This window comes from Salmo trutta, chromosome 8 (assembly GCF_901001165.1).
Source record: "Salmo trutta chromosome 8, fSalTru1.1, whole genome shotgun sequence".
Lineage (NCBI taxonomy): Eukaryota > Metazoa > Chordata > Actinopteri > Salmoniformes > Salmonidae > Salmo > Salmo trutta.
In genome coordinates, this window is record NC_042964.1 from 43,266,733 (window position 1) to 43,515,459 (window position 248,727).

General features: G+C 42.2%; 12 protein-coding genes across 27 annotated transcripts; 5 read left to right on the forward strand and 7 right to left on the reverse strand.

Annotated features, from left to right (window-relative positions):
• Positions 1–1,230: 1,230 nt before the first annotated feature.
• pex26 (peroxisomal biogenesis factor 26) lies at positions 1,231–4,259 on the forward strand. Its single transcript, XM_029761517.1, has 5 exons — positions 1,231–1,676; positions 1,771–1,911; positions 2,068–2,396; positions 2,485–2,625; positions 2,855–4,259. Exons 1-5 carry the CDS (start codon positions 1,465–1,467, stop codon positions 2,956–2,958), a joined length of 927 nt encoding a protein of 308 aa, XP_029617377.1. The 5' UTR covers positions 1,231–1,464; the 3' UTR covers positions 2,959–4,259.
• Positions 4,260–21,255: 16,996 nt separating this feature from the next.
• Positions 21,256–27,663, forward strand: LOC115199021 (protein mono-ADP-ribosyltransferase PARP12). The gene is made up of 3 exons (XM_029761518.1): positions 21,256–21,691; positions 22,950–23,085; positions 23,480–27,663. Exons 1-3 carry the CDS (start codon positions 21,420–21,422, stop codon positions 24,431–24,433), a joined length of 1,362 nt encoding a protein of 453 aa, XP_029617378.1. The 5' UTR covers positions 21,256–21,419; the 3' UTR covers positions 24,434–27,663.
• A 17,608-nt stretch (positions 27,664–45,271) lies between these two features.
• LOC115199022 (protein mono-ADP-ribosyltransferase PARP12) lies at positions 45,272–53,756 on the reverse strand. 2 transcript variants are annotated; one of them, XM_029761520.1, is made up of 11 exons: positions 53,524–53,756; positions 48,818–48,945; positions 48,505–48,555; positions 48,092–48,218; positions 47,830–47,995; positions 47,582–47,681; positions 47,274–47,367; positions 47,022–47,094; positions 46,767–46,897; positions 46,529–46,674; positions 45,272–46,195 (listed from the first exon to the last, which is right to left on the reverse strand). In XM_029761520.1, the coding sequence occupies exons 2-11, from the start codon at positions 48,942–48,944 to the stop codon at positions 45,585–45,587; spliced, it is 1,626 nt and encodes a 541-aa protein (XP_029617380.1). In that variant the 5' UTR covers position 48,945; positions 53,524–53,756; the 3' UTR covers positions 45,272–45,584. The 2 variants fall into 2 exon arrangements, with proteins under 2 accessions (XP_029617380.1, XP_029617379.1); XM_029761519.1 differs by lacking the exon at positions 53,524–53,756 and adding an exon at positions 49,847–50,014.
• Positions 53,757–54,311: 555 nt separating this feature from the next.
• LOC115199024 (aryl hydrocarbon receptor nuclear translocator-like protein 1) lies at positions 54,312–71,189 on the reverse strand. 8 transcript variants are annotated; one of them, XM_029761525.1, is made up of 17 exons: positions 70,819–71,189; positions 65,813–65,975; positions 65,688–65,726; positions 65,520–65,561; positions 64,625–64,782; positions 62,685–62,773; positions 61,876–61,968; positions 60,993–61,110; positions 60,495–60,641; positions 60,065–60,296; positions 58,556–58,662; positions 58,126–58,273; positions 57,842–57,894; positions 57,635–57,746; positions 57,376–57,460; positions 56,898–57,003; positions 54,312–56,707 (listed from the first exon to the last, which is right to left on the reverse strand). In XM_029761525.1, the coding sequence occupies exons 1-17, from the start codon at positions 70,874–70,876 to the stop codon at positions 56,535–56,537; spliced, it is 1,923 nt and encodes a 640-aa protein (XP_029617385.1). In that variant the 5' UTR covers positions 70,877–71,189; the 3' UTR covers positions 54,312–56,534. The 8 variants fall into 8 exon arrangements, with proteins under 8 accessions (XP_029617385.1, XP_029617387.1, XP_029617388.1 ...); XM_029761527.1 differs by lacking the exon at positions 70,819–71,189 and adding an exon at positions 70,635–70,771; XM_029761528.1 differs by lacking the exon at positions 70,819–71,189 and adding an exon at positions 70,512–70,628 and having other exon boundaries at positions 65,540–65,561.
• A 7,983-nt stretch (positions 71,190–79,172) lies between these two features.
• LOC115199025 (serine/threonine-protein kinase 38-like) lies at positions 79,173–88,177 on the reverse strand. 2 transcript variants are annotated; one of them, XM_029761530.1, is made up of 14 exons: positions 88,028–88,177; positions 87,796–87,883; positions 86,055–86,194; positions 85,258–85,309; positions 84,975–85,097; positions 84,548–84,755; positions 83,653–83,807; positions 82,956–83,058; positions 82,768–82,829; positions 82,215–82,332; positions 81,940–82,063; positions 80,981–81,076; positions 80,681–80,772; positions 79,173–80,331 (listed from the first exon to the last, which is right to left on the reverse strand). In XM_029761530.1, the coding sequence occupies exons 2-14, from the start codon at positions 87,811–87,813 to the stop codon at positions 80,207–80,209; spliced, it is 1,416 nt and encodes a 471-aa protein (XP_029617390.1). In that variant the 5' UTR covers positions 87,814–87,883; positions 88,028–88,177; the 3' UTR covers positions 79,173–80,206. The 2 variants fall into 2 exon arrangements, with proteins under 2 accessions (XP_029617390.1, XP_029617389.1); XM_029761529.1 differs by having other exon boundaries at positions 87,796–88,176.
• Positions 88,178–89,015: 838 nt separating this feature from the next.
• LOC115199029 (mediator of RNA polymerase II transcription subunit 21) lies at positions 89,016–93,063 on the reverse strand. 2 transcript variants are annotated; one of them, XM_029761534.1, is made up of 5 exons: positions 92,970–93,063; positions 91,410–91,552; positions 91,008–91,122; positions 90,280–90,380; positions 89,016–89,793 (listed from the first exon to the last, which is right to left on the reverse strand). In XM_029761534.1, exons 1-5 carry the CDS (start codon positions 93,049–93,051, stop codon positions 89,614–89,616), a joined length of 621 nt encoding a protein of 206 aa, XP_029617394.1. In that variant the 5' UTR covers positions 93,052–93,063; the 3' UTR covers positions 89,016–89,613. The 2 variants fall into 2 exon arrangements, with proteins under 2 accessions (XP_029617394.1, XP_029617395.1); XM_029761535.1 differs by lacking the exon at positions 92,970–93,063 and adding an exon at positions 91,888–92,500.
• LOC115199027 (FGFR1 oncogene partner 2 homolog) lies at positions 91,547–94,227 on the forward strand. 2 transcript variants are annotated; one of them, XM_029761533.1, is made up of 6 exons: positions 91,551–91,799; positions 92,760–92,913; positions 93,010–93,127; positions 93,270–93,412; positions 93,527–93,640; positions 93,756–94,227. In XM_029761533.1, the coding sequence occupies exons 2-6, from the start codon at positions 92,779–92,781 to the stop codon at positions 93,891–93,893; spliced, it is 648 nt and encodes a 215-aa protein (XP_029617393.1). In that variant the 5' UTR covers positions 91,551–91,799; positions 92,760–92,778; the 3' UTR covers positions 93,894–94,227. The 2 variants fall into 2 exon arrangements, with proteins under 2 accessions (XP_029617392.1, XP_029617393.1); XM_029761532.1 differs by having other exon boundaries at positions 91,547–91,799; positions 93,270–93,640.
• Positions 94,228–94,416: 189 nt separating this feature from the next.
• LOC115199026 (transmembrane 7 superfamily member 3) lies at positions 94,417–106,675 on the reverse strand. Its single transcript, XM_029761531.1, has 12 exons — positions 106,381–106,675; positions 104,482–104,636; positions 103,002–103,152; positions 102,364–102,484; positions 100,626–100,797; positions 100,311–100,488; positions 99,687–99,773; positions 99,167–99,247; positions 97,421–97,573; positions 97,178–97,275; positions 96,839–97,001; positions 94,417–96,726 (listed from the first exon to the last, which is right to left on the reverse strand). The coding sequence occupies exons 1-12, from the start codon at positions 106,544–106,546 to the stop codon at positions 96,473–96,475; spliced, it is 1,779 nt and encodes a 592-aa protein (XP_029617391.1). The 5' UTR covers positions 106,547–106,675; the 3' UTR covers positions 94,417–96,472.
• Positions 106,676–120,616: 13,941 nt separating this feature from the next.
• On the reverse strand, positions 120,617–144,761 carry LOC115199030 (GAS2-like protein 3). Of its 2 annotated transcripts, none has more exons than XM_029761536.1 (9): positions 144,605–144,761; positions 130,691–130,746; positions 126,985–127,162; positions 126,634–126,752; positions 126,241–126,382; positions 125,510–125,573; positions 124,962–125,103; positions 124,254–124,361; positions 120,617–123,247 (listed from the first exon to the last, which is right to left on the reverse strand). In XM_029761536.1, exons 2-9 carry the CDS (start codon positions 130,712–130,714, stop codon positions 121,985–121,987), a joined length of 2,040 nt encoding a protein of 679 aa, XP_029617396.1. In that variant the 5' UTR covers positions 130,715–130,746; positions 144,605–144,761; the 3' UTR covers positions 120,617–121,984. The 2 variants fall into 2 exon arrangements, with proteins under 2 accessions (XP_029617396.1, XP_029617397.1); XM_029761537.1 differs by lacking the exon at positions 144,605–144,761 and adding an exon at positions 133,094–133,281.
• A 4,587-nt stretch (positions 144,762–149,348) lies between these two features.
• On the forward strand, positions 149,349–176,117 carry LOC115199031 (AT-rich interactive domain-containing protein 2-like). 2 transcript variants are annotated; one of them, XM_029761538.1, is made up of 21 exons: positions 149,349–149,917; positions 150,030–150,123; positions 150,986–151,083; positions 158,275–158,408; positions 162,334–162,552; positions 163,006–163,073; positions 163,212–163,281; positions 163,523–163,779; positions 163,968–164,064; positions 164,268–164,477; positions 164,856–165,023; positions 165,667–165,742; positions 165,933–166,067; positions 166,238–166,428; positions 166,693–169,052; positions 173,243–173,388; positions 173,711–173,849; positions 173,927–174,018; positions 174,119–174,242; positions 174,420–174,511; positions 174,683–176,117. In XM_029761538.1, exons 1-21 carry the CDS (start codon positions 149,826–149,828, stop codon positions 174,792–174,794), a joined length of 4,974 nt encoding a protein of 1,657 aa, XP_029617398.1. In that variant the 5' UTR covers positions 149,349–149,825; the 3' UTR covers positions 174,795–176,117. The 2 variants fall into 2 exon arrangements, with proteins under 2 accessions (XP_029617398.1, XP_029617399.1); XM_029761539.1 differs by having other exon boundaries at positions 165,670–165,742.
• A 546-nt stretch (positions 176,118–176,663) lies between these two features.
• On the forward strand, positions 176,664–201,799 carry LOC115199032 (protein SCAF11-like). Of its 3 annotated transcripts, none has more exons than XM_029761540.1 (15): positions 176,664–176,897; positions 184,954–185,027; positions 185,163–185,308; positions 185,489–185,572; positions 185,720–185,802; positions 192,365–192,435; positions 192,509–192,564; positions 196,005–196,075; positions 196,310–196,435; positions 196,651–196,751; positions 197,112–199,328; positions 199,539–199,843; positions 199,981–200,139; positions 200,342–200,461; positions 200,637–201,799. In XM_029761540.1, exons 2-15 carry the CDS (start codon positions 184,988–184,990, stop codon positions 200,730–200,732), a joined length of 3,675 nt encoding a protein of 1,224 aa, XP_029617400.1. In that variant the 5' UTR covers positions 176,664–176,897; positions 184,954–184,987; the 3' UTR covers positions 200,733–201,799. The 3 variants fall into 3 exon arrangements, with proteins under 3 accessions (XP_029617400.1, XP_029617401.1, XP_029617402.1); XM_029761541.1 differs by having other exon boundaries at positions 200,351–200,461; XM_029761542.1 differs by having other exon boundaries at positions 192,527–192,564.
• A 10,349-nt stretch (positions 201,800–212,148) lies between these two features.
• On the reverse strand, positions 212,149–223,628 carry LOC115199034 (sodium-coupled neutral amino acid transporter 2). Its single transcript, XM_029761543.1, has 15 exons — positions 223,316–223,628; positions 221,996–222,121; positions 221,731–221,812; positions 221,505–221,620; positions 218,166–218,332; positions 217,731–217,806; positions 216,992–217,074; positions 216,626–216,684; positions 215,935–216,105; positions 215,702–215,781; positions 215,391–215,491; positions 214,732–214,856; positions 214,430–214,574; positions 214,210–214,307; positions 212,149–214,067 (listed from the first exon to the last, which is right to left on the reverse strand). The coding sequence occupies exons 2-15, from the start codon at positions 222,118–222,120 to the stop codon at positions 213,963–213,965; spliced, it is 1,533 nt and encodes a 510-aa protein (XP_029617403.1). The 5' UTR covers position 222,121; positions 223,316–223,628; the 3' UTR covers positions 212,149–213,962.
• Between the last annotated feature and the right edge of the window lie 25,099 nt (positions 223,629–248,727).

The following is a 248,727-nucleotide window of genomic DNA, read 5'->3' on the forward strand; positions in this document are numbered from 1 at the left end:
AGGGTCACTTTCAACAACAACTTAACAGAGAAAGTATACGTGCTATAGGAGCAGATGGCCTTACTGATGTTCTCACTAATATCCACAAAATATCAGTAGAATTCATTCATAACCAAATCATAACCAAATAACATCCAATATGACACAAATGTCAACAGTAAAATGGGGTTGAATACAACATAAAATAATTGTCATGTGAATTCTGTCTCTTTGCACACACGCCTGATGAATAAAAGCAAGGTCGTGTAGTTTGTCCCTGTGTGTGAACTGTGAAGTATTTCTGTCATGAGCAAGGAAACTTCAGCTTGAGATCACATGTGAGGGATTCAAAAGAAAACTGAAAAAATGTATCTGGCCTCTCTTTTCTTAATGCTTGGGAGACTGGCTGTCCATTTAAGTTAATCCGTCGCTTGTTAACAGCAGATAACAAAGGCGTTATAGCTGCTTTATTTTCATTTGACATGTTTAGTTGTACTTGCATGTCTTGACAATGGGTGTCGGCATTTCCGGGAAACTAAGGATCATATTCACAATAACTTATCTGACATTTCACCACTCTACACCATCACATTATGTGGCTTGAATTATACAGAAAGGGAAAGTATTGCATTGATTTGTCTTATTTTCATGTTTATTCAGCTGAAAATTGTAAGGATGTTTTGGAGAGATCCCTACTGCTATGAAAAATAAGTATTTCACATTGCTGCAGGTCCAACATCAAACATCACGACTAATATTTAGAACCTTCTAAATCGGTCTCTCAACAGAAAATGGAGTAAATGAAAGTCCCTTAACACCCAAACCTTACTTTGCACAGTATAATCAGCTCATGGCATAGAGTTATTTTGAGTTCTACAACTCAAAATAGTTCTATCACTTTCTGTCCTTGTCTTACAAAAACAGTGATGCAAATGTATTTGCAAATGCTCTGTTGTTCCAGATATCCCACAAATCAATTATCATATTCTGTGGTTATATTTATGAATGAATTAATACTTTAATGTCGCATAGAGAAATCTGCTTGGCAACATTCATTTTTCTTTGAATTGCAAGCATATTTTTGGGAGACGTCAAAAGAGGTCCCAAACGATAAACTGGAACCCCACTCATCCGGCACGCCGGGCGAGCTAAAGCTAAATCGAGCGCACCTGAAGGGTTACGTATGAATAAGAACGCAAGTGATTGGCTGCCTTGTGTTCATGAGTAATTTCCGAATATGATTGGTGGCGAGTGCGGAAGCCAAATAAGCGAATGTAGATTGCCTCAGAATGTAAACAAATTTGTACAAGGCAAGTACCACCGTTTTTTTGCAATTAAACTTACCACCAGCACATCATTTACGACACGTTTAACATATTGGTAAAAACATTACTAATGTTTGGTTGACAGTTGGTTATTCGTCTTACAATTTATCGGTACAAACAACGAACTAAAATAGACATAACGTTAGCTATCTACAGTACAATGATGAGCAACTCGTCCACCTCAATGGCTCACACTCTCAGCTTTGGATCTGTTCGTCAAAGCCCCCTGCTGAGTTCAAATTTTGCACTGACACATGGACTGTTGGACTCAGCTGCCGAGCAGTTAATGGTTCATAAGGATTTCCAAGCTGCTTTCGACACATGTGAGAGAGGTCTGGTGAGCCTTTTAAACGCGGAGCAAGAGGACAGCAGGTGTGTACTAGTTCTTAGAATTTGCTCTGCTTTTATGACATGGTCCTTGTTGCATTGCATTATTGGACTAAACCGTTGTCCATCTGACTTTCAGGTATGGGGAGTTGAAGGCTGCACTCTGCATTGTGGGGATTCAAGCATTGGCTGAACTCAATCAGTGGCCTGGTGTACTGGCATGGATTCTGCAGCATTATGAGTGCCCTGAGAAAATATCTGCAAAAATAATGCAGATGTGGTGAGGAAAATGTAACATGGTTAATTTGCAGGCTCTCATTTCTTCCATTATAACAGTTTTATACACTGCAGTGATTTATGTTTTCAATTGTCATGTAAATGTATTCCCCAATTCACCCTGCAGTCATGTTTTTCTCCACATCCCTCTTTTTTGTAGCATACTCCTCTACACCAAAGTGGGTGAGCAAGCTATGATGCAGGAGGCAGGCAATGTTTGGCTGTGCTGCCCATCCAATGGGAGATTGGCAGGATTTGGGACTGTAGCAGAGCTTTATTTACTGCATATTCTAGTGCCTTTAGGTCATATGACAGAGGCACGGGAGTTGGTTTTTGGTGATGTGGGAGGTATTGCATTCACAGAGGACCAGAAACAAACAGCACTGGATATCATGGAGAATAAAGAGAACCTCAGCCAAGAACAACCTCCAAGCCCTAATCCCAACCCCAGTCCTGTGGTGGTGGTTGCTGGACTTAACACACCTCAAGGTGCATCTCACTTACAATTGCATTAACCATTTGTATTGACTTTAATGCTGCCGGACAGTGTGACTGACTGTGTGTTTGTGCTTTATAGGTGCTGTGATTCAGAAACTTGAGGCCTTGCTTAGGCTTTTGAACAGAGGACTATCAGTAGCCGGTGGTGGATTATTCTGTCTTCGGAGAGTCTTTCTGTCTGCGGTCCTTCTCTACATGCTTTTTGTCCGAATGGATCCAGGTACAAAATAAATAACGTTGTAAGCCTATTATTCAATCATTGAAAGAAACTGTCAACATCCAAATAATGTGGTTGCTTAAGTTAATACTAGTCTAGCACTTAGCATACAGCGTTTGTCTAACTTTTAATTGCACCCAACTTACCTACAGTATTTAAACACATAAGCGACTAGATATCAGCACAAAGAGCAGAAATGTTATGATGATTCTTGGATATGGTTTCTCCACAGCTCATCCCTCATCCTTCCCCTGGATCTCACAGATGCTGCAGATGCTGAAGCAGATGTGGGATGCCATGTTTGCTCCTTACTATCGAGCCAGAGCTCAAAGCTAACAACTGTAAAACCATACAGCCTGGTGCTGGGACATTATGGTTTAAATTTAACTGAGAACCAAGAGCTCACCATTGACGCTCACCATGTAAATATGAATTAGTGACTGAGATAAAGAGAGAAATTAGGGGGGCTTTTGTTGGCAACAACAACATTTATACCTGTGAAGGCAGAATGTGAACAGCATGGATACCTGTGAAGGCAGAATGTGATATTAATAGTCAGAGTTCATTTCTCTGGTGTTGCAGATTCAGTTGCTCCCATATAGGTGTGTGTGTGTGCGAGCGAGCCAGAAAGCGATTTGAGTGTGTGTGGTGACACATTGTGTTGATATGAATTGCCCAATCCAAAACAACCTGTAAGCAAGCTAATTGTAATCAGAGGCATGTCAGACAAATTATAACTTTTACATGACAGTGAAAGATTTTTATTGGTAAAATGATAATTCTCTCATTACGAATTACTCCAGTATCTTTCAGTAGGGTCTGGCTCCAGCAGATACCTTCTCAGGACAGAGACGCTGTGAGGTATACGGGCTCAGACTGGTTGAATGCTGCCAGAGAGGATGGCGCATGTATTAGTCTGGCGCATGTATTAGCAAGCTAGTGTGTATTAGCAAGCTAGTGTGCATTAGCGAGCTAGTGTGTACTAGGTTTACTAGCTAGCTAGTGTGTACTAGGTATACTAGCTAGTAGTGTGTACTAGCTAGCTAGTGTATACTAGGTAGCAGTGGTGTAGTGGGAGCTATACGCAGGTATACCCACTTTCTTTCAGTGGGCATTGCGTATTACTTCTTAATCCCCACTGATGCATATCCAAGCTATACGCCATATCAATTATGTAGTACAATAGCGACATGCACAAAGTAGCATACATAATCACAAAGCATGTGAAATATATTCACATGCGCAGCACACACATAGCTCATTTCTGCAGAATATCAGGCAGCAATCACACTCACTTGGTTGTCGCATTGGAGCAGCTCACAGAATTGAACGACATCAGTAGCTGGTATTGTAGGAAAGATGTTTAAACTTTTATCTACCAGGAACTAAGAGTTTGGTCTGAAATCTTGGTTGAATCTTTGTAATGCACAGTTCAGTCATCAAGCGCTGTTTGAATGAACATTTCTATAGGCTTAACCAAAAAAACCTTGGTAAAGGGTTACCTGGCAGAATGAAATCATGAGGACATTTGTTTTGTAAACTCTGCCATGTAGGCCTACATTGTACAGTACAAACACACGGCTAGCCAAATGGCCACTTGCTCAGTGAGCAATTCAATTAAAAGGCAACTACACCCTTGTCACGACTGTCGATGAAGAGAGAATGGGACCAAAGCACAGCGGGTTTCGTGCTCAACATATTTATTTATCAAATAATGCGAACACCACGGAAGAAAACAATAAACAAACGACATGAACCAGTGACAGCAGGCTCAACAAAAAGCAGTGCTCTCAAACAACTACCCACGAAAGACAAACACACCCTACTATATAGGACTCCCAATCAAAGGCAACTCAACACACCTGCCTTCAATTGAGAGTCCAACCCCAATCAACTAGACATAGAAACACAGACATAGACCAGTGACAAACCCCATAATACATACATCAACTACCCTCTGCCACGTCCTGACCAAACTACAATAACCAAATATACTCTATACTGGTCAGGACGTGACAACCCTCCAAATATTTATATTTTCCCAGACCAGAAAAATGGTCTCCTGATGTGTTTTAAGCATTGTTGTGGACTTAGTTGTTTCTCTATTAAAAAGTGTGATTTTGAGTGAAAACCTGAAAAAATATAGTAAAACAGAAGAAAAAAAACTGTAGGAAAACAGTGTTTTTCACACAGGGTGCCTTTCCTTCACCGGCAAGCTTTTTTGGATTTTTGGGGGGCAAAATTAGAGTATACCCAATTCTCCAAGCACCACTGCTAGACAGGGTTTCCAGTTAGCCTGTAATAGCTGGTTTTTTTTTGCAGATTAAATAAAAGTGCCACCTGACAATTGTCCGGGAGAAAGAAAAAAAATCCCATTGCGAAATAATGCTTTTTAGCCTATTCTTTCATGGAAATACCAGTTGATGGAAATACATTTGACCAGTCATGCTTATTGGTCTATGTCTTAATTAGCATAATTTTGTGGAATTAAATTGGCATGTGTGTATTATATTCCTTATGTATCTTATTTGTCAAATGCACAGCACACAGATACAGGGCCTTTTAGCGGAAAATGTGTCAGATAGCTCTTTTATTAGCCCAATCAATGAGCAACAATTCTAAATGCAATCCTGTGTTAATAATTTTTTGGGCCTCCCGAGTGGCGCAGCGGTTTAATGCATCACTACAGACCCGGGTTTGATCCCAGACTGTGTCACAGCCAGCCGTGACCGGGAGACCCATGAGACAGCGCACAATTGGCCCAGCGTCTGGGTTAGGGGAGGGTTTGGCCGGCTGGTAGTTCCTTGTCCCATCGTGCTCTAGCGACTCTTTGTGGCGGGCCAGGCGCCTGTAAGCTGACTTCAGTTGCTAGCTGGACTGTGCTTCCTCAGACATATTGGTGCAGCTGGCTTCTGGGTTAAGCAAGCAGTGGGTCAAGAAGCAGTGCAGCTTGGCAGGGTCGTGTTTCGGAGGACGCATGGCTCTCGACCTTCACCTCTCCCGAGTCTGTAGGGGTGCTGCAGAAATGGGAGAAGACTGTAACTACCAATTGGATGTAATTGGCCATGATAAAAAGAGCAAATATTTGTATTTCTCAACTGGTAATTGAAGCATGCTTCCCATTTGCACAGAAGGCAGGCTTCATCAGGGTGTCACAAACCACTTTGCAGTGAGCTGGAGGAAGTATGCATTTTGAAAACATATTGCTACTTAATTGTTTGAAACCTTAAGGTTTTACTACATACAGTATTATCAGTACATGTCTTAGGCCGGAGCTGTCCGGAACCCACCCACTTGTGAGCCAGGCCCAGCCAATCAGAATGAGTTTTTCCCCACAAAAGGGTTTTATTACAGACAGAAATACACCTCGGTTTCATCATCTGTCCAGGTGGCTGGTCTCAGACGATCCCACAGGTGAAGAAGCCGGATGTGGAGGTCCTGGGCTGGTTTGGTTACATGTGGTCTGTGGTTATGAGGCCAGTTGGACGTAATGCCAAATTCTCTAAAATGACTTTGGTTGAGAAATTAGCATTACATTCTCTGGCAAAAGCTCTGTTGGGCATTCCCGCTTCCTCAAAACTTGAGACATCTGTGACATTGTGTTGTGTGACAAAACTGCACATTTTAGAGTAGCCTTTTATTGCCCCCAGCACAAGGGCATGCTGTTTAATTAGCTTCTTGACATACCACACCTGTCAGGTGGATGGATTATATTGGTAAAGGAGAAATGCTCACTAACAGGGATGTGAACAAATTTGTGCACAAAATCTGAGAGAAATAAGCTTTTGTGTGTATGGAAAATGTCAGGGATCTTTTATTTCAGCTCATGAAACATGGGACCAACACTCTACATGTTGTGTTTCTATTTGTGTTCAGTATACATATCAGTCATTAACAGAATGACCTTCAGTGCATGTCTGTGGTGCTGTGTGTGCCAGTGCGAGTGGGCCGTTGCTCGAGGAGAGAGAGCACAACATTTCAGCAGCAGGTGTATAAAATAATAACACAGAATAACTAGATCAACAATTCAAAACAACTTGTAGCAGTTATCTTGCGAGTTAACTATAGCTAACTATGCATAAGTTTCGTTGTTCCTTTCCACCGGCACTGTAGAGCTTAAACAAATCTGCACTATTGGAAAGCTGGGATTCCCAAATTAAAATGAATTTCCCTCTATTAAACGGTGGCCATGTAATTGCAACAACGTAAAAAATATTCTAAGAATAGCCTGATTGGCAAATAATTTGCAGTGCATAGATCTCCCCCAAAACATTAATATTTGAGCCTTATATACACTGCTCAAAAAAATAAAGGGAACACTTAAACAACACAATGTAACTCCAAGTCAATCACACTTCTGTGAACTCAAACTGTCCACTTAGGAAGCAACACTGATTGACAATAAATTTCACATGCTGTTGTGCAAATGGAATAGACAACAGGTGGAAATTATAGGCAATTAGCAAGACACCCCCAATAAAGGAGTGGTTCTGCAGGTGGTGACCACAGACCACTTCTCAGTTCCTATGCTTCCTGGCTGATGTTTTGGTCACTTTTGAATGCTGGCGGTGCTTTCACTCTAGTGGTAGCATGAGACGGAGTCTACAACCCACACAAGTGGCTCAGGTAGTGCAGCTCATCCAGGATGGCACATCAATGCGAGCTGTGAAAAGAAGGTTTGCTGTGTCTGTCAGCGTAGTGTCCAGAGCATGGAGGCGCTACCAGGAGACAGGCCAGTACATCAGGAGACGTGGAGGAGGCCGTAGGAGGGCAACAACCCAGCAGCAGGACCGCTACCTCCGCCTTTGTGCAAGGAGGAGCAGGAGGAGCACTGCCAGAGCCCTGCAAAATGACCTCCAGCAGGCCACAAATGTGCATGTGTCTGCTCAAACGGTCAGAAACAGACTCCATGAGGGTGGTATGAGGGCCCGATGTCCACAGGTGGGGGTTGTGCTTACAGCCCAACACCGTGCAGGAAGTTTGGCATTTGCCAGAGAACACCAAGATTGGCAAATTCGCCACTGGCACCCTGTGCTCTTCACAGATGAAAGCAGGTTCACACTGAGCACGTGACAGACGTGACAGGGTCTGGAGACGCTGTGGAGAACGTTCTGCTGCCTGCAACATCCTCCAGCATGACCGGTTTGGCGGTGGGTCAGTCATGGTGTGGGGTGGCATTTCTTTGGGGGGCCGCACAGCCCTCCATGTGCTCGCCAGAGGTAGCCTCACTGCCATTAGGTACCGAGATGAGATCCTCAGACCCCTTGTGAGACCATATGCTGGTGCTGTTGGCCCTGGGTTCCTCCTAATGCAAGACAATGCTAGACCTCATGTGGCTGGAGTGTGTCAGCAGTTCCTGCAAGAGGAAGGCATTGATGCTATGGACTGGCCCGCCCGTTCCCCAGACCTGAATCCAATTGAGCACATCTGGGACATCATGTCTCGCTCCATCCACCAATGCCACGTTGCACCACAGACTGTCCAGGAGTTGGCGGATGCTTTAGTCCAGGTCTGGGAGGAGATCCCTCAGGAGACCATCCGCCACCTCATCAGGAGCATGCCCAGGCGTTGTAGGGAGGTCATACACACTACTGAGCCTCATTTTGACTTGTTTTAAGGACATTACATCAAAGTTGGATCAGCCTGTAGTGTGGTTTTCCACTTTAATTTTGAGTGTGACTCCAAATCCAGACCTCCATGGGTTGATAAATTGGATTTCCATTGATTATTTTTGTGTGATTTTGTTGTCAGCACATACAACTATGTAAAGAAAAAAGTATTTAGTAAGATTATTTCTTTCATTCAGATCTAGGATGTGTTGTTTAAGTGTTCCCTTTATTTTTTTGAGCAGTATATAAATATGTATAGTTAGATACCTTGCTTTTTAGGTAGCCAACCTAATCCATTTGATCCCTGATTCATTGAATGAGGGAATCATTTTATAAAGACAAAAGTATAAAAAAATGTGGGAGGGGGGGACCCCCGCGCCACCCCTGCCGACCCCTCGCCCCACAGTTTGGGAACCACTGGTCTAATGGACAGACTTAGAAAAAGACAGGTCCTGCACTTAAGGCATAAGGCTATGGGAAGCAGCTTTCCCTAAGTAAATTGAATGAAATTGTCAAAATTATATAGCGTACTCCTGTCTATACAGAATTTTAAAAATCATTCAAAATAGGCTACTAAAGCATGATTTGGCCACAGAGGATCATTAACTGCCCCTAGCCTTAAAAATAAATTGTGGATTGTTTTAAATCGCTCCAAATAACAAATAAATTATTTTTGAGTTGTGACTGTCAGTGAAAGGTAGAGGCCTAGCCAGGCATATTGCAATATTTCAAAATTAAATTCTGAGAAAACATATGGAAAGCAAATGGCTATTGCTGTAAAGAGAAGACAATGAAAATACTCTAATCTGTCTTTTAGTTGAGATTCTGCTAATGTCTCCATATCAAGTGCAGCATTGCATGAAATGTGTTTTTCCAATGCAAAGAAAGAAGAAATGTATCAGATATAGCCTATAGCGCAGGCCTCTACACTATATGCAGTCAGCCATGGTATTTCTTTGGGAACAGTGATTGAGTTGTTATTAGCAGGGGAGCAACTTTCACTGGGAATGGGAGTCACACGTCCCCATCCCCACATTCTGAAATTAGATATTTTGCCCCCCCAGTTTCAGCATTGGAATGTGACACAAACATGCCGCGGTGTGCTTTAGGACCATGCAGACGCCTCCGAGCGGCCGGGTAGGCTGTTTGGAGTGTTTATCCAAATGGGTTTAGGACCACACAGACACCACAGAGTGGGCTGACAGGCTGTGTGAAGGCAAAGCTTCTGGAAGGCTGGCTGGACTAGCACGGGAGAGTTGAGCATAGTTCAGTGTACACACTGTGCTCTTTCACTGAGTTGTAAAAGGAACAGAAATTGGTTACTCTTTAGTTGACTGATGTAGCTGGCAAGATAACTGCTGTTTAACTTAACATTAAAAAAACGAAACTAGTGTAACTGTAACTGACATGTAACGTTAGCTAATGTTTCAACCCCTCTCGACTGAGGTGAATGAATAAGCTACGCTAGTGAGTAGCTACCACAGTTCAGGTCTAGCCTCTAGTTATCTGTCAGATGGTAATAATAGCCACCTCATATCGCTATCTAACAGCAGTTGTTTGTATAGACATGTTTTGTAGCCTTGTTGTCACGTTTCAGAAGTAAATGAACTTGGCAAGTTTTCGCCAGTTGATGTACCTTTTAGAGAGACAACTGGCCAGAAGTTGGTTTACATTAGCTATTATTTTTGCCTCAAACAAACTAGTCCTTAATCAAAAGATGAAACCATCGGCCAAACGATTGAAGATTGCACTGAAAATACGTCAGAATATCAATGTAACGCCATTGATCTGTCAGTTTCCCTAGCTAATTCCCCACTTTTCACACTGACACAGTAATAAACAGCCTTAACTTTACAGGCTTCACTGTCATGGTGCACAGTAGAGGTCTGCGCAGGACTGATTTCTTCATCCCGCTCCCACCCGCACATATTGCCCTATTGGTAATATAAAATGCCAGAAATAACTTAATAAATAGGTTAAATGACCAGAAATTCTCACATGGCCCTTACTTGCATTACTGGGCTATATCAGCCAATATAATAGATGTAGTTTGAAGAGAGCAGAGTTGGAGAGACTTGCACTTTCACTTGAGATATTTTTATAGCCTACATTTTAGGAGTGGGAAGAGTTTGAAACTGAGAAATATGGGTGATCAATATTTAGACCAATTTCTAGACAATGTAGTAAACTATAGCCTAATCATAGGCCTATTTAGGAAGTACCTTTCCTTGGGAAGATAACTGTCCCGTGCTTCTTGGTCCATGTATACATAAGCTATAGCCTACTCTATTTAATTGAGACCACACGTGCCCCTGATCTCGCAGGGTATGGCTACTGAACTGGAGGCAGCAAGAATGATGACAGCGACACTTGCTACGTTTTGCATAGGCCTATAGGATAAAGTCTACCTTTTTAGGAGGAAGATTTGCAGGTAGAAACAAATACATGGGTAATCCATACTCTTTCAAAATGAAAAGGCGCAATGCACACTCACCATAGTAGCCTGACCTAAGTGCGCATTTTGCCTTTTCGATCAAGATCACATTTTTTGATTGCACTTCCGACTCATGTTGGCTGAGCACCCTCCACTTCTTTTCATTATCAATATTTATTTACAGACACTGTAGTAAACTACAGTCTAATCATATTTAACTTAGTTTCATATTCAAATTAACTGCCACGTGATTCTCTGCCCATGTAGGCAGCTTAACTCTATTTCAATGAGACCACACGTACTAGGCGCACTTGAACACTCACGCCCAACTAGGAGAGGTAGGCTACTGAAGTTGAAGCAGCGAATTCTGAGTGTGTGAATAATGTGAAAGATATGTGCTTTTAATACAATACAGTAGGTAGGCTAACGCAGAAAGAGGATGTTGGGGTAGGTTCCTTGTCAATCATTTGCTTATTGGTGAAATCAGCAATCAAGTAAATCAATCAAAAACCTTTATTCATGTAATTGCCGACAGAAGTTGACAACGGGAACATAGCACGCATGTTTCCGAGTAAATTCTGCAAAATAGGAAAGGGTCCAAGTTGCTTTATTACGCTTGCAGTCAACCCCTAGTGATGTAACTGCCCACATCAACACCCTCTACTCATGAGACACACAGCTATACAAACAATAGTTCCATTGTTATCTAAAGGCTCAGCAGTAATTGTCCACTCCCCAAGTTGATTTATAGTGGTATGTCTGACTAGTCTCTTATCTCTTTCACTCCCCTGCAGGATTCTGTGTCTATGAATCTCTTTTAGCCTTGAGGCGCTTTCTCACAGACATCCTGTTTTGACTGCAATAACTCTCACATCTCTCAGACCATTTCTTATAAGAAGCAGAGACTAGAAAAGAACTGTGGGACAATATTAAACATTATAATGCATATATATATATATATATATATTGCTAATCTGTAGTTCAGGATCCTATAAAAGTAGTGGGGGAGGGGTCTTATTGCCCTTCCCCTTCTATTAATACAACATAAGCATAATCAATTATTATAATACATCAATCATTTTGTACAGCCCCTATCATGACCCCAAGGTGAACCCCATCAAGGACCCTTTCAAAATAATCTGCAGGACAACAAAAATATTTTCATCCCAAAGTTGTCTATCTGACCGCCCACTCCCGCCTGCAGCTTGAAAAATACAGACTGCGGGTACAACAGGCAACCCGCATGAATGCAGCCCTCTAGTGCACAACACTATGCTCATCATGTCTTAACAGGATCAGATGGTGACAGGGGTCCCAGAAGGGTTAGACAGCCAGGGAAGACCAGTCTATGGAGCTCAGGTGAATTTTGCAGTATATTCAGTGACTGACACAAAGTTGCATCTTGAATTGCTGGGTAGATCTACAGTAGCTACAGGACAGCAGCTTAAGTTTAAAGCTACAGTCTGGGATCTGGGAATAATGGTAATTTCAATTATTGAACTATTGATTCTATTATTGGATAATATAATGTATAAATGTACACAAAGGTAATTCTTTGTCCTGCCTCATTTTAGGAGGATCAGATGGTGACAGGGGTCTCAGCAGGGTCAGGCAGCCATGGAAGACCAGTCTGTGACGAAGGTAAGGTGAATTTTTGCATATTCAAGACTTTATTCTCTCTGTCCAGCAAACACTGGACAAGCCAGATGCTATTTTAAGGCAGTCTGACAAACCTCCAAAGTTGATTTCCAAACTGTATCAAGGGTTGATAGAGGCTTTTCCCGATGACACAAAACATGTCAAACTAAAACGTATTGATGATGATGAATCGATACAGATAAACTCAGCAAAAAAATGCATGTCCTCTCACTATTCAACTGCGTTTATTTTCAGCAACCTTAACGTGTAAATATTTGTATGAACATAACAAGATTCAACTGAGACATAAACTGAACAAGTTCCACAAACATGTGACTACCAAAAATGGAATAATGTGTCCCTAAACAAAGGAGGGGGGGGTCAAAATCAAAATTAACAGTCAGTATCTGTGTGGCCACCAGCTGCATTAAGTACTGTAGTGCATCTCCTCCTCATGGACTGCACCAGATTTGCCAGTTCTTTCTGTGAGATGTTACCCCACTCTTCCACCAAGGCACCTGCAAGTTCCCAGACATTTCTGGGGGGAATAGCCCTAGCCCTCACTCTACGATCCAATAGATCCCAGATGTGCTCAATGGGATTGAGATCCGGGCTCTTCGCTGGCCATAGCAGAACGCTGACATTCCTGTCTTGCAGGAAATCCCGCACAGAACGAGCAGTATGGCTGGTGGCATTGTCATGCTGGAGGGTCATGTCAGGATGAGCCTGCAGGAAGGGTACCACATGAGGGAGGAGGATGTCTTCCCTGTAACACACAGCGTTGCGATTGCCTGCAATGACAACAAGCTCAGTCCGATGATGCTGTGACACACCGCCCAGACCATGACAGACCCTCTACCTTCAAATCGATCCCGGTCCAGAGTACAGGCCTTGGTGTAACGCTCATTCCTTCGACGATAAACGCGAATCCGACCATCACCCCTGGTGAGACGAAACCGCGACTCGTCAGTGAAGAGCACTTTTTGCCAGTCCTGTCTGGTCCAGCGACGGTGGGTTTGTGCCCATAGGCGACATTGTTGCCGGTGATGTCTGGTGAGGACCTGCCTTACAACAGGCCTACAAGCCCTCAGTCCAGCCTCTCTCAGCCTTTTGCGGACAGTCTGAGCACTGATGGAGGGATTGTGCGTTCCTGGTGTAACTCGGGCAGTTGTTGTTGCCATCCTGTACCTGTCCCGCAGGTGTGATGTTTGGATGTACCAATTCTGTGCAGGTGTTACACGTGGTCTGCCACTGCGAGGACGATCAGCTGTCCGTCCTGTCCCCCTGTAGCGCTGTCATAGGCGTCTCACAGTACAGACATTGCAATTTATTGCGCTGGCCACATCTGCAGTCCTCATGCCTCTTTGCAGCATGCCTAAGGCACGTTCACGCAGATGAGCAATTACCCTGGGCATCTTTCTTTTGGTGTTTTTCAGAGTCAGTAGAAAGGCCTCTTTAGTGTCCTTAAGTTTTCATAACTGTGACCTTCATTGCCTACCGTCTGTAAGCAGTTAGTGTCTTAACGACCGTTCCACAGTGCATGCTCATTAATAGTTTATGGTTCATTGAACAAGCATGGAAAACCATGTTTAAACCCTTTACAATGAAGATCTGTGAAGTTATTTTGAATTTTATGAATTATCTTTGAGAGACAGGGTCCTGAAAAAGGGGCGTTTCTTTTTGCTGAGTTTACGTTGGAATGCCCAGTCATGTTCATATAATCTCAGACATAAATAACTGCAGTTTAAGACCATCCATAGAATGTACTATATGCCAGTGAAACTGAATATCATGCACTCAGAAATTGTATTATTGTGCTGGAGGTGTAAAGCACAAAATGGGACATATTTGCATATGTTGTGGTCTTATGAAGGCTGGCTGAATTGTGGCAAAGAGTATGTTCTTTTATCTCAGCATGTCTACAGATTCTACCTTCTCCCTGTTTTTGTTTGCTTGGAAATGTTGATACTGGAGACATGTGCAAGCAGAATAAAGGCTGAGCTCAGGTAATTGAACAGAGCTGGATCAACATAGAATTAACCATTAGACATGTAAAAACAGAACGTAAGCGGAAAATGTATGCCTGTGCTGTTATAGGCCTGAGGGAAGTTATTACCTGGTCCTGTGACTAGCATTGAGACATGCAATTGCATTATGTATGTATGCATGTGCTGTTATAGGCCTGAGGGAAGTTATTACCTGGTCCTGTGACTAGCATTGAGACATGCAATTGCATTATGTATGTATGCATGTGCTGTTGTAGGCCTGAGGGAAGTCATTGCCTGGTCCTGTGACTGGCTTTAGGGTGTGTAGTTGTTTTGTATATGTATCTCTGTGCCATTACAGGCTTGGGGAGAGCCATTGTGTAGTCCTATGAGTATCATTGGACAGACACCTGCATTATGTGTGTCTTATTTTTTGTGTCGTTGCTATGGATACGCCACCAATAGAATCTGTAAACAAGCAAGAATTGAGACAGAACGATAATGGTGGCGAGAGGCCAAGGGGTGTTAATCATCTACATAGAGGGGAGTGACCATGTGTGTTATCTGAAGGTGGAAACCTATAAGACCTGAGGTCTGTGGCAAGAGAATTTAGTTGTTCCATGGAATTGCTCGGCTTTGTTACTTTTTGTAATAAAGTCTATTTGAATTCACAAGCTCCGGTATCTGAGAAATATTTGATTCGATATTTCCACGACATTAGCAAACATGTTTATTTTTTTATTTACAATATGTAGAATCTATGAGAATAGAAAGGTTCAGAGCTTTTGTGAAACATCACAGCACAATTGAAAAATATACGTCAAATAGAAATCAAAACTGGAGGGTGTTCAGAGATACATGGGAGGGGTTGAGTGGAGGTGAAGGATGGGACTAAAAACAAACAAAATATAACTATTGTAAAATATACTGTGTCCGTAAAATGTATATATTAGGTATAAGCTGGACGTGGACGCCTAATAAGTGTGCGGTAAGGACACACGTCATTTCATCCTCGATTTGCATGTTCTGTTAAGATGAATTGCCATAATTTAAATGTGATTCTGATCACTCTGTCATTCTGATCACCATTGGTGGAAGCCCTAATCAAGTTGCGCACCAGTAGTGGTCAGTGCCATTTAAGACGAGGGAGAACCATTTTTTTTTTCATGTTCATGGCCTTATTTCTATTGCAGCATATTGGATGACTGTCATTCATATTCCATTCACCCAGTTCAATGTAACATCGATAGGTTTAGGCTACTACATGATACTCAAATTTTCCCTTTACTATACCCATCATGAGGTTGCTACAACCTAGCCTATGAATGAAAGTTTACAACATAGGTGCACACAGGTCGAGATAAAATGTTGAGGTGACAGATAGTGACACTTGGACAGACAATGGCACATTCAACACCGCCTTGCACCCTCTTGCCTGCCTCTAGCTGATCTAGGGTGTAATCGTTAGTCCAACAGTTGCAAACGAGAGTTTCTATTGGACAAATTCAGATATATTCGTCCCCGTTTCGTTCCATTTGCTTCCATTTAAGAAATGTTTTTCAACAGAATGTGCGAATGAATACACCCCTGATTACACGTAAACACAGTTTACTTTCATAGCAGTCACATTGTATTCCTTCTCGCATCTACGTGCTCTCCTCCTCTCACCTTTTCCCTTCGCTTGTGGACTAAAAACACTTTCCAAACCATATCATAACCACTACACAGCCTACATCGTTGTCACCATATTAGCTAAAGTAACGTACTAATCAACATAGCTAATAGAACTAATGTGTTAGTAAACCTGCCTCAATCATGCAGTACAGTGTATTGTCAGTAAGCAGTTTAGCAGTTACACCGGTGGGCCCCGGTGTCAATAAATTAGTAAAACCAAAAGCTTACCTTGACTTGGAAGAGTTCCAGTGTTGTGTTGGATAGTTATAGCCAGCTAGCTAACATTGCATCCCTCTGTTTGAGCCAGGTGTTTGAGTAGGCTAAACTAGCTAGCTGCATTTGCTAGCTTAGTAAGTGAGAATTAAAAAAAAAAAATATATATATATATATATATATATAAATATAGCGCTCTCCCTCTCTTTGCTTCACCTTCATTTTTGAAGAAATGAATTTGCTCAAAACTGGTCAACTATTGTATTGTCACGCCTGCTCCCGCTCTCCCTCCGCTCTCCCTCGCGCCAGGCTGCCCCTCATTACGCACACCTGTCACCATCATTACGCGCATCGACGCTCACTGGACTCAAATGGACTCCTTCACTTTGTTGATTGCCCCATCTATATCTGTCTGTTCCGCCGTTGGTTCCCCGTGTCAGATTTATTGTTGTTTACGTTTCCCCTGTCCAGACGCTGTCCGTGTTCTGTTTCATGTCCGTGTTTCATTAAATGTTCACTCCCTGTGCCTCCTTCTCATCTCCAGCGTCTGTCCTTATGTTTCTCTCTCTTTGAGTCAACTACTCACCACATGTTATGCACTGCAGTGCTAGCTAGCTTTAGCGTATGCCTTCAGTACTCTGATCCTTTGATTGGGTGGACAACATGTCAGTTCATGCTGCAAGAGCTCTGATAGGTTGGAGGACGTCCTCCAGAAGTTGTCATAATTACTGTGTAAGTCTATGGAAGGGGGTGATAATCATGAGCCTCCTAGATTTTGTATTGAAGTCAATGTACCCAATGGAGTACTGAAGCTAGCTTTCCTCTGACTACACCATGGTGCTATCCTACAGAGTGATGTTGAGGGTACTGTAGACCTTCATTGCAAAACAGTGCGTTTTAATACATTATTTGGTGACATGAATATATTTAGTATAGTTTTATCTGAAAACCAGTGGACAGACAGTGAAAAATGCACTCTTGCAACAGCTGCACAGTGCTTATCCCAGCCTATGGAAGAAAAGTGGGACTTTTATTGCGCAATCTAGTTCATGCTGATAAAAAAATTGACACATGTTCAAACTTGCACACTTTTGATAGACTTAAAGGGGCAATCTGTAGTTGATACATCCATTTTTGGACTTATAAATTATATATAATTATTAATTGATTCTTGAAGAATATAACTTAGAAATGCCTCATGAGGTTAGTTCAAATCAAATCAAACTTTTGTCACGTGCCAAATACAACATGTGTAGACCTTACCGTGAAATGCCTACTTACAGTACAAGGCCTTAACCAACAGTGCAGTTCAACTGTCACAATCCAAAATATAAGCTTGTTTTTCTTCAATGTTTGTAAACATTGTAAATGTAAACAAACACTCTATAGCCTCATAACATGGTTAAAACAATAATGTTGATATCATGGATGGTCAGTCCATGCATCCATAGCTCTGTCTATTAATCTGAGAGTGGTTACATTTCTCCAGGCCCATCCCTCAGCTTTTTACCAAAACAGAGGCGGGGCAACCGTTTTGTTATTGTTTCATCTGTGGATTTTCCCTTTAAACAGCTGCATATTATCAAGATATCAAAGGGTCACCAACAAAAAGTTAAACAATAGGCCTATAGCAAATGCAGCATATGGCATTCCTTTTTCACATGTAAATAGCACTTTTCAGTAGTGCTCAAAGCATGCCATTCCATGAGCGCAACATTTTTTTCCCAACTCAAATCAATGAGCCGAATCAGTCCTCCATGACAACAAAATCATAAACAACAGAGTAGGGCTGGCTAATAAGTCCTTAGTTTTAGGGTTATGCTCAGGTAAAACAATTTGGCTAATCTATACTTCCATATTTCCAAGTCCTATTCTTGAAGACCAAGGGGTATAACATTTATTGGAATGACTGGAATTCTGATAGACTTTGGTTTTTAATGTAAAGATATAATTTAATCATATTATATGTAGTAGAAAGCGATGGGTTAGAAGAAGCCTACATAACCAACCCATAAAGTAAAATTTAACATCCATATATGGCCAACTATGTCAACTTTAACATTGATTTATCCTGCAATAGATGTGGTTCAATTGATAACATACATTTTTGCCTCTTACGGGAAAGTAATCTAAAAGTAACAATGTAATCATACATTACTGAGTTTGGGAAATTCAAAAGTTACGTTACTAATTACAATTTTGGACAGGTAACTGTAACGGATTGCATTTAGAAAGTAACCTACCCAACCTTGTGTAATAATAATAAAATAAAATAAACATTACTTTCAAACTGTTTTCTTGGGTGCCAGTGGCACCTAATGTTAGTGGCCTGCATGAGAAGAGAAGAGAAGAGACGAGGTGAGATTTGTGGATAAATTAGCAAGATGGAACTCTCGATTGGTGATTTTGTGTTTCTTGCACGGACGACGACGAAGGATGTTTCTTCTCATACCAGCCACCAGATGCTGTTTGCTACGGAAAGAAAATAATTATAATTAGTTCACTATCTGTTGCCTTCAGAGCTCAGGGAGTGTTTACATGTAGGTCTAGTTTAAGGTTTGTATCGTCAGATGTTGGTACCTATGTAAAGCTAGCCACAATAAGGATCAGCCACAATAGTGACATTTTGTAGTTCGCCTTCAAGAAGGAAAGTCCCTAATTGAAAGTGATGCAAATGCATACAAATAGTGCAGTCAAAGCATATTTTCATTAGAGAATGCTAAATTCAATATGTTGAAATCGCACTGTGGATGTATTAGACTTCAGAATTGCATTTGGGGGCATACTTATATTTCACTGTACAGCCTATGGTTTGTGGATCAATGAAATTGGTTACCGGTCTACTCAGTGCCACCCACAGAACTAAACTGTGAAGAGTTTACACACATATTAGTGCCATAGCTCTTATTGTGGGACTTTGACTGTAGTAAATCATCAATACACATAGTAGGATGTCTGGTAAGCTTTATGTGGCTCATTTCACAGTGGTTTCAGAGTCTTGCAATATGAGCTATCACGCTAATATTTGTGTAATCTCATCGCAATTGTGTTCTGTGGGTGTCACTGAGTAGACTGACCCCATTTCATTGAGCCACAATCCATAGGCTGTACAATGTAATATAAGTACAGTACCGGTCAAAGGTTTCGACACACCTACTAATTGAAGGGGTTCTTTAAATGTATCATTGTAGAATAATAGTGAAGACATCAAAACTATGGAATAACAGATATGGAATCATGTAGTGTTAAACAAATATATTTTAGATTCTTCAAAGTAGCCACCCTTTGCCTTGATGACAGCTTTGCACAGTCTTGGCATTCTCTCAACCAGCTTCACCTGGAATGCTTTTCCAACAGTCTTGAAGGTGTTCCTACATATGCTGAGCACTTGTTGGCTGCTTTTCCTTCACTCTGCAGTCCAACTCATCCCAAACTATCTCAATTGGGTTGAGGTTGGGTGATTGTGGAAGCCAGATCATCTGATGCAACACTCCATCACTCTCCTTCTTGGTCAGATAGCCCTTACACAGCCTGGAGGTGTGTTGGGTAATTGTTCTGTTGAAAAACAAATGATAGTCCCACTAAGCGCAAAACAGATGGGATGGCGTATCGCTTTAGACTGCTGTGGTAGCCATGCTGGTTAAGTGTGCCGAGAATTCTAAATACATCACAGACAATGTCACCAGCAAAGCACCCCCACACCATCACACCTCCTCCATGCTTCACGGTGGGAACCACACATGCAGAGATCATCCGTTCACCTACTCTGTGTCTCACAAAGACACGGCCGTTGGAGCCAAACATCTCAAATTTGGACTCATCAGACCAAAGGACAGATTTGGTCTAATGGTCAATGGTCTAATGTCCATTGCTCGTTTTTCTTGTCGCAAGCAAGTCTCTTCTTATTGGTGTCCTTTAGTAGTGGTTTCTGTGCAGCAATTTGACCATGAAGGCCTGATTCACGCAGTCTCCTCTGAACAGTTTATGTTGTGTGTGTTACTTGAACTCTGTGAAGCATTTATTTGGGCTGCAGTTTCTGAGGCTGGTAACTCTAATGAACTTATCCTCTGTAGCAGAGGTAACTGGGTCTTCCTTTCCTGTGGCGGTCTTCATGAGAGCCAGTTTCATCATAGCGCTTGATGGTTTTCGCAACTGCACTTGAAGAATCTTTTTAAGTTCTTGAAATTTTCCGCATTAACTGACCTTCATGTCTTAAAGTAATGATGGACTGTCGTTTCTCTTTGCTTATTTGAGCTGTTCTTGGCATAATATGGGCTTGGTCTTTTACCAAATAGGGCTATCTTCTGTATACAACCCCTACCTTTTCACAACACAACTGATTGGCTCAATGAAGAAGGAAAGAAATTCCACAAATTAACTTTTAACAAGCCACACCTGTTAATTGAAACACATTCCAGGTGACTACCTCATGAAGGCGATTGAGAGAATGCCAAGAGTGTGCAAAGCTGTCATCAAGGCAAAGTGCGGCTACTTTGAAGAATCTCAAATATAAAATACATTTTGATTTGTTTTACACTTTTTTGGTTACTACATGCTCCATATGCGTTATTTCATAGTTTTGATGTCTTCACTATTATTCTACAATGTAGAAAATAGTCAAAATAAAGAAAAACCCTTGAATTAGTAGGTGTGTCCAAGCTTTTGACTGGTACTGTATGTCATAACACACAATAGGCTGACTGCGGAGGTCATTTCCCACAGTCAAAGTCCCACAATAACAACTACAACACTAATATTTGTGGAAATTCTTTGCATTTGTGTTCTGTGGGTGACACTGAGTAGACTGATACCCCATTTCATTGAACCATAATCCATAGGTAAGGCTGTACAGTGAAATATAAGTATGCCACAAATTATTTGTGAGTTTAATACATCCACAGTGCTGTTTCAACAGATTTTTTGCCAAGTAGCTAATTATTGTCTTTTCATTCCAAACTTGTTTAGCATTATCTAGTCCAAATATGACATGATTCCACAATTTGCAACCATTTGCATCACTTTCAATGAGGAACTTTTATTTTGAAGGCGACCCGCAAGTTCCACTAATGTGGCTAATCCTTATTGTGGCTAGCTTCACATAGGTAGAAGTAGTTTATCGCAGTGACCTGTTCTGAATACAGAGGAAATTTCTACTTCAGCTTTGTCAATATTTGCAGTCAATATGTGCAGTCATGCATTTGAACCGATTTGAACAGTCAATGCAGAAGATCTACGGTGACGGACATGGATACAACAGCTCTGATCTATAAGGTCCTCTGTGCCCATAATGGGTATTTTGAGATGGAAGAAATGCGTGCCAACATTAGCACGACAGAAGATGACCTGGAGAGTGTTTTAGGGAATCAGGATATGTTTACCAGTGCTGTCTTTGAGGGAAACAAACTGATAGTTGCCAAGACGAAGATGAGGTTATGCAGAGACAAGGAATGTAATGGCTGCAGCAATTTACATCTGTGTGTATTCTACCTTTATGGAACGTGTCGATTCAATGAGGGGTAAACCTTGTTATTCCTTTTGTCAAAATTATTTGTCAGACTCCATAATATGCTGTATTTTAATCCATATTGCTGGGATGTCACGTATTAATTGCCATGTTTTGAAATGTTCTAAATAAAAAATTGTGTTGTATTATGCAACATGTAGGCTAACTTAAATGGCAAGTTGTGAACAGTTGGTAGTAGTGGCAGTAGTCCGGTTAATATTGTTTGTAGATTTTCTTTCTATATAATGTGGTTTTAAATATTAAGATTTAGAGGTCGCAGTATGTATTTTGGAAACTGTAAAACGTTATTGAAATGTCATCAAGACAAACAAAATGGTGTCATTTTACTCTCTAGCTAAAACACGGCCATAAAAGCTGGGGCCATTTCCCTTTTTCATTTGATATTATATGCTTTCGCCAACATTTTCCCGTTAGTATTATCAATCTCAAAATGCTGATTTAAAAAAAAAAAGGGGGGGGCAGTAGGCCTACTAGGAAACTATTGCTCTCTTTTGATAAGGACTCCATGAAAGTGCTAGCCACTGCCCTCATTCAATGCCATTTTGACTATGCTAGTACTTCCTGGTTTCAGGGCTTATCTACATTTATGAAGGGGATGCTCCAGATAGCCCAGAATAAACTGATCAGGGTAGTATTGAAGGTGAGTCTACGTACTCACATAGGCAGGAGCTGCTTTCAGGAACTAAACTGCCTGTTGAGGCTAGGGTGTCCCAGATTAGACTAGGTTTGGTTTACAGGAGTATTTATGGTCCTCTACCCAGATATCTAAGTGATTACTTTCCTCGTGTTAGGGATGCACACAATCACAGCACCAGATCAGGTGTTGCTGATGTGTGCTATTACAGGTTCAGGAGTAATGCTGGGAAAGGTACTTTCTTGTATACTGGAGCCTCAGAATGGAATGAGTTGCCTCTGCCCATAAAAACAACATCCTCTCTGGGCAGCTTTAAACATTTAAGTAAAAATATACTTGATGTTTTCTGTGCCCATATGAATAACCCCTATGATGTAACTGCAATGATGAGATAGATGTTCTTCTTCTTTGTTTTTGTTTTATTATTTCACTGCCATACTGTGTTTAACTGTGTTCGATCTTGTCTCAAGGACCACAATGGAAATAAGTCCCAGACTTTATAGTGTGCTATCCTCAATGATCTTGCTCATGTGCATGTATGGCTTTTTCAAGTTTTATGTGTGCTTGTTTTATAAAATGGTCCAATTAATAAACTAAACTAAACTTTGATTTTCAGACAACGATGCCGTTTCTCTCATGAGCTGACGTCAGAATACAACATCAGAGTCCTGAGAGAGCATCACCTGGAGGAATTTGACAAGCGGGAGCTGTGTACGTTACTGCTGCAGAATGACAACACCCTCTTACCCCAAGTAAGCTCGTATTTTCAGGCTCCTTGCAACTTATTGGAAGCAATTTAAAAGCACACACACAAACATACTTTCAGAAGATAAATTATGTTTTATTTTTACTAGGAATAAAAAAATAAACATTTGTAAGTAAAATGGGTTCATACGAGAATTTATTAATGCATCATAAATGCATGACAAAACATATTTTTGACCTGGACATGGGATGGGTTGGTAACCACCAGGCAGCAAACAGTAGTGTTTTCTTTACTTCATTCTCTTGAGTCTTGTTCATCTTTACATCATAATACTGTATATCCTCTAAATTGAGCATGTAGATATCCAGAGTAAAGAAACTTAATTTCCATTTAATACATTTGATGTGCACTTACTAGGAGTGGTCTGTGTTTGTCTCCAGGTTTGCTTCACATACAACAAAGGTAGTGGAGAGTATGGCTACTGTCCTGACAAGGAGAGCTGCAGAAGACTCCACGTCTGTGAGCGCTACATCAGAGGAACCTGTGCTGCAGAGGTGGACTGTGACAGGTCTCACGATTTCTACGAGCCCCACCCGCTCAACACCCTGCAGCAGAGGGGAGTACCTAATGAACTGGTGGCATCCATGTTGTCCACCTACCGCAACATCCAGGCCATTCGGTATGAGGAAGGCTCTAGACCTGTATGTCATCCTCCTCCACCACCACCACCTCCCCCACAAACATATCTCCCGGCCCCCAATGTTGTCCAAAGAGAGACCCACTACATCCACCTGCAGCCAATCACCACTGTAATGCTCTGCAACTTCAAGTTAAAATCACGTCCCTTTGTCCAGACCAAACCCAAGAGCCATACTAAGCCATCCTCATCAGCTTCACACCAATCAAAACCCTCTAAACCACCTACACCAGCTCCACACCAATCAGAGTCCGCTAAACCGCCTCCACCAGCTTCACACCAATCAAAACCCTATAAACCACCTACACCAGCTCCACACAAATCAAAATCCTCTCAACCGACTCCACACCAATCGAAATCCACTAAACCAGCTTCACCACCTCCACACCAATCAAAATCCTCTAAACCGCCTCCACCAGCTCCACAGCAATCAAAATCCTCTAAACCGCCTCCACCAGCTCCACACCAATCAAAATCCTCAAAACCGCCTCCACCAGCTCCACACCAATCAAAATCCTCTAAACCGCCTCCACCAGCTCCACAGCAATCAAAATCCTCTAAACCGCCTCCACCAACTCCACAGCAATCAAAATCCTCTAAACCGCCTCCACCAGCTCCACACCAATCAAAATCCTCTAAACCAGCTCCACATCAACCAAAAACAACCAAAGCTCCTCCATCAGCCAGGCGAAGATGAATTTTTGCAGAAACCAGAAATCATACAGTACCAGTCAAAAGTTTGGACACACCTACTCATTTCAGGGTTTTTCTTTATTTTTTACTATTTCCTACATTGTTGAATAATAGTGAAGACATCAACTTTGAAATAACACATATGGAATCATGTACTAACCAAAAAAGTGTTAAGCAAATCAAAATGTATTTATTATTTGAGATTCTTCAAAGTAGCCGCTCTTTGCCTTGATGACAGCTTTGCACACTCTTGGCATCCATCTCCATCCAGTCCATGCTCCTACAGTCACTCAGGCCCCGCAATTTACAGTAGTTTTTATTTTTTACCTTGACCTTCTGAAATTATTTAGTGATTAATCTATCAATAAAATATATAAAATGCATATAAAACAAGCCTCATTGTTTAAGTGCAACTTGCTATTTAGGATCTTAATTTGATCACAGCAGCAAATGCAAACTTGTAATGGCCAACGAACAATGCTTGCTGAAAGCAAGGCCATTCTTGCACTCTTAAATACTCTTATTAGGTGTGCTTGCTGAAATAAAAATCTTACTTGCCTTCCTCTGCCATCTGTAGTGCCAAAACCGTAAAAGCTACCAACACCAAAACAACTTTAAAACGTGCATGCTGACTGTCTTAATTTTGCTTGAAAACAACTTTTGGATGCTACTTATACTTTCCACACTACAACCATATTTGCATGAATTCCAATGTGTTTCAATGGCCATTAGATTGAATTGGGAAAATTGTAGTCGATACTAGTTTTCAACAGTTTAACATAGAAATACCATTCAAACTTTAAAACGTGCAGACCGGTCTGGAATAGTTTGCTTGTGTACAGCTTTTTGATACCATTTATACATTTTTAACTATAACCATTTAAAATCTGCATAAACGCTCCAAAGGCTTAAATGTGAAGTATTTGGATTAGCCAATGCTCTTGAATCCTTGAAGATGCAAACACCAAACCAACATTGACATGTACAGACTGACTCAACTTAGATTGTTGATGCTTTTTGTACTTTTTGAAATATAACCATAGAAATTAGCATAAAACCTCCATAGACTTCAATGGTCAAATTTGGATTTGCCAATGTTCTTGAACCATTTAAAAATGAACCAATGTTAAAATGTGCAGCTTGTCAATAGATTAGGTTGATTATATTTAGACTTTATAAACTATAAAACTTTTTGATTCACCAATCATTTTATTTTATTTTGGTACGTTTTTATTTTGGTCTTGACATAGGCTGCAGTCCAATCATGTAATTTTTACCCCCTCAGCTATCGCGCTAGCCACTTTCCCTCAGGAGAATCCCCATCAAAACCGGATGCAGTTTGATTGCCATTTTAGGTGGAGGTCTAATTCACAAACGTTGCCCCCTCTACCCTCGATTTAGCTCGAGGGAGCAAGTGAATATGATCACTTGTGGGGTTAATATGACCCACAATTCAGTGAAAACTGGAGTCACGTGTCAAAGTCCGGTGGCCGTGAAGTGTCCAACTTAATCAACATGGCTGCATTTTCGCCATTTGTGAGCTTGACAATAGCTTGCTAAAAAAATTATATATATATATATATATATATGACATTGATTTTAGCGTTGGCAAATAGGAATGATGCTCAAATTGGCTAAGTCTCATTGTGAGGAGCCTATAAAAAGTAGCTAGCTTCATATACATATTTTTGGGAATTCTGAAATGTATTGGAATAAATTACATAACTATAAAACTAGCTAGCCAGCTATGGGTAAATGATGAAGACGGCATGTCTGTCGAAACGTTGGATATTAGGTTATTCAATTATTGCATTTGAGATCCTAGAGTGTGCGGCTCTCCTTTTAATGTTTTAACTGTAGCTAGCTACCTGACAGGAGTGCTAGGTAGCTACGTTAGCTTGCTAGGTGCATTAGTAGCTTTAGGTTGGTTGTTTTTTATGCTCAACTTCTCTCCCTACTTTGATACTATTTTATGCTTTTCAACAATAAGCATTTCAAATTTGCATTAAAACTCCATAGATTAGAATAGTACGCTTATAATTTCAGATGAGCGGGGCCTCCTGAGTGGCACAATGGTCTAAAGCACTGCATCGCAGTGCTAGAGGCGTCACTACAGATCCGGGTTTGATCTCGGCCATGGCCTCTCCCGAGTCCGTCCGGGAGTTGCAGCGATGGGACAAGACTGTAACTACCAACTGGGGAGAAAAAGGAGTAAAAAGTACTAACAAATAAGAGAGAATTTCAGATGAGCACACTGACTCAACATAGATTGCTTCAATAAAGCATTATGGTACTATTTAGTGCTAATACTACAACTATTGCAGTAAACTACTACTACTACTACCACCACCACTAGTGTTGCAGTCGCTACTAATACTACCACTACTACTAGCGCACTATAACCCACTATAATAACTCCGCACCTACAAATCACCCCAAAATAGATCACTATAACTAACCCATAGCCTATTGTCATGTATGAGCCTGGTCATTGTGACCTGATGACTCCTCCAGCCCCAACTGGACTGTTAATACTGACACAAAGAAGCAGAAAAAGAGGAACTAACAGCAAGCTGCTGAAGAGGCAGGGAGGAAGTGGCGGGTGCGGGTAGACTACAGATGTTCCACTGCTGGAGGGCGGAAGTTGATCTTATATAGCGTCACCCTCGTCGAACTCAAGCCCTGGGTTAGAGCCACAGGATGTTGGCGGCACCATAATTGGGGAGAACGGGCTGGTGGCAATGGCTGGAGCGGAATTGGTGGAATGTTATAAAATACATCAAACTCATGGTTTCCATGTGTTTGATGCCATTCCATTAGTTCGGTTCTGTCGATTATTATGAGCCGCTCAGCAGCCTCCTGTGGTTAGAGCTGGTGGAGCTGCCGAATGGCACGTGGGTGTTGAATTAGATGTCACCGTGGATCATCGTCACATGTGAAGAAGACAATGTGTTACCTAACTCTGTTTAGACATCACGTGTAAAGGAGACAACGTCTTTTATGCCTGTAATTAAGAGAGGCATGGGCAAAATGTATAAATAGCAATGTAAGAGATAGGGAAAGGACAGATGCTAGGGCAGACAGAGCAGGAGCAGATTGATTTGTCAGAAGCTTGAAGATTTTGGTTAAGCACAGAGCTTAGCCCTTTCCTGCAGTCGAATTACCTAGTGGCTTAATGGGTCGAATGTTCATATTTTTCATAATTAATAAACATTTTAAAATGCTTGACGAAAATCTGGTGTTTCTATGTCTATGTTTCTACAGTGTTGTTTCAGTTCACTGGGCTCTGCCCTACCTGCCCTAAATGACGGGTCGCCACTGGGAAGGAGTAAGCTAACATCTGTGGGCAAGGAGGGATAGACCAAGATGGGTGACCCGGTTGTTTTGAGTGGAGCTTAGCGCTCTCTTTTTGAATACAACTAGTTGTCAGAAGACCCCTCACCGAGAAATACATTTATACCATGGGATAATCCAGGCCTACAACGATTAGTGAGAGTTGACCCACCCTGTGTGGTCAGTTGAAGATCCACAGGCAATAATTGCCCACGTGGGAATGAACCCAGTAGGGATGTTTTGGAGACGGCCCATACTAGTCACCTCGGCACTATGAAAACGTTATTACTACTATTTTATAAATGTTTTATTTAACCTTTATTTAACTACCGTAATTTCCGGACTATAAGCCGCAACTTTTTTCCCACGCTTTGAACCTCGCGGCTTAAACAATGACGCGGCTAATATATGGATTTTTCCCGCTTTCAATTTTTTTTGAAAGGAGATGACTTCAGTGGTTTCAGTGCACAGGAGGAGGAAGATGGTGACCAATGACTTTCTTGGTAGGCTACTGTTTACTGGTAATTTAAAAAAAAATGTTACAAGCCGTGTTTCGTTAAAGCCTGTGTAAAGTTCATTTGTTTCAATGTACCGGTAGGCACCTGCGGCTTATAGACATGTGCGGCTTATTTATGTTCAAAATAATATATTTTTTTTAATTCAGTGAGTGCGGCTTATATTCAGGTGCGCTCAATAGTCCGGAAATTACAGTACTACTACCATTACTACTGCCGTCACTACCACTACTATTTCACCACCATAAATACTTCAAGACTAGCAAGCACACACATTTACTACAGGAAATGTAATTGTCTAGTTATTATTTGCCTTCTTCCATCTGCTCTTGTGCTTAAACTGCTTTGGCTATCAACACTAAACCTATTTAAGAATTTGCAGACAGACCGGTCTTCGGGTTGCTATTTAGACTTTTTTATATTAAAACCATATTTGCATAAAACCCAGTGCATGTCAATGGCCATAGACTTGAATGTTAAAAAATATACAAATGGAGACAGTACTCCTCTTGGACTGTTTAAGCTATAAACTCTAAACGAATGTTGAATTCAATGTGCAAACTGACCCAACTTAGATTGATTGTCAAAGGTGTTTGTCAAAGGTGAACCATAACCATTTGAACTTTGCATATATTGAGAAAAAAGAAGAAACCCGCACACTGCTCTTGCCAGTATCACTTAGGATAGGGGGCAGTATTTTCACGGCCGGATGAAAAACGTACCCGATTTAAACTGGTTACTACTCTTGCCCAGAAACGAGAATATGCATATTATTAGTTGATTTGGATAGAAAACACTCTGAAGTTTCTAAAACTGTTTGAATGGTGTCTATGAGTATAACAGAACTCATATGGCAGGCAAAAACCTGAGAAAATTCCAAGCACGAAGTGGAATGTCTGAGAATTGTAGTTCTTCTTTTGATTCTCTATCGAAACTACAGTATCTGTGAGGTTACGTTGCACTTTCTAAGGCTTCCATTGGCTGTCTAAAGCCTTCAGAAAGCGGATTGAGCCTTCTCCTGTCTCTGGGCAGAGTATAGTAGCTCAGTTTCTCAGTGGTCTGCCTGGGGACAAAGAGATTGGATATGCGCGTTCCTGTGAGCACGCTGTTTTTTCTTTTCTTCCTTGAATGAACACACTATTGTCCGGTTGGAATATTATTGCTATTTTACGAGAAAAATACCATAAAAATTGATTTTAAACAGCGTTTGACATGCTTCTAAGTACGGTAATGGAACATTTTGACTTTTTGTGTCTCAAAATGCGCTCGCGCGTTAGCCTTTGGATAGTGACCTGAACGCACGAGGTATTTGGACATAACTATGGATTATTTGGAACAAAAACAACATTTCTTGTGGAAGTAGCAGTCCTGGGAGTGCATTCTGACGAAGATCAGCAAAGGTAATACAATATTTCTAATACTAATTCTGAGTTTAGTTTGCCCCAAACTTGGCGGGTGTCAAAATAGCTCGCCGTGATGGCCGAGCTATGTACTCAGAATATTGAAAAATGTGCTTTCGCCGAAAAGCTATTTTAAAATCTGACACAGCGATTGCATAAAGGAGTTCTGTATCTATAATTCTTAAAATAATTGTTATGTATTTTGTCAACGTTTATGATGAGTATTTTTGTAAATTCACCGGAAGTTTTTGGTGGGAATACATGTTCTGAACATCACACGCCAATGTAAAAAGCTGTTTTTGGATATAAATATGAACTTGATTGAACAAAACATACATGTATTGTATAACATAATGTCCTAGGAGTGTCATCTGATGAAGATCATCAAAGGTTAGTGCTTCATTTTGCTGTGTTTTGGGTTTTATTGACATATATGCTTGCTTGGAAAATAGCTGTGTGATTATTTTGGTCTATGTACTCTCCTAACATAATCTAATGTTTTGCTTTCGCTATAAAGCCTTTTTGAAATCGGACAATGTGGTTAGATTAACGTGAGTCTTATCTTTAAAATGGTGTGAAATAGTTGATTGTTTGAGAAAATTGAATTGTGGTATTTTAGTTGTTTTTGTATTTCGCGCCATGCGATTCCATTGGCTGTTGGCTAGGGGTCCCGCTGGCGGAACGGCGTCCACAACAGGTTTAAGCTTCACATGTCGGCCTCAAGGCTTTCGTCAGAGCTTTTGTGAGTGTTTACAACTTGCACCCCTATATTGACACTGCTCCACCCACATCCATCCAATGCACTGCATGGGGTTGGAGTCTAGCGAAAACTAGCAAGTGTTACCAAATATAACAATGTGCAACTCACAAGTATTCCGATAAAGTGTGCACATAAAACGCACCAAACACGTCTCCAAAACCACTATGAGGACATCGACCAACCAAGCAAGCCTTCTCAAATCATTGGGCACACAGTGCAAGAAAGAATGCCAGAGCAGTCTGAAGTGGTGGCATTAATTCATGTTCACATTTACATCATAACATGCATGGGCATGTCATCATTAAGACGTTTTGGGACTAATGTCTGGAGGGTGAAAATAAAAAAAAACATATTTTGTTCAGAGTATTATTTATATAACCTACCGTGTCTGATATCTTGACTTTCTCTATGCCACAAAATCTAAAGGTATACATGTTTTTGGTCATAAAAACGTACTGCGATTGAATAATCCTTGTTTGAGAGGACGAGAGGTTTTACCTACATAACACAGCCCACGTGGACATTTATGTAGGTAACATGGGTGGTGGAGCACGTAATAATGTCATTTATTTCTAACCGTTTTCCTGTATGTGAGTGGCAGAAATATTCACACTTCATCTTGTTGCACTGTGCTCAACCTTGTATTTATAGCTACCATTCGGAAGTGGGCGTAAAAGAGCCTGGCTCATTTTCTTTTGTGGCTGGCAGTTGGCATGGACCGTTCCTTGACAGCATCTCCCAATTTGCGTGAGTTCAAAGTATATGTGGTGGTTAACATTACAGAGCGTTCTTTAGCTGTAGTTTGTCTTTTTTTTGTAGAAGTTAATCTCGTGTTTTCCCTAATGCCAAAATAAGAGCTTCATCCACACATTCTGTAGCCTCTTCTTAGAAATCTATTGCGCATCTCCGCTGCTTTTCGTAGATAGTCCTCTGTGGAGTGGCATGGTCATTCTTGGGCTCGGGTATTATTTTAGTCCCTCTGACTTTTTATATTATATTTCAAGTATTGGGTAACCAAAATGAAATGTTAAAATATTTTGTATATACATTTAAATGTTCAGTATAATGAATTGAAATAAATATAGCATTAAGTTCAACTTTATTAGTAAAAGAAATATGATTTTTTTTCTAACACTAAGAATTGTGTCATGTCCCTCAGGCGTTTCACTTAATTTTTACTTGGGAAATTAATATTAAAATGTGCACACAATTAATAACTTTGGCCATTAATGCAAACATATATTTGTGTTCTTTTGTTGAGAAAGTATTTTTATCAAATAAATGCATGATTATTGATTAAAACCACACAATTTAGCTCTGTCCCTCAGTCTACACTCAATCCCGTCACGGCAAACAAACTCCGCTAATAAAAATGGTCAGTCCACCCTTATGTGCCATCAATAACAGGAAGTGACATCATTCAACACTTTTCAACTGCATGGTACAGAAACAGGCAAGTAATCACATTATTTTATGTCTGTATTTTTTTTTTTTTTTTTAGTCAGGTGGGGATAGTCGACCTGACCAACTCAACCCTGTTACATGAAATAAAGATGGAAACGAGTACTTATCAAAATGATACTTTAACCCATAAAAATATACAATCTATTTATTCCATGCACACCATGTGATCTCCTGTCCTTCACCACAAGAGGAGCAGAGGCCAAAACTCAACCTGTCATACTCAACCCCATCACATATTTCATTGTAACGGGTTGTAAACCTGTGGCAGGGTTGAGTTATTGACTTTATTTATGAATGTTGCATCTAAACAAATTAATTCTTCATTATATTATACATTATATATTGTTTAAATTCACTTAGGAAACATGCTGTAATGTGTTCCATGTGAACAAAAAGTATATTTTAAGGCAGGCAGCCTAGTGGTAGGAGAGTTGGGCAAGGCTCTTAACTTCAGGTGTTCCTTTTAGTCGCTCTAGATCCTAAGTTACTCAAGGATTATAGTGTAAATATGTATATTAAATTTGAATAATCTTTGATTTAACGTTATCCATTGAAACATCTTGTTACACGGAGTGGAACAGGGGAACCCAAGAGCAGACTCAGACGAGGAGACTGGGATGAAGTAACCAAGGTATTTATTGAAACACGGGGAAGATGGAGTGCAGGTCAGGGAAAGCTCGGGCAGGTTGCAGGACACCAAGTGCGGAGGCTGAGGCTGGAGCGAGAGGGGTTGGGACAGGGTAAGCACGTCCGGAGGGGAATCCAAGGGAGTAGTAGAGTGGGGAATCCAGGACAGAGTAGCAGGATGACGAGACGTGGGACTGGAGACAGGAACCAGAGTCAGAGTGGGCAGAACTGTAGCGTCAGGCAAGGAAAACAGGCACAACAGGATAACACGATCTAAATAGTAACAAACGGCTCGAACCGTAGATTGACTGAGCAAAGATTACGATCTGGCAGCGTGGATGTGGCAGGGCTGAGTATTTGTAGAGGTCTTGATTATGGAACAGGTTGCAGCTGGTGGGGATCTGCTCTGACTCCAGCACACCTGTCTCCGCCCACACAATCACACACACACACACAGAGAGAGGGAGAGTGAGAGTACTGGGGGAGTGATCAATGAGACACAGGATGAGCAGTAGAGGCCGTGGCAAGAGCAGATGTGACACATCTGGGGAATGATGAATTACACAAACGTGGATTCAAAGCTGCTACATGGAACTTTTTTGAGTCAAGCCATGGAAAAAGGGCTCCTGATGGTGTGGGAGGAACGTTGAAGACAACGGCGGACAGGTTGGTGACTGAGGGCCGTGATATCAGTGATGCACAGGAGCTTTTACAAAGCCCTCCGTGAGACAGACACGTCAGTGAAGCTGTTCTTTGTGAAGAGTGCCGATGTTGAACATATGATGGAGATGATGCCAAGCTCGATAAAAGCAGTGCCCTCCACCATGAGAATACACCAGGTCATCACTCTTGCTCCTGGTGAGTTGATGTATCGTGATGTGAGCTGACTTTGTCAAAGAAAAAAAGAAGGACCTAAGCTGTACATGCTTTAACACACAGCGCTTCAGTTTCAGGTAGAAGGTCCTGGCTGCTCCAGAACAGCCAGCCAATGACGAAAATCCACAACCTGTGGATGAAATCCAGTGGGGAAATCCAGGTGTTCTTGGGCAGTGGTGTGTAGTGGAATATGATGATGACCTTTATCCAGGCATCATCCTCTGCACGGATGAAATGAGTGTACAAGTGAAATGTATGCATCATGTAGGACCAAACAGATTTTTCTGGCCTCGACATTCCGCCATGTAGAAGTTGAGAGAGATGTGTGGGCCATAATCTCAGGAAGAAAACCATGAATGAATGAATATGGTGCTCCTGAGGAGAAGCATATTCATGCCGACACTAGTGCTGTAGTTACAGCTGTTCTGGCGTTCTAAATGCCCATGGAAAATGTTCATACAGTTTAATGACACGTTGATCTTTTCTGATGAAACCTGTTGAATGTTATTAATTACCCTAATGCTTGAGGTGTTTTTATTTGTTTCGATATTTACTGCAGTTTGGTTAATAAAACCCAGATTATTCTAAATATATCTAATGTCCTTATTACATGGTTGCATACAATGAAATGCAATGTTTTGGGGTAAGTCTTGGAGGGACTTTGATAGTAAACTAAACTAGTTTATATGGAAACCGATTGGTCTTTTCAACCCCGTTACAGTATTCAACCCTGTCACCCTAGTCTCAACCCCGTCACATGACAATATTTGTTAAATAAAATGGCAAAGATGAATAAATATTAATTTAATGTTTTCTGAGCTCAGTCTGAAATGTTCAGGACAATCCCAAGATTAGATTAATGTTCAAATTCTGAATTGAAAGCATTGTTTTATTTACATGATGAGCCTGCTGACACATAATGTGTATATTTCAGGGTATAATATAGCAACATTTACATTTACATTTAAGTCATTTAGCAGACGCTCTTATCCAGAGCGACTTACAAATTGGTGCATTCACCTATAATATCCAGTAGAACAACCACTTTACAATAGTGCATCTAAATCTTTTAAAGGGGGGGGGTTAGAAGGATTACTTTATCCTATCCCAGGTATTCCTTAAAGAGGTGGGGTTTCAGGTGTCTCCGGAAGGTGGTGATTGACTCCGCTGTCCTGGCATCGTGAGGGAGCTTGTTCCACCATTGGGGTGCCAGAGCGGCGAACAGTTTTGACTGGGCTGAGCGGGAACTGTGCTTCCTCAGAGGTAGGGAGGCGAGCAGGCCAGAGGTGGATGAACGCAGTGCCCTTGTTTGGGTGTAGGGCCTGATCACAGCCTGAAGGTACGGAGGTGCCGTTCCCCTCACAGCTCCGTAGGCAAGCACCATGGTCTTGTAGCGGATGCGAGCTTCAACTGGAAGCCAGTGGAGAGAGCGGAGGAGCGGGGTGACGTGAGAGAACTTGGGAAGGTTGAACACCAGACGGGCTGCGGCGTTCTGGATGAGTTGTAGGGGTTTGATGGCACAGGCAGGGAGCCCAGCCAACAGCGAGTTGCAGTAATCCAGACGGGAGATGACAAGTGCCTGGATTAGGACCTGCGCCGCTTCCTGTGTGAGGCAGGGTCGTACTCTGCGAATGTTGTAGAGCATGAACCTACAGGATCGGGTCACCGCCTTGATGTTAGTGGAGAACGACAGGGTGTTGTCCAGGATCACGCCAAGGTTCTTAGCACTCTGGGAGGAGGACACAAGGGAGTTGTCAACCGTGATGGCGAGATCATGAAACGGGCAGTCCTTCCCCGGGAGGAAGAGCAGCTCCGTCTTGCCGAGGTTCAGCTTGAGGTGGTGATCCGTCATCCACACTGATATGTCTGCCAGACATGCAGAGATGCGATTCGCCACCTGGTTGTCAGAAGGGGGAAAGGAGAAGATTAATTGTGTGTCGTCTGCATAGCAATGATAGGAGAGACCGTGTGAGGATATGACAGAGCCAAGTGACTTGGTGTATAGCGAGAATAGGAGAGGGCCTAGAACAGAGCCCTGGGGGACACCAGTGGTGAGAGCACGTGGTGCGGAGACAGATTCTCGCCACGCCACCTGGTAGGAGCGACCTGTCAGGTAGGACGCAATCCAAGCGTGGGCCACGCCGGAGATGCCCAGCTCGGAGAGGGTGGAGAGGAGGATCTGATGGTTCACAGTATCAAAGGCAGCAGATAGGTCTAGAAGGATGAGAGCAGAGGAGAGAGAGTTAGCTTTAGCAGTGCGGAGAGCCTCCGTGACACAGAGAAGAGCAGTCTCAGTTGAATGCCCAGTCTTGAAACCTGACTGATTAGGATCAAGAAGGTCGTTCTGAGAGAGATAGCAGGAGAGCTGGCCAAGGACGGCACGTTCAAGAGTTTTGGAGAGAAAAGAAAGAAGGGATACTGGTCTGTAGTTGTTGACATCGGAGGGATCGAGTGTAGGTTTTTTCAGAAGGGGTGCAACTCTCGCTCTCTTGAAGACGGAAGGGACGTAGCCAGCGGTCAAGGATGAGTTGATGAGCGAGGTGAGGTAGGGGAGAAGGTCTCCGGAAATGGTCTGGAGAAGAGAGGAGGGGATAGGGTCAAGTGGGCAGGTTGATGGGCGGCCGGCCGTCACAAGACGCGAGATTTCATCTGGAGAGAGAGGGGAGAAAGAGGTCAAAGCACAGGGTAGGGCAGTGTGAGCAGGACCAGCGGTGTCGCTTGACTTAGCAAACGAGGATCGGATGTCGTCAACCTTCTTTTCAAAATGGTTGACGAAGTCATCCGCAGTGAGGGAGGAGGGGGGGGAGGGGGAGGAGGATTCAGGAGGGAGGAGAAGGTAGCAAAAAGCTTCCTAGGGTTAGAGGCAGATGCTTGGAATTTAGAGTGGTAGAAAGTGGCTTTAGCAGCAGATACAGAAGAGGAAAATGTAGAGAGGAGGGAGTGAAAGGATGCGAGGTCCGCAGGGAGGCGAGTTTTCCTCCATTTCCGCTCGGCTGCCCGGAGCCCTGTTCAACATTCTGAGATTTTACATACATGTTATATTTATAATAATTGAATTGGTTTGGGGGAACACATGAGCATTAGGTAAATGTTGATTTTAGAACAAGTATCTTTTATGATCATATTCAGACAAATTCCATATTGTCTGTGACTGGGTAGGCTAGTTGAGAACCAGGTAGGCTAGTTGAGAACAAGTTCTCATTTACAACTGCGACCTGGCCAAGATAAAGCAAAGCAGTGCGACACAACAACAACACAGAGTTACACATGGAATAAACAAACATACAGTCAATAATACAATAGAAAACACTATATACAGTGTGTGCAAATGAGGTAGGATAAGGGAGGTAAAGCAATAAATAGGCCATAGTGGCAAAATAATTACAATATAGCAATTAAACACTCGAGTGATAGATGTGCAGATGATGAGTGTGCAAGTAGAGATACTGGGGTGCAAAGGAGCTAAATAAATAAATAAATACAGTATGGGGATGAGGTAGTTGGATGGGCTATTTACAGATGGGCTATGTACAGGTGCAGGGATCTGTGAGCTGCTCTGACAGCTGGTGCTTAAAGTTAGTAAGGGAGATATGAGTCTCCAGCTTCAGTGATTTTTGCAGTTCGTTCCAGTCATTTGCAGCAGAGAACTGGAAGGAAAGGCGGCCAAAGGAGGAATTGGCTTTGGGGGTGACCAGTGAACACGGGTGGGTGCTGCTATGGTGACCAGTGAGCTGAGATAAGGCGGGGCTTTACCTAGCAAAGACTTATAGATGACCTGGAGCCAGTGGGTTTGGCGACGAATAGGAAGCGAGGGCCAGCCAACGAGAGCATACAGGTCGCAGTGGTGGATAGTATATGGGGCTTTGGTGACAAAACGGATGGCTTTGTGATAGACTGCATCCAATTTGCTGAGTAGAGTGTTGGAGGCTATTTTGTAGACGACATCACCGAAGTCGAGGATTAGTAGGATAGTAAGTTTTAGGAGAGTATGTTTGGCAGCATGAGTGAAGGATGCGGGTAATTTGGTGTCCATATAAGACAAAAATGGAGGGCTTTAATGCCTGAGGTGGGAAAATGTGTATTCTTGGACCTTTAATATGTACTTAATGTTGTGGGGTGTTCAGAAAATGCATTTATTCTAGTAAAAAATAAGAAGTTTATTTGCAAAAAAATATTACCGCAGCCCAAGAATGACCCATATATGGCGCAGTCTGAAACTGGCTTCTTGGATGTCCTCTTTTTAATGGCTCAGGGTGGAAGCTGTCCCGCTGTAATAAGGGAAAGTGGGATACAACTGAATGCATTCAACTGAAATGTGTCTTTAACCCAATCAGTCTGAATCAGACTATTTATGTCATTTTTTCTGTACCGAGTTGTGAACAGGATTCCATTTGATTTCTCAATCCACATATCGAGGTAGTGAACACGTTTAGTGTCACATTCAATAGTGAATTTGAGATTGGGGTCAATGTCATTGAGTAATGCCTAAAGTCTGACAGCTCTTCTCCCGTTCCTCTCCATATGCAAAAATATGTCGTCAATTTATCAATACCATTTCAGGATTTTATTCAAGAATGGATTTTTATTTTCATTGTTAACAAAACGTTCCAAAATTACCCACATAAAGGTTAGCATAGCTTGGAGCGAATGTGGACCCCATCGATGTTCCATTCGTTTGGAGGTAGTATTATTTATTAAACCTGAAATAGTTATACGTCAAAACATATTCAGCCAGCTCTAGAATAAAGTTTGTTGGTGGGTATTTGTTAGTATCTCGGTCTTTCAAATAGTGAGCTAGGGCTGCCAGCCCACCCGTGTGGGGAATGCTGCTATATAGACTCGACATCTAATGTGACCAAAATACAGTCTTCTGTTAATCCCGTTATTGGTGAGATCTTATTTATGAAGTCTATAGGGTCTTTCACATATGATGGCAATGCTTACACATGAGATTTAATAAAATAGTCTATAAAGTTTGGTAATGGCTCTAGCATTGACCCTATTCCTGCAACCACTGGTCTGCCTGAATAATTGCCTTGTGTTTTAGGTTTGTGTAATTTAGGCATAATTTACAGGCATGGAGGCATGGCACATTTGCAGCAAAGGTATTCATATTCAGGTTTTGAGATAAGGTTGTTTAATATGGCTTGCTCCACTTGTGTGGGAACAACACTCAGTTTTCTATAGAAAGGTTCATTACTGGGTTGTCTCAGAATCTCTTATTTGTATTTTTCATAGTCTAAAACGACCACAGGTTTGATAACCAAAGATGAGTCTTTCATTAGTTCATTAAGTTCCTGTTTTTCTGTCCTGGTGAGGTTCTTCTGAATATGGTTTGTTTTTCTCGTATATACTGACATGGCTTCTTGTTCGACTAACCTACAATAGGTATTAATCGAGGAGTTGTTAACCATAGGGCATCATTTGCTTTTGGACTTAAAATGGGTAACAGTTCTTTGTTGGGTTTCTAGGCCAGAAACAGTGTTTTAGGAAAACAGTGTTTAAGTTTAATCTTATAAATAATTTAAATATATTTACTTTAGTATCAAATTGTGTTTATGTACATGTCGGTGCAAAAGAGAGACCCTTTGATAAAGACTGAGACTTGTGCGTCAGTGTGGCCTTTTTTTTATGGAGTTGTTCCTGCTCCCCCCTTTGACTGCTTGCCTCTCCTACATCGTTTATTTTCTTTCGTGGAGTCTTGTTGTACTGGTTTTCAGTCTGTGTGCGATGGTAGCTGGAGTCGCTGTCTGTAGGGAATTCGCTCTCAGTGGATGCCTCTATGTCTGCGTTTCCGTGTCCCCCTGCTGCTGCGTATCTGCGTCCTCCGGTCAGTGGTGCGTTGCTACGTTGGCCTCTCGGTGCTCCCGTCCTTGGGCCTTCCCATGCGTAGACCTGGTTGAGCTGGTAGTCCTCTGTGTCTCGCTGATATTTATTGAGCTTTGTTCCTTGTAGGAAGTCTCTGTATTTTCCAATGGACTGGTTGATTGAGACATCTATGGCTGTGAAATCTGGGCCTAGAATCTCCTTCGTTATAACCTCTTGTTCACTGATCTTCAACCTCTTTTACTTCCTTCGACACATGTTCAACGATTAGTAGTTTTAAATCTAAATGACATTTGTTGAGGATTATATTTTTAAAAGATACCACTGTATTCCTGTTGTTCTCATTCAAACCATGTTAATGCATGCAAAGTTCAAAATTCAAAAGGCATGCATACATCTGAGCCATCTTTGCTGCAGGCGCATGGCAACAGTTGAACAAGACGAGAAAAAAGAAGAAACCAGCACACTGATCTTGCCAGTATCACCGCCCTTTATTAAGCTTCACATGTGGGCCTCAAGGCCTTCGTCAGAGCTTTTGTGAGTGTTTACAACTTGCACCCCTATGTAAACACAATTTTATTTGGGATGTATGGTCTTTCCATTTTATTTCAGCAAGCCATGACACCAACCATCTCAGAATAAACACTGATAAAATAAGCATTCCTGCAACATTATTTTGTTGAATTATTTTGTTGTCTTCCAAGTATGAATCCCATTTCTACCATTGTTCCTGGCCTCTCTTTCTTTGTCAAATCTTTGCCAAATTGCTATCTTTCCTAGCCTGTATTTACTCACAGGCCTACATAGTGTCAGGGTTAGCATGGAGAGAACCTGACCTGAACAATAAATAGGCCTGGGTTATGAAAATAAAATGAGTGATGGGGCATCCTTTCCTGTGCTGTGTGTGAGGGGGGGTGTTGGGATCTCTCTCTCTCTCTCTCTGTCTGTCTGTCGATCTGTCTGTCAGTGTGTTTTAGGGGTATGTCTTCTCATTGGGAGTCCAGGGTGCTGAAGGTTCCATCATGGCGTCTACCCTGGGAGAACCAGCTGTGGTGCGGGTGGACCTGGTGTACATAGGCTGGTACTCTGTCAACCACAGCCGAGCACAGAGCCTGGAGAGGGTAAGGGACAACCACTGCATAATGTTACTTTAACTGTATCTAGGTCATCACTTTGGGTAAGCTCAAAGCATCTGCTTCTTCCTATACTGGAAGTCTATATAGAGAGAAAGCAGTAAGGTGTATTATGAGATCGTCTCTGCATATCTGGTCCTTGTCTGTAGTAAGTTTAGTGTGTATGTCTTTTGTGTACTTGTGTAGCTGAGGGAGCACTTTTTGAATCATGGTCAACCTGACATGACAACCCCTCCTTCTTCTGCACAGGCAGGTACTGTTATTATTTATGGATATCGAACACTAATCCATCGAACGGAAAACAACATTTATTGCTCTCCTCAATATTTTCTGTAGCTGTTCAGTTCATCCATCTCACTCTCTATTTGACTTGTGTTCTCCGTCTCTCAGTGTATTAGGGTGTCATTGTCTGCCAGACTGACCAATACCTGGATGCGTGCTGCATTTACAAACCTCTAAGAGGGGGTCTTCTGCTCTCATTCACTTCAGTTTAACCGTTTCCCCGAACTCCGTTCTCCATGACAAAATTGGATTTTAGACACCTCTCACCTTCTTTACCATTACACTCATTCCCTATTCGTTTCCCCCCCCCCCCCTAGGATGCTCTGGATCGGCGTGTTCCAGTTCCCGCCAATATCCAGCAACTTGAAGAGGAGTGGGACAACATTCCACAGACCAACGCACCACTGACCGGAGGACGCAGATACGCAGCAGCCTGATCAACTCTATGTGAAGGAGATGTGTTGCGCTGCATGAGGCAAATGGTGGTCACACCAGATACTGACTGGTTTTCTGATCCATGCTCCAATCTTTAAAAAAAGAATATCTGTAAAGATCTCCTCAATTCAAGGTAAGGTTTCTCGCTTGTATGATCTAAATAGTAGTATTTGGTTTTATGATGATACCATTTATCTTTTCATATTTGTGCAAATGGATGTGTTGACACTTGATCCCTTTTAAAATGCTTTCTAAAAAAGAAATTGCAACAATTTAATGGATATCAATCAACAAGGAGGTAAGATAATATGTTAAAGGCTAGATGCATTGGGCGCAGATGACTGAACTGCTCACTTATTTGTGTGTCTGCGCCTGTATCCACGATGGATACTACAGCTGGCTCGGGTCCATCTGGTCCCACCGTCCTTCGGTCCTTGATGGCTTTGCGAAACCACTTGAGGCAAAAGAATGCCCGGAACTCCCTGGGGCATGAGTATAGGACATTACAAGGCTGCTTCTGATCATTCTATGACAGCTGCCGAGAGCTATCGCTGTCGTAGTCCATGTGGGGTCGAACGACATTAGGAGGGCTACCTCGGAATTTATGTCCCTCTAACTGCCCTGAATGCCTCTTGATCCTACAACTATTGTATGCAGTAATCATGTGCCTATGAACCAGAGTTATACTGATAGCACTGAGGCGGGGTGCCCTAGTAGGAAGTCCACTGTGTGCAGCTCACCCTGCACTAACATAAATAACATGAGCATGTCTACTTCTACTAAGTTTCCCAGTAAAGCAATAAAAACAATCAAGCATCCCAGAAAAGTTCTAAAATAGCCCACATTAATATATGTAGCATAAGAAACAAAGGTTCATGAAATCAATAACTTGCTAGTAACAGATGACATTCATATTCTGACTATCTCTGAAACTCACTTAGATACTACATTTGATGATAGAATGATAGCAATACATGGTTATAACATTTACAGAAAAGACAGAAATGCCAGTGGTGGAGGTATTGTTGTTTATATTCAGAACCACATTCCTGTAAATCTTAGAGAGGATCTCATGTTAAATATTGTTGAAGTAATATGGCTACAGGTTCATCTGCCTCATCTAAAGCTCATGTGGGAAAGCTTCTATAGACCACGAAGTGCTAACAGACAGTATCTGGATAATATGTGTGAAATGCTTGATCATGTATGTGACAGAGAGGTATATTTTCTGGATGATTTTAAATATTGACTGGCTTCATCAAGCTGCCCACTCAAGAAAAAGCTTCAAACAGTAATCAGTGCTTGCAACCCTGTTCAGGTTATCAGTCAATTTACCAAGGTAGTTACAAACAGCACAGGAATGAAATCATCAACATGTATTGATCAAATTTTTTATTTCACCAGTTAAGTTGACTGAGAACACATTCTCATTTACAGCAACAACCTGGGGAATAGTTTCAGGGGAGAGGAGGGGGATGAATGAGCCAATTGTAAGCTGGGGATGATTAGATGGCTGTGATGGTATGAGGGCCAGATTGGGAATTTAGCCAGGACACCGGGGTTAACACCCCTACTCTTAAGATAAGTGCAATGGGAACGTTAATGACCTCAGAGAGTCAGGACACCCGTTTAACATCCCATCCAAAAGACAGCACCCTACACAGAGCAGTCACTGCCCTGGGGCATTGGGATATTTTTTAGACCAGAGGAAAGAGTGCCTCCTACTGGCCCTCCAACACCACTTCCAGCAGCATCTGGTCTCCCATCCAGGGACTGACCAGGACCAACCCTGCTTAGCTTTAGAAGCAAGCCAGCAGTGGGATCTTTACTAACACGGCAGAAATTTGCTTTAAAGCAGTATCCAAATCCACCAGATGTAGTGATCACAATATAGTAGCCATATCTAGGAAAACCAAAGTTCCAAAGGCTGGGCCTAATATAGTGTATACGTTTTGTAGTGATTCCTATGTTGATGTGTAATGAGGAGCAACCAGACGCTGCACTTGACACATTTATGAAATTGCTTATTCCAGTTACTAATAAGCATGCACCCATTAATAACATTACTGTTAAGACATCAATCCCTGTGGCTTGATGAGGAATTGAAAAATTGTATGGTTGAGAGGGATGAGGAAAAAGGAATGGCAAATAAGTCTGGCTGCATAACCGATTGGGAAACCAACTGCAAATTGAGAAATCATGTAACTAAACTGAATAAAAAGAAGAAACTATACTATGAAACAAAGATAAATGATATAAAGAATGATAGTAAAAAGCTTTGGAGTGCCTTAAATTACATTTTGGGGAAAAAGGCAAACAGCTCCATCATTCATTAAATCAGATTCATCAAAAAACCCACTGATATTGCTAATTACTTTCATGATTTTGTCATAGGCAAGATAAGCAAATTTATGCTTGACATGCCAGCAACAAACGCTAACACTACACATTGTTGTGGAAATTCTTACACAGGGACACTTGAAGTCGATCTTAAATCAATCATTGTTTATAAAGTACCGTTCTGAAGTGAGCTCTAACGGGGCAGTCCCGTTAGTTCGCTTATATACAGACAAGTTATATTTGCATGATTTAGCTTATTCATCATTCATCATTAACGTTTGCTTCATTCATGTGATGACCAATAATGGGTCATGCATGTAACAGACCAATGCCTCACGAGGCTTCTTCTCTCTAAGCTGAGACTTTGAAACTAAGACATCTTTCATTCTCGTTCTCTAAACAAGGTTCTGGGCGTACTGCCAAATTGCAGGTACTGATAGTGAGGATTCGTTCAGTCAGCCACTTGCATGAACACAGAAATTGGTTTATAGAAAAGCACAAACAGAACACAGAAATTGGTTTATAGAAAAGCACAAACAGAACACAGAAATTGGTTATTAGAAAAGCACAAACATAGACATTTCCATAGTGCATAGTGGCCACATCCGTTCCCTCTGAGAGGGTCTTCTCAAAAATGGGACAAATAATTACTGAGAGAAGAAATCGCATCAGCCCCTCAAGTGAGGCAGCTTGCATTTCTGAATGCAAATCTCTCATAAAAGCAAAATATGGTCAGCATTGCTGTGTGCTGCTGGTTATAACATGGCAATAAAGAAGAGAGAGAAAAGATGGACCAGTTTAATGTTTTAAGTGGGATGCTGCAGTTTTGCAAATTGTTATTTATTTTTTCTTTGATATGCAATATTCTATTATGCTGTTCAGATTGTATTTGTTTTGAATGGTTAGATTTATATGCACTTTGTTTATATACATTCAAAAGTTATACTTTAAATGCAAATGTTTAATAGCATTCTTTTTCATAACAAACCAATGCATTTTTAAATAGATTGTGGTCAAGGTACAGTTTGATTTCATTTAATCATTTAATTAGAATTATTTTAACACCAATCATAGTCAAACTATCTCAAACTGTTAGACTTGAAAAAAATACAAAACATATTTTTTTTAAAGAGCCGTTTGGGAGTCAAAAGAATGGTGAGCTGAGCCGAACGAGCCGGATCACTGAAAAGAGCCGGAATGCCCATCACTAGAAATGATAGGCCAACGGCTGCATTGGCCATCTCCGAGTACTAGGCACTCATTTAGGCTATCTAGCCGCCAATGATCACGGTGTATCAATGTGTCCATAATATGGCAGAGGCTGGTGCTCTAGCATTAGTTGAATTTTAACTTTTATATTTGTATCAATTTAATTAATATTTTCATCATTAACCACTTGACAATGATTTTTAGAAATGAAAACATTCTTACTGAAATTAAACTGTTCCACGAAAATGCACATATGAAAATCACAACTGACACCCAGATCAGTAGAAATTGTAGGATAAATTGTATGCCTATGCTTCCCCAAACTTGACTCACATAATGCCTATGAAGTCTTTATAAAATAATTGCTTCCACCTTTCTATGGTCGGATTTTCAAGCAAAGGAAGACATTCATTTTGTATTTAACCTTTATTTAACTAGGCAAGTCAGTTAAGAACAAATTCTTATTTACAATGACAGCCTACCCGGGGCAAACCCGAACGACGCTGGGCCAATTGTGCACCGCCCTATGGGACTCCCAATCCCATCCGGATGTAATACAGCCTGGATTCGAACCAGGGACTGTAGTGACGCCTCTTGCACCGAAATGCAGTGCCTTAGACTGGCTCATAATATGGAGTAAAACATTCAGGTTTGAAACAATTAAGTATGTTCTCAAAATGCATACTGCCTCCAGCTCACATTGTAAAGTGGTGGGTGACCTGCTGATAGCCTGCCTACCGTTGTTCTTTCTCCAGGTTAATTTGGCCAGCAACAATTTTATTTTCCGGCTTTTCATTTTTTTACGGCCAAAAGCTGGCATTTATCGGCTAACAGAAACCCTGAACCTCAGAGGGATGGGACCAGAGCCATGGTCAGCCGTATCAACATCCCTGGAGCAATTTGGCTTAAGTGCCTTGCTAGAGGGCACCTACATACACAAAGGCCTGGTCAATCATCATTGAGAAAAATAAAAGTAGATGCCACATGGGCAACATAAAGTCCAGACTAAACACAAAAAACATCTATTAAACTCAGGGTCATCTGAATCTGAGCCATTGGGATTTTGCTGGGGAGTACTGTTCGGTTGGACAATGGGATTTGGCTGGGGAGTAGGGTTTGGTTGGACAATGGGATTTGGCTGGGGAGTACGGTTTGGTTGGACAACGGGATTTGGCTGGGGAGTAGGGTTTGGTTGGACAATGGGATTTTGCTGGGGAGTACGGTTTGGTTGGACAACGGGATTTGGCTGGGGAGTAGGGTTTGGTTGGACAACGGGATTTGGCTGAGTAGCACGGTTTGGTGGAGAAGCAGTATCACTGTACTCTATGAGGTATTCGGGGTAAACCTGATACTTTTCAAAAACTACAAACACTTTGGGGTCTTTGATGTTGTCCACACAGCTGTCATAGAAGATGGATCCTCCGGTTTCTTTAGGAGGTGGTCTCACATAGCTGGAGTTTCCCTCAGTGTAGTCTCCCACCAGCACACGACAAACAAACATGGACCTCAATCCTGACTGGCTGGTGTAGCTGTGTGAGTACTTAGCATCCCTGGCAAAGTAACTCCCTGAAAATAGGATTTATTGACCATGTTTAGCTCAGTGTTTACATGCATTCATTTATTAAATCTTAGCTGTAAAGTGCCTTTGTTCTTACTGACAGTAAGGGAAGGCAATTACAAGCCTTATTAAACTAGTTGCGACATTTTTCTATGTAAGAATATGTAATTGGCCATTTGATCAAAACATTTTAAATTATATTGTTTATCCATTGGGCATACCCTAATAGGCTATAATATTCACAGGCATGACAGCCTTTTCTTTTGCCAACACAACAGTTATTCATTTGGATTCATTGAAACATTTCATACACAAAGTACACTATTATACCGCCATCCAACCTTTTCCAAATGAAGTTCCATTTGTTCCACATAGCCTCCAGTCAAAGTTGTTTCTGCAAATGCTGTCAACATGTTTGGAGTCAGTTCCATGGAAAAGCTGCTTCTCATTGATGCTTGTCCCTGAGGATTCCATCTGATCTCTTTGCCTAAAAAGGAATATACTTGGGTCAATTAAGCCCCAACTAAAGAAAAAACGAAATACATTTGTTTTTGATAGAACTGTCTTTTAGAAACCTACAGCACGTAGAACTTCCATAGGATAGGGTTTTGCACTCTCTTAATGGTGTGTATGTTGAACCCCACTGTTGTTTTATCAAGAAGGGCCTTGATGTCTTTGTATTCCGTTGCTGAGTTTGGCAACATAACTCTCTGTGAAAACAGATTTACACTAAGACAAAGTCCTCATAAGCTCATTCATATTCAATGTTCTTTCAATGTAAGGTGAGGCTCCCAGTCAGTGAGTATTGACACAATGTTCAGTGTTTTGTATTACCTCAAAGCCAATGCCAGGCAACCGAGACTGGTCCCAGAAAGATGGCACAGAAGAAGTGGTGGTATTTGATGTGCTTAAGAAAGAAATGAGGGCATTCCGAGTGTCATCAACATGGTCCTCATCATACCACAAAGATAATACAAATCTAGAGACCCAATATCATACTCAGTGAACCAAAATCTAATTACATAATGTTGTATCCTTCCCCTAGAAAATCAATCATCAATTGAGATTGCTGTATTTCACTCTCACCCAGTAGCTCTCTGAACATCTATGGATGATTTGAACATCGGCCGTCTTCTTACCAGTCTTTGGGTGTGTGAGCTTGTATTTATCTGGATCATGACTAAAAATATATATTTCTCAGTTCAGAGACTAAAACGGGTATACAAAAATGGATGAGTAACCTACAGACACAACATGCAAGGTACTCCCAATCAACAATGAAATTTGACATGTTTCATTGTTCAATCTTTAGTGTTCTGTAAACCTGTTTTTTGACCAGTATTTTAACTGTACTGTACCTACACCATACTGAATCACATCTGATATCTGCCTACCTTCCAAATCGACTTCATAGGTGAATCTTCCAGCAGTAAACTCAATCACTGAGCCACGGGAGGGATCCATGTACTCCCTCTCTAGGTCCTCCACCACAGTCTTAGGAGACAGACACACACACACACACACACACACACACACACACACACACACACACACACACACACACACACACACACACTATAGACACTTTCTTATTTTCTTTGTGCCATATCAGAGGGAGAAATTAGGTATCATCACTACATACTGGTGACAAATATGGAGTCCAGACACCATCTTTTTCCTCCCAGTACCAGGCCCACTTGGTAGCAAAGACAGCATCTGGCTGGTCCAGGGAGGAAACCGTAGCAAGGCGGCGAACTTTGAGGTGCCCACGAGTCATGGTGATAAAGTTAACCGGTGGTATCCTGCAACTGTAGGACAAAGGAACATCTTCAATGCTTTTATTTCATTTTTACACATCGCCATTGTCTCACGGCATCCTAACAACACGTTGTGGACATACATACCTCTGGGTCTTTGCTGGGTTGCAGTAGTCCCTTTCAACGCCCTCATTGTCTGGGATACGTGACCAGCCACGTCCATTCTCCACCTCCCATTGGTATGGCATAGTAGAATGAACGCCCATGCACTTGGCTTAAATAGAAATCAATATCAGTTCAATAGATCTTGCTGATTAACTCTGGGAAATTAGAACATTGTGTTATTCAAAATACTGTAAAGATAATACACCAGTGCTATTGTAACTGAGTTGGATTGAAAACCTCACTCCATTGAATGCCTAACTTTTTGGTTGCGCAACATGCTAAGTTGTTGTCAAGAGGGCCATCACTTGTGTTTGCTAGACAGAGGATTTGAGATCACTAACCGGTAAGGACTTGTGAGAAAGTTAGCAATACTGTTAAGCAAGCAGTTACTGTACCTTGTTGAGAGCAGCGTCCAAAAATGAAGTCATGACAAATGTCTTTTTTTTCTGTGGAAAATGTAATATTTCACATTTCATTTCACATTAGGTTGCAAAGTAAGCTTGCAATTTATTTGAAGACCACATTAAACCAAAATGCAGCAATACAGTTAAATAAACAAAGCATGACATTTTAAACTTTTAACAGTTATGTGAGTGGCCAAAAACGTCAACATAAAGGTTTATGCAGTATTTCACAATAATAATGATTCTGTAAATCTGTGTATTGCATTACCTCATGTAAAAAATGTAATATTATTTAGATCATTACCAAAGTTGGGCACATTTGCTGAACCTTCCATGATTTTGAAAAATTGTAAACTCTGTTGGTAAATCTCAGCAAGTCCCAAGGACTTTTGGTCCACATCCTCCATCGCAGGATAAACACGTATAGACATACTGTGTATAAGAGAGACAAGCAGAAGAAGAACAACAACAACAGGCTTCACTCCTCCCGCAGCCGTTGCATAGGCCTATAATGCTGATAGGCTATAGCCTAATTTACTTTCACATTCCCACTGTAGCCTACTATTACAGGTTAGGGTAGCTTATTCATCTACACTCTTAAAAATAAAGGTTCCAGTTGGAATGTTATTCAGAGCGATGCCAAAACCTTAAATGGTATGGTTCTTTGAAGAACCGTACACAAATCAATATAAGGTTCTACAAAAAACATTTGATGGTTCTTTCCCGAACTGCATTGATAAATGCAATTGGGTGTTGTTTTAACGCTGTAGGGTGTTGAGCCTTATTTGCATATTTCCCAGTGTGCCTTCCAAGTGAATTTTAGAGTTACCAGTACCACTATGACTGTTTGCTAGTGACAGAGACATGGTTGTTACATTCATTCCTGTTCAGTCCTGTGACCTTCACCAAGTGAGATCCTAAGTGAATTTGATATTTTATTAATCAGTTCTGTTTAGATCCCCCCACATACAACTCTTTTAGCTCTGGAGCAGATGCTATTTTACTTCCTGAGGGGAAGCAAGTGGGAGAGGCTGAGGAGGGAGGTGGTTAAGAGGCCCAGGTCCAAGGGGGGGAAAGGCTTGCCTGACGTCTACTTGTTCCTGGGCAGCTGCTACACAGCATTACATCTCACTCTTGCCACCTCCCTGGTCAACAACAAGACCCAGACCCTCGCACGGTTCTGGCTGGGATCTTACCTCAGGACTAGGGCTGATCCCAGTTGACATGCAAGCCCCAGTCTCTTTCCTGCTCCCCACACACTATGTCCAAAAGTTTTTTAAACATTTTAAACTTGAAAAACAGGCAATCACAGTTTTAACTAAACACGGCTCACTTCTCTCTCTTGTGCAGGAGTGGGAACCAGTGTGTCCAGTGAGCGGGCTTGCTATAGGCGAGCCCACAACGGTTTGGTGCAACGTGGCCCATCCTGCTCTGCTGAATCGGCAGCGGGACCTGTCCTGGATGGTCGCCCATGAGATCCTCCCGGTCAGGGCTGTTATGCACTCCCGGGGCATGGCGAGGACATCCGCGTGCCCCCGACCAGGTTGCGGCCAAGATGAGTCGGTGAGGCACTTGCTCTGGGAGTGCAGAGCCGCCATGAACCTGTGGAAGGAAGCAGGCCCACTGATCTCCCCGTGTCTGCCAGCAGGGGAGGACCTAACGCCCCAGCTCGTGCTGTATGGGCTGGGCCGAAAGGCCTATTCCACCGAAGGCCTTCACCAAGCTCTGGCCCACCCTCACATGTCTGAAGGATGCACTGCGGTCTTCCCGCAACCTGCTGGTAGACCACCCCCAGGCTGTGGCCATGGTAGCCACGGAAGCCCTGGGGTGGTACAGAAGAAAGGGGGCCTCGACCCCAGGCGAAGGGTCCCCCACAACACCCAAGGTCCCGGTGGCCACTGCGCCAAGGGCGATGCGCCTAGGGGAGGGATCTGCTCTGGGCCCTGAAGGACAGGACGGTAATTGATTCGGAAGAGCAGGAGGAGGTGAGTTTGATAAGGACTCACCCTGTTCCTGTACAAAGGACTGAAGACAGCTTTTTAACATGTTTTCCATGTCTTAAAAATATTTTACCTTTGTTAAATAATTTGTGCACATTTTAAATGGCTTTTACAAGAAAATGTACTTTTACTGATGGTTGTTTTATTGTTTTAAATAAACAACTTGTACTTTTTAACAAATATAAATGTAATATTCAAATGCTGTTTTTTGCGCCTTTATTTTTTATGTGTAAAAATGATGTATAAATATATGAGCTGTTTTTAAAGGAAGGTTATAAATAAAAACTTTCCAAAACAAATGCAAATAACAATCATTAAAATACTATTATTTTGAAGGCCTCATTTAACCATAGTACAGTGGCCTGAAACAAATCACATCAGTCCTGCAAGTCACATTATGCTGGCTTTCAAAGTGATGTGTAATTCCTATTGGAATCCAGCCAGGTATATCCAACATTTTACATTTTTATTCACCCCTAACCTATATTCAGAATGAATGCCAGGGTTGGGAAGACTAAGTTATAAGACTACCTAACACTTCTAAACTGGAACAACCATTAACAGTTGCAAAAAGTCCAAGTAACAGATTGGATTAGCTAAGAAAAAAGTGTTATTTATAATTGGGGTAGCATAAGATTAATTAATCAATCAATTACATCCAAAAACATAGATATTGGAAAATAAAACAAAAAGTCTACCTGTAATAGAGCATGCTGGGAAATATTATGATTGGCCTGGTTTTGGTTCAAGTCTGGTTATTAACTTGGGTATGTGGGACGTGACCGTCCCACCTGCGGGACACACTATTCAACAGCCAGTGAAATAGCAGGGCGCCAAATTCAAAACGACAGAAAACTCATAATTCAAATTTCTCACACATACAAGTATTATACACCATTTTATAGATAAGACTCTCGTTAATCCAACCACATTGTCCGATTTCAAAAAGGCTTTACGGCGAAAGCAAAACATTAGATTATGTTAGGACAGCGCCTAAAAAATAAAAGCCACACAGCCATTTTCCAACCAAGGAGAGGCGACACAAAAACCAGAAATACAGCTAAAATTAAGCACTAACCTTTGATGATCTTCATCAGATGGCACTCATAGGACTTCATGTTACACAATACATGTATGTTTTGCTCGATAAAGTTCATATTTATATCCAAAAACCCCATTTTACATTGGCCCGTAATGTTCAGAAATGTTTTTCCTTCAAAAACTTCCGGTGAATGAGCACATCAATTTATAGAAATACTCATCATAAACGTTGCTAAAATATTAAACTGTTATTCAAAGAATTATAGATAAACATCTCCTTAATGCAACCGCTGTGACAGATTTCAAAAAAGCTTCACGGGGAAGCACACTTTGCAATAATCTGAGTACGGCGCTCAGAAAACAACAGCAGGCAATACAGATACCCGCCATTTTGGAGTCATCTAAAATCATAAATAGCATTATAAATATTCACTTACCTTTGATGATCCTCATCAGAATGCACTCCCAGGAATCCCAGGTCCACAATAAATGTTGTTTTGTTCGATAAAGTCCCTAATTTATGTCCAAATTCCTTCTTGATGTTCGCGTGTTCATTAAGCTACTCCAAATGTAGGAAGTGTGCCGAAAATTTCACGACGAAAAGTCAAAAAAATTATATTTACGTTCGTAGAAACATGTCAAACGATGTATAGCATCAATCTTTAGGGCCTTTTTAACATAAAACTTCAATAATATTCCAACCGGACGATTCCAATGTCTTGAAAAATGTAATGGAACACAGCTACCTCTCATGTGAACGCGCGCCAATGAACTCATGTCCTTTCCTGAGTCAACAACTTCCAACTTCCTTTGTTTGCTCTCTGTTCACCATAGAAGCCTCAAACACCTTTCTAAAGACTGTTGACATCTAGTGGAAGCCTTAGGAAGTGCAAAATGAACCCTAAGTCACTGTGTGTTAGATAGGCAATCACTTGAAAAAACTACAAGCCTCAGATTTCCCACTTCCTGGTTGGATTTTTCTCAGGTTTTTGCCTGCCATATGAGTTATGTTATACTCACAGACATCATTCAAACAGTTTTAGAAACTTCAGAGTGTTTTCTATCCAAATCTACTAATAATATGCATATCCTACATTCTGGGTCTGGGTAGCAGGCAGTTTACTACGGGCACACTTTTCATCCGGACGTCAAAATACTGCCTCCTACCCTAGAGAAGTTAACACCAACATGGGCGATATTTTACACCACTGGGTGTTAATTTAACTCTTTAGTGTTAATTTAACTCCTGAATCAACACTATAAATGTTAAACTGAAAAATTAAAACTATAGGTAATTAACTTCCAAACATTTCAAGTAAGTATGTTTTAGAATTCTGAAGAATCATGGATGCCACGTCAAGAACACCCCCACTTAACTCAAAAATGATTTATTGGGCAAGAGTTCTCCAATTAACCTTAAGAACTTAAGTGCACTTTGGACAGGCAAGATTGCACTACAGTGTAGGTAGGCTAGGTTGAGCTCCCCCGTCACTGTAGTGGTAGCATCCACTTGACCTACAGACTTAGAAATCACTTTGTTTTTCCTACCAACCACACCAACGTTTCAAGATTAGAAAATAGAGAAAAAAAATGTAATAATAAAATGGAACACTATTTATATTATACCGTTTGAATTAGTGGGTTGGAAAAATTACAAATTTAAGGTTTGAAACTAAAATTTAATTATTCAATTTGACTGTAGTATTAAATCATTGAACTGCCAAAATATATGCTGGCTATTAGTTACCTACAACTGTATGAGATCTGTGCACAGGTGTTAGCTTTGGCTATGTAAAGCTCATCTTTAGAGAGGGCATTGCCTGTACTTAAAGACTGGACTCTTATCCATTGTCAAATATTAGGTACTGTACCATAGACATCTTGATTCTATACAGAGAAAACAAAGTAAGTCAGCAACTACATCTGATTCAATAGGATCCTAAAAACAGGAAGAAGTGTGAATGCTTACCTCTTGTAGCGAGATACAGCCTCAAGCTTGCTCAGAGCCTATGACACTAAGAGGAATGCTGTGATATTCCTATAAGGAAATGGAAAATTGGCTTACCGTAACTTAAGCCAAAGAGTAATGCAAAGATGCCACTCTAAATGGTCAATGGACTTTGTCCTTTGATTTAGATAATAAGGAAATACATGCCTCACTCCTCTGACCCCTGACTGGTCTATAGTAATATAATATATGCCATTTAGCAGACGCTTTTATCCAAAACGTCTTAGTCTTGCTTGCATATATTTTAGGTATGGGTGGCCCGGGAATCAAACCCACAATCCTGGAGTTGCAAACGCCATGCTCTACCAACTGAGACAATTATTTTTAAATTCTCTGTTAAGTCAACAAATATGAATCTCTATGGATGACATACAGTATTGGCTAAGGTGTTGAACTGACAGTCACAGGGACCGGGATCGAATCTTGGTCGGTACCCCCTGAATTAACTACATTGGGTGTCAGAAGTGGGATAGCGCTGCTGAGAGGTCATAAAAATGATTTCCCATCAGTACGGGCACAAGGGACTTGTGAGAGTGAAGCAGAGGGACTCACTTTCTAAAGGAAGAGGGTAGTGTAAGGACCATAGTACTCCTAGGGACAATTACACTTGATAACTATTGCATTCACATACATATTTTTTGATATTCCATCTGAGTTGAAATGCAGTTTCCAGATTTTCTATATTTAAGTCACGCCTATAAATGACATTTACAAACTTTCAAGATAAAAACACAAGTTTCATATTAAAGTTTGTTAATGGGTTCAGATTTGTTTTTAATGTTTAATTGCATTGCATGGGTGCATTGGTCAGAGCCAAAGTATATCAAAGTTTGACATGCAGCTTATTAATTTGCTTTTCTGTGCCAGATTACTTGATTCTTTACACATGAAGCCATGATCTTCCCTCACCCAAAAAGTGTAATGATAATCAACACTGCAGGAGTGCACACAGACATTACAATTCAAGTCTTTACGGATTCACTGATATTTCTCCCTTTTGTCCCTCATTTTGTTCTGCAACCAAAATTGCAGAACAAAATGTACAGTGCATTTAGATTGAATTCCAGCAACACAGACATCATTTATTTTCAAGCACTTGGATTTTAAGTATTTGGAAGGTGTGCAAACTTCACACAGAGAGAAAGTAATGCTCTGTTCATAGCAAAAGCAGACACGGTATTGAGATTGGTTCTGGGACTAAAGAGGCTTTCGCAATAGTTTGCTGAAGCGAGGATCAAAAGGTTGTTCGCAAGCATTATTTTCCTTGTCTGGATTAGTTTCACACCTCCACATTTCAAACAAACTAGGATGTGTTTGTATAAGGCAGATGCACAGGGATGTAGTGGTAAAGGATTAAAGTGGGTAAGCAGATGCACAGGGATGTAGTGGTAAAGGATTAAAGTGGGTAAGCAGATGCACAGGGATGTAGTGGTAAAGGATTAAAGTGGGTAAGCAGATGCACAGGGATGTAGTGGTAAAGGATTAAAGTGGGTAAGCAGATGCACAGGGATGTAGTGGTAAAGGATTAAAGAGGGTAAGCAGATGCACAGGGATGTAGTGGTAAAGGATTAAAGTGGGTAAGCAGATGCACAGGGATGTAGTGGTAAAGGATTAAAGAGGGTAAGCAGATGCACAGGGATGTAGTGGTAAAGGATTAAAGAGGGTAAGCAGATGCACAGGGATGTAGTGGTAAAGGATTAAAGTGGGTAAGCAGATGCACAGGGATGTAGTGGTAAAGGATTAAAGTGGGTAAGCAGATGCACAGGGATGTAGTGGTAAAGGATTAAAGTGGGTAAGCAGATGCACAGGGATGTAGTGGTAAAGGATTAAAGTGGGTAAGCAGATGCACAGGGATGTAGTGGTAAAGGATTAAAGTGGGTAAGCGCTGAACGCTGGTTGTGATGACGGGCAGTTCGTATTTTATTTGATTTGATAATTAAAAAGTTGAAGAACAGATATTTAAAACCATTGAGGACAAAACACAATAAAGCCTGAGAGCTTATTTCCATTGTGTTCCTCTAGGATAGGCAAAGCACATGCTATTGCTAACAACGCCAACGTTGCGGAATAAATGTGTAAATGCTTTTCACAAAATAAAAAGGTGTTTCTGTGCGTTTAGCCTTCATTACATCCCTGCAGGTGCATCTTAAGGGTGTTCTGTTCCAGTGTAGATAAAAATATTTCAAGAGAAGCAGCTCTACCTCTGAGTGACTTCAGAAAAAGGAATGCTGCTGTCTTTACAATAGACACCTACACAGAAGCCTACAATGCAAGAGCAAAAAGACAGAACAATATACAACTTCACTTTGTAATAATAGACAATGACAATTTGAGTGAAGACACGTTTGTAATGTTTCATTTCAAGTTATTCACACAAGTGATCAGTTTTCAGAGTTAATATACTTTGCAATTGATTAACCTATGCCTCCGTCCACTACCTTGGAATTTGACTTGATCACTTTCACACCGGCGGGAACCCCAAAAGTACCGAACTGCTATCGATCTGTGACCCCCCAGATACAGGCAAACTCGGGTGGTTTTAGAACACATTCAGTTACATTGAAACATTGATCAAAAAAATCCCCACCAATTGAACCATCTGTGTAAGCCACCAAAGAGTTTGCTGGTTTTAGAGCAGGCTGGATTTCTCTTACTGAAACTTAAACAGAGAGCTGTAGAAGTCCCTCAGAGGCACATAAATCTGTTTCCTTGGTAGCAGAGCACATGAAAATAGTCCCTGGATGGAGTTTGTCTAACCAAAAATTACAGAGTTTAGGACTGATGGAGATGGGGGTCAATTCCATTTCAATTCTGGAAGTGAATTGAAATCACAATTCAGGAATTGAATGAAATCCTCTTTGAAAATGCTTAAATAAATAAATGAAGTAATGTAGATAAGAATAAATATTATTTTTCAATTCTTGAATTGGAATCTAAATTCTTCTCCTGAATTCATGGCATTTGAATCTCTACTAGTGAGACCAGTGAGTGTTGTCAAAGTCTACTGCGTCCCCCAGGTTGGCATCAGTCTCCAGCAGGCTCATGATGACGGCCATGGCAGCCTCATCGTTGCTCAGGATACCGAGGCCTGGTCCCACCATGCTGTCCAGGTCCATCTGGGAGCTCTCTCCTGAGGGAGAACGGGCTGTCATCAAAATTGACCAATACACAAAGTTATGTTAGTCATATGCTAACCAAGGATAACTATAAGTATAACTAAGTAACCCAAACATACACTTAAAACCGTCTGATTGATAACAGTCTAGGTAAATGAAAGATCATGTAAATGCATTGCTTCTAAGATGACTTTGTATAGGATTTTGAATGGTAACTACCTGTGTCCATATGTGTGTTGTTGCCAGCGTATGTGGCCCCCTTTGAAGCAGACTGCAATCTAGGCTTGCTCACTGTATCTGAGTCAGTCACCTCCTCATTTGACATCTGCAAGAGGACAAGTGGGTACATAATAATACAGAACATCTTTGCTCTATAGATTTTTTGATACAACATTCCATTTACAAAACTCTTCAAGCGCAACTATTATTAAGAGGTGTAATATTTACCCTGGTTATTGATAAGTTAAAGTACATCAAAATATTACAATCAGTTTAAAAGTTTTTAATCTATGCAAGGCATGTGTTCATAGGGAGAACTCAAGTGGTTATGGTTGAGACCTGCATGTAAAAAACACCATACTCTCTCCCTTTATGCCGTAATGAAAATAGTAAAAGAAATATATAGTAAACGTGCAACTACTGCCTAGGGCTCTAAAGACACTGTAGGATGAGAGGTGAGGTAGGTAAGGAAACTCACGTTGGCATGAGAGGAGACCATTGGAAACCTGTCCTGAGGTGGACAGAAGGGACTGGAGGTTCCACTCGATGGAGAACAATTGACCCTGCACAGACACAGAGACATCGTCTATGCAACAGAGACATTTTGGCGGTGAAAGAAAGCAGGACTAATGTAACAAAATATTCAAGGTCGTGTGCCAATAAAACAATGTAAGCCGACTGTACAAGTACCAGCTTCCTCCTGGTGGTAAAACAATGTCGTAATACACGCAACACACCTGTTGGAGTCCAAGAGCTCGTTTGCGATCTGGGTCCCTATGCTGCCAGCGTAGATCATAGTGGCCATACCACTGGAGATGCCAGGGATAAGGATAGTACGTTTGCTCTCTTCTGTAACAGAGGGAGGGGTCAGGACAGTGAGCTGAGGTCGGTCCACACACCCAAACAACATCCAGAATGACCAGGACAAATATTCCTTTCCTTACCGTCCAACAGCTTGGAGCTGCTCGGCTGTTCAGCTTCTGTGTGACTGGGTCCCCTGTGTGTGGAGAGGGTACAGACGATAAATGATTGTACATCCATTGTATGATGTCATTAGTACAACGCTGAGGACTCTCGAACAACAGCTACATTTTGGGTCCAAAATGGGACAATTTTGACTGAACTTGTGTCTTGATTCGAAGCAGATTATTAAATGAAATGTATTTTACTGAATATCATTATAGATTGTTCAACCCACAATCTAGACCTAATGTGAAAAGGCACTTACAAAACTCGGTTTGTTGACACAATAAACTCAATTTCTTTGGTCCACGGGTTTATAAAACTAAACCACTGACTTTGAAGCATGACCAAGGAGCCATGTTTTGTTTTGAACTTGTAGCAGCTGGTCTCAATCTTCTCTTTACTGCGGAGAACTGTTGAGACACAAAATGCCACTTCTATCACTGCAATGTGCTTGTTTTATTCATGAATCCCCCCCAATAAAAAACAAGTACTGCACAGGTGATGCATTACACTTATGGTGTAATCACCATTTTACCATGCGACGAAAATAAGAACCTGGTAATCTTCTATAACCCGAAATAAAGTGCAACCGAAATATAATTCATATCTGTTTGAGCACCTTGCACATCTGGAGAACATATGATTCTCACCTATACATTGATACGAAAGACAACCAAACTATTCTCCATTACCTTTCCTGTGTGTCTCTGCGAGGTGTTGCAGGTCGTCCTGGTGGAAGTACTCATAACAAGACGTCCCCAGTAGTTCCTGTGGCAAGTAGCCCAGAACAGTAGTGGCTCTGAAGGACAGAGACAAGGAGGCTGTTATTCTCTCTAAACCTACTACAGTCCCAGGTTGATATCTTCTGTCAACTTACCAGCTCTAACTATGTACATCATTTCAGAATGGCACAATAAATACTAACTATAATCATCAATATACATGATGCAGCCTTTCTGTTTCTATGGAAAAGAGTAAATGGAATGGTCGTCAAACATTTGACCACGGTAAAGTGAGCTGGGTTCTTATTCTCTGAACTGGGATGAAATGCCAAAGTAGAAAGAATCTCACTCAAAAGCAACAAAAAGAAAACTACTTACAGATAATATGAATTATACTGTAAACATAAATCAAATTGGACTGACGCGTTCAATGCACTCTCTGCTGTTGGTCAGAAGATCTCACCACCAGCGTTACATTTTAGGACAGCCTGGGTCACAATAACAAATTCACATACGTTATAGGGCTCCTGTTGTGAAATGGAGCTAACTATTTGACAACCGATAAGTAAAAAGGTCTTTACCTTGACATGCTTACTATGCGAAAAATAATATTTCCAACACAATGTTCCAAGTAAACATTTTTCAATTCATAATCTGTATTTCAAACCAATAGTACTAGTATTGTACTGTTGCCATCTCTTGAAATAATCAGTACAGCCATCTCTTCGAGGGGTATATTGTCTCACTTGGAATGCATTCAGACCAGTTGCCGGAAAACTTGGGGTAACCCCATTACACTTACAGCCACTGTGGTATGGGTAGGGGGTGCCATGGCAAACCCTATCCAAGATGACTGCCTGCCAGGCCTGCCTTAACCAACGTCATTGCTTTTCTCTTTATTTGTTTCTTTCTTTCGCTGTTAATACAAGCACAGGTTGGGTTACCCAGGATATAACTGTAATGTTAGCCAAGGCCAATTTAACTTACCGTAGCCTTGGCTAACATTACAGTATGTATCAAAACATACTCAACTCAGCTGAAAGAGATCGAATATGAACAAAAAACTGAGAACAATACGCTATGAAAGTTACCAGGAAGTAACTGCCCCTCAGCCTTGTAGTTTTTTAACTTTTGTAGGCTTTTTGAATGGTCTTCAATGGGCAAAAACATAGCGCAAAAACTCAGTAAAAACAAATATAATTGTATATATATATATTACGAATTTGATTATATAATCGTTAAACCTGTTCAAAAGATTAGCGGACTTGATCCAGAAGTAAAACGAAAGGGGCGGTTACTTTCACAGGGTATAGATTCAGTTTTATTTTCCTCCCAGTTTTTCATCAGGTGAAGGATATGCCCACAATGCCCCCTTATGAACAGTATTGGTTCAAAATTATGCCAACACTTGCCAAGAATATTTAATAATGAGTAAAAATCGCAAAAAGGTTTGTGGAGGGGGTAAGAGGCACAACTTACTGTTGGTCCACGAAGGTGAACTTGCCATCAATTGTAAAGCGAGTGACAAACTGGGTGGGTTTGACCTTAACCTCTAGTGACGGCTGACAGGCATTGTTAGGGTGAACGCGGCACACAGCAACCAGGCAGGACAGATGGGAGAACTCGTTATCGTCGCTCTCAGCATCCAGCTGGGTGGAAGGCCAACTCCGCATGTAACCAGTGCAATGGACAGTGCAGTATCGTTGAGACTCTACAGGGAGAGACAGTGTACATAAAACACGTGTTTACATTTAACCCCCACACGCAATTCCAATCATGGCCCTATCAGGGCTAACCTTAGTGAGATGGAATCAAGAAAAATAAATTGTGCTTCTGGGTTGATGACCACCACGTTTCTCTCTGCTCATACGATGTATTTAGTGAAGTTCTCTCTGCATGGCTCTCTCACCCTTTTTCTTGGAGCTGCTGGGCTGGATGGTTTTGTCTTCTGTCTTCATAACTGTTCTGCTGTGCTTCATGCGGCAGAAGAAGGAGCGCCATGCCCCTGTACACAGATGAACTGCTCCCACAGGACGGTCCTGCACCTGTAACCCTGCTAAAGAACCAGGAGAGCCCATGATCCAACAACATCATATTATATTAAAAATATTTTTAAAAACACATTGAAGACAGAATATAAAAAGTACGAATTTGTGACCTCAAAAGCGAACGAGGGCAAAGTGGAAACCAGTAAAGCAACAACAAACAGAACCCAGGCTCTCTGCTCTTTCCCCTGTGCTAATAGAACTGAGATAAAAGCTGCAACTTTCTTTAAAGTAATACCGTTATAGTGGTGACATAGCTTTAACTGCATCTCAACAAGACACAGACAAAACAGAACACAGAGAGAAATAGATATGAAAATCCCAGCATCAGATACATTTAAATAAAGTCTTTGCAGACTTACTTTTGGCATCTATGAGCCGTTCGCGAGGGTATAATCCTGAGGCTGACAGCTGCTCTTTCACTTTACTAATGTCCTTCGGGTGGACATAATCAAAAAGACTCTGTCCAATTAGTTCCAACTGTAAACAAAAACAGCACTTTAATTATCAGAACCAAACTATTAATCTCAGAACCCGGAACCAAATTTTGTGTGTGCTAGCAAGCTAGCCAATTATAGTTCTGAACTAGGGGAAACAACTGATTCAGATCCCCACTTCAGAACCACCTGAACTTTCTGGTTAAACATCCGGTCTCCACTTCAAGCATCACCTCCACAATATAAAGCATGAAACAGATTCAGGTATAACTTTACTATGGTACAGAAATTACAAGGCACTAAAAGAGAATTTCAGTATTTTACAATTTAATGTTAGATAGTTCCTCACCCTGTAAGTAGTCAATGGGCCAGGAGAAAATATCATCCATGGTTCAGTTTTCTTTAGACAGCCACTACAAACGTCTGCTAACTTTAGCCACCGCTAGCTAAAAATCAATGAGAGTGGTAGGGGCATGGGGTGCCTGTTACAAATGGCCAAAGAAAACCAAACCATGGAACTAAATGAACGGAATAACACTTAAGTAATGACCTCTTCCTAAAGTTGTCATTGAGAGTATTTAAGTGGATAATAGATAGGATTGAGTGATGGGGACATTGTTGGAATCCACCTCAATAATTAGCTCAATTTATAATTAAGTAGTAAATTAAGACTGCCGGACCTGCTTATTGTATATTATAAACTGGGTGGTTTGAGCCCTGAATGCTGATTGGCTGAAAGCCGTGGTATATCAGACCGTATACCACACCCCCTCTGGCTTTATTGCTTAAGTATAACCAGTTCACTGACCCGACTGTAGTTGAGGAACTTGGAGACGGATTCTGAGGTAAAGAGGATCTTCCCCCTGTCACAACTCACCACGAACAGGAACCCATCTGCAGCCTGGGGAAATGAGACACGGTACGACCTCAATATATTTCAATCTGGGTCCATGAAAACACTGACACTGCTACAGTACTTTGAAACCATCAGTGTGTATCCACTCTCTCTGTTTACTCTAAAATGGCAGACTCTGTGTGACAAACATACACACTTGTGGGAGATCAGAGCTGGCAAAGGTTATACAACAGAACACTCCACGCGAGGGGAAAGAACTGGCTACTTCTATATTTAATTCTACATTGAACTGAGCAGTTGACACATCCTTTTCTAATTAGGGATTTCCCAGAGTAAAGTTAGTTAGCGACTGAATGGAAAAATACTGTAGCAAACCCAAAGGGTATACCTGTGGTACTATCCATAAAATAAAGTGTAGACTTAAAGTCTGAAGAAGAAACATGTCCACCACACTCTCATAACTTTGGATAAAATTCAGCACTTTGAAAATAAAAACCAATTGTAGATTTGACCTCATAATTGTAATCATAAAGGAATAACCCTAGACCACTTTATTATTGGTTAATATTATATTTCCCATATCCCAAATATTTCCCAAATTCTCAGCTATTTTTGGAGCCTAGTAGACCCAACACACAAAAACTATAAATCGACACACCCCATAATCCTACCCCACTGTTGTGACTGCTGCCACAATACCAAATGGGATTGATTTTGGTTGATTGGAGAAAGAGATTGAGACAGATTGAAGGACGGCCTACCGTGAGCACCAGGTGCTTGAGATCATACTGAGGCAGAAACGAAGGCTTGCGTTTGTAGTTAACGTCAGTAAAGGAGCTGCTGGCACCTGCTGAGGAGACGAACACAGCACTGAGCTGTTAGTCTGTGTTGTACCTGTCCCTTAGGAGCTCAACATTTCTATCATAACTTGAGTTAAAAATACACATGAATATTAAATCTTTATACAACACCAGTCAAAAGTTTGGACACACAAACTCCTTCAAAGGTTTTTCTTTACTTATTTCCTACATTGTAGAATAATAGTGAAGACATCAAAACTATGAAATAACACATATGGAATCGTGTAGTAACCAAAAAAAGTGTTAAACAAATCAAAATATATTCTTCAAAGTAGCCACCCTTTTCCTAGATGACAGCCTTGCACACTCTTGGTATTCTCTCAACCAGCTTCACCTGTAATGCTTTTCCAACAGTCTTGAAGGAGTTCCAACATAACATGAGCACTTGTTGGCTGCTTTTCCATCACTCTGAGGTCCAACTCATCCCAAACCATCTCAATTGGGTTGAGGTCGGGGGATTGTGGAGGCCAGGTCATCTGATGCAGCAATCCATCATTCTCCTTCTTGGTCAAATAGCCCTTACACAGACTGGTGTTTTGTTTTTGGTCATTGTCCTGTTGAAAAACAAATGATAATCCCACTGTGCGCAAATCAGACGGGATGGCGTATCGCTGCAGAATGCTGTAGTAGCCATGCTGGATAAGTGTGCCTTGAATTCTAGATAAATCACTGACAGTGTCACCAGCAACACACCTCCACACCATCACACCTCCTCTTCCATGCTTCATGGTGGGAACCACACACGCGGCGATCATCCTTTCACCTACTCTGCGTCTCACAAAGACACGGCGGTTAAAATCCAAGAATCTCAAATTTGGACTCATCAGACCAAAGGACAGACTTCCACCAGTTTAATGTCCAATGCTCGTGTTTCTTGGCCCAAGCAAGTCTCTTCTTCTTATTGGTGTCCTTTAATAGTGGTTTCTTTGCAGCAATTCGACCATGAAGGCTCCTCTGAACAGTTGATGTTGAGATGTGTCTGTTACTTGAACTCTGTGAAGCATTTATTTTGGATGCAATCTGAGGTGCAGTTAACTCTAATGAACTTATCCTCTGCAGCAGAGGTCACTCTGGGTCTTCCTTTCCTGTGGCGGTCCTCATGAGAGCCAGTTTCATCATAGCACTCAATGGTTTTTGCGACTGCACTTGAAGTTCTTAACATTTTCTGCATTGACTGACCGTCATGTCTTAAAGTAATGATGGACTGTCATTTCTCTTTGTTTATTTGAGCTGTCCTTGACATAATATGGTCTTGGTCTTTTACCAAATAGGGCTATCTTCTGTATACCACCCCTACCTTGTCACAACACAACTGATTGGCTCAAACGCAGTTAGAAGGAAAGAAATTCCACAAATGAACTTTTAACAAGGCACACCTGTTAATTTAAATGCATTCCAGGTGACTACCTCATGAAGCTGGTTGAGAGAATGCCAAGAGAGTGCAAAGCTGTCACCAAGGCAAAGGGTGGCTACTTTGAAGAATCTCAAATATAAAATATATTTTGATTTGTTTAACACTTGTTTGGTTACTACATGATTCCATGTGTTTTTCATAGTTTTGATGTCTTCACTATTACTTTATAATGTAGTAGAAATAGTACAAATAAAGAAAAACCCTTGAATGAGTAGTCGTGTCCAAACTTTTGACTGGTACTGTATATTATCAGCAATGAACCAAGCTATTTGTGCACAGCTATGTATTTTGCCGCCATCATGTGTCCTAGGATCTAACTGCATTAGTATAGCTTCATGAGACCTACCTTAAAGAGATGTGTGGTGCTGCACAGATTGCCTAGTTTGGTACTGTGTTGTAAGGATAGTTTAGGGATGATGAGGCCTACCTTTCAGGGCTTTGAGGTGCTGCACAGCCATTCGCAGTACAGTGAGTTTGTCAAGCTTTCTGGCCATGGGGTTACAGGAGGGGATCATGGCTGACAGCTCGTCGATAAGGGTGTTCATTTTGTCCCTCCGCCGCTTTTCAATTTGGCTATGTGGCTCCCTTTGAGTGAGGGCACAAATACACTTATTTGTCTCTCTCGCATATATCTCACACACTTAAGTATACAGGTGTCTGATGGGTTGCTATCAAGTCAGCATGATATCCTTTATAAAAGCAACAACACATGAAAGTGTGTGTGTTATTGTTATTATTGGTGTTACGTTGATGTGGTCATTCGCATCATACCACCAGCTTCAACTGTAGTATTAAAGTATTAGGTTATATATAATATTAAAGTATCCTCCTGTTTTTTTAAAGCCAGTGCAGTCAAAAATGTGATTTTCCTGTGTTTTATATATATTTTCACAACATGAGGTTTGAATAATACTGTGATATTGTGAAAATTATGATAATGTCCTTTTAGTGTAAGAGCTGTTTGAAATGACTGCCTGAAATTTCAGCCAATTTTGGTGGGATGGAGTTTTGGCCTGACTGGTGACATCACCAGGCGATAAATTAGTTAAGAAACCAATAAGAGAGTTCCAAACCGTTTTTCAGTTTTCCCCTCCCCGCTCAGACCACTCCCAGACAGTCCTAGTGAAATTCTTGCTTGAGAAACTGCTCTTGCTAAGAAGCGATTTTTGTTTCTTTTTGACCATTTTGATTGAAAACAATCACAGTAAGGTACTTAATTGTTACCCAGAAATGATTTGATATTGAGATTTTTTTAAATGGTTGCATTCGGCCTTTAACTCCCTTTCAATATACCAAATGAATATGTATGCCCAGGCTCTTACCTGAAGCATTTTATTTTCACCTGTTGATCATCGTCTTCCGATCTGAATTGGAATGGGAAATATATTTGATTATTTAAAATGATTCATTTCAACACTTGGCCTGGCCCTGAGAGATCTTGCCAAGATTAGTGCTGAAATAAAATTCATTACTAAAGAATCTTCAAATACCTGCTCTGTTCCTCCTCCACTTGAGCATCACCATCTTCCCTGCAAGTCCACCGGGTAAGAGACAAAAATGAGAATTTTGTTATTTTTATGCTACTTTATGAAAGGTGAGGTATCTCTGCTCTTACCTGTTGTCTACATCCCCCTTCCGTTTCCTAGACAGCTCTTGGATTGGCATGGCTCCTGCCAGGTGGGGGGTTATGACATCATGCATGGCTCTTTCCAGGTGGGGTGTTATCACGTCAGGCCGAGAAACAGGAAGGCTTTTGGTTTCTCCTAACTGCAAGGGTCCTAAATTACAGGCACAAGAACCATACAAAACTGACACATTAGTTTTGATTTTTCATAATTTGTCATTCATCCACGGTCAAATGCAATGCATTATTGTAGCATTGACACCCTTATGGAGGCCTAGAGACAAAATTTGGTGTTTTGTTTAATCCCCGATTTTTACATTTGCCAATGTTGAAAAAGAACATTCACATATCCCGATCCTCAACTGAAACCCTCAACTGAGGACGAAGAAAATAAAATAACGAATGAATGCAGTTACTTGCTTTCCCCAGAAGATGGCACAAATACCAACTCAATGGATGTTGACCTCAAGCGTCCCATACACATGGTTGGGACTTTGTATAATTACACGCTGCCTGGGAGTGTAACTTAATATTGTGTAAAAAGTTTAAAAAGAAAAATAATTTTAAACAATCTTATAAATATAAATGTTCTTGTTGTGATCAGTCACATGATAAGTGTGTATGCACTAACTAACATCCACTTGAGAGGACTGTAAATAAACTCTCAATTGTAAGCCATTGACAAATGTTCCTCAGTGTAAATTAGTTTAAGTTAAGTTCAGCTAACTGGAAATGGCCTTCCAGCTTGTAACTAGTCATCTTGAAAGACATAAACCTGGCAGGTGAGGTGAATGAACTTTCCAACCTAAATCAGCCTACCAGACACCAACCTCTGGCAGACACCAACCTCTGGCACACGCACCACGTGGTGAGTTTCCATGTAGCTAGTAAAAGTCACCATAAGAGGGCGTCTAACCACTGGCTTTACCCAGTTTCCCCCCTGCATGTGGCACGTGATGGTTTCTGCTATCCCTTACTGCACTGCTTATATAATGCTGTAACATTGACCTACTTCCTGCACAACTCCCCATTATACTTTAAGCGGCGATATTTTATATGAAATATTGTTTAGAAGGGGGAAGATCTTTTGGGATTCTAATGCTAACAAATGTTTACGAATAATGAACTAACCTAGGCTATGTCTAGGAATTTTGGGGTCATTTCTGACAGAGGTGGAATGCAGAAAAATATTCCAGCCCTGTCCTCCCTCTCTTCCTTTTCCTGCAGGCATCTCACCAAGCATGAGAAACTGTAGTATCATAAAAGCAAAACAAGTGGAAATATTCCACAGGTGGTAGTGGAACTACGGTAATTTTAATCATTTAGCTAATTCTGTAGTTGTATCATCATGTAGGGTTAATCTCCATTTATTTATTTTTCAATTTTCATGAAAATAGTTAAGACAAATCTGACAAAGTTTGTTGCCCAATCAAGTAGAAACATGGTGGCTTTTGGATGTTTGACTAAGACAGTGAGCAGCTCAGGGTTGAGGTAAATTTAGAATGTACATTAACATGTATTAACTGAAAATGGATATAAATTAGAACATCATACATTTCATAAAATCCAACACAATTGTAAAGGGAAGAGTGAAGATCGCTATTTTGCAGTAACTAACTTAAGGGGAAGACAATGTCATATCAAATACAATTAGGTAGTTATGTGGGGAAATGGTTCTGCTACACATCCGTTTGGTTGACCCAGTTTGGATCAAAGTTCATCAGGGGGTCGGAGCAACCCCTGGAAAATAAGCAGCAGTCATTTCCTGGATAGGCCAGCCTCTCTCCATGTCATCTCCTGCTGTTGTGACTTTCAGCAAAGCAGTTAACCCTTAAATGCTCAGAGTGCTTCCGACCCCTTAGGGTGTGTGTGTCTTGGGGGGGATTGGGATACAAGCAGAAACAAATTTCTGTTCTCTGAAAGAAAAAATTGACAGTACTCTTCTTAAATGTTGATCCAGTTCTTGACGCTAATAGGAGATGCAGAGGGAAACGCAAACTCACTGACAACTGACAACCAGACATCAACAAGTTCACTGGTTGTGCAGGACATGAGTGGGTGGTGCAGAAACCAGGTCAATTGAATCACCTTGAATGAGACACAAAATTACACTTCTGGTCATGGCTTCCTAAGAGATGACTGTATGGCAAGTGAGGCCTGTGTGACAGAGTGAGAAGGCTGTGCACTGGAGCTCGATAATGCAGCCACTGAACCGTCCATGGATGATGCTCTCTCCTGGCTGGATAAATGTGGTGAGGATCGCACTACTCCCTTGGTCAAAGTCTTCAGCTGATGATGATAATGATGAAGACCCTGGCAGTCACAGCCATATAAATGGACCCTCAAAAGGACTCTCCCTCATCAGATGAGCTTCCTGTGGCTAGTTCTACTGGTGCTGGTGCCTCATAATCAACCTCCACTATCCCTCACTACTTACCTGTCGCTCTCACACAAGAACCCCGGTGTGTCGATAGGGTCTATGGTACAACTAGAACATTCATGTCTAAAAGTTGATTAGACAGCACAGCAGTATGATGTTATGGCAGTATAAGGCTCTGGCAGAATATTGTTATGGCAGTATCTAGTTAAAGCAGTACGCCATTATGGCAGTATGACGTTAAGGCAGTATCTAGTTAAGGCAGTATTGGTGAGTTGTGAGTATCCGAGTTCAGATTCCCTATTATACTCACTGAAAAAACGCATGTAGTTTATTACCTGATAAGATAGTAATTAGTATAAGTACCCTTGTTTACATTACACACATCTTTCTCCGTTCAAATTCTATATTATTCTTGTAGAAAATAGTAGAGACCCGATAGGCTAGTTATTAGTATCCAGGTTTACATTATGCACTTTATTCTCATCTCCCCATCAGAACCCCGCCCCCTCATGGAAAAAGGGAGGTTCCAGTGAAGTTGTCCTGCACAAACTTCTTCATCAATCTTACATGTAAAAACCTAGAATGAATTATGGGTTAATCATTAATGGCTAATCATACCTCCTTGTGTTTGCACATTTTCTTTCATAGGAATCTGAGCTTTACACTTCACTTAATTTAAGGAAGCTTGTTTTTATTATCTGAAAATAGATCCAATCCTTTGGCTGCTTTTTAAGCCAACAAAAGAAAGGCAACTCAACACCGGTCACACTGGCCAATCTGACTAGTTCATCTGAGGAGAGCCATTCCCCTTTCACTCCCACAGGAATCGCCCCCACCCCCACACCAACCTCTGCACTGGTGTTGAATAATAATAGGGGCCAGGCAAAATGGCAATATCATGTTGGACACATGCATACATGAGATGAGGTACAATACTAAGAAAGAGGGCTGACAGTAGAATACATTTTGTTTATTCAATATACAAAACAGAGGGAATACATATTGTAATGGAGGAATCTATGCTATTCAGGTGAAGTACAGTTGATTGTTGGCAATATGGTCCTAACAATTGGTTGCCTAACTGAGAGGGCCATGTAACACATTATTTCCTCTTTATCCATTCCTGTGTAACGTTTGTCATCCTACAACACTTTAAGGTCTGGCACTAATTGAAGTGCAATAATTATTACGTCAGGAATAAATAAATAAATATTGTTACAGCAATTGAGTGTTAAGCCTACAACACCATTAAGAACTGTCAACCAATGTCAAAATGTTTGCCTCATATTTGACACGTGCAGCTTGTGTTGAAAAGTTATCAAGTTATAGGCTCAGGTGTTTTACAAAATAACTGAACACAGGCCTAAATAGCCTAAACAAGTTACTACAGTCATATTGGCCAAAGCGCAGCTAGCCTATTTGATGTAGCATATAGGCTCAATTAAAATGTGTCAGGCAGGCCTATACATTTTTTACTAATGTTTTATGCTGCAAATAGGTATTATTTTCAAAGCAGCGTCCTGAGTGACCATATTAAACTACATTCATAACACGTACGTTATTGGATGTTATGGTCAAATTACAGAATGGTAAATTGTGTTATTAAGCATGAATGCAGAATATTAGCCAAGCTTGCACGTTCGGGAAGGAACAATAATTGTTTTGGGCTGCGTTCCAATAAATCCACCCACCCACCTTGAGAATTTGGAAACTGTTTCATAACCCACTTCTTGGAAACATGGAAACATTTTACCATGCATCGCCAAAATCACAATGGGGTCATGGAGATCAGTTTACGAACATGTGGCAATGCATCAGAATGCTTTAGACATCGGAAATTTCCGTCACCAAAAGTACAAACTTGCCGCGATACATTGAAATTCTACAACTATGAAAACCTGTAAACTAGGCTATGACTTTAGGCTACCCAAACACATATATAAAACACAGTTTAGGCAATACGTGCGACTGAACAGGATATGGTGCAAGCATTATCCACGCATATATTATGTGATTGGTGCCATTTTATTTGATTATCAGGCTAACCGACATAGACTATTAGTCTAGGAAAAAATACCAACGGGATGAACAGAAGATCTATTGACCGCCTATGAAAAAGCAGCTGCATAGTTTTACACCAGGTTTACCATAAATACAATTCCACCATGCACATATTGTAATAAAATCACGCCAACTCCTACCTGCGAAATTACATGGTAGAATGCAACAAATATGGCCACAATTATTAAATTTCCACGAGCGCGTCCCAGGACTTCCTCGAGTGTGCGTTTGCTCCACTGATCTACTGACCTACATTTTGGGGAAGAACCAGAATTGTTTTCAAAGCGAAAGAAACAGCTCCCCTCAAATCCCACCCGGCGCATAGCATCGACTACAATCAACTATTATCACCTCATAGTCTAAACAACTCACTCGTGGTGCTTTCAGGACAACTCGGAAAGATCAGAACCTCCAAATGAAAATTTGCGTACGGTTCTTGCGTAGAAGCTCCTATTGGTTGATTCTGATCCCTTTCAAACGTGAAACCCGGAGCTCAGTTTACGAGTTTCCGAGTTCCAAGTTGTCTTGAAGGCGGTACAAGTAGGTCTACCAGTACCTGTTCGTTTGTCTGCGGTCCCGTCATTGCCGCCGGCGGCTAAATTCTCTTTGGACATGGATGGAGCCGGTCAGCAGCAGCCCGGCGCTGCAGAACATGAGGAAGTGGTAGTGTAGCCTAAATGTGGTAGAAGTAGCCTACTGTAGAAAAGGCGGGGGATTGTAAACGTACTTTCTTTTTTCCTTCTCTCTCTGTACTAAGGCGGGGAGGGGGTAGATATAAAAACGTAGACCTACACGTGCAAGGATAAAGTAGCCCCATGGATAATGAGGACACAACTCCAGGAGAACGCGGAAGAGGTCAATCTGTCTCCTCCTATATCACCACTACACTCGCATTCATTCACTCAACCACCCGTGAAGGGGACACTGTCCATTGAATTCACACACACACACTCGTAGGATATAGTCTGGGCCAGAGCAAGTAGGACAAACATTCATGAAACACAAATATTTGTTCATTTTATCCTCTAAAATTATAGGCTGCAAAGTGTAATTTTGCATGTATTTGAGGGAAAAGTGATTGTCTACATAGGCTACGACATAGACTCCCTATAATTGAACGGTTTCGTGTAGTGAGTGAGCACTGCTTTCTCGTGTAATTATCCGTGTCCAACCTGACAAATTACCATACATATATATAAGTAAACTCATTCGAGTGGTCTTTTTTCCCCTTCTTTCTAACATGTTTTTTGTCTCCTCACCTCAGTGTTATTCGAGACCTCTGCACGAGACGTTATGTAAGTGTGCACGTGCCAACCAAGAATCGCGTTGACCTAAATATTGTTGCGTTATACAACCATATAACCGTCACGTGTAGCAGCTGTCTCATTAACCCGTCTGAAGCCCGGGGTGTAATCATTAGTCCAAACAGTTGCATTCCGTTTGGAAACTATAACGAGTTTCTGTTGGACAAATTTAGGCAAGTCACTCCACGTTCGTTCCGTTTAAGAAACGGTTTGCAACAGAATCGGCGGAATTGAATACACCCGTCTACAGCGAAAGTAAACGTGCGTCCCAGAGCACTTTACAGCCCCGCACACAACGTTATAGAAATGTGGGGAAAAAATGAAATTGTATAGGTTAGTCTTGAGCGTCATGGATTGAGGACATTTATAACGAATTTCCCTTTACGGATGACCATTGGTCACTGTCATATCTTAAATTGTCACGACACTGCGAATAAATACATTGAACCACAAGTTTGCCTACATGTATTTACACTACTATCTAGCCTACAAAATATTGTCATATCTGTAAAATAGGCTGTGTTTTGGCAAAACGTCTTGCCTTGGTGAACATAATAGGCCTATGTCTCTGAATGACAATAGGTAAATCCAATGACGGGAAAATCATAGGCTACAACTGTGAGACATTTATTATTGTGTAGCCATAGCATTGTAGTTCTACATGCGATGTCACAACATACATCATTTGAATAAAAAGGCACAACTGTATTTTCGTAATCAGTGGCTAAGAAGATCAGCCGGTCTCTAAAAGTGCATGCGAACATCCTACATGAATGTTTGGAAATGAACAAAGGTTACCATCAAAAGAATATATAGGCTACTGTATATATTCCCGAAATATTTTTTGGGGAGAGAAATATATTGGTAATACTTTATAATAAGCGTGATTAATAATGTATAGTGTATATAGCATTAATACATGCATTTTGTTATTTGTGAACATTTAAAAGCATTATAAGCGCTAATAATTCAGTAGTAGTGTAGCCAAAAGACCAGCAGATGCGATATAGAGTCATTTCATCTTACTGTCCAAAGGGAATACATGCAGCCTTCTATTCTCCATTCAGGCTGCTGAGGTCGATTTCCTCCTTAACTCGATTTAATGAGGTGAAAAAAAGATAAATTGACATTGAATTCTCTGGCAACAGCTCTGGTGGACATTTCTGCAGTCAACATGCCAATTGCACACTCCCTCAACACTTAAGACATCTGCGGAATTGTTTTGTGTGACAAAACTGCACATTTTAGTGGCATTTTCTTGTCCCCAGCACAAGGTGCACCTGTGTAATGATCATGCTGTTTTATCAGCTTCTTGATATGCCACAACAGGTGGATGGATTATCTTGGCAAAGGAGAAATGCTCACTGACAGGGATGTAAACAAATTTGTGCACAAAATTTGAGAGAAATACAATTTGTGCATATGGAACATTTTTGGGATATTTTATTTCAGCCCATGAAAAATGGGACCAACACTTGAAATGTTGCGTTTTGTTCAGTATACATACATACATACAGTTGAAGTCGGAAGTTTACATACACTTATGTTGGAGTCATTGTTTTTCAGCCACTGAACAAATTTCTTGTTAACAAACTATAGTTTTGGCAAGTCAGTTGTGCATGACACAAGTCATTTTTCCAACAATTGTTTACAGACACTTATAATTCACTGTATCACAATTCCAGTGGGTCAGAAGTTCACATACACTAAGTTGACTGAGCCTTAAAACAGCTTGGAAAATTCCAGAAAATGGTGTCATGGCTTTAGAAGCTTCTGATAGGCTAATTGACATAATTTGAGTCAATTGGAGGTGTACCTGTGGATGTATTTCAAGGCCTACCTTCAAACTCAGTGCCTCTTTGCTTGACATCATGGGAAAGTCAAAAGAAATCAGCCAAGACCTCAGAAGAAAAAATGTTGTGGCATAATGGCTTAAGGACAACAAAGTCAAGGAAAATGATGTGGATATATTGAAGCAACATCTCAAGACATCAGTCAGGAAGTTACAGCTTGGTCGCAAATGGGTCTTCCAATGACCCCAAGCATACTTCCAAAGTTGTGGCAAAATGGCTTAAGGACAACAAAGTCAAGGTATTGGAGTGGCCATCACAAAGCCCTGACCTCAATCCCATAGAACATTTGTGGGCAGAACTGAAAAAGTGTGTGCGAGCAAGGAGGCCTACAAACCTGACTCAGTTACACCAGCTCTGTCAGGAGGAATGGGCCAAAATTCACCCAATTTATTGTGGGAAGCTTGTGGAAGGCTACCCAAAACTTTTGACCCAAGTTAAACAATTTAAAGGCAATGCTACCAAATACTAATTGAGTGTATGTAAACTTCTGACCCACTGGGAATGTGATGCAAGAAATAAAAGCTGAAATAAATCATTCTCTCTACTATTATTCTGACATTTCACGTTCTTAAAATAAAGTGGTGATACTGACCTAAAACAAGGATATTTTTACTAGGATTAAATGTCAGGAATTGTGAAAAACTGAGTTTAAATGTATTTGGCTAAGGTGTATGTAAACTTCCGACTTCAACTGTACATATGTAACATGCTTCACAAGCACATGACAAATGAAAACTACCTTCGACTTCATTCAGAAAAAAGTTCACTGTTTTTGATTAAATTGTCTGCGCTCAACTGATATTGTTTTTAGCGCAAATCAATGGCGCACCCTACTGGGATACTTTCAGCAGCAGAAATCTGAATGCATGCTCATTATTCCTTGTATTTAACACTGTAAGATAGTCAACCGATGTAGTGACTTATCCATTTGGATTCTTTTTGTACCAATAGGAGCCTGGTTCTCAAAGTTCTAAATCATTCTGGGCTTTGTAGTTTTGGAATAGTTTATTTTGAGTATGAGTGAACTCAAATATTCAAAAAGTTTTGTACATATATAGTTCTACAGTAAATATATTAATTACCCCATCCATCCTTACTATACCTATTACAAACAAACAACATAAAACACTTAGACATCCTTGGTCAGTGTTCACTGATAGTTATTTCCTTTACCATTCAGTAACACTGGATCATTGTCCTGAGGCAACAGTTAATGGGCATGCAAAACAATGGGCGATTAATGCTAAGATTAGAACCCATTGAATAAAACAAATCTATAAAACTAAGGCTGCGTTTACACCGGCAGACCAATTCTGATCATTTTTTCACATATGTCTTTTTTTTAACCAATCAGATCATCTCTGAAAAAGATCTGATGTGAAAATATGTTTGGTCAAAAGACTAATTGGTGGGAAAAATATCAGAATTGGGCTGCCTGTGTAAGACATTCTTTGACAGAGGCCATTAGATCAAGTTCATTTGGTTTTGACGAGGTACACTCAGTCATTACCATTTATTCCCTAGTGAAATATATACATCACGTTAGGCTTCCAGTTCAGTCATATCCTCTATGTGGCTCCCTAACTCTTTAATAAAAACAGCGATTATAAATGTAACAAACAAGCAATCTATTGCAAGTATCTATTGCAGTTATACAATATGCACTACAATCGCTTAGTCCAACTGTCTTCAAAACCATAATTCAGAGTAGCCTATATTATGAGATTGTACCTATAGAATACACTGCTGTTTGCTGTGAAAGATAGTTCAACTAATGATTAACTCTGATGGAAATCAAGTCCTCTTGCGATCTTCTTTCCCAGGAATAGGAAACAACAGGGTTCATTAAAACACTTGCACATACCTCACAGGATTATTTTTTTTTGGGGGGGAATAATATGTTACTAACCAGGTTTCCATCCAACCTTTTTACGCGAGTAAAGTAGATGTTGAATAAAAAAATGTGACGACACATGTCGACAAAACACGGTAGACAAGGTGCGATCTTTGTGCTGATAAAATTAATTATGCTGTAAATGGCGGTGGAAACTCCTTTATGGGAACGTATTGCTATAATAAACATATCGAAGTAAATTTGGAGTCACGTAATGATATTGTTTGGTCCTCCCACCACGACTCGGGAAAACATACCGTTTATTACGCTACAGATGAAATAAATTAGGATGTATTCCAACCGTAGTGAAAGTGAACAGTGATGAGCTTGATTCTCCTTTCCAATAGACATTGAGGGTCTTATTCTGGTTACATGATGCTTGGCTGCCTTTTCACAAACAAATTAAGTAATCTTGCGGTAGGTAGCCTAGTGGTTAGAGCGTTGGGCCAGTAACCGAAATATTGCTGGATCGAATCCCCGAGCTGACAAGGTAAAAATCTGTCTTTCTGCCCCTGAACAAGGCAGTTAACCAACTGTTCCCCGATAGGCCGTCATTGTAAATAAGAATTTGTTCTTAACTGAACTTGCATAGTTAAATAAAAAGGTTAAATAAATGTTGTTGTTTTTTTTACAAATTTACATATATCCATAATAATCTCATCATGTAGGTAGCCTTCCCGCACTGTAAATACGAGCTGTTGGCTAGAGCGCACGTGCCAATACCAGAGTGGGCACATTCACTATATAACGCAACATTTGTTGTGACAAAACCATCAGTAGAGTTGAAAATGAGAGATGGGTTTCTATCTTTTTGTCTTTTTTATTCGGTACATAGGAATTTAACCGCAAAAGTTTTTGTATGTGCACTGTGTCATCACGCACAGCCTTTTATCCACAACAAGTCAATTTGATGGAAACCTTTCTGGTGGGAAAATGCACATATTGTTATAATGCAGGTTTGAGAATATTCGCATGAAAATCTGTTACCAACTAGATGGAAACCTATCATCATTTTGTGCAAATCCCCTACCACACATACACAACCCCTCCCTGTTCCCACCCAGTGCCAACCAGTTATATTAAAGGGATAGTTCACCCAAAGGGTTAGAGTTATTTGTGCCACAATGCTAAAACATTAACATTTGGTAACAGTGCCAGGGAAATTAAAACCAAAGCATAGACTGCTTAAAGGGTAAGGTAACCAATGTGTAATTTTGGTGAACTATCCCTTTAATATATTTTTGTAACATGTTTCCGATGAAAGACAAATCAAGTTAAGAATGAACAAATGCATCAAATAATGAATTTGAGTTAAACTACTTTTTTATAAAAGTTACCTTAACTCTTCTTCTCTATGTAAACAATTCATTTTTATTTCCATTCTTGAATCATTTACAAGTTAAAGGGATACTTCGGGATTTTGGCAATGAGGCCCTTTATCTACTTCCCCAGAGTCAAATGAAGTCCTGGATACCCTTTTTATGTCTGTGTTCAGTATGAAGGAAGTTAGAGGTAGTTTCGCAAGTTAATGCTAACTAGCGTTAGCGCAATGACTGGAAGTCCATGGGTATCTTCTAGCATTGTTATATTTTAGGTATTTCGTTTTAGTCATCAACATTTTAATTCCTCATTAACAGATGATGCGCCCTAATTTGTGGTGTGTTTGGGTGTTTACTTCTGCAAACATTTGGGGATTTATCAATTTGTTCATGGTCAAAATAAATCATTTGATACATTGAATTTACACCTGCTCCAGATCACATAGCATTTCAACTTTGACCTGTGCCAGATACAGGCGGCTTGGGAAAGTATTTACCCCATTTTGTTGCTCTACAACTTGGAGTTTGTATAAATTTGATTTAAACAACATGCCTACCACTTTGAATATGCTAAATATTTGTGTGTGTGAAACAAACAAGAAATAAGACAAAAATAAATAAACTTGAGCATGTGTACCTATTCACCCCCCCAAAGCCAATACTTTGTAGAGCCACCTTTTGCAGCAATTACAGCTGCAAGACCCTTGGGGTGTCTCTATAAGCTTGGCACATCTAGCCACTGGGATTTTAGCCCATTCTTCAAGGCAAAACTGCTCCAGCTCCTTCAAGTTGGATGGGTGTACAGCAATCTTTAAGTCATACCACAGATTCTCAATTGGATTGAGGTCTGGGCTTTGGCTAGGCCATTCCAAGACATTTAAATGTTTCCCCTTATTAAACCACTCAAGTGTTGCTTTAGCAGTATGCTTAGGGTCATTGTCCTGCTGGAAGGTGAACCTCCATCCAGTCTCAAATCTCTGGAAGACAAACAGGTTTCCCTCAAGATTTTCCCTGTATTTAGCGCCATCCATCATTGTTTCAATTCTGACCAGTTTCCCAGTCCCTGCCGATGAAAAACATCCCCACAGCATGATGCTGCCACCAGGATGGTGTCCTTGGGGTGATGGGAGGTATTTTTCCTTGATGGCCAAAAAGCTACATTTTAGTCTCATCTGACCAGAGTACCTTCTTCCGTATGTTTGGGGAGTCTTCTACATGCCTTTTGGCAAACACCAAATGTGTTCACCTAATTTTTTCTTTAAGCAATGGCTTTTTTTCTGGCCACTCTTCAATAAAGCCCAGCTCTGTGGGGTGTACGGCTTAAAGTGGTCCTATGGACAGATACTCCAATCTCCGCAGTGGAGCTTTGCAACTGCTTCAATGTTGTCTTTGGTCTCTGTTGCCTCTCTGATTAATGCCCTCCTTGCCTGGTCTGTGAGTTTTGGTGGACAGCCCTCTCTTGGCAGGTTTGTTGTGGTGCCATATTCTTTCAATTTTTTAATAATGGATTTAATGGTGCTCCGTGGGATGTTCAAAGTTTCAGATATTTTTTTAACAGCCCAACCCTGATCTGTACTTCTCCACAACTTTGTCCTTGACCTGTTTGGAGCGCTCACTGGTCTTCATGGTACCGCTTGCTTAGTGGTGTTGCAGACTCTGGAGCCTTTTCGAACAGGTGTCTATATACTGAGATCATGTGACACTTAAATAAAGTCCACCTGTTTGCAATCTAACAAATTATGTGACTTCTGAAGGTAATTGGTTGCACCAGATCTTATTCAGGGGCTTCGTAGCACAGGGGGTGAATACATATGCACGCACCACTTTGACGTTTTACATTTCTTTTAAACAAGTTATTTTTTTTCATTTCACTTCACCAATTTGGACTATTTTGTGTATGTCCATTACATGAAATCCAAATAAAAATCTATTTAAATTAGTTTGTAATGCAACAAAATAGGAAAAACGCCAAGGGGGATGAATACTTTTGCAAGGCACTGTAGCCAGGGCAACATTACACGAGTTTAGTTGGTTGGATATGCAAGTTGTGCTGAGGTGCACAACTAAATCAGAATCGCTGAAATGTTTTACCCCTACGTTTGAATATCTATTTGTATGACATCACCCACAGCGAGTGTTCACTAAAGTTGAGTAAATGTTTACTATAAAAAAAGTACATTTAATTGAAAATGTAGTTCCTAACTTAAATGGATGCATTTTGGGGAGCGATGTGAAGTGGAGATCAAACATGATTTCCGATGTTCTTTAAAAAAAAAAAAAAAAAAAAAAGGTGCTATCTGATATCTTTGTCAATACATTTGAACAGAAAATGACATTGCCACGAGCAGCACCGCAGATACGGAGATGAGCGAGATGCAAGACGTTGCTCTCCCGCAGTCACACACAGCATCTGAGCATGTGCACGGGTTTGCTTCATACCGTATACACGGTGGTAGCCACGGGACCAAAAAAGCAGAGAAGTTGAGTATCACGCTTCAACGCTCTTAGTTGTTGCGGAAATTAACCCAATATAATGTTTACTTTCTGCATCATATATCTACCTTTAAGTATTAGTAGCATTGAATTTTCATTGACATACATGACTTGTTCTCTAACTTGCAAAAACAAATCTGCTTCTACATTACTGTTTCTTATCTCAACCACTAGAATGCAACACTTTTCTATGCATCTTTGACACCATTAAATAATTTAGAGCTATTAATTCCAGATTATCAAGGCATTAAATAGACACCACAATGGATTAATCCCAGAGCCATAGATACATGTACGGATGGCTCACCATACTCCATGTTAGCAGCGAACGTTCCATGACGGAAGGATTACTATTTGCATTGTAACTAGAATGAAACTTTTTGGCTAACATGGCACCCATAAAAGACTCGAAACGTTAGAACTTTTTATACCTACAAGTTTAGCAAACAACGTTTACTTAACATTAACTACATGCATTTTTCTGCAGTCATACACGAGGTCACTAGAATACCCTGTGTGTGGGGCAGTCCTTCTCCAGTGTTTTAGACCCTGCAAATCAGTGTGTAAACATGCAGATATGATGGTCGCGTTCCCCTGCTCAGTCAGACGTTCCATCAACAAATGGTTGCGTACCTCGTCATCGACTATGCCGTCGGGCACCAGATTGCTATAACATGATGTGGTTAGCCGATAGGTAAAATACCTATCCAGGTGTTGTAAGATGGGCATACTTCAAAGACGCCTGGGCAGAAGAACACGCCCGTTGATTTAGTCACCCAGTAGTAGTCACTTCAAAGGGGAAGTTCAGTTTTTTCAGGTTAAGGAACCATCTAACATCAAGTTGTAAAACACAAACTTCCCCTTTAACAGCCCAAGCAAGGCCTAAGACAAAATACGATACATGTATATATCCCTGTTCCTCTTGCCATTGGTGCCCCAATGGATCTGTGGCCAAGCAGGAAAACCCTGGTGAAGCATGAAGCCAAGAACCTCCTCATCATCATCATTCTTGATCCTGTGCTTTCAGCACAGCAGGGGTTTACCGCCCAACCCTGTGTCTACATTGTCTCTCCCTTTTCCCTCAGGCCTTCCCTGCCTTCATGTATGTGGGGATGGTGCCTCGCTGAGTCAGCCCCTCAAACCTCTTGTAGGTGTAGTTCAAGAACACCCAGTCCTTGGATTTGTCTGGCTCCGTCACGTTGGAAACTGAAACAAGATTGTAAATGATATACAACAGTGTATTAAGGTTAATACCAGTGTTATTGTCTCCTCCTTGCCACTAGAGGGCAACACTGAATAGGAACTTAATCTAGATCTCAGAACTGTAGGAATGTGTGAATAACAACAGGACTATGGGTCCTATTTAATCTAAATTGGAGATGAGCCGGAGATGATGACTCAAAGATTCCTGTACACCAAAGCAAACCTGCACCGCAGCACAAATGTTTCTTCTGCTTTAATAGTTTTTACATTTTCTCATTAATTTCATGCTTATTGTGAAGAACTGCATTTCATGTATGAAAAGTAGTAGTAGAGACAAAGTGATTATTATTACCTGGCTGAAGGATGTCCGATTCTGGGAACTCATCAAAGTTCGATGTGTCATCGATGCTCTTGATCTCAATGGAGATGGCGGCTGGTCTTTCCCTATGGAAGGAGGGCAAAATGTGAGTCGTTGGTCTATTTAAAACCTTTTTCCTAATGCATTTTGCTGAAACGCACCAAAGACAACCAAATTAAAGCTAAGTGACTTGGCTTTTGTTTGGGCTGTGATTGCATGTTATACCTCCTTTAAAATATTGCCATCACACATGCTTAGACACACACACGTAAGTACTGAAGAACAAACACATACCTGATGTGTTCCCAGTCCACAGGCTCAAAGAAGGCGTGACTCTTCATCTCCTCAACACTCACAGCACCAACACGGTTCTCAGCGTCATTACAGTACCTGAAATGGGTTCATGTTGTTGGAGCACCAAAGCCTTTGTTTCACAAAATAGGAAATCCATTGCGCTGAAATAAAATGTCTACTTTACTGCAGTTTGATACGGCGTGTTTTTGTGGATGTGATCATTTTGGTAACTCAGCCTGCAGATGTGACTTATGATCCAGTTATAATGCATTATAAGACATGTCATTTACATGTATGACCACCTTATAATGTCTTCGTCATTAACATCTCATAATGATCATGCGTAACAGCTATGTTGAGTTCTCCCAATCTAGCAAATGTGAAGCTATAGGCCTAAAATATAAGACATTATAAAAGGTTCACATCTTTATAACAAGTATTAAAGCACTAACTATAAGCGTTAGCTGTCAGAGCAGCTTACGGATCACTGCACCTGTACACAGCCCATCTGTAAATAGCCCATCCAACTACCTCATCCCCATATTGTTTTTTTTGTGTTGCTATTTTGCACCCCAGTATCTCTACTTGCACATCATCATCTGCACATCTATCATTCTAGTGTTAATGCTAAATTGTAATTATTTTGCCTCAATGGCCTATTTATTGCCTTACCTCCCTAATCTTACTACATTTGCACACACTGTATATAGACTTTTCTATTGTGTTATTGACTGTACATTTGTTTAACCCATGTGTAACTCTGTGTTGTTTTTGTCACACTGCTTTATCTTGGCCAGGTCGCAGTTGTAAATGAGAACTTGTTCTCAACTGTCCTACCTGGTTAAATAAAAAATAAATGATACCAGTAAAGTGTTATAATACTTTTTTCCTAAGAGGACAATACACTCTGATACATACACACAAGCAGATATCCTATAAGGTTTCATATGACCACAAACCTGAGAATCAAGTCCTTGGCCCGCTCTGAGATGGGCACCTCAGGGGGGAAGACCAAGGTCTCCTTCCAGTTCATCACCTTCCTATACGTCTCCTGGGGTGTTTCAGAACAGAACGGGGGGTACCCTAAGAGAGACACCAGGGGAGAATGTCAGTATGTTACAAAGTAGGAGCAATGAGTTAGGATGTTTTTTCATAATGTCAGCTGGCTATCTTTGAGTTCATAATGAAACACATACTTGGGCATGTTGTAATTGACTCGGTTACATAGACATACCTATCAGCATCTCATACATGATGACCCCCAGAGACCACCAGTCACAGAGCTTGTTGTATCCCGTCTGCAGGAACACCTCTGGGGCAATATAGTCCGGTGTTCCCACTGTGGAGTAGGCCTGTTGGTTAAACACAAACAGATGGGGAGACACTAATAAGAAAAAACAACCCAAAGGCTACAGTATTGGGTGTGCTTGTTTAGCAGTCCATGGTCTGTGGTGCTCAGAGGATCCTTAACAAAAACACTCATGAGATCCCTGAGAGGGATGCTACTCAAAGGACCATTGGGAAGGGCGGTACCAAAGATAAGATAGCTTCCCTGTGGCTCAGTTGGTAGAGCATGGTGTGTGCAACGCCAGGGTTGTGGGTTCGATTCCCACGGGGGGCCAGTACAAAAAAAAAAATGCATGAAATGAAATGTATGAAATGAAATGTATGCATGCATTCACTACTGTAAGTCGCTCTGGATAAGAGCGTCTGCTAAATGACGAAAATGTAAAAAATGATATAATGGGCGGTAAAATATATAGTCTCTCACATGAACAAACTCTTACCAGTTGCCTCCGGTTCTTCTTCCACGTCTCTGCTTTTCTCTTTGAGTTCATGTTTTGGAAGGCTGTGGAATATTGCAAGTTCAAAGACATGGCAGTGTTCTACCATAAAAACGACTGAATAAACAAATTCTATTTTGTCTGAATGAAAATAAAAGTGAATGATTCACAGGTTGTAAAGAGGGACTCACAGAAGTCACTGGGAGGGTTGTGTGTGAGGTTCCTGTAGAACTCTGTACGGTGGGCCTTCTTCAGTCCCGTACACAGACCAAAATCAGACAGCTTTACATGGCCCTGCAGAAAATAAAAAAAGACTCTCCGATCACACCTTCAATATGAATGCTTATTATATACTTTAATTGAATTGGCCATCTGTAAGTGAATGCTTCTCTGTGTGCGTGTCTCTGAGCATGTGTCTGTTTGTGTACAGGGGTAGGCCTGGACCAGGCCAGTGTCTCACCCTGGAGTCCAGAAGCAGGTTATCAGGTTTGATGTCTCTGTGTGCGTGTCTCTGAGCATGTGTCTGTTTGTGTACAGGGGTAGGCCTGGACCAGGCCAGTGTCTCACCCTGGAGTCCAGAAGCAGGTTATCAGGTTTGATGTCTCTGTGTGCGTGTCTCTGAGCATGTGTCTGTTTGTGTACAGGGGCAGGCCTGGACCAGGCCAGTGTCTCACCCTGGAGTCCAGAAGCAGGTTATTAGGTTTGATGTCTCTGTGTGCGTGTCTCTGAGCATGTGTCTGTTTGTGTACAGGGGCAGGCCTGGACCAGGCCAGTGTCTCACCCTGGAGTCCAGAAGCAGGTTATCAGGTTTGATGTCTCTGTGTGCGTGTCTCTGAGCATGTGTCTGTTTGTGTACAGGGGCAGGCCTGGACCAGGCCAGTGTCTCACCCTGGAGTCCAGAAGCAGGTTATCAGGTTTGATGTCTCTGTGGATGAAGCCCAGCTGGTGGATGGAGTCGATGGCCAGGACGGTCTCAGCTATGTAGAACTGGGTAGCCTCTTCAGACAGGGTGTCCTTTTTCATCAGCAGGGTCATCATGTCACCTGCACATTGAATTGATATTAATGACACTAACCCCGTTGTTTAACATGATGTAACAGATGACCAATTAAATGAAAGTATATAATAACAGTATACACTCATTGGCCAGTTTATTAGCTACACCCATCCAGTACCGGGTAGAACCCCTTTTGCCTCCAGAACAGCCTGAATTCATTGGGCATGGATAGTACAAGGTGTGGCATTCAGACGTTGCACAATTGGTATCAAGGGACCTAACGTGTGCCAGGAAAACATTCCCCAGACATTACCACCAGCCTGTACCGTAGACACCAGGCCGGATGGGTCCATGGACTCATGCCAAAAACCAGACGCTGCCATCAGCATTACGCAACAAGAACCGGGATTCGTCAGACCAAATTACACTCATTGTTAATTACACTCAGTGGAGCTGCTGGTAAAACTTTCTTAACTTGGACATTCATTTTTGGCCATGTTAAAGTTTACACTTCCCTCTTTCAATTATCATGTGGGGAGGTTAAAATAATGAAAAACTATCTACCAAATCTATTCATTGATTGCTTCTCCTTGACATTATCATTCACCCGACAAGATGTGAAAATAGTTTTTATTACTAACATGATGGGAAAGGTTAAAGAACCCTGCTCTAGATGTCTCTATGTACAATGTGTAATGTCACTATATTTATTCCTAATAATTATATCTAATAAAAAATGGTTTGATGTAATTTGTGGAGTCAGACTGGTCAGCAAGAGAAACCCACCACCAGGTAGAAACTCCATGATGAGGTAGAGGTTCCTCTTATCCTGGAAACTGTAGAACATCTTGACCACCCAGGCCCCGTCCGCCTCCACCAAGATGTCCCTCTCTGCCCGAATATGAGCCACCTGCTCCTTCTCCAACATGTCAGCTTTCCTCAAGATCTTCATGGCATATATGTGCCCGGTGTCTTTTTTCTGCACCAAGCGGACCTGAGGACAAACGTAGGAGTCACACATGAGTATGCCACATTTCAGAGGCGTAAGTGTAATCAGTTGCTAACTGCTTTATAAATGAGTGGTCAGACCAAACCATGCATTGCAAACCTTGAAAACTTCAGTAAAGACCATATTAATCCACAATCAATACCAGCATACACTCAAAGGTCCATATAAAGAAAATAAACTGAAGAGAGAGATATCATAACATACCTCTCCAAAGGCGCCTCGACCAATGACCTTTAGCGACTCAAAGTCATCCAGGCCCAGCCGGGTCCTCTTCAGCCGCAGGAACTCTGTCTCCTTCCTGGCGTGCTGGGAGCGTCGCATGATCTTCTGTTGAGAAACACGGGCACAGAGACACCGATAATCAGTTCCATTTGGTTTCCTCTAAAATAGTAGATGTGACAAACATGCAAAGAAAGTGCTACCCACGACTTTGATTCCAATCCACTATTGGAATTAAAGCCATCGTTCCACACGTGTGGAGGTTTACCTCTTCATCTATCAAGCCTTCCTCATCCATCACTTTCTCCAGCTTCTTCTGCCTGGAAAAACAGAGGGGAACATGCAGGTATTCTGAAACCAGTCTACCCCAGTCGTGTTACTCTGAAACCAGTCTACCCCAGTCGTGTTACTCTGAAACCAGTCTACCCCAGTCGTGTTACTCTGAAACCAGTCTACCCCAGTCGTGTTACTCTGAAACCAGTCTACCCCAGTCGTGTTACTCTGAAACCAGTCTACCCCAGTCGTGTAATTCTGAAACCAGTCTACCCCAGTCGTGTTATTCTGAAACCAGTCTACCCCAGTCGTGTTATTCTGAAACCAGTCTACCCCAGTCGTGTTATTCTGAAACAATCTACCCCAGTCTAGGCCATGGTGGCGTTGTCTTTCATGATCATCTCTCAACATTTTTCAGACATAAAACTGTGATGATTGTTAATGATTAAAGTGCAATTTCTACTCCAAATGTTATGGTGGCTATATAGCCTACCCTGAGAGTTATTGTTGTGTGTTACGGTTTCACCCACCATAGTAGAGATGTCCTACAGGAGCCACGGTACTTTGGCTAAACAGTTGTAATTGTGATGCTAGCTCACAAACGTGAGGATGCTCGGGTTGGAATGAACCCCAGCCATTTTATAAAGAACAAAGTCTCTTTCATTCTCTCAACACAACAACCCACTATTTGGGTCCTCTTAAAATGTAGCCCAAACAAGCTTGCATTGCCAAATGCAAATATTCGGAACACCTGGCTGTCACATGCATGGGTGGCCTATAGGAGACACGTACCTGGTCTCTCGCTCCTCGTGTTGTGTCAGCAGAGTGCTGTAGAAGTTCTCCAGTGTCAGCTTGGCCACGGTCACCCTCTCCCGGGTGTGGTTGCTCATGGGAAGGGCAGCTGCAGTCCCTCCTGTCATGGCCATACTATCCTGTAGAGCAAAGGGAAACAATGACAACACTGACTGACTGCGGCCCAATACACATGTACTGATATTCAACGTTAAGCCTACTGTACATCCAAAAGTATTTAGTTCTAGTTGAGTAATATCTGAGACATTGTATTGCTACTGTCTATTACTAGCAGTGAGGTGCCTGTTTTAACTTGTCTTTGCATAATACAGACCAGTATGCCCACACTAAAACATCTAATGTTACTTCTGTACCTATTCTCAGTAAATCTTATGTAAATTCATCCAGTGTAGATATGTATAGATTGCATTTGGATGAATGTTAGTGCTATTTGGGTTGTTAGGTTATTTGGATCCATTTGGATATTTCTTGATTGCTTGTTAAAATCTTGTATTATTTATGTTCTTGCTTGACATTTTACTGCATTTTTAGGTGCTAGTAACATAAGCATTTTGCTGCACCTGCTATAACATCTGCTAAACTGTGTACGTAACCAAAAAAAGGTTGATTTGATGCAAGTTCACTCTTTCTTGAAATATAGGTGCAGAGAGAGGGGCCATTGTGTGCAGTGGGGGGGGGGGGGGGGGGGGGGGGGGACGTTAAACATGCAATCAAGAAACCAAGTGGTCTCCACCCTGTGAGTCAGCACCGGACAGGAAGCAACTCCCCTTCAGCATGAAAAGACCCAGTCATGATGCCAGAGGGAGGGGGACTGTCTGGGACACATACACACAGCCAAGAACAACACCAAGCTCCATGCCCTCAGAAACATCTCAATAGGCAGTGAGGAAGAGTGTCTTGGGGGACTGGTCCATAGGGTTGAGCTCATGTACCAGTCCAATGAATCACAACACAATTTCCAATGCCTGTTTTCATGAGTTGTGCACCAGGCTCCTGCTCCCGTTGCCTAAAACTTCACCCTTAAATTCTTCTGCGTTCCCTATGCAAAGGCCATCTTTAATTATACTATTAGGTATGTCAATTTAGCAACAACGACATATTGTATTTTCCTGAGATTTAAGCTAGTAGTTAGTACTAGTAGTAATGTCCTTTGTTGTGTGGATTTCAGACATTCTGTATCTCATCACTACTCAGGCATGATTGAAATAAGGATATTTCTGATGGCCTTACCAAAGCTTGTGAATTGTGATGTTTGATTTGAAACCAGGTCCCATTGTTATTTGAGAATGTTTAACTATTGAATTTGATAAATAGCTAGATCCAAAATAGAAAATGATTGGACGTAGACGCAACATTTGAATGTAAGGACACATTATTTAATTCAATTCCAATGACTCAATGTCTATAAGAAGATGCCCATGATGAGGACGCTGCTTATGTGGCGCCAGTGTTAATAAGGACTGTACGAGCAGGTGATGATGAACACGTCATTGCCATGATTTGTGCATTGGGTTGCGTAACACACGTAAACATGACAAAACCACAGGTATGCAGGCAACGAAACAAGTCCGCCAACGAGAAGATAACTGTATTGAATGTTGTCATTGCAATTTGACATCTAGGCTAGATGTAGGCTGTCTATGTCTTGATAGCTGCTGATCGACGTTGACCATAATGTCAAAACTATCCAGACTTGGATTTAATAATAGCTTTTACCTACCTCTGTATCCTGCTCCATATTCAATTGATGGCTAGGCTAGCTGCCCAGCCCTGCTCCAATATGACAGAATTTAGGTCCGTAAATTTGGCTAGAGAATGAGGGGAGAGACGGGACGTTATGTACTAGCTATCTAGCGTTAACTAGATACACACACTGCAAACACGGACTGTGTATGGAGAAAATAAAAGACTTGAGTCAATGACAACTATTTTTGATATTTAACAAGACTAACAGTACAAAGGTTTGGTAAGCGTTGCTTGTCTCCATTCATCCAACTTCGACCTCAACCCTCCCTGTAAATAGTAAAATACCCAATTACTCCAGGAATGGATGCACTAAGAAACATAACGCTTACTCCACGCAAGTACATGCTACAGAAATGACACCTAGATTAGCCAATAGAAGAAGAGAAAATGAAATAAATGTTAATTTTAACCAATCGGTCATGGAAATATTGGGGACGTAACCTAGCTATCTACCAATCAGAGGAAAGTAATATGCCTTTTTTCAGGTCCGTCCACCGGTTTTCCCTGAGCATGGTTGCGTTCCAGGCCGCCTACATTGTAGTAATTGAAAATACAGTACATTACAGGAAATGGTTTAACGATGATAGGACTGCAATGTAGCCAGCCTCTGGAACACTTCTCACTTCAATTAAACGTTGAAGACCGGTTTCCCAGCTAGTGAGAGAGTTTTATTAATGTCCCGGGTGAATCGGGTTAGCTTTGATGCATTCGTTTTGGAACTGGGCTGCATCCCCTGGGTGAACCAGATGCCCCAAGTCTGCTGAAAACAAAAGGGATGTAGGTTAAGCATGTGTAGTAATGAGTAGGATTGTCTTTTCACATGCAAAATTGATTGCTTTTGATTAAAAGGCTTCATCTACCATCCAAATGAAAACTAGTTGAATTCAAACATTTTATGATAAATAATGTTTCTGAATGATGCACAATGTTGACAATATCACGAGCTGTGCAGATTACCGTTCGATTTGAGCAGGGTGCGCCTCACTCAGAGTTCGCCCAGTCACGTTATGAGCTACGGCCGGTTCTACTCGGGCTGCTCAATCGAAACCCCTTAGTATATAAGACTTAAAACACTTTCAATTCAAGGGCATTCTGAAAGCCATCTTTATGTGGGGCCAAGGTGTCTGTGTTGCATATCAAAATATAAAACATAAAAAAAGCACTAATATTCCACATAAAATGCAAACACTCGACTTAATTTTAAAATGCCATTTATGCCTTGAAATAAACTGTTGATAAAAACATTGGTATAAAAATAATACAAAACCTGCCTTTCTAAAACAACAGGGCTTGCTTGTAAAGGGGTATTGTTTGTTGGCATGCAGCATGTAAAATGGGCTTCTATCAATTTAAGATTGTTGTTCCTTTTACCAGCTGCTTTCTGTATGTACAAAAATGGCTACCAACAGCAGTCAGCAGACTCTTAACTAGCATCCTCAAAATATCCAGGGTTAAGAAAATGACAGCAGATATTGACACCAGAGCAGTGCTTTTTAATCCAAAATAGAGTGTGCCAAGAAAAGGACAGAGTAAACAGTTCCTTGCTGGCAGAACTCAAGGTCCTTGTGTAAAGGAACAGGTGGGTTCATGGCTTGCCTCACTGAATTCCCCAAGCACCAACTTCCCACTCACATATTGCGAGAAGTACTTTCCATAGATTCACATCCTTGAGAGGTCAGCTGTTCAGGTCCACCCAGTGGGCTCTTTATTTGATTTCCTGTACACATTTACGCCCTCTGGTGTATTTATGTGAGAAAGTGATGTGAGAATGTCTTTGCCCCATGTGTGGGGGTCATGATTCAGGCGGTGTGGTCTGGCTGGGTCCTCCACTGCGAGTACGAAGTTGTGACTGCGCAATATCAGCCAGGGCACTTTGGATCTTCTCCAGTAGCAAGTCCCCACGGTATACCACCTCTTCGAGACGTGCCGCTGCATCATGATTCTCCTCCTCCAACTGCCGCAGACTGGCCGCCTAGGGAGAGGGGCAAGGAGTAAGACAAGAAAGGTGAGAGGGGGCGAGGGGAAAAAGAGGGAGCGAAGAAAGTCAAAATCTCTGTACAAAATGTATAGAAACTGTAGTTATTTGAGCGTGAACTCATTGAAGTAATGTGTGCCAAAGTGAGAGTGGAGAGTAAATATTTCCATCTACACTTCTTATAAGGCGATTTACCAAAGCTATTTGTTTGTATGTCCGGGACAGGGCTATGGTAACCAATGCTAAGGATAGCCACTTACAAGTCTGACTTGGATTGCAACCAAAGTAGTTACAGATTCCAGCCAGTCCACCCCTGGCTCCATATGCTATTTCCAAAGTAAGAGTATAGCAATACAGAATTAGAAGTGAACTATCGCTTTCACTTGAAAGAATGTACTATAATCATTTTCAACATGAGAATAGCACTCTAGTTGGAGGTTTTCCACTCCTGTTGAATCACAGGAGTAAAGTCAGCCTCCATACCTGTAGAGCTGCCGTGGACTCCTCACTAGGCAGTGAGTCAATCAGCACGTCCACATCCTTAGCTGTCCGGGCAATCAGTGCAGCAAATAGTTGGGCATACTCTAGGAAAAGAAATAACAACCCCATTTCAAATTAAAGGTGTAATCCGTAAACTTTTCATATGCAAATAGCGCTGTCCGGTCAAAGTCGTTATTTCCGTCAAATTGGATTATATTTATGCGACATAAGATTACATTTGTATCAGCAAGGTGTCAAATGACTTTCACATTGCTGGTGGCTAACAATGTAAGCAAATGGCAAGGGTATGTCTTGAACTTGGATCACCCTGTCCGAAGGCAAACACACTGTCCACTGCTCCAACTTGGGGAAAGTCGTAACAGACTTACATTTGCTAGGTTCCTTATACAAACCCCTCAGAACTGGAAGCAATCCAACTTTCTTTCAAGTGTCTTCCTATGTCCATCCTATGTCCATCCTTGCCTCCAACAGCATCACATAAGAGTACATCATAGAAATAGAATCAAGGATTCTATTTCTGTGGAGTATAACCCACTTCTGACACCAGTGCATTGTTGGTTAAGGGCTTGTATGTAAGCCTTTCACTGTGAGATCTACACCTGTTGTATTCGGCGCAAATGGGTGTAAGTCTTGAACTCAGGTTGCCCAGTCCAAAGGCAAACATGCCCCAATGGTGTCCCACTTGGATCTAATATCTGACATGTCCTTACCCTCAGTGGGGTTCGATGGCTGGTCCTTGTTGATTGTTGTCTGTATGTTGTTGAACGAAGCTGGCGGCGCACACTGCTGCAGCACCCCGATTGCATTGCAAAACTGATCAGCAAGCTGAAAGACATAAAAAACACGTCAGAAAAATATTGTCATGAGAGCATATTGACTTAACACAAATAAGACATTAAACAACGTGATTGTTTGTTAGTTAGCTAAAGTTAGTGAGCTCAGCAAACCTTGCAACCAAGATAGAGAACTTAGCCAACTAGCTAGCTGTCATTATTCAGCCTAGTCCGCTTCCAAATACTAAGTCAGTCAATCTAAACGTGACATGACAATTTGCTGAGCATGAAAAAAATTGTGGGGTGCACTAATAGCTAAATGAAAAAAATTGATCATACCGAATTGACTGCATCTTGAAGTTGCGTTAGCCTGTCCGCCATCTTTGTTGTTTCTCCTTGGATTTCCGGGCTGACTAAACGTTTCTTAGCGTGTTGTTGCCACCCGCAGGTTGGAGTACACAACGCACACAGTGAAAGAAAATCTAAGAAAGAAAGAAAACAAAACTGGAAAAGGAGTATCAGAGATGTTAAGTAATGTAATCAGTATCTGATTGGGGGAAAGTGTCTGATAGACCTAGCTATCCTAACTGGAATACAGAAGGAGTGGAGGCTATTCAGTTTGACCGCAGCGCTTGTAATCTAAAGAATCCGGAACGTGCCCATACATTTCCCAGACTGCAGCAGTAACAACAGGAAGTGTACCGCTTGGCTAAGGAGTTTCTCGCTAAGGTAAATCTACGAGTATTGGTTCTTTTTATGTGTAATTTCACTTTTCTTCTGACAGCTAAGTGTAGCAACTTTTCAGAAAATACAATACCAACATGAGACTCTTGCAGCTTTTGTTTGCTTGTATTTTCAGTGACCGAGTCACCTGATTTCCGTAGCATTTAACTAGCTACTGTAGCTAGCTAACCTTGTTGATTTGCTAGCTAGTATCTGACTGACAACTGCCTAACAACATCATTCTGATTACGACAGTCAGTAGGCTGCCGTAATTATCATTTAGCTAAGGTACCCTGTTCGAATACTTTGCAAACATCCTTTTGGTTGTCCACTGATCAGTCACTGGAAAAAGAGTCAGAAACTCTGAAGGTTAGCTGTATACCAGGGGCGTATACGAGAAAATGTTGTAAAACGTTTCCTAAACGGAAGCAAACGGGGCGGGACCTTCCTTAAATTGTCCAGTAGAAACTCTTGTTTTTCTCTGTTTGCTTCTGTTTGGTTATTAAAGGGTAAACGGTTTACGTAATGAATACGTCCCTGCTGACCGGGAGATTATACGAGTTAGCGAGCTACTTAGACAGTAACGGTACATGAATGAGGGTCCAGGTCAAATCATGATGTTTAGTATTGTTTGGATATGGTGACTCTGTCAGGATTTTAGTCCATGCATTTTGACAAGCTCATGTGCCAAGTATTTATATAATGGATGCCAAGATGTAGCCTTGGATGCCAAGATGCAACTTTGCCTAAGATCTTAAGTCTTCCTCTAAGTTACATTAGGACTGATTTGATAAATATGGTTGGATCTCCCTCTAGTTTAGCACATACTTATACCAATCCAATGCTTTCAAATCCTTGAGCGGCAGTGAGCAAGTGCACATTCCAGGGAGAAGGGGGAGAAATTGAATGATGTATTCATGTTTGGTGAGGCTTTGGAGCAGCAACTTAACCTTATTTTCCTTCCAGTGTACTTTTTCAAACAGAGATGACGTGTTCATTAGAAAATGTATTATCAGACGCTAAGTCGCTGGTGGAAAGACTTCGCAACCATGACAATGCAGCGGAGGTACTTATCGAACAGACAACGTCCCTTAACAAGAGGGTGGAGGCCATGAAACAGGTAATGCAGCTCTTTTGATTGTTGTTGGAAAGGGTACACACTTGCCTTTAACTGACCTTTATTGAGTTGACTGGAGTTCTGTGTATCTGTTTGCAGTATCAGGAGGAGATTGAATCGCTGAACCAGGTAGCCCGGCATCGGCCCCGTTCCAGCCTCGTCATGGGCATTCAGCAGGAAAACCGGCAGATCCGTGATCTACAGCAGGAAAACAAAGGTAGAGCAGTGAGTGTGATAAGCTGAAAAACAAATGAAGCTACTCTATTTATTGGTTTCATAACAGGCATATTACCAGTTGAAAAAGTACCCTGTCTGGATAAATCCATAGAAATGTGCGTATCTATATTTTCTCGCTGCAGAGTTGAGAACATCCCTGGAGGAACACCAGTCAGCCATAGAGCTCATCATGACTAAATACAGGGAGCAGGTCTTCAGACTCCTCATGGCCAGTAAGAAGGATGACCCAGCCATCGTCAACCAATTAAAGGAGCAGCACACCACTGTGAGTGACCCACCCTCTTCTAGTGTCACATCACACTCAGGAGCTACCCTTTCTTCTTGTATCGAGGAAGTTCAAAGCAAATATTTATATTGTTTCTATTCTATGACTCTGCAGGAAATGCAAGCGCACATAGACAAGATCAACGAGATGGCTACGGTGATGAGGAAGGCCATCGAAGTGGACGAGGGGAGGTTGTGTGAAGACGAGGAGAGGATTAAGCAACTAGAGGTGAGTCACACAGGTTGGCTATATTCTCGCTGTTTACTAAAAGCATTGACTGAGTACTAACAGTACTACTATTTCAAACATACTGTTAAACGTATGCATGTTTTTTTGGGGTCAGCTGGAGAACAGTGGTCTTCGTGAGCTGCTAGGGATCAGTCGAGAGGCCTTCCTAGTTCTGACGAGAGAGGAGGCCTCGGATAGCACATCCCTGTCTGCACTGTTGACCAGCGCTGACATCAGCCTCCGGAAGAGTTAGGCCCACACCAGCACTAGCTTGGAGAGTGTGTGTATATATGCGCCCCCACCTTGTACAGACCATACCCCCCAATCACCTACAGCCACACAGACTCCCAGAGGGCACTCAACAACGAACGATGCCACAGGTCATACTGCCGCCCACCTGTCATGCTACAATGGAGGTATACAGCAGGAAGCCTCTGAGACAAATGGGAAAATCCTCCAGCAGTTTAGTCTGTCATGCATTTTTAGTCTTGGCACGCATTGTGCTATCTGATGAGCCTGTGGGGTTTTAAAGTGTGAATGAGTGAAAGTGCTGCTCTTGAATGACAATAAAACACTTGAAAGAAACATGTTAAAGTTTGGCTAGTGTCCTCCAGCTGAAACCCAGTGGTGGAAATACCGTATGCGTGAACAGGACTCTTTGGAATGCACAACTTACTGTATGTAGACTGTAAATTGGACCTAATGGTTGCAACATGATACATCACAACTTCACTGATGACAAACTTTGGGACAAGAGGAGCAGAGAAACGAACAAGTGATTTTTAGGACAAACAATTTATCACATTTCTCACACAACAAAACAAACACTATAGACAAACAGCCCATTTTAAAACAAGACATGGCACATGAAAAGGTAAGTAGCTAAGAGCTGTAGTGAAAAATACTGAAAGGCAACCTTGACCTTTAAGAAAGCTTCATGAGTAATCTTAGTGCATAGAAGCATTTCCTAGTGTGGAATTTCAACAGTATGGCTATAATTTTACAATGTCGGCCTCCTCACACCCCTGTGTGTTTTGGTTTGGAAACTCTGAGAAAAGTAGAAATGGCCATTTCTACCTGCATTTCAGTCTTTCCCATCCTTGACATTGTAATCCTGTCAGGTGATTCTGCTAATCATGAAAGATCAATAAATTCCCTATCAAATTTTAATTCAACATCCTGTCGTGTGCAAATGGCGAGGATTTACAAAATCACTGGTGGGATATTACACTGCATCTGAGGATACCTTGTTGTTTTGCACAAGAGGTAAAATAACCTCTTAAATGATCCACTTAAGTTTCAATATTACTGAACATTTGGAGGAAAAACTGACATCGGTCATGGAATGCATTAATAAACCATGTCATGTGACTGCAGGCAAACTCCTGTACACATCATTAATGCCTCAATAAGCCAGATTTTCATACCAAATCACATACTGGGTGGGTAATGAGAGAGAAAGAACCTAAAGAAAAAGTCCCACAAAACACATATTGGACTACCTTAAAATCAGTGTTTCCCCTAGGTTCATTTAGCATCTGTGGCCCACAAGACGCGCTTTTAAAGGGATAGTCGTTGGCTCAATGATTGGAGGTCTATGGGAACAGCTGGCAGGACATTGTGCTTACAATACTAGCAATGCACCCACCCAGCTACCCTTGCACCACTGCTAAAGAAAAAGTCATAGGGGAAACACTGAAAATGCTTTACCAAACGAAAGCTGGCAATAGAGAACATAAACAGCAGGCCCGCTTTAAGGAAGCGTTAGGCCAGCTGACAGAGCAATAGAGGCTGTGGCACTTGTCGTTTGCTCTTCCTGCAACTGCTCAACACTTCAGGAAATCCTGAAGGGCTTGTCAATATCACCATTTCCTATAATATCAGTGCTCAGGATCCACGTACACATGCCACTTGTGGTTTATGATTTTAGAGTGCTATCAAACATGTCCATGAAATCAAGAGAGGATACATTTTAGGCTGCAAGTTCCCACCCATACCACTAAGTGTTCGATTCAACAACTACGTTTCGCAAAAAGGGTCCCCAAAACACATGCATATTTCAATATAAACAAAACTCATATTTCTTAAAAATGTAATTGTTCATATTTGTAAAAAGAAAAAAAAATAGTGGCCTCTAAATACACAGTTTTACAAAACATGGTGTAAAAGTGACAGTTTGCCAACGAAAATGTTGACAAAACATTAAAAACAATTTACAGCCATTGGAGCCAAAATGGGCATACCCAGAACTGGTATTAAGATAAACAAAGTATACTTACTTTTACACTAAAATGAATACCTACCTACCTACCAAATGTTGCTGTCAAAGCCATCTCAAAAAGACTGTCTGCATGATGTGTCTGCATCTTACTGTTCCAAATGTTTTCTTGTGCTTTTCAGTGGTATTAAAACACATAAGTTGCCCATACCGGTATGCTGTAACCCTAGTTGTTTAAAAGGCACTGTAATGTACTAGGGGAGATAGTGCCCAACTATTTTGGCACAATATTAAGTGGCAGCGGTAACAACTTCCTCAGTACCGTCTAAGAACATGCAGCCAAATACCATAAGACTGAGGAATTGAAACAAATCATGCTCGAAAATAATGCTTTGAAAATTCTCTGTGTGCACTTTGTGGCAAAGTTCTTCCCCAGGCATATAAACACTACCTTAATGGACTGTTACCATCATCAAAGGAATGAAAACATCCATAATCTGGAATAGAAAGACTCCAAACGCAATGGTGCTTCCCCTGTAGATAGAGAGCCCATGCCCCATAGCAACCTCCTAGTGGGGTGAATCAGTCTACCTTGCTGGGTAAAATGGGTGGGTTTAAAGGAGGAGGGGTGTGCACTCGCCAGCCGACTCTCTCCTGCCAGTCAGCTGTCGGGCACGGGCGAGGAGACGGGAAGGGAGTGAGGACGTGTGGTGACTTGGGTCCAAAACGTTGGTCTTCCGGCGCTCCCGCTCTTGCAGCCACATGAGGTAAGGGCTGGGGGGGAAGAAGGGCCGCGTGCGTTCCCGGTAGAGCTGTAGCACGATACCAGACACACCCAGAACCACCCACACTGTGATCATGATGAAATCTGGAAGACCAAGAGGACAAAAAGATGTTAGGTTGAAAGGTCAAAATCAGGTACACAACATATGGCCTGCCTGCAGGTTAAATAAAAAACTATCTGAAGTGATTTTACTCACCAATGTCCTGGAAAGGCACATCAGTAAAGGCCTTGCTGAAGTTGTCGTTGAGGAAGCGTTTGAGAATGTTAAGGGTGATGTAGGAGAGGCTGGTATATATGTAAGCATTCACAGCCAGCACCACAGCATAGGCTCCAGCTACACCACACGTAGTGATGTTACCCTGCAGACAGACAACACCCACACAGCAATTTTACCCAGAGAATCCATTTCCATTTTTGTCCTCCCAAATCTTTGAAAGTTCTAAGCCCTTCTTGAGTTTAAAGTGGGAGGGGACTATGGCGTTGAATTGGACAGCCACTGTAAAGAAAGTGCAGAAGGGTAGGGATCAGGGCCTACCTCTCTTGGCCAGCGGACAAAGAAGAGCGGTACCCCCACCACGATGCAGCTGAACGTCACCCAGAACACCACATTTGAACGGAACACCTGTATGTCACCTGAGGAAGTGATGAGAATTTTTTTACAACTTTGTTACAATACTTTCTGTGTCATACAACATTAATCTGATTGAGCATTATCCTGCTTGAACTAGTCAATCAAATAAATAATCATCTGACGTAGGTGTTTTTTTGGTTCTTTTACCGACAGGCGTGGAGAAGACAATGGAGGAGATGAGGAACCCCAGCATGAGACCGACGACGACGACACAGGACATAACTGAGCCAAAGCGCCACCAGCTCATCACCAGGATAACTCCCCCCACTACGCCAATCACTGCTGTCAGGGTCAGGCGGACTGCAGGGAGGAAACACAGACACTGCTGTCAGGGTCAGGCGGACTGCAGGGAGGAAACACAGACACTGCTGTCAGGGTCAGACGGACTGCAGGGAGGAAACACAGACACTGCTGTCAGGGTCAGACGGACTGCAGGGAGGAAACACAGACACTGCTGTCAGGGTCAGGCGGACTGCAGGGAGGAAACACAGACACTGCTGTCAGGGTCAGACGGACTGCAGGGAGGAAACACAGACACTGCTGTCAGGGTCAGGCGGACTGCAGGGAGGAAACACAGACACTGCTGTCAGCGTCAGACGGAGAGGGAGTTGGAAAAATATCTTTATTTTTCATAGAGCTATAGAAGAATGAAAACCTGAGCTTCTGGCAGGAGGTCCATCTCAGACTGACCCCAAATAAATGAAAGCAAGTCCAGGAATTTCTCCAAGTCTAAACTCAACTGCTCTACAGATAGATTAACATTCTTTAATGATCTTTATACTAAACCATGTGCTCTTCAGCATGTTGGAACCCGTGCGCCAAATAAATTTCTGGAACGTGCTTTTACAGTGAGATGTTTGTTCTATGCAGAAATGTGTTGTTTCACACTGAACTGTGTGTTGTGCACTGGGGAAGTTTCCCATTGCATCCTGGATGAGTTCTGGCACCCATCCATCAGCTCCACCACTGACCAAATCACATTAGGGTTCGAGTGTGTCATTCTGAATTCATACGCTCACCGCCATCCTCTATGACTAACACATATACAAGCCAACACTGACATCACCTTGCATATGGGGAGCACAAAAACCCATGCAAGCCATTCTAGGTTTCTCCAAATCAACATACACAAACTGTAACATAAGCATAAAATGCATACGTGACATGTTTTGCTCGGCCTTTTAGATGGCATGTGGGGCGGCAGGTAGCCTAGTGGTTAGAGTGTTGGGCCAGTAACCAAAAGGTTGCTAGATCGAATCCCCAAGCTGACAAGGTATAAATCTGTCGTTCTACCCCTGAACAAGGCAGTTATCCCACTGTTCCTAGGCCGTCATTGTAAATAAGAATTTGTTCTTAACTGACTTTCCTAGTTAAACAAAGGTTAAATGAAAATGTTTTAATTAAATATCACATATCTTCATACTGTAACAACTGTACTGACTTAGCACTGGCTAATCTGATTGCATTTCCCAGTTAAGGAGACCAACAGGAGTTTCTTTCAACTGAGCTGACCTGATTGAATCCCAGAAAAACTCTATGCTTTCAGGGGGCACCGACTGGAGCTCCCAAATTAAATTAGGATCATTTTTGGGGAAAATCATATTGATATGGCATGACTATCTAGTTCGCATTTGTGAAAGACCTGTGATGATTAATGCAATTTGTCTGGCTGCAAAGCCAGTTTGTATGGCTAATTTAATTCCAAAATGCTGTATGCTTTGGAGACGCATTAAAATCTAGAGGGAGTACAGAGATAACTGAACAAGCATATGACCAAATAAATTGAAGCCAATGTTTACTATAGAAAAAAACACAACAGAATTAATATCCTTATCAACCTGGCTGACAAGGTCAGCAATCTTCTTATGTTCATTTGAAATCTCTTGAACTTACTGTCATAGTCCAGTTTTGTAGTTCTTGTGATCAGGACAAAAAAAAGAAATGCTGCAAAGCCAAAGCCCATACAGAATAGCTCTAAGAGGGAGGAAGATGGAGAGGGGAACAAGGGAGGAAAGTTTAATACGGGAGAGCAACACAGTAAACACACATTTTCTAGCATGACATCTACGACTGGTTTCACAGACCCAGATTAAACCTGGTACTGGACTAAAAACATGACCAGCGAAGAGTCTATTTATTATTTTTCTTTCACATTATTTTTGCCCATTATGTGGGAGCAACAGTTTACAAAAAGACCTTTAACCTCCAGCCCATTTTTTCATTAGCTGGCTGGCATGAACTTTAAACGAGAGTTGGCCTTTCACAAACCATAAATAACTGAGATACAGCTATTAGGGAGCGGCTATTTATTACTGGTGTTCTATAGGGAGGAAAAGCCCTGGACTTCTCAGACTTATCTTTCAGTGATGTAGTGGAACACTTGGTAAGTCAACACTTGTTTCCCCCTACTCACCACATTTGAAAAAGCGGTGCCCAAAGAAGCACACGAAGAGGCCAGCTAAACCAGCGATGGTGAAGAAGATCCTTGTGGATATCTTCCCTAGAGGAAAAGAAAGTACATCAGCCTTTAGTCATTCTGTCTTTCCCCATAGTTGGTCTAACTTGTTGTTGGTCAAACAAGAGACACTGTGTCGACTGTTTGTCTTTTTTCTCCTGCTCTGAAATTGCATATTGCTCCATTACAGTGTGTTACTGTTGATGAGAGTTGACATATGGGTTCATAAGTCAGTTGCTAATGAAAATAGAGGCTGAAATCAGCTGACAACATATTCCCAGGGGACTGGTGTTGATCTTCCCTGGTCTTAAATGCATGCTGTCCTTCAAGGTGCATTCCATAGGATTTCCACGGAAATAGCCCTCAAGGTCTCAGACAGAACGATTGCAGTACAGTAAACGTCTTCTGTGTAGAATGACACTATGCTCTCGTTCCACTCAACAACAAGTCTCATTGAATAAGGCCCCGGGAATTCAGACAGGAATACTCATATCTTTGGAAATGTCTCCATTATAGACATATATTGACTGACGTTTCCCTGCAAAAAGATCCTTTTGACCCAGTGCTGGTCGTCCCACTTACCCAGAGTGTCGCAGCCATCCAGGGTGGAGGAGAAGCTGCAGGCATAGGTGTGGACAGGGATATACGAGGAAGAGGTGTTAAGCACTGGGTCTCTGACTATGACAGAGTAGATGACACCCTGGCCCGGGATGGAGCTAAACACTACCTCTGTCTTGTCATTGGATGATAGTGTCATGATCTACAGGGAGAAAAAAAAGGCGAAAAGCTCAGCATACCATTACACCACAACCAGCAAGTTTACAGTGTACAATCCCAATCTGTATTTTTATACATGTCCATTTTGCACTACATTCACACTGTTATCTATCAACTAACCCTTTTCCCATGCTCTCTCATGGTCTGCACATTGGCCACACTCTGGATGCTGGTGATGAGGCTCTGCTCTGATAGGTCGCTCTCAGGCAGGAAGTACTGGTAGATATCATACCTCAGGCGCCATCGAGTGTTTTCACCTACTTCAGTGTCACAGGCGGGCGGATTGAAGCCCCTGAGGAGGTGCCAACAGAGGTCAGTTCACAATGGATTCTGAAAGTTTGCTTTCAAGTACGAATGCCTATTTTGGGAAACAGCACCACTGTTCGCCCCCCAGTGACTTTGTTATTGTTTTGTTGATGAAAACAGAGCAGAGAAGAGTCCGGCAGCGAGGTAAAAAAAAAGTGCATTGCATATTTGGCTGTTCTATCGCGTGTACAGTGATGTCAGAGAGAAAAACAGTGGTTGTTGTAATATCCTAAACGGACATGGCACTTTCACCTATTAAGGATTCTAGCTTTAAACAAAAATGTGGTCGATTTTTTTATAAAAAAATTCAACATATTTTTCACAATGAAATAAGATAGCTCAGAAGGGCCGTCACAAATAATAATAACACAGCAATATGAAACTGCAACAGAAAGGGCCGTAGTGGGTTTCTTTTTTAAAGTACAATTTAGAGACTACGCAAAATAAGTGTCCCCATCACTTTTGTCTCATTCAAAATCTTTCAAAATCTTTGTGACTCTTTTTTTGTTTCGCCACAGACCTCCCCAGACCTCTTTGGTAGTTTGCTTTTTGAATCACTGCTTTTCAAAATCTCAGTTTCTTTTGGTTCCAGGTAAATTTAGATACAGTTCAGTCTACAGACCATAGGCCAATGTTACATTTTAGCTGCTTGATGCACAACAGGAAGATTGTGTGTGTGTGTGTGTTTTCCGCTCTGCAGTCTGCTTGGCCCTGACAGAATTTTGTGTGTGTTTCCACTCTGCGGTCTGTGTAATGCAAGTGAGTAGGTACTGTATGTGGAAATACTAAAAGCCAGCACTTCCCATATCCTGGTCACCAGATCTGTTTGGGCTGTCTTGCCAACTCCTATGATCATTATCACACCATAGCCTGATTAACAGCAACAAAGTATTTTCTTTATTTACATAAGAAAAAACCAATGATTTCCCTCTCCCAAAATGCAGAAGAGGTTGGCTTCCAATCACTGTACCTCGCCACTTGTGGGTAAATCTATTTTCTCTACTAAAGCACTTTCCTAGCCAGAGCCCTGGCATTAAGACATTTCTTACTTTGCTTCCACCACAACTTAAGCCACACAAATGTAGGAAAACACATAATCCACTCAGAAGAATGCATTTTCTTTCAGTCACAGGACTATTTATTTGGCTAATTGTTGGCTTTTTACCAGGGTTAACTTTAAAATGTATAAATGTAACAGTTTAGCTTCCGTCCCTCTCCTCGCCCCTACCAGGGACCCCTACCAGGGACCACACAACCAGGGACCCTCTGCACACATCAACAACAGCCACCCTCGAAGCATCATTACCCATCGTGCCACAAGAGCCGCGGCCCTTACAGTGCAAGGGGAACAACTACTTCAAGCTCTCAGAGCGAGTGACGTCACCAATTGGAACGCTATTAGCACGCACCACCGCTAACTAGCTAGCCATTTCACATTGGTTACATAAACAAAAACATATGCAGAGTGTGCCCTGCCTCACATTTGTTTGCAGTGAGACAGAAGTGATTAAATCCAAGATGCTCGTACATAAACCCTCTAGCGTGTTGTTACCTTGAATATCCAATATTTGCAGGTGCAAAGCGGATAGTAGTCTCAAAAATGTTGTAGTGGAGGTAGACATTTGGGTCAATGTCCAGGTCAAACTCCAGATTACAAGCTCCAGGGACTGGGTCTGCAGAGAGAGAGAAAACACATCATTAAAACCAGCCAATCAAGTCACAGTTTTTTCTTGAAGTCCATTGACAGTGCAGTAGTAGCAGTAGCAGACTGTTGAGAGTTTGTACCATTGGTCTATGCAGATGGCCTACTGGTGACTATGGAGAAGTTGTAGAGTGCAGATTACTCTACACAGATACAATCAGTTAGGTGGAAGACAAAACAGCTTTGAAATTTGTCCTCAGTTGACTATTTGTTTTGTTCAATAATCTAACTGACATACTTTGTTTTGGGGTTTGTTTGAAACGGGCTCCACATCTACTAGAACCTCTTGCTATTGTTTTGACATGGTATATGGAGTGGTTAAAACAATGGTGGATTGAGGGTGAGAAGTGAGAGGTAAAATATCCTGGAATGCTAACAGTGATGTAAGGCAGCATACTGCAGCCCCTTGACAGATAGTGGGAGGCCACCTAAAACTTAGAGGAATTGGTGGATTATTTTGGGAAGTGGAGATGGAAGGGCATACATACCAGAGCTGGTGTAGGGGAGGATGACCCCAGTGCCGGCCACAGAGTTGCCATCAGGGGCCAGCAGGAACCAGGAGAACTTGGTCTGACCGGGGATCAGGGGTGAGAGAAGGCCTGAGTCCACCGCTGTTAGAGAGAGGCCCAGCCCTGGCATCTGCCCAAAGTAGTCAACCAGACAATCACTCAAATAGTCAGTCAACAACACAGCCCTAATCCATCCAACTCAGTCGCTAAACCAAAGCCTGAAATCCCATGAAGACCTGTGTTCTAAAGCTCTAAGTCAATCTTTAGTTGATTTCAATGCACTGATTTGCCTGAAAGTTTCAGTTGCTCTCAATTTTTTATGTATCCTGGCAAATAATGTCTCCATTGTGAGTAACTAACGTAGTAGTTACCATACTACCACCATGTTATTACTGCTTTATTCAGTGCTGTAATGTAAAGTACTACTGAAATGTGCACAGACGCCCGGCTGACACCTAGCTGTAGGCTATACCTGCCAGATGGTTTTGACAGACAGTGGAGAAAAAAACGACTTGTAGTGATATTCACTTCCAGACGACACTCATTAACTGTCTATGCTGTGTTTGGTACATTTGCCCCTTAACAGTTGGGGACAGTTTTCTTTGTTGACTTCACTACAGTCAGAGCATGTTTACTGCTTTAGCCTATTCCCACCATGAGTTACGACTACTTTGAGTTACGACTACTTTGAGTTACGACTACTTTGAGTTACGACTACTTTGAGTTACGACTACTTTGAGTTACTTGTGTTACGACTACTTTGAGTTACGACTACTTTGAGTTACGACTACTTTGAGTTACTTGTGTTACGACTACTTTGAGTTACGACTACTTTGAGTTACGACTACTTTGAGTTACTTGTGTTACGACTACTTTGAGTTTCGACTACTTTGAGTTACGACTACTTTGAGTTACGACTACTTTGAGTTAGTTGTGTTACGACTACTTTGAGTTACGACTACTTTGAGTTAGTTCAAAGCGTTTTCAGTAGAAAGAGGGAAAGGCGTTCACAAAGGTTTCCGTCAGCACCAAAGAGCTTGTGACCAGCCTAACACATGACCACAGCTCTACTCAGAGTGCCTGCAAATCTCACAAGACTCCGCCGCAAGTGGGTCACTAGAAATGGTGTGTGTGTGATAGGGTGATAGGCGATTGTTTCTTCACCAAACCCTTAGGATCTCTGGGACCAAGGCCAGGATTGGTCAACCTATCTTACCCTTGCCTCATGCCCCGTCTTCCTCCCATGATGAGCAACCAGTCTGGTTCCACATCATCTGACTTCCCTCCACAAGTCAGTGGACCGACCAGTGCCGATCGTGTGTGTGTGTGTGTGTGTGTTCGTACGTGTTTGATAGGATAATAGGTCATATTGAATGAATGAACATTGACCTGAATTAGACTATTACATAAATCTATTTTACCTTGAGCATGTGTGTTTGTGCGTGAGCCAGTGTCTTACCCTGGTGTAGGACAGCGTAGCATTGCTGTGCTGTGTGTGGAACTGGAGGGTGATGAAGGCCACTTCAGGGGGGATTCTGGAGACCACTGCCTGCACTGTCTCGTTCTCATTCACATTCACGTTCTGAAAGGTGTTGAACAGGAAAACCACCCGATCTGAGAGAGGAAATATATGTTACAACATTATCCTCCCAGGCTATCCACAACCTGTTACTAGGTTCATTTATATACGGTGGTTCCTAAATTATTGACACCGTTAAAGATGAGCCAAAATGACTGTATAAAATCAAAAATTCAAATACTGAGCTACAGTATATTCTATAATCAACAAATTTGGAAATGATATTGTTTTAAACTAATACAATTGCTCAGAGAAAGAGATTCTGTTTAACTACTTTTTTTCTCAAAAAGGTAGTGGTAAAAAATATTGACACCTCTGTTTTCATTACCACTCAATACCTCACCTTGCAAGGATAACAGCACTGAGCATTTTTCTAAAATGTTTTATGAGTTGGCCACCTGTAAGTGTGAATGTCTTTCCAGTTCTGCTGTTCTGATTTCTGTTGACGGCCCACTGATTAATCTCGCACAGGGTGCTGTGACTATGTGGTTACGCCTGTGGTTTTGACAACATCATCCAGGATGTGAGCCTATCGTAAGTACATCTGAGAATGACACCTTTAATCCACAACATATACCCAAAACAAGGCAGGCCAGATCCTCATACAACACAACTATTGTAACTATTGTGACACCAAATAGACTACTGGTTGTGTATTACACATGCTTTTTCACTTTCTACTCTCTTGCTCCCCATACTTTGTACAGCCTTGTGTCTACTTTTCTGGTCTCTCTGTCTGTCCATACCTCCTGAATTGTCACCTGTCTTTCTCACCGGTCTCTTTTCTCTCTCTCTCCGTTGAATCTTCCAACACGTACATGATGGTTTGTCAGGGTACAAGGGTAATTTGCGCATGGGTATACTGTATTCTCATCGTGGCCGGTTTAAAGGTTAGACTGAAAAAGAAGCATGACTGCCATGATGGGTTCTTTTCTATTCGTTTAACAAAAAAACGTAAGCAGCCAATTCCTAATGCCTGCTGCTTTCTCAAGCATTAAATATGTCAATGGCATCCAACCTGTTCACTAGCGACCATTTCAATTATATATAGTAGTAAAGGAATCAGATTCCATGAGAGAAATATCTATTTTTTAATGATGTGCATCCTGGCATGGCAAGAGTGGGTGTATACAATCAGCATTTTATCCTATGTTTAGTGTAGCATTTACATAGCCTATACAAACTGGGTATAAAATTGAGTGAAATATAAAACATATATTTTTTTACTATGAACAATAATAGCCTTTTTTGAAATCCCAGAATAATTCCACACAACTATTTTACTGTTGAAGACATTGAATAGTGTTTTGCTTCCACTTTTCCAGCAACTAGTACAACTGTCTTCACTTCATCATAACCCAAACAATAAGGATGTTTAACTCCATTGTTAATTTTTGTTGATATTTGAGTCTTTGTAAACAAACAATGCCATTTCAAAATACAACTAGTTAACGTTAGTCCATATCATGGACTATCAGCCCGTGCATCCACAGTTCCATCTATGAATTTGAGTGGTTCATATTTCTCCAGCCTCAATGTGAAGACTAACTACAACAATAGGTAACATCTCCCAACATAGGAATGGTTAACAATTCATTAAGTTAGTGGAGTAGATATCTCTGATTCAAAGAAGGAGTATATATCTTCTTCTTATAAAACAATAAGACGCTAGCTAGAGTATGATTGGATTTCAGCCAGCAACCTTGATGATGTAATCTGAAAGTTATACAAATTAATCTATTGCCAATTGTATTTTAAAAGATTAAACGCACTACTTACTTTCCACTTGTGCTACAACTCCATCACAGACCAAGACATATAAAAATATGTACATTAGCCAGGAGGACGGCATTTTCTTCAGGCCCACGTTCCTACTTCCTAGTCTACTACATTCACTTGCAACACAGTTGCTGAGATATTCAAAGGCTACAGGCCAGCGCAACATAGTGTGGCTACAAATTCGTTTTCATTGCTGTTGTTGCTTCCGCGGAACAACTCCAACCATGTCCGGTCGCTCAAACGTACTACGAATGTCAACTGTTGCAAGCCACTTCCTTTCTCCAGGAGACGTCAAAACAAACTGGGCAGGTCCCAGTCCCTAGTCCTAGTGTGCGTTCCAGAGCGCATAGATTGTAACCTCGTGCTAGGTCTACATTTGCCCAATCACTGAACAAAACAGCAACTGGGTGATTATGAAACCAGTTTTAAACATATCTGTAGCAAATTGAGTTACAAAACCATGATGTATCTGCAAAAATCAACTATCATTCTAAGGACTAAGATGTATCGTTTTTGGCAAAGTGTTTATTTTAAATCCATTTTTAATTTTCTACAGAATTTTGTACATTTTCATACCAAACTCTCATTACCGAAATGCATCCAGACTAAATTCTCGGGTCCAAAATTGTAAACAATTTTACTTTAGAAAAATCTAACTTATTTGAATAAAACACAAAATATGTTGCTGTAGTTTGTCCATAAATCATAAAATGTAATACACGTTGACATTTACATTAAACTGTCATATTTAGTTTTATTAACCAATGACGCATCGTCTAGAGTTGTAGCGGTTAAGTTGATTTATTCATTTAAATGCCTTCAGAATGAGGTTCTTATTCTCAATCACCCACTTTACCTCACTTTACCTCACTTGACCTTCTCATTGCCACAACGGCTAAAACACTTCAACTGGGAAAAAAAGTCTGATATAATTGTATAGTTATTTTATAATTTAATTTATTTTAAGTGTTATGTTTAACTCAGGCTTTTTTATTTGGCGAGAAATGTGAACAAAATATTAGAATGGTATTGGTTTATTACTTTTTTGGACTGTTACGGTAATGAGAATTTTGTGAAAATTTTGATAAAATGCACAATATCTGATAAAAAAAAACATAATAATAATTATGAAACAGATACAGTGCCCTCAGAAAGTATTCACACACCTTGACTTTTTCCACATTTGGTTGTATTGCAGCCTGAATTAAAATGTATTAAATTTAGATTTTTTTTCGTCTCTGGCCTACACACAATACCCCATGTTTTCAAAGAGGAATGATATATATACATACACTACCGTTCAAAAGTTTGGGGTCACTTAGAAATGTCCTTGTTTTCCATAAAAACATATATGAAATGAGTTGCAAAATGAATAGGAAATATAGTCAAGAAGCTGACAAGGTTATAAATAATGATTTTTAATTGAAATAATAATTGTGTCCTTCAAACTTTGCTTTCGTCAAATAATCCCCAATTTGCAGCAATTACAGCCTTGCAGACATTTGCTATTCATTTGCTATTCTTGTTGTCAATTTGTTGAGGTAATCTGAAGAGATTTCACCCGATGCTTCCTGAAGAACCTCCCACAAATTGGATTGGCTTGATGGGCACTTCTTACGGTCAAGCTTCTCCCACAACAGTTCAATAGGGTTGAGATCCGGTGACTGTGCTGGCCACTCCATTATAGACAGAATACCAGCTGACTGCTTCTTCCCTAAATAGTTCTTGCATAGTTTGGAGCTGTGCTTTGGGTCATTGTCCTGTTGTAGGAGGAAATTGGCTCTAATTAAGCACCGTCCAATGGGCATGGCATGGCGTTGCAAAATGGAGTGATAGCCTTCCTTCTTCAAGAGCCCTTTTACCCTGTACAAATCTCCCACTTTACCACCACCATCTCCACCATGCTTGACAGATGGCATCAAGCACTCCTCCAGCATCTTTTCATTTTTTCTCTGTCTCAAGAAAGTTCTTCTTTGTCATTCGAACACCTCAAACTTTTTCCAATCTTCCTCTCTCCAGTGTCTGTGTTCTTTTGCCCATCTTTTCTTTTTATTGGCCAATCTGAGATATGTCTCTTTCTTTGCAACTCTGCCTAGAAGGCCAGCATCCCAGAGTCGCTTCTTCACTGTTGACGTTGAGACTGGTGTTTTGCAGGTACTATTTAATGAAGCTGCCAGTTGAGGACTTGTGAGGCGTCTGTTTCTCAAACTAGACACTCTAATGTACTTCTCCTCTTGCTCAGTTGTGCACCGGGGCCTCCCACTCCTCTTTCTATTCTGGTTAGAGCCAGTTTGCGCTGTTCTGTGAAGGGAGTAGTACACAGCGTTGTACGAGATCTTCAGTTTCTTGGCAATATCTTGCATGGAATAGCCTTTATTTCTCAGAACAAGAATAGACTGATGAGTTTCAGAAGAAAGTTCTTTGATTCTGGACATTTTGAGCCTGTAATTGAACCCACAAATGCTGATGCTCCAGATACTCAACTAGTCTAAAGAAGGACAGTTTTATTGCTTCTTTAATCAGAACTACAGTTTTCAGCTGTGCTAACATAATTCCAAAAGGGTTTTCTAATGATCAATTAGCCTTTTAAAATGATAAACTTGGATTAGCTAACGCAACGTGCCATTGGAACACAGGAGTGATGGTTCCTGATAATGGGCCTGTCACGCCCTGACCATAGAGAGCCATTGTTTCTCTATGGTGAAGTAGGTCAGGGCGTGACTGGGGGGTATTCTAGTTTATTATTTCTATGTTGGTGATTTGTATGATTCCCAATTAGAGGCAGCTGGTAATCATTGCCTTTAATTGGGGATCATATTTAAGTAGCTGTTTTTCCCACCTGTGTTTGTGGGATGTTATTTTGTGTTTTTGTGTAGGTGCCTATTTGCACTTCACTGTCGTCACGGCTGTCTGAAGAATGGGACAAAGGCGCAGCGTGTATATCGTTCCACATTTTATTATAACTGTGAAACTATGCAAGACATACTAATGAACAAACCAACAAACCATGACGAATAGGTGCAACATACACTTACGCAACATAATCTCCCACAAACCCAGGTGGGAAAAACAACCACTTAAATATGAACCCCAATTAGAGACAACGATAACCACCTGCCTCTAATTGGAGATCATCCCCCCCCCCCCAACAAAACATAGAAATACAACAACTAGAACGGCATGTAACGGTTGTCGTCGGATAAAGTGGACCAAAACGCAGCAGGAATATGTGCACTCATCTTCTTTTATTTGGTGAAGAAGGAGAACCAAAATAAACACGTACACAAAGAAAACACCACGACTATTCACAGGCTGGTAAGGCACAAGGCTATACACAGAACAATCTCCCACAAAGTACTCAACAAACACATACCTATATATAGGACTCTCAATCAGAGGCAACTAGGAAACACCTGCCTCAAATTGAGAGTCCAACCCCAGTTAACAAAACATAGAAATACAAAAGACTAGACAGAACATAGAAATACACTAACATAGAACCGTGCCCAAAACCCCCCCGGAATACATAAATCAAATACCCTACTAAACAAACCACCACCCCGAACCACATAAACAAATACCCTCTGCCACGTCCTGACCAAACTACAATAACAAATAACCCCTATTACTGGTCAGGACGTGACACTGCACATAGAAATACATAAACTAGACAAAACCCCAACATAGAAAAAAGAAACTAGAACCAACATAGACATAAATAAACTAGACAAAACCCTCTGTCACGCCCTGACCTACTCTACCATAAAAAATTAAAAGCTTTCTATGGTCAGGACGGGACAGTTTCGTTTGATCATTTATTGTTTTTGTATTTTGCTGAAGTTTCACGTTATAATAAAGATGTGGAACGCTACTCACGCTGCGCCTTGGTCCAATCATTACGACGATTGTGACAGGGCCTCTGTACCCCTGTGTAGATATTCCATAAAAAATCTGCCGTTTCCAGCTATAATGGTCATTTACAACATTAACAATGTCTGCACTGTATTTCTGATCAATTTGATGTTATTTTAATGGACAAAAAAATTGCTTTTCTTTCAAAAACAAGAACATTTCTAAGTGACCCCAAACTTTTGAACGGTAGTATATATATATTTTTTAACAAATTAATTACAAATGAAAAGCTGAAATGTCTTGAGTAAATAAGTATTCAACCCACTTTTTATGGCAAGCCTAAATAAATTGAATAAAAATGTGCTTAACAAGTCACATAATAATTTGCATGGGCTCATTCTGTGCAATAATAGTGTTTAACATGATTTTTGAATGACTACGTCATCCCTGGACCCAACACATCCAATTATCTGTAAGGTCGCTCAATTGTGCAGTGAATTTTAAACACAGATTCAACCACAAAGACCAGGGAGGTTTTCCAATGCCTCGCAAAGAAGGGCACTTATTGGTAGATGGGTAAAAGAAAAAGCAGACATTAAATATCCCTTTGAGCATGGTGAAGTTAAAAATTACACTTTGAATGGTTGATCAATACATCCAGTCACTACAAAGATACAGGCCTTCCTAACTCAGTTGCCGGAGAGGAAGGAAACTGCTGAGGAATTTTACCATGAGGCCAATAATGACTTTAACACAGTTACAGTTTAATGGCTGTGATAGGAGAACTCTGAGGATGAATCAACAATATTGTAGTTACTCCACAATACTAACCTAAATGACAGTGAAAAGAAGGAATCCTGTACAGAATACAAATATTCCAAAACATGTATCCTGTTTGCAACAAGGCACTAAAGTAATACTGCAAAAAAACGTGGCAAAGCAATTACATTTTTTGTCCTGAATAGAAAGTGTTATGTTTGGAGAAAATCCAATACAACACATTACTGAGTACTGCTCTTCATATTGTCAAGCATAGTGGTGGCTGCATCTTGTTATGGGTATGTTTGTAATTGTTAAGGACTGGGGAGTTCTTCAGGATAAAAAAGAAACAGAATGGCGCTAAGCACAGGCAAAATCCTAGAAGAAAACCTGATTCAGTCTGCTTTAGATGAGACACTGTGAGATGAATTCACCTTTCAGCAGGACAATAGCCTAAAACACAAAGCCAAATATAAACTGGAGTTGCTTACCAAGAAGACAGTGACTGTTCCTGAGTGGCCGAGTTACAGTTTTGACTTAAATCTACTTGAAAATCTATGGCAAGACCTGCAAATGGATTCCTCAATATCTAGCAATGATCAACAACCAATTTGACAGAGCTTGAAGATTTTTTAAAAGAATAATGGGTAAATGTTGCCCAATTCAGGTGTGGAAAGCTCTAAGAGACTTACCCAGAAAGACTCACAGCTGTAATCGCTGCCAAAGGTGCTTCTACAAAGTATTGAGTCAGTGGTGTGAATACTTGTGTAAATTAAACATTTCGGCATTTCATTTTCAATAAATGTGAAACAAATTCTACAAACATGTTTTCAAGGCAATCATTTTTTAATTCAGGCTGTAAAACAATAAAATGTGGAATAAGTCAAGGGGAATTAATACTTTCTGAAGGCACTGTAAGTACATATCCTAACCTCAGTGATCCAAGAGGAAATCTAGCGAAAATGACCCTTGAGAATATTTAGGTCAAATGTGACCCAGCTACAGTTTATGGGGGAAATAAGTAATATTATTTGTGTAAAATATTATATTGTGCAATATGTTTGAATTCTTGGAGTATGATAAATATGAATTTGTGTTTTACATTTTTCTGTCACAATTTTAGTCCTATTTCACCTCCAATTCAAGCCACCAGGAGGCCTGAGTGTAACGCATATAGAACCTTACAATTGGGAGTTTAAACACTCAAGTTGAGGCACAGGCATTTTGGCATTGATTGCCCTGTAAACTTGTTTCAGTTGGGTTGATTCAGACAGTCTGTTGTTTTACGCTATGGACGTTTGCAAGATTAATATATGGTTATCAGGGTCATATTCATTAGGACATGCATACCATAGCAAATGTGGATGGATTGAATCTCATCCCTTTTAAGAAATGGCACTGGGTATTACAGTTACATAACTTTGATCAGTTTAGCAGACAATCTTATTTGCGATTTACAGTTAGTGCACTCATCTTAAAGGGGTAATCTTCTACATCCATAGAAAATATGTAATTGCTACATCAATTTTGGGACTTTTAAATTAATGATATGTACCTATTGATTCTTGAAGAATATAATTTATACACTGAGTGTTCAAAATATTAGGAACACCTGCTCTTTCCATCACATACAGTGCCTTCAGAAAGTGTTCATAACCCTTCACTTATTCCACGTTGTTGTGATAAATCCTGAATTCAAAATGGATTAAATATATTGTTTTTCTCACCCATCTACACACAATACCCCATAACTGGAAAACATGTTTTCAGAATTGTAGAAAATTTGTTGAAAATGAAATTCAGATAGATCTAATTTATTTAAAGTATTCACACCTCTGAGTCCCCCCTTGTAGAAGCATGTTTGGCAACGATTACACCTGTAAGTCTTTCTGGGTAAGTTTCTAAGGACTTTCCACAACTGGATTGTGAAACATTTGCCCATTATTATTTTCAAAATTCTTCAAGCTCTATGCAATTGGTTGTTGATCATTGCTAGACAAACATTTTCAGGCCAAGCCATAGATTTTCAAGTAGATTTTACTCAAAACTGTATGTCAGCCACTCAGGAACATTCACCGTCTTCTTAGAAAGCAACTCCAGTTTAGATTGGGCCTTGTGTTCTAGGTGATTGTCCTGCTGAAAGGTACATTCATCTCCCAGTCTCTCGTAGAAAGCAGACTGAACCAGGATTTCCTCTAGGATTTTGCCTGTGTTTAGCTTCGTTAGTTTTTTTTATCCTGAAAAACTCCCCCATCCGTAAGGATTACAAGCGTACCCATAACGTGATGCAGCCACCATTATGCTTGAAAATATGAATGGTGGTACTCAGTAATGTATAATACTTTGTATTCAGGACAAAAATTTAATTGCTTTGCCACATTTCTTGCAGTATTACTTTAGTGCCTTATTGCAAAGAGGAAACATGTTTTGGAATATTTTTATTCTGTACAGGCTTCCTTCTTTTCACTGTAATTTAAGTTAGTATTGTGGAGTAACTACAATGTTGTTGATCCATCCTCAGAGTTTTCCTATCACAGCCATTGAACTGCAACTGTTTTAAAGTCACCATTGGCCTCATGGTAAAATCCCTGAGTGGTTTCCTTCCTCTCCGGCAACTGAGTAAGGAAGGCCTGTATCTTTGCAGTGACTGGGTGTGTTGATACACCATCCAAAGTGTAATTTATAACTTCACCATGCTCAAAGGGATATTGAATATTTTTATTCTGTACAGGTTTCCTTCTTTTCACTCTGTCATTTAGTATTGGGAGGGTGCTCTAGCCAACAAACAGCAGAGACCTGAGGACACCATTCCAACCTGGAACTGAGCCAGATACAAATTCAATTATCACTAAGGTGTGATGTAAAACAAGTGTTAGGAGTCTATGAAGTGTCCTCTGAAGCCCCCTCTTGCTGTTCAAAGACAATTCACTGGCATTTTCTACAAGAAATCTGCCTCCAGAAATAAAAGCTTCTTCCAAGTGGGTGTGACACCTACTCCCATTGCCTGCTGCACTGCTGCACTGCTGCTTGGATTCCACCTGGCGATCTGTTCACTGTCTGCCCTGGCCTGTCTCCCCCTGTCTTGTACAGGTACCTCCATCATACTCACCCCTCTCTCCCGAGCTTTCGCTCGCCTCCAGCACACACGCACTGTTGGGGCGACTGACTTGAACTTACAATGGCTAGCCCCAAGTCGTTATATATTTTATTTTTTTCTTGTGCATTTTGCTATTTGCCTCATGACTCCTGCATACTTTGTTGACTGCAAACTTTCTTTACCCAATCGTGGGACAGACTATGTTTGTTCCCACACTCGGGACTCTGACTCTCTACTGGTTACACAGACTTTTGGCCTCCCATCCTATTCTAAACACCTCTCACCGGCTTTGTATTCATGTTACCTGATGAAATTGCTGTACAATATGATCTTGTTGCCATCTGATGCACATTCAGATGTCATAAATCAGCACTGCATATCTCTCCCTGTACTATGCCATGCCTTGATTGCATTACTGTTGATGATATCTGGAAATGCGCACAATTCTGACTTATGCTCTGATATCTGCTTCACTGATTTCTGCTCTCGTAAAAGCCTGGGTTTTCTCCACGTTAACACTAGAAGCTTATTAGCTAAAATTGATCAATTGAAAGTGTGGATTCACAGCTCCAATCCAGATGTGTTGGTCATTACTGAGACGTGGTTAAGAAAGAGTGTTTTGAATACTGGTGTTAACCTTTCTGGTTCTAACCTTTTTCGGCAAGACAAATATTCCAAAGGTGGGGGAATGGCAATCTTTACCAAGGATCACCTTCAGTGCTCGGTTGTCTCCACCAAGTCTGTCCCCAAACAATTTGATTTGCTGGTTTTAAGCTTTAAAAGCATTAACTGGCCATGGCAGAACACTGACATTCCTGTCTTGCAGGAAATCACGCACAGAACGAGCAGTATGGCTGGTGGCATTGTCATGCTAGAGGGTCATGTCAGGATGAGCCTGCAGGAAGGGTACCACATGAGGGAGGAGGATGTCTTCCTTGTAACGCACAGCGTTGAGATTGCCTGCAATGACAACAAGCTCAGTCCGACGATGCTGTGACACACCGCCCCAGACCATGATGGACCCTCCACCTCCAAATCGATCCAGAGTACAGGCCTCGGTGTAACGCTCATTCCTTTGATGATAAACGCGAATCCGACCATCACCCCTGGTGAGACAAAACCGCGACTCATCAGTGAAGAGCACTTTTTGCCAGTCCTGTCTGGTCCAGCGACAGTGGGTTTGTGCCCATAGGCAACGCTGTTGCCAGTGATGTCTGGTGAGGACCTGCCTTACAACAGGCCTACAAGCCCTCAGTCCAGCCTCTCTCAGCCTATTGCGGACAGTCTGAGCACTGCTGGAGGGATTGTGCGTTCCTGGTGTAACTCGGGCAGTTGTTGTTGCCATCCTGTACCTGTCCCGCAGGTGTGATGTTCGGATATACCGATCCTGTGCAGGTGTTGTTACACGTGGTCTGCCACTGCAAGAACGATCAGCTGTCCATCCTGTCTCCCTGTAGCGCTGTCTTAGGCATCTCACAGTACAGACATTGCAATGTATTGCCATGGCCACATCTGCAGTCCTCATGCCTCCTTGCAGCATGCCTAAGGCACGTTCACCCAGATGAGCAGAGACCCTGGGCATCTTTCTTTTGGTGTTTTTTAGAGTCAGTAGAAAGGCCTCTTTAGTGTCCTACATTTTCATAACTGTGACCTTAATTGCCTACCGTCTGTAAGCTGTTAGTGTCTCAGTGACCATTCCACAGGTACATGTTCAGTAATTGTTTATGGTTCATTGAACAAGCATGGGAAACAGTGCTTAAACCCTTTACAATGAAGATCTGTGAAGTTATTTGGATTTTTACAAATGATCTTTGAAAGACAGGGTCCTGAAAAAGGGACATTTCTTATTTTGCTAAGTTTAGCTCTTTGTTGACTGTTGCTGGGTGCTATCATCCTCCATCAGCACTGGCCGGTACCCTACCTGCCCTAAGCTCTCTCCTGGCCCCTTACACTAAGTCTGAATTTGTCCTGCTAGGTGACCTAAACTGCGACATGCTTAATCCACCTGACCAAGTCCTAAAGCAATGGGACTCCCTAAATCTTTCTCAGATTTTCACCCATCCCACAAGGTATGACTCCAAACACCCAGAAAAGGCTACTCTCCTCAATGTTATCCTCACAAATAATCCTGATAGGTATCAGTCTGGTGTTTTCTGTAATGACCTTAGTGATCGCTGTTTTATAGCCTGTGTTCGTAATGGCTGCTCAGTGAAACGACCTGTCCTGATTTGTCATAGATGCTTGCTAAAAAACTTTAATGAGCAAGCCTTCCTTCATGAACTGGCCTCTGTAAAATGGTATAGAATCAGCTTGATCCCCTCTGTCGAAGACGCTTGGACCTTCTTTTTTTATATTTTCAGTGGTATTGTTAATAACAAACACGCCCCCATAAAGAAAATGAGAATTAAAAACAGGTTCAGCCCCTGGTTCGACCGTAATCTTGCAGAGTTACTCCACCTCAAGAATTGCATTTGGCGAAAGGCTCGGCACATGCATACTCAAGCTGACTGGCTATTGTTCAGGTAAATGAGAAATAAGTGCACTCAGGCTATCCGGAAGGCCAAAGTTAGTTACTTTAAGGAGCAGTTCTCTCTCTCTGGGTTTAACCCCAAAAAGTTCTGGAATACGGTTAAAGACCTGGAGAATAAACCCTCCTCCTCACAGCTGCCCATGTCTCTTAATGTTGATGATGTGGTTGTTACTGACAAGAAGCACATGGCTGAGCTCTTTAATCACCACTTCATTAAGTCAGGATTCCTATTTGACTCAGACATGCCTCTTTGCCCGTCCAACATTTCCTCATCTGCCACCCCTTCTAATGCGGCTATCCCCGATGCTTCTCCCTCTTTTTCCTCTGCCCCACTACAAAGTTTCTCCCTGCAGGCAGTCACTGAGTGAGGTGCTAAAGGAGCTCCTTAAACTTGACCCAAAAAAACATCTGGGTCAGATGGTTTAGACCCTTTATTCTTTAAGGTTGCTGCCCCTATCATTGCCAAGCCTATCTCCAACCGTTTTAACCTGTCTCTCCTTTCTGGGGAGGTTCCCATTGCTTGGAAAGCAGCCACAGTTCGTCATTTATTTAAAGGGGGAAATCAAGCTGATCCTAACTGTTATAGGCCTATTTCTATTTTGCCCTGTTTATCAAAAGGGTTGGAAAAACCTGTTCATAATCAACTAACTGGCTTTCTTGATGTCTATAGTATTCTCTTGGGTATGCAATCTGGTTTCCGCTCAGGTTATGGATGTGTCACTGCAACCTTAAAGGTTTTCAATGATGTCACCATTGCCCTTGATTCTAAGCAATATTGTGCTTCTATTTTTATTGACTTGGCCAAAGCTTTTGATATGGTAGACAATTTCATTCTTGTGGGCCGGCTAAGGAGTATTGGTGTCTGAGTGGTCTTTGGCCTGGTTTGCTAACTACCTCTCTCAAAGAGTGCAGTGTATAAAGTCAGAAAATCTGCTGTCTCAGCCACTGCCTGTCACCAAGGGAGTACCCCAAGGCTCAATCCTAGGCCCCACGCTCTTCTCAATTTACATCAACAACATAGCTCAGGCAGTAGGAAGCTCTCTCCTCCATTTATATGCAGATGATACAGTCTTATACTCAGCTGGCCCCTCCCTGGATTTTGTGTTAAATGCTCTACAACAAAGCTTTCTTAGTGTCCAACAAGCTTTCTCTACCATTAACCTTGTTCTGAACATCTCCAAAACAAAGGTCATGTGGTTTGGTAAGAAGAATGCCCCTCTTCCCACAGGTGTTATTACTACCTCTGAGGGTTTCGAGCCTGAGGTAGTCACCTCATACAAGTACTTGGGAGTATGGATAGGCGATGCACTGTCTCTCATCACATATCAAAGCTGCAGGCTAAAGTTAAATCTAGACTTGGTTTCCTCTATCATAATCGCTCCTCTTTCGCCTCAGCTGCCAAACTAACCCTGATTCAGATGACCATCCTACCCATGTTAGATTACGGAGACATAATTTATAGATCGGCAGGTAACGGTGCTCTCGAGCGGCTAGACGTTCTTTACCATTCGGCCATCAGATTTGCCACCAATGCTCCTTATAGGACACATCACTGCACTCTATACTCCTCTGTAAACTGGTCATCTCTGTATACCCGTTGCAAGACCCACTGGTTGATGCTTATTTATTAAACCCTCTTAGGCCTTACTCCCCCCTAGCTGAGATATCTACTGCAGCCCTCATCCTCCACATACAACACCCATTCTGCCAGTCACATTCTGTTAATGGTTCCCAAAGCACACACATCCCTGGGTCGCTCTTCTTTTCAGTTCGCTGCAGCTAGCGACTGGAACGAGCTGCAACAAACACACAAACTGGACAGTTTTATCTCAATCTCTTCATTCAAAAACTCAATCATGGACGCTCTTACTGACAGTTGTGGCTGCTTTGTGTGATGTATTGTTGTCTCTACCTTCTTGACCTTTGTGCTGTTGACTGTGCCCAATAATGTTTGTACCATGTTGTGTTGCTACCATGTTGTTGTTATGTTGCTACCATGCTGTGTTGTCATGTGTTGCTGCCTTGCTATGTTGTTGTCTTAGGTCTCTCTTTATGTAGTGTTGGCTCTCTTGTTGTGATGTGTTTTTTGTCCTATATTTATATTGTATTTATTTATTTATTTTAATCCCAGGCCCCCGTCCCTGCAGGAAGCCTTTTGCCTTTTGGTAGGCCGTCATTGTAAGTAAGAATTTGTTCTTAACTGACTTGCCTAGTTAAATAAAGGTTAAATAAATTAAATTAAATTAAAATTGTGGAGTAACTATAATATTGTTGATCCATCCTCAGTTTTCTCCTATCACAGCCATGGAGTACAGAGATGAGGTAGTCATTCAAATATCATGTTAAACACTATTATTGTACACAGAGTCCATGCAACTTATTGTGACTTTTTAAGCACATTTTTACTCCTGAACCTATTTAAGCTTGCCATAACGAAGAGGTTGAATACTTATTGACTCAAGACATTTCAGGTTTTCAGTTAAAACATAATTCCACTTTGACATCATGGGTATTGTTTGTAGGCCAGTTACAAAATATCTATATTTAATCCATTTTAAATTCAGGCTGTAACGCAACAGTCTCCCTCAACAAATTATATTTAAAAACAAGTTTTATTAGATATAATTACTGGGAATAAATATAGTGACATAACACATTGTACACAGAGGCATCTAGAGCAGGGATCTTTAACCTTTTCATGCCCAGTGACCCCCCCCCCAACCCCATGTTAGCAACACATTTTGTCTTATCAGGTGAATGATAATGGCAAGGAGAAGTAATCAACATATTAAAATGAATGTATTTGGTAGACCTGCTCTTTCCATGACAGACTGACCAGGTGAAAGCTATGATCCCTTATTGACATCACTTTAAGGATGTTTAACCCTTGAGACAATTGAGACATGGATTGTGTATGTTTGCCATTCAGATGGTTAATGGGCAAGACAAAATATTTAAGTGCCTTTGAACGGGGTATGGTAGTAGGTGCCAGGCGCACCGGTTTGAGTGTCAAGAACTGCAACGCTGCTGGGTTTTTCATGATCAAGAGTTTCCTGTGTATCAAGAATGGTTCACCAACCAAAGGACATCCAGCCAACTTGACACAACTGTGGGAAGCATTGGAGTCAACATCCCTGTGGAACACTTGACACCTTATCGAATCCATGACCCGACAACTTCAGGCTGTTCTGAGGGCAAAGGGGGGTGAAACTCAATATTAGGAAGGCATTTCTAATGTTTTGTACACTCAGTGTAAATGCCTCATGAGCTTAGTTCAACTGTCATACCCCATCAGAATCCAAAATACAAGCTTGTTTTACTTTGTAAACAAAGTATATAAACACCATATAGCCTCAAAACATGGTTAAAACTAGCATTTGTATATTTTGGAAGGTCACTCCTTGCAACCATAGCTCTATGAATTTCAGTGGTTACATTTCTCCAGCCCCAGTAGTCAGCTTTTTACCGAAACGGGGAGGACGATTTGTTATCGTTTCAACTGCCGATTGCCGCTTTAAAAAGGTCCCCAGCTGAGACAACCAACCCTCACATTAAGTAAATGTTCCTCAATAAAGCAGCCATCACTGAGCTGATCAAGTAAATGAAGTGGTAACCAAAGACTATAGTGGAAATTATATGAATCCCTACTGAACTAAGTATATGGCTCTACTCTGACTGCACAGATCTCAACTTTCACAAAGACCTTCTAGTACTTTATACTGCACATATCTGTACATCTACGCATACCTTTTTTCACACTACTGAGCCAAACCCTAGGATTATTCTAGGCCAAGCCACGCTCTACTGTGCCAGCCTGGTTATGAATCCATTGTAGTTGCTAAAACTGTGCTGGAAAGCACCATGTGAAAGCCAGTGCCGTACGGTTGGGGTTAGCGCAAGAGTGTGAAAAGGGTATGAGTATGCTTAGTTCCTGGAAGTCAATATCAATACCATTTCCACTGACTTCAAATGTTACGGTCAATTATGAAGCACAGACATGTTTTGCAGGAAGTCTGCCAACGTTTGGCCTTTTATTGGACAATGTAACAAAGGTAGATCAGACAACACAAATCAACATTCAAAGGGACAAACACACCAAGAGGTTTTCATAAAGTGCTGACCAAGAAAACAGACAAAGTAACTTCGACATGAAGACCACATAGAAAAGTAAAAATATGATCAATGAAAAGACTCAGATGACACAAATTAAAATCTACCTCACGATAACTTCCCCCTCTGTAAAATTATAAATGGCTTTGCTTGTCCCTTAGTTGCCGTCGCCTCTACGTGTTCAAAGGATGTGTAACAGGCATATTATCAGTAGTAATTCATTTGAGATTTGACCATTATAACAATTTTTAAAAAACTCAGTCCGAGCGCTTGTACTTTGTGCAATTCTCATTTGTAAAAAAATATTAAAACCCTAGTTTGTAGTACATTCTAACGCCACTTAGCAACAGTCATTTCTAAAGGCACACAAGAAACATTCCAACAGTGCTTAATTTGACCTCTAAAATGGAAAACACCCCATCATCCAGTCTGTGAAAGAAAAACAAACGTCTATATTCAATCAAACCTCCATCAATGAAAAGCTTATCCACACCGAGGACAAACATTTAGTCCAGTTATATTTCCTGTCAAGCATTTGGTTACAGTAACCTGCTTTGTAATGAATAATTAACATTTTCAAAGTGTGCTGCCTTAGTTAGCCCCCACTTTGCACAGAAATTACCCTTTCTGAAAAGAAAATGCCAATGTTTAAAAAGTATAACTTATATGCAGAGCAAAATATGTATCAGATCAGATGGACAAAGATAGAGCCCTCACTAGGGAACCTCAAGACATACGAATAGATGTTAGAAAGCTTTCAAAAACACTTAAAATGATGGAAAAAGGATAAGAAACAAAAGGCTGTTGATGGGAAGTTGGTTTACAACGCTTCCATTGAGTGTTTGTGTGTTAGGCTTAAGGCTGAATTGAGCTGACCTCAGATAAAATCAGTATCATTCACTTCTCAACCCATTCAAAGACAGTATAAAAACTTACTTATTGTCAAATGCTATTGAAGCATGAGCTTTTGACAACAGGACAATAAAATGAGACAAGGTAAGTAACATTAAAAAATCTGACCAACTGAGAAACAAATGTAAAAATGGTAACGGTGCAAATGGCGTTTTGAAAGTTACACACTAGCTTGTGTCTTGACAGTTGCTGCATCTATACCCTGTTGGATATACATTTGTGTGGACATTGGTGTTCTGCTGAATCCTGTTTGGGGACTTATTCAGACAAATACTGTGATGGAAGCACTAATGTTCAGTATGACAGTACAGTCCTTCCCCGTCACTTCGTCCCCCAACTACGTCTCACGTCTTCTGATGCCTTCTACCGTTCATTTCAAAATAAGGGTCCTCGATTTTGTTCTTGAGTTGGGTCTTCTTTGTGAGAGCAGTGTTCTTTTGGGAAGGGAGGGCTTTGATGTTGGGGCTGGTATTTTGGGGGGCCGTTTTGGTGGGCTGCGGTTTGAGAGAGGGGGTGATGGTAGAGGGTGCTTGCCTCCGTACTGCCCTCTGGGCAGTTGGTACCGTTCTCTGGTTGGTCTTGCCAACAGCAGTAGAGCCGCTAGGGGCCCCTGGTAACCGCCCAGGGGTGCCACCACGTAGAGGCACAACCACTTTGGGGATGGCCCTGGTTTGGGCCTGGCTTTTGGCTGTGGCGTCTTTGCTCTTGGGGAGCGAGATGGTGGATTTGGGCAGGGCTGTTGTGGCAGTCCTGGACGTAGGGGTCAGTGTCCTGGTGGGTTGGGCCGTTGCCGGCCTGAGTGTTGGCACAGTCACACGGGGGGTCTGACGGACCCGTCTGGCAGCATCCAGACGAAGGCGCGAGGCCGGGGAGGCAGGCCGCCTCTGAGACAGGCGGCGTTGAGTGGCGCCGGTTGGGGGTCGGCCCTCTTTCTGGAAGGGGACCCTCGATGGGGCTGTGGCTGGGCGAGGCACTGTAACGAAGGTGTGGGTGGATGGAGTGGAGGAGGAGGGTTTAGGACATTTACAGGAGGGCTCGGGGCACACAGGGCTACGAGGCTGGGAGAGGGCGCCGCGAGGGGACGGCCTGAGCTTCAGCTTGGGGCCAGGAGCCACAGCTGGGGAAGAAGAGGAATGGAGCAGTGGTGCCATCTGCTGGCTCTTGCCACTGTGAATGGAAGGGCTTAGGCCCTGCTGCGAAGACAGGGTGGGCGACACAGCAGCCACCTTCTTGGGGATTGGCAAGGGCTTCTGGGTGGGCTTCTTGGGGGAGGGAAGAGGCATCTGCAGGATCTTTTTGGGTGCTGCGGCTGCTTTCCTGGGCAGAGTAGGGGTCGAGACGGGGGTGCAGGTGGCTTTGGAGGCCGAACCAGAGGAAGACGAGGAGGAAGACGAGGGGATGAGGTTGACTGCAGCGAGAGGGTCCATGTCAGGTGGAGGGGCCGATGCTGCAGAGCCGTGGCCCGGCGGACCCTTCTGGTATGCCAGGATCTTCTGCTCCAGAGTGGTGAACTGGAGCACCCGGCCGGGGTCGTACTTGAGCAGGAAACCCCTTAGGGTGTCCCAGCCACCCCCCACACGCACCATCACATGCTTCCCATGCAGCATCTATCACAGTGAGAGACAGGGATACATGTGACACATTGCAGTTGGTCTCTTTAAAGGGTTAACATGGTTATTTTTTTACTTAACTATTCCTTGAGACCCGCATCTACACTGACTCCTACTACTTACCACTCACCGCTCACTCCTACTACCACCACAACTAACCGCTCACTCCTACTACCACCACTCATATCACCACAACTAACCGCTCACTACTCACTCCTACCACCACCACTAACCGCTCACTACTCACTCCTACTACCACCAACTAATATCTACAGTGCTGCCAACTACTATCTACAGCTACCATCTATTTTTCAGCTGCTGTTTGATGGAAGTGTTAACGCTGTACCTTGGCCAATAATGCTGTAATCCCTCCTGTAGGTCCAGTACTAACGAGATCCACTCTGCTTCCCTAATGAGCTTAGGGAGTGATCTGCTGCTGTGTGGAACCATGAGCAACTGAGACAGACCTTTCCTCCTTCCTTTATCCTACACCGCTGCTTTTTACACTTGACATGGTTTTTTACTTTCCAATTGTATCAGCATTTTATCATCCTTAAATACCCAACATCAGTACTAAGCTTACTTGACTTTTCCAAAATGTCTGTCTCAAGTCTACAGGACTATCCAGTCTATGTAGCAGGTTGGTCTCAAGTCTACAGGACTATCCAGTCTATGTAGCAGGTTGGTCTCAAGTCTACAGGACTATCCAGTCTATAGTATGTGAAGGTATGTAAAGACCAGACACGTACTGACCATAGAATTACGTCATGTGTAGTAATTTAATCAAACGTGTGCCAGGCCCCGAGACTGAACCTTTAGATTAGTGGCCAGGTAATGAATGAGGTTACGGTAGAGAGATGTTTCCTGGTCTCTTGGCAGAGGACAGAAAGGGTGTGTCACTAGCTACAGGTCTAATGCTCACGTAGCAGTGGATTTGACCCCAACACTGTTGTTCAACGCTTGGGAGTGTTCAGTGTGTCACTATACGGTGCGTGCTGCTCACCCGGATGAAGAGGGTCTTGTCTCCCAGTCTGTAACGGCCCTCTGACAGGTATTCAATAGATACTCTCTGGGAGCAGTTACACGGAGGCTCGTCCGTCAGATGTTGCTCCTGTAACACAGAGATGGAGAATTAACATGGGCCTATAGAGTCCTGGCTAAGGAAGCAAGAACATGAGAAAGAAATTCTCTAAAACATTGAGAAACCCTGTTTCATTAACCCATCGCCTAAGGATAAAGCAGAGTTGCTAACAGGAAAACGCAATGAACCGATGAACTTAAATGAACCAATTTTAAGTTGCAAAGACTTGAAAGGCTATAGAACAGCATTCAGTAACAGCCTCTGAATACTGTTGTTGAAGAGGACCACTTTGGCAAACACACTAATCAAAGGCTAAGAGTCATGCAGCTTAGGCTGTGGACACAGGAAGCGTTCTGATGTTCGTTGATGTTGTGACTGCGCTGGTGCCACAGGCTACAGAGTCACATGACCCCGGATGGCTGGAGCATCACAAGGACCATAATGACTCATACAGCCCTGAGCAGTGAGGCAACTAGAGCCACTGCTGCCGCCATTTTGGATCTGATGAACTGGGTCACCAACTAACTATTTTAATAGAACAACAAGAGATGAGACGAAAGTGGAGAGTCGAGTCCCTATTTAGTCAGTACAAATTTGACAACAGCAGTTTTAACTCCTGGAGTGACTTACCCCAGGCTGGTAGAGGCCCCCATGCTGGCAGCACACAGTGAAGGTTTTGACTGCAGGAGCAGGCTCTGTAGTCTTCAGCAGGGTCTCCTCCAGCTCAATCTCCTTCTCCAGTTTCACCAGCACCGGAGGCTCCACCCCATACCTATGGAGAAAAACAGATCAGTTCAGTGCTCTAAAGGGACTGTTAGGAATGGGAAAAAGATGCCACACATATTCATTTTTGCTGCCTTGTCCATCTTTCTACCCCAACACAGCTGCAACATACCACATTGCATAACTACAGGATCAGGTCAAAACAAAACGTGGTGGTCATGTTCTAGAATGATCTTATCTTACATTTGTCACAGTGCAACACCTACAGTACATACAGTGCCAGTCAAAAGTTTGGACACACCTACACATTCAAGGGTTTTTCTTTATTTTTTTACTATTTTCTACATTGTAGAATAATAGTGAAGACATCAAAACGATAAAATAACACATGGAATCACTGTGGGCGTGTCCAAACTTTTGACTGGTACATCATCTATCAACCAAGGGAAACTTACTTGGAGACGATGCGGCCGATCTCTAGCAGACACAGACACACCTGCCTGGGATCCTTGTGCAGAACTGCGAGACAGAGAAAATACATACTGTAGAGAGACGACATGCTTGTATAGTATAGCAGCAGTGTCACAAACCCATTACTTTTAATGAGGAGGTGTCCACATAAAGAACTTATGTTAATTGCTCTCTACGGTGGATCCTATTATGTCATTAAGGAGGATGGCTTAAACAAAAGCCAGACAATGGCTGCAGTGGAGGCATCTGCTCCGTTCAGTCATTAAAGACTTACAACTCAGCCCATGTTCCTTTGAACCGATTACGCTAAGAAGCCATTAATCAACTCCAAGGGTAATGTCGTAATGTATCAAACAACTCCAAGGGCAATGTAGTAATGTATTAATCAACTCCTAGGGTAATATAGTAACATATTCATTAACTCCAAGGATAATGTAGTAATGTTACAAGAGTGGTGGGAAGGAATGTAGTTGGACCCTACCTCAACTGTACAACCATGGTTCTGCTCCACTGATTACACAAGACTGGATGGGTTTTGGTTTGATTGACACCTGTGGACATTCGTGCTAGAATGCTAAGCTAACTAGAGGCTGCCGAGGAAAAATAACCCAAATATGCACTTCAAAACTGTCTGGAGCGATGGCCGTTTGTGATTAGCTTCTACTTGCTGTGCCTATTGGTCAGTACAGCCTCCCCACCAAACTAAAACACGTACCTAGGCCCTCCGATTCAAACAAGTATGTCTCCTCCACGCCTATGTGGCGACACCAGCCCAGGAAGTTGGCAGTGTTGTCGCGGGCGAAAAAGGACCCTGGAGAGGCATTGCACTTACATGCCACCTTCTTCATGGGAAACAACTGCAGGGAAAGGCATTCAAAAAGTAGAACAAATTAACCACACATGCATTACAGTTGACATATGACCATTCTTGGTTAGGTGATATTTTCAAATGGACAGAAAAACAAATACATTTCAGAACCAAAACGCACCAACTCGTTTCAGATGGGAAACGGACCGCCAACTCAAACTACCCTATCCTTACCACTCTCCCCACTCCCCTACTTTCCTTAATATCCTGTTCCACCTGCCATTCCGCCCCACAGCTTACCTTGCCCATATCCGAGGCCCCGCTCTGAGAGATCCTGCTCTGCAGAGCTCCAATTAGCCGACACAGCTTCACCCCGTTGTTCAGCTCCGCCATGAAGCTCTCCGCTCTCACCTCCTCTCCTGTGTATCAGAGACAGAGAGGAAAATATTAGCATGAGTGTGTATTGTTGGGAGTGAGGGGTGAGTGACAGGGCGAGACATTGAAGGCCAAATTATTAACAAAAAAGGAAGAATTCTAAATTGCACATCCAACAAACTTCCATTGCCAGGTTCAGAGTACAAATTATGCCACAAGAACAAGACAACGACACACTTTTTGAATAATTTTCCCCCGTGACCCTCCTGGTCTTACCCAGCATCCCGGTGAGCCAGATGGCCAGGTCCTCCTGCATGGGTACCAGTGTGGCTTCGTGGCGCACGGCCAGCCACTGGTCATACTGGAAGACATCGGCCAAGCCCGGCCCATGGCGCAGCGTCAATGGGCTGCGTGGACTCTGCAGGGGCGTGTCAAACTTCTCCCCGAACCACATCTGCGGGGGGGAGGAAAAAGAGAAAAAAAAACACATTGAGTGACAAACTATCACCAGCTGGTGTCGTTACTATGGGAAGAGGGCAGAAAAAGGTTTTGGGAGCTGACAATTAAATCTTCCTAGCATATCGCTTACATTCATCCGTCATTCAACCCTTCCATTATATTACAAGTGGTGTCAGCCTGGCAAAGGAAAGATGTCATATTTTCAGAATGGATTCCAGCACTGTAGTGATTGTATCCAAATGCTCGTAGACTAAAGGAGCTGCACGGATCACTGGAAGTGGGTTTAGACACTGTTGGCAGTGGGATAGACTGGGGGGAGAAATCCGAAATCCTTCACTCACACAGGCTACTAGAACTCAGCCTCTGGCACACAGACTGTGCTTTCGTCAGGGCAAGAATAACATGATTGAAGGATATCAATTTCAAACATGTTGATACTCATCAGTATACAATTTTGACATTTGGCCCCAAAAAAACTATACAGCTACACTAATAAGATTGAAGTGCAAATAGACGGAGGAAAGGTTGCCTTGGAGAATGAGCAGCGTTATGTATGACTCTAAAATGGAAGAAGAATAGAAATAGGATGTTGTCGAGACAACCAAGTCCTCTGAGACGGCCTACTAGATGTCTGTGGTGATATTCCACTGGCTGTGAGGGAAAGGAAATCAGCTGAGGGGAGGAGAATGCCTGGAGGCTGGAACAAGCCTTGTATCCTACAGTCACATCAGATTAACCTCCAATCACACACACAGCTGACAGTATATCCGCTATCGCTGCCTCTCTCCCACACCCTCATTGGCATATCATGATTGAGACTTTCCCTGGGTTTAGTCTCACAGAAAGGTCTCGGTTGTTCTTTGGGAGTTTTTCCACAACCCCATTTGAGTGACTCCTAAACTTCAGTGGGGCAGTGGGGGTAGAGAACGGGGGTGAGTCAAGTTATCACTGTTGGAGATATCGGATGTCACAGAAAACATCCCAGACTGACAAGAGTGTATGAGAGAGAAAGAACGAGAGCAAGTAGGTGTGAGATAGAAAGAGAGTGAGCGTAAACGGCCCTGCTCAGTAGAAAGTATTTAAAATTCTGTCTGGTTCTCAAAAAGAGATGCATTTAATTAGAACACAGAAATTAGAAGAAATTCTCGCAACTCCTCCTCCCCAACCCCCTGTCCCTTACATAACTGTGTTCTAAGGATAAGGTGCCTGGCTGGTGCTCTGGGCAAGGCAACCCCATAACATATGTTGTTTTCCGTCTTACTCGCACCAAATATAGCCAATTAGAGAAAAGGCAACGAGGAGAGGAGTGTTTGAGTTCCATAAACATGTGGAGATTACCACCATACCATTGGGGATTACCCGTGGTGACCTCTCCGGCATCACCTGACTCAATGCAGGTTTCACAGAAATGAAAGCTTTAGTAGCCCTCACGTGGGCTTATTGCAGTTAGACATCAATTCAACTGATCCTTTACGGTAGTACTTGTGCAGTAGAACACCTACCACCTTTGTGTCCAAATAAAATTGCTAAATGGTTTTGGGTACTGTGAAAACTTTAGACTCCTCCCAAGTATACGTTTAGTTTTCAGAATAAGGGTGTAGGGGTAGCCTGTGTACAGGCAAGTAGACTAATTGTGGAAACAAATACAGCCTAATCCTGGTAAATCTGGCACATAAGGGAGGGAGATTGTAAGAGTTTTAAACATTTAACTTTAAAGCTCCCTCTTAATGGAACATAGTTAGGAAAGGGATTTAAAAACAGCAAATCTACATTCCTAACTCGTTCTTAATGAAGCCACCAAATAGCCATTTAGGATGATGTGGATCGCATAGATGTACACATACTAGGCCTCTTGATTGCATGTTGGTGTGATCACAAGACAGACACCAAGCCAATGACTTTGAATACTTCTCAAATGCATCCTTTCACCCCTCCTTAACGGAATCACATGATGAGTGCCAAAAAACTAAGTTTCCACTATATTGCTTTCACTAATAATGTCACATCAGATTAGTGATCTGGGAAAAAAAATAAAAGAGGTTTACAGTGTACATATCGCTACAATATTTATTTGCGCTGTACCTGCGCCAAAACTCCAGTATTTTTCATCCTATATCTTGTTCTCCATCTTCTTTTTAAATAGTGAGCCAACATGGTTTCAGGACTTTTATTTCCCTGACCAATCAACACTCATTTTCTCATGGCTCTCATCCCTCTGCAGCAGACATAGGGTGAGCAATATGTTTGGAACATCAAAGCATAATAAAATCAAAGTATCGAATCGTAATACATATTGTATCGGCACCAACGTATCATGATAATATTGTATCGTGAGATCCCTGGCAATTCCCAGCCCTACATCAGATCAGTGATAACGTCAAGGACGAGAGGAAGGAAGGATTCAAACAGGGCCAGAGTTACACCTGCTAGTCCTTTATGCTCCTCCTAGTTGTGAAATCTTCCCATGGTTCTCGTTGACCAAGAGAGTAGAAACCCCACAGGCAGGGCCGTAACCAAGGTCTGAGTTTTAGTGAGGTCTGGACGGGGGGAAAGATGAAGCTCATTTACTGCATTTCTATACCATTTAAAAACTCCAAAATGCTATATGAAAAACAGCAAAATTAACCCTAGCCATAATCACATTCCGTTCAGTCCATCTACAAACACAGCTTATTAGCTATACAATTAGCTGCTAAACGTTAACCCAGCGCCATGATTAAAAACTATAATTTAATACATTACAGAGGGATCTGTATGCACCAAAAGTATTTTATTAACAAAAAGTAAACAAATGAGTTTGCTTTACAGAACTTTTATTTGACTTTTACAGACCATTTTCTGCAATTGTACACATTTTGCCACAGGGTAGGGATTTTTTAAATCCGATTTAAAGCACATTTTCTACAATTCTACACATTCTGCCATAACTTATGCCACGTTAATATAATATCTGAGTGAGAGTGACAAACAAAATACATGGGGGCCCCCTGGAGGTCAGGGCCCCTGGGCACATGCCCTGTCAGTAATTCAGCCATGATTACTACAAATGTAGATCGCTGGCTAAATTAACTGATTTACCAATCAAAACATGTTTTACTGACTATCAGTGAGTAACATAACTGGAAAACTGAAAATTGCACTTAGTGTATTCCACTATCCTAACTCAACAGTAAGTTGAGACCCTTGACTGTGTGCCCCCCAAAAAATAAATCAAAATAGTTTATTTAATTTGTTTTATTCAACAACAAAAAATGTACGAGATCCAGACCTCTGTGTCCTCATATGAATTTACGGCCCTGCCCACCGGGTCTTATTGGCCTCCTCAGATATCAGACGGCCTTGAGAGCAAACAGATTATGTTGCTGGAGATAATAGACCAGTAAAAACAGTAAAGCGATTGGATTGGTGTCAATACGGGCCACGGTATGAGAAGAGGTCTTTGACAGAAAAGGGGTTACCCCTTCTGAACAAAAAACAAACATTCCAAATATCCTTGTATGTGCATGATAAGTAATTTTCGTACCTGTATGCCAGCTTGCACTGCCATTGCTGCAATCAGAGGAGATTCACCTTTTCATCCTGAAACAGACATGAGGCTATTAAGTATAAAATATCTAGAAAACAGCATTGGAACATGGGCCACAGCACTGAGGGTATCAAATCACCATTCTTATAGGAAATAGAGTTGATAGTTTGCTGGCTCCTTGATCTTGCTTTGTGATTATATACCAATTATGGCAACACATTCAGGCATTCACATTCAATACATGTGGCTCACACATCATCATGTCCTATCCACCACATGCCAACAAAAACAACACTACCAGAACATCTGAAACATCTGCAGCTGACACACATGGTGAGGATGATACAGTCCACAGGGCTGGGAAACATCTGGCAGTAGCAACCATCTCTGTATATTCTGTCATTGTAACTTTGCTCACTTAAGAGTAGAGCTTCTCTCTCGTCTAGGTAAGAACACTTTTCAAACACATTCAGCTAAAGGGCTATTTAGCATGTAGTCTGGAAAGTTCCAGAATGGGATGGGACAATATTGATTCAACATCAGTCCATGCTATCTATTACACCTTTCCAGCCTTAACAGCTTCTACCCCCAAGCCATAAAACTGCTGAACAATTAATCTAATGGCCACAGTACTATTTACATTAACCCCCCCCTCAATTTGATTTGTACACTGCTGCTACTCGCTGTTTATTATCTATGCATAGTCACTTCACCCCTACCTACATGTACAAATTACCTCAACTAACCTGTACCCCCGCACACTGACTTAGTACCGGTACCCCCTATATATATAGCCTCAATATTGTGTTACTTTTTACTTTAGTTTATTTGGTAAATATTTTCTTAACTCTTTTTGAACTGCACTGTTGGTTAATTAAGGGCTTGTAAGTAAGCATTTCACAGTAAGGTCTACACTTGTTGTCTTCGGCGCATGTGACAAATAAAGTTTGATTTGATTTAAAAGGACATGAGTCCAAGTAAATGACATGATATAGGTTAGTGACAAACAAATGAAACTATCTAGATTAGCTGTAAAGCACTGTGCTTTACCTTAAAAGAGATGACTCAAAGATGTAGAAGTTTTTTTTATGACCACACACACACACACACACACACACACACACACACACACATAAAAGTCAACGTATTGTAGGGCCATCACAAAGCTCTGACCTCAATCCTATAGACAATTTCTGGGCAAAACTGAAAAAGTGTGAGAAAGAAAGGAGGCCAACAAACCTGACTCAGTTACACCAGCTCTGTCAGGAGGAATGGACCAAAATTCACCCAACTTATTGTGGAAAGCTTGTGGAAGGCTACCCGAAACGTTTGACCCAAGTTGAACAATTTAAAGGCAATGCTACCAAATACACTCAATTAGTATGTAAACTTCTGACCCACTGGGAATGTGATGAAAGAAATAAAAGTTGAAATAAATAATTCTCTACTATTATTCTGACATTTCACATTCTTAAAATAAAAGTGGTCATCCTAACTGACCTACACAGGATTTTTACTAGGATTAAATGTCAGGTATTGTGGAAAACTGAGTTTAAATATATTTGGCTAAGGTGTATGTAAATGTCCGACTTCAACTTTGTGTGTATATACACATATATACAAAACTAATATATATATATATATATATATATATATATATATATATAAAATTCAGAATGTTTACAAAATGTAAAGCTCTCCCTCTTCCTCCCAGGATGTAGGGGATTACCCAGACCCAGAACCATCCCCTTGGCCCAAAGGATGTGTGTGTGAGAACGAGAGAGGGAGAGCGAGAGACAATAATGAGCTATACTAGCCTCTGACAGTTTAATCAACAAGAAAACACACCCCAAAAATTGCTCCCTTTCTCCCTCAGCAATCCACCCAAATCCCCTTCCCAGTCTGTTATTTAGGATAGAGACCGAGAATTTAAAAACTTCCTACTGGGCTGAGCTCCAGTACTCAAACACAAATGTCACCATAGACCCGAGAGGCAGGCAGCACAAACTAAGACCCTAGCGCTATAACCACATTTCAATGTCATAGATAGGGTTGCAAAATTCCAGGAACTTTCAATAAATTCCCTGGTTTTCCCGAAATCCCAGATGGAGGATTCACCGAGTCAGGAGGGAAGAAGCAGAAAATCCAGAATCCTCCACCGGGATATCTGGAAAACCATGGAATTTATTGAAAGTTCCCAGAATTTTGCAACCCTGATCATAGATCCACATTTCAGCTACTTAATACGCTGTTGTCATTTCATACAGCTCTTTACGTGCACAAAAAAAAGTGCATTCAGTTACTCTGACACAGCGTGAAATAAATCAATCCATGTCTCATCTGTGATGCGTTGCTCTCGGCAGAGGACAAGATGACAGCAGTGCAGACAAGCAGAATTACCTTAGGACAAGATGAAGACAGTAGTCATGTACGAAAAGAGCTGCGTAGAACCCCCAGAAAGTCGGAAAAACCCGTCTCCACCCTGCTTCTGACCGAAAAGCAGAAAGCGCAGCACAAACCACGCAGGCTCCTACTGGCTGGTTCCAGACTTCAGAGTGTGTAATGTCGACACCGAGCGAGAGAATGACAGAGGGAGGAGAGAATGGAGGGAGGAGGGAGAGCCTTGACTAATGAAGTGGCGCGGCTCAGCGCTGCAGAGGCCCCCCACTCCTGCCACAGCCAGTCCTCCTCTCACAAAGCACCCATTGTTACACCCCCCCTCCCCCCTCCCTTCCAGCCACCCCACACGTCCATCATCCCAACTCTGCAGCCTGCCCTGGGCGCTCCCTGAGAGGAGCTAGTGGAAATGGAGGGCTAGGGGGCAGGAGAACCAGCCACTTCCTCATCTCATCCTCCTTCCCCAACCCCCACCCCAAAAAACATGAGAGCAAGGGGAAAGTTTGGTGTGGGGAAGACAGAAGAGAAAAGGGCAAGGGTTCAAAGTACACATTGTGACTGTCCCAAAGTTAGCATTGTCTAATGCGGGTGCCCAGGCCAGTGCACAAGTCCCGATTTGCTAAAAGGTGACAAGCACTGCCATAGTTAGAACCCTGGCAAGACTTGTTCCTGGAGATCAGTAGGCCTAAACTACCGAACAGTAGACAAACAAAGAGGGGGAGAAAGAGAGAACGGGGTGACTTTCAATTTGAGTAGGGAGGCGTATGGGGCTGACAGCAGAGGACAAAGGGAGCACTCGTCTCTAGAATGTGCTGCATCTGGGGCCCCAATGCGCGAGCTGAGAGAATGCCTCCCTGTGGGGACCAAAAGGGCAGCATGCGAGTCCACACCACCACCAAAAGTCAATGCGGGGGGGGGGGGGGATGAAAAGAGAGGCGTTCAAAAACAGAATGTGTTTTATGCTGCTGGGTTGGCTGAAGTGAATGTGCGAGTGTCTGAGGAAAGGGCAAGGCTTGACACTTGACAAGGGTCGCTGCCTTGCACATTCTCCAGTGGTTGCTGAAACACTTGAACAATGCCTGTTCGCTCTTGGCAGCCTTGTTCAATCAAAACTGGTCTTCCAACAATGACCTTCGGGTCCAGCAAAAATGCATATTTGAATGAATATTCATTTGAGCTAGTTTTTGCTTCACAATGTAAACCTTGTTTGGCACATTGTTGGGTAAATTAGATTTCTTTATCTTCTTTGCTACACATTGTTGGAAAAGGACCAGTAAGTAAGCATTTCACTGTTAGTCGACGACACATGTGAAATAACATTTTATTTGATGTTGATTCATGTGTTTTGCTTCTGATAGAACCGGGATGTAAAATTACAAAACAAAAACCTGATTCATACCAAGACAGCTCTTTAAATGAATTGAAATGGTGGGTCTCCCTTTGTGAGGGAGTAAATGGGAAGGTTTAATGAAGTAGAGGGACATTAGCCAAGCCTCTCTGTAGTCCTGAAGATAAACACACACAGATGGATGAGGGAGCAGGGGTAGACTGGCCACATGTTCCCCACGCAGGTCATCATCTTGCCTCAGTAATCATTTAAGAGGATCAGGGGCTATTCCAGACATGGACGATCCACCCTCACCGATCACAATACTACAGATAGCACGTGGCACATGGATGGAGCTGCAGTCAGTGTACATCATGTGTTTGATGTGCATTCACAGTGGATTGTAAGTGTGTGCGAATTAGTGAGTGTGGGGGGGTGATTTGCGTATTTACCAATAGCATGGAGCAGCTGTACGAGTCTAACGTAAGAGTGTAAAGGGGCTGTACGCCAGCACATGGGGCCATAGGCTTTTTATTTTAACCCTGCTCTCCTGCCAAACGGGGTCTGCTCCACTCTCCCCAGAGACTACCAACTCCTCATTCATTTAACTTCTCCTGCTGAGCCCTTTGTGTCTCAACTTAATTGGCCTGTCAGTTGAAGGTTTCATTCGGTGCCTCTCCATTGGAAATGGACCTTGTATTCATTATGGGAGTAGGTGCATTCAGGCAGGATTAGGCCTAAGTGTAGCGTACAGAATTTCAAACCCATGTCCTTCAAGAAGAGTTGTCCTGAAGATGACGGGTCGCCAGGAAAGCCCCTCATGGGCTTTTAGGTGTGAACTGAGGAGACACCTGCCAATCCCACTTTATCCTGGTTTGATTAGTCTATTACCACAGCATGCGCTTTGAGGCTGCTGGGAAGTTTGTCTTGTCAACAAACAAACAAATATTTGAGACAGTCGACGCTTCTGGTAGGGAGTAAAAATTAGTGGATTTATTGAAGTCTGAAATTGAGGCAACCAAATGAAAGTTGTCAAAGGGAGCTGGCATTGAGTTAGGTCTCCTATAGGGTGATTGTGCCCGTTAACTGCGGCAGGCAGGAGTGGCAGCTTGCCCATTCATCGGGGGAGTTCGCTCGCTGATTAACATAGGCTAGCTAAGCCACTGAATTGCAAGTCAACGCAGATAACATCATCCCTTCAGAAAACAATATCCCAACTGAAGTAGCTAAGAATATCCCGAAGACCACCAAGAGCACTGATCTAACCTGACAGTTTCATAAATGTTGACATTTGCTTTAAATACATTTTCAAGAACGACTAGGGCTCCATGGCCATACTGACAAAGTCCCCATCAGGAAGAGCTTTTTTGATTATCGAGGAGAGGGTTGTGATCTGATCATTGCAGTGATGGCAAGAACTGCAGAAGCTGCTGTATTCAAAAATGGGTCAGTTGTAAGGACAACAATGTTAATGACCTCATCTGAAACTGTGACTGGATGATGTCAACAGAATAAAAAAAGGGCTTTGACTTAAAGAGGGTGTTGAGGAAATGTTCTGTGTGTATTAGGGTATGCTGAAATGTTCTGTGTGTATTAGGGTATGCTGAAATGTTCTGTGTGTATTAAGGTATGCTGAAATGTTCTGTGTGTATTAAGGTATGCTGAAATGTTCTGTGTGTATTAGGGTATGCTGAAATGTTCTGTGTGTATTAGGGTATGCTGAAATGTTCTGTGTGTATTAGGGTATGCTGAAATGTTCTGTGTGTATTAGGGTATGCTGAAATGTTCTGTGTGTATTAGGGTATGCTGAAATGTTCTGTGTGTATTAGGGTATGCTGAAATGTTCTGTGTGTATTAGGGTATGCTGAAATGTTCTGTGTGTATTAGGGTATGCTGAAATGTTCTGTGTGTATTAGGGTATGCTGAAATGCTCTTATGACAGGAACAGACATTTTTTTTATCATCTTATGGTATACAAGACTAGTTGTACCTTTCAAATTGTGCGACTTGTGTTCTCCATTGTGCTAAAATTCAAAAAAGAAAAATCCTAAAAAGGAAATTGGAACACAATGCAAGACCAAATATGGGCCTAAGACGTGTAGGCTAATTTGTAACCGGCTTTATCAAAGTGGTCAGATAAGCTGCCAGACGTCCGAGCCCCTGAAGAAGACCCTCACAGATGGTCAGGTAAGGAGGGTTACTTGCCTGTATGATAATCCCAGGGATGGAGGGGAGTGGGACTGGGTAAACCTTTCACCTTAACATGAAAAAAAGCTCAGCCCTCAGTAAAAACAAAAGCTACCATAGACCCTGTCGTCATTAACTAACGACCTGCTGTCATTAACAATGACCTCCAAACACCCTTTCAGCATCCTCCTCCCATCCTGTTCATTGTTTTGAAACTGGACTCATCATCAATTGTCATAGAGGAGTCCAAAGACCTCTAGAATTAAACTGGATATATTTCACAGGATGCCTAAAAGAAACTCCTCTCACTCTGTCAATGAATCGATGTTCATTGATTCAGGTCAGAGAGGTAATTTCAGTAAGGCCCTACCTATAGAAGTAAGTCAACTCTTGTAATAGAAGACTCCAGGAAAAGACGACACTCAAATCATGTCTGTTTTTATATCAGAGGAACTGAGAAATGTGATATTGAATGAGGTCATTAGCCATGTGGGTTCGGCAGGTAGAGAGTGAGACAATGGAGACGTTCGCTGTTAGCCAGACAGGCTACAGCCCAGCTGAAACCTGGCCAAAGGAGAAGACATTTAAGCCAACAGAGAAACATTTGTGCTGGGTAGTCTATGAAATATTCAAACCCTTGGTGAATGCATCCTTTGAATGTGTACTTTGAGAACCAGTAGCCTAGCATGCCATATGTTTGGCAGAAAGAGAAGAACTGCTGCTGAACAAAATGACTGCCCTAGGGCAACACACCAGAGTTACCACACCAACCAACCTATCCTGGTAATGAATTTTTTTTTTTTTATCATGAATGTATGCATCACTGGCCTCCAGGACATCTACAGCACCCGGTGTCACATGAAGGCAAAGAAAATCATCAAGGACCTCAGCCACCAGAGTCACGGCCTGTTCAACACGCTACCATCTACAAGACGGAAACAGTACTGGTACATCAATGCTGGGACCGAGAGAATGAAAAAAAGCTTCTAACTCCAGGCCATCAGACTTTTAAATAGCCATCACTAGCTGGCCTCCGCCCAATACCCTGCCTTGAACCTTAGTCACTTACTAGCCGGCTGCCCCATGTACATAGTTATTGAACACTGGTCACTTTAATAATGTTTACATACCATTTTACCATTTTACCCACTTCATACAGTTAAAGTAGGAAGTTTACATACACTTAGGTTGGAGTCATTAAAACTTGTTTTTCAACCACTCCACAAATTTCTTGTTAACAAACTATAGTTGAGACAAGTCGGTTAGGACTACTTTGTGCACGACACAAGTAATTTTCCCAACAATTGTTTAGACAGATTATTTCATTACTGTATCACAATTCCAGTGGGTCAGAAGTTTACATACAAAGTTGACCAGAAAATGTCATCATGGCTTTAGAAGCTTCTGACAGGCAAATTGACATAATTTGAGTCAATTGGAGGTGTACCTGTGGATGTATTTCAAGGCCTACCTTCAAACTCAGTGCCTCTTTGCTTGACATCATGGGAAAATCTAAAGAAATCAGCCAAGACCTCAAAAATTGTAGACCTCCACAAGTCTGGTTCATCCTTGGGAGCAATTGCCAAACGCCTCAAGGTACCACGTTCATCTGTACAAACAATAGTACGCAAGTATAAACACCATTGGACCATGCAGCCGTCATACTGCTCAGGAAGGAAACACGTACTTTGGTGTGAAAAGTGCAAATCAATCAGCAGAACAACAGCAAAGGACCTTGTGAAGATGCTGGAGGAAAGAGGTAGAAAAGTATCTACATCACAGTAAAATGAGTCCTATATCAACATAACCTGAAAGGCCACTCAGCAAGGAAGAAGCCATTGCTCCAAAACCGCCATAAAAAAGCCAGACTACGGTTTGCAACTGCACATGGGGACAAAGATTGTACTTTTTGGAGAAATGTCCTCTGGTCTGATGAAACAAAAATAGAACTGTTTGGCCATAATGACCATCATTATGTTTGGAGGAAGAAAGGGGGAAGCTTGCAAGCCGAAGAACACCATCTCAACCTTCCCAAGTTCTCTCACGTCACCCCGCTCCTCCGCTCTCTCCACTGGCTTCCAGTTGAAGCTCGCATCCGCTACAAGACCCTGGTGCTTGCCTACGGAGCTGTGAGGGGAACGGCACCTCCGTACCTTCAGGCTCTGATCAGGCCCTACACCCAAACAAGGGTACTGCGTTCATCCACCTCTGGCCTGCTCGCCTCCCTACCTCTGAGGAAGCACAGTTCCCGCTCAGCCCAGTCCAAACTGTTCGCTGCTCTGGCACCCCAATGGTGGAACAAGCTCCCTCACGACGCCAGGACAGCGGAGTCAATCACCACCTTCCGGAGACACCTGAAACCCCACCTCTTTAAGGAATACCTAGGATAGGATAAAGTAATCCTTCTAACCCCCCCCCCTTAAAAGATTTAGATGCACTATTGTAAAGTGGTTGTTCCACTGGATATCATATGGTGAATGCACCAATTTGTAAGTTGCTCTGGATAAGAACGTCTGCTAAATGACTTAAATGTAATGTAAATGTGGCAGCATCATGTTGTGGGGGTGCTTTGCTGCAGGAGGGACTGGTGCACTTCACAAAATAGATGGCATTGTGAGGAAAGAAAATTATGGGAAGTTAAAGCTTGGCCGCAAATGGGTCTTCCAAATGGACAATGACCCCAAGCATATTTCCAAAGTTGTGGCAAAATGGCTTCAGGACAACAAAGTCAAGGTTTTGGAGTGGCCATCACAAAGCCCTGACCTCAAACTTACAGAAAATGTGTGGGCAGAACTGAAAAAGCGTGTGCGAGCAAGGAGGCCTACAAACCTGACTCAGTTACACCAGCTCTGTCAGGAGGAATGGGCCAAAATTCCCCCAACTTATTGTGGGAAGCTTGTGGAAGGCTACCCGAAACGTTTGACCCAAGTTGAACAATTTAAAGGCAATGCTACCAAATACTAATTGAGTGCATGTAAACTTCTGATCCACTGGAAATGTGATGAAAGAAATTAAAGCTGCAATAAATAATTTTCTACTATTATTCTGACATTTCACATTCTTAAAATAAAGTGGTGATCCTAACTGACCTAAGACAGGGAATTTTTACTAGGATTAAATGTCAGGAATTGTAAAAAACTGAGTTGAAATGAATTTGGCTAAGGTGTATGTAAACTTCTGACTCTAACTGTATGTATATACTCTATTCTAGTCAAGGCTCATCCTACATGTAACTACTGCTGTACACACCTTTTCTATTCATATACTGTCCACAGAGTATTCCAAACATTAGTAACACCTTCCTAATATTGAGTTGCGCGCACCCCCCCCCCCACCCCCCCTTCAGAACAGCCTCAATTTGTCGGGGCATGAGCTCGACAAGGTGTCGAAAGCATCCCATGGGGATGCTGGCACTTGTTGACTCCAATGCTTCCCACAGTTCTGTGAAGGGCAAGACAAAAAATGTAAGTGTCTTTGAACCGGGTATAGTAGTAGGTGCCAGGCGCACCAGTTTGTGTCAACAATGGTCCACCACCCAAAAGACATCCAGCCAACTTCCCACAACTGTGGCAAGTATTGGAGTCAACATCGGCCAGCATCCCTGTGGAACGCTTTCGACACCTTGTAGAGTCCATGCCCAGACAAATTGAGGCTGTTCTGAGGGCAAAAGGGGTGGTGCAACTCAATATTAATGTTTGGTATACTCAGTGCATATATTCCAGACTGAAATGGCACGTGCTGATATTTCTTAATTGACGTGTGTATTGTTAGGTATTATTGCACCGTTGGAGCTAGAAATATCAGCATTTTGCTGCACCTGCAATAGCATCTGCAAAATGTGTATGTGACCAATAAAATTTGATTTTATTTCTTCTGTCACTTCTCCCTCTCCTGTAACCATTCCTCTGCCCCTCTCCCACTGGTCCCAGTCTGGCCATTAGTCAGCAGTACCTTAAATAAATGAGGGGAAAACCAAGAGGTCTTCATGATCTCCATTGCGTCCAGGGGAGATAGCAGCACATATGGGCTCACGTGGGGGTTTGACCCATTAAGCTGTTCATATCTTATCTGTGGCACAGGGCTTTTTGGTTTGGCCTCCTTCTGGAGACTCCACTTCCCTAAAATGTGAGGCATAATGCCAGAGATCAACCAGATGGTGATTAGGGGGTAGAATCGGGGCTGTTTTGGGGGCGCACTCCTCACGCATGCATGCATCTGGATCCAGTCCAGATCTCAAGTATGACCCTATGCCTCATTTTTATTATTTCTGTACAAAAGCTACCACAAGATGGTAAATAGTTGTGACAAAAGCAGCACAAAGGGGGAAAAAAAATTATTTGTGTGGTAGGCCTACATATTATGAGAAATACCTATGAAAAAGTTTTGTATTCACATTACAGCTCAATTCAGATACAGAAATGGGTATGTTAAAGAAACAATAAGCAGGTCTACTTGAGTTTCTAAAACGGGTATAGTATTTTGGATCCCTTTGCTGCTGGTGAAATGGTCTTCCTCTGGGGTAGCAGCACACACTTAAGCGAAGGGAAGCACCTGCACAACCTTGCGATTACGGTATTCCTCTAGCAGGAAACCAGGAACAGGAGATTTAAATGAACATAATCAGTCTGTAGTCAAACATGTTCTATCCATCTCAAGTTGTAACGGTAGGCTACATAGCCAGAAACATGTATTTTCTGGTATAGCCTAACATTATGTAGGCTAAAAGTAAGCCATAAAATCAAGGGCATCTCCTTTCCAGAGAAAGGTTGGATGGTTGCCAGAAGATATCGATCCAGGGCTCGAAGCCTTGGGTCTGGACACCACCCTCTGCAACTGGATCCTGGACTTCCTACCCCCAGGGGTGTGTCCTCAGTCCTCTGCTGTACTCCCTCTTCACCCACAACTGCATGGTTGCACAACACCAACACCATCAAGTTTGCTGACGACACCACGGTTATAGGCGTGATAACCAACAATGAGTCAGCCAATAGGGAGGAGGTAAGTGAACTGGCATTGTGGCATCATGATAACAACAACTCCCTCAATGTCAGCAAAACAAAGGAGTTGATTGTGGACTTCAGGACACAAAGGGGGGGAACATGCCCCGATCCACATCAACAGGACTGCAGTAGAGAGAGTCACGAGTTAAGTTCCTTGGCGTGCACATCACAGAGGACTTGTCATGGACCAACAACACCACCACCAATCTCAAGAGGGCACAACAGCATCTCTACTTCCTAAAGGCGTCCACATGCTTCCCAGCCGAAACAGTTCAGTAGAGTTTGTGCGTATATTATGACATTTTGTGGCATTTTTTCCCTCTTTTGGACTTTGGTGAGTGTTTTTTCAGCAGTTCGGGCACAATTGTTTTCTGGAGGCAAGCCAAAGTTCTGAGCCGAAGTCTACGTCCCTTCATCAATGATTTGTTAACAGTAGGGACTCTTCAATAAAGTATTATTTTGTCATTCAATGAGAGACGACTCGTTTTCATGCACATTTTTTTCAGTTGAAAAATACTGACGAACACAATGACGAACACATGCTGACGAACACAATGATACATCAAGCAGATAGAAATACAGCTGAAAACTGCCCTTTTCATCCTCATGCTAGCTACCAGCAGTCACAGCAGCCATTTTTAAATGTCAGTGTCAGCCAATCAGATCCGTTGTCGTTCAACATCATGTGCCATTCCATAATGGCTGCAGTGGCTACTGGTAGCTAGCATGAGCACGAAATGGGAAGTTTTCTGGGAACACAAGTAGTATTTTAATCTTATCGATGGAACAGTGTGGATAAAGGTCAAATTTGGAGTACAGTGGCATTGAGGTACGTTTTCCAACCCATATTTCACACCAGCTCAACTGTGTCAATGGAGCCAGGACATAAAAATCTATAAAAAAAGAGAGTCACACACACTATATACAAGCTCACAGTAATATATTGGGTAAACCACCAATGTTTTGGTATCACTGTGCCTTCTTCAGGGTCATGAATGTAGCCAGGACAAACATATTTTCATGATTTCACTAATATCATCAAAATCAATAAATCATAGCATGGTTTTGGGCTTATTTAGTAGTTTTTACCTGATAATTCAACTTTATGTCAAAAGTACCATTTATATTCATAAAAACAGTGGTCACAAACTAGTCGATTGTGATCTTTAAGGCATTCCTAGTCGATCACCAAACATTTCTGTAGAAAAGCTAACGATAAAGGCATAATGGCTTGCGATGCTTTTTTCTTCTTCTCCATGTTACACTGTTGGCGGTAGGTGCACAGGGTCGGTGTTTCTATTTTGAACAATTTCATTTATCTGAAAAGACTAACTCTGCCTACCCGGCGGACCAGGAGATCTGTGACTACATCGAGTGCGCATAATGTGCTGACCAATCCGATAGATCAATTCACTGTGCCTACCTACAGCTTCCATGACACCGGGCACAAAAAAAAAAAAACTTGATACTAGCCTACGTGAGACTTCATAACTTTTAAACCCATGACCAGAGAGAGTGTCAAAGAATACAGCAAATACCTGCTGTTTATATGAGTTTTATTCAACACTATTACAAAACCCACTCTACTTCCACTCGCACTGCAATGAATAAGTAGCCAAGTGTATCGATAGCCCTGCATTTTTATTATTATTTGCAGCTCGTTGTGTCTGAATATCGAGTATTTAACTTTCTCTGGTCATAGGAACAATTTGTGCCTGAGGCAGATGCGGTGGGACTCAAGTTTTGCCATCAGGTGGAAGCCTGTCCCCTCTCTCTGATCAGTCTCAATGGAGGAAGGAGAGAGCAGGGACTGTGAGAAGCGGACCCCTCTGCTGTTCTCTCCCTACCTCCGCTGAGACTAATGCCGTCTTTGAAACAACTGGGAACTCGGAAAACGCCGACTTTCGAGCGTTCAAGACAACTGGAAATTATTTTTTTAAAACGAGATCCCACTGGGGGAAATCGTTTTAGAACGCTCATCCAACTCGGAAACTCGGGCATCTTTATAGAGCTCCGACTTTCCGACCAGAAGTTCACTGACTTCATGATTTGACCTTTGAGGTCAGAGACTTATGGGAGGAGCGCACAATTTATTTTCTAGCCACCATAGCCTGAAAATGACAGCTGCGTTCTAAGTCCTACTACGGACTGGCGCTTATGACAAACACCGGTACTAAACCAAAGATAATGATCTGTTTTAAGGAATAGATTGTGACTTCTTTATTTAATTTAAGCAAGTCAGTTAAGAACAAATTCTTATTTACAATGACGGTCTATCCCGGTCAAACCCTAACCCGGTCGACGCTGTGCCAATTGTGCACCGCCCTAAGGGACTCCCAATCACAGCCAGTTGTGATACAGCCTTGAATCGAACCAGGGTCTGTTGTGACGTCTCTAGCACTGATGCAGTGCCTTAGATCGCCGCACCACTCTGGAGCCGCAGTGCAGCTCAGTGTACACAAGGGTAAAAGGTAGTGTCGGTATCTTCTGGCAAGGTGGATGGTTGTCCAAGGCCAAGCATTTCTGTTCCTTGCAGTTTGTATCCATGGCAACATTTTCAAACACGCAGTCATTAGTAGGGCGTCTATAACCTGTGTGACATGATGATGCTCATTATGCAGGTTCATGCATGGACACGTCGACAAATTTGGAGTTTGAGACTTCTTCGCCCATTTCGACATTTCTGTTTTAAAACCCTTTACCACGGTTTTTCAGAGGTGTACGCCTAACTGTACATTAAATGTAAAACAAGTTCAGTCATCTAAGCAGGCTACCAAATTACACGCCTTTCATTAAAACCACGAGACAAAATCTAGTCTATTGTGTAGACTATAATAGGGTTTACAAACTTAGAAACTACATGAAATAGTCTTCCACTCGAGAGAGTGATCAGCCACGGGGCACTTGTTGCTTCCTCGTGGGCTGAGAGAGGAAAGGACAGATTCGTTCACGCTACGGAAACAATTCTGTAGTGTTAACCCCCCGCAGTATATACATTACCTGTTCCGTCTCTCGTATAGTTTTCTTTGAAAGTTTCCAAAAGGTTGAGTTCTCTGTCATTAGTTGTCAGTTGACCCTCTCTCCAACCGTGCATGTACTGTTCGAAACAGCCAACCAGAGCACAGCCGAGGCTCTTCAAGGAAAAGGGGCGTGGTGAAGCTGCTGCTGGAAGAGCAGGTAGGCGGACCCAAATGACGCTCCAGGTGGAGTTTGGCTAAACTCTCGAATACGCAATGAATATTGATATAGACAAATAAATTGTGGTTCGTGAATATATCGTGACAAATCAAACGGAAGACACATTTCAGTTGAAGGCATTTGTACAACTGACTAGATATCCCCACTTTCCCTTAATTGAGAGAGAGAGAGAGAGAGAGAGAGAGAGAGAGAGAGGGGGAGAGAGACACACACTCACTTGAAATGTCTCTATTCCTTTGGAACTTTTGTGAGTGTAATGTTTACTGTTCATTTTCTATTGTTTATTTAACTTTTGTTTATTATCTATTTCACTTGCTTTGGCAATGTAAACGTATGTTTCCCATGCCAATAAAGCCCTTTAAATTGAATTGAGAGAAAGAAAGAGGCCAAAGTTCCTCCTATCTGTCTCTGGATCAAAAGCAGATATATACTACCCCTCCAAGGCTGTTAGTCGTTACTACAGGCTAAAGACTGTTTTCTGGGGGAAATTTAAATTGAGTGAACTCAATAAAGAAATTACATATTCTCTACTTCTTGCAGTATTAGCTTTTATATGTTGTTTTTTAAGTCAACCAAAAGAAAATGTGTGCTCTTGGATAAAGATAGGCTAAATAAAAGATATTGAAATTGGGCCCACCAATTGTGTGTGTGTGTGTGTGTGAGAGAGAGAGAGAGAGAGAGAGAGACCACTGGAACAACTACTGGGACTTGAATCAGGCTCAGCAGACATCTGGTTTGAGGGAGACCTAATTTGGACAGGGAATTGAGCCAGTGTGACTGGGTGGGCAATGAGCACTCTCACACAGTGCAGACAAAATTATTCTAGATGGTGTACTGTCTGTACAATGACACAGCCATCTGATCAGGTTGGGCAATGTCTCCACAAACACCCATACAAAAGAAGCATCCTTCACACTTATGCAAAACACACAACTTTTTTTCTGAATAGTTTCAAGTTTTAATGTCACCTTCACAAGTACAGTGAAAAACCTTTCTTGCAAACTCAAAACCTAACAATGCAAAAATCAATAACAATGTAATACTAGAAGAAAAAAAACATGAGAAATAAGAAAATACATTTTATTTCCCATAAAATATGTCAAAATGTAATTCTATACATAACATTAAATATAGTGTCAGGAAAGTACACCCAAGCACGCTTCAGTCCAGCTTGAACAAAAAGGGCATCAGGTGATGAAGGACTTGAAAATGTATGTCTCGTTAATACATTTCTGATCTATGCAGAAACAGGGTGCAGCTTATCTTAATTTTCCTGGATAGTCACCCGCTGAAGTGTCCTGGGGTATGGATTTTTGGGGGGGATGAAATATAGGGTGCATTATATACATTTTTGCATATATTACAGATTTTCCATGAAAAATACACCATGTGACAGATGGCATTTATAACTGTACATTTTGCTGGTATGTCTAAAACAAATCAATACATTTTTGCTAATTATTTGTTCCCTGATAATGTATTGGTTTGATCTGTATTAGTAACGTTTCTTACATAGGACATGGAACGTCTCATATGTTTGAACATGAAACACAACATATTACAAAATATTCAAGGAATCTTTTGCAAGTAAGATCTCCACAAGGGGGAGCTATTTTCCACGTTATGGGTTTACCAGCAGTAATAAAATGTATTCCAGTTGAGATCCAGGAAATGTCAAGGACTTGGAAGACAAGAAGGACGTTACATGCAATTAGAACCCTGCTGAGATCTTTTGTCTAGGTGTGCAGAGGCAGTGTGGACCATGGCCCCATTTACGCCATATGCTATAAAAGGTCTGTCAGACCCAATGAAGACCAAAATGTGACATCACAACTGACCATGCATGCAGTTCATCACTGGATGGACACTGCTTTCAGCTTCACATCTCAAACCAGTGATGGCCGATCAGCTTTTTAACGTCAGGCAAAATATTGCACCTGAATGTATTTATTGAAACCAATACAAAGCTACAGAGCAGTGCTCATACAGTACAGAACCACATTAGAAATGTTGGTAATGTCAGGGATTTTGAGAAGAATTGTATTTATTTTATAAAATGGCTAGGTATTGCTGACTGTATCACTGTCTGTATTCTCTTATAAAATTATATTGGCATCTGAAATCTCTTTTTAAGCAGTATCCTGTTCAACAAAGAGAACATGATTGTTTAAAACGTTCATGCCTAGGATAACAGGCAGTTGTTTGCCTGGATATATGCATTTTATTTGACATTATTACATGTTATAAACCCTACAATGCGTGCCTACATGACATAGAACATTGCATTACAAAAGTATTGCGCTATAAGGAAGTTACTGAGAAATAATTAAATAATATAACATTTACTGTAAAGGTTAAATACAATAAAAATGTACTGTAGTGAAATGGGTGGTGCCAACAGGAAGGTCTTACTGTGCCTTGTCTGTGTTGCTTGACTATAAAGCTGCTTCTTTCCACACATTTTTTTATAATGATTGGGGGTCAACAGACTTTATAATAAATGTTCACATGGCCTTGTAGGAGAGAAAATGTGCACATGTTCAATCTCTCTTGAAACATTTTTATGACATTATCCTGATCTGAGCCCAAGCTGAAACAATGGACATTTGCTGTGAACACGTTTTTTCTGTCTGTTTTAGCTTGATTCAGTATCCAAAAGTAAATTCCAATACTGATCCATCAGTTATGTGAATTGCTTACAATGCAGCCACCATTATACATTTTTAGCAGGCCTTTCAAGTAGCTAGATTTTACGACAAATTGTATCCGAATCCAGGGCTTTGTGTTCCATTTCAACAGAGCGCGTGCTGCTAGCTAAGCGCGCGAAACTTTGCCTTTCAGTTTATCTGTAGCTAGCCAGCCTGTGAGAGGGCACGTCCATGTAACTAGCAAATGTCTGTGTCAAAACGTGAAATGATTAGCTAAAGTTGTTTATATTAATTGTGAGATTATAGTTAGCCAGCTTCTGCGAACGTTAGCTAAATCAGAAGATATAAAATTTAGCCCGCTAGATAACGTTAACTAGTTTCCGATAAGTAAAGTCGATATGGTTGTTAGATAAATTAGCTAGTTAACGTTAGCTGGGCAGTTGAAATAAAGTAATGGGTAGACTATTTAAATAATCCCTCGGGGTTAGCGATTATTAGTTGAGTTTTCAGGAACGTTGACGTAGCTAACGTTAGCTGTTCAAAACCAAAATGCCTCAAGCAAGATAGCTAGTTTTAACGGTACCTATCCAATAATAGCTAGCTACGTTGCCACCATGTCAGCAAATAAAACCCTTCTGCTCATGGAAGGAAACACGGAATATTTGATTAATTCCAATCGCATTCATAAACTCTCCTGGATCTAAAACTGGCTAGCTATGTGGCTGACGTTAGCTGCTGGCTAAATGTGGCTGACTAGCTAGCAGCCACCGTCAACTAGTAAATCCGAAATCGAATGCCTCAATGTTGACGAGCCGCTAATCTCAGTATTATTGCCATTTATTTCGCTGAATCGTTGATATCCAGTGGGTAAAGTCAGCTGCACCCATAGACTTTCTACTCTACAAAATGGGGTCTATTAACGTTTGTCTCCGCCATTTTGTGACAGAAATTTCTCTGAGCGCAGGGGTACGTGTAATGGTTGAATGTAGTAACCTCGTCAAGTAGATATCCGTCTGGCAGTTACAGAAAAGGGATCATGAGCAATTTCCATTCATCCCAGGAGACTAAAGTCATTTCTGAGTGCTAGGCTATTGGTTCCAACGCCGGTGATAACCTGGTAACTGGTTGCTCTCAGGCAAGGGCTGCAGATACTGGAATAAAGTCACATTACTAGCTATCTCCAATTAAGCTATGACACAATATGGCATTATCACTTTGAAATTGTAGCTAGATTTGGTTGAAAGGAGAGTTGCGGCTATTGAAACGAGGTGATTTCGTTATCACAATATAACCAAGATAAAGTATTTGTGAACAAACAGTACAGTAATGATACATTATTATAATTTGTCTTCATTTCTACATTGACAGTGTATAGAGTACCGCCCTGGATATAGCCAACTTAGTTATGAACTGTCACAGCTTAGACACAGGTGTAAAGCAATGTGGTGTAATGGAATACTGTTTTGGCGTTGAGATAACTAATATCATGAACCACTCATTTTGTGGATGAAATGAGCAAAACTGAATTGACTGTGGTGACTTTATAAACTGAAATGATTAGTCTAATAGTTTAGAATATTCAGAGAAAGCAGTCACTTCACCAAACTTTACAATTCATATGAAACCATTACACTACTAGGAAATTAATTGCATGTCAGTTGCATCTAATATTGATCAACATATAGCCAACTTTGAGAATAAAGTAGGGCTATCACAGCACAGGAAAATGTCTGCAAACTCTGAATATTCTATTTTGAATGGTTGTCAACTTGTCATATTAGAATTATTATAATATATCCAAAAGCTCCCCTCCCCCACGAACAGTAGTAATTCTGTTCTGTTTGAACGGGTCTTGTAAATTTCAGATGAGCTCTAAAAAAGACAACACTGTCTATTGTTCCAATAAACCGCTTTGGACAGTGCAATACCGTTGTTTCTAGTAGAGGGCGCTGCGTGGTAGTACGAGCTCGAGGCCTCAGATCTTTTTGTCTGGAACTGGATCCCGCTGCCGCTCTACAGTGTGTGCGATTGCTTGGAGTCGCGTCCGTAACACACTGTCAAACCACTCCAAACGAACACATTTGATACCAAAACTATTAATTTAGCATATTTTACAATGGCAGTTTTAGTTTACCGTTGAAATCGGTCGTTATTCTGGCTAAGTGTTTATTATAACTTACTGAATCGGCTTGTTTTCTGTGTGTAGCTGTGCATCAGTCTTTATTAGCGAGCTGGCGCTCTTCTTGCTATTAGCTATTTCTTTAACTTTTTTAAACACTCAGCTTCGCGAATGACTGAGCGCCGGCGGAGTATGGGATCCTTGGTGTCTTAGGAAGCGAGTGAGTGGGGTTTTAACCGTTTTTACATGCAAAACAATGGCAAATTCGACGGGGAAAAATGTACTAGATCAGCGAAGGAAAGGACTGGCTTTCCTGGACGAGCTGCGGCAATTTCACCGAAGCAGAGGGTGAGAATGGGGCGTTTAAATACACCTTTAAACATCATGTACATATGACTATGGATGCTTACAAACTATTAGTAATACTATTCTCCATGTATTTAATGATTTTTTCCTTCAGATCGCCGTTCAAGAAGATTCCTATCGTGGGTGGGAAAGAGCTGGATCTTAATGCTCTCTATATCAGAGTCATTTCGTTAGGTGGATTTGCTAAAGTGAGTGCAACTAAAAGTGCATTTTCGCACTCTCGGTTTTCAGTGAAGTCTTCAGTGAACCGCTAGAGAAGTCTCTTTCGGCACCCCGAAGAGCTATTTCATACTAAAACGGCTGTAGGAGAGAGAGGATTGCGGTCGGCCTTGTGCTAGTTTGCCATCTATGCAATGTGGTGGCTTGTGTTGTGTATGGTTTGAATTGAAAGTCCGTACGGTAGCTGCACTGCTCGGAGTCTGAGTGCAGTTAGAGCAACTCAAAATTAGCGGGCACGTTTAACATCGATTATCGGCACAGAGCACTGGCTAGGAAGAACTGTTCGCCGCGGGGGATAGGTAACATTTTGTGCAACTAGATTTTTTTACGATAATTTGGGGGAAGCTAGTTATTCGCATTAGCCATCTTTGGCTCTACGGCTGAAGACAAATGTAGGCCGCACACAGGCCTATTTATTGAAAACTGTAAACGTGAAAACAATTCCTCAAATAAAGACTGCTCGCCATCATTCCATCATTGTTGCTAGCATTGTGCTGAAGCGGGTCATCGTTGTCTCGGGCTTTGGTAGCTACCACATTTAGCCTGCACGCTTGGCTTGCCAGAAAAGTAAGGTTAGCCAGATTGCTAACACAAGCTTGTAAGTAAGCCATCCAGTTCAAGCTGTAGCTAGCTGTGAGATGTTGCTTGCGGTGATAACTAGATGGCTTGCAAACATGGAATTAAATACACAGTTCTAGCTAATACAATTAGCAAACATTAACATCTTATTAGATGCTAATCGGATTGTTCATGACTGTCTTATCCATATTTTATGCATCCTGATATTGCTTAATTGAAAAATGTATAATAACATCCTCATTTACTTTACAGGTTTCTGACAAAAATCAGTGGTCAGAGCTGGGTGAAGATTTTAATTTCCCAAGGAGTTGTTCAAACGCAGCATTTGTTTTAAAACAGTACTACCTTCGGTAAGTGGCATGGTCTTGCATTAGCTACTACACTCAGACAGCATGTGGCAAATGTTTACAAATTGTGAGAGGCTGGAAGCAGGAAAGGACCATGCAACAATCCAGCATCACTGACAGTTTTTAAAGATGTTGAAAACAAAAACACTATACTGGACCTTACACTGGCTGCAATGTTTATGCCTCATAACAGTATGTTTTGATCTAACATTTAGTACATTTTAGTGGGTTAATGCAGATCACTATTTTATATATACCGGTATATATTTTTTTTTATATGCCATGTCTTACTACTGGGGATTCTGCCATACATCTTCTCTTTGTAGATTTAAACTATTAGTAAGGGACATGACCTGGGAATGCTTTTTAAATGGTCCGTGATTTGTGTGTTACTGAATGCTGGCCGGTCATTTGTCATTGAATAGGCTAGCCGTTGCCATAACTGTGCAATCAACAGCACGTTACCCTAAACACCTTTTGCCCTCGGTGTAGATGTGGCACCAGCAGCAAGCCTGTGGACAGTGTGGAGCTGCTTCTCTACTCAAGTCTCCTTTTCCCTCCAAAATATTGCCATCATTGCCACGGCCACCTGCTTTTAAGAGGAAGGATCACATTCACCAGTCTAACCTGGAGGCTGCTTATATAACCCTGCTTTGCCAGTTAGTTGAAGCAGCATATATTTAATAATCCTGTTGCATTCATCACCTTCACATTTTGGGAATGGTTGAAAGAGCAGTAGGTCAACATAGTCTGCAAGTAACCAATCATGTAGGCATGTCAAATTCTAAACAAGGTTCACACAGACTCTACCTAAGTGTCATACCTGCCTACAGATATGGCTTACGAATTTGAACAACTCGGCATAGGCCTGAAGATGTTATTGCCTTCCTCTCTTAAGTCATCGTGGGATTTTAAATAGGCCCTACATGCCGAGCCAATGATAGGCCAAGCATTGTAATGAAGTATTTCCAAATGTTGCTGGTTATTCCAGCATTTTTAGCAAAGGATTTCATTCTTGGCATCAGATGAACAATAGTAACACTTGATACCCTATAAGAGTTTATTGAATTCAAATATTTGAACATTATCTTCCTGATTTGATATTGGGCAGGCAATTTCACCCTGTGAGGTTGGGTGCAGGTTGTTCTAGCCCAGCTGCAACACCTGATTCCACCAATGAACAAGGCCTAAATGGTCTTCAACCAAGAAACAGGTGTGTTGCTGCTTGGCTGGGTACAAAAGCCTGCACCCAGTGAGACTTTTTTTTCACTTTCAAATTGTCATTTGAAGAGTCATAGGCTAACTTATGATATAGCCTAACGCAGGGCTCTACTATGTGACTATTTTACTCGCATATGTGTATCGTCACAGCAAACATGTTGTGACGATACAAGTATTGTGATATTTTATTTAGGAGCACCAGTGTGCCGAGAAGAACGAATGATTCTAGCATTATTACTTCAAATATTTTTTGTTGCGCTCCTAAATTTCTTTGTGCACCTGGCTACATTTTCCAACTTAGGTGCACATGTGCTCCTTGTAATTTTTTCCCAAAAAATGTCAGAGTAGAGCCCTGTAAAACAATATTTGACTGAAACACAGAGCTGTAAATAACCTAACTGACAGCACGTCATCAGGTTGGAAGGAGCTGTTGGGAGCTGCCCAGATGCATGATTTATTTTGCTTCATATTCAAACAAATGCACAGGCCAAACTCGTTTCAAGCCTGCAATTTGACCTCACTCCCTTAAACTTGTCCTGTGTTTTACCCCATGGCACACCCCACTCGAATCACATGTTAGTTGTAGACCAGAATGGTCAAACCTCTATTCCTTGGAAGGGTTTTTTCACAGCTTATATAGGTAGTTTATTTTGCCATACTCCTGTGTCTTTACCAAACCAAAAATTGAATTGGCCAGGTTAAAACCGCCTTCTACCGTCAACTCAAAGTGGGAGATGTAGTCCAATGCCAGGTCTCTCTTATAGGGCAAGCAAGCCTGTAGCGGTGAAAGTTTTTGGAACCTAAGAGCCCTTTGGTTTAACTGGGATGTGTAGCTCAATACCAACGCGGTCTTAAGGGCAAACGCTGAATAGTCAGAAATGTATTGGAAGTAGGGAGTCCTTTTGTTCGCTTCTTGGTCTTCTTGTACCACTACTTAAATTTAACGTTGCCAAGGGCAAGGCACTTGTCAGTGAAAATAGTAAGTGATCCTGGAACCTGAGCAAAACCTTAGTTCAGGTGCAGGAGAGGATGTCTCTTAAGACTGAGATGCAGCTTGTGAATAGACTGTACCCAACATGATGTTGTTAGCACTGTGATGCCCATGCCAAAATAAGAGCTGGATTAGAACTACCTTGCTGTTTTCTTGCATACGTGAAGTCAGAGGCAATCAAGTTGTCTCATTCACACAGCGTTTGCTAGTGAGATTAGCCTTGGCACCTGAAGAAAGGTGAAACGTGGCCACAGCGTTTATAGATCTAGTGTTACAGATATCAGGGGACAGCAGGGTATGTCTTTCTCTGATGCTAAGTAGAGGGTGCTAAAATGATGTAGCAAAACTCATGTATCATCGAGCTACAGAAAACGCACTCTGCAAGCGAGTCTGCTGAAACTTTGGAAATGCATGTTATTTTTTGACAAGGTCAACAGTTTCCTGGTGTAACCCAAGCAGTTTATACCATGTTCATTTTTATGAAAAGTCCGTTTGATTTCTAAACAAGTGTCATATAAATTAGGGCTGTGACGATACAAGTATTGTGATATTTTTTCTATGGCAAAAATGGAAACACGAAGCAGATATCTCTTTGGTCCTTTAAAAACTTGCTGTATGTGAAGTATTGTGTTTTATAGCTTGGAAAACACAGTGAACAAAAATAAACGCAACATGTAAAGTGTTGGTCCCATGTTTCATGAGTTGAAATAAAGATCCCAGAAATGTTCCATACGCACAAAAAGCGTCTCTCTCAAATTTTGTGCACGAATTTGGTTAAATCCCTGTTGTAAGCATTTCTCCTTTGCCACGATAATCCATCCACTTGATGGGTGTGGCATATTAAGAAGCTATTTAAACAGCATAATCATTACAACGATGCACCTTGTGCTGGGGACAATAAAAGGCCACGCTAAAATGTGCAGTTTTGTCACACAACACAATGCCACAGATGTCTAAAGTTATGAGGGAGTGTGCAATTGGCATGCTGACTGCAGGAATGCCCACCAGAGCTGTTGAAAAAATGGAATGTTCATTTCTCTACCATAAGCCGCCTCCAAAGTCATTTTAGAGATTTGGGCAGCGCGTCCAACTGGCCAAAGACCACGTGTATGGCATCGTGACCGAGCGGTTTGCTGATGTCAACGTTGTGAACAGAGTACCTCATTGTGGGGTTATAGTACGGGCAGGCATAAGCTACGCACAACGAATGCAATTGCATTTTATCGATGGCAATTTGAATGCATAGAGAGATCATGATGAGATCCTGAGGCCCATTTGTCGTGACATTCATCCGCTGCCATCACCTCATGTTTCAGCATGATAATGCACTGCCCCATGTCGCAAGAATCTGTACACAATTCATGGAAGCTGAAAATGTCCCAGTTCTTCCGTGGTCTGCATACTCACCAGACATGCCACCACCCATTGAGCAGGTTTGGGATGCTCTGGATCGACGTTTATGACAGCGTGTTTCAGTTCCCGCCAATATCCAGCAACTTCGCACAGCCGTTGAAGAGGAGTGGGACAACATTCCACAGGCCACAATCAGCAGTCTGATCAAGTCTGACCTTCAACCCCTACTTTTTTTTAAAGGTATCTGTGACGAACATCTGTATTCTCAGTCGTGAAATTCATAGATTAGGGCCTAATGAATTTATTTCAATTGACTGATTTCCTCATATGAACTGTAACAGTGAAATTGTTGCATGTTGCGTTTTTTTATTTGTGAAGTATAAATGTGAATCTGGATGACATAAGGATGTTTGTTTACAACTTTTGGGCTGTTTTCCTAAATAAGTTAAATCCGCTTCGTGTTCTGTTTCCTTGCCACAATACTAATAAGTATCGCGATGCTGGTATCGTACCGCCCCCTAATATAAATATCTGGATTAGGTGTTTTCTATCATCAGATGTAGGCCTAACAATAACAATCCACTAAAGTTGAATCACTCCATAGTTCCCCACTTAGGTCAATAGGACAAACTGATGTGAATGATGGGCAGCAGAAGTTGTTCACTCTATAAAGAAGGTACACCCGGGAACCACTGTCTAAGAACAGCAGCTCTCCCTACTCCAAATCCTATTTCTATTGCCTGGCATACATTACAAGACTTGACTGGCAAGTAGGACCTAACGTTGTGTGTTGGACAAAGAAAACTATAGAAAGTCTGCTTGTTTGCAATTTGATTACAGGTGAAGCACCATTTGCTTAGGTTTTGTTCTGGTTTTCCACCACTGCGTGAGGCCACAGCTTGCTCTCCCACAGCATGCCCCCTTATTTTGTCACTAGTTATCTGCTTGCCATGCCTTTCTCTTGACTTTTTTTGAAATTGTAAAACCTTGTCGGCAACAACAGCTAGGAGAGGTTTTGAATCACAGATAAAACAGTCCATAGAGGTGGGGATTGGAGATGTTGGGACTAGTGAAAGCTAGCAACACTACTACTACTACTACTACTACTACTACTACTACTGGCCTAGGATTGGGCATGCAGTCCCAATTTTCTTTGACTGTGGTAAGCTCTCTGCAGATCACACAAAGAAATGTTTGAAAGTGAGACAGACTTTATAACTTTGCATCAAGCAAACTATACCAGCGGAAAATGTATTTAGGGGGCTGATAAATTAACCTTACCCACCATTCTCGTTATGTTAAGCATGGTCTTAAGCTCAGTGTTTCCTTTTTTGTCTATTGGCATTATTTTACCTTTGATTCCCACCTTGATTGTAGTTGTTAGCTTTCTTCTCAGTGTAGTTTACCATTGTCTCCCCCAGACCAGTTTCTTGTCTTCAACCGAGTACATGGATTTCACCCACCCCCACTCTCAGTAGTGGTCTGTATATAGTGCTTCCATTTATTATTTTATCAGCAATAAAACCAGCCTATGGATTGATGTAGCTTTAGGCTACATAATCTGGATTTCTAGTGTTGCTCATTGGTCCCTGTTGTATGCCCCCATGTTTAAGAAGTTGTCTCTGTCTGCTCAAATGAATCTGCAAGCATTTAATTTTCAAGGTATAATAATATATATTCACCTATTTATAGAACAGTAGTAATGCCAGTTTACTCAATCTGATTGTGTTCTTGTCCAACAGGGGGCACCCAATTCTCTCACACACTCACTCACTGAGGCAGCCTTTATTGAGAGGGTTGCTCTTATGTCCTATCAGCTCTTGTATGATCCGGACGACCTTAAATTACATCAGTTTACAAACAGTCACCATTTGCAGTGGTAGATCTATGGCTTCAGTTGCCGACATTTTTGTGTGCCGTTCAGGTTAATTGAAAAAAGGTCATCTTGTTTAGATTTTTTGTTGTTGCTGGGGATAAAAATGACAGGTAAGAGCCCTGTTCCACCTTAATTGCTTGTTTTTTTTTACCTGCTGATGGTATGACACCTGCGATGACATGATTTTTATATGTCAAATTGATTAGACACTGATAAAATAAGGCCTCTTAATTCTGAGATGCTTTTCTGTGGCACACTGGCTGTTGTCTTGTCAGAAGAATGGGAGCTTTTTGCCAGCCATGTATGAAAAGGGAAGTGCAGACATGAGCAGCTGCAACAGAACATACACCCCCTTCCCCTTCTGCCCGTGCCCAGACAAGTGTGTGATGACGCTGTGCAGAGCCCGGGCCCCTCCTCTCCAAACAGAGAGTTGGTGTATTTATAGTCCAGTGTGTCACGCGCCGTGGACGGGGGATTACCTTGGCCGCTGCGAACCAGCAGCAGCACTGGGACTCCGTTCAGAATGGGGCTCTTACTCTGTGACTCACGGCAGCACACACACTCCGCGCTTAGCCAGGGCTTTCCACGCTACCACTGGTGAGGTATTTCCTGCTACCACCACTGCAGCATGTGTGTCTGTGTAAACAAATATTCAATGTGCAGATGTGTTGGTCCGTCCCTACCTAAACATGTGAGAGACGGCTGCAACACTTTTTAGACATTAACTCAAGTAAGGCTTTGCAGGTTTTTTTGTAGACTTTTTTTGGGCATTCGATAGAAAGCTATCAGTCTTTGTTTCATTAAAACTCCCTTTGCTTTTCTGCACCTCTCCCCACCTGAGCGGAGTGGTCATTTGAATGAAGACATCACCCCAGTGTCTAGAATATTCTGTCTGTGCTGGTGATAAGATCATATCATCCCCACCTGTGTCACATCTGAGCTGAATATAAACATATTAAGGAAGACTGGAATTGGTTGTGACTCTTGATAAACTATTTTGCCCTAAGCAGTAGGGCACAAAGGATTCATCACTTGTACTCTGCTTAAACACTTGCACTGTCATGCAGATGGTGTAACACATGTCTTTTGATTTGAGTCAGCTAGGTGTAAACATAATTATTTAATCATAACCGATGGTCTCTGTCAGAAACTTGGATTGGATTGTATCCCCCTCTGGCAGTATTTTTCATTTCATGCTTTGTCTTGTAGTCATTCATATTCACTCTGTCGATAGAAGTAGGCGAGAGACATTGGTTGTGTTGTAAGCCCCGTTTGTAGTTTGTTCCAGTCTGCAGCGGCTGAGTAGTGGAATTGCTTTGCGACTGTGGTTGAAATAGGATGTGGGCACAGATAGCCTGACAACATTAGTGTTGTCTGTAGGAGGACTTGGAAAATGGTAGAAGTTCACAGAAGTAGACTTGAGGTTTAATAGGCCAGAGTGAAGCCTACCAGTTTACTTGTGTGATTCCAAGCATTAACCAAATTCCTCAGTGGCTGTCATAAAGTTCTCCATTGGCAAATGATATGGTGGGAATGTGCCAGGGTGTCCAGTTTTGTTATCAGGGATTTGGAGGCACAACAGTTGATGGTTTAGCCACAGTCTAAGGATGCAGGACTTATCCTAGTTAGGCAGATTTGAGGATCGGGTGAAACAGGATTATTTGCTGTAGAGGCCATTTTAGATTAGATTTTGGGAATAGGTGGGGTCTTGGATCAGTCACCCTCTGAGCGTTAAGTTCTCTTTTGTCTACAGATATTTAGAAAAGTACGAAAAGGTCCATCACTTCGGCGAGGATGATGACGAGGTGCAGCCTGGGAACCCGAAACCATCTCTTCCAATTGGTGCAATCCCCTGCTCCTACAACTACCAGCAACACACTGTATCAGGTAAAGCTTTCCCTCTTTTACAAAGTATCTTCAAACAACCACAAAGCAATAATTAGCTACATAAGTTCGGCCCAAATCTTGTTGGTTGGGCTAGGACTTGAAATGCAATAAATATTCTTGAAGGGATGGCCCCATATTCTGTATACTTCTGGCCCTTCTTGGGACACTGTGTTAACAAACCTCCAGACGAGCTTCAATGCCATTCAACACTCCTTCTGTGGCCTCCAACTGCTCTTAAATGCAAGGAAAACTTAATGCATTCTCTTCAACCGATCGCTGGCCGCACCTCCCCGACTAGCATCACTACTCTGGACAGTTCTGACTTAGAATATGGACAACTACGCATACCTAGGTGTCTGGTTAGACTGTAAACTCTCCTTCCAGACTCACATTAAGCATCTCCAATCCAAAATTAAATCTAGAATCGGCTTCCTATTTCGCAACAAAGCCTCCTTCGCTTATGCTGCTAAACATACCCTCGTAAAACTGACTATCCGACCGATCCTTGACTTCGGCGATGTCATTTACAAAATACTCTACTCAGACTTCATCCAGTTTGCTATCACAGTGCCATCCGTTTTGTCACCAAAGCCCCATATACTACCCACCACTGCGACCTGTATGCTCTCGTTGGCTGGCCCTCGCTTCATATTTGTCGCCAAACCCACTGGCTCCAGGTCATCTAAAAGTCTTTGCTTGGTAAAGTCCTGCCTTATCTCAGCTCACTGGTCACCATAGCAACACCCACCCGTAGCACGCGCTCCAGCAGGTATATTTCACTGGTCATCCCCAAAGCCAACACTTACTTTGGCCGCCTTTCCTTGCAGTTCTCTGCTGCCAATGACTGGAACGAATTGCAAAAATCACTGAAGCTGGAGTCTTATATCTCCCTCACTAACTTTAAGCATCAGCTGTCAGAGCAGCTACCGATCATTGCACCTGTACATAGCCAATCTGTAAACAGCCCATCCAACTACCTCATCCCCATATTATATATTTTTTTGCTCCTTTGCACCCCAGTATCTCTACTTGCACATCATCTGCACATCTATCATTCCAGTGTTAATGCTAAATTATTTTGCCTCTATGGCCTATTTATTGCCTTACCTCCCTAATCCTACTACATTTGCACACACTGTATATAGATTTTTCTATTGTGTTATTGACTGTACATTTGTTTATCCCATGTGTAACTCTGTTTGTCGTACTGCTTTGCTTTATCTTGGCCAGTTCGCAGTTGTAAATGAGAACTTGTTCTCAACTGGCCTACCTGGTTAAATAAAGGTGAAATAAAAAAAAGACTTGCTTTCGAGCTAGTTCTTAAAAGGACAATGGTATTTCAGGACAGTGACATATTCCAGGAAACAAACAAATGCAAGTATGATTAAAAACTGAAATGTAATTATTGACACTTTGAGAACAGTGATTTTATTTTATTGGACACATATCTGTGAGGTAGGGCTGGGTAATTGCTAGTGATGGGGGAAAAATAGATAGTTACATATTGGGATATTATTTTTGATTTATCGTTTTGACAACATTGCAGTATTAATTTTGCGGTAGTTGGCAGTACCTGCCCCAGAACTCCAGTATTTTTCCTTGATGGCTTGTTCTTATCTTCTTTTCAGCTATTTTATTTCCTTGACTGATCAAAACTTGTTTTCTCATGGTTCTCTGTTGTCCCTCTGCAGCAGGTGAGCAATAGATTTGGAACATCAAATCGCAGTAAAATCACAGTATCTGATCACAATACACATAGAATCATGAGAATCGCAATACATATCGAATCGGCACCTAAGTATTGTGATAATATCGTATTGTGAGGTCCCTGGCAATTCCCAGCCCTAGTAATTGCCTTGGACCTCACGATACTATATCATAATCTTTTTTTTTTTTTTTAACTTTTTTTTTAAGTCAGTTAAGAACAAATTCTTATTTACAATGACAGGAACAGTGGGTTAACTGCCTTGTTCAGGGGCAGAACGACAGATTTTTACCATGTCAGCTCAGGGATTCGATCTAGCGACCTTTCGGTTACTTGCCCAACGCTCTAACCACTAGGCTACCTGCCGCCCCAATACTTAGGTGCCTATACGATATGTATTGCGATTGTTTATGTATCGCGATTCGATGTTCCAAACACATGCTCACTATACTGTATGTCTACTGCAGAGACAAGAGAAAGCCATGAGAAAATTAGTTGTGGAAGTTAAAGTGCTCATGTTGTTGGCTCAACTTTTTTTTGGGGGGGGAAATAAGATGGAGAAAAAGCTGTAGGATGATGAATACCTGAGTTGTGGGGCAGGTACACCTGACTAGCGTTAGCTAACGTTAATAACCAAGGTTACCTTGAACAATTATAGTGACGGTAACGATGTAAAACCGTCAAATTATATTACGATACTCTACTGTATCCATACTGTGAGGTAACGCGACCACCCTTTGGTGGATTTTGGGATGCTGTGAAATAAATAAAAGTAGTCTTAGGTCAGAGGACAACCTTGGTGCAAGTTTATCAAGGTGGATATTTCTTCAAGTACATTTCTTCAAGTATCGAGTGATGGGGCTGTTGAAGAACATGGCTAACTCTGAATTTGAGTCAAATTTACGACTCAAATGGAGTCAACATTATGGCTACCTTAAGCACTGAACTTCCTCTCAACTAAGTCTCTCAACTCACAGCACACGTGTTAGTCATCGGTCATGCATATACTGCAGGCTTGTTTGCTTTGTCTTTTCAGACAGTTTATTGCACCTCATAACATAATCATAGATTCGATAAAGATAGCATTTGGCAGCTCTTCTCCAATTGTTAGTCATAATGGTGCTGCTAGCCTGCTCCTACGGTAAAGCCTGCTCCTACGGTAAAGCCTGCTCCTACAGTAAAGCCTGCTCCTACGGTAAAGCCTGCTCCTACGGTGAGAGCTTATGGTAATACCGTTATACAGTTGCTTGAAATGGCCAAATGGGTGCTGAACATTCATTCCTCCATTTTTTGGGGGGGTAAAGAAAGCTCGAGGAGGATGTTAGCAAGACAACAAGATCTTAAAATGTATGATGAAAGTCGCAAATATACCAAGACGGACGAGTTGTACTAGGATTTGTCTTTGAGCTGTTGAATGGTGTGTTTCAGAACTGAGACACAATATACTTCATACTGTATTAGGTCTGCTACATTTATACTCCTTTTGTTTATGGGCAAACATATGGGCCTTTAAACCAAAGCACTGCCACCAGAAGCTCATATCCTCCCTCATATGGCTGTTGAGATAATTGTTTGAATAATCTTGACTTTGTATTAGAATTTTTGTCCAATCTTGCCCAGGCCTGAGAGACCCCCATCAGTAAGAGTGTATCTGAACTGAGGTTGTCATGTCCCCAGGCATGCAGGCAATTTGCAACTGTGTGTTACCATGGTGCTGTGTGATGGTGCATTACCACCATACCTGCTGTGTGTGAAGTCGCTCTAGTTCAGGAGTCCTGTCAGCCCCACACACACACACACACACACGTGTGAAACAGATGCAGGGCTGGCGGCTGTGAGGAGTTGGCTATTTATATCCCGTTGATTGCACTGTAATCAATTTCAAATAACTGAAATATGCCATACAATCATTGCCATCCCAGCAAAGTTATGCCAAGAGACTGTGGCTTCAGGAAGTTGCACTTGTTAACTCCACCCCTGCATGTGACTTTTTAATCAATGTTTCTATCTTTGAATGCATATTCATTATCAGGCAGGTGTCCCAGTGCATGCAGTTGCAATCATTTTTCTGAACAGTCTAAATGAACTCATAAATCATCATTTCTCAAGGTCTTTTATAGCACAACATTGTAATGTTTTTGTATGTTTTCATCAGGCTTTCTTTACATTCACTTTGAAGTTGAAATTACAACTGGATTTGTGGTTGTTTTTTGTCCTCAGACTATCTCCGCCAAAGCTATGGACTGTCCATGGAGTTCACGGCCCCATGCGACTATAACAAACTGGTGCTCTCTCTCCTGTCGGGCTTGCCCAATGAAGTGGACTTCGCAATCAACGTTTGCACTCTCCTCTCCAACGAGAGCAAGCATGCCATGCAGCTGGAGAAAGACCCCAAACTCATCACGCTGCTGCTTGCACACGCAGGCGTCTTCGATGACTGTACGTCTTCAACACCTTTAAATATTCTTCATTAGTATCCAAATCGATTTTTTTCAGGGCGGTAATGAGAGTTGTATGGGTGTTTTTTTTGTCATCTTTGTCTACCGTGGGAACTTGGTGGGGGAACTGTTGAGACACTCGCACTACTGTGCTCAGTTTCCCTTTTTGGTTAAAGTGGAAATGGGGAGAAAGTTGTTTATTCCCTTTCATTTACCTGTATGGAGACTAGATGAGTTATTACCTCCTTGGTAAACTTGTTAATTTAGAGTCTGAAGCAAAAGGCAAAAATCCAGGCTTTAACGCAACTAAATGTAAACACTGCATTCCTTTTCAAGGCACTGCCATGGCAGAACCTTTTTTTTTTTTTGTGATCCCTCAGGTGTGAAAGTACCTTCTGTCTCAGGATGTAAGGGTTGGAATGTTCTCTCTAACAGTACTCTTGTGAATTTGCAGCACTAGGCAGCTTCTCCTTTGTATTTGGGATGGACTGGAAGGAGCAAACCTCCCGGGACTTCATGAAGGTAGATTTAACTGAAAGACTCACTATATATGTATACTATAGGTTTGTAACTTACAAGGCTTTTGGTCAGAGGGAGAGAGTTTCCTCGCCTTTTCAGCAGTCAGTATTTCAACAATAATCTGTGAATATGATTCTACAGTTCTGGAAGGATGTGGTAGAGGATTCTGAAGTCCGGGACCTCATCTGGGACAAGACCAGCCTGACACAAGGTAAGCAGTTTATGCGGACAGACCAAATTTCAATGACCCATTGCACAATAAAATAAAAATTTTCGCAACAATGGGAAAAATATTACGTCAAATAAATATTTCGACATTGTTTTGTGAACTTTTTGTGTAATAAAGTATTTGAAGATTTCTCATACAAAAGAATACTCTTAAGGCCATTGCTCTGACATGAAGATGTCCTTGGTGGATCAGACATTCACTGTTCTCTCTGCTCTTCTCCCAGTGACAGACACTACGTCGGGGGATGAGCGCTGGGGCGCCCTCTTCCACCCTCCACGCAACCTAGGCATCGGCGACATCGAGGGTCAGCGGGTCCTGCAGGTGGGAGTCATCCTCCGCAACCTCTCCTTCGAGGAGGCCAACGTCAAACTGCTTGCTGCTAACCGCACCTGTCTGCGGTTCCTCTTACTGTGTGCCCACTGCCACTTCATCTCCCTACGGCAGCTGGGATTGGATACGCTCGGCAACGTGGCCGCAGAGGTGAGGCGTTTTTACTACTATATTTATGTTCTGAATGTTATTATTTTGTGCAGTATTGAGCTATTTCATTACATGAATTAGTACTATTCAGAATAATATTGTATAATGTTAGACAAGGCTATAGCTGTTCCAGAGCGTTTGTGTTATTGATGATTCTATGAGTTAATATCTGTTTTCTCTCCCAATAGCTTCAGTTAGACCCTGTTGACTTTCGAACAACCCACCTAATGTTTCACACCATCACCAAATGCTTGATGTCAAGGGACAGGTTCCTGAAGATGAGGGGTGAGTGTCAGAGCCCGTGCTTTATTTTGTCATTGTCTGGGTCTTTTTCTATTACAAATGTCAGATTTATTTTTATATCACGGTCCTTTTAATGTGAAAGCGACTTCATGTCTTTACGTAACAACAGTAAGCATGAATTGTGATGAAGGTCAAAGTGTAGATTTTCCCAGAGTCTGACCATTTGTTCCTCCTCCTCCCCTCAGCCATGGAGATCCTGGGTAATCTGAGCAAGGCGGAGGACAACAGCGTGCTGATCTGTGAGTACGTGGACCAGGAGTCGTACCGGGAGGTGATCGGCCTGCTGTCGCTGCCTGACCTCATGCTCCTCATGTCCTCCCTGGAGGTCCTCTACCTGCTGGCCCAGCTGGGGGAGATCCCCTGCAGCAAGATCGCCTCCGTAGACAGGAGCATAGGTGAGACACCAACAACCTAGCCCTAACCAGGGTACTAGTAACCTAGATACTAGTCAGGATTGAAGATACATGCAGTAGTATAAACAACCAAGACAGAATGAAGGGGTTGGAGAACCATCTAACTGGGATAGTGTAAGTATAGCATTAACAACTTGGCTAATCGAGTGTTTGGGTACCGTTTGATTAAGTATAGTCTCTTAGCATGGCACAGCAACTAAGCTGCATTAATTGACAATCAAACTCATTCCGCAGAAGATATTCGTCATCTCTTGGAGGAATAGGAAATTCAATGATTTTCAGAATTGGGAAATAAAAAATAACTGTCATGCAACAATTTAGACATGTTATTAAACGGTATATTTGTGTCTCCCTGGGCAGATCTGCTGGTTCGGCTGGTGTCAGTGGACTTGCACACGTTTGGTCCGGATGCCCTGACGGCCGTGAGGCTGATGGAGCACCAGGCTGCTGGGCAGAGCCAGGTGGCCGAGGTGCGGCCGCAGCTTGTAGAACAGTTGCCTGCCCCGCTGCAGGGCGCACCCATCCCAGGTGAGCATCTTAACACTTAAACCCTGTCCCCTGATCTTCAGATGCACATTGGAATTAAACTAAGCCAGGTTATATTTATGTTGTACATAAAATCAGAGTTCAGAGCAAGCCGTGTGAGGGCAATAATTAGCCATATGGTATAAAGGAACAGTTCCCTGAGACAATGGCCTGAGATTATAGGCTCAGCTCTGTGTAGACTTGCTTCTTGTCGTGTACGTTAGAGACTGATCGAAAGCTGATTGCTCATCAGTTTACGTCTCCCATAAGCCTCTGCGACCACACCTGTCTGTAGAGACGTTCCATCCATTGGTTATTTAGAAACATGGATGATCGGGCAAAATGGTGTAAACCCGTGTTGTATGCAATCAATCAACTAAAGTTGACGTTGGCATGAGGTGCTAGGAATAATTCAAGCTAGGGTGAACACAGCAATCTGCTTGTACAGTACTGTCACTGCTCCCTAGTGGGCAAAATGAGGAACAGCACACTAAACACAATGTATGACAGGAGCACTGTTCTGCAGATTTGACAGTTCAGTCTCACATCAGAACAAAAGTGTTTTCAGCATAGAGAATGGGTTTATTCAGAAACTTTTGTAAGTTGATCAAATTAGACTCACTAATTCTGTCATCTCTCACTTCAGCAGCAAGAGTCCCTGTCCAGTCCACTCCTCCTCCTGGTATTGTTGAGCTAGATGGGGAGAAGTTTACAGTGCAGTGGTGAGTCCCTCTCTCTCTCACACACACACACACACACCCTCTCATAGCCATGCTCTCTCTGTGACACCTCTTAGCTCCTCAGTTTCTCTGTAAGTTGAACAGTGGTTCTCGGTCAAGCAGTCAGCTTGCTGGTCACAATTGACCCCTGAGTAGCTATAGATACATCCTGAGTTCCCTTTGTCTCCACCAGGCTGAACGCCCACTTCGAGGTGAGCGGCGAGAGCTCCGTGTCGCGCTCAGAGATGTACTCGGAGTACCTCACCACCTGCAGCAAGATGGGACGCGCTGGCATCCTGGCCTCCCAAGGCTTCCTCAAATGTCTACGGTTGGTTGCCCCCCCCCCCCACACAATTGTGGTCCTGGAAGCCTTGTATTCATGTTATGTTATGTTTTCAACCAAGAAATCACCCTATGGACAAGTTACAATACAGTGGCCCAAATTCAATGACTGTCAATCATGTTTCTCAAAATGTCACCATGTCTATCATTTTGTAGGACCATCTTCCCAAACCACACAGTGAAGCGGCTAGAGGACACCAAGCCCAATGCGCAGGCACACATACACGTGGTGGGGGTCAAACGGAGGGCCATCCCACTGCCCATCCAGCTGTACTACCAGCAGCAGGCTAGCCCCACACCAGGGCCCAAGCACGACGTCCCTGTCGACCCACAAGCATCCCCGTCAGGTAAACTCACTGTACAACTTACTACATTTTTGTAGTTAGTGGCATTAAAATTCAAGTTTCCACCTACCTTGATTGTTATCACAACAAACGTCAGACATAGTTGCTATACATGTTGTCTTGGAGTATGGTGAGACATACTTTGCAGTTGTGCGAATTGGACCTCAGTCAATGATTCTAATGTGTTCTTTGTTGTCTCTCTCTCTCTATCTCTCTCTCTGTGTTTACACTTTGTCCCTGGGCATCCTGGGTTTGTCCGGCCTCTAGTCCCCAGCCTTACTGCTAACCCGGCAGCGCCACAGGTGGCCTCCACCATGCAGGATGGTGTACCCCTCCCCCAAGCGGCTCAGACTGTTCCTCGGCTCCCCCTTCACCCCCAGGCCTCACCACATCAGCACCCCCACTCAGCTCAGCAGGCCAAGCCAGGGGATATCCTTAAGACGGCCATGGTCCAGAGCTCCATCCCCACCTCTGGCCAGGTGGTCCAGAACCACAGCCCCAACATGGCCCAACAGCTCCACCATCAACAAGTCATGGCGCCTACCGGGACCCCCGTCACACTGTTCCAACAGGTACAGCAGGGCCACATCTTCACGGCGCGGGTTCAGGGGGTGCCCATCGCCCAGCGACCGCCCCTGCCGCACACTCCCTCCTCAGTACCCCAGGCTCTCTCCCTGGGCCCCCAGCAGGAGACGGCTGTGTTCTCTGCCCCCCCGCACTACGCTGCCGTGTCTGCCCCCTGCTCCTCGCTGCAAAACTTCCAGATGAGCGGGGGCCAGGTGTTCACCATCGCCGGCGTGTCCAACGCCCAGGGCTCCCGCGTCACTTTCCAGAACATCGCCCCCAAGCCTGCACCCTCGCAGGCCAGCGGACCGCCCACAACCACTCATAACCAGCAGCAGCAGTCCAGCGTGGTCATCGTCAGCCCCAACCCCCAGCAGAACCAGGCCTATGCCCCAGCTATCCATCAGATCGTTCTGGCCAACCCCTCCACCATGTCTGGTGGCCAGGCCATTCAACTGGCAGGACAGCCTGCCACTCCTTCCAACCCCCCACCCTGCCCTCCCACCATCGCTCCACTGCCCCAGGGCCTGCCCTCTCCTTCCAACACCCAGATCCCAATGCAGGGCTCTGCTTCTGTCAGTCAGATGCTGTCGGTCAAACGGCAACCACAACAATTGAACCCCCAGCAGCAGTTTCACCCCCAGCAGCAGTTTCAGATTCAGGCCCAGCCCCTGCCTCAGCAGCAGCCGCCTCCCCAGCCTACCTCCACAGAGTCCAGCCTGATCAAACAGTTACTGCTTCCAAAGCGGCCCTCTACGCCGGGCGGCAAACTCATCCTGCCCGCGCCCCAGGTGCCTCCCCCTAGCAGCACGCAGCGTGCCCCCAGCCCACAGGTGCTCTACCAGGTGGCCTCACAGGGCCAGCCTCAGCCCCAGCAGCTCAATGTACAGCTGGTCCCCAGCCAGCTTCAGTCCCCAGGGGGGTCTCTCCAGACGGTGCAGCTCATCTCCACCAGCAGTCCCACCACCATCATCCAGGGCCAGGCTCCTGGTGGCCAGGTCACCTTCACTGTGGTGCCCAACACGGGCTTCACCACTTCAGCCTCTGCAGCCGCCGCCCAGATCAGCCAAGGAGCCGCTGCACCAGGCCTGCCAGTGGTCCAGACAGGCAACACCCTCCATGGGCCACCACCGCCCTTCAGGGGGGACAAGATAATATGCCAGAAGGAGGAGGAGGCCAAGGACGCCACGGGTCTGCACATCCACGAACGCAAGATCGAGGTGATGGAGAACTCCTCTCTGGCCGATGGGGCTGGCACCAGAACCAGCAACGGAGACCTGGCAGGGGCTGATGCTCCAGGGGCCAAGCTTCTTAACGGGAGGAAATGCATGGACTCCAGTCTACCTCCATACCACTCAGGGAACAGTCAGGGGGCCTGCATCAATGGACCGGCCAGCGAGAGCTGCCCCACCAACGGGAAGCAGCCCTCTGGCCCGGCTAACCCACAGGAGGGACACGTCGACCCCAAAAAGGCTCTCGTCAACGGGGTCTGTGACTTTGAGAGAGGGGACGCCTCCACCGGTGCCCACTTAAGCAAAAACATTCCAAATCACATCGCTTCCAAACACTTGGGGAACGGGGAGGTGGGTCCTCCTCAGAAACTGCATGGGGCTCCCCAGGAACCCTCTGTTCCCCAGCAGGATACTGCCAAAGCTGAGCAGGCAGAGCGCCTTGCCAATGGGCCTCAGGCAACAGGCCCCTTCTCTAACGGACCTATGGGGCCGGGGCCTAACTACACCCTGCCTGCTTTCAGGCAGCAGCTGTTTCCCACTGTCACTGTAAACTCCCAGGGCGCCACGGGGCCAGGGACCCTGCCGGCCAATGGTTTGAGTGGCGAGAGCCGTGCACTCAAGAGGCCGGCAGAGGAGGACAAGGGGGCGTCTGTGATTCCCTGTAAGGTGGGAGTGAGGATCATCACCATCAGCGACCCCAACAAGGCGGGCTGTAGTGCCACCATGGTGGCCGTGCCAGCTGGAGCCGACCCAAGCACAGTAGCCAAAGTAGCAATAGAGAATGCCACGCAGCAGAGGAACTGCTCGACCATACAGGCAACCAGCTCTACGGTGAGTTTCACATAGCTCAACAATTTGTTTCTTGTCCCAGTTTTGCAAGCCGTGTCAACTAGTTGGCCAGCAAGCTCATTAGATTGCTGACTTATCTTGAATACTTTATTGGATCATTGACATTCTTTCCCTGCTGGTAAAACATGTGACTCTGTTTTTCTTCACAAACATAAAATGCAGGGCTCGACATTAACGCTTGTTCTCTTGTCTGGGACAAATAAAAACAATGCTTAGACAAGAAGATTGTAGATTGAAGTTCAGACAAGTAATAAAACACTTTTTCACAAACAATTATTGAGATTAGAGTTGGATCAGAGGTCAACATTGGAATAATATTAAAATCTATTTTTATGTACATTAATAAAAAAGCCTACATGTCAAAGTGTAGATGATATGCATGTTGGCTACAGCCTCGCGTCCAAACCGATGCTGACATGAGGGAGGCACCAGAAAATGTAGCCAAACTTTGAGACTTTTAATTAAATAAATATAGGCTGAACACCAGTCATGTTTGACAAATATAATGAAGGGTCATTAACGTCTAAAGGCTTGATTCGACATACTCAAGGCACGGTTCGTTCAGATCAAATGGTCACAAGACCGGCCTGTTGCGCACCGCACATCACCCACCTTGAATCTGAGTGGAGGGGTCTGAATTTTGAAGCTGTTTTTAAAGGGCAATTCCACCACTTTTTGACCTCATTCATCATTTCCAGTGTATACATATGTGAAAACAGCATGTTTCTACAATCTGTGGTTACAAAGATGAGAAGAGAAGTCCTAAAGAAATGCTTCTATGTGACCTGCAATGCGTTTTTAGCCCAAGGGAGGTATTTTCTTGCTCCCCACATCACTGTGAATCTGTGTTTGAAAATCGCTGTTAATGTAATCTAGTAGAACTTTTTTACTTTAGGTTTTTTTCCCTACAAAACGTATAAATGCAGTGTTTTCACATATGTTGACTCTGGTTTTGTGCTGGAGATAATGAACATGAGGTTGGTGGAGTTGCCCTTGGTCCATAAACGTAATTGTTTGAAACCTGGATGTTTTGTTATTTTATGACGCATGTCTTACCTTCTTTCAAAGTAGCCAAGCATAATCCTAGTCGTATTAGTAACCCATGCTAGTTGATCAAATAAAATGTATTTATGAAGCCCTTCTTACATCAGCTGATGTCACAAAGTGCTGTACAGAACCCCAGCCTAAAACCCCAAACAGCAAGCAATGCAGCTGTAGAAGCACGTTGGCTAGGAAAAACTCCCTAGAAGGGCCAGAACCTAGAAAGAAACCTAGAGAGGAACCAGGCTATGAGGGGTGGCCAGTCCTCTTCTGGGTGGAGATTATAACAGAGCATGGCCAAGATGTTCAAATGTTCATAGATGACCAGCAGGGTCTAATAATAATAATAATAATAATAATAATAATAATAATAATATTAATAATTAATAATCAGTGGTTGTAGAGGGTGCAACAGGTCAGCACCTCAGGAGTAAATGTCAGTTGGCTTTTCATAGCCGAGCATTCAGAGTATCTACCGCTCCTGCTGTCTCTAGAGAGTTGAAAACAGCAGGTCTGGGACAGGTGAACAGGTCAGGATTCCATAGACGCAAGCAGAACAGTTGAAACTGGAGCAGCAGCACGGCCAGGTGGACTGGGGACAGCAAGGAGTCATCAGGCCAGGTAGTCCTGAGGCATGGTCCTAGGGCTCAGGTGGAGAGGTAGAGAGAGAGAGAGAGAAAATATACACTTAAATTCACAAAGGAAAAATACTCCAGATATAACAGAATGACCCTAGCCCCACCAAACCCACAAACTACTGCAGCATAAATACTGGAGGCTGAGACAGGAGGGGTCAGGAGACACTGTGGCCCCATCCGACAATACCCCCGGGCAGGGCCAAACAGGCAGGATATAACCCCACCCACTTTGCCAAAGATCAGCCCCCACACCACTAGAGGGATATCTTTAACCACCAACTTACCATCCTGAGACAAGGCCGAGTATAGCCCACAAAGATCTCCGCCACGGCACAACCCAAGGGGGGGCGCCAACCCGGACAGGAAGATCGTCATACCTGTCCAAAGGACACTTGGTCAAGTCCTCAACCCACTCAAGGAGCGCACCCCTCCTAGGGACAGCATGGAAGAGCAGCAGTAAGCCAGTGACTCAGCCCCTGTAATAGGGTTAGAGGCAGAGAATCCCAATGGAGAGAGGGGAACCGGCCAGGCAGCGACAGCAAGGGTGGTTCGTTGCTCCAGTGCCTTTCCGTTCACCTTCACACTCAAGCATAGGACCTACTGAAGAGATGAGTCTTCAATAAAGACAAAGGTTGAGACAGAGTCTCTCTCTCTCTCACATGGGTAGGCAGACCATTCCATAAAAATTTAGCTCTATAGGAGAAAGCCCTGCCTCCAGCTGTTTGCTTAGAAATTCTAGGGACAGTAAGGAGGCTGTCTTGTGACCGTAGTGTACGTGTAGGTATGTACGACAGGACCAAATCGGAAAGATGGGTAGGAGCAAGCCCATGTAATGCTTTGTAGGTTAGCAGTAAAACCTTTAAATCAGTCCTTGCCTTAACAGGAAGCCAATGTTGAGAGGCTAGCACTGGAGTAATATGATCAAATGTTTTGGTTCTAGTCAGGATTCTAGCAGCTGTGTGTAGCACTAACTGAAGTTTTATTTATTGCTTTATCCGGGTAGCCGGAAAGTAGAGCATTGCAGTAGTCTAACCTAGAAGTGACTAAAGCATGGATTAATTTTTCTGCATCATTTTTGGACAAAGTTTCTGATTTTTGCAATGTTACATAGATGAAAAAAAGCTGTCCTTGAAACAGTCTTGTTATGTTCTAAAAAAGAGCGATCAGGGTCCAGAGTAACGCCGAGGTCCTTCAGTTTTATTTGAGACGACTGTACAACCATCAAGATTAAAGTTGATGCATCTTTAGATCTCCCCTTCCTTCATTTTCATCTGTCACATGAAACCACTCGCGCGTGCGGTGTGATTTGGAGAACAGTGTTTTCCTGCTAATTGTATTTTGCAACATTTGCGCATAGCCTACAGCCATGTGGGCATTGAGTTTATAATATGAAGAAATAAAACCTTATCAACAATTTAAGCTAAACAGTCTGATCTGACGCATCAGCCTCAATGCTTTTTAAACAGAGTTAATGTGCAGGGGTTTTATGAATTCGGATATGTCGTCCCCAAGTCTGTTATGAATCGTAGACATATTTTTTGTCGTTCCAGGGATGACGGGAAGTCCTTAATTTCGAGGCCTGGGGGGGAATTATTTTATAAAGAAAAAAGTGTTTGGTTGTAATTGTAATGTTGCTATATTTTATAGGCTACTAAGGGTGGCCAACCAATCTCCAGGAGAGCCTTAAAGGGGCAGTGTTGTAATTTGAGACAGGCTTGAATATGCAAAAAGCCTATAGGCAGAGTGTAGCCTACATTTGTCTGATTCTCTATGATAAAAAAGGTAGTCATGCATTTTATTTTGTAAAGTGGATCTGTCAATTATGTAATAAATTTACATTTTGGGGGGGGCTTGAGCTTTTGGACAAGTAAAAAATCTGACCTACCTGTCCAAAGGACACTTGGTCAAGTCCTTAAATTTGTAGGTGGGAGAGTGCTATCCATCACATGCAACTACAAGGCTTTTCTGTTGCTGTTATTTGGGAAAATCAACTGCATTGTGATGAGTAGGGTTAGAGGCCATTTAATGATTTATACAGACTGACTTGTGTTTTATATTGCACTTATTGGATTGGCAGGTGTGTGATCTTGTCATCGTATAGCAATGCAAGGCTTACAGTTGTTAATTTTACAAGCAAATTACTTGCACGAAACAAGATTAATGATGAAAGTGTTCAGGTTCTAGGACCTTGAATAATTAATTCAAACTCTTTGTTCATATTTTTGTTTAATTCATTTCTGAATAACTAATAAGCAAATTGTAGGTTATTCATATTTTTTGTATCATATTTATTGTAAGCAGAGGGTAGCTCGGCTAAAATCTAAATGTGTTTCTTCAAAATTAGCTTAATTTATCTTGTCAAACTTTTTAAAAAGGTAAAATAAATACATTTTTTTTTGACTTGTTTGTTTTATTTGGAAAATAGAACAATTATACAACACAAAATATCACTTGCTTATTTGATCTAATAAAGCTTTGCCTGGTTTTACGCAGCTTCCGCCAACAGTGGCTCAGCCTGTGCAGGCTGGCAGCGCCAGCCCCAACGCCCCCCTTTCTGGGCCACAAGCCGTGGTGGCACCCCCAGAACAGACCAGGAAAGCGGGACAGAACTTCAAGTGTCTGTGGCAGTCCTGTAAACGGTGAGTCAATCTCTGTCCATATTGACTTGACCTACTTAAAGAAGTCCTGTGTCATGAAAGGTGTGTTCATATCATGGCTAACTAAAACTGCGTTTAGACAGGCAGCTCAATTCTGGTATTTTTTCCACTAATTGGTCTTTTGATCAATCACATCAGATCTTTTTCAGAGGTGATTGATCAAAAGACCAATTAGTGGGAAAAAATATCAGAATTGAGTCTAAGTGGCCTGTTCATTGACTGTCCCGTTGTTATCCGTGTTGTCGCTCTGGATAAGAGCGTCTGCTAAATGACTTAAATGTAAATGTAAATGTTGTTCTTCCAGGTGGTTTGAGACGCCGTCTAGGGTGTTCTACCATGCAGCCACGCAGCATGGTGGCAAGGAGCTGTACCCAGGCCAGTGCCTCTGGGAGGGATGTGAACCTTTCCCCCGACAGAGACTGTCCTTCATAACCCATCTACAGGTAAGACTACACCCTCTCAATCTATCAGTCCATGTTTGTGGCTTTTTGCTGACAATTATCCTATTTTCTTCCTGTAGGATAAGCATTGTTCTCGAGATGCCCTATTGGCCGCACTAAAACTGGAGCAGGAACCGGCACAGACGCAAGACTCCAATCAGAAAACTTCCAAGTATGTACCCTCTGGTTAGCTTAGCATGCTAGTGCTAATGTCCATTCTGGTGATGCTAGAATGTGCTATGTGTGGCAGACTCTTTTGCATTGTTCCACAGGCCTCAGCCAGTGGCAAGCAGCACTCCAGCACCGCGAGCACAGAAAGCTATTGTCAATCATCCGAGCGCAGCCCTTATGGCCCTACGCAGAGGCTCTCGGAACCTGGTGTTCAGGGACTTCACTGTGAGTATGGCTGAGCTTAGCTGTTTGTTTACACTGAAGGTTTTATACGTGGAAATAAGGTTTAAGATGTTAATCATTGCAGTCCTTGACTACTCCATATTTATCATATATTCCCACTTGGAAATCTTTTGTTATCAATGTATCTTGTAACTGATGAATTTCAATCTTTTTCGTTAGGATGAAAAAGAGGGACCAATGACCAAACACATACGACTAACTGCTGCCTTAACGCTAAAGAACATCGCCAAGTATTCAGACTGCGGTCGAAAGTAAGAACTTTTTCTCTTTTTTTTGGAATACATTCACAACTACAGAAGGGTCTTCTGAGGACTCCTCGTGCTCTGTTTGTTCGACGTGATGAATCATAATCAATTAAACCAATGTTGATTTACTGTTTGATGGAGAATATGTAATCACAGCTTCCTGTCTTGTCTTCTCAGGTTGGTGAAGAGGCATGAGAGTCACCTCTCTGTGCTGGCACTCAGTAACATGGAGGTCTCCACAACGCTCGCCAAATGCCTTTATGAACTGACTCGCTCTCTCCAAGCTTGAGTCCACAAGGGCAACCCCACCCCCAAAAATAGGAGAACCATCCTTCAGGGGTGTCATGACAATGGGGCACACGGTGGGCAACACCAGACCATGCCCTTTGGACTCCCCTCCCTCACCCCACTGTGCTCAAATCCCCCCCCCATCTCCTTCACAAAACAAACTGCCACGGGGTCTTCCACCAGCCGCCCAAGAGGGGGAGCTCTTTAGACTGCTGCCCTGAGGGACTCAACTAACGAAGCCCTAAATACGAGCACATTTTTGTAATCCTGGGACTGTTTGCAGAGAACTTATTTGAGTAGGAGCGGCAGTACGTTGAGGAGTTTTGCTTTGCCGAGGGAGGGGAGTGGCTAGAGGTGGGGGAGGGAGACACAGCTGCAGGAGACTGGCTCGATTGTTTTTCTTTACAACTTGGTAGCGTGGTTTTCTTACTTGAGTCAATATATTTTCACTTATTTATTATTGAAATGAATACCATTACAATTAATGAAAAGAATCTTGTAAATATTTGTGAATATATATATATAAAGAAAATCCTCTCATGCCGATACAGCCACTGGGGAACTTGCTCTGTGGAGTAATAGAAGCATTACTTTGGTAGAATCTAAGTTTCTTTTTTTTTCTTTTTTTTAATGATCCCTGGTTACTTGTATCTAATGTGATTCTATACTCAGCAGTGGATGAATGTACTTAAAACCTGTAAATACTTCTGCAAAGGTACTGATGCTGTAAAGTTAAGGGGGAAACAGTTTTTTTGTGGAACTGACTTTTTTTGTATTATAATACCTTGTAGAACTCATTTTGCTGGCTGAAAGAGTATGGAATAATATATCTCATGTCATTTTGTAGAAGAAAATAATATTGAAGGTATTCTCTCACCCCTCACCCCCAACATGTATCCACTGTAAACGTTTGTCATTGTACGAGCACAGTGCGCGTACATTTTTTTTTTTTTTGTATTTGTAAATTGGTTTAAATACATGGAGTTTTATACAGGTTTTCTCCTGTGTTCTTTGCTTTATGTGCAGGTATATTTTCTTCACTACTTTTTTTTCTATGTTAATATAGTGTGGCGTTTTATTGTACTATTTTTTTTCATTCTTAATACCATGCCACATTCCGGCTCACGTCCTCAGACTATCCTCTCTATGGTGTGTTGTGTAACATTAATGACTGCCTGTTAGCGTCCGAGCGGGGCAGCCCACCCATCCTCATTTCTGCAGTGTCAGTAGGATGTGCTATTATACATAGACATAACAGTCTGTTAGATTGGCTTTATTTACTTTGGTGACTGTTTATAGTTTTTAAATAAAAGACTGAACAATTTGTCTTTTTGGGGCTCTTGTTTTGTGGTGTGAGGAGGCAATGGGTGCCTCTGTTCCACAATGTTATATGGCTGTGATTATCCACTTTTTAAATACACACATTTTAATGGAAAATGTTTTTCCCTAAATGTGTATATTATATTGATCAAATTACAACAGTGACAGAAAGTTGAGCTGTTTTAGAAAGTTTCTTTCCTAGATCATCTCTCCCAGTGGAAAATGGATCAGAATGATTTTCAATCTGAAGGTTTGTCCACCCAAACTACCTTAATCGGGTATATATGGCTTGAACTTGAATGTTCTGTTGATGGCCTGTCACAAAAATTGTCAGTCTCCTGCTACTGTTTATGAAATGACAACCTTTTAGCCCCCATGCCAGTTACTGGTATAATTGTTTCTTGTCATTTTATTACATATACATTCCGTTCAATTGAATAGCAAGGAAAATATCAATGCTTTCTTGAAAATATTTTAATATCATTGGCAACTGAACAGTGTTCCGGTTATATCTGGGACCGGAAACAGTTGAATGATTTTTTTTCCCTAGTGTAAAGTGTGTTGCAGCGACACTGTGCGGTGCGGTTTAAACTTCACAGGTCTCAGACAGACATCGAGACATGTGGCCGAGACGTTCTTAAATGTATAACGATTTAGCAGTGCAATCTATTCGGCTATATTCAGGTTATCTTCTAGCTTTGGAGTCTAACCAATACACGGAAATAAGTGAGACAGCAAAAAATAAACAACCACGCCAGTTTTCTAGCTATTGATTTAGCTTCGGGTAAGTCAACAAACACGTAGCTAGCTAACCAATTTAGCAAGTCTGCAGCCGTTGGCAAGCAAAAGTATCGTTAGCTGCTAGTTAGCCACGGCAACAGCTACCTAGCTAATATAGCGTCTGTACTGTAGGCCAGGCCAGTCTCGTTAGCCAATGAAGTTGAATAATTACCTAGCTAGCTATGAGCATATTTGTTTTGTTTCTTGTTACTTAGCTAAATACCATTACGTTGTTACTAGCCTGCTAGCTAACATCTGAGTAGCCTATACCAACCAAAAGTAGTTAGCTGACTAGCGCCTGATTATGACCATCTTGTTAACGTTATCTGAATTGCAAACTAGCCAGCTAACTTGTTAACTTAGTTATCAAACTAGTAGAAATAACAAGTAGCTAGTTAACCAGCTAAACATAGAAGTTAGTTGAAGTTTGAGGGGCACTAGTACACACTACTAATACAAGAATAAGTTGAAAGGTCGTGTTACATCACACATGGGCCACAAAGTTTAAATTGTTAACGTCAGCGACCGCAGGGCATTTCATAATGTTTACTAAATTAAATGTCAACTTACTTGACAGCTATCTGCGAGGTATTTGGTTAACTAGCTGGACATAAAATACAAGACCACAACTCGCCAAATTTACTAGATAGTTGAAAGCTAGCAAGTTTACGTTAGTAGTTGGCTGACTAGCTGGTAAATTAAATAATCCAAGATGGCATTGGATGATAGAGAACATTGCTAACGTTAGTTATTTTAGCAGCTCACATGGTAGAGTGTTGGCCTCAGTGACCTGTATAACCCATTTAATTTAAATATCTGCGACTGTGTCCAGGCCTGCCTGTATTTTAGCCAGAGTTGACACACTGGTTAAGCAATACCTTTTGTTGTACTCTTACCACTGTGGTAAACCCGTTTGCTCTGGCTTTCACTGGACAGTGTTTTGCTTCCTGATTCAGAGGTTAAATGCGTAAGGCACATTTTAGTTGAATGCATTCAGCTGTACAAACTTTCCCGTTGCTCCACTCACCAAGCAGACATTAACTTATCAACTGGCTATGTACACTTTGTGACAGTGTTTGAGTTTTTTCAAGTTTATTTTATTTAACCTTTATTTAACTTGGCAAGTCAGTTAAGAACAAATTCTTATTTACAATGGACGGCCTAACCCGGACAACGCTGGGCCAATTGTGCGTCGCCCTATGGTACTCCCAATCATGGCCAGTTGTGATACAACCTGGAATCGAACCAGGGTCTGTAGTGACGCCTCTAGCACTGAGATGCAGTGCCTTAGACCGCTGCGCCACTCGGGAGATCTCCAGAGCTCTGACGTCTCCAGTCTCCTGCTTCATCTGCTGGTCGGGAACCCGTTTAGCTAGCGATCCACTATTCAAGTATGCATGTTTCTTCTATTGGACGTGGAGATCGAGAGAAATCCTTGGCCAAATCAGCCTTTCATTCAAGTAGTTACTCGCCAGACACATGCTGGCAAAGACGAGACCATTTGTTCGCAGTTGCTGTGCTTATGCTGATACAGTTTTAAGTTTTGTCTTATGTGCGGGATAGGCATGGTATACATCGTCCAATGAAATGCTCACTTGCAGGTTCCTTCTCGACAATGCAACAAGAATACGAACATAAAGTAAATGACAGTAGAATAGAATAACATTTTTAGCATTAATATAATACAGGAAGGTACAATGTTTACATGTGTTTTGGGGATAGGGGCAAGTGTATAAATTGAGAAATTAGTAAGATTCTGGTGTCAGCAATTGTGATAAGGTGTGGAGAATCACAGCAGTCTGATGCTTGTAGATAGAAACTGTATCTGAGCCTGTTGGTATCAGACCTCATGCTCCGATATCGTCTACCGACGGTAAGGGAGAGAACAGCGCGTGTGGGGGGTCCTTGATTCTGCGTGCCCACCTCAGGCACTGTTTCGAGTAGATATCCTGGATGAGTGAAAGCACCAGTGATATACTGGGCCGCCTTCAACCCCACCCCCATAGGATTATTGTTTATTTACATTTTAGTCATTTAGTAGACGCTATTATCCAGAGCGGCTTACAGTTGGTACATTCATCTTAAGATAGATAGGTGGGACAACCACATCTGTTATAGTAAGTATATTTTTCCTCGGTCAAGTGATCTTGTAGTGGATACGAGCTTCGACTGGAAGCCAGTGGAGCGTGCAAAGGAACGGGGTGAAATGGGAGAACTTGGGAAGGTTTAACACCAGGCAGGCTGTGCCATTCTGGATAAGTTGCAGGGGTTTGATTGCACAAGCGTGAAGTCCAACCAACACCGACTTGCAGTAGTCCAGACGGGAGATGACAAGTGCCTGGATTAGGACCTGCGCCGCTTCCTGTGTGTGACAGGGTCGTACTCTACCGATGTTGAAGAGCATGAACTTGCAGGATCGAGTCACTGCTTTGGTGTTTTCAGACAGAAATGATTCATGACTGGGCAGGAATATAGTATGTGGGTCTGGTTAGCCCTAATCTTCCAAAGTTACGCTAGCAACTTGGTGTGATGTCATGGTTGTAATTTGATTGTGTTATTGGAGTTTTGGAAAATTCAGTCAATATTTTTCATGAGTATTCCCTCGAGTAGAGAGTTGGTTGGCTTGGACATGTTTCTAGATATGTCCTCCCAGTCTTATTGTGTTATTACTATTTACAGCTCGTCTTACATTTACATTTAAGTCATTTAGCAGACGCTCTTGGTTACCACTATAATATTCTCCTTTTTTGTTATTTGATAATTATGTATATGTGCATTTACCTAATGTATTTGCTATTTATCTAATTAAAGGATCTAGAATATATTTCTGTGCTGTAAGTAAGCTCTTTTCAAGGGAAGGGTCCCAATTTATGGGTCCTATGACCCATGCTACCCAAGGGAAGTGGTAGCACAATTGGAGGCCATTTTAAATTATAATTTTGAATAGCCTTTGATTTGGGCCTGGGTATGTCTTGAAGTCCAGTATGAACAAAACAATTCATAAAGACAGTAATTTTTATTTTTAAATACAGGCAGTGGAACAATAAATACAGCATAATGGGAAAATTAGAGGGGACCAGTGTATTATGGGTACTACAAGAAACAAAGAGAATGACACCCGTTATGAAGATTTCTAAATACTTAAATAGCTGTTGAAATAGAAATTACTTTGTTTAACGTAAATGGCCTTAATAGCCCCATTTAAAAAATGACAAATATTGTTAAAATTGAAGAGAGATGGAGGTGATATCATCTTTCTCCAAGAAACACATCTAAAGAAGAACATAGAAAATTAGAACAACTGGCATCAGCACAGTTGTTTTCCTCATCCTACCATTCAGCAAGAAGAGGGGTAGCATTAATGACCAACAACAATATCCCTTTTCACACAAAGAACCATTGTAGACAGAGTGAAGATACATACTAGTAAATGGAAGGTTTGAGGGCACGGAAATAACGTTAAATGTATATAACCCAAACGAACAAGGACCCGAATTTATATCCAAAATGCTAAACCTACTTATCATGGAGCCAAAAGGGACAACAGTAATGGGAGGATACCTCAACCTTATCATGAATCCCATGTTAGATTGTCAACATAAACACAAGACAGAGAAGGCTGCAGCGACACTAAGAAGGGCAGACTTGGCGGTGGGTCTGATAGATGTTTGTAGAACTCTACACCCTATTTTAAAGCACGTAACAAATATACTCGAGATTAGACTATTTCTTCATGTTTAAAACAGACCTAGCCAAAGTCATTAACCTCCACATTAGACTAATTGAAATATCGGATCATGCTAAGTATGAAACTAAATATATGACAAAAGAAAGGCTTGACAGTCTAGAGATGAAATAATTCACTTTTCATGACATTGAATTTAAGAATAGAATCAAGGCACACTGAAACAATATCTGGAGATTAATGATGGAGGTCTCCCATAATGGTATGGGTGGGGGCCAAAGCAGTGCTTCGAGGCGCAATAATATCATATGCTTTTTCTTCAAAAATAGAGTACGTACCAACCTGTAACTCCGCTATTATTACTGTTCATAAAGAAGGTAAACATCCAGCAGAATGTGCATCGTATCGACCAATATTGTTGCTTAACAGAGACCAAAAATTGCTTACATAAATTATTGCAAATAGATTCAGTAATATAATCCCAGATATCATAAACTCTGACCAAATGGGTTTTGTGTCCAGCAGACTTCTGAGAAATTAATGTTAGGCAAAAGTTTAATTTGAGTGGCGCAGCGGTCTAAGGCACTGCATCTCAGTGCAAGTGGCATCACTACAGTCCCTGGTTCAAATCCAGGCTGTATCAAATCCGGCCGTGGTTTGGAGTCCCATAGGGCGGCGCACAATTGACCCAGTGTCGTCCGGGGTAAGCCATCATTGTAAATAACAATTTGTTCTTAACTGACTTGCCTAGTTAAATAAAAACATTAATAATGTAATGGAACACGCTCTCAAGAAAAAACATAAATAGCTTATGCTAACTCTAGATGCAGAAGCAAATAATACTTTTGTGAAACTTTCCTGAACTTGCTGCAAATTATGCAAAAAACACTATGTCAGAATAAGGGTCAATGGTACATTATTCTCTAGAGTTCCCGCCACTATGGATGAAATAAAACCATAATGTCGTATCTGGATACAGACTAAATACAGGGAAATCAGAACCAATTACTGTAGGTCAACCAATATCCCAAGACATCAAAACTAAGTTTCAACTTAAATGGGATCAAAATAAACTGAAATACCTATTGATTACTATACCCCAAGACCTGACATTGGAACACTGTGAAACCAGTTTAAACAGGACCTACCTACAAATATGGACATTAGTGCCTTTTAACAATAACAGGAAGAATTTAAACTATTAAAATGAATGTCCTCCGAAGATTTTTATTCCTGTTTCAGAATCTATCAAAAACTATTACTCCAAACACTTTTAAACAGTGGGATAAACTCCTGAGTAAATTCATATGGAGAGGATGAACAGTCCCTGTCCCAACTTAAAACAATCAAACAATGTAAATAAGCAGGGGGACTAGCATCACCAAACCTAATGCATTATTATATAGCCGCCCAACTAAAATAATTGTTTGGATAAACCCGGCATCAACAGCTAAATGGAAAAACCAATAAGTGCAACTATATTTATGAAGATAATCAAAGCACACACTAGGAAGATAGAAAATGCCTGTATAAATAACACAATAAAGGTCTGGACAAAGATCACCAAAATTAAAAGGCATCCAAACAGATCTTACAGTGAGGGGGGAAAAGTATTTCATCCCCTGCTGATTTTGTACGTTTGCCCACTGACAAAGAAATTATCAGTCTATCATTTTAATGGTAGGTTTATTTGAACAGTGAGAGACAGAATAATAAAAATCCAGAAAAACGCATGTCAAAAATGTTATAAATTGATTTGCATTTTAATGAGGGAAATAAGTATTTGACCCCCTCTCAATCAGAAAGATTTCCGGCTCCCAGGTGTCTTTTATACAGGTAACGAGCTGAGATTAGGAGCACACTCTTAAAGGGAGTGCTCCTAATCTCAGTTTGTTACCTGTATAAAAGACACCTGTCCGCAGAAGCAATCAATCAATCAGATTCCAAACTCTCCACCATGGCCAAGACCAAAGAGCTCTCCAAGGATGTCAGGGACAAGATTGTAGACCTACACAAGGCTGGAATGGGCTACAAGACCATCGCCAAGCAGCTTGGTGAGAAGGTAACAACAGTTGGTGCGATTATTCGCAAATGGAAGAAACACAAAAGAATTGTCAATCTCCCTTGGCCTGGGGCTCCATGCAAGATCTCACCTCGTGGAGTTGTAATGATCATGAGAACGGTGAGGAATCAGCCAAGAACTACATGGGAGGATCTTGTCAATGATCTCAAGGCAGCTGGGACCATAGTCACCAAGAAAACTATTGGTAACACACTACGCCGTGAAGGACTGAAATTCTGCAGCGCCCGCAAGGTCCCCCTGCTCAAGAAAGCACATATGCATGCCCGTCTGAAGTTTTCCAATGAACATCTGAATGATTCAGAGGACAACTGGGTGAAAGTGTTGAGGCCAGATGAGACCAAAATGGAGCTCTTTGGCATCAACTCAACTCGCCGTGTTTGGAGGAGGAGGAATGCTGCCTATGACCCCAAGAACACCATCCCCACCGTCAAACATGGAGGTGGAAACATTATGCTTTGGGGTGTTTTTCTGCTAAGTTGACAGGACAACTTCACCGCATCAAAGGGACGATGGATGGGGCCATGTACCGTCAAATCTTGGGTGAGAACCTCCTTCCCTCAGCCAGGGCATTGAAAATGGGTCGTGGATGGGTATTCCAGCATGACAATGACCCAAAACACACGGCCAAGGCAACAAAGGAGTGGCTCAAGAAGAAGCACATTAAGGTCCTGGAGTGGTCTAGCCAGTCTCCAGACCTTAATCCCATAGAAAATCTGTGGAGGGAGCTGAAGGTTCGAGTTGCCAAACGTCAGCCTCGAAACGTTAATGATTTGGAAAAGGTCTGCAAAGAGGAGTGGGACAAAATCCCTCCTGAGATGTGTGCAAACCTGGTGGCCAACTACAAGAAACGTCTGACCTCTGTGATTGCCAACAAGGGTTTTGCCACCAAGTATTAAGTCATGTTTTGCAGAGGGGTCAAATACTTATTTCCCTCATTAAAATGCAAATCATTTTATAACATTTTTGACGTGTTTTTCTGGATTTTTTTGTTGTTATTCTGTCTCTCACTGTTCAAATAAACCTACAATTAAAATGATAGACTGATCCTTTCTTTGTCAGTGGGCAAATGTACAAAATCAGCAGAGGATCAAATACTTTTTCCCTCACTGTTCCTACCTGCGAGAAATTGTAATGGACTGCGACTTTAAGCCAAGGATGATTGATGATACATTTAAATTATGGCTGACCGGGTATCATCAGATGTTCAGACAAGGGGGTAGATACATTTCCAGAATCTATCAAAAAAAAAATACAACCTCCAGAACTGTATTTTACAATTACTTACAAGTGAGAAGTTCTTACTAAAGCAGTGGGACCTAATAAAACGCTTAGTGATAAAAAATACATTCTACTCCAAAATGCAGGAATATTCAGTTAAAATTGAAGACAGTTAAATTTTATCACTTGATCTCAATAACATCACCAGTCAATTCTATATTAAACCAAAAAATTATTTAGCTAGCGTAACGTTACTTTATTTTAGCTAAAAAAGTATTGCGTACATCTAAATAGGGTTGGCTAGACTTACCTAGGTACCTTGGCGGGTTTTTTGGACGATCTGATGAGAGTCTGAAGAAGATAGGTAACTTGTCAATTATTTGATAAAATATTGAATTTGGCCTTTAATACTATAGCCCATAGAAACACATTGAGTAACACATTCATAAAAGACAGTCCAAAAAGAAATCATAAGGGTTTGAAGTGTCTGTCCTATATCTAGGATATATAAGAAGGCTCATGAAATATATATATTTTTTTTTTGGATGCATAATTACCCCTTATTTGTTGGCACAAAAGTACCTCCATACTTCCATTGGTTTGTATGGGTTACCTTCAGACGAGTCCTGTGACACTTGTGGGGGTTGTAAGAGCAGTCATAATAGTTTGTAGCCATTCGGACGCTACAGATGTTTTCGTGAGAAGACAGATTTTTGGGATGTCTCATAGTATGACAAACACCACTATAGCTCGGCCACCTTCCACCGCAGATGCGGATGGCCGACATAGGCGGATGCGGTGGATTGCGACGCAAGCTATGCAAAAAAACTGATATCTCTAGTTTAAACTGACAGATGGGGAAAAAATGTAATAAATTGTTACTTAAATTGACAAACAGGTGTGTCAATAGACTCTTAAGGACTAAGTTGGCCATTGTGTAAATAATGCATTAAAGTCGATGGAAAACTTGCTTGACAAATTGGTTACACACACAGATCTCAAGTTTAATGTAATTAAGTGATGGCACTGTGACTGGGTTGTTAACAAGAATCTCTCATTAATTTCTATTTCCAGGGGTCATCTGGTCATTAGGGACAAAGCAACACAGATGACGGGTGTGCCAAAGATGACGGGTGAATCGGGAAATGGTAAGGAATTGCCAGCCAGTCATCATGAAAAAGATCTTTCAGTGGGCTTTGGCGTGATGATTTCATTTCAAAGTCTCTACCCTCAAGTTTGTTCTTGAATGACAAGCTGTTGTGCCACGTCTCTCTGGTTGTCAGACGGACAGACCCCAGAGGGCGACCCGGAGCCGGAAGAGGCGGAGCGGTGTCCTATCTGCCTGGGCGCCCTGGGCCGCTGTGTCCTGGCCATGCCCGACAGCTGCTGCCATTTATTCTGCCTCAGCTGCCTCCTCAGATGGGCAGAGGTAAGCACCATGTACTGTCCTACCCCCTAGACACATCACCCTCTGTGGCAACAGATAGTGCTGCAACTGGCAAGTTGTCTATTGTGATAAGCCATGGTCTTACTCCCGGTGAGGCTCAGGAGACTATACATGGCTAAGATGTGTGTTGGACTGATGTTTTTTTTTCTTTCTGTGTTTAAGTTGCAGGCAGTTCCATCCTGCCCAGTGGACAGGCAGCCTTTCAATGTTGTCTACAAACGTGATGCTGTGCTGGGATGTGTGACGGTAAGCAGAGGTTTCTCCACTGGCTCGACCTTCTGTTTCACAATTTGTAAATGGCATGTCATGAAACTTCACAAGCTACATTATAGCTTTAGTCACTATGCAGGAAGAATGTACGTGCTTTGACTTCAGTTGTGATGTGAATCTCAGGTTCCTGTGAAGAAGAGAGTCAGCCAATCAGAGCTAGAGAAGTGTGGCTGCACAGACCCGGAAGCCAGTGGCTGTTTGTTGAAGTGAGTAGAGGTCTTGTGTTAGTGAAAGGGTTGCCCTGCTGCACAGTTAACCTGACAAAGACCCTTGGTCGAAGCGTTGTCTTTAAACTTGGAGAGCATTCAAACAGTGTGCAGCTTAATGGCGGTCACTTTGCGGTGCATTATTATATTTATTTTTTTACCACTTATTTGTTTTGTCATTTTTTTGTTGGAGGTGGGTGTTACAGGTACAATATACATGTTAATTTACACACTTAGTTTATACCACATGTACCTGTACTCTAAAGGATACAAAACTAAGAAATACATAGAGAAATTATTGTATTAATCACACAGGATTTTGTAGTAACACAAGTGGTATGTAAAGAAACAGAGGTGGGCCTACACTCCCCAGCCTAACATGCCCCCCCCCCCTTCCCATCCTGCCTAGCAACACAGGTTGGGTGTCAGTTCCCCCCATATCTCTATCTGCCCCCCCTTCCCATCCTGCCTAGCAACACAGGTTGGGTGTCAGTTCCCCCATATCTCTATCTGACCCCCCTTCCCATCCTGCCTAGCAACACAGGTTGGGTGTCAGTTCCCCCATATCTCTATCTGTAGTTATTTGGCGAATTTAGTTGTGACTGATACAAACGTTAGAATGTCTTAGAAATCCAAGCATGTGGACTGCATGATGCGACTAGGCTATTCTATTTGAAAATGTTGCATAAAAAGCTTGCACTCTTCCTTGCCTCAGGCTGCGCAACCTGTTCTCTCATCAAGTGATCATATTTTCACCCATCAGACTATTTTCAGTTTAAATTTGTCTTTACTAATATGTCACATTTGTTTTGATTTAGAATGGCCCATTATCAAATGGGTAGGAACAGGGGGAGGGGAAAATGTACTTGTCCTCCTTATGCACTCGAATAGTGAATGGAGGGCGCGTTCCCACAGTTTAAATTATGCCAGGTAGGCTATTCCTGTTTTAGAGCGGAGCAGATGAGAAATAAATATAGTAGCAGCTGGGATCCTCCTCTTTTTAGTGGCAACCATCAAAACCCTGCTTTCACACGGGATTGCATATAGAAATGTCTGGGCTTATAAGAAGACTTATTTCACTTTGTGGATTAATCACTCTTTGAAGAATATGCATCCTCACTGCGTGACAGGTGATATACTGCACAAACTATGTATGCCACGGGCTCTCCAACCATGTTCCTGCAGCTACCCAGTGCTTCATTTGGGAAACTAAGTGAAATATGTTCATGAACATCAATAGTAACATGTTTTCACAAAGAAACATATTTAAACTGTTGACAGCCCCTATCTCTGCACGCTTGAGAAAGGAATGAAGGAGAGAGAGGAGGAGATGAAACACAATGGTGATCTATTCTGTAGCTAAAGTTAATGTCAGCCTATTAATTATGAATATATTAAACATACCCTATTACTAGGCTATTCAAAATCAAAGTCACTATAATTGTAGGCTAAGTCTGTAAGCCACCTGCACAATCAATGAACCAACAGCATCGCCTAGGCCTTATACGTTCACTCCCAGACTCATGGATAGTTTGGAGTGTAGCATAAGGTAACCAGTCCATCCAATATGCATAATAATACAGTCCACACTCAAGGCGATTACTCCCCAAAAAATGGTTGGGAGTCTAGACCAATTATGTACCAAAGACATCTTAAATCTGTGTTTTTATAAAATAAACGTTTTTCTGCCGTGCGAAATGTATTGTATAACAGCACAGTAATTATTTTAATTCAGGGTATTTTTGGGGGGCTTGGGCTCATAAAGGCATATGCCTATACGTAGGCTCTAATATTCGTGTGGGTGTTCTACATGCAACGTCTTAAATGCTTTGAATTAATCATCACCTTAGAAAGCGCTCTCCATTTAGTTGTTTGACATTGAAACAACGACCATGTTCAATTTGAAGAACTTCTTTCTTCAAGTTGATCATCAGTGAGGTCCAAAAAATGTAGCCTAATGGTGAGGTTTAAAAGCATGATACTGTTTTAATTATGTATTTGATGTGATTTTCGATATTTGCATTGATGTCAGTGGTTAGAGGGACAATACAGCCCTGAATACCAGACCATTAGTGACCTAATGGTCATTAGCGATTTGGGTACTACCAAAGAGAAGATTACCGTGACCCCACGGTCACGTCGAATTTAACTGCGGTCATTACAACCCTAGTTGGGAGTTGGGTCCAATTTCATAACTTTTCATTGGTGTTAAATACCAACTTAAAATGTACAAGTTAATGGTTAGGACACCAAGGTCATATGTTTCCATATTCTATTCCAGTTAAATGGTTGTTCAGATTCACTTTGGTCTTTGAACCATACTTTTTTAATGGCGAGCACAGAATGAGCTTTCCAAAAGTTGCTTATATATTATAGAGATTCAATATTTTTGGGAACCCAAATAATTTATTTATAAATCCTGTCATTGGTATAGATGACCTAAATTGTAAATATTTTTTAAAAAGGAGTCGATTGGTAATGTGCATGTCTTTTAATCTTGAAATGTTCTCAAACCATTGCTGTCCATGATATCGGCAAGGGTAGTGATTACATATTTGGACCATTTTAGGGGGATGCAAAAGGCATTATTGTGAAATAATTGAGTATAATAGGACCATAGCGTAGTTTACAATAAGGGATTGATCAGTGAAGACTACCTCTTCCAGGGCAATGGGATACACCATATTTCTCTCTACTCAGCCAGGGGTGGAAGAATCATGTCTAAACCAATTTAGAATGGGGTGAAATGCTAGTGCCTGGAAATACAATTAAAAGTTTGGTACAGTTAGTCCTTCTACGTCTTTCCCTCTTTGTAAGTTAATTTGAACCGGGATCGCTTACCTTGCCATATTCATTTTGAAATCACACCATGAATTTTATCCCAATAGCCAGAAGGGCGAGACATGGGAAGCATTGAACTACAGAAATTAAGCCATGGCAATATTCCTTTCTGACAATATATATTCTGCTGGTTAATCTGAGGTTGGATTGAACGTTCTGTTAAAATTTCTGGCAATGGTCTTATATCTACTCCCAAATGTTTGAAATGGGAAACGATTGTGATTTCACAAGTAGAGATGGAGTCCTCCATCGTAGAGAACGGCCGAGCCGATATTGGCCTTTCCTAGTCTTTCGGCCCTTCTCTATCGGCTTTGCCTATAGTCCCTCTACATAGCAAACCTACTGTTACATTGAGATGTACAGTTATTTATAGAAGAATCTTGTCTTAATTTGTGTTCTGATAGTAATTCCCCTGTTTCAGATTCAATAGTTGCTATATCAGCTAATTGATCATGACGGCTTAGCTTGTTGGGCAGTAAATGACTGGGACGATTACCATGGATGTCATGGTTGAGTCTAACTCGATGGATGGCAAATTCTGCTTCGTCTTGTCAATAAATTAAGTTGTGTCTTGACTTTGGAAATAGTAATAGCTACCTGGTCTGAAAAAAAGGGTTTGTTGAAAACGCTCTAATGCAGTTACATACATTTTTATAAAACCTTTGATGGTATTCCATAGAATTCTGACATTTGTAGTAAGGGTGATGATCAGACAAGCTCATACAGTTCCTTCGGAAAATGTTCAGACCCGTTGACTTTCTCCACATTGTTACGTTACAGCCTTATTCTAAAATGTATTAACTTTTTTCCTCAGTCTACACACTATCCCATAATGACAAAGCAAAAACAGGTTGACATTTTTACTAATGTATTAAAAATAAAAACTGATGACATTTACGTAAGTATTCAGACCTTTTACTCAGTACTTTGTTTAAGCACCTTTGGCAGCAATTACAGCATCGAGTCTTCTTGGGTATGACGATAAAAGCTTGGCACACCTGTATTTGGGGAGTTTCTCCCATTTTTCTCTGCAGATCCTCAAGCTCTGTCCAGTTGGATGGGGAGCGTTGCTACACAGCTATTTTCAGGTCTCTCCAGAGATGTTCTATGGGGTTGAAGTCCGGGCTCTGCCTGGGCCACGCAAGGACATTCAGAGACTTGTCCCGAAGCCACTCCTGCGTTGTCTTGGCTGTGTTGTTAGGGTCATTGTCCTGTTGGAAGGTGAACCTTCGCCCCAGTCTGAGGTCCTGAGCGCTCTGGAGCAGGTTTTCATCAAGGATCTCTCAGTACTTTGCTCTGTTCAGCTTTCCCTCGATCCTGACTAGTCTCCCAGTCCCTGCCGCTGAAAAACATCCCCACAGCATGATGCTGGCACCAAACGTGACGCTTGGCATTCAGGCCAAAGAGTTCTATCTTGGTTTCATCAGACCAGAGAATCTTGTTTCTCATGGTCTGAGAGTCTTTAGAAGCCTTTTGGCAAGCTCCAAACGGGCTGTCATGTGCCTTTTACTGAGGAGTGGCTTCCGTTTGACCACTACCATAAAGGCCTGATTGGTGGAGTGCTGCAGAGATGGTTGTCCTTTTGGAAGGTTCTCCCATCTCCACAGAGGAACTAAGCTCTGTCAGAGTGACCATCGGGTTCTTGGTCACCTCCCTGACCAAGGCCCTTCTCCCCCGATTGCTCAGTTTGGCTGGGCGGCCAGGTCTAGGAAGAGTTTTGGTGGTTCCAAACTTTTTCCATTTAAGAGTGATGGAGCCCACTTTGTTTTTGGGGACCTTCAATGCTGCAGAAATGTTTTGGTATCCTTCCTCAGATCTGTGCCTCGACACAATCCTGTCTCGTTGCCCTACGGACAATTCCTTCGACCTCATGGCTTGGTTTTTGCTCTGACATGGACTGTCAACTGTGGGACCTTATATAGACAGGTGTGTACCTTTCCAATTCATGTTCAATCAATTTAATTTACCACAGGTGGACTCCAATCAAGTTGTAGAAACATCAAGGATGATCAATAGAAACAAGATGCACCTGAGCTCAATTGCGAGTCTCATAGCAAATGGGCTGTTTTAAAAAATTTGTCATTATGGGGTATTGTGTGTAGATTAATAAAAGGAAAAAATAATTTTATAAATTTTTGAAGGCTGTAACATAACAAAATGTGGAAAAAGTCAAGTGGTCTGAATATTTTCCAAAGAAACTGTATGTCAAATTATCTTTTCTTCATTTTAGAAAATAAAGGTGTAGATAAGAGAAAATGGAGTACTCTGTTTGAGTAGAAACTCCTAAAGCAAAAGAGTAGACTATGTGCTCACCGGGCATCAATGAGGTTGTAATCAGAGAGTATATGTTGGAGGGCCTTGGTTACATGTGGATTGTAGTTGGTCTTTAGATTTGTCCCACATGTTCAAAATGGCATTCATGTCTGTCCCAATAACTAGTTGGATTTCAATTAATTCTAATAATAGGCTGTTCAGAGAATCAAAAAACTTGTGATCAAACGAATTTGGAGCATACACATCAATAAAGGCAATTTTCTTTCCATTATGGATACATTTAAGGAACGTGATTCTGCCTTCTTGGTCTTCACCTTAACCAAGATGGTGATTATTTCTTGGAGCATTGCTATATCAATATGGTTTCTTGCTAGGATATCAAGACAGCTAGGACATTTGATTAGTTGAGTAGGTATCGACTTTAGAAGTGAGCAATGACGAGATTCATTTACCGGTTTTAATTGCAAGTCGAGGGCAGAGGTAATTTCTCCACAAACAATCTCTTGCATAGTAGCAGCCAACTCTTTCTGTTCCCACCTGCTAGTTGTTTCTCCACCTTAATATGGTGTTATATGTTGACAATTATTTTAAAATATACTCCAGGGCCAGTTCATTACGTACACCCAGTACTGGGTCGGACCCCCCTTTGCCTCCAGAGCAGCCTGAATTCTTCGGGGCATGGAAACATTGCTCAATTGGTATCAAGGGACCTTATGTGTGCCAGGAAAATAGTCCCCACGAATTGTGTGTTCCGAGATGCCGTTCTTCACACCACTGTTGTACTGTGCCGTTATTCGCCTGTTTGTGGGCCGCATGTTTGCACGATTCTTGCCATTCTCCTTCGACCCCTCATCAACAAGCTGTTTTTTCCCACAGGACCTGCCACTGACTGGATGTTTTTTGTTTGTCACACCATTCTCTGTAAACCCTAGACCAGATCAAATATCTGTTTGGGATTCTTGCAGTTAATTTGCAGTCAATTTGCAGTCTACAAATTTGTAATTATGTTCCGGTCTCCTGACCAGCCGCTCAAGAAAGAAAATCAGCCCACGGTTGAACTAGTTGATGATCCCTGCCATAGACACTGTCGTGCATGAAAAGTCCAGGAGGCCGTCCGTTTCTGAGATACTGGAACCGGCGCTCCTGGCACCGACGATCATACCACGCTCAAAGTTGCTTAGGTTACTCCTTTTGCCCATTCTAATGTTCAATCGAACAGTAACTGAATTCCTCGATACCGGTCTGCCTGCTTTATAAAGCAAGCCACGGCCACGTGACTCACTGTTTGTAGCAGCAAACCAATTTCGTGAACGGGGTGGTGTACCTAATAAACTGTGTAAGTCTGTAAATGTAAAGTTATTTTGCAAAAGAAATTCACGAGAAAGCCACACGTTTCAATGCATGCCACATTTTGTGACAAATGTAAAAAAACTCATTTATATTTAAGGAAACAAGGAGGAAGATGGAGGAGACCGAAGACGGAGAGAACATCAGAAGCCAAAGGCCTTATTCGGAAATGTATGTGCTTATTCTCCTCGCATAAATCATCTTTCCTTCATTTGTGGGCATTTTATTAATGAAGTGTAACAAGATAAATGGTGTTCCCCAGGCAGCGAGGATGACCCCTCTGTGTTGACCAAGAAGAAGGTTAGTAATTTCAGACCCCTTGTAGAGGCATCTATTTCATAATAAATAATATGTACGGTTCATGCAAGATTTTATGGGTTTAGAGTCCAACTGTGAAGATATGTAATGCATGCGATGCAACTAAGAAACAAAAGTTTGTTTTAGCATGCTAGATTCGCATTAGATTCACACTACATGCGCACACACACGCATACCGACACAACAAACACAAATACATTCGTGCATTCGTAAAGTATTTAGACCCCTTGACTTTTTCCACATTTTGTTACATTCCAGCCTTATTCTGAAATTGTTTACATAAATTGTTTTCCTCAATCTACACACAATACCCCATAATGACAAAGCGAAAACAGGTTTAGACATTTTTGCATTGATTGGAGTCCACCTGTGGTAAATTCAATTGATTGGACATGATTTAGAAAGGCACACACCTGTCTAGATAAGGTCCCACAGGTGATAGTGCATGTCGGAGAAAAAAACAAGCCATGAGGTCGAAGGAATTGTCCGTAGAGCTCAGAGACAGGATTGTGTCGAGGCACAGATCTGAGGAAGGATACCAACACATTCTGCAGCATTGAAGGTTCCCAAGAACACAGTGGCCTCCATCATTCTTAAATAGAAGAAGTTTGGAACCACGAAGACTCTTCCTAGAGCTGCCTGGCCAAACTGAGCAATCAGGAGAGAAGGGCCTTGGTCAGGGAGGTGATCAAGAACCCGATGGTCACTCTGGCAGAGCTTTATTTGGTATTTTATTAGGATCCCCATTAGTTGTTGCAAAAGCAGCAGCTACTCTTCCTGGGGTCCACACAAAACATGGAACGTAATACAGAACATCATTAGACAAGAACAGCTCAAGGACAGAACTACATACATTTTTTTTAAAGGCACACGGAGCCTACAAATCAATGGATACACACAAACTATCTAGGTCAAATAGGCGAGAGGCGTTGTGCCACGAGGTGTTGCTTTATCTGTTTTTTTTAAACCAAGTTTGCTGTTTATTTGAGCAATATGAGATGGAAGGAAGTTCCGTGCAGTAAGGGCTCTATATAATACTGTACGTTTTCTTGAATTTGTTCTGGATTTGGGGACTATGAAAAGACCCCTGGTGGTATGTCTGGTGGGATAAGTGTGTGTGTCAGAGCTGTGTGTAAGTTGACTATGCAAACAATGTGGGATTTTCAGCACATTAATGTTTCTTATAAAAAGAAGTGATGCAGTCAGTCTCCTCAACTCTTAGCCAAGAGAGACTGGCAGGCAAAGTATTTATATCAGCCCAATGATTACAATTAAGAGCAAAACATGCCGCTCTGTTCTGGGCCAGCTGTAGCTTAAATAGGTCTTTCCTTGCAGCACTGGACCACACGACTGGACAATAATCAAGATTAGACAAAACTAGAGTCTGCAGAACTTGCTTTTTGGAGTGTAGTGTCAAAAAAGCAGAGCATCTCTTTATTACGGCTAGACCTCTCCCCATCTTTGCAATCATTAAATCTATATGTTTTGACCATGACAGTTTACAATCTAAGGTAACGCCAAGTAATTTAGTCTCCTCAACTTGTTCAACCACCACACCATTCATTACCAGATTCGGCTGAGGTCTAGCACTTAAGGAATGATTTGTACCAAATGCAATGCTCTTAGTTTTAGAGATGTTCAGGACCAGTTTATTACTGGCCACCCATTCCAAAAATAGACTGCAACTCTTTAAGGGTTTCAGTGACTTCATTAGCTGTGGTTGCGGATGCGTATATGGTTGAATCATCAGCATACATGGACACACATGCTTTGTTTAATGCCAGTGGCAGATCATTTGTAAAAATAGAAAAGAGTAGAGGATTTAGAGAGCTGCCCTGCGGTACACCACACTTTACATGTTTGACATTAGAGACGCTTCCATTAAAGAAAACCCTTTGAGTTCTATTAGATAGATAGCTCTGGATCCACGATCTCCACAGATTTCCTCTGTGGAGATGGGAGACCCTTCCAGAAGGACAACCATCTCTGCAGCACTCCACCAATCAGGCCTTTATGGTAGAGTGGCCAGATAGAAGCCACTCCTCAGTAATAGGCACGTGACAGCTCGCTTGAAGTTTGCCAAAAGGCACCTAAAGGACGCAGACCATGAGAAACAAGATTCTCTGGTCTGATGAAATCAAGATTGAACTCTTTGGCCTGAATGCCAAGTGTCACATCTGGAGGAAACCTGGCACCATCCCTACGGTGAAGCATGATGGTGGCAGCATCATGCTGTGGGGATGTATTTCAGTGGCAGGGACTGGGAGACTAGTCAGGATCGAGGGAAAGATGAACGTTACAAAGTACAGAGAGATCCTTGATGAAAACCTGCTCAGGACCCCAGACTGGGGCGAAGGTTCACCTTCCAACAGGACAACGGCCTTAAGCACACAGCCATGACAGCGCAGAAGTGGATTTGGGACAAGTCTCTCAATGTCCTTGAGTGGCCCCGGCAGAGCCCGGACTTCAACCCCGTAGAACATCTCTGGAGAGACCTGAAAATAGCTGTGCAGCGACGCTCCCCATCCAACCTGACAGAGCTTGAGAGGATCTGCAGAGAAGAATGGGAGAAACTCCCCAAATACAGGTGTGCCAAGCTTGTAGCGTCATACCCAAGAAGACTCGATGCTGTAATCGCTGCCAAAGGTGCTTCAAAAAGTACTGAGTAGAGGGTCTGAAAACTTACGTAAATATGATATTAAAGTTTTATTTTTAATACATTTGCAGAAATGTCTAAACCTGTTTTTTGCTTCGTCATTATGGGGTATTTGTGTGTGTGTGTGTGTGTGTGTGTGTGTGTGTGTGTGTGTGTGCAGATTGAGAGAGAGAGAAACCCTATTTAATCAATTTTAGAATGAGGCTATAACGTAACAAAATGTGGAGAAAGTCAAGGGGTCTGAATACTTTCCAAATGCACTGTACATACACATGCCTACTCACACACTTAATTTACTGCTGTTACTATGTTCTTTATTATACTCTTATTGTTATCTATCCTGATGCCTAGTCACTACCCTGCCTTCATGTACATGTCTACCTCAAATACCTCATACCTCTGCACTTTGATCTGGCACTCCCTGTATATATCTCCTTGTATATTTTGTATTCCTCTTGTTACTACTTTGTTTTAATCTCTGCATTGTTAGGAAGGCCTAGTAAGCAAGCATTTCACGGCAAAATGTACACCAATTGTATTCGGCACATTTGACATAACATTTGATTTTAGATTGTTGATTAGAAATATGTTCAGCATTCCCCATGTTTGAATTTGCTCAGCCAAGAGTTTTCGATAATACTCTGGTATTGAATAAGTAGTATCAACGTGGCCCCATGTCCTCATAGGCCCATTTGTTCCCACTGGGCGCTTGTCTGGTATTTGCAACAACCAAGCCTCCTTTTGAATGGGTTTCTCTCTTTTCCAGGTGAGAAGACCTCTGTGCTCTTGGTCTGCGGCCCAGACAGGCACAGCAATGGGGACTATGACACAGTGCATGTGAGTAGGCATCTTCGTTAACATTTTGATATGCAGCTCACCGAGCAGAGACACAGTAACTACTTCTTATGCTACTTTACAATTTGTTGGAAACCCTGTTCTAATCATCATTGTCCTAACAAAGTTTAAATAGATAGACTCTTTCTCTCTCAAGTTTATGTTTTTGACTTAAAGACAACCAATGAAAGATGTCCTTTTTCTGTGTGTATATTGTGTCCTTTGTCTACTCTGCAGTGCAGAACCCCTTTGGGTGCCCGAGGAGGAGCCGTCTGAGGATGACTGTAAACAGTGTAGCCGCAAAACACAGGACTGCCCATTTCTGCCTGTTGCTGTACCCGTTCCTGCCAGTGGCAACTCGAGGTGAGCTGGTCCACACACAATTAATGTATGTAGATGGAGTGTGTGTATATATTGTAGGTAGAGGTTGTAGGGTAAGTTAAAGACCCTGTGAAAGGTGATAGTTTTTCAATGGAAAGTGATTTTAAGTGAGTAGTGATTTTGAGTGCATTTTTGACAGTATGAGTGAAATTGGTCAGCATAATTTGTAGAGCTCTGATCTGATATTTCCCTCCCAGGCAGTTGTTCCATCCCTCTGAGTGGAGTAGCAGCCCCTTTCCTCTGAGACCCCTCTCACCGTTCTCTACTACTGCTTCACCTCTCGGCTCGGGGCATTTTGGTGAGTCCTGCTTTGAAATGCTTATCAACCATTTAGTGAGTCTGTTCAAAGGAACCCCCTCAGGTTGTTTTTCCCCCCTCCCAAAACCTGGTATAAATGTTAACTTGAATCACTGAGTTTGAATGAGGTCACGTAAGCTGCTTGGCTACACGAAGCTACATTGTGGCAGTAAGCTACTTTCCATCATGTGTGTGGGTTGTACATCAGGAGTTCAGTTTTCCTGGCATCAGGAGTTCACTTTTGTGAAGGCACCAAATCCAAACCTTTAATCCATAGGTTATGCCTAATTTTATGCTTCATTTGACCATTGTTTGATTTCTCACAATACTTCTAATATTCATGATTATGTCTCATAATAAGTCTTTCAGGGAAGGGTTTGCGCAGTCACCTGCCCCAAAGGAGAGGAGAAGAAGGGCACACGTGGATCTGGCTCCAAAGGCCCCTCCAAACAGACAGAGGCCCTGACGACTAGGCGCTCTGGCCGCCACAGCAGGGCTGAGGAACAAGCTCCTACACAAGACCCTGCATCTTCGCAGTCCCACTCTTCAGATTCCGACACTTCCACAAACCCACCCACAAAAGCGGGCAAAAGCACTGCAGCCGCTGGTAAGAGGAAGGGCAAATGGGCAGCTCAGCGAAAGCCCAGCGCCAGGAGGAAAGCCCAAGCGAGAAAAAAGGCCTCCAAAGTCATCCTCAGTAGTCCATCAGGAAGTGAGGAAGAGGAAGCCAAAGAGGAGGAGGAGGAATTAGAGCAGCAGAAGAAAGAGGTAGAGGAAAGGGAGCAGCTCTCAGACACTGCAGTGAGCCCACAGGCTGTGCAGCGCAGCTCCAGCCCTACCGAGGAGGAAGGCCGTCCCGAACCTTCTGCTTGTGATGCCCTGAAGGACACTGAGGACCAGCCATGCGAAGATGAAAATGATCTTTCTGAGGAAGAGGAACGTGGGAAGGAAGAAGAGGAGGATGGTGAGGAAGAGGACCAGAAGTCACCGTCGTCAGATGTAGAGCTGAATACCCCTGGGCTCTCCCCCGACAGGGATCAAGGTGCAGGGGAGAAACACCCGGACCAAATAGAAGACCCAGAGAAAAGCAACTCACCCACCTCTTCCAACTCACCAGAGAGACCATTGGAGAGCCCCCAGTCTGGGCAGTCAGGACAACTTGGGGAGGAAGATGCTGATGCCGTGGAAGCCACTGACAATCCAACAAAAGTGAAATCAGATGATGAAGCCTCAGTGAAGGAGGAGAAAGCAGAGGTCTCTCCCTGCCCCACTGCAGAGCCTGAATCTTGTACTGGCTCGACTCGTTGTGACTCTCCAGACGGGATTGTGTGCCAGAGAGTTCAAGGCGCCTCAGAAGCAAAAGTGTCCGAGGAGGACAGGCCGCATGATCCAAAGGATGTCACAAATGAAAAATCAGCAACCGGCAGCAAAGAGGACGGTCTGTCTGAGGATGACACAGAAGCAATACCAATGGACTGTGATTCACCCAGCAGTGAGTGCAGCACCAACCTGGCCTCTGATCCACCAAAAGAGACTGAAAGTACAGCTCACGAGTCCACAAGCCAGGCCCCGGAAGACAAGAGGAATGGTAGCAGGCAGGAGCGGGAGAGCTCGGTCAGAGAGGAAAAGGTAGAGGAAAGGAAGAATGGCAGGCAGCGCAAGTCGCGCTTCCACTCTGCTGCCACCACTTGGTCTCCCAAGAGAGAGTCGAAGCAGGACTCATCGAGGAGGTCGCGCTCCAGATCTCAGGAGCGCAACAAGGAGCGTCAGGCCTCGGGCAACCGCAGCAGGGAACGGGACGCTGAGAGGGACACCCCCAGGACAGACCGTAGTCGTGACCGTAGTCGTGACCGTAGTCGTGACCGTAGTCGTGACCGTAGCCGTGAGAGGAAAAACAGGAAGCGCTCTAAGAGCCGTTCCAGATCTAGTTCCAGGTCAAGAAACAGGTCCTACCGAAGAGGGTCATCCCCGGAGCGCCCGGACTCAGGGGGACAGTCCCCACGGAAGAGGGATCGCTGGACTGGAGATGGATGGAGGCCTGGGCCGGGTAGCGACCCCTCTCGGAGGAATTTCCCAGAGAGGCCGGCCAGAGACGCGGGCCGCTCTGAAAACGGCGGCTTTGCAGATGTTTCCCCCAGCAGGGAAAATCCTGACTGGGTTATGGAGAAGGCGCGTGCTGACACAGAGGCCAGGGTGACAAGTGGCCCTCGCTGGGAAGATAAAGGCTGGGGCGGAGATCGTGGACGAGGCACAGGACGAGGCCGGGGAGCCTACGGAACCTCCAACCAACAGGGGGAGCAGGCAGAAAACCGCTGGCAGCCCAGAAACACATTCTCAGGGACCTCAAACAATTCAGGGGGCGACGCCTACAGCCGATTCAACGAGAACCGTGGCGGCCGCAGGAAGGAGTCTGAGATGGGCGAATCGATGATGGACCGCTCCGGCTGGTCATCAGCTTCCAGCTGGGCTGTGCGGAGGACACTCCCGGCAGATGTGCAGAACTATTACTCCAGGAGAGATCGAGGGGGAGGTGCAGGCTCTGGCAGCTGGAGCAGGCAGGAGGAGACGTCAACAGCAGGTCAGAACCCTTCTTTAGATTGTGTGCCATGGATTATATGCACTCATTACTGTTACTAGTTTCACTGCGCATATCGAAATGGTATAGCTGATGCCTGTTGCGCAGTTGATGTGGATCCCACTTCTGCCACCAATGTAAAACTTAATAAAATGTCAGAATGTACATTAGGTAATCTAATATTATTCTTGATATTTATTTTTGTCTATTCAGACCCAGCTCAGAGTGAGAACAATGCCCAGCCCAATGCAGGTGGAGAAGCTCCACCCTCCCTGAACGTCATGCCTCCCCAAATGAACGTCCTGCATTACCCAATGGGCCCGCGAGGCCCACCTGTCAGCCTGCAACCACCCCCCTTCGGGATGCCTCCTCAGGTCCCCATGCACCTCCACTCCTCAGTGCCTGTCCCGCAGGTCCCTGTGACAGCTGCCCAGGGCCTCCCACCACCACCCCCACCACCACCTCCCATGCAGCAGGGCAGCATGACGGCCATACAGGCAGATAGCCGCACAACACAGGTAAGGAGAGGAGTATTTTGCATCCTTTTTCAAAATATAATCTTCCTGACCCAATCAATCTGTTTGAGTATTTTCACTTCTCTCGTACTTTGTCCCCATGAATTGCCCTGCTGAATACCTCCATGCCTCTTTCCCAGATGATGAGCAGCATGGCAGGCCATGGCAAAGCCCCCTTCATGCCCACCATGACCAAAGTAGGTGGCGCCACCACAGCCCAGGCCCACAGCATGGCCATGCCATCCTCCACCACCCAGCACAGCAGGGCTGCCCCCCCAGACAGCTCCAAGAAAGAAAAGGTAATGTCACCGCCACAAGTAACAACCACAGCACCAGGTATTGTTCTCAATATTCTCAAGTGGCTTCCTATACTTTCTGTTTTGTATATACTGTGGGGAGCTACTTTGCTAGTGAATGATTTGTGTTTGCATTCTGACCCAGATAATTAATGATCCTTTTATTAGATTAGAACTAGATTTCTTAACTTGATATCTGCTTTAGAAACAACAGATCCAAGAGAGAGCCGTCAATGAAGTGAAAGCAGCCATGAAACCCTACTACCAAAACAAGGACATCACCAAGGACGAGTACAAAGAGATTGTACGCAAAGCAGTTGAAAAAGTGAGTGGTTAAAAACCTTTGGTATTTGAAGTTAGCTTTTAGGAGTATTAAAACGACTTAGCTTTTAGGAGTATTAAAAATAAGATAAATAACCCAGCAGAACTCAAATAGGGTGTCTAACAAATCAAAACAGTCTGTTTATTTTTTGATTTGCTGAGGGCATTTTATATTTCAGGTCTGCCACAGCAAGAGTGGAGAGGTGAACTCTGGGAAAGTGGCAAACTTGGTGAAGGCCTACGTGGACAAATACAAACACGCTCGCAAGAAATGAACCCTGACATCTGCTGAGGGGGAAACGGTCTCAGCCCATCTGCTTAAGTGCAATTTCTACCAGGTGTAACACAGCCTCCCGGCTGACAGACTGGAGCCCGACTTTTGATATCTCTTAATTTACCTTGAAGATTTTTCTATAGATTTCATATTTTGTTTAGAAATAATCCAATCGGAAACTGTAGTGTGAGAAGACCGTTATTTCAAGTAGATCTTGTGGCTTGGGAACTACTATGAGATAGATGCCCAGAGTAGCTGGAGCAGTGTTAGCACCTGTTCTCTGGCGAGATGGACACGGAGCTATGGGTAGTACAGAGGAGAGCACCCTCTTGTGGAGCCAGCTGGTATAATGAATTTCTCCCTCTCCACCGTGGACCTCCTAATGACTTCTTAGTTAAAAAATATTGTCATTGTTTCTGATTTTGTTTTTGTTTTATAAATATTATATTATGATAATTCTGGAGAAAGCCTAGGTAAATGTGCATTGCCTTTATGACTCTCTAGGCTGCATCACACAGGCAGCCCAATTCTGATCTTTTTCCACTAATTGGTCTTTTGACCAATCAGATCAGCTCTGGAAAAGATCTGATTGGTCAAAAGACCAATTAGTTTAAAAAAATATCAGAATTGTGGTCTGCTTGTGTAAACTCGGCCTTAGTCATCACAGCTCAAAGCTTGTGGACTGGATATGTCTTTTTGAGTGTAATTGTATCAGGGACTTCATTGGTTGAGAGTTGGAGATCAGTTGTCCAATCAGCAGTGAATTTGTAGCGTACGGTATGGGTCTGGCAGATCAGGTGAAAACGGCCATGTCCCTTGTTAAATGTGCTGCGTAAACATTGTGCGAAATAACTAGAGAGAAATGAAATAAATTAGCTGCTTCATGTCTGGCTATGTGTGTGTGTTTGTGGTCAATCATGGAAAAGTTATTGACCCCATCCATCAATTTTAACATCAGAATTTCTATTTTTAAAGGTCCAATGCAGCTGTTTTTCTCTATCAAATCATTTCTGGGTAACAATTAAGTACCTTACTGTGGTTGTTTTCAATAAAAATTGTAAGAAAATATATGTAAATAGCTTCTTGGCAAAGAGCAATTTCTCAATCAAGAATTTAACTAGGACTGTCTGTGAGAGGTTTGTGTGGGGAGGGGAAAACTGAAAGGTAGCTGTTATTGGCAAGCAGGTCAAAATGCCATCCCACCAAAACAGACTGAAATTTCAGGTGCTTTTCACACAGCTCATAACACTGAAAGGGCATCATTTTTCACAATTTCACCTGACAGACTTCTTTTGTTATGGTCATGAAGACCAACTTGCCAATGTGTCACAAAAGCAGTCGAATGCACTGTTTGTTAACCTGAAAATGTGCTTCACTAGTTTCACCAGCAGGGCAAGCTTGTCAAAACCATCGTCAGGTTTTTTTTAAATCAACCCACCGTTTCATAGAAAAGATTTGAACAGTTAACATGACAATCAACAGAACATTGGCAATCGGCCTTTTCCAGTTATAAGCGACATAAACGGTTGCTTAGGTTGGGGTCTCAATCTAGTAAAAATTGTAGAATACGCCAGGTGCAATTTCGAAATTTGGTTGTGCATCAGCCGTTTTTCTCTTATGACAGTCACAACAAGTTTCCATCCAACCTTTTTATGCGAGTAAAGTACATGTGTTAAAACATGTCATGACAGGCCTGATGGAAACCACATTTTTCGGTAAACTTTCCAAATGTCGGCAAAAAATACACTGGACAAGGTGGGATCTTTTTGTGTTGGTAAAATTATTTATGCGAAAACGTCGGTGGGAACGCTTTTATGTGCAAATATTGATATGCTTAGTAACTATATCGAAGTAAACTTGAGTCACCCGATGACATGTATGGTCCTCCCATTAGGACTCATCGGGAAAGAAATAAGGTTACAGATTAGAATAAATTATGATAAACTTCACAAAGTGATGATTGATGCTCCTTTCCAGTTAATATCGAGGGATTTATTCTTGTGACATGATGATCAATCTTTGGCTTCCGTTTGACAAATAAAAATAATCTCGCTCTTTTGTCCATAATCTCATGTAGGCTATATGGGTGATTCTACGGAAATGGTGGATTTTGAAGAGCGCTTTTTTTTTTTTTTTAAATAAAACTTTGTCAGATAATAGTTAACCATTTACCATTGTAAATCAACATACATGCCAGTTTAATTACATTTAATATTTGTAATACATTACATAAAAAAATGCTAGTTCTGCCTTTTTGTCACTGGTGTTCCCTATATTTTAGATGACAATTCAGGCTTTCCTGAATGTAATTTCACATTTTAATTTGCATATATAATCAAAGACAGAAAAGGTTAATGCTAATATTAATACATTGTTTAGATTTGTAATAATTAACTTTAAGTTAATAAAAAATGGTCATTTTTATATCTCTACCACGTGTTTTGTGTTGTAACATCAGAAATAATTGAGGTTGAGTCATCAAAATTAGATTATCATATCCTTAAAATGCTTACTAATGAATGCAGCAGCAGTTGGGTAGATACAGATAAACATATTCTATGAAAATGGGCAACTCTGATGCCAGAACACAAGTATCCACAATGTGAAACCAATGACATACAATTATTTCATACAAATTTGACCAATTTAGTCTTTTTTTTTTTTTATTACAAATCATTTTAGAACGTGTTGATTTTATATGAACAATAAAATGAATGTTATTGGTCAAAGATTAAGACCAAAAGATGAAGCCTATTGCCTCAAATGTATTTCCTAACACATTGTCGTACAAACATAAAATATGTATATTAGAACTGTAGAAACACAAGAACAATAGAAACACAACATTGAACGTAAACTAAGACTAAGTTTTCCCAAAAGCACTGATATAAACATATTGTACGCAGTAACACATGTTCATGGAACAGGCCTATTTCCTGTACTAATTATTTCCCATAATAACTTCACTTTTACTTGAGATTTGTTTGTCTTTATGTTATTGTATCACATCCATCTGTTAGCATCTCCGAGCCAGTCTCTCTTGCTTTTTATCCACTGACGCCTTCTTCTCTGGGAGCCGGTTCACATCTGCCACTTTCACACATTCAGGTGCTCCTCTAAGTACTTCCAGATACTGTGGCCAATCTGAGCTTTTGTTCACTGGCATTGGTTTTGGCATCAGACACACAATGTGATCATCCCCATACCAGTTGATATCATCTCTTGGGCTTGGCCAGAAGAACTTGTTGACTTCATTCCTGTGCATGCACTTAACTTTGACGTTATGTTCTTTGACCTCCAGTATAACGGCAGGGTATGGTGGTTCATCGTGGTTCACAATGCACCACTGTCCAGTGTGGTGAGACTCGATGACATCTGGACAAAGTAGAGCTGAGGTATCCGGGTCGATGACATCTGTTAGATGTGGAGGTGAAAGACCATGGCCATTAGCCGGCACTGTCGGGAGAGTGATTTCTTGGAGTCCATAACATGGGCAATCCCACACGCTTTGCGCTGGTTGGCAGAGATGACTTGTCTCTGTATTTTAGGATGCCAGGCGTGATTACTCAGAACCTGGTGCATTCGTATGGTTACCCCATAAATCTTCTGTGCCTTACTTTCCACTTCTTCCTCACTGACATAATGCAACTGTATTTCAAATAAAATCTGAATTTGAGTGCCGGAGTCCCTTACCTCCTGATCGAAAGACATTGCATCCCTTATGTCTTTCCCATGGTGGAACAAGAGGTCAGCTGTCCTCTTTAGTGAACCACTCACTCCATCCAGAGCACCCTTTCTGTGAGTGGCCTCATAAAAGTTCCACGTACTCCCCTGGAAACCCTTCTTGAAAGGTTCAGTGCCAACCATATAGAAGTTGCCCTTCTGTTTATATTGGGTGGCAGGGCCATTACTGAAGAAGTGTTGCACGGTAGGCTACTGCTGTTTTATCATGTCCAGGATGGGGTCCAGGTGAACCTATATGGCTGCACGGTCATGCCTTCTGCTGGGTGAGATGGTGCAGAAGGAGATGGGGGACTCCTCTGCTACATAGAAGACATCAGTGTGGAGCGTCACCTGCTTGTATGAACCCCCAAAGTGAACTGACTGGATCTCTGAAGCATACTTGCTTGTGAAGTTTTCACTCAAATCTATATGGATCAGTTATTGGTTAGGTTCTCTCTAAAGGTCTGGTAGCTGTGGTACTGTCATCAGATGTTGAACAGATGTTTCCTAAATTTAAAGAGCCTATACTGGAACTGGATAACCAGCTCTTCCTCAGTTATGGCTATATCCTTCTTCACAGTGATTAAGCTACTTTTCTCTTGTTCTTCATTTGCTCTGTTGTGCTCTATCTTGTCCAGACACCGCCGTTACCTGGCACTGTCGGGAGAGTGATTTCTTGGAGTCCATAACATGGGCAATCCCACATGCTTTGCGCTGCTTGGCAGAGACATCTTATGTCTCTGTATTTTAGGATGCCAGGCGTGATTACTCAGAACCTGGTGCATTTGTATGGTTACCCCATAAATATTCTGTGCCTTACTTTCCACTTCTTCCTCACTGACATAATGCAACTGTATTTGAGTGCCAGAGTCTCTTACCTCCTCATCGAAAGACATTGCATTCTTTATGTCTTTCCCGTGGTGGACCGAGGTCAGCTGTCCACTTTAGTGAACCCCCCCACTCCACCTCTTTGTTGGATTGCTGTCTAGCCGGTGGTGCAGTGGAGTGTTCACATTCTTGGCATGTGCCTTTGAATTGTTACAAACTGTGCTATCTGCAATCTCCTCCAGGTTGCTGGACTGTGAAAGACCAAGTTTGTGCATTTTATCCATCATAAACTGCAAGTTCTCAGGAGTCTTGCACTGGCAAGTTTCTCAGTCTCTCCCCTGCGGTGTCACCACCAAAAAGGGGGTTTCCCTGCAAAAGAAGCGGTCTCTCTCTCCTGCTCTCAACATCTGTGTTTTTCTGACTTACCCGTCATTACTTTTGCTAGTCTTGTTCCTCTTTCTGTGAGATCATTTACTCTCTTTCTTTTTTGACCCTCTAAATCCTTTAAATAAGTAAGTTGTTTTTTTAATGTCGGCTGCTCTGCGGTCTGGGCAGCATCCCTGCGCTCTCTGTAGAGTCTTTGCTTTTCAGCAGCACTTACTTTTTAATTTGCTGTATCTATCAAAAGGAAATCCATACAAATCACAATATTGAAACAGTATAAAACCTTATGTTGATATAAAAAGTTAGCAGTGTGATTGATTGTCACTGTTGTTAATGTCATGTCACTGGTGTTACCAGCAGGAACAGTAGTAACACCAGGGACATAACACCATTGACAAATCTGCTGACAAGATGGCATATCTAAAATGGGGGCCACAGTAGCTCAAACCACACTTCTTAAATTGTAAATAAATCACTTAATAATATGATTGGATCAATTATTTCAATCATATTTCCTTTCCCCATACTATAAACTGTATAACACCAGTGAAGGGTTTTAAAATTTTATTTAACCTTTATTTTAAATCTTTACATCATCAAATTGTAATATGAAGAGAGAGTGCAGACTCACCAAGTGCTCTTAAAACAACCCCGCCTCCAATGAACCTTTGACCCAGGAGAAAGTTGGCAAGGTGTCACGGTTGTCGTCGGGAAAGGAGGACCAAAATGCAGCAGGATTGTGGATGCTCATCTTGACGTTTTATTTAACTCAAAAAACAAACACCAAAATAACAAACAACGAACTCACGATCAACACAACAGTCTTGTTAGGCTCACTCACGCTAAACAAGAAACAATCTCCCACAACTACAAACACACCCTAATATATAGGACTCTCAATCAAAGGCAAAGAGACAACACCTGCCTTCAATTGAGAGTCCCAACCCCAATTAACGAAACATAGAAACAGATTCTCTAGATTAACATAGAAATACATGAATATGACACAGTGCCCAAAAACCCCTGAATGCATAAATCAAATGCCCTTCTACAACAACCACCACCCCGAACCACATAAAACAAATACCCTCTGCCACGTCCTGACCAAACTACAATAACAATTAACCCTTATACTGGTCAGGACATGACAGTACCCCCCCTAAAGGTGCAGACCCCGGACGCACCTCCTAAATAAACAAAACCCAAACAACAACAAAAAAATCCCCCTAAACTAAAGGGAGGGAAGGGAGGGTGGCTGCCGTCACCGACGGCACTTGTGCTACACCCCCCCTCCCCAACCCACCTATGCAGGTGGTGGTTCAGGCTCCGGCCTACTGTCCTCCAGAATGCCGACCGACTTAATCTGATTCGGGCCGTAGGCAGACACCCCTCGTTCCGGATTGTAGGCTGACCTCTTCCTTTTCACACTGTAGGCAGACTCAATCATTAGACAGTTAATTATTTTTAGTTCTATATTGCCAGGCTTACTCAGTTCAGGGTTGCTGCTAGACTCCCTTGGTTTCGGGTCATCGGCAGACTCTGGGCAGACGGGCCACTCTGGCTGATCCTGGCATACGGGCCACTCTGGCTGATCCTGGCAGACGGGCCACTCTGGCTGATCCTGGCAGATGGGCCACTCTGGCTGATCCGGGCAGACGGGCCACTCTGGCTAATCCGGGCAGACGGGCAACTCTGGCTGATCCGGGCAGACGGGCCGCTCTGGCATCTCCGGGCAGACGGGCCGCTCAGGCATCTCCGGGCAGACGGGCCGCTCAGGCATCTCCGGGCAGACGGGCCGCTCTGGCATCTCCGGGCAGACGGGCCGCTCTGGCATCTCCGGGCAGACGGGCAGCTCTGGCGGCTCCTGACTGACGGGCAGCTCTGGCGGCTCCTGACTGACGGGCAGCTCTGGCGGCTCCTGACTGACGGGCAGCTCTGGCGGCTCCTGACTGACGGGCAGCTCTGGCGACTCCTGACTGACGGGCAGCTTTGGCGACTCCTGACTGAGCCGACGCACTGGAAGCCTGGTGCGTGGTGCTGGTACTGGGGTTATCAGCCTGGGAACATGCACCTCCAGGCTAGTGCGGGGAGCGGGAACAGGACGAGTCGGACTGGGCTGACGCACTTGAAGCCTGGTGCGTGGTGCTGGTACTGGACGTGCCAGACTGGGAACACGCACCTCCAGGCTAGTGCGTGGAGCGGGAACAGGATATATTGGACCGTGGAGGCTTACTGGCGGTCTCCAGTTCAAACCTGGCATCGCCTTTTCTGGCTGGATGCCCACTACCCCCTGGTAAATGCGGGGCGCTGGTATAGCGCGTACCGGCCTAAAAATACTTGGCCTCGCCATAATACCCATTACCCCGAAGCACGAGACCTGTCCATTAACTGGCTTCCCAGAAAAGGTACAGGGATTTGGCCTGGGGCTCCAAACTTGCCCCGCCAAACTACCCATATGCCCCCCCCAAAAAAATTATTGGGGCTGCCTCTCGGGTTTAATCGGCAGTCGTGTTCCTCGGTAGCGTTCCCGGTCTTTGCTTCATTTTTTTCCATGGGCCCTCTCCGGCCATAACCTGTTCCCATGTCCATTTCTCCCGTTTGTCCAACTCAAATTCCCTCTGCTCCTTCCAGTCCACCTGTTGCTCCTTCCTCTGCTGCTTGGTCCGTTTGTGGTGGTAGATTCTGTCACGGTTGTCGTCGGGAAAGGAGGACCAAAATGCAGCAGGATTGTGGATGCTCATCTTGACGTTTTATTTAACTCAAAAAACGAACACCAAAATAACAAACAACGAACTCACGATCAACACAACAGTCTTGTTAGGCTCACTCACTCAAACAAGAAACAATCTCCCACAACTACAAACACAAACACACCCTAATATATAGGACTCTCAATCAAAGGCAAAGAGACAACACCTGCCTTCAATTGAGAGTCCCAACCCCAATTAACGAAACATAGAAACAGATTCTCTAGATTAACATAGAAATACATGAATATGACACAGTGCCCAAAAACCACGGAATACATAAATCAAATGCCCTTCTACAACAACCACCACCCCGAACCACATAAAACAAATACCCTCTGCCACGTCCTGACCAAACTACAATAACAATTAACCCTTATACTGGTCAGGACGTGACACAAGGATTTGTTATTTTTTCAGTGGTGTTTTTTTTTAAATTAAGGGTAACACCAGTGACATGAAATTGAAGGACAGCTATTTCCTGTAAATTATTTATAATATTTAGTTCATATTTTAAGTAATTCCCTAAACAGCTATAATACTTTAATTTGTATTATGACATTTAAAATATGTCACTAAACCATGACACCTGTCTCTAAGTCATTTTCATGGTGCTGAGCGTGTTCTACGATAATATAAAAAATATAATTTGCAATATAACTGTCTTACATATGTTTATTAACAATTGAAACAAAAACATATATTTTGTGTCATTATCAGATTTTCCCTGGTGCGCATGTGCCAAGAGTTTTTTTTTGTGAGAAAACAGTAGAGTTGAAAATGTGATGGAAACCCATTTAACTTGTATTTTTTATTTGGTACATGGGAATTTAACCACAAAAGGTATTTGATGTGCAATACATCATCACGCACAGCATTTTATCTACAGCAAGTCAATTTGATGGAAACATCTCTGGTGGGAAAATGCACATATTGTTTTTATGCCGATTTAGAAGATTTGCATGAAAATCTGTTGCCAATTGGACGGAAACCCAGCTACAGTCACTCAATTAGCCATGTCAGCAAAAACAATGTTTTATTGGTAGTTAGCCAGCTATCTAAACTTGTAGTAATCATGGCTGAATACCTACCTCCAGGAGGCACCCATTGATTTTGTTAGTCATTCTCACTCAGATATCTTATTAACATGGCATACGTCATTACTAAATGTGTAGAATTGCTGAAAATTTGCTTTAAAACTGCCAAAATATCACTCCACCCTATGGCAAAATTGGTAGAATTGCAGGAAATTAGCTGTAAAACTGAATTTATTTTATATTTGCCCCATGGCAAAATGTGTAGATTTAAATGTTTCTCTCCACCCTCACGAGGGGGGCCACTAAATGTTTTGCTGTTAGGTGGGAGGCCGACTCAACCAAATCTGGTTTTGGGCTCCCAAAATAAAATACTGTGTCCGGAACGCACTGGCACGGACAACCCACAGTGCGGTTGGAGAGGGATGGGTTAGATCGTATGGCCTTGTGGTTGGTTTTGTTGTGTTATTATGCAATTTCAAGGTAAATGACCTCACTTAACTGTCACAGTGATTTAGTTTCATATGCAGAAATCACTTCAAATAGCTAGGTTTCCATCAAATTGGCGACAGATTTTCATGGAATATTCTAAAAATATGCATAAATAAAATATGCGATTTTCCCACCCGTGGTGTTTCCACCAAACGGATTCCTTGCTGATAAAAATCAGTGCGTGTTGACATAGCGCACACAAAATTTATTTTTTTGCTTACGTTTTCATGTACCGAATAAAAATGTAATGTTCAATGTGTTTCTATCCATTTTCACCTCTACCAATAGTTTTTACACAAAAAGTGTTGCGTTAAATAGCAAATGTGCCTTGTCTGGTCTTGGCACATGCCCTTTCGCTAAACAGCTCGCAGATACTGTGCGGGTAGGTTCAGCACGTAGGTTAGTCTACAATACATGATGAGATTCTTATAGATAAACGCGAGAATATTTTTATATGTCAAACGGCTGTCAAGCATCGTTCATCATGTCAGCAGAACAAGACTCTCGATATTTATTGGAAAGGAGCGTCAAACCCATACCGGTCCGTGCACTTTCACCACCCTGTGAAGTTCATCATAATTTATTTCATAACGGGATGACTACATATGTCATTGCGTGACTCCAAGTTGATTTCAATATTTGTATTTTATTTTGCATACCCATTTGCTGCTGCAGCAATATTAATGGAATTTATATATACACACATTAATACACACACACTACTACAACATATCTACAATACAAAATCCATATGTAATGTATGTAGAGTACTTGTGTTAGCGTGTGTGTATATACGTGTGTATATGTCTGTGTCTGTGCCTGTGCGTGTGTGGCTCTTCACAGTCCACGCTGTTCCATAAAGTGTAGTTTAATCAGATTTTTGTAAAATCAGATTATGCTGCTTGTATGAGTTACTTGATGTGGAATAGAGTTCCATGTAGTTAGTCATGGCTCTATGTAGCACTGTGCGTTTCCCATAGTCTGTTCTGGCCTTGGGGACTGTGAAGAGGCCTCTGGTGGCATGTCTTGTGGGGTATACATGGGTGTCTGAGCTGTGTGCTGGTCATTTAAACAGACAGCTCAGTGCATTCAACATGTCAATACTTCTCACAAATACAAGCGATGAAGTCAATCTCTTCTCTATTTTGAGCCAGGAGAGATTGACATGCATATTACTAATGTTAGCTCTCTGTGTACATTTAAGGGCCAGCCGTGCTGCTCTGTTCTGGGCCAATTGTAATTTGCCTGTGGCCCTCTTGTGGCACTTGACCATATGACTGGACAGTAGTCCAGGTATGACCAAACTAGGGCCTGTAGGACTTGTTTTGTTGATAGTGGTGTCAAGAAAGCAGAGCAGCGCTTTAATACGGACAGACCTCTTCCCATTTTAGCCATCGTTGCATCTATATGTTTTGACCATGACAGTTTACCCTCCTGGGTTACACCAAGCAGTTTAGTCTCCTCAACTTGCTAAATTTCAACATTATTCATTACAAGATTTAGTTGAGGTTTAGAGTTCAGTGAATGATTGTTATTACATCAATATTTGTGCGTAAAGTCGTTTCCACTGCCTTTTCTCGCATAATTGAATTTAAAGACGCAAAAAGATTCCACCATATCGAATGAACAAATGATCTCTCAACATTTATAAAATTGCATCGAAACTTCCTGTTTCATCACAGCTGTCGTGATTTTTTTTCATAGGGTGGATGGAAACGTGGTTAATGAGGCCATTTGCATAGTTCGGTCCATTGAGTTGTGCTTTTATTTATTTCAGCAAGGCAGAGTAAAGATGTGTCTTATACATCTTTGGCTGTTCAAATCCAGTCAACAGCACTACTCTAACATCATGTCTAGAATAAAGGCTGTGTCCTCCTGTCTCCTCATATTCATCATTTGATCTCAAATTGCTGGAGTAATACTTCACTGTCCAAACACTTGTGGACTTATGATTCTGGACTATATATCTCATTCATACCAACATTTGAAAAATGCATAATTTCCCACCACAATATTTAGACAATGTAATATTCTCTCCTGAAATTGTTTGTGTTTTTGTGCAGTTTATTAATCAAAATTGAGGGGGTTCCAGTTCTTTGTCTCAGGAGTTGCCATCACTTTCCTGGCATATGGTGGGCTCCCTGCAAAACCACACCACAATCAGCTGGTCTGCAAAATACAACTGACACAATAAAGACCCGACAATGTGTGGGATTATCTTTGACTTTATTTTGACAATAATTACATGATGTACATAGTGTTTCATTGAAACAAGAGTGTAACACTGGTGGGCGATGCCCTCTTTGCTCCTGAGGTCAAGAGATGGCTCACATACTCTCTAACCAATATGTGCATGTGAGAACAGGTTATCAGGGTCACAAATAGAACAAGTGTGAAATGTGTTACAAAGACCACTGCCACTATGCTTTGGTAGGTTCCACTTTAAACATGGTCTTTCAGAATTACAGCAAGTGGAAGAGGGAAAACTCTCTCACTATGGTTCCAGAAATGAAAGTGAACAGCTCCATACTTAATCATAGGGGGGTAAATTGATAAAGACCAAATTCACCAGCAATTTTTACAGCTCTAGTTTTAGTGAAATGCCAATAGAAGGTTAAACAAAACATATATACAGTAGTTCAACTCATAGATATATACACATATATGTACAATATATAAATATAGTAAAATAGATAAAATTACATTGATTTCATGTTCTTCCATAAATAATCGCAGGACAATAACAGTTTGGATGATGTGTGAGGTTAACATTGGAAGCAGTGAGCCACCCGCATCGTGTTTGTGACAAGCCGACTTCTACACTATCCTTATCAATCATTTCGTTGTTTTTTTGTAACTACGGTTATGTTTAATAAGGAGAAGCTGCCAACCGTTAGAAAAACACAGACATTTTGACAGATACACTGAGCAGCTCACACGACATTCCTCCGCCTTCCCTCAGTTCTGCATGGAAGCCATTATGTAACGTTGATGTGACGTTTGGTTATGTGCGGTCTCAAAACAGTCAGAAAACCAACTATTTTTGCAAGGTAAACAGGTACATTACAACCACGCATGTGGTCAAATTCAAGATATTCTTCCTTAAAGAAAAAAAGTAACGTCCCCCTACCCTTAGCATCCGGGGGATTTGACAGGGAGCATGCCCCATCTACAAGCAGTAGTGTCATCGCTGTATTACATTTGAACAAGGTCTTCAATACATTATAATGTGTAATACATTTCTTTAAAAGAGATTTCTCCTAAGAGATCTTTTGCAACTTCCAGTGTGGGGTTTTGAGAAGGCAGGTTTCGTTGATTCATACTAAGCATTTTACAAGTTAAGCCGACACCACTAGCTAGGTCACACAGCCTTGGTACAAATACTGATAAGCGGTCTAGTAGTCCGTGAACAGACAATTTCCTCACGAGTGTGCTGAACATTAAGTGCTTTTCAATATATAAACACATATTACAAATACCTTTTTTGGCAATATTTTAAAAAATAAGAAGTTTAACGCTAAATTATTCACGTCGAGTAGAGTCTGCTGTCATGTTCTTCACCTCTAATGAGTTCTGGGATCCCAGGATGTCCGCGGTTGCGTGCGGCCCTGGTTGAGAAAAGTTGTCGCCGTGCCCAAAAAGCTGAGCTCACACGCAGTACCTGAATATGAGCTGCATTGGAACTCTACAACTACACCATCCCTGTTTGAGGCACCATCAAAAGTTTCAACTGTACCAGAACCACAAAAAAAGAGAAAACATCCAAAACGGAAACGAAACAAAGAAAGCACAACGAAAGGAAAAAATAAAAATCACCACCTGTGTGGCTTAACTGCATACTGTACAAAGTTCAGTACATTCTCATTGGAATGGTATAGTCTCTTGCTTAGAGTTCAAAGCCGAACATTGTTGTATGTGAGGTCATTTTCTTCTTCTTCTTGGGTAGCAGTCTAAGCGGTCAGATGTTTAGCGGCTGAGCTGCGGATGGTGTGGTGCCCCCCTCCCCCTGGTGGATGAGGTATCCTAGTGTCCGTCGGAGGCTTGTGAGGCGTTGTTGATCCAGTCAAGGGTGATGAGGGTCAAGCTGCCGATCATGACGAAGAAACCACTGCACAGGAAGATGGATGCCTGGAGAGAGAGGGAGGACGAGACGGTCGGGCTTAGCACAACAAGGCTTTCTTCCCCACTCTGTGATTGATGCTCCTTGCCAGGAGCCACAGACCACAACACATCAATTTATGGACCAAAAAGGAGCGGGATGGTTTCTTACCCCGATTTTCTGCACAGACTTCATGGGCTCCTTCTTGACCAGTTTGATATAGAAGGCCGAGGGCAGGATGAAGATCAACATGGCTGCCGCAGATGCACCTGAGAAGGAAGATGATAGGCTCAGTGGGGATGTTCAGTGGGGATGTTCACCTCTTTTCTTTCTCTATTACAATTTCTAGATTTTGTGAACTGCACCTGACCAACTGAACACATTCACTCACCGATGAAGCCGAAGATGTCTCTGATGGTGGGGACGAAGATGACCAGACAGTTTGTGCAGGCCAGCAGAACCACAGTGATGATGGTGTGGCGGATCCAGCTGAACTCCTTGGAGGCACACAGCAGCTGGTTGACCGACGTGCGGATCTACGAAGAGACAGACAGAGACGGGGGACCAAGGTCAACATTGTGGCAATGCCGAACTTGACAACGCTCGCAAGTTTTGGATGGATGGATAGAAGGACAGCTGGATGGACAGCCAGACAGGCTGCCAGCCAGACAGATAGATATATGTGGAGCTTACGGGAAACAGCACCACAGGGACAGTCAGGGTGACAGCTGTCAGCACGGCCAGACGAACGATGAGTAGGATCACGTCAGACTTGTAGACCTTGGAGTAGGTGTGCAGAAGTTCGGGCTCCACATGCACTGTAAAGCCAATCCAATATGGTCATTTAATTTATGCTTGTTTCCTTCTCACTTATAAAGCCACATATTCAATTCATTTCCCTTAGGCTGATGAGTCCACACCTTTCAGATATTCAGACATCCAGACATAGGGCCCATGTGTGACCAACTGGGTATCGAACCCTGGTCAGCAATGCTCTATAATAACCCCTACGGTCAACATTCACTCATTTTGCTGTGTTATTGGTGTTCGTTCAGAAATGTCTTTGGAACCTGCCTGTTACATGTCCAGCCAAATCAAACTGAGGTTGAGAGATCAATTGTAATACAGTTTAGATTATTCAAGGTTGTGCGATGTCCTTGCCATAACAAATATACAGGATCATTGGTGTATTGGACAGCTGATTCTGTGTCTTGTTTTCTCATGGGGGACAGTACTTGCATAACAACTGGTTATATGAGCCCAAAACGGACTGTTTCCTGCTCAAACTAGTTTTGTATCCGACTGATAAAAAAAGGATGAATGTGTTTCTAAGGGGGGCGTGGGTGGCTCACCGTTAAAGGTCAGATATCCGAAGAGAGCAGCCAGCAGGTACATGATGAACATGGCCAGGAAAGACACGTTGGCCACGCCCTGCATCTTTCTACGGGAACGACTGGGAAAGAAGAGGAGGTTTAGACAACGCAGAACCACTGTTCTTTTCTCTGTCTTCCTTCACAAGTTCTACAGCTATAAACTGTGTGTGTCTGTGTGTGTGTCTGTGTGTGTCTGTGTCTGTGTGTGTCTGTGTGTGTCTGTGTGTGTCTGTGCACTTGTGTGTGAAGCCTTGACAACGTGGAAGCTGGGTAAACAGCGATAGACTCACTCTTTAAGCTCCTCGTACATGGGCAGGACGGCAGGGTGGCAGACAAAGGCAAACGTCAGGATAGGAACAGCATACACAGTCTGAAGGAGAGCGTTAGACAAGACCGTTAGACATTTGACACATGCACACAGACAAAAAAACCCAAATACAAGTACGAAAGCACTTGGACATTCATTAAGTAGTTCTCTTTCTATTTATCCATTTACCACTCAACATATCTGTCCATTTCTCACCTGAGAGTTGAAGACAAAGTATTTGGGTGTGCAGACGTCCTCGTTGTAGACGACGGCGGTGGTGTTGAGGAAGCCCACCGTGTTGTTCAGGACCTTGCTAACCGTCTCGTTTAGTATCACATCCATGTTAGGGATGTAAGGGCACGGGATCTGGAACTTCTTATAGATCACCTGGAAAAGAAACCAACCCCATTTAGACCCCCATACAAAAGGTACAGAGTATTGGCTACATACATTGCTAATTGCCAATATTATAACTACTACAGATTAAAACAAATTACTTTTAGAATGCTTGCTCATGGTCCGGCTAGTGTGAGCAGGTCAGAATTGTAAACCAATGTGTCACAGTTATTCAGGTGTTCTATCTTAATTTGACCAGTTTCTCACTGCAGGAAAATAGTCCTGCAGCAACAGGAAATGTGAATTATTGTATGGATTATAATTAAGGGAAATGTGGTTGATACATTTTAGTTAGGATAAATCAAGATTGACAGTATTAAAGTGGAAATTACTAACTTTAGAAGCCGCTTAATCCTTAAATACACTACAATTTGCATTTCCTACTGTGCAGGAACATTATCTTCGACAACAGTGATAAAATTAAGATATCATATCTGTAGGTGAGCCATTCACTACAATAACCTGAACTGTAAAGACCATAACAGCAGATTAGTTTAGGATGTTGACTCACCACAATCAGGAAGAACACCATGCAAAGCAGGGAGAAACCACTTGTGTAACCAAGGTAACCTGAAGTAAAGTAACAGAGAGAAAAAACTATTGAGTACTTCATATACTGTGGAAATGTAAGATAGGAAATATACTAACTGTGTAATATCCGTTATAACATATTAAAACTATATTACAATGAATAAGAATGTACTCTTCTAAGGCAATATATTAACTTTATCAGTCAAAAAGGAATCTAATGTAAACAAACTGTTCTGGCCTCTACTACACACATACGTTTCCACAGTGCGTCACCATCCCCTGTCCTGTCACAACATTTTACACACACACACACACACACACTCTCTCTCTCTGTATTGTGTCTTACCGAGGTTCCTGAGAAGTGAGAGTGGCAGGATGATAATAACTGACACCAAGATCACAAGATAGTCCCCGTTCACATACCACTCTCTGGAACGTACAGGAGAGACAAGAACACGTCATACACTGTACACACATATCACCACACAGTTTCATTTAATAACACAGTTACACCCACACACCCACCCACACACTTACACACATTCGTATCACAACATTGATCTAGCTTTTGTAAAAAAATATGACCTATATCAAAGCTATTGTAGCGTTCGTTTCTCGTTTGACTGTTGTTGTAAAATACAAACATGGCAGAATGTCTGCAATACACACAGAAATAGCAGCCTGCACTTAGGGTGGTCTAGCTACATGCTGGCAACACTACATGAATGTTTGATGGGCCAGTTGGTTGGTCTGAATGAGCTCATCCAGAGGTCTGTCTCGGTGCGGCACTGGCTCTTCTAAAAGGACCCTTTGAACTGCCGCCGACAACACACCGTCCCTCCTCTCTCCTCTCCCCCTCTGCCGAGAGGGACAAAGAGGCCTCTTCACATATTCCCAGCGCAGCACTCAAAAACAACCCGTCGCCATTTTGAATGACACCAAAGTCACTACTTCACCTCGAGGGTCGACCGCTCAAAAACAACCATGGGCCATTTGTCAAACCAAACTGCAGACTAAAAGACACACACACACACACACACACACCCCCCAACGGTCACACAGAATCTAGAGACAAAGCTGCTTACCCGTTGTTAGCTCCCATGAAGGCTTGGATAACGATCGGCAGCTCGTACTTCACAATGTAGAGATAGCTGGACATGGCTGCGAAGGTAAAAGCAAAGTCACAGTTAGTCAGTCATATTGTGAATCAGTGACTTTGCATCAAAACATGCCTTATTTTGTTCCAAAACAGACATCTCTGAGAATGTTCGAGTAGCACTAACCAAGGATGAATAGGCCTATTGGTTCGCAGAAGGGATGTTTGTTCCATTGGAAAGTCTAGTACCCTTGCAAATATTTATTGTAAACAGTTACAGAACCATTTGGTTTATGGGAAAGGGGCTGCTCTTCCTTTTCTATGTGTGTTTTTCACATAGTCAACTCCTAGTGGATCAATGAGACTGTCTCCCCGACTTTGATCTGTCTTCCTGAATGACCATTGAAGTGTCCTTAGTTCTCACCTCCGATGTTCTGCATGGTGATGGAGATGGATGCAGCCAGTTTCCCGGGCATGCCGAAGGCCTTGTAACCCAGCTGTTCATAGACCAGCGACCCTCCTTCATTGGCTGTCTTTAGAAGCAAGTGCACAGAGTACAGGGAGAAGATGGACACAGCCACCAGGAGAATTCTGTGGAGAGAAGAGGAACATTATATCATGAGTAAGGTACGGAACCAGGCCTGCAAGACTGGTAAGGACTATTATCGACTGGCATTAACCACACGGACACCCAGTAACACGGTTGACTACTGATAAGTGCACATTGGATAAGTACAAGCTTTGTTTCCGTTCGGTGCATTTCACCAGTCCCAATTCAAACATATTATTTTGACTTGATCTCCCGATGGTTCCATCTGAATGTGAAGACAAACCACACCAAAGGTCAACTCAGGGCTTAAATTCACATGGAAAATGTGTTCTGACCATCGCAAGGACACATCTCATGTTGACCATGTTGAGGCTGAGGAAGTGACATACAAGTGACCTTCTCTACTATACTGTAGCACCCAAACACAGGGATCAATAGGTTCTGTCTGTGAGCTGATCTGCAAAGACCTTGTCACGGGGACAGTTTTGATATAACACAGCTATGCACAATCCAGATACAGGGATGTGATTGGACAATGAGCTCCAGATCAGGATATTCTATCTAGCAGCCAAGCTGTGCAGAGCTATCACTGACTCACTGTATTAATAGTAGCAATTGTGCCACTGAGAAACATTATCTCTAAGCGATATGAGCTAGGTTCACGTTATGAAGGCCTTGTGCAAATCCTTTCACTCACACACACACAACTTCAGAACCACAACACAGTGGTATAGAGACGATTACTCGACTATATCCGAGCACAGCTCTGTCGACTACTTCAAATCAAATTAAATGGATTTATAAAGCCCTTCTTACATTAGCTGATATCTCAGAGTGCTATACAGAAACCCAGCCTAAAACCCCAAACAGCAAGCAATGCAGGTGTAGAAGCACGGTGGCTAGGAAAAACTCCCTAGAAAGGCCAAAACCTAGGAAGAAACCTAGAGGAACCAGTCTATGAGGGGTGGCCAGTCCTCTTCTGGCTGTTCTGGGTGGAGATTATAACAGAACATGGACAAGATTTACTTGTCACCATTTACATTTCTGCCCATAATAGTTTTAGTCTACATGTTATCACGTCATATGCACTTCACTGACTCATCAAATATACCTTAGATGACCCTAAGGTAATTGTTTTCACTCTGTAAATACTGAATCTACCCAACGGTGAAGTGTTCGCAAGTCCCATGGTGTGGAAACCTTTTGCAAACAAAGATTTTTTTAAACTGAGGCCTTTGTGAAAATACACAAAAGCTTTTATACCCTGAAGAAGGTATGTTGCGGAAATGCATAAGCCAAATCAATAAAGGTTTTGCATTGAGTGCCTAAGTTTTTTTCAGTATGGTTTATATATTTTACAGAATTTCTCCTACTTCACAATGCTACACAAATAATCAGAGGTATTATATTCATAATTCATATTCATAAGCTGTTGGTGCAAGTGGCCCTTCAGACTGGCTACCCACACGGCACAGAAGTCATTTCAACATCTAGTTTTGATTTACATTTGGTTGATTTGTCAACTAACGTGAAATCAACAAAAAATGACACCATGTCATTGGATTTAGGTTAAACGTTGTTTGAAATGACGTGAAATGAGTGTAATGGCGAGAAGATGAAGAGTCTACTGGAATGATCTCATGGGAGGCCCGTTTCCCGTACCTTACCCTTTATATAACTCTGGCCCCTTTGCAGAAAGATTAGCGCTGCTAAGCGGCTTCCCTCTGGCTCTGAGTGACTGGCCCACATGAAAGGCCCTGATGCTAGTGCGCCACACACCCAACCCCAGCGCTCACACTCGTACACCCACTGTTCGTAAACACTGGCCTGCGTGGCTACTAGCTACTGTGCCCTGCGGTAGCATAAGCTTTGATCTCTGTAGGCTGTCTCACCAGCTTACTCCAACTTCCTTCAGGGTTATCCAATGCCCTGTCTTAGACAAGGACACATCTCCAGTAGACTGGGATAAATGCTGTGCTCAGGTTGTATGCACAGTATCTATGCCTCACATTGGTAGATATTGAGGTGTGACCTTGTTGTGCTCTACCTGGTGGTATATCACACTGCCAAGTTTAGAATGCGCTGTATTGCCTCTGATATGACTGAGTGCATTCAGACTCAGAGAGTTCCACAAACTATCTTCCACACTAGCAACATACAGTGATATTCTATATTGCATTCTATTCAATGTGATGTTGACTTAGATTTTAGTTATTTAGCAGACGCTCTTATCCAAATCAACTTACAGGAGCAATTAGGGTTAAGTGTCTTGCTCAAGAGCACATCGACAGATTTTTCACCCAGGGATTCGAACAAGCACACTTTGGGGTACTGGCCCAACCCGCTTAACCGCTAGGTTACCTGCCACTCCTAATTCCTACTACCTACTTCCCAGATTCATAAAGCTGAGCCCTATTTCAATTGTGGATGTGTATTTTCATTCCAATTATTTATATATAAACTAGTTCGACTGACAGGGAGTGCTGTTTTAAAGCCACTGCGCCTTCATCTTGGCACCACCCTCCACCATTGTAAAAACTATTTTGGAAGCTATAAAATAAAATAAATGTATTAGTGTATACATTTGTTTTTGCCACATTTATTAGTGTACTGACAACTAAATGCATAATTGAAATGTGAGCTAAACATAAAAAAATGAAAAAATGAATTATTTAATGTTTTTCCATAAAGTATATATTTTTTAAAGTACTAATGTTACCGTCCCCACTACAACAACAAAATACTTAAAATACATGTCATTTTGTCCTTGAAAAATTGGATTGAAATACTATAGAATTCCATTAATTCCTATGGAGGACTACTCCTTCTGGGGACTGCCAATATGGTCGACCGGTGGCTTCAAAGCCTCTCACTGGCCAATACATAGCATCAGCAATCCTGGAATATATCATTGGTGTCAACCACTTTAAAACAGACACCACTAGTTCTTCGTCACACCTTGCAAGCTGCGGACATTGCCATTGGATGACACAGTGTGATCATTCTGATTGAACCCGCAGGGCAGTTTTCCTTCATTAATCAAATGCATTTATAAAGCCCTTTTTACAGCAGCAGCTGTCACTAAGTGCTTATACAGAAACCCAGCCTAAAACCCCAAACAGCAAGCAATGCAGATGTAGAAATCATCTGCAATTGATTTCATTGAAACCCAAGTCTGACACTGACATACAGAAACACTAGAACAGTACTCACACAAAGAGTGCAATGCCAGTGTTGGCCATGGCATAGGAGAGACCAAGGATGCCACTGCCCATAATAGCATTGCCCAGGTTGAAGACTGACATCCCAAAAGAGGCGGTGCCTGGATGCTGTTGGGAATAAAGTCAAATATACCCAGTTAGAAAAAAAACTAAAATAAATGCACAGTAAACCATAAGCCTCAAATTGGTAGCCTATATGTTATCAGGACAGCACTTACATAATCTGTTTCATACTTCTTCTTGTCCAGGTGGTAGTCTGGAAGGAAGTTTTGACTCTCCGCATCCATATCGGGATATTGACTGGAAATCAAACATGCATAAAGCATTTATTTAATGGATTAATCCCATTCCAATTCAGCCTTTAAAACAAACATAATACAAGTTCTACAAAAATAAGCAAGTTGATGACATTTCTGCGGTTAGAAACACAGGCATAGGTCTACTGCAGAGCATCTTCAGACCCAGCAGGCTGCAGTGCCTCACCTGTCAATAGGAACCTTCTTGGTTGGACAGGAACTGTATTCATGACTATTGGAACTGACACTGCTATCCTCATCTGGGGAAATGTTGAAGCGGCTCATCTCTGTCTTTGCAGATGCCTGTTTCATGCTATAAAATAAAAAACAAACGGAAAACATTGAATCAATTTGTGTTTATTTGAGAACTTCTTGCCTGCGCCATTCCAACTCTCTTCTGTCATAGGACCGTGAGTTCTACCAGGGACGTTGAATAATCAATATTGGAAAGGGAGAGACTAGGCTACTCATTGCGCTGCAGCTACCTCATAAATCTGAAGTCATGTGACCAGACGAAGGGGGGTTGACCCATCCCAGGAGCCAGTGGAAAAATACCAGCCGCCCGGCATCCGCGTCTATCCACATCAGCGCAGCGTCACATACCCAATATGAATGACAAAAGCATTGCGCAAGTCTTTTCATCTCCAATTTCAACGTGTTAAATAAGAATTACATTATAATAGGCCGATATATGTAACTAACAAATCCCGTTTATTCAAACAGAATGTGAGATCATGTTATAAGTTTAGGGTTTTAAATGATAGAGCACAGACTAATCTATAACATTTTAGGCATGGGACTGTTAAATCATTTGATTTTGGGCTCCATTTACTAAGATTTCTTCCATGACTGACTGATGGAAACAAAGGCACGTGCTTGTCTATTATGGGCATGGCACCATTTTGCGCAGAGCTGTAGTCCTATATCTGTTTTAGATATCCTCAGCTGTAGCCTACAGGCTTTAATTTGGGTTGCATCATTTCTTGGACATTGAAGTCTTATTTACAAATATCCCAAATAAGGGAAAAGACTCAACCATCAAATCCATTACATTCCTTTCTTGGTTACCGCCCCGACATTCCTCTGTAAATAATATAGCCCACTAGTGCTATTTATTTATTTCCTTGTGAGTCTGGCCCATTGCGCTGTGTAGCCTAGGCCTATAGCATAGCATCATAAATATTATAAAGAATATAGAAATAAAACATCTATAACCTAATAAATCTGATCTTTGCGCTTAATTGATCTTGGCTAATTGACTAGGGAAATAACCTGCAAGATATGAAATACATCGGCCCGCTATTTCAACACACAATATATAGGCTAATTATTTTACATATTTTCCAATAGAATAGACTTAATTATTAACAATACATCAATTTACTAGGCCTATAGAATTGACAATTACAATTTATAGCAAGAGAATTACAAGATAATTAGCCTACACCCGGTAACCCAGCATATTTCCCGGAAGACAGTAAAAGATGCGGCGCAGACAGAATCTTACCTTTGAGAAAACGAATAAAATCCCTATGAAAAAGTGGCGATCCTTTTCAATTTTATTTTGAAACAATTCCTTCACGGTTGAATGTCTCCAATATCCTACTAGAAAGTATTTATCCTTGAAGTTTTATTCAGTAACAAGAAATGTACTTAAGATACAATTCAATTGTCCCAATTAAATAGGAAAATAACTTACAATGTGGACACAATTGTATAATAATAGCTTAAAAGCTCAATTTTAAGCTGTTATATAAATCAAATTGCCAATGATGTGATACGCAACTTGAATTTACGTTGTTCTAAACGAGGTGGGGTTTAGCTGCACCTTTATATCTATCCAGCGTTGCATCAGCCCGAGGAGGAAGGGGAGGGGCTTTTTGCCTTGGCGACAGGCATAGACTTTACACACGCCAGAATGAATGACTCGGTTTGTGTACAAACACACGGTCCAGTAAAGGGGGTGGTTCTGAATGCCCTTCACAATGTGCATTCGACTATCTTGATTTCTGCTCATGGGAAAAGTTGAATTCAGATCATGTATTTGGATCACTGTGTCCTCGTTAGTTTTTTGTTGTGTGTTGCACCGAGAAGACAATAAATAGCCTAGCCAATAGTCTATACTTTAAACTATAGCCAATAGTAGGCTAGCCCTACATTCCTTTGGCTTAACGACCCCGATAATTAAGCCATGGCTCCTTTTCTGGACAGTTTTTGACTTGGTTCCCGGACATGAAATTGACGAGACGATGAACTGATGAGAAAGCACGAGGTTGTGTGTCAGTAGAATTTAAAATGCGACTAAAGCTTCAAAGAAGACCCCCCAGTATCAAGAAGATTAACGTACGCAAACGAATCATGTGACGACGGTTCAGTGAGCGCGCCAGGAATCCGTGTCATCCCAATCCCCTTGTCATGAAGTGATTCCCTCGCATCGGCTTTAGGTTCACACTCTGTTCCTTTGCGAGTCTAAGCAACGCGCGGGTTCTTTCACCCATGCTGTTAAAGTTATGTTTACACACTTTTTCTAAACAAACTAAGCTACCCCTACTTCACACACAGGCTCTGTCTCTCTGTTATGGTTATCTGTTATGGTTATCGCACACACACACACACACACACACACACAGCTGTTTCTTCATTGTAGCCCATACATGTTAGGCTATTACACATGTATTAGGCTATCACTTTATTATTGTCCGTAGCAGGGTCAATGTTTCTCAGTATGCTACACATTTTAGATTGATTCAGCTGGGGTGTCTGACATTGAGGTGAAATCACACAGTTTCATAACAGAGACCCCTTTTCCATTCATTATGCAACCATATTAGCAGCAGTCTTTATGTCAAGCCTTCTGGTCTTTACTTTGGCTTCGTGAACTTCTGACACAAGTACGAATGAACCAATGGCACTTTTAGAAAATAAGGATCTCTGAGAACAAGTTTGCAGATGAACAAAATTAATGTTGTTTAGTGGTATGTGACCAGTTTGACCTCAGTGGTTAGGGTTAGTTGCTGATTCAGGAGATATTACTGGTAAAGGAGCACTTGTCTACAACGTCCACCATTCGTGCCAGGTTCATTTCCATGTGATAGTAGAATGGTATACAATATAAAACATACTAACCCTGTGTAGGTATGAACAGCCTCCCAGCCTATAGACCAAAACGTAGCAACACAGATGTACACACTACACACACACACACACATTATTCCCCTCTCAGGCACACATGAGTTAGTTTGTGGATAGGTCTGTGGGAGCCATTGTTTGGGGCTTTAGAATGACCCTGCCAAACTAAGACGGATCAGGAAAGTGGAGCAGGGCCTGGATTTGGGCCGATTCCCCCAGCCTCGCCATGGCCCCATGCTACATTAACACATCATTTAAGCTGACGCATCCAGACACAGGCCGTGGGGTAGGCACCTCAGGAGTGGAAATTAACATAACTTTTGACTGATACACGAGAGTGTGAAGCCTTAATGTTGTCAATGTCTGTCTATGGATTTGGATGGAATGCATCCAATTATGTATTTCTATAGGACAATGTAGTATAAACAATCATTTGGTTTATCACCTGTGTAACCTGTTACTGTCCCAAATATGTGTATGAGTAGCTTAAAGCATTTCTACCTCCTTAAAATGCTGCTGAGCATTCTAGTTCAGTGGTGTGCTACTAAACCAATAGCCTACTGTCAGCTGATTGGCTGCAGGACAGGTACAGGATGGCAACAACAACTGCCAGAGTTACACCAGGAACGCACAATCCCTCCAGCAGTGCTTAGACTGTCCGCAATAGGTTGAGAGAGGCTGGACTGAGGGCTTGTAGGCCTGTTGTAAGGCTGGTCCTCACCAGACATCACCGGCAACAACGTCGCCTATGGGCACAAACCCACCGTCGTTGGACCAGACAGGACTGGAAAAAAGTACTCTTCCCTGACGAGTTGCGGTTTTGTCTCACCAGGGTGATAGTCGGATTCGCGTTTATCGTCGAAGGAATGAGCGTTACACCGAGGCCTGTACTCTGGAGTGGGATTGATTTGGAGGTGGAGGGTCCATCATGGTCTGGGGCGGTGTGTCACAGCATCATCGGACTGAGCTTGTTGTCATTGCAGGCAATCTCAACGCTGTGCGTTACAGGGAAGACATCCTCCTCCCTCATGTGGTACCCTTCCTGCAGGCTCAACCTGACATGACCCTCCAGCTTGACAATGCCACCAGCCATACTGCTCGTTCTGTACGTGATTTCCTGCAAGACAGGAATGTCAGTGTTCTGCCATGGCCAGTGTAGAGCCCGGATCTCAATCCCATTGAGCATATCTGGGACCTGTTGGATCGGAGGGTGAGAACTAGGGCCATTCCCCCCAGAAATGTCTGGGAACCTGCAGGTGCCTTGGTGGAAGAGTGGGGTAACATCTCACAGCAAGAACTGGAAAATCTGGTGCTGTCCATGAGGAGGAGATGCACTGCAGTACTTAATGCACCTGGTGGCCACACCAGATACTGACTGTTACTTTTGATTTTGACCACCCCCTTTGTTCAGGGACACATTATCCCATTTCTGTTAGTCACATGTCAGTTTATGCCTGAGTTGTTGAATCTTGTTATGTTCATACAAATATTTTCACATGTTAAGTTTGCTGAAAATAAATGCAGTTGACAGTGAGAGGACATTTCTTTTTTGGCTGAGTTTATATATATATATATGTCTATATACAGTACCAGTCAAAAGTTTTGGACACACCTACTAATTCAAGGCTTTTACATTTTTTTTTACCATTTTCTACATTGTAGAATAATAGTGAATACATCAAAACTTTGAAAATACACATATGGAATCATGTAGTAACCAAAAAAGTGTTCAACAAATCAAAATATATTTTAGATTTTAGATTCTTCAAAGTAGCCACTATTTGCCTTGATGATAGCTTTGCACACTCTTGGCATTCTCTCAACCAGCTTCACCTGGAATGCTTTTCCAACAGTCTTGAAGGAGTTCCCACATATGCTGAGCACTTGTTGGCTGCTTTTCCTTTACCCTACGGTCCAACTCATCCCAAACCATCTCAATTGTGTTTGGGGCCGGGTGATTGTGGAGGCCAAGTTATCTGATGTAGCACTCCATCACTCTCCTTCTTGGTCAAATAGACCTTACACAGCCTGGAAGTGTGTTGGGTCATCGTCCTGTTGAAAAACAAATGATAGTCCCACAAAGCGCAAACCAGATGGGATGGTGTATTGCTGCAGAATGCTATGGTAGCCATGCTGGTTATGTGTGCCTTGAATTCTAAATAAATCACTAACAATGTCACCAGTAAAGCACACCCACACCATCACACCTCCTCCTCCATGCTTAATGGTAGGAACAACACATGCTATTGTTATTCTTATTGTGTTACTTTTTATTTTTACTTTTTACTTTAGTCTACTTGGTAAATATTTTCTTAACTCTTCTTATACTGCACTATTGGTTAAGGGCTTGTAAGTAAGCATTTCACGGTAAAGTCTACACTTGTTGTATTTGGCGCATGTGACAAATAAAGTTTGATTTGATTTAATTTGACATGCGGAGCTCATCCGTTCACCTACTCTGCGTCTCACAAAGATACGCCGGTTGGACCAAAAATCTCCAATTTGGACTCATCAGACCAAAGGACAGATTTCCACCGGTCTAATGTCCATTGCTTGTGTCTCTTGGCCCAAGCAAGTCTCTTCTTATTATTGGTGTCCTTTAGTAGTGATTTCTTGGCAGCAATTCAACCATGAAGGCCTGATTCACGAAGTCTCCTCTGAACAGTTGATGTTGAGATGTGTCTGTTACTTGAACTCTATGAAGCATTTATTTGGGCTGTAATTTCTGAGGCTGGTAACTCTAATGAACTTATACTCTGCAGCAGAGGTGACTCTGGGTCTTCCTTTTCTGTGGCGGGCCTCATGAGAGCCAGTTTCATCATAGCGCTTGATGGTTTTCGCGACTGCACTTGAAGAAATGTGGTTCTGTTCAGAACGATTGGGAAATCATTTTGGTTCCAACCCCTGATTCGCACAGAGCAAAATGGCATATAATTTATGTGCCACTTGTTGCAATGTGTTTGTTACCCTCATGGAAGCCAATAGGGGTAGAACAGCCTCGAACCAGTCACCCCCATGTCCAGGCCAAAGATCATTTCCCCATTGTCTTGGCAGAGGGCCCATTTCGTTATCATGTAACCCATTTATCCACAAGGATACTAGATAGTTATTCTCAATGCATCCGACTCATTCATTGCACCCCCCCCTTTCCCCCCTCTCTACACACGTACACACACTAACTGGCTTGGAAGTCCGATCCCTAACCTTGGCACATAGCTCGCTAGCACGAGAGCCCCCTCCTTCTCTGTTTTATAAAGACTTTTCATTTTCCCTGGGTTTAAATTAAGGATTTTCATACTCCAACCCTTTATCCACCTTCCCAAAATTCAGATTCTGAGAAGGTTCATCTAAGTAGGGGATATTTCAATTTGGATGCCCTTTGAAAGTAAATTAAAGACGATAAAATCTGCCTGTCAAGTAAAGGGCATTTGTTGTTCTTGTTGGCGTCCAGAGGCAGTTTCAGGAGATTTACTGAACTTTTTCAGGGGTCACCATGTTTATAGGGTAACTGAGTAAAAGATGCATAGTTGGTAGAGCAACTGAGAGCAGCTGAGGTTCCTTTACACTGCACAACGGTTCAAAGACAGTTGTTTATCTACTTAATGCTGCAATATGTAACTTTTAGGGCGACCTGACCAAATTCACATAGAAATGTGAATTATAGATTTGTCATTCTCATTGAAAGCAAGTAAAAGCAGTGGCAGATCTGTTCTGTGTGCTATTTCTATGCTTCTCATTTTTGCATCTTTTACTTTCGGTTTTGTACACCAGCTTCAAACAGCTAAAAATGCAATATTTTTGGTTATGGAAAATATATTTCACAGATGGTACAATGACTCTCTACGCTATACTTGCTTGTTTTGTCACATAAACTGAAATTAGGCTAATTATTCGAATTTTAGCAACCAGGAAATGGTGGAGCAATTCCTGTATGGTGCACCTTTAATTAAGCTGGCCAATGAGACTGCTATTGCCTTTGAGGACACTGGAATGTACCCTTCAGTGTGAGGTCACATGCTCTTGATTTTTCTGTTGTCATGTTCTATCTAGTCCAGGGGTTCCTCTGAAAAAAAACCCGCTGCCCTAGTCAGTCTTGGAGTCCATTTAAGGACAATGGCAACAATAGTCTCATGGTCTGGCCATTTAGACCACACAACACACAGACACTCCTGCTCTTTAAAGACCCACTGCAGTGGAAAGTAAACTTTTCTATAAAACTATGTCTTGACCTTATCTATGATGTTGCACAATGGTTTGTAAATAATTATTTTAATGGATATGAGTTTTGTTTTGTTTTCAAGTTGCCTTAAAAAGCAAAAGGTCATGTATCATATCATATCAAATGAAATGATATTGCTTTTCTAAAAATAAAGCTTACAACATGCAGTACATGCCAAGTAAGTGACTCATAAACATTTGCGATTTGAGTTTGACATATTCAAATGCATTCTCAGTGGTCCTAATGGTTGAAGACTGTTCCTTGGAAGGCAGTATGAACCATGACTCAAGGCTGCAACTGGACACCGCAGTGAAAGTATATAATTGTTGGTGGCAGCCACATTAGTGACAAATTCTGTGGAAACTGATGACGTCATCCCATGAGCTATCTCAAAAGTAATTAAAGCCAGGGAAACAGATTGTAACAGATCTTTACTGAACAGTGAGTGCAAAACATCTGTAAAACATCCTAACTGAAAGATGAGACAAAATGACCCAAAAGTAAATGCTGAGTTCATATCTACTAATCAATCTATGTTTTACATTTTTTTTATTTCACCTTTATTTAACCAGGTAGGCTAGTTGAGAACAAGTTCTCATTTACAACTGCGATCTGGCCAAGAAAAAGCAAAGCAGTGCGACACAAACAACAACACAGAGTTACACATGGAAAAAACAAACATACAGTCAATAATACAATAGAAAAAGTCTATATACAGTGTGTGAAAATGAGGTAGGATAAGGGAGGTAAGGCAATAAATAGGCCATAGTGGCAAAATAATTACAATATAGCAATTAAACACTGGAGTGATAGATGTGCAGAAGATGAACGTGGAAGTAGAGATACTGGGGTGCAAAGGAGCAAAATAAATAACAGTATGGGGATGAAGTAGTTGGATGGGCTATTTACAGATGGGCGATGTACAGGGGCAGTGATCTGTGAGCTGCTCTGACAGCTGGTGCTTAAAGTTAGTGAGGGAGATATGGGTCTCCAGCTTCAGTGATTTTTGCAATTCATTCCAGTCATTGGCAGCAGAGAACTGGAAGGAAAGGCAGCCAAACGGGAGAATTGGCTTTGGGGGTTGACCAGTGAAATATACCTGCTGGAGCGTGTGCTACGGGTGGGTGCTGCTATGGTGACCAGTGAGCTGAGATAAGGCGGGGCTTTGCCTAGTAAAGACTTATAGATGACCTGGAGCCAGTGGGTTTGGCGTCGAATATGAAGCGAGGGCCAGCCAACGAGAGCATACAGGTCGCAGTGGTGGGTAGTATATGGGGCTTTGGTGACAAAGCGGATGGCACTGTGATAGACTGCATCCAATTTGCTGAGTAGAGTGTTGGAGGCTATTTTGTAAATGACATCGCCGAAGTCAAGGATCGGCAGGATAGTCAGTTTTACGAGGGTATGTTGGCAGCATGAGTGAAGGATGCTTTTTTTTGCAAAATAGGAAGCCGATTCTAGATTTCATTTTGGATTGGAGATGCTTAATGTGAGTCTGGAAGGAGAGTTTACAGTCTAACCAGACACCTAGGTGTTTGTAGTTGTCCACATATTCTAAGTCAGAACCGTCCAGAGTAGTGATTCTGGGCGGGTGGGCAGGTGTGGGCAGCGATTGGTTGAAGAGAATGTATTTAGTTTTACTTGCATTTAAGAGCAGTTGGAGGCCACGGAAGGAGAGTTGCATGGCATTGAAGCTCGTCTGAAGGATAGTTAACACAGTGTCCAAAGAAGGGCCAGAAGTATACAGAATGGTGTCGTCTGCGTAGAGGTTGATCAGAGAATTACCAGCAGCAAGAGCGACATCATTGATGTATACAGAGAAAAGAGTCGGCCCGAGAATTGAACCATGTGGCACCCCCATAGAGACTGCCATAGGTCCGGACAACAGGCCCTCCGATTTGACACACTGAACTCTGTCTGAGAAGTAGTTGGTGAACCAGGCAAGGCAGTCATTTGAGAAACCAAGGCTATTGAGTCTGCCGATAAGAATGTGGTGATTGACAGAGTCGAAAGCCTTGGCCAGGTCGATTAATACGGCTGCACAATATTGTCTCTTATCGATGGCGGTTATGATATCGTTTAGGACCTTGAGCGTGGCTGAGGTGCACCCATGACCAGCTCGGAAACCAGATTGCATAGCGGAGAAGTTACGGTGGGATTCTAAATGGTCGGTGATCTGTTTGTTAACTTGGCTTTTGAAGACCTTAGAAAGGCAGGGTAGGATAGATAGGTCTGTAGTAGTTTGGGTTTAGAGTATCTCCCCCTTTGAAGAGGGGGATGACCGCGGCAGCTTTCCAATCTTTTTGGATCTCAGACGATACGAAAGAGAGGTTGAACAGGTTAGTAATATGGGTTGCAACAATTTCGGCTGATAATTTTCGAAAGAGAGGGTCCAGATTGTCTAGCCCTGCTGATTTGTAGGGGTCCAGATTTTTCAGCTCTTTCAGAACATCAGCTATCTGGATTTGGGTGAAAGAGAAATGGGGGAGGCTTGGGCAAGTTGCCGTGGGTGGTGCATGGCTGTTGACCAGGGTAGGGGTGGCCAGGTGAAAAGCATGGCCAGCCGTAGAAAAATGCTTATTGAAATTCTCAATTATTGTGGATTTATCGGTGGTGACAGTGTTTCCTAGCCTCATTGCAGTGGGTAGCTGGGAGGAGGTGCTCTTATTCTCCATGGACTTTACAGTGTCCCAGAACTTTTTGGAGTTTGTGCTGCAGGATGCAAATTTCTGTTTCAAAAAGCTAGCCTTTGCTTTCCTAACTGCCTGTGTATATTGGTTCCTAACTTCCCTGAAAAGTTGCATATCGCGGGGGCTATTTGATGCTAATGCCGTACGCCAAGGATGTTTTTGTACTGGTCAAGGGCAGTCAGGTCTGGAGTGAACCACGGGCTATATCTGTTCCTGGTTCTAAATTTTTTGAATGGGGCATGCTTATTTAAGATTGTGAGGAAAGCACTTTTAAAGAATAACCAGGCATCTTCTACTGACGGAATGAGGTCAATATCCTACCAGGATACCCAGACCAGGTCGATTAGAAAGGCCTGTTCTCTGAAGTGTTTTAGGGAGCGTTTGACAGTGATGAGGGGTGGTCGTTTGACCGCAGACCCATTACGGACGCAAGCAATGAGTCAGTGATCTCTGAGATCCTGGTTGAAGACAGCAGAGGTGTATTTAGAGGACAGGTTGGTTAGGATGATATCTATGAGGGTGCCTGTGTTTATGGATATGGGGTTGTACCTGGTAGGTTCATTGATAATTTGTGTGAGATTGAGGGCATCAAGCTTAGATTGTAGGATGGTCGGGGTATTAAGCATGTCCCAGTTTAGGTCACCTAACAACAGCACAAGCTCTGAAGATAGATGGGGGGGGCAATCAATTCACATATGGTGTCCAGGGCACAGCTGGGGTGTCAGTGTGCTCAAGGAAGCAGGAGGGTCTAAGTCAGGCGCAGGAGACACAAGTCCGTGAACACACGTAATTTTAATCAATAATCCACATTTTGCCAAGAAAACAGGTAAGGCAGGGCAAAGCAACACAAATGCCCAAATAACAGTCCGCACGCAGCGTAGGGACGCAGCCCAAAACACACTGCCACAAAACCCACAGGCAGAGGGAAAAACACCTGTACCTCAGAACAAAACCCCTGACAAAAAATTATCACGCACAAAGAACAACCTACACAAAACGACTAAATAACCCTCCCCCACTAATGAACTAATACTAAACAGGTGCCAACTAAACTAGACCGGACCAACAGAAAATAAAAGAGGATTGGTGGCAGCTAATAGGCCGGCGACGACGACCGCCGAGCGCCGCCCGGGCGAGGAGGGGCGCCACCTTCCGTCGATGTTGTGACATGGGGGCAGAAGGTGGTCTATAGCAAGCGGCAACGGTGAGAGACTTGTTTCTGGAAAGGTGGATTTTTTAAAGTTGAAGCTCAAATTGTTATCTAACTTATCCATTGAAATCGAAAATCTTCATATTTAAAAAAAAAAAACATTTTTTATGAGATTGTATTCCTTTTCTACAACAGACATAGCAGTGATTTAATTTGCAGGTGCCGAAGCAATGCTTTCCAAAACATGTACATTTCAGGGATTAGGTGATGTTGGGCATTTAGGATGTACTACCTTGAACACAGTTTGTCAAGTTTGTCATGTTTAGAGGGGAGAAAATAGGTTAGTGAGTGCCATTCCACACTGGAGACACAAAGGGCTAGTAGCCATCAGACTGAAAGGCAAACATGTCGCCAAAGAGGAAGTGAGTTTTGTTTTGGTATCCCACACACACACACACACAGAAACACACACACACGCACCAGTTGATCCTGATCGGACATGATGTCTGTGCCGGCCAGGAGACAGTGCATAAACATTGCCTACATCAACACCATCACAAAGAGTGGAAAACCAAAGCATGAGGGGACCCACAACACCGACACTACTTTCTGTCATGTGGGATGATGGCTAAAATGAAGGCAGAATCATTTGACGCAGTGGAAAAGTTTTATTTTACAGAATGGACCATCAACTTGTTGTCGATACTTAACAGCAACACAGTAAAGAGTTTTAAAAGCAATGTGTAGTATATTGATCATGTTAAGGTCTGTACATTAGGTCATGGACATTATAGAACACATTTAGACTTTTTGACTATTGACTCCAGGGCTAAGCATCCTATATTCAATATTCATTTCCATCCTGTCCAATTTCTATGCTAATAGCTGTCATTTGCTTCCACCCATCTTATCTCTCCCAGCATGTGACCTAAACTAGGGTGATTTGAAAAGGTATACTTATGCAGGCTAAAGTGCTTTTACAGTGGTTACTTCAGTATCAGTTCCGTTTGTGGACTGACATGGTTTGCAACATGGTCTTGACCCTCACGTGGACATACATAAGGTTTTCATCACAGTACAGGACAGTGTCCAGTCTGACATCAGTCTTCTACATGTATAATTAAATTCAGCCTCCCAGCGGCTAGATCGACCGTAGCATCTTTTTGATATGAAGCATTACCTTGGTAATCCTCTTAGTGGTGGGAAAGTGGTTTAGAGGTGCATTCTTTATAACAGCAGCACAAATGGGGGGGGGGGATCACTGCCCCGAGGGGCCTGGGTTCAGGGTAGGCCACTCCCTCTAAGGCTCTTCGAAACTTTCCATGAAGATTTCCTGGGATGGGATCGCCCGCCTGCATCGCAGTGAACCCGCTGACATCTCTGCACAGTGTGTGATGTGATGGGATGGAGGGGTGGAGGGAGGGGGCGAGGGGAGGTGGGGGCAGGGGTGGTGGGGGGTGGTTTGGGTTCAATCCGGACGGGAAACTCAGGGAAATGGTGTTGCCGCGGGAATGCAGGGCTGTTTGAGCCATGATGGCTGAGAGGATTAAGGGGATCAGGAGCGGGAAAGGTGGCCAGACACACACACATACACTCACACAAGCGTATACACACACATGTAGACACACACTAATCAGGGCACGTCAGTCGTAACATTCTCTGCAGCCCACGCTGGGACACGATGTCCTTAGGTGGGGAAAGACAGAGACACTGAGAGACAGAGAGACAGATTTACGATGAGCATTGGTGTAGTGGGGGCTATACGACGTATACCCACTTTCTTTTCAGTGGGAATTGCATATTACTTCTTAATCCGCACTGATGCGTATCAAAGTAGTATAGTGAAGGTAAACGCCATATCAATTATGTAGTACAATTGCAAAATCATGCACAAAGTAGCCTACACAATCGCAAAGTATGTGAATATAGGCTATTCCCATTCACACTGCACACATAGCTAGTTTTAGCAGAATATCAGGCAGCAAGAGCACACAGCTCTCAACTGGTTGTTGTCGCATGGAGCAGCTCACAGAATTGAAAGACATCAGTAGCCGGTTCTAGAATTCAAACTTCAAATTTCTATTAAAAATTGTAATTTTGAGAGTGAAAACATTAAACAACTATAGGAAAATGTTTGGAAAATGAGACTCAATGACAGACAGACAGACAGACAGACAGACAGACAGACAGACAGACAGACAGACAGACAGACAGACAGACAGACAGACAGACAGACAGACAGACAGACAGGCAGACAGACAGGCGTACAATGAGAGACAGACAGACAGGCTTAAGACGACACTAGAAAGACAGGCTTAAGACGACACTAGAAAGACAGGCTTAAGATGACACTAGAAAGACAGGCGTAAGATGACACTAGAAAGACAGGCTTAAGATGACACTAGAAAGACAGGCTTAAGACGACACTAGAAAGACAGGCGTAAGATGACACTAGAAAGACAGGCGTAAGATGACACTAGAAAGACAGGCTTAAGACGACACTAGAAAGACAGGCTTAAGATGACACTAGAAAGACAGGCGTAAGATGACACTAGAAAGACAGGCTTAAGATGACACTAGAAAGACAGGCTTAAGATAAGACTAGACTAGACCATTAATACATTGGCATAACTCTTTGTAAGTGTTAGAGAAAGTACTCTGAGACTTGAAAAGATCCAACAGCATACGCTGAGATAATTATACACACAAGTGATACACTCAACAAGTGGTAGAGCATGAAAGAAACAACAACAGAGACACTGAGACAAGGCTGTGAAGAAGACATGCAGACTAGGCCCACTTACAGATGACTGCACTGTTTTCCCTCTGCCACAGCAACGGCAGTCAAAGTTCCTGTCTTCCAGTCGTCGTTGCGTGATTTTGGTCTCTTTGCTCAACGGCATTGTCGCAGTGCACCATGCCGGAAGTGCTGTGAAATACCATCTCCATGACCATTTCCTGTGGAGGGCAGGAGGTTAAGGGGACAGATATGAGGTGGGCATTATGACACAGCTTCCTGTCTGACATAGCATCAGCATTGGAGAAGATAAAACAATATGTTCTCAGGAACATTTCCTTCCCCTTCCCAGTGTCAACTCTTTTATTTTATTTGAGCAGTAAAATCCTTTAGTGCAGACAAGCTTTTCTTGGAAAAGACGTGTTGACAAGCCGACATAGGTTAGTTGTGTGAGTGTGTTACTAAAGCTGAACATTGGCATGTCGGATTCATTTCCTGTCTATGATTGATTTAAGTGGTCACTTTGCTTCCAAAATATGAACAGAAAACATTTAAAAGGTTGCATTGTGGTTTGCACAACAGTTCTAATGATAAATGTGAAAGTAATTGTGTGACGTTGGTGATGGATTGTGACAAAAAAGACAATTTAATGTTTTATTGTTGAGAAACGTGAAGAAATGTAAATGGCCAATAATAATTATAGTAATGTGAACTGCACCCAAAAAATATGATCATCAACTTCCTACATAAACATGGAGGCAGATTCATGACATGATGCTAATAGTATATCCGTCGTAATTCCAAAATGACCTACTTACAGAGTGGTGTGAATGTATTGTAGGTTTGAACCTCCTAGTGTAGACTGTTTGAACCTCCCAGTGTAAACTGATTGAATCTCCCAGTGTATACTGTTTGAACCTCCCAGTGTAGACTGTTTGAACCTCTCAGTGTAGACGGTTTAAACCTCTCAGTGTAGACTGTTTGAATCTCCCAGTGTAAACTGTTTGAACCTCCCAGTGTTGACTGTTTCAACCTTCTAGTGTCTTCAGGTTGACCATATAAGACATGTTCCCTTCTTTGTTGTTTCTTCTTCTCCTTGGTTTCTGACCATGGTTTTCAAGAGGAGATTCTGTGGATTTTACTCACAAGGCCATCACACTAGGAGCTCCTGACACACACAGACACTCCACCCCGCCTACTTTCAACATGCCAGGTGGGACCTAAACCCACTTTCAGCCATATTTAAACTCTAGTAAACTCTAATATAAGCTACGTTATCTGCTTCTTTTTTCCATTTTATTGTAGAAATACTGATAAGCACAATACAGTAAAATTCTATGCAGAAATGTAATTGACAAAAGGGCTCAGGATTTTAAAAAAAAGAGGATTGTGACTATGCACTTTCATGGCTTACCATAGCTAGCATCTTCGAACTTCTACAGTGGACCACACTTTGATAAGAGTTTTGTTTGGAACATCATGATTGTTTCTTTACTTGGGGGTTCATTCTAAAACTGCACTTCTAGTGCTGTTCAGTCATAAATTATTGTTGACTCCAGCAGCATTTACAGACTTGGTAGGGATACTGTAGCTATTAGTTCAAAATGGAGGATACCATATGTGACTATTCATGTCCTGCCTTGAGGAAAACTATGAAAGTCAGAACATCTGTCTGGAAGAACCAAAGAGTACGGATTGCAACGACCATCAAGTGCTTCAAAAACCAAGACGAGCCAAGAGAACTGGGTTGACTTGAGTTGCGTGAACCTCTGGAGGGGTGAGAAAGTAGAGGTGGGTTACCAGGTGGCAAGGGGCCCGTTGGCAGTTATGGAAGGGTCAGGAGAGGCTGTGGAATCTGATAGGGGGAAACCTGGAACTTTCTCTCCTCTCAGTCGCTTCTTTCTCAGCCCCCATGGCCGCCTGGCTCTCTGACTGTCTTTTTCTGTGTCCAACATTGATTATATAAGTCTACGGTGTCTGTTCACCCACCCACTGAGATAGAGCATATGAGATACTGATACACACTGCCAGTGATCTCTACCACTGTGCAGGGGGTAGAAACAGTTTATTTGTGCAGTCTCATTATTACATAGGCATTCACATTCACTCAAGTTCTTGATATGTGCTGTAGGAAAATAGGAACTTGTTCACGCACAAACTTAGCTGTCATCATAAGTGATTGGAACGTTTTTCTCACAACAGCATATTGATTGTCAGAATGTTGTCTCCAAAAATGTGTTCAGGCATGACCTAGCAAGTATAGGGACCCTACCTGCAGTTTTCCCTCCCAAAAAAGCAAAAACTTTAGCTACTTTCAAAGATGGATTCAGTTACTTACATGACAGTAGAGGGTAAAGATGAAAAGTATATCTTAAAATGTTTCCCTTTTGGTGCTGTCATGACGTTGGCCTGTTGGGGGAGGTTTATGACCCCCATAAATACCTTTCCCCTCTCTCTACTTTATAGAGTTGACTCCTGTGAAGCCTTTGTAACATAGAGAGTCTGGTAACATCAAAAGGTGGGAAACGGAACCATATTTCGGTAATCCAACCAGTTGAAAATATGCGTTGGTACTTAATGAATATGATCTCAGATCAGTTGTTGTCATAGACATTACTACTAATGACAGGATGACATAAACTGTATCTTGGAAAGTCGACACATTCTAGTTATCAGATTCACATGGAATTGTTGTGCAATTTAAATGTTTAAATATGAAACTATTTGTGAAATGATGAAATGTCATTTTAGCTTCTTAAATGAGAGAACGGTTTGTCATAGAGAAACTCTGCTCACTCAGAGGCCCCGCCCAAGTGAACAGACATTGGTTGTAAACTATGAAACACCCCCTTCTCTTCACCCCGATATAAGCCCGTTGACGAAAATCCAACTTTCTGTTCCGAGGACGTGAGGACGACGGTCCTACGTTAAAAGGGCTCAGATAATAACCTAACAAAATTAGCATCGTGTTCAATGTGAAGGTGACTATACCAGCCAGAATATAGCACGAGCTTAAAGTATGGCAACTTGATATGAACTTTGAACTCTTATTCACTCCAGAAGTTTTACCTCCTAGCCGTTGAGTTAGCAGCAGCTGCTAAAAACGTGGGCTAGGAAAGGACTGACGACGTATCCAGTCTAACACACACAACGATACTACAACGTATCCAGTTTACCACCAGAGACATTCTTCAGAGGACAAGAGATCCCTGCTGGGCAACTTCTATCTACGACCAATCTACCGAAGCGCAGCTCAGAGTAAATATTTATTGCATTTTCCTTTTCCAAATGGGCGGTTATTTAGAATGCATAAGATACTGTATTTACAATAGCATAGCTGCCTACGGCCCGATAGAGACACAAAACCTTTTTGTTCCTTAGTCTTCCCGCTCTTTCATTCAAAACCCAACCCCCATTCTTTGTGTAACCAGCCGTCATATCTGTTCCAGCCACTAGGGACGTTTTCCTTTATGACATCATTTGTAATCAATGTATGATCCATTCTGTGTAGATGTAATTCTGTGTGATTATTTAGGTATTTAGTAAATAAATAATTAAACCAAATTTTGTATTGCTGATTCAACTTGTTAGCCAGAGTTCATGAAGATAACCAAGAATTTACAACTTTCAGATGAGACTGAATAAGGTGACGATTAAATATTGACTGCTATTGAGGTAAAAGATTACCAGGTCTTTAAGAGTTTATTCAGAAGATAACAGCTCTATAAACATTATTTCATGGTGCCACGACTTTCTAGTTAATTACATATTACATTTACATGATTAGCTTAATCAGGTAATATTCATTACAGAGAAATTATTTTATAGAATAGCATGTCAAAACTCTTAATCCGGCATAGCCAAAGACACAACAGTGCCATTCCTTAGAGGTTGGCACAGTGGACAGTAATCGGTAGCGTCTGGGAACAACAAACAGGTTACCCTCATGTTATAACATCATGGTTCTGTCCACAGCATTATATAGAGATAGGCCTGGTCTCGCAGTCATCTAGTTGCTTTACTGCTACTTTCCTGGAAGATCCATGTGGCAGCACCAAGCATTGCATATCCTGTGACAGAGCACAACGCTATCAATCCTCCCTAATAATGAACATATTAGTCTAAACACACTAGCTATCAGCATTATGTCAAGGAAAAACATGCAATAACATAATTACTGGTCTAGGATCACACATAATGGCCATAAAGAAGGAGAGAATGTGTGCCCAAAAATGTACGTTAATTTAGCGGTGTAGACGCCTCTCATTGTTTGTCTCTAGTCTAATTTATTTCCTGCTCAGTCATTTCCCTCTGGTGCTCTCAGGTTTACACCTGGAGAGAACATCAATGGTCACTCTATCGCAACTCCGGATGACTCTGCCTTTACTTTTTGAAATCATTTGCTGTTGCATAAAAAACAAACAATGCCACCAAATAACAAGTGAACAGCTTTTGAAGTTCACACCTGAAAGATACGGTTAGCTAACGAGCACTTTTCAGATAAAGTTTGTCAACTCATGTCCGGCATCCTGATACCAATCCAATCATTGATTTTTACCTCAGATAATGTAGCTATTGATAAAGTAAGTCTAAAGAGTAGAGCGATTGGCTTGAAAAGCTACGTGCTTGGTTCCTTTAGGAATGGCCCATTATGGTTCCGTGTGGCTCAGTTGGTAGAGCATGGCACATTCAATGCCAGGATTGTGGGTTTGATTCTTATGGGGGACCAGTACAAAAATGTATGCACTGTAAAAAAATGTTTTAAACTGTCTTCCGGTAGGTGGCGTCACTCCTATCCAGCGCTGGTCTGTCAGACAATGGGAATTACCTAAATAGATACTTCCTTTTGGGACAGTGCTCTTTCTCTCCTAAGAGCTGGCATGATCATGCAAATACAATCCATCTCCATGGTATGAGTTGGTCACAGGATGTACTGTCAAAGACTATTGTCCTGCCACATCATAACAACAAAGTGTACTGTACATAGCGGTCTGAAAAGTGTCTCGAAGACCATTCTGTGGCCAAGGGTTTCTTTCCATCCTACAGCAGGCCCTTTGGACTGAACCATTGTTTTCGGTGGGCGCAATCTACTGCACGAGATGGCTTATCACTGTGTTTGGAATGTCGTTGGGGAATGCTCACGTTCTTTCAGAGCTATAACACCAGCGACTCAGAAATGATCAAAGCTGTGTATCTTATCAACAGGAAGCAATAAACGGGATTCCACAATAAAACCCCAATAAAACCCATGTTGCATCATTTTCAGTGGCTTTCAAAGCCTGAATGTGCCATGATGAATCTATTTCCTGTTTGTGACAAAAAGGGGCACATACAGGCATCACTTGAAGAATGCTCCTGTGATGGACCTTAGTGGAGATCAACTTCAGGATTCGAGGTCCTTTTAATACTTAGGACATCCAGTCCATCAGCATATATATTAAGGCCATCATCTGCACATGAAGACATTCTGTCCTGGTACATTAGGATCATACTGTGACCATCAACTGGTATACTAACATTTCAGACAGACGCTGCCTACGTACAATAGTGTATGTGTCAAGACTGTGGCATTGAATTGGCCAACTAGCCTAGTTTCCAAGGCCATTGTCCAAACCTGCTTCATTCACAGTTACATTTTAGTTGTACTTAAATTTCGAAACACGGAAAGCAAGCCGGTTTGTTTGCCTTGACCTCCAGAGTCTGATGCATGTGAGACTCATTTAGCAACAGTCAACAGTAAACATTGGAGGCAATGTCATCACATTACATTTTCATACACAAATAATACTTTATTTCTACATATCTGTAGCCTATAGTCATGGAAGTGCTCTTAGGGTTGTTTAGCCCAGTGACGGGAAAATGCCTATGGGCTCTCATTACGCCTTAGCCCGTGTCTCTGTGATTGGACTATTTGTCAATCACATGTTGACCAGGTAAGAAGGGTTCCTGAGAGGTCAGAATCATGGTCATTCTGAGTGGAGGTGGTGGTCAAAGGTTGCTCTCTCACACCAAGCGGCCGCTTCTCTCACCGTGTCGCCATTTACAGGGTCTTGACCACCACTTGTGTATGACACAACAACTTCCAGTAAAGGACGTAGGAGCAGTAAACCATTGAACTCCACCAAAACAGATAAAACGGGGTATACTGAAATAGCTTATAATGTACAGTATAGGCTATAAGTAACTAAAATAGCTGATCATAATAACTGATATCTCTAAAAGCTAATGATAACATTTCAACTGATATCTCCAAAATAGCTGATCAAAACATTTCAGCAGTTATCGTTAACAGAACTAGAGAGACGGGCCGTCATCACAACAGTTGTCCAAACTCAAAAAAGAATCGCTGTCACACAACCCTACATCCGACGTTCAACCTTTGTGTAAACGTTAACAGAAGTGGGAGAAACTGAACTGCTCCAGTTAGTCTGTGATTGTGTACATACGGTGCAAACCGTAGCAAAACGTATCGCAACGGAACACGTTTTGCAATGAAAACTAAAGTTTTTTATTGGACAAGTTTAGGTTAGTGCCTCCCTGTTTCAGTTCGTTTTCTTCCACTTGCCGCCTAGTGAATACGACCCAGATGTTTCCCTTACATACGGTATGTTCCTAATGCAGGCCACACGAGGGTGGCAGGACTAAGCGATCTGACCGAGGTCATCTCAAACATGGACACTGGATTATTAAAGGTGACAGTTTTCCTGGAATTCTCCCCACAGTGCAGGACAGTTAATCCTCATAAAATAATGATCTGAGGGAGGGAGGGAAAGGAGTGAGAAGAAATTAAGGTAGAGAGAGGGAGAGAAACTTTAGGGGTAAAGAAAATAAATAGGCACATAGGGTAAGAATGTCTAAAGTTAAAGTGGAAGAGGGGGAAGAGAAGGAGGGAGAGGGACATTGGAAAAGAGGATAGACAAATTGGATGAGAGGGATATGGATGGATGAGGTATAATAAAAATAGCTGTGGTTAAATATATGGGCACCCTTGCACAATTCACTTTCTTTTAAAACAAGTTGATTTTTTAAAATTTCACATACTGTATGTATTTGTTTGATATGCAACTGCACTGGGCCAAGAAAAAAAAAGGAGTCAGAAAATGGCCTGGACTAAACTATAACAAATTCTAATGAATTTGGTTAGATGTAAGTGATTCTCATCTATGTGTAACTTATCTCACCAGTGGTACATTTCAGATGCCTACAGGGTAAAAATAGCCATTCAACCACTTTCTAAGACAAAATGTAACATTCTGCTCCATTGCACATCATTGTAAAGTGCAAGGGTGCCAATATATTTGACCGCAACTGTAACACATAAAGTGATTAATGAAGGGCGTGAGAGAATAGTGGAGAGCAGAGTGGGTGAAAGTGGGAGTGGAAGAAAGAGAGAGAGGAGGGGTTAAAGAGAGGGGTTAAAAAGACAAGGGGAAGGGTTAAAGAGAGGGAGGGGTTAAAAAGAGAAGGGGAGGGGTTAAATAGGGAAAGGGCGGGGTTACAGTGAGGAAGGGAGGGGTTAAATAGAGAAGGGGAGGGGTTAAAGAGAGGCGGAAGATGTGGAGGATGTGAAGACAAAAGGAGAGGGTAGCCAAGCCTTTATTTACCTAGTCATGGCAGTCACACCACTGTGTGACATGACAAACTGATCCAGGTTAAGTTATTAAGAGTGCGCACAAGGTATAAAGTTGCCTGTAAACGCAGTAGCTATTATATAAACACAGCCTTGGTAACAGCCAAAGATCTTCAACGTTGCAGGGATAATGGTATGGGGATGAGGACGACACCCAAATCCAATGTCTAGAAAGAAGAAATCCCCCAAAATAAGCACAATTCAATCCAGCAGCGTTGAATGTCAAAATGTTTTACCCAACCAAGTCAGTGGAGAATGTATGAAGTAATCCAAATAATTAGTCCACAAGAACTTTGATGAACAATAAAGACTACTATTTAAGTGAATATGGGTGTGGTCAGTGGCCGGGCGGGGCCCAGTTAAACCTACATACACACACGCTAAGTAATTATGGAACCTTGTAGTTACATGGATTGTATGGGACCATAACAGCCATGCAATAAAACTACAGGGAGACTGTCTAAATTGCCTGGTATATGAAGTAAAAGGCCAGTCCTGTAATGGGCACTGTACTGTTTGAGATTACTAGTTTTAATGTCATGTTGTCTATGGTGAAAAGACAACACAACTACACTGAGCTCCAAAGGTATTGAATTCATCGTGAATAATGATGAATGAGAACGTTACAAATATCATAGACCCCCAAAATGCCAACCTTCCCTGTTATTGTAATGTGGAGAGGTTAGCATGTCTTGAGGGAATGATATATAATGCCAACCTTCCCTGTTATTGTAATGTGGAGAGGTTAGCATGTCTTGAGGGAATGATATAAAATGCCAACCTTCCCTGTTATTGTAATGTGGAGAGGTTAGCATGTCTTGGGGGTATGATATAAAATGCCAACCTTCCCTGTTATTGTAATGTGGAGAGGTTAGCATGTCTTGGGGGTATGATATAAAATGCCAACCTTCCCTGTTATTGTAATGTGGAGAGGTTAGCATGTCTTGAGGGTATGATATCCAACAAGTTGGTAAAGTCAAAAGCGTGACGTAATCATTGAGTGCTAGGAATATGGGACCAAATACGAAACTTTTGACTACTTTAATATACATATAACTGCATTTATCCCAATACTATTGGTCCCCTAAAATGGGGGGGACTATGGTACAAAAAGTGCTGTAGTTTCTAAACGGGTTCACCCACTGTAGTTCAAATCAAATGTTATGTGTCACATGCGCTGAATACAACAGATGTAGACCTTACAGTGAAATGCTTACTTACAAGCCCCTTAACCAACAATGCAGTTTTAAGAAAAAATACCTAAAAAATAAATAAATAAAAGTAACAAATAATTAACGAGCAGCAGTAAAATAACAGGGGGAACCGGTACAGAGTCGAGATTAGTCGAGGTAATTGAGGTAATATGTAAATGCAAATAGTCTGGGTAGCCGTTTGATTAGATGTTCAGGAGTCTTATGGCTAGGGGGTAGAAGCTGTTTAGAAGCCTCTTGGACCTAGACTTGGCGCTCCAGTACAGCTTGCCGTGCTGTAGCAGAGAGAACAGTCTATGACTAGGGTGGCTGGAGTCTTTGACGATTTTTAGGGCCTTCCTCTGACACCGCCTGGTATAGAGGTCCTGGATGGCAGGAACCTTGGCCCCAGTTATGTACTGGGTTGTACGCACTACCCTCTGACCTTGCGGTCGGAGGCCGAGCAGTTGCCATACCAGGCAGTGATGCAAACAGTCAGGATGCTCTCGATGGTGCTGCTGTAGAACCGTTTGAGGATCTGAGGACCCATCTGAGGGGGAGCAGGTTTTGTCGTGCCCTCTTCATGACTGTCTTGGTGTGCTAGGACCATGTTAGTTTGTTAGTGATGTGGACACCAAGGAACTTGAAGCTCTCAACCTGCTCCACTACAGCCCCATTGATGAGAATGGGGGCGTGCTCGGTCTTCCTTTCCTGTAGTCCACAATCATCATTGTATCATTTCAAATCCAAAGTGCTGGAGTACAGAGCCAAAACAACAAAAAATTTGTCACTATCCCAATACTTTTGGAGCTCACTATATGTGACTCACATGTACACAACCTCAAATAGCATCTGCATCAGCATGTGTCTTAGCTCTATACTGCACTTGAATTCCAACACACCATGGCTCAGTTTCTGGGGAATATGTCAGTTTGCTGGCTACAATCAATTCCTATTGATTCTGTGCCAGGAGATATTGATGTATGTGCTGTTGGTTAATGGGAAATGGAATCAGCAGGCATAGAGGCATTTATCCTCAACGGTAACACTTCACCTCATCACTTCTTGGTAAGGCCGGCCTTTGGTAGGTCGTCATTGTAAATAAGAATTTGTTCTTAACTGACTTGCCTAGTTAAATAAAGGTAAAAATAAAAAATGTGAATTTGCAGGATGTAACATATTATACATAACTGGATGACGTAGTACACAAAAAACAGAGACCCGTTTTGGCTCGTGAGCACTCCTTTAAAAACTACTGTCTGAAATTATACAAAAGTTCTGGAGAATCACTTTAAGTCATCTGTCATAAGATTTAATGACTGCATATAATGCATATTATGTCACTGCTATGACAGTGCTACACAAGCCTTACTACAGAGGATTCGGTACTTACCTCTTCAACAAACACACTATTGTGGTACAGCATATTTACTGTATATGGAATTCTCTAGACCAGAGCCGTATATCAACAGAAATGGCATTGGCCTAGACCTTTTTGTTTTGAAATGAAATCTCTGAGACGTCTCATTGGATGAATTACTGTATCACAGTGTCATAGAAGGACGGTCAGTGCATCACTGGAAATGAGGTGAGTATGTGTCCTTGGTGGGACAGGGTGAGGATAAAGAGATAGAGGGAGAAAGAGAGAGAGGGGGGCGATAGAGGCAGGGGATCATCCAGAGGCAGAGGCGTTATGTAACCAGATCCACAGGGAACCATGCATAGGAGTGTGACCTGCATCCTGAGTGAGGCTATGAGCTGGTGCTCACACTCAGACACACAGACACACACCCAACAAATGTAATAATACAAGAAAGTAGTATTCTCTTTTTTACTGTTATATTTTACTACAACATTTAGAGGTATTGCTTCATAGCCCAATTTCTTGGAATTTACTTATGGTATTTCCCCAAATTTCATAGCATAAATAACATTTATAGCATTCATAATTAACCATGAACTGAACGCACTTGAGCTACTGTACAGCCAGTACAGTTGGAATAGTGTCTTAATTCAAATGAAACTCACAACCTGCTCCACATCATTTGAAGGCTGATTCATAATCTTAGATGTTTTTGGTAAGGTGGAGGGTAGAGGACAACACCTCCTAGCTCCCACCAGCGTGTGACCAGTCCTGGAACATGACAAGTGGGTTCTAGATGTCAGTGCTGGATGTTAAATAGACAGGATAGAGGTAAATTTCTGGACAGGCCAGACTGCACTGTGTCATTATGCCAGCAAAATTGCTCCCAAATCAAGTCGGTCACAGGCGTCGTCGCCACCTTACGTAACACCAGCCGTGGGCAGGGAGAGAGGGGATTTGGTGAGGAGATATAACCCCAAACAAGTGCACACACACATGCACACGCACAAGCACGTACACACGTCCATTAGACATATTGCATATTTGTCACGGAGCTTGAGAGATAATGATGAAATAACATCAACACTACAGCTGTAGAAAAGAAGGAATGAAATGGAAATGTTATAAATTGAGTTTCAATGAAATGTAAATTAATTAGACCTCGTTGTCAATGTTGAAAAAATAATATTTCACATACTTACAAAGAGTTATGGTATGGTACTTATGCATTACTAAAAAATCAAGTCGTGTTTTCAGTAGCTATAATAATCAGTGCAAAAGAGAATTTTGCACTGTTAGTTTATTCCGGGTACTACTTAAGCAATAAGGCCCGAGGGGATGTGGTATATGGCCAATATATCACGGCTAAGGGCTGTTCTTATGCACGACGCAACACGGAGTGCCTGGATACAGCCCTTAGCTGTGGTATATTGGCAATATACCACAAACACCTGAGGTCCCTTATTCAGTGGTGTAAAGTACTTAAGGTAAAATACTTTTTAAGCACTACTTAAGTCGTTTTTTGGGTATCTGTACTTTACTATTTAAACATTCCTAAAGAAAATGATGTACTTTTTACTCCATACAGTGACGGAAAAAAGTATTTGATCCCCTGCTGATTTTGTACATTTGCCCACTGACAAAGAAATGATCAGTCTATCATTTTAATGGTAGGTTTATTTGAACAGTGAGAGACAGAATAACAAAAAAATCCGGAAAAACACATGTCAAAATAATTTCTAAATTGATTTGCATTTTAATGAGGGAAATTAGTTTTTGACCCCCTCTCAATCAGAAAGATTTCTGGCTCCCAGGTGTCTTTTATACAGGTAACGAGCTGAGATTAGGAGCACACTCTAAAAGGGAGTGCTCCTAATCTCAGTTTGTTACCTGTATAAAAGACACCTGTCCACAGAAGCAATCAATCAGATTCCAAACTCTCCACCATTGCCAAGACCAAAGAGCTCTCCAAAGATGTCAGGGACAAGATTGTAGACCTACACAAGGCTGGAATGGGCTACAAGACCATCGCCAAGCAGCTTGGTGAGAAGGTGACAACAGTTGGTGCGATTATTCGCAAATGGAAGAAACACAAAAGAAGTGTCAATCTCCCTCGGCCTGGGGCTCCATGCAAGATCTCACCTTGTGGAGTTGCAATGATCATGAGAACGGTGAGGAATCAGCCCAGAACTACACGGGAGGATCTTGTCAATGATCTCAAGGCAGCTGGGACCATAGTCACCAAGAAAAGAATTGGTTACATACTACGCCGTGAAGAACTGAAGCAGAGGTGAAACATACACTACTCAAAAACAATCACCCACAAAACCCAGGTGGAAAAACCCCTACTTAAGTATGATCTCCAATTAGAGACAATGAGGACCAGCTGCCTCTAATTGGAGATCATCCCAAACAAAACTCCAACATAGAAAAAAACGCTGTCACGCACTGACCTACTCTACCATAGAAAATAACATATTTCTATGGTCAGGACGTGACAAGGGGTCAAATACTTATTTCCCTCATTAAAATGCAAATCCATTTATAACATTTTTGACATGAGTTTTTCTGAATTTTTTTGTTGTTATTCTGTCTCTCACTGTTCAGATAAACCCACCATTAAAATTATAGACTGATCATTTCTTTGTCAGTGGGCAAACGTACAAAATCAGCAGGGGATCAAATACTTTTTTCCCTCACTGTACATTTTCCCTGAAATCCAAAAGAACTTGTTACATTTTGAATGCTTAGCAGGACAGAAAATGGTCCAATTTGCACATGTATCAAGAGAACATCCCTGGTCATCCCTAC

Excerpts from the sequence above, each read along its gene's own strand:
- LOC115199031 (XM_029761538.1), top strand. The coding sequence starts at position 149,826 with ATGGCAAATTCGACGGGGAAAAATGTACTAGATCAGCGAAGGAAAGGA. Across the intron at positions 174,019-174,118 it reads TCCAATCAGAAAACTTCCAA|GCCTCAGCCAGTGGCAAGCA; the intron begins GTATGTACCCTC and ends ATTGTTCCACAG. Across the intron at positions 174,512-174,682 it reads TATTCAGACTGCGGTCGAAA|GTTGGTGAAGAGGCATGAGA; the intron begins GTAAGAACTTTT and ends TTGTCTTCTCAG.
- LOC115199029 (XM_029761534.1), bottom strand. The coding sequence starts at position 93,051 with ATGCCGGGCTACCTGGTTCAGCGATTCAATCTCCTCCTGATACTGCAA. Across the intron at positions 91,123-91,409 it reads TTCAAGATGCAGTCAATTCG|CTTGCTGATCAGTTTTGCAA; the intron begins GTATGATCAATT and ends TATGTCTTTCAG. Across the intron at positions 90,381-91,007 it reads GCCATCGAACCCCACTGAGG|AGTATGCCCAACTATTTGCT; the intron begins GTAAGGACATGT and ends TTCTTTTCCTAG.
- pex26 (XM_029761517.1), top strand. The coding sequence starts at position 1,465 with ATGATGAGCAACTCGTCCACCTCAATGGCTCACACTCTCAGCTTTGGA. Across the intron at positions 2,397-2,484 it reads TGGACTTAACACACCTCAAG|GTGCTGTGATTCAGAAACTT; the intron begins GTGCATCTCACT and ends TGTGCTTTATAG. Across the intron at positions 2,626-2,854 it reads TTTTGTCCGAATGGATCCAG|CTCATCCCTCATCCTTCCCC; the intron begins GTACAAAATAAA and ends GTTTCTCCACAG.
- LOC115199022 (XM_029761519.1), bottom strand. The coding sequence starts at position 49,986 with ATGGGCGACCATCCAGGACAGGTCCCGCTGCCGATTCAGCAGAGCAGG. Across the intron at positions 48,219-48,504 it reads TGGACGCTGCTCTCAACAAG|CCAAGTGCATGGGCGTTCAT; the intron begins GTACAGTAACTG and ends TTTCTATTTAAG. Across the intron at positions 47,682-47,829 it reads GGACTCCATATTTGTCACCA|ACTGTGGTGGAGGACCTAGA; the intron begins GTATGTAGTGAT and ends CTGTCTCCTAAG.
- LOC115199027 (XM_029761532.1), top strand. The coding sequence starts at position 92,779 with ATGACGTGTTCATTAGAAAATGTATTATCAGACGCTAAGTCGCTGGTG. Across the intron at positions 93,128-93,269 it reads TCTACAGCAGGAAAACAAAG|AGTTGAGAACATCCCTGGAG; the intron begins GTAGAGCAGTGA and ends TTCTCGCTGCAG. Across the intron at positions 93,641-93,755 it reads AGAGGATTAAGCAACTAGAG|CTGGAGAACAGTGGTCTTCG; the intron begins GTGAGTCACACA and ends TTTTGGGGTCAG.
- LOC115199025 (XM_029761530.1), bottom strand. Across the intron at positions 82,064-82,214 it reads CATGTATGAGATGCTGATAG|GGTACCCCCCGTTCTGTTCT; the intron begins GTATGTCTATGT and ends TGTCTCTCTTAG. Across the intron at positions 80,332-80,680 it reads ATCGGACATCCTTCAGCCAG|TTTCCAACGTGACGGAGCCA; the intron begins GTAATAATAATC and ends ATCTTGTTTCAG.
- LOC115199030 (XM_029761536.1), bottom strand. The coding sequence starts at position 130,714 with ATGGCAGTGCAAGCTGGCATACAG. Across the intron at positions 125,574-126,240 it reads GTTTGAATCGGAGGGCCTAG|TTCTGCACAAGGATCCCAGG; the intron begins GTACGTGTTTTA and ends TCTGTCTCGCAG. Across the intron at positions 123,248-124,253 it reads ACAAGACCCTCTTCATCCGG|ATGCTGCATGGGAAGCATGT; the intron begins GTGAGCAGCACG and ends TCACTGTGATAG.
- LOC115199032 (XM_029761540.1), top strand. The coding sequence starts at position 184,988 with ATGACGGGTGTGCCAAAGATGACGGGTGAATCGGGAAATG. Across the intron at positions 196,076-196,309 it reads GGGACTATGACACAGTGCAT|TGCAGAACCCCTTTGGGTGC; the intron begins GTGAGTAGGCAT and ends TCTACTCTGCAG. Across the intron at positions 200,140-200,341 it reads ACAGCTCCAAGAAAGAAAAG|AAACAACAGATCCAAGAGAG; the intron begins GTAATGTCACCG and ends TATCTGCTTTAG.
- LOC115199034 (XM_029761543.1), bottom strand. The coding sequence starts at position 222,120 with ATGAAACAGGCATCTGCAAAGACAGAGATGAGCCGCTTCAACATTTCC. Across the intron at positions 215,492-215,701 it reads ATGTACGAGGAGCTTAAAGA|TCGTTCCCGTAGAAAGATGC; the intron begins GTGAGTCTATCG and ends CTTCTTTCCCAG. Across the intron at positions 214,575-214,731 it reads TCCCTGTGGTGCTGTTTCCC|ATCCGCACGTCGGTCAACCA; the intron begins GTAAGCTCCACA and ends GTCTCTTCGTAG.
- LOC115199026 (XM_029761531.1), bottom strand. The coding sequence starts at position 106,546 with ATGTTGCGCTGGCCTGTAGCCTTTGAATATCTCAGCAACTGTGTTGCA. Across the intron at positions 100,489-100,625 it reads TGAGAGAGCATGGGAAAAGG|ATCATGACACTATCATCCAA; the intron begins GTTAGTTGATAG and ends TTCTCCCTGTAG. Across the intron at positions 97,574-99,166 it reads TACAAAACTGGACTATGACA|TCCGCCTGACCCTGACAGCA; the intron begins GTAAGTTCAAGA and ends TCCTCCCTGCAG.
- LOC115199024 (XM_029761521.1), bottom strand. The coding sequence starts at position 70,590 with ATGCTATGCGCCGGGTGGGATTTGAGGGGAGCTGTTTCTTTCGCTTTG. Across the intron at positions 61,969-62,684 it reads TCAAGCACCTGGTGCTCACG|GCTGCAGATGGGTTCCTGTT; the intron begins GTAGGCCGTCCT and ends TCATTTCCCCAG. Across the intron at positions 57,004-57,375 it reads TGGTCTCCTCTCATGCCAAC|ATGTCAAATGAGGAGGTGAC; the intron begins GTGAGTTTCCTT and ends GTCCTCTTGCAG.
- LOC115199021 (XM_029761518.1), top strand. The coding sequence starts at position 21,420 with ATGGATACAACAGCTCTGATCTATAAGGTCCTCTGTGCCCATAATGGG. Across the intron at positions 21,692-22,949 it reads ACGTGTCGATTCAATGAGGG|ACAACGATGCCGTTTCTCTC; the intron begins GTAAACCTTGTT and ends TTTGATTTTCAG. Across the intron at positions 23,086-23,479 it reads ACAACACCCTCTTACCCCAA|GTTTGCTTCACATACAACAA; the intron begins GTAAGCTCGTAT and ends GTTTGTCTCCAG.